Source organism: Panthera onca, chromosome C1 (assembly GCF_046562875.1).
Source record: "Panthera onca isolate mPanOnc1 chromosome C1, mPanOnc1 haplotype 2, whole genome shotgun sequence".
Classification (NCBI taxonomy): Eukaryota; Metazoa; Chordata; class Mammalia; order Carnivora; family Felidae; genus Panthera; species Panthera onca.
The window spans coordinates 181,518,134-181,748,915 of record NC_138346.1 but is presented as its reverse complement, the minus strand read 5'-3'; the positions used below and the strand labels follow the sequence as shown (position 1 = coordinate 181,748,915).

The 230,782-nt window shown below is 41.8% G+C and overlaps 1 protein-coding gene, 1 long non-coding RNA gene and 1 pseudogene across 9 annotated transcripts; 2 read left to right on the top strand and 1 right to left on the bottom strand.

Moving 5' to 3' along the window:
• Window positions 1–6,742: 6,742 nt before the first annotated feature.
• On the top strand, window positions 6,743–152,817 carry ELAVL4 (ELAV like RNA binding protein 4). Of its 7 annotated transcripts, none has more exons than XM_060621430.2 (7): window positions 6,743–6,884; window positions 101,329–101,569; window positions 127,885–127,988; window positions 143,474–143,627; window positions 145,304–145,529; window positions 147,154–147,192; window positions 150,403–152,817. In XM_060621430.2, the coding sequence occupies exons 1-7, from the start codon at window positions 6,867–6,869 to the stop codon at window positions 150,770–150,772; spliced, it is 1,152 nt and encodes a 383-aa protein (XP_060477413.1). In that variant the 5' UTR covers window positions 6,743–6,866; the 3' UTR covers window positions 150,773–152,817. The 7 variants fall into 7 exon arrangements, with proteins under 7 accessions (XP_060477413.1, XP_060477415.1, XP_078308048.1 ...); XM_060621432.2 differs by lacking the exon at window positions 6,743–6,884 and adding an exon at window positions 41,917–42,012; XM_078451922.1 differs by lacking the exon at window positions 6,743–6,884 and adding an exon at window positions 60,317–60,453.
• On the top strand, window positions 118,974–119,372 carry LOC132671005 (small ribosomal subunit protein eS12 pseudogene; annotated as a pseudogene).
• A 218-nt stretch (window positions 152,818–153,035) lies between the features above and the next one.
• Window positions 153,036–229,980, bottom strand: LOC132671008 (uncharacterized). Of its 2 annotated transcripts, XR_009606945.3 has the most exons (5): window positions 229,869–229,980; window positions 221,894–221,987; window positions 174,133–174,198; window positions 155,781–155,935; window positions 153,036–153,187 (listed from the first exon to the last, which is right to left on the bottom strand). It is a non-coding gene; the product is annotated as an uncharacterized LOC132671008 (long non-coding RNA). The 2 variants fall into 2 exon arrangements; XR_009606946.3 differs by lacking the exons at window positions 174,133–174,198; window positions 221,894–221,987; window positions 229,869–229,980 and adding an exon at window positions 159,621–159,782.
• Between the last annotated feature and the right edge of the window lie 802 nt (window positions 229,981–230,782).

Below are 230,782 nucleotides of genomic sequence, written 5' to 3'. Positions count from 1 at the left end.
AAATAAATAAATAAATAAATAAAATAATAAAAGTACCTATTCCAATGGGGCACCTGGGAGGCTCAGTCAGTTAAGCCGCCGACTTGATTTCAGCTGGGGTCATGATCTCACCGTTGTGAGATGGAGCCCTGAGTGGGGTTCCGCACTAAGCGTGGAGCCTGCCTGAGATTCTGTCCCTCCCTCTTCCTCTGCTCCTCCTTCGTTTGCCCATGCACTCACGTTTGTGCTCTCTCTCTCTCTCTCACTCAAAAAAATAAAATAAATTTAAAAATTAAAAATTAAAAAAAAAGTATTCTTTGCTCCATTCTAAAAGGATTCAAGGCATAGGCATTAGACTAGCAATGTCAATAAATGAAATAATATTTAGAGATTCCAGTTAATCACGTCAGCACACAGTATCCAGTAAATGGTAGCCATTGCCATTGGTGACAGCAATGTGCGGAAAGCCAAGAGAACTGGGATTTGCTTCTCACCAGTTGTGTGAACTTAGGCACATCACTGAACTTCTCTGGACCTGCCTTTCCTGGTCTATGAAATGAGGAGGATGATATCAATGATCTCTAAGGTCCTTTACAACAATAAAACCTATATGAAGACTGAGTACTCTTTTTATCATTTCCTGCATGTCATGAAGGGCCAAGCCATTTTCTACTACTAAGCAATTAATTATCTAATTTATTAAGTGCAAACTGCAACAGTTAAGGAGCAACTAAGAATAGTTAATTAAAACTGTTACGTCAAAGGTTCTAATAAAATGTTTCTAAACATATGCTCATGGGCTTATTTGAAAATAAAGCTTATTCATTGTTCCTAGTGAAATCTCATGTGATCAAACATTAGAGAATGCACAAATTCTGTTATATCCATAATAATAACATTACAATGTAGCCTTAGTCTGACAATGGAATATACAAATTATTTCACAGCTATGTAGAGCAGGTCTTTTTATTTTTTAATTTTTTTTTTTTTTAGCGTTTATTTAATTTTTGAGACAGAGAGAGACAAAGCATGAATGGGGGAGGGTCAGAGAGAGGGAGACACAGAATCTGAAACAGGCTCCAGGCTTTGAGCTGTTAGCACAGAGCCCGACACCGGGCTCGAACTCACGGACCACGAGATCATGACCTGGGCCAAAGTCAGCTGCTTAACCGACTGAGCCACCCAGGCGCCCCAAGCAGGTCTTTTTTTAAAAGGCACCTCACCTCTATCAAGCTTCAGTGTTTAGTCTTTCACCTTCTAAATCCTACCTGTTCTTCAAAACTCAGTTCTAGAATAATTTATTTTCCACGAATCTTCCCAGGTCCCTCTCCCATCTAACCCACTCTCCCCCAGACTGTTTTGGATGCCCCTATGGCACTCTCAAGATCCCTGACCCTTCTGTTTTAGCACTTGTTAACAGTGTTACATTGTATTATCACTGCCCGTCATTTCCTTGTCTACTGTCCCCTCGGGCTGTGATCTTCTGGAGGACAGAAGACAACTCCACTGTCAGTGGTTAGCAGGAGGCCTAGATCTACTGCGTGCCCTAGAAGATGTTGATGATGAAAATAATAGATGCATTTTTTATCTTATGTCAAATTTCCAAATCCCTCAAATATTATCCATACCTTCACACATGCCTATTCTTCTTCTATGGATGGGCATAGCTGGAGCCTTTTTGAATGTGTCTCCTGCAGAGGAGAAAGGGGAAAAAGAAGCAACTTGTATTAATGGCTACTGCACACACTTTTTCCATTAACATTAAAAATAATCTTCATAAAACCTATGAGGTAAGTTTATCTCTACTTATTATCTCCATTATACAGAAACTGAGGCTCAAAGAGATAATAGAATTTGCCAAAGATCACAGAGCTCCTGAAGGACAGAGGTGGGATTAGCCTGACTCCATCTAATTTCACACTGCCTCTCCAGGGAGAAGAGTGGGGTGGTGCTGGGGTTGGGTAGATGGGGGTGGGGCTTCATGTTCTGAAACCTCTCCTGTGTCTTAAAAGCAATCTATCCCACAAGTTAGCTCTTACTACCCTGAATTTTAGCCCTTTACCTGAAGGGTAAGCAGCAAATGCTCTCCCACCATAACTAATACCTGTGTTCCTCCCCAGTCATTATTTGAGCCCCGGAGGTTGTACAGATGCTATTGTTAAGTTGTTCTCATTAAGAGAGAAATAGGGCGGGACAGGGGAGGAGTGTGGCAAATCAAATCCTCAGGTCCAACCAACCAGATAAACAAAGAAACACAGGTGCCCTTATAATTAAGGTTCACAATGAGCTTGTGATGCCTTTGTGTGAAGATTCAAGACTTTTAAAGAAAAATAACATTGTCCTTAATACAGGAATTGCCTTTCAAAGGAAGAAAGTAAGTTTCCATGCTCTTACTAATTGCTTGTTACATGAAGTTGACTATCCTAGAGTCACAATATGATGTGTAATTGTAAAATTATAACAGATTCTATTTATGGTTTGTATTGGGAAGGAATGTAAATTAACACTATACTTTGGGGAATTTAAAGTAATTCCAAAACATTTGTTTTAAATAGTTAATACTAGGTTTATAATATGTTGCACTTAATGAAGTGAGTGTGTGTGTGTGTGTGTGTGTGTGTGTGTGTGTATCAGCCTGAAAGATATTTTCGGTTGATGAAAAATTGTTTTATTTTCCTGTACCATAATCCTTAATGCTATGATGATTTGTTTTTTATGAGATTTTTCATAAGTAGTATTACCTTAACATATCTGAGTATAAAATTGAAGATGTATTATTTTTTATTTATGTGTAGAATTTTTCAGTTGCTTTCAAAAGACCTCATAAATCCAGAGAATAGATCAAATCTTTGAATATAATAAACAAAATGCATGACAAAGTGAAGTTCTAAATATGCCAGATTCTTTTCTTTGAAGAATTCATGGCTGAACTGATTTTGGAAAAGTTAGACTGAAAGAATTGGTAGTTTTTTGTGTATATCGTGTCTGGGTTTGAATTCTGTTTTAGTAAATACAAGCACATGTAATGCTACATGGATTTCTTTTAAATGGGGACAGCTTCCTCCTATGAATCCTGACAGGTTGTGCATTAACCTTTTAAGTTAAATAACAGTATCTTCAGATATCAACATAGGCAATGTACTAAAATCTTTGTATCAATGTATAAAAACAACTTATAATTTATAAAATGTATAATCATTTAAAGAACTCTAAGTATACCAGGCACTGTTCTTACTGCTCTGTTAACTCTTTAATACTGAAAACAACCCCCATGAAGTCAGTCTAATATTATGCCCATTTTACAGCCAAGAAAACTGAGGAACAAAGAGGTTAAGTAACTTACCCAAGATCACTGAGCTAGTAAGTGGTAGAGCTAGAATCCAAACCAAGGCAGGCTTTAGAGCCAGCCCATGCTCTTACCCACCCCACTGAACAGACAAATTAGACTCACTAGAGAGGTGATCTGAGTAATAAAATGATTATAAAGAACAGACTTTGCTATAAGGGTTGTGCCTAAATTATTGAAAATGACAGTATATATACATACGCATACATATATGTATATGTATACACACACACACACACACACACACACACACACACACAGACACACACACACACACACACACACACACACACACCTGGCAGTGTGTTAGCCTAAGTGCTTTAAGTATATCCTTGCATTTAATCCTCATAACCACACTGTGATGTATTTATCTAATTATGTAAACTAGGGCAAGTTATTTGACTTCCCTTAATTTAAGCCCCAATTTCCTCACCAGCTGATGTGGGGATGAGATTATATACAGAGTGCTTAGCATACTGCCTAGCACAAAGTAAATTCTCTTTGAAAGTTAGCTATTATTATCATCACTGGTTTTAGGCTTAGAAAAACCAAGTAACTTGTTCAAGATGACATACCTTGAAGAGGGCAGAGCTATAACTTGGAAGCTAGGTCTAATTAATGACCTAACTACAGTGGCTAAAGAACATAGTCTTAGCCTTAAGTCTTAGCACAGTTTACTGTGCTAAACTGCACTGAATTCTTATCTGCTCATCTTTGCCACAATGCCTTGCTCATTGTAGGTACTTTGATAATAATCAGGGATATGGATTCATTAAAACAAAATTTGTTTTAATTCCAAAATAATAAAAATTTACTACAGAAACTTAAAAAAAAAATAGAGGTAAGCAAAAGGAGAACTAAAAATCACTCAAGATCCCACCTTCCAAAATAATCAGTTACTCTTTCACAAACAGAATCATTCTAAGCATACAATTTTGTGATCTGCTTTTTCTCTCCCTTTGAAATATATTGTGAACATCTTTCCACATTGATAAATATTTACCTACTGTATCATTCTTAATGTCTGCAGACTATTACATTGTATGATCAGTCCCATTTGTTGACCCTTAAAGAGGATTTCCAATCTTTCCACATTCCAAAGAATGCTACAGTAAACAATCATAGAGCTACATATTTGAACACATTAATGATTACTTCCTTAAAATAAATTTATAGAAATGGATATATCAGATCAAAGGATACTAGTTAGCAGAATTTTGAGTTGGTATATCCCATCTTCTCAGGTACAAAACTCTTTTGTATTACATAGTCAAATGAGATTGTAGGAAAACAGCTCTTACAACAAACAGGGATTATTCAGTTTTTAAAATTTTTTTTTTCAACGTTTATTTTTATTTTTTTTTTATTTTTGGGACAGAGAGAGACAGAGCATGAACGGGGGAGGGACAGAGAGAGAGGGAGACACAGAATCGGAAACAGGCTCCAGGCTCCGAGCCATCAGCCCAGAGCCCGACGCGGGGCTCGAACTCACAGACCGTGAGATCGTGACCTGGCTGAAGTCGGACGCTTAACCGACTGCGCCACCCAGGTGCCCCAGGATTATTCAGTTTTAAGGAGGCACTAAGAATGAAATCATTTAAAACTTGGATTAAATGATATAATCCATGGAAAGTAAATATGATAAGTGATCAATCACTAATTGCTATTATATTGAAAAAACATCAAATTTGTTTCATTTGTTATTCCAAATCCTTTGTTAAAAAATGTTTATTTTTGAGAGAGAGAGAGTGCACACGCACGAGAACAAGCTCAAGTAGGGGAGGGGCGAAGAGAGAGGGAGACAGAGGATCTGAAGTGGGTTCTGCACTGACAGCAGTGAGCCCGATGCAGGGCTTGAACTCACAAACTGTGAGATCATGACTTGAACCCAAGTTGGATGCTTAACCGACTGACCCACCCAGGTGTCCCCCAAGTCCTTTTATTACCTAGGCCTCCTCTTTAGTTTATTTGAAGGTCTCAATGAATCAAGCCCTAAAACAAGAAAAAATTTGGGAATCCTGAGCATTACGAAGTAATTACTAAGTAACTTAGCAGTTTACTTAGTAATTCATATTCATACCTGTATTTCTTGTATTTTGAATCAAGGTAGATTTTCTGTAGGCAATAATGGATGTTCTCTACAACCCTATGGTCTTTGAGTTTCTGAATTCAGAACATGGAAGTTTTATAAAGATCAGGAGAGCCAAAGAAGCCACTTGCCCTATTTTTTTTTCACCTACCCATTTTTATTTTTATGTATTTATTTTTTTTAATGTTTATTTATTTATTTTGAGAGAGAGAGAGACTATGCAAGGGATGGGCAGGGAGAGGGAGAGAGAAAATCCCAAGCAGGCTCTGCACTGTTAGTGCAGAGCCCTATGTGGGTGGGGTTCAATCTTGCAATGGGTGAGATCATGACCTAAGCCAAAATCAAGACTCACTCACTTAACCGAATGAGCCCACCCCAGGGGTCCCTGACCTACCTTTTTCTTTTATGTTTAGTTTATTACTTATGTTCGAGAGAGAGACAGAGTGTGAGTGGGGGAGGAGCAGAGGGTGAGGGAGACACAGAATCTGAAGCAGGCGCCAGGCTCTGAGTTGTCAGCACAGAGCCTGAAGAGGGGTTTGAATTCATGAACCATGAGATCATGACCTGAGCCCAAGTTGGAAGCTCAACCGACTAAGCCATCCAGGTGCCCCCACCCACATTTTTAATTATCATCACATTACCCAGCATGGAACTAACTTTGTATATTATTCAAACCTCTGGCGTGGTTTAGCAGGCCAGGCAGTAAAACTGAAGGGCTCTCCCAAATCAGGCCAACAAACAGTTTAACCTTAAATTATCATTAACACATTTATTTTAAATTATAGAGCACAAAAGTGTTGGCCATTTTGCTTGGGGTTTAGTGATGTCATTCATTGTCTCCATTTCTCACTTCTCTTTGGACATAACTTGGACAGGAGTCAACTAGCTAAACATGGCTTGAGGGACCAACTTAAAGCGCCCACACTGCCTACCGGAGACAGGCCATTTTCCTAGTGTGTCTTCCCACAAAGGGTAAGATTTATCTTAAGGATTCCAAAGTGGGCAAGTTTGTAAACGCTCAAGGCTCAGCACAGCGTTTTGCCAATAACATTGGTCCAAATGGTGTTGGTAGACATGAACGGCAAAGCAGCTACCACGCTTAAAATTTAAGAACAGGCAGCAGTATTGGAGGAAAGGGAGAAGTTTTATTCATTCACCTTTTCCAGCATAGATTCCAGGCCAAGCGCCAGGACCACAAAGGGAGCCTGCCTCACAGGGGCCAGTCCTCCGTCTCTCGCGCGGGGCGCCCCCTGGAGGCGACGGTGGGGGTGGCGGCAGCGACGGCGGCGGGGGTGGCGAAGCGGCCGCGCCGCGCTGGGCGGGCGAGCGAGCTAGCGAGCGCTGTGCGACTCAGCGGACGTACCCCCGCGCGCCGCGCGCCGCGCCCCGCGCCCCGCTCGCCGTGTCGCGCCCAGCAGCTGCCGCCTCCTGCCGGACCGCACCGCCAGGAAGATGCGCCTCAAGAATCAGGTAGCCGCGCCTCTGATCGGCCCCGCGCCCCCGACGCCCCGCCCACCCGCTGTCATGGGAGCCGGCGGCCACGCGGCCACGTGGCCGGGACTCGGCTGCCCCCGGCGCCCAGTCCGGCCACCCCGATTCCCACCGAGGGAGTGGGAGCCCTTGCAGTTGGGAATCGCGCCGCGCGCCTTTGGTCGGAGGACTCCTGGAGACCCCTCCCTCGCCCATCTGGCAGCTCTGTTCCCGCTGGGCTCCGGGTCACTCCCCCGCTGGCCTCCCGAGACTCCCCTGGCCTCTGGGGAGACAACCGAAAGTTGGGTGGGCGCGCGCCTTCTCTCCCGCAACTGCGGACAGTGCCCTCGCGGAGAAGCCGCCGCCCTGCGCCACTCCCCTCTGCGCCTTTCGAGAGCTGTCCTCGGAGTGGTTTTGCTGAACTAGCTGGTGGCGCCAAAAAGTCCGGGCGGCTTCGAGCGAGCAAGGCCCCAGGGTGCTGGGCGAGCGGGCGTGGATCCTCCGGGGGCCTGTCTCTCTGTGTGACTCCCGTTAATTGTTGAGAAGCTGCACTCTCCAATGGTTTCCCCCCATTACTGGCAGCTGTGGACCTGGGTTTGGGATATTTCTGGATGAGATTGAGAGGGCGCTTCTGTTGCACTAAGCACTGCTCTCGTTTAGCGGAGGAAAAAGAAGGCTCAGGTGTTGGCTAGGGGCTATCAGTGTTTTCTGATTGTTGTTTTCTCTTTGGGCTGGGGGTTGTCAAACGTTGGGGATTCAGTAAACACACGTCCTGAAGTCTTTAATTTACGGGAGACGAATTCGTTTCTAAAAGGAAGAGAACCTCCCCTCCCCCAACATATCTTAAGGGATTTAGGTAGACTACAGGGAAACCAAGGGTAAGGGCTTCTAGGAAACACCTCCAGGTTTGGGGAAAAGTGAGTCTTATTTATTGATTCCCAAGGTGTTAGCTGGTATCGTTCAACGGTGGTAATTCTCATAAAATCTTCCTCTTGGCGATTCAAATACTGCCTCCATAACGCAGTTTGGCAAGAGCCTTGTGGGATCCTGAAAGCCTATCTGTGCCCCTTACCTAACTGCTTTATTTTATTTTATTTTTTAAAATGTTTGTTTAGTTTTTGAGAGAGAGAGAGAGAGAGAGAGAAGCCCAAGCAGGCTTAGCTCTGTCAGTGCAGAGCCTGGGGGGGGGGGGGGGCTCTGTCCCCTGAACCTCAAGATCATGACTTCAGCCAAAATCAAGAGTCTCATCAAGATGCTCATTGGACTGAGCCACCCAGGCACCCCTAGCTGCTTTATTTTAGTAGTACCCCTTAAAGAGGCTGCCTCCCTTTCTGTCTTGCATTTGTGTCTAGTTTTTTATATTTTATAACACTTGCAAATTGACACTGAATAAGTTTTAACCTCAGTCATTTCAGAATAAGTTTGATGTTTTAAAGTTTTGAATGGAACTTCATTCATGAGGGAAGTAGTCTGTGTGAAGTGTTTTGTAAATGTGAGTGGGTAGAATTTTAAACTGAATAAAATTAGTGTAATGAAGAATCAAAAGGTTCAATCCAGATGTTTGCCTCCACAAATCCATAAAAAAAATGACAGTGCAGTGCTGCACACTGCCTTTCCTTGTGTTCCTTGGGTAAAGTGGGCTGTGGCACTGTGGTTGACTAAGAACAAGTGGATGGTTGGGTTCCTTCCATTCGTTTTCTAAACCACTAACCATTCTTTGGGACTGATGGAGTTGTGACCCACCCACCTATATAGAGGATTTTCCCCATCTCCCAACTACTTTAGAAATATGTGAGGGATTTACAAGCAGGTTTTCAGTTAAAGAATTTGCAAGTAATCCTCTTTAGTTATCATTAGTATTAGACCCTGAAGCCTTTGCTTGCTTGTTAAGATGAGGTACTTGGATGTGGTGAGGCTGTGATGTAGAGCTGGTGGCCTCACTAATTCCACTATGTAGTGTGTGTTTTGAATTAACAGAGAACACCTTAGCATTTGTGTAGAGGCAATATAGTTTAACATAAGGGATTCTAATTCAGATGTTCTTGGTTCAGGTCTCATCTCACCACTCAGTAGTTATCTGACCTTGCATAATTAATTTATTGGTCCTACCATCCCTCCCTTTTTATTCCCAGTAGATCAAAGGGGATAATACCAACCTTCAACAGGGAATTAAATAGAATACTATATAAGTACTGTGCCTGGCATTAGGCACTCAGCAAATACTCCTATTGTTCACTATCATTAAGCAATAGCTATTACCATCACTATTACTATATCTACTTAAAAATACCTACCTACCTATGGTTGGATAGAGAGGTTGACTGCAAAGGGCAGGAGGGAACTGTCTGGGGTGATTAAAATATCCTATATCTTGATTGGGGTGTTGATTAGAAGGGTGTATCCATTTGTCAAAACTCATCAAAACTGAACCCTTAAGATCTGTGCATTTGGTTGTATGTGCATTACATCTCAATAAAGTTAATTAAGAAAATTAATCTCCCAATATGTTAAGTATATATCTTTATGGAGGTGGTAGCTGACATACCAACCTAATTCTGCTTAATCTAGTGATTCATTTCCAGAGGCCTCTCTGCATATGAGCATATGTTCTTCATAAGTTTATGTTGGGTCATAGAAGGCACTCTCATTTTTCAGGTTGTTGCCAGGACTGATGGTCTATGAAGAAGAATGTGTGGCTTGTGCTGAGATGCTACTTAATTTGAAACTTACATATAGCATTAGTTTTTACTAAATAGCTTTTTAAAATCAGATTAAAATGTTTTATTTGATCCAGTAGTGCTTGTTTACATAATATATCCATCAAGTAGGCACAGTTCCTGAAAGGCCAGAGTCATTTTCTATCCCTTTTCTTGCTTTCAGTAAATTCTTTGTATTGTTCATACTTAAGTGAGATACCTAACATGTTTTTAGCACAGCACCAGGCATGTAGTAAATGCTAATATATGCTAGATGTTATTATTAAAACTGATAGATTCATATTCATCTTTTTTGGAGGTCAGAAATCAACATTATGTATATTTTAATGTCAATTCACTATAAAGATGTGAAAAACAGGTGTTTTCCTGAAGCCTCTCTCCTTGGCTAGAAGATGGTTGTCTTTTTATCTTAACATGGTCTTTTCTCTGTGTGTGTATGTGCCCTAATCACATTTTCTTATAAAAACACTACTCATATTTGAATTAGGGCTCACTCGTATGACTTCATTTTACCTTAACCACTACCTCTTTAAAGGCTTTATCTCCAAATAATCATATTCTGAGGTGATAGGTGTTTAGGACTTTAACATATTAATTCTGGGAGGTTATAGGTCAGCCCACAACACATGGTATCTAGTAAAAAGCTGTGTTGGTTCTTTCAAAATAGCTCAACAATAGAATATGAAACAAGTCAGATTTTGATTCTTGTTTTAGAACAGTTCAATTTTGATCTAAATGGTGTAGTTCCCTACTGCAGTGAGAAACCCAAACATACCATCACATACACACACACCTTTTACATGTAAGTCCAATTACAACTGAGGCAGAGTTAGGGTCATTGTCTAAGCTGAGTATTCCATGCATGGGTCCACTAAAAATCATGTCCTTCATTGATTGGGAAAGATAGCTATACAGCAGCTTCCTAATCTTTCTGCCTTTTTAGCACTTTGGATAACGGAGGTAGAAGGTTTGGCTCTCTGGAAAGAAACCACTTACTCCTCTGATACCTTTATACTTAGTGCTGTCTTTTGAGCTCTTGTTTGACTTTCCAGGTATCTGTCCAACAAAATAATTATACTAATACCTTTATACATATTTTGTACATATTCAAACCATGAATTTATGGACCCAAGTTTACTGCACAAACAACCTTTGTTCCTTAAATCAAAGCCTAGAGATAGTTTACTCAGAGGTACCTAAATTGCCCACTTCATGGTTTATTCCCCTTACCAGTTTGAGGTTCATCTTGGCTCTTCATGTTCACGCATCAGGACATGATATTTTATCTAAAGAAAAAAAAACTAAACTTATGTTGTGCAAAAATGGCTTTCAAATGCATTCTGTGTGTTACTATCAGTTTGTGCTAATTTGCACAGCCTCTGAACAAACTGGCAAAGTGGTTAGTGTTGATGTTGCAGCTGCTGCAGTGTTCCCAGTTGCTTTAAGAATTTTTACATTTTATTTGTATAATGATAGAGTTTACAGTTATCCACAGCATGTTAATTACAAACACTTATTATCTTTTATAGTACCAGCTTTATTCTTTATCTTACATTTCTTTTAATAGAAATGTTGCAGGTTTTATATTTAATTATAATGGGGATTAATCATCACTTATATCAGTTTTTACCTACAAGCAAAAACTTGGAACAAATCATAGTTGAGGTGAGGCTATTAGGTTTAAAATGCAATGCCAACAAAACTTTCTTTTTTTGACTTTAAAATTTTCCATTAAGAAAAAAATTGCTAATATCACTGAGCCTCATTTCACATGACTGATCGGATAATTAACTGACTCATCCATTCGGTGAATATTTGTTGAGTGTCCAGTATGGGCAAGGCTCAGTTGTAGGTGCTTGGGATAATGCAGTGAACAAAATTCAAATATCCCTGTCAATAAGGGTGCAAGGGGAGATAGACATTAAAAGTAGCCATAATAAGCAAGTACATTATATAGCATGTTAGAAGGTTATAAGTGCTCTGGGCTTGGAGGAAGTACAGTAGGATAAAGGAGATGAGGAGCTTGGGTGGGGGATTGCAATCTTGAATAGAGCAGGCCTTATTGAGAAGGTGATATCTGAACAAACTTGATGGCAGTAAAGAAGTTAGCCATATGTCTCCCTGGAGAATAAGCAGAGGGAACAGCTAGAGGAGAGGCCCTAAGGCAGGAGTGTACCTAGAAGGCTTCAAGGAACAGCAAGAAAGTCACTCTAGGCTAGAGAGGAGTGAACAAGAAGGAAAAAAAGATTATAAATTGGATTATAATGTTTGTATGCTGAATAAATTTTGTCATGGTTCATCATACACTGCTAAGTAGATAGATGTTTAACCTATATACTACGCACATTGTAGGGGCTCTGCAAATGCTTCCTGAATGTTTCTTTAACAAATGTATTGGTGCTTTTAAGAACTGGTTCTGAACCACAATAAAAAATGGAATCACTTCTAGAATTGTTGCTGATTCTGGCGCCAGCGAAAGTTAGAATTGGAGCTGGGAAAGGGGAAGGGCAGGAAACTAACATGGAGATGCTGATGTGCAGATGACTGAGTCTTGCCTTACTGTTGTCACACTGACCTCACTAGGGAATCAATTTTTCACTTTGACTTAAACATTTGGTACTGAAAAATTCCTTTTCAATTTGGTTTGTGTCCTCATGACTTAAATTTTTAAGCAGAAAGTAAAAATTCCAGTGTAGGGGATACTTTTTTTTTTTTTTTTACTTTTTTTTTTTTTCAACGTTTTTTTATTTATTTTTGGGACAGAGAGAGACAGAGCATGAACGGGGGAGGGGCAGAGAGAGAAGGAGACACAGAATCGGAAAGAGGCTCCAGGCTCCGAGCTGTCAGCCCAGAGCCTGACGTGGGGCTCGAACTCACGGACCGCGAGATCGTGACCTGGCTGAAGTCGGACGCTTAACCGACTGCACCACCCAGGCGCCCCAGGGGATACTTTTGATTGGAAAGCTTGAGATGTGTCAACCTCAGGATTCCCACACCATAGCATTTTCTTGTTTACTTCTTATTGGATGGATCCCATAATTATCATATTTGTTTACTTTATTTACAGTTTATGAAGAATTTTTTTACATATTTGTCCCTCACAACAAATCTATGTGAAGGTGGAGAGCCATTATTACATTTTTGGACTGAGTGTCTTCCATTTGCTCTCTAGATCTATTCTCTACCCTTTTCCCCATCCTTTCTCTGGCTTTGGAGGCTGCCTTTCATAGATTGCATCAGTGAGGTCCATTGTCCTTTTGCTTTGGGAAGGATTCAGCCAGTGGTGTACTAGCAGGATATCTGAGGGCAGAAAGAAATTCAGTTCCAGTGCTAGGCTGTTGGTTAATAGTGGTGTGTGAAGGCCACAACCCCTACCATCCTACAACTGTAGCTTTCTCTCTGGATTTTCTAAGGTCTAAGGGATGGCAAAGGGTCTCCACTTCTGCCAGCTTGGGGTGCTTCATCTCCCTTGATGAATTCTCTTCATTAAACCCTGCCTAATTTTACGCTTTGAGTGTGCCCTCCATTTCCTGTCTGGGACCCTGACTGAGGCACAGCTTTAAAGATGACAACCTAGAGAAGTTGGGTGACTTGCCAATGAGAGAAATCTGGTAAATGATGGAATAGGGACTTGAATCCTATTTTTGTGACTCAGAGGCACAATTAATTTTAAATATACCACAGAGGAATATATTCCAGCTGGTGGATACTATTGAAAAGCCTTTCTACTTTGGTCTCCGATTAAAAGTATATTATATGGGATATTATTTATTGGTATTTCCTTAAATGTGGAAAGGCTTTTGTGTAAAGAATAGGGCTCTTTAGAAAGAAATATTATTCACTTTCTTGCCCCCAGACAAAATCCTTAACATATCATATCTTCATAAGAAAAGCATGGAGACAACATCAGGAAGCAATTAGACTGTTTGCTTTTGGTTATTCGGGGTGATGAAAAATAAGGACAATGTGAATAATCTGTGATTTTCCTTTTTCATCTCTCTACTGGTCTACCATGAAGTCCTCTTTACACATTGTCTTACCTTCCTGTCTCTTCCCCTCCAACTGTTCCCCAGCACCATACATTGTCTCTAAGTTGTAGATCTCAACTTAGAGATCATTTCCCTGTCCCCCACTCTCCACAGGATAAAGCCCAAGCTGTTGGTTTGTCATTCTCCATCTATCCTTACCTTTATATTTAACCTCATGCCCCTTCATTTTCTCCAATTCAAATCCTCCACTTGCTACAATATTAAATTATTTGCAGTTGACCAAACATGCTTCATATTTGCTTTTGCTTATTTGCATTTGTTGTTCTCTCTGCCTACAAAATCAACTACCCTTGCCCTGAGCCCCAGTATCTGTCAGGAGAACCACTTACCCATCAGAGTTCTGTTGGAAATCATCACATGAAACGTTGTGGCCCCTGCAGGCAGAATTGCCACACTTGAGGAAAGAAGCCAAACTTCTTGAGGACAGAAATGGATTAAAAAAATTTTTTTAATGTTTATTTTTCAAAGAGAGAGAGAGAGAGAAAGCACAAACTGGGGAGGGGCAGAGAGAGAGGGAGACACAGAGCTCGACACGGGCTTGAACCCACAAACTGTGAGATCATGACCTGAACTGAAGTCAGATGCTTAACTGACTGAGCCACCCAGGCACCCCAAGGACAGAAATGGATTTTATTCATCACTCTATCTCCTGAGTTCTGGGGCCCTCTACTTAGTGGACCCTCTACTGAGTTCTGGGACCCTCTACTTAGTGGACAATCAACAAATATTTATTGAGCAAATGACTTAGTATAAGGCCCTTCAACCAAAACCTTTATAAGAAAAGTTTTGAAGTTGTTTTTACTGATTTGAATTAAAATGTCAGAAAGATGAGGTGAGGGTGGTAGCAAGGAAAAGATAAAAAGCAAAAATTCGGGGTTGTCATCAACTAGAGTTTCTAATTAGGGAGTCCATGCCATGGAGTCATGTTTTTGCTGCTAGAAGCCTGAGTAGGACTCTGTACAACTCTGGCCTCTTACTCAATGTATAGACACCTGTGGTTGACCTGTATTAGCTTGCTCTGCTGCTATTATAGAAGGGATTTTTCTTTTATTTTTTCCCCCTGAAGATGAGTTGGCCATCTTTTCCCTACATCTCTGATATTAAAGATCTTTTAGTTCTCACAGCATGAATTTCTCAACAAAGGGTCATCTGGGAAGCAGCAGTTTTGAGGATCTTACTCAGGTCATTGGAGCTAGTGTTCCTGAAAGTGCCTGGTGCATAACTGTAATAATAGAAGTCAGATCCCAAGTTTGTATTACAAGTGAGTGTTTTGTACTACAAACTCTCCCTGTCCACTCATACTATCACTTGTTGAGGGGAAAATGATACTAACTGTAATACTATACTGTAATTTGAAGTCAAATTACTATGTTGTTTGGAGACATAGGGCAGAAGAAAAAATTTTAGTATACATGGGACACTCTTACTGTGTGTTGAAATAGTATTTCTCTCTCCTCTGAAGATGTGATCTATTCTTCTCAGGTGTATATTATGCAAGGTTATAATATTTTTATACTAAAATAATTTCAAAATACAAGTGGTATCAAACATTTTTACCAAATTAAAGTAAGTTTGAATTATTTTTTCTGATTTTTGAAATGGGAGAATCACACTCTACAAGGGAGAAGTGACCGAAGTAAACAAAAATTCAGTGATCTGTCCTCTAGTTACAAAATGTTGTCATATGGCATCACAATGGACCTGCTTTTCTGCTTTTCTAGATAAGTTCTAGATCAGTTTTTTGCTTATCTGCTTTTCTAGATAAGTTCTGTTCAGTGGGACATTCTCTGATTCATAAGACAGAAGAGACGTAATAAAGTTGCCAAACGAAATTGGGATAACCTGTACTGTAAAGACTGTCATAATGGTCTTTTTTTTTTCCTATGGAAAATTGGACATATGTGGGATGGAGTGATATTCAGCATGGATGAGGACAGGATAGGACCTATAAGAAGAAAAAGCAAACCACAAAAAATTAAGGTGAGAAATGTTTGTGAGTAGCAGTGTTATTATTACCTTATGTTTGTAGAAAATTCTGTCACTTTTCTCTTACATTTTCTGCATAAAAAGAGTAGTATAACGGCTCTGGGGTGGCTCAGTTACTTGAGCATCTGACTCTTGATTTCAGCTCAGGTTATGATCTCTTGGTTCATGAGATGGAGCCCCTCATTGGGTTCTACACTGACAGAGTGGAGCCTGCGTGGGATTCCCTCTCTCCTTCTCCCTCTGCCCCTCCCCTGTGTGTGCACGTGCACACACACACACACACACACACACACACTCTCTCTCTCTCTCTCTCTCTCTCTCTCTCTCTCTCAAATAAACTTTAAAAAAGAGTGGTACAAAAGGAGCATTAAAACTGAAGAACAAAAGTAAAAATGGAACTCTGAACCAATGGTAAGACTTCTGAGATAATTTCTTTATTATAAGTGTTCTTGTTCTTGTGTTCATTATCCTAGTTTATGGCATCATCATTTACCCAGTGAACCTGAGCAGAAAAATGCTAAGGAGTTACTGTAGATGCATCCTTCTACTTTACTATCTACATTTAGTTACAGTCTCTGAGGCCAGATAGTCAATTTGATTTTTTTAATTAGTTGAGTGCTTAGTATGTACCTTATTCAGAGAGAATGATATAGATAAAAATTATTGCACTTGTGGAACTTACATTTTCTTAGGCATCATATATTTCTGATTTAAAGATAATATTTCTGAAATGGAAACCCATTTTTACAATCAATGTTTGAAAAGAAAACAACTAAACTAAAACTTAGTGAGTTGTGGTGTGGTTATCATGACCTGTACATGGACGAACTTAGTGAAGCTCACAGTAGGTATCTGTTCAATCATCACCTCAGTTGCATTATTTGCATTTGGGAGTCCCATATGCAATTGAATTATAACTTAAATTTGTATCCCTGATTGTCATGTAAGTTAAAAAATAGCCAAAAAGCACATAAAAAATGTTTAACATTATTAGTCATTAGTGAAATACAGATCAAAACCATGATGAGATACCACTTCACATCCACTAGCATGGCCATAATAAAAATAAAAATTAATAATAATAATAATGTGTTGGTGAAGAGGGGGAGAAATTAGAACCCTCATATATTACCAGTGGGATTATAAAGTGATGCAACAACTGTGGAAAAGTTTGTCGGTTCATCAAAATGTTAAATATAGAATTACCATATGACCTCCACAGTTCCACTCCTACATGGGTACCCATAAGAATTGAAAACAGTTATTCAGGTACATGTACACACATGTTTATAGTGCACTCTTCATGATAGCCATCAGGTGGAAACAGTCAAATGTCCATCAACGGATGACTGGATAAACATTATGGTATATACATATAATGAAATATTCTTCAGCTATGAGAAGGAATGAAGTTCTGGTACAGGCTACCACATGGATGAACCTCCAAAATACACTGAAAGAAGTGAAAGAAGCCAGATAAAAAAGGTGACACATGATTGTGCTTATATGAAATATCCAGAATAGAAAAGTCCAAAGAATTTGAAGGGAGATTGGTGGTTGCCAGGGACTAGTTATGGGAGTGGGAATGGAGAGAAACTGCTAAATGAACAAAGGGGTTTTACTCTGGAGTGATTGAAATGTTTTAGAACTAGATAGAACTAGAGAGAACAACATTGTGAATGTACTAAATGCCACTGATTGTTCTCTTTAAAATGGTTAATTTCATAATATGTAAATTTTGCCTTGATAAATTATTTTTAAAAATATTATACTATGATGCAAAATTCAAATAAAGGTTATTCTGTGCCCTCAAGTTTGTCTATCATATACTACCAGTGCAGTTAAAAACAGAATAAATGGTCAAATCTCTTTATATAGATCTTAGAATTCAGAGTTCAGAGAGATTGGTATGACTTTTTCATGTGTCATCAAGGATGGTTATACAGGCACTTGACATCTAAAGTCAAAAGCTTGACTTCCAGTAGAAGCTTTATTACACGTAATCAGGTATAACTGGGGTATCCATGTTCCTTTTGCCCTCATCAGCTCAGAGTACATCAGTATGCCCCACTCAGGACTCATGAGTGGTATTGCCCTTTGCAGCTAAGTCATGAGTAAGCACTGATGGCAGAGTTGCAGTTTGCCTGGGCCAGGTGGATCCAGAGCAATGACCAAGGACTTTGTGAAGCAGTCTCCTGCTATTACCATGTTGAGAAGAACCTCGGCAGGCAGTAGCTGAGGATATGCTAGACTGGGTCCTCTTCTAACTGTGACACTACTACCAGCATGACCCCATTTGTAGCAGCAGTATTCCCACTGTCATCTGCCAAGTCTCAGACAGCCCTCAGGACCCAGTGGCACTGTGAGCTCATGTTTCCATGCCCTCACAGGCCCAGAACTCTGGTCATGCCACACCTACTCTGTCTTTTGGAGTCTGGCTGGACAAAGCTGTCTGCTTACTTCTTAAGGGACAGATACCCTGAGTGCCTTGTAATACTCAAGCATGATTTATATTCCTCATTCAAGGTAGTCTTTCTTTTTTTCTCTTGTTGGAGAAAAATTTAAATAAACACGTTTCAAATCCAGCAGAGCATCTCCATACATTAAAAAGTATCAAAACTTTGAATAACCAAATACAGAAGAAACCCCAATATTCCTTGATGCCTTCTGAGATTGTAATATCACTCCTAACATATCAAAGAGGCCAAGTTCACCAGCATGGATTGTGAAAAACAGAGTGCCTGTGATGCCCTGCTTAGCTGTCAATGACCACAAATGATTGACAAGATCTTTGCATAATAGCTTCTGTTTATTCATAAAATTATATACAAATTAAGTTTTCAAAGTTTGAATCCTAGCCAGGCTTTAATAGTTGCTATTTTCTTTGATATTGTTTTTAATCTTAATATCATTAAGTAGATTATGTACTCTCCAGGTAAACTACAGAGACCATGGGCCCTCTTTCTCCCTTTTATTTTACTCAGGCCAATTTACACATTTATGTTTCCTGCCTAGCCCCTACGGTGTTCTGAGTTTATAATTCCCAAAAAAGACTGAAATACTTTAATAGTACATACTAAGTTTCTGGGCACTGTTTTAAGTGTTTTATCTGTACTGACTAATGGAAGATCACAACCCTATTAGGTACTGTGGCCACCATGGAGGTCTGCTATTCAGACCTCCCTTCAAGAGACAACTCACTTTATCTGCAAGGAGCACAAATAACAGCCTCCAATTGCAGTGCCTTAAGGGCATGCTTTTTCTGGACAGTCCCAGCCAATGACTGAGAATGGTGGAAATACCAGAGCCTGACCATTTCTGCCCAATGTGGGACTCCTCTTATTGAAAATCTTTGTCCCAGAGCTCCCCTTTGGGTTGGCCAAGCCTTTGTCTGATCTTTACTGTGGTGTGAGGCTCTCTCTCTCCAATTCTACTTCCTCTCCCTGTATTCTCACAATAAATTGATAAATCTCTTGCATCCCTGACCCTATCTCAGTGTCTCCTTCTTGGAGGACACAACTAATACAGGTAGGTACTATTATTATCCTTAGTTTACAGATAAGGAAGACAAGGCATAGAGAGGTGGCTCAAGGTCTCATAGCTAAATTGGTTTCAGTGCCTTTAATCATGTTCTTAAACCATTAGGGTATGTTACCTCTCCATTCTAAAGTTCTTATCCAATTGGGGCGCCTGAGTGGCTTAGTCGGTTGAGCAACTGACTTTGACTCATGTCATGATCTCACGGTTCGTAGGTTCGAGCCCTGCGTTGGGCTATGTGCTGACAGCTCAGAGCTTGGAGCCTGCTTCGTATTTTGTGTCTCCCTCTCTCTCTGTTCTTCCCCTGCTCATTCTCTGTCTCTGTCTCTCAAAAATAAATAAACATTAAAAAATTTTTTAAGTTCTTATCCAATTAAGTATCCTTTGTATGGCAGAAACTCTGCTGGGTTCTAGAAATAAAGAAATGAATTATATAGCCCCTTATTTCTCTCAAGAAACCCATAATATAGTGGAGAAAACAAGGAAAATAAGCAGATGGTTTCAATCTTTGCTCTCAGTGCAATGATGAGATGAATGCAGGGGGCCTGAGAGTCTAAAGGGAAGGAATCTAATTTGTGTCATTTCTCACTTCCTCTACCCCTGGTATGGACATCCCCTTCCTCTTCTTATCCCCCTGCCCCATGCCATCTGGGATGCCTGTCATGTTCTCTGACCCCCCTAAAACTGAGTTGGGCATGATTGTTCTGTATTCTTTCAGGAACCATCTGTCTTACCATACCACAACCACCTTAGTTGATGTTTACTGCTTGTCTCCTGCTTGTCCATGTGCCCAGTGCCTAGTGGCGTGCCTAGCTACAAAAGTGTTTGTTGAATCAATGAATGAGGAGAATCATTTGTTTGCTCGCCTGTTAACTCCCAAACCTAGAACCTTTCAAGCTGTGAATAGAAAAGAGATGTTAGAAGAGAATGCACAGGACGGGAATGGTAAGGAGGCAAATGAATTATACCTTTCTCTTGAGAGAATCTCACTTTTTTTCTCACTGTCATCAGCAGGCCTGAATTCAGGGATGTTTTTGTCTTCTTTAAAACTTGGGTTCACACATGGACAAATGCTTTCTATCTTGTTTATGATACAGATATGGTAAGCTGATATTTTTATCCATCCATCCGTCCATCCATCCATCCATCCATCCATGCATTTGTTTATTAAGACTGTAAACACATATCTATGGAGTGTCCCTTGTGTGTTAGGCATAGTGCTAGGTACTGGTAATAGTGGTGAATGAGAAGCACAGTCTCTCACCTCAAGGAGTTTTCATTCTAGCAGGGCAATTGGGTTCTAAACAAATACAACCGGAATGTCCCCTAGACTCCTCCAGTTCATAGATCTTAGATGAGGTCATTTTAAATCTTTGGGGTGCCTGGGTGGCTCAGTCGGTTAAGCGGCCGACTTTGGCTCAGGTCATGATCTCGCGGTCCGTGAGTTCGAGCCCCGCGTCGGGCTCTGTGCTGACAGCTCAGAGCCTGGAGCCTGTTTCAGATTCTGTGTCTCCCTCTCTCTGACCCTCCCCCGTTCATGCTCTGTCTCTCTGTCTCAAAAATAAATAAACATTAAAAAAAAAATTAAATCTTTGTCACTGAGTCCAGTATGTCTGTATTCTTCCATGTACCAGATGGCATGCTATCAGTTCTGTCCCTCTCTTATGTCTATGGGCATACTCAAAGGCTATTTTTTTCCTACAAATGAAATAATGCCTATCATTGATATGTGCTTTATAGTTGAATAAACCTTTCACAAATTGAATATTTTTATCATTATTACAAATATAATCATATAATATGTCCTCCTACTTACGTTTCTACTTTTCTTCTTTGATGCCTCCTTTTACCATATATCCTGGCCATTGTATGCTGTTCTGTTTGTTGCTATAAAGCTGCCTTTCCACTGTGCTACCACCACTATTGGAAACACCTACATGTGACCTGCTTGTTTTTCAGCTTCCTCTGTGGCCCCTGTCTCTAGATTTCTGTTCCTTTATCAGCATCTGGAATGATCTAGTACTAAGACTTGCTGCATTCATCTCATCAGCTGACCACTGCTCTCCCCACAAGGCCTCTTGGAGCATCTGCTCTTTCTCCTGCCAGTTTGAGTTTGTTGCCATTTTTCATACTCCAGATCTCAGATGCTCCCCTCTCTCCAGTCACTGGTCAAGCATTTTCCTTTCTTTCTTTCTTTCTTTCTTTCTTTCTTTCTTTCTTTCTTTCTTTCTATTTTTTAATTTGCATCCAAGTTAGTTATCATATAGTGCAGTGATGATTTCAGGAGTAGATTCCAGTGATTCATCCCCTATGTATAACACCCAGTGCTCATCCCAGCAAGTGTCTTCCTTAATGCCCCTTACCCATTTAGCCCATCCTCCCACCCACAACCCCTCTAGCAGCCCTCAGTTTGTTCTCTATATTTAAGAGTCTCATAACGTTTTGTCCCCCTCCCAGTTTTTATTTTTGCTTCCCTTCCCTTATCTGTTTTGATTTTAAATTCTACATATGAGTGAAGTCATAATGACATTTGTCTTTCTCTGACTAACTAATTTTGCTTAGCATAATACCCTCTAGTTCCATCCACGTTGTTGCAAATGGCAAGATTTCATTCTTTTTGATTGCTGAGTAATACTCCATTGTATATGTATACCACATCTTCTTTATCCGTTCATCTGTCAATGGACATTTGGGCTCTTTCCATACTTTGGCTATTGTCAATAGCACAAGCATTTTCCTCTTTTTTAACATTTATTTATTTTTGAGACAGAGACAGAGCATGAACGGGGGAGGGTCAGAGAGAGAGAGGGAGACACAGAATCTGAAATAGGCTCCAGGCTCTGAGGTGTCAGCACAGAGCCCGATGCGGGGCTTGAACTCACGAACCGCAAGATCATGACCTGAGCCAAAGTCAGATGCTTAACCGACTGAGCCACCCAGGTGCCCCAAGCATTTTCCTCTTTTTATGTCTACCTGCTTTTGTAGGGATCCCATGATATTGTGACATGGGCTCCTAGTGACAAGAGTTATTTCATTATCACACATCTTCTCTTGCACTGTTAAATGTGGCTTTCAGTTAGAACCTCCCACTGTACCTGGAACCACTGATCCCATCGAGGTTTTAGGCCTACTGTACCAGCCTGTTTCCTCCTTTATGGTGGTTTTTTCCCCCACAGGATTTCTGTTTTTCTTCTGTTCAACCTGGAAGGTTTAAACCAAGGATGCATAGGGTGCATAAAGGAGATGAGAGATCCAGTGGAAGGAACGGCTCTATGCAAAGCCCCAGAGACCAGGAACAGCATGGGTGTGTGATAGAGCTAGGTATGCTGAGAAAATGCAAGCATCACAATGTAGCCAGTGCATTGTAGCATGGAAGGGCTTAGATGGCAAGAGGTAATCCTGGGAAGCTTAATTGTGTCAGAACAAGAAGGGCCTCTCCTGGATTCTGAGAACAGAAAAAAATAATCTGGAAATGAAACAGGTTGAGTTTTCTCAAATGCAGGTGTTTTATTGGTAGCTAATTTTTCCCTGACTCTCAAAAGCTGAAACACAAGCTGCTGACATTTTGTATGCATTATGCATGCCTTGCATTTCTTCTTGGTCCTTCTCTCCATCTTTTTTACTACCTAATGGGACTGGTCTAGACAATGTCTAGACTTATTGTCTGTTTTCTGAATCTGTTGATTGTCATGAGCTGGTAGTTGCTTCAAGCTTCCAGAATCCAGTTATTAACCCTTCCAAGTTTTGGATATGCTAGGACTCTCAGATGAGTATTTTTTTTTAAGATTCTATTTTATCTTTAAGTAATCTCTACACCCAATATGGAGCTTGAACTTACAACCCTAAGATAAAGAATCGCATGCTCTACTGACTAAGCCAGCCAGGCACCTCTCAGATGAGTCTTTTTTGCCCCCCTGCAAGGAATTACTCTTGTCCAAACCAACCAGATTTGAATAGTCACCATGTGGATATCTTGAAGAAGCAATCACCATGACAACCCTACGACAAAATCATATTCCTACAGCAATGGAAGACTGTGCTCCCACAGGAAACTCCCATCCTGTGCATCCGTCATGGTCCCTCCCATGTGAAGCCTTGCCAGTCCATGTTTCTCTCGCTTTCCTTTGAACTCTGGAATCTGACTGCTTATTCCATTCATTTGACAGTTACTAATACTTCTTAAATTTCAGTCTTTTTGTGTATTTCAGTCTTGAATCCCCAACTGATTGTGAGTTCCTTGAAGGCAGAGAACATGGAGTTAAATGCTTTGAATCCTCCTCAGGAGCCATTTTTATGGCTGGTGCAGATAGGAAGTATTTGGTATATATTTGCTAAATGAAACAATTGGGCCACAGGGGAATGAACTGCAGGAAAGATTGAATTGCTTGGAGAACCCAGAGGTGGTTCAGAAGAGCAGCCAGGCAGCATGAGCCTGCGCTCTGGAGTTATCAGACTTGGAGTTACAGCCCTATGAGGCTGCTCACAGGCTGTGTGACTTAGGGAGGTGGATTAGTTTATCTGAGCTCCTCCCCCCTTCGTTTTTTTTCCTCTTCTTTTTAAAACAAAGTTGATGATAGAAACTTCACAGGTTTGTTTAAGGATTAAATGAGATAATATATCAGCAAATTAAATCACTGCTGTTAAGGTTATTCTTCATAGAAATAGCTCTTTGTGTTGGAAAAATCAGAAGGACAGGGAAAGGTTAGGACAGATTATTTGTTGTAGAAAAGACTGGAAGAAAGTTACTTATTTATCTTGGATTAAGTAGAAGATCCTTTTTTTTGGGCTTGAGTGCTGCTCTAGAGTTGTACTGTCTGATTTGAATTTTGGCCTCATTTTCTGCTAGCTATACAACATTGGGGAAGTCAACTTAAACTCTCTGGACCACAATTTTGTCATCTGTAAAATGGGGATAGTAATATTTACTGCATAAAGTTACTGTGAGAAAGAAATGAAACAACCCCTGTAAGATGCTTATTAGCATAGTGCTAGGCACATAGTAAGGCTCCTGATAGGTTGTTTTATTTATTGTTACTTGTATCAGTTGCCTATTACTATATAATTAACCACTCTAAAATTTAGTGGTTTAAAACAGTGAGTGTTTATAATTGCATATAGGTATACAGATCAGCTGGACAGTTCTTTTGATGTCAGTTGTGCTCATTCATACATTTGCAGTCAGGTCTAGGGCAGGAAGGTAGCTCTGTGATCTTGGCTGGGCTCTCTCACATGTGTAGGGTCAGTGGGCTACAGGCTGTTCCAGGATGGTCTTCCCAGGGCTCACTGGGATGTTTTCCATAGTCTTTCTTTCTCTGGAAGGACAGTCAGGGCTTGTTCACATGACAGGTAGGCATGAATCCAAGAAAGAATGAAAGTAAGCAAGAACTGACACACTGGGATTTCTACTGCATCCTGTTGGCCAAAGCACATCACAAGATCAGCCCAGATACAGGCATGGGGAAAAAAGATTACATCTCTTGATAGTAAGATCTACAAAGTCACATTGCAAAGGGCATGGATACAAGGAGAGGTGAAGATGTGGCTAGTTTCACAGTATGTCTTTATGTAGAGACATTGATACTCCAGCCTAAATCTTCTTGAATTTTGTTCTTCTTAGTGCTTGTTAACCAGTGTTTCATAGTTGTCACATGACTGCCTCAAACTCATCTTGTCCAGATGTGTAACCAGATGTGTTATCATTTTAAAATCTAATTAGGCTGATACTTCCCAGAGTGAAAATACTATGAAAATACAAATACATACAGTAATATTTTGGCCTTTCTGTGACTTTTATGTATGACTTTTAACTCCTTAAAGTTTTAGAGACACTGCAAATGGCTTTCTGTAATTAACATTCTTAGGAAAAATATCTCCTGGATAAAGGCATTTCCTATTTGGCCTTAATCTTGGGTTGGAAGGTAGGGTCCTGGATGTACACTGGGTAGTTTTTATTTAGGGTTTTAGTGGTGCTACTAAATATAGCATGTCCCATTTTTCCTTTTCCCTCAAACTGTCTCATTGATGTAACATAAAACCAAATAGAACAGTGTCGAACAGCTTGAAAGAGTGAATATCATGTGTTGAAAAGGAATATCACAGTATCACCTGATAAAAATAGCTATACCCACAGCAAGCAGAGATTGGTGCACTCTAGAAGAGTGCATGCTTTTTAAAGGTTTGATTCACTTTTTACCCCCAAGAAATTGATAGGTGTTTGCAAAAGCTGTACCAGGTAAGGGTTTGCTGGATGGGGAAAAAATAACCTTTAAACTTGGTGATCAAGTATAGTTCTTAAAAATAAGCAGAAGAAATGTGGTTAAAAGGTCCTTAACTTTTCCACGTTACCACTCAAATTATGTTCATATTTCTGAGGATTGAGGCAGAGGTTTGACAAAGTCAAGATTAAGAAGTCTGAAGAGAAGGGGATCATATTATTTATTTATTCTACAGGTCTTAAGCAAGAGACCACATTATTTATTCAATAGCATTAATCAAGGAAACACTTTATCATGGGTATTAGAGGATACAGAGGTGAAACAGACAAACCCTCAAGGAATTTACTACCATGTAGGGAAGACATATTTATGCATATGAGTACACATATAATATTACCATGCCAAAAGGGACAGATATTGTCAGAAAGGTATCAAGTGATATAGAATTTGTATGTTCTGTGAGTACCAACTGCATCCAGGCACTGTGGTAGGTGCTGGGGACACAGCTTACATTCTAGCAGGACAGGCATATAAATAACAAGCTAATAAACTATTAAATAAAATAATACAGGTTAGGGGGGAGAGACCTAGGGGTGTTGTTTTAGGTGGTCAGGATTATGGAGAGATGAGGGTGGGAAATGGAGGTCTTCCCCCCACCCCCTTTTTTTTAAAGTAGGCTCCATGCCCAGTGCAGAGTCCAATGTGGGGCTTGAGCTTATGACCTAGTGATCAAGACCTGAGCTGAGCTCAAGAGTTGGATGCCTAACTGGCTGAGCCACCCAGGTGACCCTGAAGGTGTTTCTGAGATAAAAAAGTAGACATGACTAGACATAGAATAAGAAATGTATTTGGGGAAGAGCATTCTAGTTGGACTGGTTTTGGGGTGGTTGAGATGGGGTAATCAGGTTCAGGGGAGTTGGTGAACCTCCATCTTTTATTTTGAAAAGGCTTTTAAGGGGGAGCAGTTAAGACTAACCTGGAACCAATGGCTGGAGGTTTTAGGGGTTAAAGTCTATGCTGTCTAGTAGTAGGTAGTAGAAGGAGTTCTGGCACTATGTTAGAACAGCATGGTTAACTGCCTGTGAACTCTGCAGGGGCACAAGGATGGTGTCTTTTTCATCAAAATATACCTGTTGCCTATCCCAGAATCTAATACATAGTAGGTGATCAAGAGTTGAGTTTTGAATTCCGTTTCTGAACATCACACACGTGGTTGTATGAAACCCATGGATCTTCTTGCAAGTATTCAGTTGAGATGGCTATGGATTTACATGGAAGTCTACAGATAAGTTTTCCCAAAAAGGATGGCCTATTCTGTTTTGGCTCCCCTGGATGAAATGAATTAAAAGTAATCCCTTTTTCATTTCACAGACATTTTCCCTTCTAGGATCAGAGATTGGTTTTGCTGTCCATAGAGCTGTACCTGATTTAAACAGTGTATAATAATTTAATTTCTATTTATTTTGCTTATTCACAAACATTTATGTATTTCAGAAGGAATAATTTACCCAGGATTTCACAGACAATAATCACCGAGGCCTTGTGGCTCTAAGTCCATGCTCTTTCTACTACATCCTACAGTCTCATATGAAACAGATTTCATTTCATGCAAGTTCTGTTTATGTACCTCTGTGTCATATTTCAATTTCTTTAACAGCAGCATCATTTTACCAGCTAAGAAGACTGCCTGCTCTGGATGGCAACCTAATCACTGTGCTAAGGAAGATACCTCACTCTCTGTCCCCTGTTTAATGAAACCCTCTTGGATCTCTCTGGCCCCCATTATTCTCTCTTGTCTCTGGTTTCTGTAACATTTATACCCTGCCCTCACACCTTCTCATGCTTAGCTTGTTTTCCTACTGTTTCTTCTGGTTGAACCTTATCTCCCTAGATGGGTTGTCTGTTCTAACCCCAGAGCTCAATGTTTATTTATTTTTGGGAGAGAGAGAGCACAAACGAGCAGGGGAGGGGCAGAGAGAGAGGAGGACAGAGGATCCCAATAGGCTCCGCGCTGACAGCAGAGAGCCTGATGTGGGGCTCAAACTCACGAACTGTGGAGTTCATGACCTGAGCCGAAGTCGGACGCTTAACTGACTGAGCCACCCAGCATCCTCCAAAGAGCTATTTTTTAAAAGCAGAAACTCCATTTATGTTTTGTGTGACACTAGACATGGATGCTTATGAACTACTTATTTGATTCAGAACCATCCATTAGTGAAAGGAAAGTTGTAGTGAATTTCTCCAGGGCATAAGTCATATTGTCCACTTCATTTATATTCCTAGCCATAAGTATTGAGCCCAGAGTAGGTGCTCAATAAATATGTTTTAGATATGTCAGCTTGGTTCCCCTGTACCCTTGTTCCTGGCATCTCTGTTTAGTAGTATTCTTCTTAGTGATGTTCTTCACCATCCTTCAGGAAGGGTCTGGGGTTTATTTATCTGTGCAATAATGGTAATAAGAATAACAGCTTGGTTTTTAGTTATTCCTATGTGCTGGGCATTACACTAAGTACTTTACATGAATTACATTATTAAACCATTACAACCACCCCCTCAACCCAGGTAGTCTTCAGAGCCCAACCTCCTAACCTTGGTACTATATTTCCTTTGTAGCCCCTCTCTACACTCAGTAACTCACAGGGGATCAGTCATCAGGAATTTCTGGAGAAGGCCGATTGAAGGCATTGCCTAACCAGTTTAAACATTTCTAAGTCCTTTTTATTTTAGTGTCAGGGCTGTTATTAATATTTTCTATGAAATTCTGTAGTTTCTTTTTCCTCTTAGCTGAATTTGGTATAAGTACAGAATTATTACAGGGAATAGCTAGCCTAAGCTGGAATTGGTGTATCTGCCGCCCCTGGCTTTGCCAAGCAACAAGATTCCTTGTTTTCTGAAGCTATCTTGGCATTGTTAATGTGGTTGGACATAGAAGTATATCTGTGATATAAATAATGGTCACTAGGATGGAGAGGATAGCAGTTTGGGAATGGTATTTCTAGTTCTGGGGAGTGCAAAAGAACTGCATTGGTCAGAGAGGATTGAACACTGCATTTATTTTCCTGAGTCTTCATTGAGATTTCTACTCATTTAGCACTATTGAAGACTGGTTCCTGGTGGAGGGTGGTGTGGGAGGATTGTGGACTCTTCTATGGGCTCTTCTTCCCTATCATTTTCATTTTCCTCTTAACTAACCCGTGTTTTCATTTGATAGCAAGAATATAGAATATGAAACTTCCACAGCTGAATGGTGAGATTTCATAGGGGCAGAGAGAGTTGTATAATCATTTTAGAACTCAGTGTTTTCCTCTGTAAATACCATGTACTCCAAAGAATTGTTGGTAGAATAAATGAGATCCAAATTCCTAACCTTGGCCTGCAACATCCAGTATTGTATGATTTCAGCCTGCCTCTCACAACCTTCTCAGATCACCACTCCAGCCTCACTGACCCTCTTGTCTTGTTCCAGGATGCCCAACTGGCTCCTGCCTTAGTGCCTTCCTGCTCTACCCACACCTCTAGACCCTCAAGCAGCTGGCTGGTTACCTCCTTCGCTTGACCCAGGCCTCTGCTCAAATTACCTCTCCTCAGAGAGCCTTCCTATTCGTAGTCCAGAAGAACTTTCCTTCCTTCCCTGTTTTGTCTATCTCCCTTATCCAGCATTATTTCCCCTATACTGCTCACTGCTATCTTAACCTATTTTATTTTTTATTACTTGTTTGTTCTCCCTTCACTTGAATGGAAGCTCCATGAGGGCAGGGTATTTGTCTGTCTTGTTTCCTTATCTCCTCAGCCCCTCCAGTGGTGCCTGGCACATGGTAAGTATTCAAAAAGTATTTCCTGTCAGGGATAAATATGCCTGATACTATCCATTCCTTGTGGCATGGATAGACTTCTTAATTTCAACTTTGTAGAAACTTTTTTACTGGGTAATGCATTTTCTATTTTTGCTAACGTAACCAATAAAAGTTTATTGAACAATTTGATTAAAGAGAGTCAGGGTCAAGTTGAGGTCCACTATGGATACAGCTTCCTAAGGATTAGGTGACTAGGAATTGTTAGGTTCAGGGTTATCACTGGCAGATGATTTTTAGAGAGGCAGCTGAGGTAGGTTGGAAAGAACTGGATCCGGGTATATGAAGAGAACACCAAAGAGTTTTGTCTGAACATGATGGGGCTGGAACCAAACTGGACAGGCAAAGATTTCTAAAGGCCTTATACTTACTGATGGTGTGACTTTGTTCAAGTCCTTTGACCTTCTCTGCAGTTCAGATTCCTTGTCTGTAAAATGAGTCTCATAACTGGAGAAGGAAGATGAGGGAGGGACTGCTTACCCCAAAAGGGTTGTTGTAAAACTGTTGAGGGAATGTATGTGGTAATCGTTTATATCAAGTGGCACTCACACAAATTGACATAAATGCATGTAAAGTGCTTGGCACCCAGTAAGTACTCAACAAATGGCACCTATTATTTGTATTAAAATTATTAAAACACTTGGAAATTATTTGAAACACTTGTAATGATTTGGATGTCTTAATGATTAGCTTTTTTTGAATTTCAACAAACTTTAAACAAACTGTTGGATTGTCTCCTACTCCCGGTTTGCATTTAGTGAGCATGAGAGGGCCCTTGAGCATAGCAAGAATGTGGACTTTGGAATCAGAAATGAGTGCAAATCCTGAAATGAATGAATAAATGAATAGGCAAATGGACTAGTGTCCAAGCCTAATCTTACTTAGCCCAGGCAAATTTCAGTTTCCTTTCCCCCTCAAATTGCTGTCCATCGTGTGAAGGGAGCACTGTGGGCAAAGTACCAGAATAAAGAGAAATAAACTGTAGCCTAGATAATTCACAGATGCCTTTTGTACCACTGCATGAATGTGAACCACCCTATATTTCTTCCCTCACAGACACTGGGGCATGCTTGTCCACACAGCCCTACTGGTTCTTCCTACTGTTTTATGAGACAGATGCCAAGACTCACTGAGTATCAGCCACTCACTGTCACCATCACTGGTGGATGACAAGAGTCCTGGAAAAAAAGTCATCTTTTCCTTTAACTTACCAAGGCAGGGTACATAGATCCTCCTCTTCCTGGTAATAGGATTCCAACTTAACTTTGAAGGTCCCTCAAATCTGTGGTCTTTGCAACTTCCGGGAATAACATGAGTAATAATCTTGACACAAAGATTGATTACTTACTAATGTCAGACATTGTACTCAATCCTTTATCTGATTCCTTCCACAACTTAGAAGGTATGGGTACTATTGTCTCATTTTTTTCAGGTGGGGAAACTGAAATTTCAAGATAGGAAATAACGTTTCCAAAGTCCCCCAGCTACAAAGAGTAGGAGTTGGGAGTTCAATCAAAGTTATCTGACTCTGGTGCCTGTGTTGGGTTGTCATTCACTAAAGTGGTCTGTCATCTCTGCCAGACTATGAAGTCTTTGGGAGGAGAGATAGATCTTACTCACCTTAATCCCCATTTATCCCCAATGCCCAGCTCAGTCAATGGTTATTAAGATGAAAATTTAAAATTCCCTCTGTGTGGATGGTGCCCTAGTCTACATACAGCTCAAGCTTCAAGATAGAAAGTGGCTACATCTGTGCATCCTGATGTAGAAATGTTGGCGTTTGGAGCCGAGGGCGAAGAAAGAATTCTTGAGACATCTTTGGTGCAAGAAGGTGGTTTTATTAAAGCACAGGGAAGGACCTGAGGGCAGAAAGAACATCACTCTGCCTGTTTTAAGGACATGTCAGTGGGCTGTAAGTTGTAAGGAAATTTACTTTTTTCTTTTGCCTTTGTTTCCCATATCACATTCTACTCAGCTCTTTGCTCAGGCAATCTCCTCAAACCTCATAGCACCTGGGGAAAGGGTGGGGTTATTACTCCATCTTTACACGGGAAGAAGTATTCTCCCAATACTTTTTTGTAGGCACTGAAGTTGGGATATAAACTCAGCGTCCTTAATTTCATATTTAGTCATTCCCCTTCCTCTGTATCTTTAAACTTTTAAGAGACTTAGAAATTTTCTGGGTGGGGGCAAGGACATTTGACACAGTCTCTTATATTGTTTTTAAAAAAAGCCTACCTTAATTGTGTGGTAAAAGCTATTTTAATCTCTAATACAGGCACAAATGCTCTATTGATTTTTTTTAAAGCAAAGTCACAAAAACCCATGTCCCTCTTTTTGTGAAAAATCATTATTACTAGGTGTTGTGGTCTGCAAGATGCTAAATAAGGATTCTAGCTAAAATGCTTTTGCAAAACTATTTCAATGCAAAATCAATAATATACCTGAAAAATTTATGAAAAGATGAATTAAGGATAAAACAATTCCTTACCTTTTAGTGAATACATACACATGTATGAAACATTAACATGCAATGTTAACTTTTGGTTGTCTTCTGGGGTTTGAGATCTAGTGGCTTTGTAGATGAGGAACATACCAAGAGTCTTGCCTGAAATACAATGGTAGCCATAACTATACTGGGCAGGCCACAAGTACCAAAGGCCTTAAGCACTTAGAAAAGTAGAAATCTAACATGGGGCCAGATTCTGGACTTCCATGTAAGACTCCTGGGCCTCCCATTGGCTTCTGGACATTTTCAGTGGACCATGCGAACAAGACTATGAGTTGGTTTTTGGCTAGTCATGGCTTTAAGGCATGCTATACAGTGTAGAGCCAGGAGGACTAGGAATAGAGAGGGATGGAGTGGACTTAAAAATTATTTAGGGGTACAATGCCTGGCTCATAACAGTTGTTTGATGTTCCCTAAATGAATGAAAGTACCATCAGCAGGACCCAGAGAGTTCCAGTGATGAAGGATAAGGAAATAAGCTATAAACTGTGCAAAGGAATTCAACCTCTAGCTTCATCTGTAAGAGGGGAAAGGTGAGAATACTTCCTATATTGGTTACTTAGTCAAGAGTTTTCCAGAGGATGTATGTACATATAGAGAGATTTATTGGAAGGAGTTGACTCATGTGGTTATGAAGGCTCACAAGTCCCGAGAGCTGCAGTCAGCAAGCCAGAGACCCAGGAGAGTCAACAGTATCATTCCATTCTGGGTCCAGAGGCCTGAGAGCCAGGAGAACTGATGGTGCAGTTCCAGTCTGAATGCTTGCAAACTCAAGACCCAGACAGAGCTGATGTTTCCATTAGAGTTGGGTGGCAGCAAAGAACTGATGCCCCAGCTCAGTGCAGTCAAGCAGGAGAAGTTGCCTTTTACTCACAGGAGGGCCAATTTTTTGTTCTATTCTGGCCTTCAACTGATTAAATGAACCCACCCTCAGTGGGGAGAGCAATCTGCTTTACTCAGTACATTCATTCAAATGCTAATCTCATCCACAACACCTTCACAAACCCCCAGAATAATATTTGACCAAATAGCTGGGCACCCTGTGGCCCAGTCAAGTTGGCATATAAATTAACCATCCCAATTCCCATGCTTGTTGTAGAAATGTTATGAGAGTTAAAAAAAAATACTGTACAAACATGAGAGTGTCACCATTTATTCAAGGGAAAAGGTATTTATTTATTCCTTAATGATAATACCATGCATTTACCTGGTGCTTCCCACATGCCAGTTAGTGCCCTGTTTTACTTGCCTTATCTCATCTAATTCTCACAATGACCTTCTCTCTCTCCTTTTACCCTCAGAGGGGTCCATGTCTATAATTGTTACTGCATACAAACTGTCTGTGACATGGTTTGGAGGACCTCAGGCTCTGGAGCCAGCTTGCCATGGTTTCAATGCCAGCTGTTTCACTGGCTGCACAACCTTAGGGGCAAGTTATTAACTTCTCTACGCCTCAATTTCCTCTTCTATGAAATGAGATAATTGTAAAGTGCTTAGAACAGAGCTTGGCATCTAATATGTAAATATATGCTATGTACGTATATATGTACAGGTAGCATGTATGTGTGTATGTATGTGTGTTGCAGTGGTGGGGGTGACAGTGATCACACACAGACAAACGTACTTGCCTTCATTGGCCAGTCAGGTAACATCAGTGCGTAGGAAGCAGCGGAGAATAAGTTAGTAAGGAGTGGTAGGGTGAGTGGAGAACTAGAAAGTGTCCTCTTCACTTAAAGGCATTAAAATTGGGGAATTTACAAATCATGCAAGGAGTTGACCCCCCACACCCCAATATGCCATATGCCAAGCTGCTGTAATGTGTGTTTTACAAAGAGTTCCCTTAGTGATCCTGCTAGCAGGATGGTCCATTTTATAGATGTCAAAAGCAAAGTTCACTCCCCAGGTAGTAAGTACCAGAGGAAATAGGGACTGAACAAAGGGCGCTCCCTATGCAGATCCCACACCTTGATCACTGTCTCTATGCCATTCTCATGCCTAACACAGGAGCCTCTGTTGGTGGCCTTGGGGGTTATGGCTATGTTTGTTTGTGTTACTCCTTTGTGAGCTTAGAAGGGTTGGGGCCTTATTCATTTTTCTATTTCCTGCCTCCCTACCACACTGGTGTCCATTGAGTAACATCTGATGGGTCTATGTTCTGGTCATTGGTCATCTCTAATCAGGTGGTGAACTTGGGCAATTAGTTTACTGTCTAAGATGTCCAGTTTCTCCATCTTCAAAATTGGGATAATAACTCCCACAGGTTGTATTCCTTGGGAAGCAGACTTTAGAGATGTGGGCTAGCCTGCAGGAGATTTATTAGGGGGTACTTTGGGGATCATCACCATGGAAGGAAAGAGAAAGGGAGGGAAAGGGAGTAGAGGAGAGCAGAGGGAAGTTGGGGGGAAGGGAAGAAGCAGGATCAGACAGAGGGACCAGTGGGGCTGGGCTACAGTCTCAGTGAAGGCCTCAACCAACCCCATGAAGGGATGGAAAGCTGAGATAGCCCTTCCAAGTGTACTTAGTCAGAGCAAGGGTTCCAGGTCTTCATACCCTATGTCAACCAGTCACTAGATGTGGGGTGCCCCAAGAAAGGGGCATGACTTTGGGAGAGACAGCTCTCTCCGGTCAGCTGAGCACTATCTAAGGGACTAAGTTCTTCAGTCGTGAAGGAGGATCTGGGCAGCTCACCCCAGCCTCTACTGGAGAAATCTGATACATGTAAAAGCATGCTGTGAAATGCTAGACAAATATAGCATTTTTGTTGTTAACACTAATAGTAATATATTCAGGGATCAGGAAAAAAATTTAAACCGACTTGAGTCTATTTTTTTGAATAGGTTCTCAGTAAGAACCATGAAGTTGGTATATACCCTTGTTTTTATTCCTCTCACTTCCCCAAAGACACCCTTTCTCCTCTCTCTTTTGTTATTAATCTCATCTTAAAAGTGCTTATGCCATCCTATTTTAAAACCTCTAGAATTGGTTTGATTTGATTTCCTTTCCACTAAAATGACTGTTCTGAACTCTGACCTTAATCCGGGATGGTTAGAGCAGCTGGAAGCACTTTCTTGACTATCTATCTATCTTCACACTTTATATTCCATATAGGCTCAGAAAAATTCTAAGTCCTAGTGCAGTTTTTAAACATTGCTAACATTAACTATTCCTGTTATCAGTGAGGTTAATTAAACATAATTGAAGGCCAGCCCTAGCATTCCCAACTCTGTACTGACCCTGGAGTCAGTTCTGTCACAGTTCTGTCAGTTTGTAGGGCTCAGACATGAGAACAACACAGCAAAAGCCATCAACATGAAAGATGAATGTTCCAGAGATCAAGAATATTGAGCAACTCTGAGTCAATTCCAGGGACCAGCTGCTTATAGAAAGAACTATGTATGTGAGTTCAAAGGTGTAATACATTGTTCATTTCACATACACGCGCGCACACACACTCACACGCACACAAACACAGCACTGATGTATTCAGGCAGTTACACTGTGAATTCCATCATATGATTTCTGTCAAACATACGTGTGTATATATTTCTAACTCACACATTTCATCATGTCACTTTTCTGCTGAAATGCAACATCTTCACCATAAAATCTAAAGTCTTAGCAAAGCTCTTTTAGTCCCTGAATATGTCAGAATCTTGTATGCTGCTGTGTCTTTGTGCATGCCCTTCCCTTCTCCCCAGAAAGCCTTCTCATTGCCTATGCATCCTTCAGGTCTCAGTTCAAATGTCGCCCCTACCAGGCAGCCTTCCCTGGCTTCCCCACAATGTCACATTGACACTTGGTGCTCTGTACTGGTTTTCCTCTCACTGAGCCACTGGATGGGAGGGAAATAAATTCATGAACCTGTTGAAGAGGTGATAGGGTCACGGTGGAGAGAGAATGGGAGAAGAAATATGCAAAAACCCTTTTACTTAAAACTTAAGTCCTGTAGAGGGGCACCTGGATGGCTCAGCCAGTTGAGCGTCTGACTCTTGCATAATCTCATGGTTCTTGAGTGCAAGCCCCAGGTTGGGCTCAGTGCAATGCAGAGCCTGCTTGGAATTCTCTGTCTCCCCCCTCTCTGCCTTTCCCTGCCCCTTCTCCAACCCCCTGCTCGCACTTTTGCATGCTATCTCTCTCTCTCTCAAAATAAATAAAACATTAAAAAAACTTATGTCCTGTAGAGTCAATATTCAGTTATATCTCTAAAAGTGTAACTTAATGTATCTGATCCTTGATTTTGGTTTTGGTTTTAAGAAGAACCAAGAACCACCTTCTGACCCAAAGATTAGGAGAGCTTCTAAGGAGAGGCTTTCTGACAGAAGTAAAACTTTCCCCTGACTGCCCTCTTGTGGAGGTGCTGAAAGAGCCCAGAGATGATGGATAAAAACATAAACCTTGTTCCCTAGGTTGAGAGAGTAGTATATTCTGCATTGTCCATTGTTCTGTTTAATCAAGCTGCCACTTGTAGATAATTACAGATTTTTAAAGAATTAGAGTATAGCAAGTCATACCCCAAAATGAATTCAGTTTGCCTCTAATGAATCAGATGGTCCATCAAGAACATTAGAATATCCAAAAAGAAGGCTATGAACAGCACATAGAGAAAGGCCACGTGTGGTTAAGAGAGGTCTCTGGCAGATGAAGTGCTAGATGCACATGACTTTTCACTTGCATGCCTTCAGAGACTGAAGAAATCACAATTAAGAACACTTTCAGTTCTGTTTCCCTTAGATTAATGGCTCTTGTCATGCCCAAGAATCACCTGATGAGCTCTGTTAAAATACTGATTTTTGAGCCTCTCATCCAGATTCTGGTTCAGTGGGTCTGGGCTGGAGCCTAGGAATATACATTTTAATAAGCACCCTAGGGTTATTTTAATGAATATGACCCACACACATCTTGCAGTGGGGATGGGTTTTATAGAGTCATTTACACACTTTTCCATTACCAGGCAACTTTCTCTAGCAGTCATGATTTTAGATATTCTGAGCCATTGTCCCTTGATAGCACTCTTTTTAGACCTCATGCCCTGATTTTCAGCTTGCAAGACATGGTCTTCATTTCTGTACATGGGATTGCTAGTTAGAATTAGCATTTGATCTCTATGGAACAAAATTTCTCCTTTTCCTCCTCCCTCTCTTTCTTTGTACCCACCCACCTGCCTGTCTGCCTGCCTACCTACATACCTTTGTACCTACCTACTCATATTTATGAAATAGCCTACATTTTATGCTTTGTGCTTGGTAAACCAACATGAACCACAGAAGGAGCCAACCTTTTGAGACAGGGGTTACCCTAGGATTCTGGCATTCTTGATGCAGAAAGGTGAGATGTGCTGGCCAGGAAGTAACCTCCCCTGAGAATAATACCAACTATCATTTCCTGAGTGCCTACAAGGTACCAGGTATTCTGTAAGTCTTTTTAGGTACATCGTTACTAATCCAGAAAAGTAGCTCACAGGTGAGGAAGCCAGAAACTTAAAGAGATTATATAACTACTCAAGTCTTCCAGAGTCTTGGAGGTTGAACTATAACTTGAATCCAGGTGTGTCTGACCCCAAAGCTCCCTGCTCCCTTTCTCTGGATGAACATATATTTCTGGCTACCCACAGGTGGGCACAAGAGCTCATCAGACTTTTCTAGAGCCACCAGTTTTGTTCTCATTAAACATAGAATTTTAGGTGAAAAGTCCATTTTCAAGAAAGTTAGCAAATCAAAAATTTTTAGATCAGCTGGATTGAAGCAAAAAGAATGTTTTCTGTGATTTTTTTTAAAGGTTTCTGAAGGTTGTTTTAGGACCAAACTGGGCATCCGTCCATGTATCTTAATTTTGTATTTTGTAGAGAACCTGCAGCATTGTTGATACTCCTAAAAGGTCAATAACAACTTGTTTGATATTTCGAGTTAATTGTGAGTCTCTGCATGTTTGCATAGCTGAACCTTTATGCTAAAGGTCCCTTATAAATGTTGCATTGCCCTCAATGTTGGGGGCTGCCTTAAATGCCTTGTATGCCAGTGAAAATGCATTTGTTGCAGTGGAAAGACATTTGATTTAACACAGTGTAGTTCATACACAGTGATAGTTTAGCTATCAGAACCTTTTAAAAAATAAAGTTTGTATTTTTCTGATTATGAAACATGCTTGAATGTTAAAAATTAGGAAAGTCTAAAACAGTGTAAAGAAGATAAATCACCCATAATCTTCTTATCCAAGAGCAGTGGCAGTAATAATAAAAAATGCTCTTTAAGTAAGGTATGCTTACTATGTGTCAGCTCACTGTTGTGAGGAGACCTAATTCTAATTTTATAGATTTGGTAACTAAGGCTTAGAAAGGTTAAATATCTATGATCCTAAGTGGTAAGTTAGTGAAGCCTGGATATAACATGAATTTTTCTAGTTCCAAAGCCAGTACGCTTTTTGTGCCTCTCCCACATAACCACTGTTAACATTCTAGTATGTTTCTTCCAAGTCTTTTTTTATGCATATTTTTTCATGGCTGAGATCATACTGTGAACATAATTTGCGACCCTCCCGTTTTCACTTAACATAATGGCATAAGCATTTTCCGTATAGGATCTGGCTCTGCCTTTGCATCTGACTCCATCTCATACCACCTTCCACCTTGCATGTCACACTGCAGACACACTGGCCTTCTGTTGGTTCCAGGAACCAGCCAAGAATGCTCTTGCCTTGGGACCTTTGCACTGGCCTGGCTCAACTTCTCTTGTCTTGGTTCTCAAATGATTAGTTTTTTTCTCATCACTCAGGCCCCAGCTTCAATGTGGAGGCTTTCCCTTAATGTCTGTCTCAAGTAGATCCTGTTCTCATTCTTAGCCCCGTGTGGATTTCTTTCGTAGCACTTATTGCATCTTACCATTAGTTTATTTTATTTGCCTTTTTACTGTATCCTCATGTCTCCTTTTTACGTCTAGCCTAGCGTGGGCTTACACATGATTCTATACTGGACATTTTCATATATAATATGCTGTCTTTATTATTTTGGTAGTTTCATGGTTGTTCACCTATGAGGTCAAACTATAGGAACATTTTTAAGGCTCTTGCTTCACATTACTGCAAAAATTTCATCCCAGCAGCCCAAAATGTATATAACTACAAGCTCTGTGTGAGGGTGCTTCTTTCACTCTACCTTTGCCAGTGTGATCAGTTTTAAAAGTCTTAGCTAAGTATATATCTGTGAAACCATCACCTCCATAAAGTGGTTTAAAAATAAATAAATGAAGAAAAATAGACCACACACACACACACACACACACACACACACACAGCCTTAGCTATTTTAATAGGTGGCTCAAATGATGCCTGCACATTGTAGGTGCCCAGGACATTTTTGTTGAAGGAATAGAGGAATAGAGGAATTTCACTTGATAAGGGGATGATATAAGGTTGCATTGAGCCAGAGTTCCAAGAACACTCAAATCCTTTTCTGGACTCCTTTTCCTGTGAGATCACACAGAAATGTAAGTGAAGAAAACAAGCAAGAGATGCACAGATGAGCTCTGTCTTCAGTCCTTGTAATCTGGGCCGGACCTTGTGAAAAATTCCTTTTGCTGGGCCTAGACGTGGCCAGAGGCTAAAAATGGGGTTGCCCCTTGTCCCTTTTCCCCATCTGCATTGGATTGGTGAGGAAAGTCTTGTTCAGAGCAAAGGAAGACTATTTGCCCTATCGTTGCTGGTATAGACCTGTCCACATGCCATTTCAATATCATTTCCTTGACAGATGAGATACCATTTTTATTCAAATATACCAATTCAACAAAGCCTTTAAAAATTGATAATATTTCATGCATGGCATGATTAAAACTATACCCTCTGAGATCGTGATCCAATAAAAAGCTCTTGAACCTGACTGGATTTACTCCTGCAAGCATCTTCCTTAGGTGGTCAGTGAAGGGGGAGATAGATACTGAGATCTCCCCTTATCAGTGTTGTTTTAATGTAAACATTTTTTTTACAACTAGTTGTGAAGTTAAATATTTTCCATATTTATTAACCAGTTTTAAGTCCTCTTTTAAGTAACTGTGTGTTTTGTCTGAGTCTATACTGATAACTTTTGTGATTTATGTGAGTGCTTTAAAAAGCAGTAGTCCTTTTTTATACCTGTGGTAAATATTTTTTCAGCTCATCTTCTTTATAGTTTTTATTGTTTTAGACTTATGGACGTTTTAAATTTACATGTAATCAAGCCTATCAGTATTTTTCCTTGTTAATTACTTTTAAGCTTAGAAAAGTCTAGGATTTGGATAAAGGGTTATTTTTTCTTATTTTACAGTTTGATAAACATATCTTGTTTGAAGGTGCTTTTTAATTGTATAAAGGAACACCAAAGCTGTTTGGGTTGTAAATAACTGGTTCTGTAGTACCTTCCCGAAAACTGGCGTGAACTTTTTTCCAATTTGGCTTTGAAAAAATAGATTTCAGAATTAGGTGTAACTATATAAGCTTTAAAGATGTTTCTTTGTTTGCTTCCTTGGAATCATTCAGCTTTTTTTTTTTTTTCATGCTCTCCCTTCTATCTCCTAGAATAGTACGCAGAGGAACTCTTTAGCATACTAATATAATAAGGATGCTTTTTATGGCTTAAGAGATCTTGGGAATCCTTGGGAAATTGTTCAGTGACTCTCTGCAATGGAATTAATGTTTTCAAGCCAGAAGCCTGCATTCTATATAAGATATATTTTCAGAGCTCTTCTTGCAATGAGCTTTCCCAACCCCTCCCTCCTGCTGGCTGTCCTGGGAGTGGTGCATCTCCCCCCATAATTGGATTGTGGCCAGTGTTCCTTTGTTGTGTGCTGCTCAGGGAGGGGAGGTTGTGTATTATATTCCCAAAGGGATGGGGGCTGCTTAAGTGTGAGTGCATTGTCTCTGGGTCTCTGCAGATCCAAGGCCAGTGCTTCATTCTCGGTCCCTCAAGTCACTTCTTGGCCTTGGCTGTTCTTCAGTTAAAGGGAGGCATTCCCAAATGCTACTGATTGTTCTAATCTTTTTTTCCAAAGGGAGAATGTTAGTATCAAGGAGGAGGGTGGGTATAAAGGGGCAATCAATTATCTTTTGGGCTTAAAAGTAAACAAAAGGAGAAAACTAAATGGATTAATGATATTTATTTTACCATCCACTATTTTCCTTATGTAGACCCCTTTGGAGCAGGAGATTTTTTTCCTAATCACTATACTGATTTGGATCCTCAAAACAACCACCCAGAAATGGCACTCTGAAACACAGTTTATTTTAAATTAATAATGTTTTCTTATTTATTTAAAAAAAAATTAATGTTTATTTTTGAGAGACCAAGAGAGACAGAGCATGAGTGGGGGAGGGGCAGAAAAAGAAGGAGACACAGAATCCAAAACAGGCTCCAGGCTCTGAGCTGTCAGCACAGAGCCCGACACGGGTCTCAAACTCATGAACTGTGAGATCATGACCTGAGCTGAAGTCGACGCTTAACTGAGCCACCCAGGTGCCCTAATGTGTTTTATTATTTAAACCAGCTTGGTATAATAAGGAAACAGAAGCACAGAGAAGGCTGGGGACTTAGCCACGGTGGCACAGCTAGTTAGTTACAGGATAAAGATGTTTGATGTTCATGCCTTCCACTCCAGTACTTTCCATTGTTTCTCTTCTTACAATCTCCAGAGAAACATATATTACAACTTTGATTATGAATAGCAAACAACATACATCTTCTGGATTGTATTTTTTTTTAATCTTAGCTATAATCCATCAAGGGAATATCTAGCTGGCTCAGTTGGTAGAACATGCCACTCTCGATCTCGGGGTTGTGAGTTCAAGCCTCGTGTTGGTCATAGAGACTACTTAATTAAAAAAAAATTTTTAAATAACCCATTGAGGATAAATATATTTTTATTTTTGTGAATTTCACCTTAGTGATACGACTTAAACTATAACCACCTGAAATAGACACTGAACTTTGCATGTGAAAGTTGCTATGGTCAGAATTATGTCCCTCTAAGATCTATATGTTAAAGCTCTATCCCTCCAATGTGACACTATTTGGACATAGAACTTTTAGGAAGCAATTAAGGCTAAATGAGCTCATAAGAAAAAAAAATGAGCTCATAAGAGTGGGGTCCTAATCCAATAGGATTGATGGCCTTATAAGAGAGAGATCTTTCTCTCTGCCATGTGAGCACACAGTCAACACGAGGCAGTCACATCTGCAAGCCAGGAAGAGCATCCTCTTCAGAACCTATGGCACCCTGATCTTGGACTTACAGCCTCCAGAACTGTGAGAAAAAAATTTTCTGTTGTTTAGACCATGCAGTCCATGGTATTTTGTTGTGGCAATACAAGCTGACTAATAGAACAGTTTTATCGCCTTATTAAATTCTGGTTTCTAGACCCAATAGACCCAGGATACCCTGGATACCTTTTGTGTGTTTGGGTTGTAAGCACTTCAGAACACTTGCTTTACTTGTAAGAAATAGCTTTTTGTTGACTGGAAATATCCTCGCTCACAAATTGAACTGGTGGATGGAAGTTGGCCTGTCTTCTGCTGAACCAGGAATAAAGTATGCATTAGCATTGTGATGTCACTGCAGCCAGAGGTCTTTGCTGGGCTGGGAAGTCAGTTCTTGGCTCCTGAAATCACTTAATTAAAGGCAAACGCACATAATACCTAAACAGCACTACTGCACTGGTTTTGTTTTCCCTGCCATGCTGAGTTATTCGTTAACATTTGCGTAAAGCATCTGAATCATAGAATCTTTTTAGGAGGTCATCCAGCTCATCCTTTTCTCTGTAGACCAACTCTTCCACAAGCATCTGTAGCAAAATTCTGAGCCTCTCATCGTCCCCACTGCAGAGTTGGTGCCCTTGCCTTGATTCGGCTGATGTAAAAATTGAAAACAAATATTTAACAATGCAACCTTGGTCAAAGTATGACATCTGAAAATGCATGGCCTTATGCATCATAAAGTTCTTAAAATAAAAGAAAACCACCTGCTGGTCTTTAGGTCTTAGCTGGGTAGTAATGCTACTTACACAATGTTAGCCACTGAATGTCCTCCACCTGTTGGGATGGTCAGGCTCCTTAGATCACTCAGGGCACTAGAAACCAGGAAACAATAAAGGGCACCCACCCACATAGCCAGCCAGTACCTCTTACATCTTCCCACAGACCTGTTCTCCAAATGTTAGAGGGTAGAATAATCAGTTAAACCTTGGTGAGCATCAGCGATACTTCAGATCCATTCAAATGATTGTGTTTGGCTCCGACTCAGGGTTGGCAGTTACTCTGTAGAATAGGCTGGGTGCAGGGAGAGCCGCATTTCACAGCTGATGATGCTGATCCAGAGCAAGACTTGAGGGCTCCACAGCAAAGGAATTGAGCGGCACCGCTACTACGAACCACGCTGAAAAGTAACCAGCCCCACAAGGATTATCTGGCACACTGCCAGGCACTGGAATAAAGAGGAGTATCAGATATGGTCCCTTCCTGGCCTTGCAAAACTCTTAAATGTAGTGGGAAAGAAAGATCCATAAACTGGTCATGACAGTGGGAAAAGTACTGCAGTGTTGGAAAGGAAGCAGAGGAGGTTATGAGGCAGGGCAGAGGACACCTAATGCAGATTCTTAAAAGGTGGTCAACCTAAGTTAAAAAGGTAAGGTATCGTTACTTTGGAAGGTTTTCCTTTTGATTTTAAGATGATCTTCATAGCTTCCAATGCGATTTAAAAAAATTATGACTTTTGATATACATTGGCTTTCCAGTATTTTAAGAACTTTGGTAGACATAGGGCCATACATTTTTTAAATTTTTTTCATGTTTACTTATTTATTTAGAGGGAAAGAGACAGAGCACAAGTAGGGGAGGGGCAGACAGGGAGGGAGAGAGAGAATCCCAAGCAGGCTTTGTCAGCACAGACCCCAACATGGAGCTCAAACCCACAAACTGTGAGATCATGACCTGAGCTGAAATCAAGAGTTGGTTGCTTGACTGACTGAGCCACCCATACATTTTTAGATCTTAGACTTTGTCCAGGGTTGGGCTGTTAAATATTTGTTTCCAATTTTGATGTCAGCTTCATCTGTCAGCACAAGGGCACCAGCTCTGCAGTAGGGAAGATGAGAGGCTGAGAATTTCAAACTTTTTGGAACTTTGATTCAATTTCAACATTCCCTCGGGTGTTCGGGTGTTGGCTTTTTTTTTCTTTTTTTTTTGGGGGGGGAGCATGAGTGGGGAAGGGTAGAGGGAAGAGAGAGAATCTTAAGCAGGTTCCATGACCAGCGTGGAGGCCGACACGGGGCTCAGTCTCACAACTGTGAGATCATGACCTGAGCCGAAATCAAGAGTCAGATGTTTAACCAACAGAGCCACCCAGGCTCCCCGATGGGTGTCAGCTTTTAAAAAACACCTTTATTTTTCACCCTTCCTGTAGTCAGAATGGGCTGTAGGGGCACATTTTCTCAGCAGATGCCACCAGGTATGGGAAGGATGAGGCCAGGTGCAGGAGAACATAGCAGTTTGCTAAGGCCACCTGCAGAAGAACAGCCAGATGGGGAAACCCAGTGTCCAAAGGACTCAATTGTTTAAGAGTCATGAAAACACCTGGCATTTGGAGTCCTAACATGGCAAGCATAATAACAGGGATTCTGAGGTTGGTGTTTGAGGATCAGAGAGGCAGGTGGAGGTTGTGAGGTCTGTTCACAGAAGCCAGTTGGTAGGTTCAGGTGCTGAAATCAGTGGGAAATGGCTGAGCCCAAGCATACTTGAGTTATATACATCAACTTGTGTGAGTATCTGTTTCTGCCTGTTTAAAATGGTGGTGATTCCATTTCGTAGGGTTATTGTAAGAGATAAATGAAATTTACATGCATAAGGAGACTGGTTCTTGAGAGAATGTGGCCTTCCCCACCTCTCCTTCCTTCCCATATCCTCTTCCCCTGCCTTCCTGCACTACTCCTTTTCACTTTTCAGGAGCTAATAGTACATAGCTAATAGTACATATGTTCTATACAAAGTATAGATCATACTAATATCACTAAGGCTTCTAAGAGAGATGATGATACAGTAACTACTAAGACACTTACTTAGTCTGGTGTTGCCACTTAAAAAAACCGGATGAAAGGTCTCTATGTCAGACTATGAATTATTGTAGCAAACAGCCTTCAAATCTCAGTGGCTTAATGCAGTTAAGGAACTTCTCACTCATATCTCATATCACAGTTCAGATGGGTCTGCAGGAGGCCGTGCTCTACATGGTCATTCATGGCCCTGGGCCCCCTCCATCTAGTGGCTCTGCTCTCCTTTCAGCCTCAGAGTTCAGCATTGTACCCTCTGCATCTACTCTAGTAAAGGGAGGAAACAGAAGAAGCAGCACCATACAGAAGTTGTTGGGGGACCAGGCCTGGGAGGATGCACATCACTTCCACCCACATTCCAATGGTCAGATCTCAGTTACTCAGCCACACTGTAGTCTAGCTGGGTGAAAAGGAAGAAAAGGAAACAGGATGGATACATGGTGGTCCCTGCCCTATAGTCAGAGCTAACCCCAAGTTGGGCAAATGATTAGAACAGTAGTGAGCTCCCTTTCACTGAAGCTATGTAAGCAGAGTTTGATGAACCCTTTTTTGGAGTGTCCTGCGGGGTGGGGTGGGACATGTTCAAGCTAGAAGAATACAGAGGACATTTCTCTGTCTGTTCTGAGATCCTGTAATTCAGTAAAGCAGCAGAGAATTAAAGCCGAATTACCCAGCCGAATTTCCGGTGCCTTAAACTGAGTTCTTGGATTAGAAATAGAACATTGAATTTCATTTCATAAATTGTTCTTCCAGCTTGACGTATTGGAGATTTTTAGCACGCACACTCACACCTGGCTACCCGCCACCTTCTGCCATTGCAGATACGCTTACAGGAAACCGTAAGTGGATCTGCTTTTGATGCTGGCAGCATCTTACTAAAATGCTTTTGCTGGCATCATGGAACAGGAGCAGAATTCAGCTGGGACCAATAATGAGGCTATTTAGAAAGTTCTTTCCTCCACCCCCTGACAAGGCAGATGTGGTGGGGATTTTTCCACTCCCATTCTGTTGATGGTGGCCGAAATTAGTTCAAGGCCATCAAAAATGTTTAGACCTGGAGAGTTGAAGCCCCAGACCCACAAAAAGGACAAATTCTTATTCTCCTGTCTAGCAAGAGAATAAGAAACTCATCCCAGAGACTCCTAGCACAGAGGTTTGTCACCTATTTGTTCTGTTAGCAGACCTAGAAAAAGCACAGCCATGTGTCAGATTAGAAGGAAGGACGTATTGGCTTAAATTAAAAATATCTCCAGATAATATGATGTGGCTGATGCTCCCCCCCCACCGCCCACCAAAATTGAAGCAACATTTTATTGTAAGCATTTTCACTTCTTTCATCTCATTTAAAACTCCCAGTCATTTTTGCGTGAGGTAGGGATTTCATGCTTTATCCCAATTTAACAGATAAAACTAATTGAGGTCCAGAGAGATTAAGTGACTTCATTTAAGATTAAGGGACTTCAGGATTGGTACCCAAATCTCTACACTTACAAATTCCTTCACTAGACCACATGAGGTTATATAAGCTGATGCTCTTTTGCGGGGAGGGGGGCAACACACAAACTCATAACTGAGTCCATCTGTATGTTGATCCATTCATCCATCTGTCCATCCACAAACTCCATGCCAGGCATTGTGATTGAGATACAAAGATGAATGAAGGTCTTTGCTTTCAACAGATTCATAACTTAGTAAGGGAGATGGACCTATAGATAAATAAATGATGGATACAATTAAGTGTATAGACAGAGTACAATGGGTATATATGTGGGGAAGGAGCAGGGTTAGACACACAGTGAAAGCATGGTCAGTTTTTCCTAGGGAGCTCAGGGATGGTATCACAAAGGGGGCCACATTTGAGCTGAATCTTAATGACCATCATATATACGAGGGGTATAGAGGCATCCCAGGTAGGGCACAAGCTTGTGCAAAAGCATAGAAGCTTAAGAGAATGTGTGTGATCCATGTAAGGATATCCTGGCATATTTGGGGATGGTTTTGGAAAGTGGTGAACCCCAAGGGGGCAGCCTGGCAACATTGCTGGGCTAAAGTGAAGGTTGATGTTCTCTAATACTTGTGTTCACCCTAGTTTCTGGGGCCCTTGTTGACATCTCAATTCTCAGAACTTAGAGAATGTTTTGAGTCTGATCCACACAATCGAGTCCTTGATTATGTACCGTCTTGTTCTTGATTATGTACCGTCTTGTCTTGTTCTGTCCCTGTTGTCATCAATAAACCTGGCCTCCCAAGTCTGATTATAAATGCTCAAAGATCCTGAACCATATCACATTCTTGCCACATTGCCATCCCAGTGCTAAGAACAGTATTTTGTGGATGCCAAGAGATTGCTTGGTGTTTTTAAAATGTTCAGCAATCAAGCAGTGAGCTCAAGGGAATGTTAGTAGCTATGGCATCGTGAGAAGGAAAGCATGTGGACTTCAGTTCAGTTGGGTAACCCAGCACTGTGTTAGTCTTGGGGCATATAGACAAAGACGGGTTGTTTCTCAAAGAGCTCACAGTCTTTTTTTCTTTGATTTTTTTTTTAACATTTATGCATTTTTGAGTGAGAGAGAGAGAGCACAAGCGGGAGAGGAGAAGAGAGAGAGGGAGAACCAGGATTTGAAGCAGGCTCCAGGCTCTGAGCTGTCAGCATAGAGCCCAACGTGGGACTCAAACCCACCAACTGCAAGATCATGACCTGAGTTGGACGAAGTCGGTTACAAAATTGGACACTTAGTAACCGACTGAGCTACCTAGACGCCCCAAGAGCTCACAGTCTTGAATGGAAGGCAGCCATTGCAATTCCATGAGGAATGGAGTAATCTGGAGAACAAGTTCTATGAGAAGTCAAAAAAGAAACTACTAATTCTTTCTGAGGAAATTTGGGAAGCTTTATTGTCTGCCCTCAGTTCAGTGTAAACTCTCAAGGCAGGGGGTTTGTGTGCCTTCTTTAATGTTAATTCTTTAGTGTCTGGCACATAGTAGGTGCTTAGTAAATACTTGCTGAATGAATTGGTGGGAATTAATACTTTAACTTTATTTTGCAGGATGAGTAGGGGTTCACTAAGCAGAAGAAGAAGGGAGGTATTGTGTTCCAGACAGAGAATAGCTCATACAAAGATACATACATAAGTGTGCACCTTTATTTACCTAAGTTATTTCCCTAAATATAATTCCAGAAGGGATTCTTGAAGAGTATGGATATCAATGGGATTTCTTGTCCTTGGACAGTGCTGGTTTATGCTTGTTGTCTTGTTGTAATTATTAATAGAGCCTCCTTGCACTCTCAAAAGTGTCTGAATTTAACCAAAAGAAGGAGAGGTCCTTTGTCTCAAGCATCAGTCAAGAAAAGTAGTTGATGTAGAAGGGCCCACTACTAGATTTCAGAGGCACTAATTCAATTCTTATTCAGCAGATATTTATTGAATGTGATTCTCTTCTGGGTACTCTAGGGACCCCTAAGGATGAACAAGGCATGGTTTTGCCTTTATTTTAAATTGATGATTGTACATATTCTTTCCTGCTAATAGATTATTGTGAAAATAGCACAGTAAACACTCTGAATGTTTGTTTAATGGTTATAATGAGTCAATGTATATTATTTAACCTCTCTCTGTCCTCATTAGTTGTCTTTATCTGTCAATGTAGGGTTAACAATCACAGTACCTACTTTATAGGATTATTGTGATATTAAGTGAGTTAATACATGTAAAGAGCTAATACTAATTCCTGATATAGTAAGTGCTCAGTAGATAGTAGTTGTTATGTAAAGCCACTTTGCAAATGGAGGAAAGCTACCTATAGCTCTCTGCAGCTTAAAAAGGAGAAAAGCAACTATTTGGAAGCTTTGTTTAGGGAAAGTTTCATTTGTTAATCTATTCATCCATTATTTATTATGAATCATATATGTTCCCCACCCTTTAAGGAGTTCAAGCTTAGTAGGAGAAACAGGCATGCAAGAGAAGACTTTGAATTTATATACATTTGTGTTATGAAACAATGTCCTATCAACATGTACAGTTAGAGGTCTGCTGACACACCTTCACTGGAAATCTCAGCAGAAGAGGGATGGACTTTGATTAATATTAATCAAGGAAGCAATGTGGTTAAAATGGAATTTTAGAAAGGTCAGTGTGTCTGGCTAATGGGGTTCAGTCAAAATTGGAGGTAAGGATATGTTGATAAAAATCTAGGAGAGAGATACAGAGATTTGAATCAAGCAAATAGCAGTGGGTATAAGAAAAGTTAAAGAGATAGATCTATACAACTAAGTGGTTCTCAGGACTCTTGAGAAGCTTACAGATAACTTTTCTTGACTAGAGAGAGATATCTTGAAGGACAAGAGCAAGACACCAGGTCTATTTTCTAAGCCCGCTCTGGGTACTTGTGAAACCTGTGTTGTTAACCTTGTGTGTCCTCACTGTCACCATTGTTACACCATTGTTGAACTTTGTGTAATTGAAGAATGATTGGGAAACACGATAATTGGGGAGATTTAAGGTAGGTAGAAAGTAGGAGAGGAGTAAGCACTTTTATCCTGTGTGCTTGAGAAACCCCAGAAACTGAGGCATTATGCTTGTAATCTTGGATAGCAGTTACCAAATGCTTTGAATTAGATGTACTAGAGGAGGAGGCTTGGGCCTAAGGGTGGTCTCATTGGTGCTAGAACCCAGGTCTTTTGACTCCCAATTAACTTTTTTCCTACTGCACTATAGACTGGACAAGACTAGATTTAGACTAGACTATATTGGTTTAGTGGGACCCACTCTTTTCCCAACCAGGAGAGCAGTACTGTTTTATTTGTTTATATATTAGGAATTCTAATAAGCTTTTACTTAGATAAAAAGCACTTACTGGGAAAAAAACCTTGAAAGTAAATCCTCTGGAGTTACAAACCAGCTAAATAGCCTGCTACTCCTATAGTGCAGAAGTGTTGACTCTTGACTCTCCTTTTAAACTAATTATACATATATATTATATATATAAATTATATATATATACACATACATATATACATATATATGTATATATACATATATATACAAATGTATATACATACACATATCCATAATGATGTAATTTCATACATGCATACATATACATACACACACTAAATATTAACTGTTATTATTCATATAGGCAGTAACATTAAAGAATATTTAGAATACATTATTAATTCTCTCAAGCACTTGCACATCCTAGAGTTCTTCCAGAGTCCTGATTGTGTAGAGCATGGTAATGTGGGCAAATGATGAATTCACACTCCAGGCTGCAGCAGTATCCTCCTCTTTTCCATGCCTTCCACATCATCCAAGACTTATTGGAGTTCTCTGCAACTGGTACTTCTCCAGCTATGGAAGCACAGATTCAGTGTGCAAACTCTCATATTATAGCCATTAAATGAGGTTGCAGACAGAGCATTGCCATCTCTAGTAGTAAGACAGTGGTCTTTGTTGAAAGCTCATGGCTTCAGCTCGATGGATTTGTCCTGAAGAATAACTTCCGCTTTAGAGTTTCGGATTTTAGTCATTTGAGGATTTCCAGAGGGATAAAGACCTTACTTTGGTAGAGATTTCTCACATAAAAAAAAAACGGTTCTCTGGAGGGGTGGATTCCAAAAGTTAAGGTTTTTTTGGAGTCCTCTTTGGTACTCATCTATTTTTTTTTTAATTTTTTAAATTTTATTTAAATCCAGGTTAGTTAACATATAGTGTTATAATGATTTCAGGAGTAGAATTTGGTGGTTCATCACTTACATATAACACCCAGTGCTCATCCCAACAAGTGCCCTCCTTAATGCCCATCACCCACTCAGCCCTACCCCCCACCCAGCACCCCTTCAGCAACTCTGTTTGTTCTCTGTATTTAAGAGTCTCTTTAATGGTTTGCCTCCCTCTCTGTTTTTATCTTACTTTTCCTTCCCTTCCCCTATGTTCATCTGTTTTGTTTCTTAAATTCCACATAGGAGTGAAATCATATGATATTTATCATTCTCTGACTGACTTATTTCTAAGACAAGCCATTTCTTTTTTAATGTTTATTTTTGAGAGAGAGAATGCAAGCAGGGGAGGGGCAGAGAGAGAGGGGGACAGAGGATCTGAAGCAGGCTCTGCTGATAGCAGAAAGTCCTGTGCAAGGCTCAAACTCACGAACTCGAGAGATCATGACCTGAGCCAAAGTCCAACCCTTAACCAACTGAGCCACCCAGGCGCCCCTAAGAGAAACTCTATTTTAACCTGCCATGTGATTATGTTCATTTTACTTTAGCAGATATTTACTGAGCACAAACTACAAGGCAGCCAATGCGCTCAAATGGAGGGAAACAAAGACACATAAGAACAGCCCTTGCCCTGGAGTATCTTTTTGTTTCTTTTTTTAGTTTATTTATTTTGAGAGAGTGTGCATGTACCTGTGTGTGAGCAGGAGAGGGGCAGAGAGAAAGGAAGAGAGAATCCCAAACAGGCTCCACATTAACAGCACAGAGCCCTATGCAGGGCTCAATTCCAGGAACTGTGAGGTCATGACCTGAGCTGAAATCAAGAGTCAGAACCTTAGCTAACTGAGCCACCCAGGTGCCCCACCCTGGAGTATCTTGAAAGCAGCTCAGGGAAACAGACCCGTAAACAACTGTGATGGTGGAGGCAGGAAGAATAAGCTGCTATAAAAGCTCAAATAATGAATCAGCTCATTTTGCTTTGTGAGGTTGAAGCCTTGAAGGATGAATGTGATTTTCCAGGGAGAGAATGCATTTCACATGGAAGAAATAGGAACAAAGGCATGAGGTAGAAGGGCCAAGCAACATGGGAGAATAGACTGGCATGTCTAGAGCTGTATATATGGGAGGGAATGTCCCAAAGGACTCAGGAAACTTAAATGAAGACCAGATTGCAAAGAGCCTTGAATTCCATACTGAATAATTGGACTTGATATAAGCAGTGAGGATCATGGAAGGTGTTTTAGGCAGGAGAAGAAAATCATAGCTTGAGCGAAATAGAAGTGACAGTATTTGATTCTGTTTAATCTTTAAAAACAATTTCATGTGTTTCTACCTAATACTAAAAATATTTAGCATCTTTGAGTATGTAACAGCATTTCCTATACCCTATAATAATACATGCTTTATGTGTATTTTTTCACTTAAGCCTCACACCTTAGGCATTATTATTGTCCCATTTTGAACATGATGACACTAAAACTCAAAGAGAATCTTTAAACTTGATCAAGGTCCTGGTCAAAGCTTGCAAGTTTAATGATTTTAACCAACTGTCTCTAGTTCTGTATTTTATTAAAATAACTTTGGTCACCAGACTGGATATCGGAGGAACATAATACCAACCTGGCTCTTCATTTGAGACAGATTTTAAAATCCTCAAAAGCTTCACTTCCCTTTAGCCAGCATTCTTACACTTTAATGTCAGTTGAAAATCTGAGTTAACCTTACCAAAAATTTTGTTTGCTAATTAAAAACTATTTATCTATAGACTCTGACATATTAGAGCTGGCAGGGACTTCAGAAATCGCCTAGTTTCAGTTCTTATTTAATCGAGAAGATTCTGGTCCAAAGAGGAGAGTGATTTGCCCAAGGTCATAGAATTATTAGTGGTAGAGATGGAACTGGCCTTGAGGTCTTCTGGCTCCTTCTTGTATATTCCCTAGTGATTTAAAATGGATCTTACTTTCAGGAACACACGTCAAGCACCTACTGTGTATAAAGGTCATTGCTCTAGGCATGTCCTTCAGTAACACCCTGACACGTGGAAACATATAAAACTTCATGTCAGGTGAATGGTACGGTTTTGTTATCTACTGATACCAAGTAAAAATACGTCTTTTCTCTGTCCACATCATGGAATTGGCACACATAGATCAATAGTGAAGATGTTCATTGTTCTAAGCCCTTGTGCATTTTGTGCCCGAGGGACCCATGTGCTAATAGACAATAAACAAATTTCAAGCAGAAGTTTATATATTATTTGAATTATGAAAACTTTTAAATTTTTTTTTAATGTTTATTTTTGAGACAGAGAGAGACAGAGCATGAACAGGGGAGGGTCAGAGAGAGAGGGAGACACAGAATCCGAAACAGGCTCCGGGCTCTAAGCTGTCAGCACAGAGCCCGATGCGGGGCTCGAACCCACAGACCGCGAGATCATGACCTGGGCTGAAGTCGGATGCTCAACCGCCACCCAGGCGCCCCTGAATTATGAAAACTTTAAGATGACAAAAGAGCTTCAAAATTTTTGAACAAGATAAAAGTTTTAATGATAGGCATAACATATATGACATGAACATTTTATATCCCTAAGGGTTCTTGATGGTTAGCAAAACCTTTTGCAAGCCTTCTCATTTCACTGACAATGTAAAAACAATTAAATGTGATGATTATTCGATATCCCATCATCCAGTTTATAGACAATGAAGTAAACAAAGTAAGTATTGAATAATAAAATCAGTAAGTAGCTGTTTGGGGTAAAGTTGAAATTTTCTTTTTATATTTTTCTTTAAACTGTCCATAGAATCTTAGGTTACATATAATAAATATAGTTTGTAAAACCCTGATGTAGGTTTTAAAAACTGTGATTTAAGTTGTTCACTCTTCTCAGTAGGGAGCAAACTGAATAGTGAGGTCAATATCAGTAACCCTTTTTAAAGAACTTAAGTATAATTTCTGTAATAACCTAGGATTAATGGTGACTTGATAAAATAAAAGTTATGTATTTGTGAATAATTTCAGAGTAAGACCAGGGCTTTTCCAGAGACTGAAATTTCACAGGAGCCCAGCATCATTATGGTTACCACATAATATCATAAAGAAAAGTTAGCATGAAATAGATATTTGTAGCCTACAAGGCTTTGGGGGCTGTAATGTTAAAACATCTGTTCAAAAACCTTACATTAAAAAAAATACTCATCGGGGCGCCTGGGTGGCGCAGTCGGTTAAGCGTCCGACTTCAGCCAGGTCACGATCTCGCGGTCCGCGAGTTCGAGCCCCGCGTCGGGCTCTGGGCTGACGGCTCGGAGCCTGGAGCCTGCTTCCGATTCTGTGTCTCCCTCTCTCTCTGCCCCTCCCCCGTTCATGCTCTGTCTCTCTCTGTCCCAAAAATAAATTTAAAAAAGTTGAAAAAAAAAAAAATACTCATCTTCATTAAAGATGTGATCCTTTTCAAGGAGGTATTTTGAACTTGAAGCTGCTGTTGCTAAGGGGTTGCTAAGGGAAATGAGCTACTCAGCACTAACGTGCAACTTTACTCTTCTGCTTAAAAGTAGTTAAATCATTCCCCCAGCTTCAGAGTCAGAGAAGAGAACTAAAAAGGGTCAAGTGGAGAGTTGCCTCTTTCTGACAGGTATATAGCATGCCTCTCTTGTTTTTCATGGTTTTTCTTCATCTCCCACAGAGATTGGAAGCAACTTTCTTGGGCATAAAAAGGGTGAAAAGGTAAACAAGACTGCTGTGCAGGGCAGGGCTTATAATGAATGTAGACTGTTCCTAAGGCAGAAGGAAGTACCTGACCACTGAGAGAAATGCAGCTGCTGATGAGCAACCTCAGGAAAGGGCTTTTTATAATAACCCTGCATTAAGGGTGACTTGAAAGAGAAAGTTGTTTATTAATGAATAAAGTACCAAACAATTGTGTCCTAAGCATTTGGTTTTAAAGTTTTTCTAAAATATTTGGAACCAATTATTTCTGTTCTTTTACCGAGTGCCCACTATGTTCTAGGTACTGACGTTCTTCGTGCTGGGATGATAAGGCAAACAACATGCAATTTCTACCCTGCAAGCTCACAGTAGAGTGTGAAAATAAAAAAGAACTATAATTCATTGAATACAATCTGTAATAAAATTGTTTGAAAATTGTTGACATTTAGAATTATGCTCAGAGTTGAATTTTTGATAAAATTTGGAAAATATTTGGAGAGATTAATGTCTTGGGGCTTTAGTAGACAAGTCCATCTGAGGATCAGGCACTCTTTCCTCCACTACCAGAGATGGAGGAAGGAATAGCACACACACAAAATTATAGCAGGCAAAAACATGACCTTGGTAATTCTCATAGGACCAGGATTCTGTCATCACCTGGTGGCAGAATACTGAAATTGCCAGCAATAGGTTAGGTTTTTTGTTCTTGGGTTTGGTTTGGTTTTTTACTGTTATTGTTATACTGTCAGCAGATATCAGTGACATTACTTTGAATGTTAGTTTCTGAATATATAATAACATAGAGAATAAGACTTAAATTTCTCTAGATCTGCACTCTTCTATATAAGGTAGTATTTATAGTGAAGAGTGTGGATTGAGATTGGATATGTATAAATATGCCTCTTACTAGCTGTGTGATCTTGAGCAAATCATTTAAATTCCCTAATGTTTTGTTTCCCTATTGGAAATCTCAGAGTTATGAGATTAAATGAGATTTATAGGCAAAGTGTCTAGTGCAATGTTGGACACAGAGTAGATGTGCCGTAACTATTAATTCCTATTCTTTTTATGAAAGTACTTACTGAATAAAAGGCCTGCTCTCCCACAGTCATATCATAATATTCCTCTTTTTATAACTTTAAAAATATGGAAGAGATTGGAATAGATTTAGAGGAAACCTCAAAGGGGGTCTAGCTACAATGAGCTGGCTGCCAATATCCCCTTCCTTCCATACTCCCCCACCTTTGTTATTATATAAAATATCTGGAATTTTCCTAGACAAATCCTATCATTCTTTAAGCCTAGTATTAGTTCCAGCTTCTCCCCTGAAGGCTTTCCTCATCAGTGCAGAAGGCATCCTCACCATCAACTATTCTTCAGTATTTTATTTTGATACTATTCCTTTTATATTCCTTACACTATCAAGATTCATGTGTAAATATGAATGTTTCTTTCCCAGCCAAACTGTAAGCTTCTTGAAGGTGGGAATTATGACTTGTATTTCTTCTTCTTCACACTCAGAATTTAGCACTGAACTTTACCTATTGGACTAAGTTCTAATCTGCAGCAGACATTTTGGTTAGAACTGGAACAGACCATTCAGCCTTTCTTAGTTATTGTTGTCTTATTATTCTCTAAATGTTTTTGAGAGTCTTTGAATTGTATCTTCCTCAGCAAGATTGAATTATCTTATAGCGAGGTACTAATTGATACAGTTTTCCCTATTTTCCATATTAATAACAGGTACCATATAGAGTGCTGCCTCTACAAAGCCTATCTGTTTTAGTCTTGGCAACAAACCTTAAGGGAAGTATTACTGTGCCCATTTTACAGGTGAGGAAACTGAGATTTAGGGAGCCTAGCATATCTTTTTCCCTAAGATGGTGTTTAGTGCCTCCTAGTTGAATCACATGAAATAGGCCTTGGAATAGTTTTTGAGATGATGTTGAATGGAATCGTTGATCTTTATTCCTTCCTCATAATTGAGTGTTGCCTGGAGCCTGGCTCTGTCCTGTAAGGGGCTCAGGACATCAGAGTTCATCCAACCGATGTTTGCTGAGTAGCTACTGTATGTAAGGTATTTTGCCAAATTTGGAAGAAGTAAAGAATTAGGTCTGAATCAGGTACTCATCATACCTGCTAAAATTTTTTGCTTTCCAGCTTTAGCTATGTCCTGTAAGGGGCTCAGGACATCAGAGTTCATCCAGCCGATGTTTGCTGAGCAGCTACTGTATGTAAGGAATTTTGCCAGATTTGGAAGAAGTAGAGAATTAGGTCTGAATCAGGTACTCATCCTACCTGCTAAAATTTTTTGCTTTCCAGCTTTAATCCTTTGTCTCACTCACTTCAGATTTATAGCCTGGTCATAATGACAGGCTAAATGAGATACATTTTGAGGACATGTTTAGTTAGAAGCACTTCACAAAGAAATCTCTTGGTCACTTTTAGATGAGAAAAAATTACATCTTTTTCTTTCTCTTCTAGTCTGTATCCATCTTCCTCATTCATTCAACAGATATTTATTAAGCATATTCTTCTATGAAGTGATGGAGAGGAAGTCTTACTTTTAGATAAGGAAAACACCTTTCTAGAAGAATGCTTAGATATAACCGTTGTGATTCCTATGATGTTGTGTGAAATTGTGCATATCAAGTGCCTAGTGTAGTGTTCAGTATACAATAGACTGCTGGTAAAAAACAGTTTTTATTTGTACTTTATAAGTCCTATTATTTTATTTCTTCTTCTCCTCCCTCTCCTCCTCTCATCTTCGCTTCCTTCTCCTTCTCCTCCTCCTTCTACAATACTTTTTTACGATACTATACATTTTTTCTTTATTTGTAGTTGCAGAATTATGAGTCCAGAATTTTTTTTGAAAAAACTCTTGTGTTGAATTATTTTCTAAACTGTATTAATCTGGTTAAACACTGAATCCTTTGATGGTATGGCTATTCCATATTTATCTGTTCAGTGGCCTTTGATTTGTAAAGATTTATATTTACATGAGGGTATTTTGTTTGTTTCTTTTTTTATTATTTTTAGTGAAGCTCATCTGAGCTGAAATGGAAAGGCCCCAAATCCTTTAATGCAGGGATCTTCAGAAATCTCTGTGTGTTTGCACATTGACCCTGTTGAGTTTTCTTAGGCTGTGATGAAGAATATAACAGTGAAAAGTCCAGAGAGGGACTCCACCTAAATTAGATTTTTTTTTGATAAATGTGTATTTACCTTTTTCAGAATTTTGTAAGTAAGGCAGTTTTCCTGTCCTTTAAATTTTCTTTCCCAGAAAGACATCCTAGTGCTTTAAGGGAATGGTCAAAGGCACTTTTGAAAAAGCGTACCTTAATTCTGAAAAGAAATCTTATGCTTTCAGCTGCTATTCTAGCATAAGGCATAGGAATGGAAAGAAAATGGGAAGATCAAGTGTGAATCAACCCAGAGGTTGGTTTACCTGCACAGGTGAACTCTAGGCAATTTAAGTGGACTAGACATCCATTTGTCACATTTTCCTACACAGGAGCATTCTTGTAGCTCTTTCCTGCAATCCATAGTAGACAAAACTACTTAGGAAAGAGAAAAGCATCATACGGTCAGGTCATATATCTCTAAGAGAACATCGACAGTGAATTCCAAGACTCCATGTCAGTCTGGTGCATTTTTCTTGCCTCTATGGTATGTTTCCATTTTCCTATAAAATTTGATTTAATGTTTTTAACAGGAAAAAGAAAGACAAAACCAGTGCCACAATTCATCAAAGGAAAATTAGGCTTTAAATTTTATCCAAAGCCCTTAAATAGAGTATACCATTGTCTGGGCATACTGATTGTATTTTCTCTAAAGGAAGAAATGCCAACAGTTTTGTGTCTATTTTTCAAGGGAAGAGGGAGAAGATAACAAGAAATAGCAAGCACTACAGGAAAATGTCAGGTCATAGTCACTGATGATGCTATTTAAATGGTGTGCCATAATCATATTAGGACAGAGCACGTGGAATTCCTGATTTCTGCATGACAGTGAAGAAGGGCCAGCAATTATCTGTGTGTGTGTGTGTGTGTGTGTGTGTGTGTGTGTGTGTGTCTGTTTGTTCTACCTTCCCACCCTATTTTGCTAATTCAATTGAGGTGCAAGAAGAGATAATCCAGATACCCAGAACAGGAGGAAAAAAGTCTGCAGCTGTGCTGGGAGGGACTGGTGTGAAGAGAGAGGCTCAGTCAGACTTGGAGTTTTGTGCTATTGCACGTGAATACTCTGGAACTGCCCTAATCGACTGAAAATGAGCCGGCTACGGTCATATGGAACAGGTCTGTTTAGCCACATCGCTGGGTAGCATGGCAGATGGTAGACCGTCAATGGGTGGTATTGATTGGCTGGATTTGCCTTAGGGTAACAAGACTATGGTCCTTAAAACCCCGCTTCATCTTATTTTCCTTTGTGTAACTACGTACAGTTGTGGTTTACTCTTCTCACTCCCCAAGCCCCCAATATCTCCCTTTTTCTTTTTTCAAATCAAAAGCCTTTCTTGGTAATCAAAATAGAGAGGTTACCTTGAGATAAACACTCTTTAAATTATCACCAAGGCAAGAAAACTCGGGAATATTTTATTTACTAGGCTGATTACATTTTAATGTTTGAAGAAAGTGACATTTTTTAATTAGTGTTTAAGACATATGGTGAGTGTACAAATTAGCTTATTTCATACAACCAGAATTTGATGAGAGCAACTCCTTCTCATTCCCCAGTTAAAAATTGTCACTTGAAACTTAATATATGCGAGGAGGTTAAATGGTATTAAGCGAGGCAGCCTAGACTTAAACATGAAGGAGACAGTCACTATTGTATGTGGCTAAATATTGCCTGGATGGGCTGGAAAAATACTAGTATCGACATTTGTGTTTGCAAGAGGATGTGTAAGTTCTAGGGCATTAATTTTGTCCAGCCAAGAAAACAAAATTCCAGGTATCTGTGTGTGTTGGTTTCTCTTTTAGATACGAGAGAACGTAAAATAGTGCATGCATGCTCTTTAATAATATCCTCCTTTAAATCAGGCCATATAACAATATAAGGGATGAGATTTATTTATGTCCAGGTGATTCTTTATCTTTGAACATCCACCTTCCATCACTTGGGGCTTTCAGCTTGGGACATTCTATTTATTCCTGGCAGAGGAGCAAATTAATTGGAATAGAATTGTACAAAGGAGACACCACGTTAGCTATACATCCAAAATAACACAGGACAGAAATGTTCCACGTTGAGGTGGATCTTAGGAAAAAAGAATAGGACTGAGGAGAGATATGATTCATTTGCTCTTGTGGTCATTTATAGCTATTGGTATGATTGTATTTTTAAAAGAGATGCTTAAGATTTTGTTTCTGTTTTTTTTCCCAGTGTCTTTATGTTTAAGCTTTTGGTTATTTCCTATCATAAAAGACCCTATCAAATAACCTCATGCTTTACTCAGAAGAAAAGTTGTACCCTTAAACTCTTTCCTCCATCTTGTATGTGATTCATCCATATGCTCACTTTTGATGGGTTTTTATCACGTGAGTCAATATTTTTCTCTTTTTGCTAAAGGAAAATATTTCCAGGGAGTTTTTGGTCCCTCCCCCACGGCCCTGCTCTGTGTTGATTGCATTTTCCTTGTTCATCCTTTGCTGAATGAAACAAAGCGTGTTTGTGTTTCATTCTTCACAGTTCTTATTAGAATTGGTGATGGTGTTTTGTTTCCTCCCTATAAGTCAGGAGAAGGAATTTTATTTGTTTATTTTGACAAGATACAGAGAGATACAAGACACGATGCCTATCATGTCACACTGTACACCTAAAAGGCGGGGGCGGGGGTGGGGGGGAACACCACGATCCTTTAAGATGGTTCATTTGAATCTGTGCACTCTACCCACCTGGTGGTTATATAGTGAACTGTTACTTTAAAGAGTAGTTTAAACACCAGCCATGTTTGGGGCAGGCTGCTCTTGCAAAGAGAGCAGTACATATAACAGGAGTCTACTGTGTGTGAGATAAGGGGAAAATTCAGCTCACTGACTAGAGGTTTTAATGTGCGAACTCTAGGGAAATAATATATTGACTGTTCCGTGGCGCGCAAGAAAATTGAAGAACCCTTTGCAGACGGAGTGCTTTGCAAAGGATTCTATCTGTTTCTCTTAAAACAAAATCTGTGGCAAGATGTTTGAAATCAGCAGGACGCTTAATGCTGCTTTGTTAAATAATGAGGTAATATTTTGTCACTTTTTTTCTGGGCAGCATCTGTTTCCCTTCCCCCCCTTCATTTTTCCCCCCTATGTTTATGAAGGATTCTTTTTTCTTTTTCTTTTTTTCCTCTCTTTTCTTTTTCTCTTTTTTTTTTTTCTTCTCATGGAAGTCAAGGAATACAATTCACGCTTCCCTTTCTGTTCCTTCCTTTTGGTGCTTTTGGAGAATTTGGTTTGTCTTTTTTATTTGCAGTTTCAGCCGGCTGCTGTTTCCTAGCCCATTGTGCCACGTAAGGCTTCTCCACTGCGCGGAGTAGGTAGTTATTAACGCTGAATTGGCTTCTGGTACAGTCCATCTGGACTCTGTGTGGGAAAGCTGGCTGCCGGCGACTGATGCTGACATATCTGCAACCTTTGGGATGTGTGCATGGTGGCAAGGGGCTGACTGATATGAGATTACTTCTTTTAAGGGAAATTGTTATTAATGAGTCAAGAAACTGCTCTTTTATGGTAAGAGGGATACAGCGGCACTGGCAGCCCCACAGCTCTGGGATATCATTTTTAGGTTGCCTTAGCTGCCTGAGTGAGACAAGTTTCTTTCTGTGGTGGTGGAGGATTGTGGCAGAAAAAAAAATCGTGCATGACTGGGAGACTCGCCTGCCTGATTCTTGAGATAATATATTGAGAATCTGTTGCTTTACAAGTGTCACACCACTGATGGAGCGGTCAGCCCCTCACTCTGAAAGATGAATGGTACTATTGGAAATGCAATAATAAGGTTGACTTTTCCCAACAATAGGATTCTGCCTTTGTCTTTAGAGAAAAGGCCTCTGAGGACATTTGTGCATTTGTTTGAGGATTCCGTTGAAAGACTTTAGAGTGGAGGTTTTTTGGAGAAGTAATCAATATACAAAGTGCATGGATTTTTTTTAGCCTAGCACAACCAGCTAATTATTTATACTGTAATATACAGTTCCTGTTTCGGAAAAGTGGCCAGAACATCTTTTGATATACCTACTGTTGATTGATACCTAAGTGTGCTGAGATTAGTAAGGAAGGGAGAGAATGCTTTTAAGACATTGTGACTCTTATAACCTCCAGAGAGATACAAAGTAAAGATTTTGGTCTGGAGCGGAGCTGTTTTCATTTGTGTTTTTCAGCATTGTGTTCATGGTTTTCTTTTCACAATATTTTGATATTGATAGGATTGCATTCAGAGTTTCTGTTGTTGATTTGGGGCACCTGTACCTTCCCTGTGTCTGTATGTTGAGCTCTTTAGAACACTTAACCTATGAATTCGTCCCTAGAACACAGTTCAACAGATACTATAGTACTGTTGTGACTTGTAGGACTCTGTATATTTGCTGGAGAAATTATTTTAAAAGTTTCCTTAGACCAGTATTGTTTCACCATAACTATTGTTACCATTTTAACATTTCTACTTTTCTCTTTCATGTATTTTTATTTCGAACAGCTGAATGTATCATAGAGTGTACCCAGCACATACCGTTTTGTGGTGTATCTGTATTTTTAAAAGTGTGAATATGTACATTTGTGTGTGTGTGTGTGTGTGTGTGTGTGTGTGTGTGTTCATGAAATAGTAGCTGGGAAAAAAACAGTTTTAATTTTTTTTAATATAAAGGTCATTTTCTTTTCTAACAATTTTTCATGGGCCCGTCTTTTCTTGGACTTCGAAGCCCAGAGTGTAGCGTGATTTTCGGCCTCTATTTCTATTCTGCCCAGTCCCGTCTTGCTGTCAACTACAGCCAAAGATTTAAAATAATGTTGAATTATTTCCTTAGTAATACTTGTTACCTCTGTGTATTCATTGAGGAACAAATTGACTAAATTGTGAATTAAATAAATAGCAGTAATTTAGCCTTTTGGATAGAAGTAAAGCAGAAACTCTTCAGGTAAGCCACTTTAAAACCCAAACCAGAACAGATTACTATCCTATTGGAAGACTGGTGTCGCAGAGGTTATGACATGTGTAACATGGGCAGACAAACTGTATACATCACCACACACTTGCTAAATAGCTCTTGGCAAGTCTTTCAAGGGGCCAAAGATAAAATACATCTTTTGAAGGAGAGAAGCAAAATCACGTGTTCAGTTAAGCAAGATGAGCCCTCTGCACCGGTTATGAAATGATGCTATTGTCAAAAGCATGCTTTACCATTCTCTATAGCAGTAGTGAAAGCAGAGAAAATGTGTTTTAGTGGATTTTTAAAAATTCAGATCATGCCTCTATCCAAGTTGAGAAATATATTCATTTAAATAAATCATTCATCATTCTCTGTTTTGAAAAGCTCAGACAGAAGGCAGAAAGGTAGAGGCTGACAACTTTCCCCCTCCCCCACCCCAGCTTTTTTTCTTTTTTTTATTAGGAAGTAGTTTTCTGAAGCAAACTTGTATGAACCCAGTTCACAGAACAAGCACAGTCTCAAACTTGCCTTCTCTTGAAACCCTGGCCATGTTAGCTGCACAAGGAGCATTACTTACTGAAAATCAGCAATATTAGGAAATAATAAAGTTAAAACGTGGATGTATTAGCACATTAAAGTGCTTTTGTTGTATCTTTAAGCCTAGAGGCAGATCATTAAATATGCATTTCGCTAGAAAGCAACTGTCCAGAAAGATAAGGTGGTTGAAAATATTCCATACTGGAAAAGCCCTCTGTCAAAGGGGTTTGATGGTGCAGCCCTCAGGACAGGGGAAAGGGAGGACACTCCCACTATTAAGGTTTGCAAGCGGCGGGTGACCTGCAGTTGTTACAGTACTTTTGAGCTGGGAGGAGAGAAAAGGTAAAAATACAAGTATGGCTGTTGTTGCTTCTGCCTGGCCTTAATTACCAGACACAAGAAGCAGTTCAGAAATCTGGTCTCTGTTGTTGTAGAGGTCACCAAATCATTAACATCGTCAATCTGGCAGTAGCTAATTTAAATAGCACCTGATGTTGCAACGCCTCCCTTCCTTTCCCCAGCCAATCAGATCCTGGCTTCGGCTGACAGATGGTCCCATAAATGGATGTAAAAAGGGGAAGCTTCGAGCCAATTTCAGCAAGGCTCTGTTCAGTTGTTCTTATCTACATCCTAGAATCGGGGGTTTCAGCTCACTGCTCCTTTTCTTTCTTTTTTTTTTTTCTTTCTCTTCCCCCATCCCCTCCCCCCAAATAATTGATTTACTTTACAATCATCCACACTGTGTTTTGTGGATCTTTAAATATATATAACAATAGTAGTCATTTAAAAAATACATTCTGAAACCTTTGCAAATTTTAAGAGAAGAGTCGAAGCTCTGCGAGACCCAATATTTGCCAATAAGAATGGTTATGGTAGGTATGACTAGATTTATAATCTGTTGTTTGTGTTGCTGGAGGGAAGAAAAACATCTACACCTTGACCAGTCTTATGCTTGCACAAGAGTTTAGTTCTCTGCTGCTGTTTGGTTCCTACATTTACTATCTCTTTTGTGTAGAGAGTGCCGGTAGGTCCTTTTATTGAAAAGCAGTGGGGAAATAGATTGTCATTTTTAACAGGTCATTGTCAATTTTCCCTTCAACATAAAGGAGGGGGGTGATGTAGAGGGGAGGTGGGCCGAAATAATTGCTGATTTTTTGAAAGAGATTATATTACATGAGACCATGTTGGCAAAAAAAAAAAAAAGGGTTTTGTTCTGTGTTTTTTTGTGAGGGAGAGGGGGTTTGTCTATGTGCCTGGGTTTTGTGGGGCTGGAGGGGATGTAGCGGGGTTAGGAATCTCCATTTCCGTGCTGGAAATTTAAAGCTCGAGAGGCAGTTCCTGGATACTGAACGTTGAGATGGGCAGTTGTGTTTCGGGGGACTGCGCAGTCAAAACGGCAAAGAGAGTGATTTATTTGGGCTTCAGTAAATGCTGCATCTTGTATTTCAAAGAGTTTCCTGTCATGACCTCATAAAAAAGAGGAGGCGGCTTGTATGTGTAGCGGTGCCTGGCGTGTTGAGTTGTTGCTTCCTTCTCTGGGCAGCAGCTCTGTAAGAAGGAATGTCAGCTTTTACATAACGTTCCTTTCCGCTTTTGACACACTGTGTGAGGGTCCATCTTCTTCTGATCACAGATGGAGTGGAATGGCTTGAAGATGGTAAGTGAAAATTCAGAGGAAGGCAGCTTGGAGATTCCAGCCTTGTGTGTGTGTGTGCGTGTGTGTGTGTGTGTGTAAGGATGATGGACTGTGCATCGTAAATCACTGTGCAGATCGTGTCTGTGTCTGTGTGTGTGTTTATTAGTATTTCTCTTTTCTGAAACCCAGCATCCATCTCCAAGTGTAATGGCACTGCATGCACACAAGGCACACACACTGCCTCTTCCATCGAACACACATTTAGCCAAGCGAGGCTGGTGTCTTTTTTGACAATCACAATGTCACCGTAGCTGTTGGCTGGTGTGTCCACCGCCTCTGTGAGCTTTCAACAGAATTACATGACTGTTAAAGTTAAAGGCACATTTCTTTTTCAGTCTCCTGCTAGGAGTGATGGGGAAGGCTGGGTATGAGGGGTGGAGGAGGTGAGGTTCAGTACCAGCAGATGCAATTGTGAAGCAGGACTTTTGGATGTGGAAAGGGAAGTGGAAAACCATTCTGCCAAAGTAGTAAATCTATTTTTAGCATCATCTTTTTCGGGAAAAAAAGAAGCAGGGAAACTCCTTGAGTGCCGCTCCTGTCGCCTGATGTTGACCCTGAAGATATGGCACAAAATGGCACAATCAAATGCCACGAGTGCCCACTTTGACTTTGAATTTCACCAGCAATAGCTTTCACAGGGTTTCAAAGCCGGGTATGTGGGGAGGCTGTAAATTCATATCTATCTCACTTATTTTTTGCTAGCAAAGCCTGGGGACGACTTTTCGCTTTGCATAGATGTTATAACAAAGCTGTGGTCTTTTTCCCATTCTTAGAGGATTGCCTTTGTCTGGCTGCTTGTTTTGATGGGTGTAAAACAAATAAGATTAGACCGAGCAGCCCAACTGAAAGCGATAGCTGGGAGGAAAACCCAATGAAAGGTTGCCGGGGAAACGAACAGAGGAAAAGCCGAGTAGGGAGCAGGTGGCTATCATGAGAACACACTGCAAACAGTGTAAAAAAGGGGGGGAGGACAGGACCTCGATTATCTTTGCTGTTCTTTGTGGCCGGCCCAACTTTAATTATTCTTTATAAATAGGTGTTAATTACATTTCTAACTCTGGTTTACAGTGATTTTTAGAAATCTATTTTTAAGCATCTGTTCTGTCTCTCCTGTTTTTTTTTTTTTTGTTTTTTTTTTTTTGGTTTAAAAAATAGGGAGAGAGAAGAAGAAGAGGGGGGAAGGGAGGGAAGGGAATCTTGCTTTTTTTTTTTCCTCTCTCTCTCTTTACCCCTTTCCCCTGCTGTGAAATTGTACGTGCGAAAAATCGCAAGGAATCCTGAGAGGCCATTTGAAAAAAATGTAAATTATATTGAATGAAGTTGACGGAAGCATAATAGTGAACTCCCACAGCTGATAGGTTCTGCAAATGATTTCTTAGAAATTTCCAGCAAATATCCATTGGAGAAATATAGGTAGTATAGATCTACCCTAAAGCAATGATTTTGTGCTAGCTGATATTGGTGTTTTTACTAAATCAGATGTTGATACTACAATTCCAGGGAGTTCATTGTATCTTTCATTTTATATCCCGAGTAGAAATTACTTTTAAAAATAATCAATGAAAAGCTGCATTCTAGCCTCTTGCTTCGTTTACCTCTCCATACCTCCAACCACAAGGTCCATCAGGTGTACCCTTGCAACCACTGCAGTGCATTTGGTCCTGGGTCTAGTCTTGGCATAAACTGAGCGAAAAGCTGATTTTTTTTTTTTAGAGTCTCTGAACGTCTAGGACCCGTGCGTGCCCTGGGTGACAGGCATCTCTCCCTTTTCCTCTGAGTGTGCTTTACTAGTGGTCTCTTTTTCTCATGATGGTGGGTACCAGAAGGACTGAAAGGTATAGTGCTTAGGCAAACAGGAGGTTGCATAAAAACCATGATCTGTTCTGGTTTCTTCCAAATTAGATACACGATCAGGTAGCTAATATTAAGCCCAAAAATGAGAGATTAAAAAATACTGAAATATGTTAAAAGGTTCGGAAATGTAATTGGCTTTACTGAAAGTGCTCTTAATTTTTACTCTCTCCATTGCAAATCTCTGCACTCACCCCCACCCCCACCCCCCACCCATTCTTTTTACCTTGCAAGACGCTTCTTTTTGTTTTGTCGTCTTATTGGGGGATTTTTTTTTTATTTGTTTTGACTCTTGAAGTAAAAATAAATAAACTTATTTTTGTCATATGTCATATACTTGAACCTTTGCTCTCTGTCTTGAGCATATCTCTCTTAAAAATTAGAATAGGTTTTTTTTATTATCTCTAACATATTTTTTTCTGAGGAATTTCTAGCATATTTTCCTTAGGGCAAAACCATTTCCATAGAACTAGCACTTTGTCTTGGGTTGTAAAAAAGACACGTGGTTCCACTGCTGACCTTTCTTGCTTCTTTGTCTTAAAAACATTAATGCCTACTACCTGCATGAGGAGGTGTGCCTTTATGGAAGCACTAGGCTAAGAGTGCATTTATTGAGAAATGAAAATCTGATCGGATATATTTCTGCAAAAAATACCTGACTACATCCCAGGCTTAATGGTCAGAATTTCTGTATACCTCATTGTAACATATTGGCTAAATCGTTTAATATTCAAATTTTTAAAAGGATAGAATGAACATAGATAGGGAAGTAGCTGAGAAACTGCTTTGAGAATCATTGACTTATAAGATAATTTTAATATCTCAGAAAAAAAGCCTAACAGACAACTTGAGCACTCATTTTTGTAATCTCAGTTCCGCTCATTTCTAACTGCCATTCATTCAGTCGTCCTCCTGGCCAGATATAGATGAGCTTGCTTCTGTTTGATAGTTTTCCAAAGCCTTCAAACTTTTTTCTCTCCCAATAGCTCTTCCTTGGTCCTTTGAACACTCAAGGATTTTGTTGTGAGGGGAAGCCCAGATTGTTATGAGCTAATAACGATCGAATATTTTTTAAAGAAAGAGAAAGAAAATGAGCTACGTGTTTGCATTTTAGTTCTTAACTCAGTCTTGAAAAAGGGTCTGAGACGTGATAGACTTCAGGTATTATAAACTTAGCATTTCTGTTGGGGATAATCTATTTGACATTTCAAATCTAGAAATCATTGCCTGAATAGTGCTTTGTGTGTGTATTCAGGGTCTCTAGAAGAATTTGTGGGTAAATCAAGGTGTTTTTCTCAAGAATTACCATGAACAATGAAAGGGTTTCCCTCAGGGCAAGTCCTTTCTTTGGTTTGATTTCTTCCCTTTGCACTTATTTTCTTATTGTGGGTGGAATCTTTTCCTATATGTAGACCAAATACTATTTCTTCCATGAGGATATACGCTGCTTCAATTAGCCCTTGGCATCTTAATGCCTTATTTTAATTTAAAAAAGAAAAAAGAAAACTGAAACAAATTGTGTGTACCACAAATAAGGAATGGCAGTCTTGATAGAGGTCATTGTATGTGAACAGAAGTACTTTGGCCTTGACAAATTTCTTCATCAGTTCCAATGATCTGTGGCCACCAGGCACTTAATTTATATGTCTGGACACTTAATATGTACATTTGTTGGTGAGCTGGCCAGCGGATGCTAGACACATGAGTGTGCGCTGGCAAATGCTGCAATGCAGTATTTTTTCCCAATGTCATTGGGAATTTGGGGGGTATGAAGGGACATAAACATTCTCAAGCTTTTATCTTACCATCTTCCAGTAGATGGACCATGTTGCACAGAATTGGCCAATTCTCCTTTTGAAAGTGAAGTCAACCTTTTATTGCCCACTGTTCGTTCTTCCATGCGTTTGATAGATATGTGGAAATTATGTGTATGTGACAGAGGGAGACTCTGTGTGTGTATGTGTGTGTGTGTGTGTATCTGTGTAAGCATGTGTGTGTGTTTCTGGAATCCTGCACCTGTCTTAGGTTTTCCTTATTTGGTATTACCAAATGTGTATACATACTTGCAAGTATATGTGCATCTAAAAATGGAAAGAAAACCAAACTGGGCTGGCTTCCCATAGGAAGTGGCTTCTCCTCCTCACAGACTCCAAGAGTTTTCTTATTAGAAGAAATATAAAACTCAATCAAAAAAGATATATCCGGACCCTGCAGACTCCCATTCGTAACCAAATACCTTTCTTTAGTTGCCACTTGAGAAACTATAAATGTGCAAATCCCTAACAGTGTTTGTGAGCTAGAAGCTGCTCTTTCAATCAAGGGGTTGGGTTCAAATTAAAATGTATATGTTTGTGGAAGGAGAGTTGTTTTTTCTTTAGGAACATTTGAACCTAATCTTTAACCATTGGTAAAAACAAGTAGGAGGTAGGGTGGCTGTGTTAGCAGTTTGTGCATTGTTTTGTGAGTTTGTGTGTGTATGTGTGTGCTTTAGAAACATCCTTTTATTTTTAAAATCTCAGTGTATTTTAAGGATAGAGGGCCATTATAGGTCAGTGGCTTTTTAAAGGTAAAAAGAAAGGTGATCTGGGGGTGGGTGGGAATTGTCACAAGCAGTAATTGTCATAAATTACTCATCTAGAAATGGAAAGGAAAAAAAAGGCCGGAGGACAAGAGTGGAGAGAGGTACCAACATGTGGATCCGCACTTGCCGATATAAGAGATAATGAGTGATAAATTTGAACTGGTGCAGTGCAGGATGCCCGATAATTTCTCAGAACCTTGACTTTGCAGGTTCATTACTTCCTTGCTTGCTTGTTCACACCTTTAATTATATCCAGTTTGGGATGCTAGCTAGGGGCACCAAAGATGAGCCATTTTGTTTGTTGTTTACTTCATTAAGTATTCAGGCAGTGTGCTCACAATAGCTATGGAGCATCAGTGTTAGGAATCAAGCACTTTGGAAATGGAATTGTTACAAGAGAATAAAAAATAAGAAAGCAATCAGCCAGCTAGCTTGCTTTGGCTGTTCACTCCGCTTAATGGTAATATTTATGCTGTTCCTTGTACATTCATTAAGAAATAAATTATGCAGTGTTAGAGTCCTAATTTGCTGGTGGCTCCCCTAAACCCTGTCACTCTCTCTACCTCTTTTCTGTCTCTCCCCACGCTCCACCGCCAAGCTTTTGCCTTTTACTTGACCATTTTAGGACTGACCATTTTGCTTTGGGGAAGATCGTTATTCAGTTCCTCATTGTATTTAATACCAGAGATATTTTCCCCTCAATATGGATCTTTCTGTATAAGGATCATGAAATGCTGAACACCATAAAGGAATCTTTAAATAATTTTTGTTGAGGAAGCAGTGAAAATGTTGAAGAAATAAGGTCAATGTAATTGTTGTGCTTGGGTTTTGTTTTTTGTTTTGTTTTGTTTTTGGAAAGCCTTATTTTTAACCAAAAAAAGTAAAGTGCAAAACTAGCATATGTGATTTTTTTAAAATGGAAAAAGATTACAAGTCATAGGTATCTCTTAAATAACTTACCTTGGACTCTGGTTTGAAAAATAACATTTAAACTCGAGTTTAATTTTTAAATTGTTCATGTTAAAGCTATAAAATGCTATTCATAAACATTTTTTCTATAAGAAGTTTAGTTCTATTTTCAGGATACGAGGAAGCAGAGAAACCATCCTAGCCAAGATGGCGAATTCTGAAAAACACACTACAGGGTGGAGGTTTCCCCCTCTCTGCACTTTGTGGCATTGAATCCACTCCTGCTTGTTGTATGAATCAGTTACCTGCTGTCATCTACTGTCTTGTAGCAACTAGCCCTTGAAGTTGTTTTCCCAACTGTGTTCATAGTAGAGGTTAGCTATCATTTGTTGTTGGATGAAGATGTGTTTGTTGAGGACTTGCTATGTGTATTTCTTTGGAAGGTGGAATTCAGCTTCACCGTTTTCTTTTTCTTCTGACACTGATCAAAAAACTTCTAAGAGGCTAAGTCCCTGTGATTGGGGCTAACGTTGTGGTGAGGGATTTTAAAGTTGGATGTTACATAATGAGGTTTGTGTCAAGTTATGAGAAGAGATCTGTTTGAACATTCAAGTACACAAATGTTTTTCTTTTTGTATTTGTAAGAGCCTAGGCGTGACTCCAAAAGATAGATATAAAAAGGGGGGGCGCCTGGGTGGCTCAGTTGCTTGAGTGGCCGACTTCCGCTCAGGTCATGATCTCACGGTCCGTGAGTTCGAGCCCCGTGTCAGGCTCTGTGCTGGCAGCTCGGAGCCTGGAGTCTGCTTTGGATTCTTTGTCTCCCCCTCTCTCTGCTCCTCCCCTGCTTGTGCTGTGTCTCTCTCTGTCTCTCAAAAATAAATAAATGTTAAAAAAATTTTAAAAAGAAATAAAAGGTCTTCTGGACATTTTTGTCTATAAGGTTCCATATATGCAGATGTTTGCTTTCAGGAAAAGTAAAGTTTAGGCATTTGGGAGGAACTCGTCTCTCTGTCAGCTACTGTGGAGCTTGGCTAGAGCCTGTTAATTTTACAGAAATACGAATGCCTTTCTTCCAACAGAGATGACTCTTTGAGTACCTTTCCCCATGTCACCCTCCAGGGAGGACCTGAGAAGATAGTGGCCCTCTTGGCATGTACCTGTGCAAACTGTAAGTCTGCACATAGAGCAGAAATCATAGAGTAACTTTGTGACACACACTAAATACTGCATGGTGTGTGTGTGTGTGTGTGTGTGTGTGTGTGTGTGTGTGTGTGGCGGGGTATGTATAGATAGACAGCCATGACCCCCAGTGTGCTCTGGATGTGCCAATAATGGCTTCTGAAGTAGCCTATGTTTTCCTAAGCTGCCAGTCTAAACCTTCAGAGTTTTCCTTTCTAATTTGTACATGAAAAATAATAGGCTGAATTGAACTTTTTTTTCAAGTGCCCCCTTTGAAGATGCAGCAGTAGTAAATACAGCTTTAATGATAAACTTTAGCTCTAAGTGCTATTTAAAAGTCTGTCATGGAAAGCCTGAGAACTTGCAATCTTTACTAATGAAACTTTTATTAGGAGAGTGCTCACTTAAAATGGAGTAAACGACTAAGTCCCTGTAATGTGTGATTTTGACCAGATTTGACTCATCCTTTCTTATGTTACTTTTTGTAATGCAGCCAACCACACATCTAAAATTCTGGATATTGTACTTGTCTTCAATATTAATTATCTCTGTTGATGCACTGGGTACAGACAGTACAATTCCCACAAGTCCAGATTCTTACTGTAACACCAAAACAAAAGTGATATTTATGAATAATATTGGGAAAGTTGTCCTCATAGTAACCATTCCCCAAAGGAAGCTTTACATAAATGTGCATTTATTATTCAGGATATTAAAAGGGAATCCTTAGCTTTTACATTTTAATTTGGGCTAAAATATGTAAATTGGTTTTATTTTGGAGTTGTTCTGTTTTAGGTGGCTTTGGGGGAGGATAACTTTCTAGCTTGATTATATTTTAATCGCCTCTGTAGTAGAAAAGGTTCCAATCCTGAAATCAACCTGGTTATTGTGATTAAGACCCAGAGGGCCAGTGTGCAGATGAGGCTAAATACATATCGATTTGTACACATGTAGAAAAATTAGATTTGTTTCTACTAGATACCACTGTCTCCATGTCTTTATTGGCAGGGCCAGCTCAGAAGCCACGGAGCCACAAGTCTGCCTGTGGATTTACAGGACTTTCATGGTGTGCCTGTACAAGCAACCATCTGGAAATATTGCCCTTTGTCTTAAGAAACCGGGAAGGGCAAAGGACTTTAAAGTCAGGTGGATTTGGATTAGAATCCTGACTTTCCCTATTAGTAAAAGGGTGATCTTGGATGAAGTCCTTCAGCCTCTGAGCTTCAGTTTCCTCATCTTTAAGATGCAGATGATAATGCCTGACTCACAGGGTTTTTGTGAGGATCAAATGAGAAACGGTATGTGAAGGCATCAGTCATACACCTGAATATTAAAGGTGCTTAGAGGATGTTAGGTCTCCTTCAGTCTGCCCGTGCCAGATGTCCTGGGGAGAAGTGACATTGAATGATGCCCTCATAGTCTCCATCCTCTCCCCAGAACTCAAGGAAGGGGGCAGGGGTGGTGGCACAGTAATTTTTAAACACAGATAGTCCCTCAGTTCTTCCCTGGAATTGTGTGGCTTTATTAAATTTCTCCTAGGGTTTTGTAAGGTACATTCATGATCTCCTTTGGAATTAGAATTAACTTGGGATTTAGTTGTTAAAAGAGAAAAAAGGTGAACATAAAATTAATTTTAGTTGGTGCTGTTCTTTTTATTATTATTATTTAATGAGTCTGTTAGGAAATTCAGAAGTCAACTGATAAAAACCAAAAAAAAAAAAAAAGTGAAGCTCATTAATGCAATATCATCTCTGCTGTCTAAAATATGTTATTATAACCTGTGACTTATTTGAATTTGGCCCAAACCAACTTATTTTGGAGCTATGTTTTCCCTCTTCACCACATCACCTTTTTCTTTCTGTCCTTTTTGTTTCCCCAAAAGACTGAATTTTGAAGTTCTGATTTTCAAGGAGTGGTGAAGAGGTTGAGGCAAAAAGTGGCTTAATGAGATTTTTCTAACTCGCCATCAGTTTTCTTTCTCCTGCTTGGTGAGGCAGGATGATGGATGGCTTTGGCAGTGCAAACAGTTCTAGAAGCGATTGCATTGACTGAAGAGGTGTGGGAGATGTGAGCAGAATGCTGGCCCTCAATTTATTACCTTCCCATTTGTAGGAAAGAAAGAGAAAAGAGGAAGGCCTTGATGTAACTGTTGGTCACACACACTTGGGAAAGGTAGTGGTGTCAGCACTTGTGTTAAGCTGAGCCTAACTTTGTGCCTTTTTCCCAAGGCTCTGAAAGGGGGAATAAACAGGCACATTTAATAAAATTGACAACTTGCTTTAAATTGGGACCTGTTGCTGTCACAAGTGAGGACAAAGAAATAATACAAGTAGTACCTGAAGGTGCTTGAGACTTAAACTGAAAACATAACCTTTAGAACACTATTTTAATGTCATGGATTTTGGATTCCACTTTATATGGTCATGGGAAGGATGTAAAAGGGAGTAATTTTCTTTCCTTCAATTTAATCCTTAAAATCAGGGGAAGGATTATAAATTGATCTGATCCCCCAAGCGCTATTTTCCAGGACTTATGCTTTTATAAAAAAAGACCCTTTACTGTGAAACAGACAATAGAATTTTTCTCTTTCCATGTGTATCTATTTCAAGGCTTCACCAAGTTCTTCTAAGGATTTTGTAAGCAGCCTCATATATGGTATGCAAGCTCTCTGGAAGAATTTAGTGGATTTTTACATTGTGTGTGTTCGGGCAGAAATACGCCAGTGGAAGAAAGGGGCTTGAATATGGAGAAGGGTAGAAGATGTTTCTGTATAGTTTAGCCTAGAAAAATCTCACACCTATTAATGAAGGACCAAAAAGAGATGATCGGGTGAATGATTTGAGCAGGTGACTAGACAGGGGAGGGGCAGATGGATATTCTTAGGATCTCTTGGCTAGCTAAATGTTTGTATTATTTAAAAATTGACCCCTATTTAAGCCAGTACTTGAGTCTCAATTCCTTCTTGCTTTACACCACTGGCTTAAGGTTATCTGCAAGAAGAAAAGACTTTTAGCTTAGAGGAGCTTTAATAAAAACTCTTAAACAGGTCTCTAGTTGGTGTATTTTGGAGACAGGGCTTGCAGTTGCTATAATCATAACAGCACTCTTCCCGAACTACCGTTGTGTCAATTTTCTAAGAACAGAGGAGCAAGTTTGTATTTCTAGAACTTGAGCTATTCCCAGCACAGTTCTGCTGTAATGGATCTGTGACTAGGGAGATCATTTCTCATATTCACTTAACATTGTATAATTTTTGCTCTATGGTGTCAGGTTGATCTCCTTAATGTAGTTGGGGCATGTGTTATTAACCCCTTTTTATAGAAAATAAAGCTTAGCTGCCTGCCTTAGGATACATGCTTAAGAATATCAGAAGTCTTAGCTCCAAAGTATTTAGGAATACATCCAGCTTAGCCAAAGTTTACTTCTCTAGGGGAAATCAAAAACAAAAACAAAACAAGTGAAGCAATTCCTTTTCTAGATCAAGTTTTTCAGTGTGGAATTAGCAAATACAATGGCATGTCTGTGCATATAAATCACATTCTAGGTGCCTTCTGGAATGTCATAGTATTTAAAACGTATTCTAATCTAGTGGGTAAGGACAGTGACAGGCAGAATGTGAAGAATGTCTCAGCAGAGAAGGTAAAATATACAGAAGAGGAGACATTCATTGTTGTTGGAGGAAGGAGGCAGGCTTCACGGAGGAAATGTCATTTGGGTGGAACCAGGAAAGATGGATAGGCAGAGAAATTAGGGAAAGGGAGAATTCTGTGTGTAAAGAAGAATGTAAGTAAAGGCACGGAGATGGGCACTTGCTTATGGAATAAGTAGTCTGGTGTAAATGCAGCATAGGATGTGTAAAGTTAAAGAACTAGTTAAAAGCTATCATTTAGGAAGGTTAAGGTGTTTTGACTTGGTTTTAACTTTATTTGAATCAGTAGCTCTGGAATGTGTTAGTTCAAAGGATTATTAGTTTCCTGATTGTTTTGCAGGGAAGACTTGCCTTTATTGGGTCATGATTTCTCAGAAGTTGAAGTCACCCTAAAGATGCTTCTTAATTAGATATTGGTCGTTCAGAGAGAATTGACATTAAAGCACTCTTCTGGTCAGAGTGTGATGTGATGATGATGATGATGATGATGATGCTCACTGGTGAAGTCACGTTGAGGCTTGCTTTTAGGCTTACAGTGCCAAAAAGCACTAGGAGGAAAAATACCAACTTTATTTCAGATTGTAAAGAAATGTGCCGTTAGAGGAGCACGCTGCATTCTCTCACCAGCAGGTACCAGTGCTCATGTCATGGGAAAATGTGTGGCCAGAGATAGGATAGTGGTAGTTTGGGAAAAAAACTTATTTCCCCCAGAATAGAATATACCCACTTCAGACTTCCAAGTGCATGTACCAAGGCATGCTTGTCTTCCCTGGTAGTCTGTGAGCCCTAGAGGGCAGAGATCATGTCAAATGCTCTCTTATTTCGATGTTGGGCACACAGTAACTACTCAATTTAAATGTTTACTGAATTGAGTTATCCTTTTTTAAAGAGCCTGAACTACAGAGTTGGAAGACTTGTGAGTCTTGGGTCTGCCATTTAGTCTACCTTAGTCCAAGTCACCTCATCTTGCTGAGAGCTTCAGTTTCTTAATATGTAAAATAGAATCCATATCTTGATGGGAGGATCAGTTAAACCATATCCTTGATACACCCTCACAGACAGAATAGCAGTATTAGTAAATTACTAGGTTTAGTTTTGCCTCCAGTTATTTTACTGGGTCTTTTGACCAGAATTTTTTTAAGTAAAATAATAAATGAAATAGAAAGGAAAACATCAGTAGCTAGTACTTAGGAAGGGTAAGTATTATTTCATCAATCTTTTGTTTCAGTTGCCTATGTTTTGAGTTGTGATGTGAAGTTGATGTGTGTTCAGTATGTTTCTTACTTTTTTTGCTTTGTTGGATTCCGGTCGGTAAATTTTGAAAAACACTGTTCTGTTTGGTTTTTTTTTTTACTTTTTTTAATGTTTATTTATTTTTAAGAGAGACAGAGACAGAGACAGAGCGTGAGTAGGGGAGGGGCAGAGAGAGAGGGAGACACAGAATTCAAAGCAGGCTCCAGGCTCTGAGCTGTCATTACAGAGCCTGACGCAGAGCTCTAATTCATGGACCGCCAGATCGTGACCTGAGCCAAAGTCAGATGCTTAACTGACTGAACCACCCAGGCCCTTGAAAAACACTGTTCTAGATGATCATGAGCTCCGCATTCTCCAAACAAACAAAATCCATCGTTTTTTTTTTTTTTCAGAGCTATGCAATGCAAGATCTCTAGTATCTTCCAAATTATTAAAGGAAGGATGGCATCTGATTATTTTACATTTAATGTGAAACTGTATCTTTAGTCTTCGAAAATTCATGCTATCTGCATGGTATATGCTACGGCTCTCTATTAGTCAAAGTATTTATTAACTAGCAAATCTTATTCCTTGGTCATGCCACCTAGCTGAACCTTCAAAGTAATAATACTAATGATAGTAGTAAGTAGTGGAGGTGATCTAAAGGTGAGACTAGAAATAATGAGATTAGCTTTCATTTCTTGAGCTCTTACTATGAGTCAGGCACTGTGCCTTACACACCATCCCTTTTAATCCTTAGAACAACCTTAAAAGGTAAATGTTAATTTTCCTATTTTATGGATGAACTAACGGAGATTTTGAAAGGTAAATTAAGGTTACACAGGCAGTAATTGATTGGGCCAGATTTGATTTGAACTCAGGTGTGTCTGATTCTAGAGTGAAATTTAAACGTTTTATTCAGTTCCATGAAAATGTATTAAGATGCCTACTCTGTGGTAGCACTGTACTTCTTTACAAATATTGGTGGGTCAGTTGGTCCCCGCTCTTTTTTTATGTTTATTTATTTTTGAGAAAGAGAGAGAGAGAGAGAGAGAGAGAGAGAAACAGAGAGCAAGCGGGGGAGGGGCAGAGAGAGAGGAAGACACAGAATCTGAAGCAGGCTCCAGGCGCCAAACTCCTAGCTGTCAGCACAGAGTCCTACGCAGGGCTCAAACCCACAAACCACCAGATCGTGACCTGAGCCAAAGTCGGATGCGTAACTGACTGAGCCAGCCAGGAGCCCGAGTTGTTCTCTGCTCTTCAGGCTTTACTGTGCGTGAAAGTGGGTGAGATGTGATTTAATCACAGGAGGGCAGCCACAGAAACTTCCATACCAAATATTTAATTTTGGAAGTACTGAGAAAGGTGCCTGCCACATAGTAATTATTCCAGATTTATTGAATTGAATTGAAATTGGATTAATAGCTGGTGATTGGGAAGGGAGTGGGAGAGTATTGGAGAACCTTTGTACTCAAGAATGTCCTTGCCTGGAAAGTGGCAGATCCATCTGCCCTAAAACCAACCTATGCCCTTTGAAACTCCTAAAACTTGCAACAGGGAAAAGCCAACCGGAGTTCAAGAATTCAAATTGTGGGGGCAGCTGGGTGGCTCAGGCAGTTAAGCATCCGACTATTGATTTTAGCTCAGGTCACGATCTCATGGTTGTGGGATTGAGCCCCGTGTCAAGCTCTATGTGGACAATGCTGAGCCTGCTTGGGATTCCCTCTCTCTCTCTCTCTCTCTCTCTCTCTCTCTCTCTCTCTCCCTCTGTCCCTTTCTCTCTCTCAAAAAGTAAATAAACGTTTTTAGAAAAAATTCAAATTATGAACTTCAAGTTTCATTCAGGCAGAGAGAACCTTCTCTATCTTAGTATGAAAAGAGAAACCATTGGCAGAAACATTTAGAGAATGAAAATAGAAGGCGGGCTTCCTTAGAATGAAAAACAATAATTATTATTGTCGTTATTGTTATTCTTTCTATACTAACCTTATACCTTGAGCAAGTCACATTACCTCTGTGAGCCTCAGTTTCCACATTTGTAAAATAATCTATACTTCTTGGGGTTGTGAGGATTAAATAGATCCATTTAATAAAACTTTGCTAAGTACTTACCGTTTAGTGGTCTCTGAGGATTTAGCATAGAGACATAGCCCCTGAGTATCTGGCAAAAGTGCAATGAGAGTGGGATTCAGCCCCACCACCTGCAAAGCCCACTGCTGAAAGAATGCACCCTTGCATTCTGCTTTGGGGTGTGTATATTATTGTCATATGTGCCTCTTTTGCATCATTGGAGGTTCACGTTCATTGAGGGTAAGGTTGTCATGATATTCATCTTTTTATCTTCTACTACCCATGGGCCCCTGCTTACCCATTGGTGCAAGGTTACCTTACACAGTTGTCACTCAATGAATCTAACCCAGTTCAGCAAATACTTACCAAGTTGCTCAAGGTGCTGTGCTGGGAAAGGAGAGTAACATTTGCTGAACAGAGTTGAGTTTAAAGTGACTTTAACATATAAAAGGGGAACAGTATCATGAGGTGGTGATAAATTCCCCTACTGCTAAAAATGCCCATGGTCTATTCAGGAAGAAAATACGGCAGTGAACCTAAAAAAAATAGTGTTTTCTTTCTTTTTCTTAGTGCTGTTTTGTTTGTATTTTTAAAAATTTTTTAACATTTTTATTTATTTTTGAGAGACAGACAGAAACAGAACATGACCAGGGGAGGGGCAGAGAGAGAGGGAGACACAGAATCCTAAGCAGGTTCCAGCCTCCGTACTGTCAGCACAAAGCCGATGCGGGGTTCAAACCCAACAACTGTGAGATCATGATCTGAGCCGAAGTCGCATGCTCAACCGACTGAGCTGCCCAGGTGCCCCTGTTTTGTTTGTATTTTGTGGGGAACCAGTGTATTTGCTACAGGCACACAGTTGAGATGTGATCTCAAAGATGGCTACATTAGAGATTTGTGGCTCAGGATCAAGCCCAGCTGCCTTCACAACACCCAGGAGACCCTCTGTGGCCTGTCCCCACCCTCCTTTCCAGACTCCCATCCTGCAGCTCTCAGCCTTCCATTCATTCTCCACTGTGGAACTTCACCATGCTCTTCTGTACCTATGCTCAAACAGATCCCTTGGTGTCAAACATCCTTCTACTTTTCTTCACCTGGCTTCAAGAGACAAATAGGTGACTTCTCACCTAGGAAAGGTGACTCATGCTGGGACTCATGAGCACTGCCAGCATCCTTCTGTCATTGGTCTTCCCCAGTGCATTATCAGTTGTTGACTTTCCTGTTTCACTGCCACCTCAACAATCAGGACTGAGTTTATCTCTGTGCCTGTTTCCTAGTAAGTGCTCGGTAATGAATTGTTAACTGAATGATAGAGTTGGATGTTGGTTATATGTTCATAAAGGGGTTGCCATCAGGTGCGCCGTTATCCTCTAGCCTGTGAGAGGGAAGTTGGACCCAAAGCCCTCTGCCATGAAGACTGATTTTGACACTGCTGTTGCTCACCAACCGTAGTTGTGTAACTTTGGGTTGAAGATCTTGAGGATGTCTTATTTACGTGAAACTCCCTGACTACCATGACTCACCTTGTACTTCCTCATTAATTCTTCTTTCTTTCAGACTTCTTTATGTCCCTTGGTCTCTTACCACATGGTTAACAATGATACATCACAATAATAGTGACCTTTTATAGTGTATGTGTCAGGCTTTACAAACAGAACAAACTTAGGTTATGTCATTGAACCTTATAACTCTAGGAAGCAGGTATTTTTTTCTTTTAAAAAATTTTTTATTATTTCATTTTAGAGAGAGAGAGAGAGCATGCATGCTGGAGAGAGGGGCAGAGAGAGAGAGAGAGAGAGAGAGAGAGAAATCTCAAACAGGGCTCATCCCACAAGCCTGGGATCATGACCTGAGCTGAAATCAAGAGTCCGTCACTTAACTGACCAAGCCATCCAGGTGCTCCTGAAGCAGGTATTTTTATTCCCATTTTTAAGAAAGAGTACCACATAGTTTATATAACTTCTACAAGGTTACATGTCTAAGAAGTATCAGACTGGGAGTTACAAGCCTAGTCTGTTTGATTCCAGAGCCCATGTTCTATCTCCTATTTTATATTATTCACTTCTTAAAAGGAAGTGACTGATGATAGACATTTAGCCTAGTGGTTATTAATAAAGACTTTCAATGAAGATTGCCAGAGTTCATATCCTGGCTTTACCAATTATGACTTTGAGCAAATCACTAATCCCGCGCCCCCCCCCCCCAATGCTTTAGTTTCTTCATCTGTAAACTAGGGTTATTTTGAGGATTTGATGGACCAATGTACTTTAAGAACTTAAAACAATAAAAATAAAGAATGTAAAACAGTGCTTAGCATATAGAGTGTTAATGATAAGCATCATTATTATTGTCATGTGAAATTAATTTGGGTCCTATTCTTCAAATATTTGTTGGATGCCTGCTATATGCCAGACACTGTTCAAGGTACTAGAGATACGGCAGTAACTAAGACAAGTCCTTGCCCTCATGGGGCTTTCATTTTAGAGGGGGAAGACAGGCAACAGAATAAGTAAGTAAGTAGAATTAGTAGATAGATTGTGTGATGTTTTATAATTCCATGTGATGAAATGCTATTTAAAACATAAAATGAGGGGCGCCTGGGTGACTCAGTCTTGAGCATCTGACTCTTGAATTCGGCTCAGGTCATGATTCCAGGGCCATGGGATTGAACCCCACATCAGGCTCTGTCGTAAGCATAGAGTCTGCTTAAAATTTTCTCTCTCTCTCTCTTACTCTCTTTCTCACTCTCTGCCCCTCTCCTCTGCTGTGCACGCATGTTCTCTCTAATATAAGAAGTTAAAAAATACAGTCAGATAATGGGTTGGAGAGTGGCACTAATAAGTATTTGTTTGTGAACATGTAATGAGGCCACAACAGTTCAGCCAGTGTCTTGCTTCTGCTTGGTAAGCTGGAGCAGTCATTGTCCTGTTCTGACTAGCTGCTGACTCTTGGGGTGACAGGCATACCCTACCTGCATTCATTTTGGGGTGGTCATCCCTGGAGTAGCAGGAAATTAAAAGATTGGTTTGAGGTGTCTGGGCCTCAGGAAAACCCAACATAGAGAACTCATAAAAAGACCAGAGGTCTTCAGTCTGTGAGGGAGAAGCTCCACTCTATTTCCCTATAGTTGAGACTATGAAATGGGATAAAAATCCCAAGAAGGTGAGAAAGGTTAGGCCAATCATTCAAAAAGTTCAATAGTCATTGTCATTATCATAAGATTCTTCATTTCCATAAAAGTAATCTAGTGGTTAAGAGGATAGGCTTTGGAGTCAGAGAAATTGAGGATTTTTTTTCCTTTCCCACTTAACTGTGGGGTGGGGGGGGGGTGGTAAGGCCACTAATTTGTTCTAGCCTCAGTTTCATTGTCTATAAAATACAGTTAATAATACCTACTTCAAAGACTGGTTTATTTTTTTATTTTTAAAGTTTAATTACTTATTTTGAGAGAGAGAGAGAGAGAGAGAGTGCATGCAAGTGGACAAGGGGCAGAGAGAGAGGAAGAGAGAAAATCCCAGGCAGACTCTGCCCTGTTAGTGCAGAACCTGACTTGGAGCTCGATCTCACAATCTGTGAGATTATGACCTGAGCCGAAATCAAGATTCAGACACTCAACCAACTGAGCCACCCAGGCACCCCTCAAAGACTTGTTCAAAGGATTATTAGCATATGTAAAGAGCCTGGTTCAGGTCCTGGCACACAGTAGGCATTTAATAAAGGAACATTTTAAAAAATAGTTCAATCCACCTAGGGTGCTATGGTGTGTATTTTAGATATTAGTCATTTTTTGCAGGGCTCATAGGGAGAGATTTAGACTAAAATATGCAAGGTACTTCCCATTGCATAACCTTCAAAGAGGAGAACAGATAACCTCAAAACTGAGGATATATCATCCAAGAAAGGCTCGTGGATGCCAGCAGAAGATAAAAAGAGCTTGGTTAAAGAGCTCTGGAGCGTGAGATCCTGAGTTCAGTTCTTGAGTCTGCTGTCAAGTTTTTAAGTTGAAATGCTTACTTTTGAATATGTATTTTCGTAGGTCAAAAGTATTCAGGCCAATACTGCTGCATTAATTGGAATTGTAAATAAACCTACATGATGAAAGCAACCAGAAAGCATTAGTTTTAAAATATAGATATGTATATTTTATGTATTTTTATCTCCTCTCTCCATTGTGTATACTATTGCATAAAATTAGATTAAAATCTTAAGATTAAAAAAGGAGAGATACCGTTTATTCTGTTGCCAGAGCTCTTTTGTTTTCATTTGCAATGTGTAGATTTAAATTACTTTAAAAAAAAAAGCAAAATTCTGCATCAAACACTCTTAAGAGTAGAGGAATAACTGAACATTTGGCAGTGCACCTTTTGTGCAGAGCTCCGGGTGAAGCCCTAAATATTTTCCTCTTCTTGTGTTTAGTGGCATGTTACGATTGTGAGTCTCCCAAAATTTATTTGCCCCCCCCTTAGCCACTGGTTCACATTTGTTTTGATCTTCATGCCTGTACTCATCTAAAATAAACAGCGCAGGAAGAGTGAAGAAAAGGCTTAAGGAAAGGATTTAAAAATATAGAACCACAAGTTTCTCTTATGGCTTTCTCAGCACACTGCAGAGCCTGGTGGGTTGGGAAAAAAGGAAGTCTCGTGTAATGTTCCCGTGTTCTCTCCCTCTAAACCCTCCTGGCACCCTGCACCTGCCGCTGATCACTGATTCATTCAGCAGGCTTTGGTCAGATTCTTCCTGTGTACTCCATGCCTGGAGCAAGAAGTCAACTAAAATTCAGGCCCTGTTCTCCAGGAGCTCCCAGTCAGTGGGGAGACAGGCAGGTAGACTGTGACCGGATGTGGAGTGTGAATGCCACAGCAAAGCAAAGAGAGGAGGTGCCAAGGCCATCTGAGTCAGGCAGTCAGACTTCAACTGAACTTTGCAACATGGCCCAGTTATTTAGATGGTGGTGGGAGAAGCATTTTAGTGGGAGGAGAGGAAGCACACATGTAAAGACATGGAAAAGACATACATACCACAGAAGGCAGGCTATGGTACCTGCTTTGTTGCATTTTGGAATTTTGTCTATTCACAGATCTGTCCATTAACCACTGCCATCCCCCACCCCTTACAAGACTAAATTCCTCAATGGCAGGGATCAAATGCCATGGAACTCAGTCATCTAATCATAAAATACATTTAATCTTTGCCACATTCCTATAAACACTGTCAACACTGAGAAAACTTAAGACACAGAATTGTTAAGTAACATGCCCAAAATCACACAGCTGAACTTAGGCATTCAGGCTCTGGTGCCTGTGTTCCTAACCATTAGATAGATAGATATTGGATAAGTGTTTAAATTGATTTGAATTGAATGGAAGTAGAAGTAATTATATGATAGTTTATTCAATCATTTTTTTTTAAATAACACGCAAGTCATTAGCTTTGATAGATGTTACAGCAAAGTATTGAGTCTCCATTGGCTTTGGCTTCTGCCTGTGTGACTTGTAGCAACTCCTAGGTGCAAGTGTTCTGTGGGACTCTTAACCTGTAGCCCTTAGCCAGATTTAGACCCAAAGTGAAAATAAAATATGAGTTTAGGCCTGAAACAGAGGCAGTCTGAGTTGGAATGAATGAATGGTAAAGGAAAAGAGGCTATGAAGATGGCCTTCCCCAGAAAATGGCCTTAAAAATACAGTCTTTGGGGACAGTTTGAAAGAAGTTGAGGAAGACAAGCGTGATAAGTGCAATATAGCTTTAAAAGATAAAAGTGCTCTTATTTTTTTTAATGTTTTTATTTATTTTTTCGAGTTAGCACAAGAGAGGGAGGGGCAGAGAGAGGGGGACAGAGGATCTGAAGTGGGCTGTGGGCTGACAGCAGCGAGCCCGATGTGGGGCTTGAACTCACGAACCATGAGATCATGACCTGAGCCAAAGTCAGATGCTCAACCCACTAAGCCACTCAGGTGCCCCAAAAGTGCTGTTATTTTTAAATTGATTTTGAAGAGCTGAGAAAGATACAAGAGAAGTTTATGATGAGAGAGGAATGGTGGGGAACAGAGCAAGGAAAGCAGATTTAGCTATGGAGAGCAGGTGAGCACCTGGAGAGCCGCCTGTTTATTCATTTATTCTGCCAACAAAACCTGGAGCTCTGCGCTGGTCCCTGGGGTTACAAATGAATCAAACACAGCCCCTGTCCTCAAGGAGCTCACAGTCCAGCGATAAAGACAGGAAAATGGAGAGTCTCGAGGCTGTGTGGTAAATGTCCATGAGGGAAGCATGTGCCAAGGATAGAGGTGGGAGCTGGGGAAAGATGGGGTGTTGGGGAAGGTCTGTTAGGCCTGGTGGTGGGAGAGGACAGCTTTCCAACAGGAGTGCCTGCGCAGAGTGTGGCACGGGAGAGACCACAGCATGTTCTAGTTTGTCCTTGCAGGCTGGAGAAAATGTTGCTGGGAGGGTGATTTCCAGCATTTATGGAGGTTGTGGTGGGTAAAGGAGGAAGATGAGAGTCAGTGACAGGAAGACCCGGGGTCAGATCCCAGCTCTGTACCTTGGGAACCAGGGCTAGTCACTCTGCTTTCTGTTTGCTGCTTAGCCCCTGGTTTGCTCACCTGTAAAATACAAATGATAGGGGAGGGGGGCAAAGCCCACTCATCTCTCAGGGTCTTCATGAAGATGAAATGGGGTGCTGGGTGTGAATGTGCTTATAAAATCCCCTGAGTCTAACATGTGATTTAAAGAATTCTTTCCAGTGACTTTGTAAAGCTTCATTCCATTTCTGCAGGAAGATAACACTTTCTGTGTTATCTCTGCACTTCCCACCACACCTTTCCAACAGTGTCCTGTAAAATTCTCCTGAAGTGCATGTGGTCAACATAGCTGCTCCTTGGGGTCCACAGGAAGGAAGGAGCAGTCCAAGTGGAGGGTACACCAAGGACAGACAACCTCTATGCTTCCACCCTGAGCAGGTCCATGTGGAAAGTCAGAAATGCCCTCTGCTGTCCTTCCACAGAGAGCACTGTGGCAATTTCCTGAAATTTCCCATGAAAACAAGAGGGTTTTCCTCTTGGGAAATCAGAAACCTGAGTGACTGCACTTATTACATTTGAAGTATCTAACTTTAAGCCACTCACAGTAGAGGGTGTTTTAAAAAGGCAAAGTGTACCAGAAATTATGTTTGTAAGTGTTAAAAATGGTGATTTCATTACTCACTTTTTAAAGTTCACTTAATCCCTTTCCCTTTGCTCTGTATGTTCCTGACTGGTATTATTGCGAGAATTTATTAGTTAATGTTTGTGAAACATTTTGAAGATGAAGGAAATAGCTATTGACATAGGTGATGAGTACTAACATTTTTAAGTATTTTTTTCCATTTCAGAAATTAAATTCCAAGGATAAATGTTACCAGCTCTAGTCAACTTTGCTGCCTCATTTTAATGGGGATATGTTTTTAGAATGTTATAATTTTGACAAGGGGAATGAACATGTATTGTGTCCTTACTGTGTGCCAAGTTCTGAGCCAGATGCCTTAAATTTGTTATTTTTCATCTTCACAACCACCCTGCAAGGCAGATAGAATTATGTGTATTTTTCAGATGAGTAAATTTAAATTGCAATTCAGAGTCTTAAGTGTCTAAACCACGGTCAAGGCTGGAGCCAGTTTTCAAATATAAACTCCAAACTTCATGCTCTTGCCTGTATACCATGTGGAATTTTGAACTAAGATTTTCCTCTAGCATCCATTTATTTGACAGTTTTAATGACTAATGGTAGATATGTAGCCCAGTAGGGTTTTAATTGGATTCGATCATTTACTTTCTCCCAAGACCATTGGGGTTGCATTTTATGGTGATAGGAGCTCTTTCCTCTGACTTGGAGGTTTCAGAAGGGGCAGAGTTTGGTTTCACACTTGAGTTCAAGTTGTGGTTCTGGCTGAGTGAGAGCAGATACTGCCTCAGGCCTCACTTCTCCTTCATCCTGTGTAGAGTGACTTCACTTCTTCAAGCCTTGGTTTCCCCAACTGTAAGTAGGGGGAACGATAGTTACCTACTTTGCACAGTTGTGGGAGAATTAAGTGAAGTAACCTACCTGACTATATCTATCACTGTTTATTGTGTGCTGTTGGTAGTATTAGAAGTTCATGGTAATTGCTTGCCTAAACATTTTCCTGTGTAACCCAAAGCACTTTTTAATCAGTGTTATCACAGGATCTCCATTTATTGGGCCTTTGCTATATTCCAGGCAGGGACTTTGCTGGGCACTTTGTATATACTTCTCCATTACCACATTTATGACATTATAGAGTAATTACTTATTTACTGATTTATTTATTTCCTTGCAGGCAGGAAACCCCTTTCTCTCCTGTATCTCAGGCATTTATCATAATGGCTTCTGGCCCATTGAAGGAACTCATTGATGTTAGGGAAGTTAGCTTGACTTTTGTTCCTTTGTACTGCCTTTCCTCTTCTTTTAAGAACTAACTTCAGTTGTGGGGAAGAGCTGTTCAAATGAAGTGCAATATTGTCATTATTAAATTGTGACTTGCTGGGGCGCCTGGGTGGCTCAGTTGGTTAAGCGTCCCAACTTCTGCTAAGGTCATCTCACTGTTCGTGAGTTCCAGCCGCACATCGGGCTCTGTGCTGACAACTCAGAACCTGGAGCCTGCTTCGGATTCTGTGTCCCTCTCTCTCTGCCCTCCTCGACTTGCACTCTGTCTCTCTCTCTCTTTCTCAAAAATAAGTAAACATTAAAAAACTTTTTTAAAACTTTTGACTTGCTTTAAAGTATGCCTATAATTAAAAAAAATTTAGTTTGCCCTAAAATTTGTTAATTTGACAACAGCTGACTCTGAATATTGTTAGCCTTTCATTGTTTTGTTTTTTTTAAGATAAATTTCTGGGATAAAAAGAATATATCAAGAATTGGAGCAGTTTGCCAAGCAAATTTACTTTGTGATTTCAAAGGACATGGTTACCTGACTCAAAGATGTAAACTCTTCAATACCTTAGTGTGTATACATGTATCCAAATTATTCTTAGGGACTTATTAAATTAGTTCTACAAGGGTCTTATCTGAGAATTATATATAATGCAGTTTAAATTTTAGTATAAAGGTAACAATTTTGAAACTTTATCCTGTGTTTTAAAAAGTCTTACCATTTCTGAATTTTTAAAATGCCAGTTTGACTTTTGTCCAATTATATGAATTAGTGAGATTTCAGAAGCATATTTTGAAAGACAAAAGATGATTTGTGAAGACAAAAATATTAACTTGTTCTTTATTCTAATCCAAAATTTTCTGTTGTTACACGGCAACATCATAAAAATATGTAAAAATACATCTATTTTTCTTTTTTAAAAAAATAGAACAATGAGGAAATTGAGGTGAAGGAAAATTAAGAGAATAAAAAAAAAAAAAAAGATAAATTCAGAGGTTAAGTTTGTGTTGAAAAAGAATCAAGGGGCCCCTGAGTGGCTCAGTCAGTTAAGCAGCCGACTTCAGCTCAGGTCATGATCTCATGGTTCATGAGTTCAAGCCCCGCATCAGGGTCTCTGCTGTCAGCACAGAGCCTGCTTTAGATCCTCTGTCTCTCTCTCTTTCTGCCCCTTGCTCTCTCTCTCAAAAATAAAACAAACATTAAAAACAAGAATCAAAAGTTTGCAGGGAGATTCTGTGCTCTTTCCTTAAACACAGAGGGCTACAAATTTGCCCCTCATTTTTCTAGCAGTATTACAAAGAGGAGACACAATGAATTACAAGATGCAGAGTCCATAAAACTAAAGGAAGCCAATCATACAGAGGACAAAGAGTGTTAGTGGTTCATTGTCATAATAAAGTATTTGTCTTAAAGTAGACAAACATTCTGATACGTGGTATTTGTGATTTTTTTTTCCTCTCCACTTTGCTTTTTGTTTGTGAGATTTTTAATACATATGTATTAGGAAGATCTCTGTATGCAGGAAAGAGAGAGAGAGAAGCTTAAAAAGCATGGCATGGAATGCTGCTTGACAGTGTCATACATTCACAAGATGTCCTTGAAGATGGAGCACAGAACAGAGATCAGGGAAATTTTGGCAGCTGCGGTTGGGAAAATAAATGGCTGTTGTGTGATTGGGCAGATCCTAAAAGCAGGCTCCTGCTCAGACCATGTAATTAAGAAAAGTGGGAGCTTTTTGTCCAAGTGCAGAATGTTCATAATATCAGAGTTTGTCAGCAGGAGCTTTTAGAACGGATCAGTACTTTTCACTCCCCGATCCAGGGAATGGTTTTCTTATAAATCATCTTCTCTCCTTGCTGTCCTCCTGAAGGTTGCTGCCAGGCGATAAGGCAGACTTAGATTGTAACCTTGCTAATACACAGTGATTTAGGTGAAGGAGAGACTGAATCACAGGCCGTTTCAAGAAATGCGATTTTTATTCATTTGGGCTCCTATGTGTCCTCTAATGTAGGAGCAGAGTGTGGCCAAGGAGAGATCCCGCAGGACAGCTCTGGGAAGGAGATGGAATAATTTTTAATACTGTGACTCCAAACTGGTTTGAAGGATTTGACATTTTCTTTCATTTTTAAAAATAACTTCCTTTCAGATTATAAAAGTGCTGTATTTTCATTGTAAGACAAAAACTTGGAAAATAAAGATAGAGACGAGTGTAACAGTCACCTATAATCCCACCCTTTATTGTTAGTATTTTTACTTTTCCCTCCTACATTGTACATGTTTATGTAATCAAGATAATTTTTATTTCACTTTTTTCTACATTTATCATACATGGTTTCTTCTGTTATAAAACCCATTATAAACATAATTTTAACAGCTGCAGAATACTGTGTCATAAAACTATACAGTAACTTACTTAGTCATCCCCTCTTGTTGGGCCCTTAGGTTGTTTCTATTTTTTCACTCTTCTAAGATACACTTTTCATAATATACTTTATCATGCATACTTTTGATCTTTAGAATTTTACAATGCTTTTCTGAGCTTCAGAATGGGTCCTTGGGTCCAAGAATATGAACATAAGGTTCAGAAAGATTGTGCCAGTTTACATTTCCACCAATGTGAATGATACTATTTCACTGCACCTTAAAGCTTGACAGTTGCAGACCTTGAATTTCTATGTTCTATGTGAACAAGCTGTCCACAAATAATTCAGAGATACACTTCTCCCAGCCTAGGTCTGCATTCTTAGGAACGCTGTTAGGCCAGAGTCCCATTTTACTCACACCCATCTGCCTTCCCAGGGGGTGTCCAGGATGAATGGTAGTCCCAAATAACTCTCTGAGGTAGTGTGAGGAAAAAAGTTCCCCTATCAGGTCAAAAAGTCTTTTTTTCTAATGAATCCTTCTTATTAAAAAAAAGAAGAAAAAAAGGAGAGGGAAGGAAGGGAAGAAAGAAAGAAATTCAGAAGAGGAAGAAATTAAAAATAAAATTTCAAATGTGATAAAGTAATTTTCAAATTTAAAACTGCTCTATCAGAATGACGTTCAAGATTTTTTCAGTAATGAACATGTAGATATAACATGAGGCTGTGTGAATTGTCCACAGGTCTAATTTACCATGGCCACTTACACATACACTGAGGTGCTGAGAACTGTCTATTTCACTTAGTATCTTTAGCTTCAGTATGCCCCCAAATAATCTTTTCTCCTTTGAATTGCACAATTGGAAGAACCATTGGCATTATACAATTCTTAACAAAAGGTTGCCCTGTATAGAATTTTCTAGATACTGACTCCCTCTACTTCCCTTCACTATCCTCCCCATTCCCACCCAGGTTTGTTAAGAAAACAAATACAAATTTTCACAATAAAAAAAAAACATTTTATTGGTATTTCTGAAGAATTTAATCTGAGTGTGCATTAACACAAATGCGGAGGAGTGACCCCATGCTGCAGATCATGATACAGATGCAGAATAACACATTGCTTCGTTCAGCTGAATCCCCGTGAGTTTGCTTATACTCTGAGCCACCAGCCAGGCACTTTATAAGTATACAATATTTATGCCACTGGCTATTGATTATGCATTTAATCAGAAGATAAGCTTAACTTGGGGTGCCTGGGTGGTCCAGTCAGTTAAGAGTCTGACTCTTGGTGGGCTCAGGTCATGATCTCATGGTTGGTTTATGAGTTCAAGCCCCAAATAGGGCTCCAGTGGACAGTGTGGAGCCTGCTTGGGATTCTGCCTCTCTTCCTCCCTGCCCCTCCCCCACTCGCGCAGGCACATGAGCGCATGCACAGTCAGGCTCTCTTTGTTTCTCTCAAAATAAATAAATAAACTTAAAAAAAAGAAGCTCAACTTGATAATTATGGAAGCAATTTTACAAATTATCCATTAATGTTCTTTGTATGAAGATGACGTGTCTACCATCACAACTGGTTCTTGCCCCAACAGGTACCCATAGCTAATTATGAGGCATTTTGGTTATTTTGTCCACATTAAATATTCAGAGTTTAGAAGCTTAAGGGGTAGAATGGGAAAGGAATTGTTTTCCAATTAATTTTTTTAAGTTTTTTTTGAAGTTTTTTTTTTAGTGTTTGTTTATTTTTAAGAGAGGGAGAGAGAGGAAATGAGAAGGGGGGAGGGGCAGAGAGAGAAGGAGACACAGAATCTGAAGCAGGCTCCAGGCTCTGAGCTGTCAGCACAGAGCCTGACCCGGGGCTTGAGCTCACAAACTGTGAGATCATAACCTGAGCTGACATCAGACGCTTAACCGACTGAGCCACCCAGGTGCCCCTCCTGTTGATTTTTTTATTAGATCTAATATTTTTGCAGAAAGCCTGAGAGCTTGGCCATGAAATTGTATTTATATTGAAATGAAAACATTTGCGCTTTTCAAATATGTCTTTAACAAAGAAGGCTTATTGAAAGTTTGAGATGATCTTTATTTTGGAAAAGAGCACTGAATTGGGGGTTCAAGGGGTGGTGACAGAAAGGTTTCCTCGTCTTTATAATGAACTGGATGGCCGGGTCATCCCTCGGCTCTGGAAGGTTTGCTGTAAAAGTCTGCTAAAACCAAGTACCCAGGGGTTTTACTAGGACTGCCCCAGGACAGGCATACCAGGAAATCATTTTAGGCCCAAACTAAAGCCCTAAAGAAACACTGTAAGATATAAAGGAGGCCAGTATTTATTTAGGAGGAGAAATGTGTGTGCTGTATCTGGGGAGGAAGATTAAAAACTTGGATTTCTGTGAATTTGAGAATAATGCCTAAGAGAAATTAAATTTTGATTATGCTTTTCATATCCACACTGGCCCTGCTATTTTAAGTATTAATGCCTCTTGTTCTCTCCAGCGACTGCTGAGTTTTTAAAAACCCTGACTACCCCCACTGAGAATACTTCTGGCACGCCTAGTATTCCTCTCCAGTGAAGAAGATGCTGTTTCAACGTTTTTTTGTTTTTTTTTGTTTTTTTTTATTTTTGGGACAGAGAGAGACAGAGCATGAACGGGGGAGGGGCAGAGAGAGAGGGAGACACAGAATCGGAAACAGGCTCCAGGCTCCGAGCCATCAGCCCAGAGCCTGACGCGGGGCTCGAACTCACGGACCGCGAGATCGTGACCTGGCTGAAGTCGGACGCTTAACCGACTGCGCCACCCAGGCGCCCCAAGAAGATGCTGTTTCAAAGGAGTAATGCCTTAAGCTTACCTCCTTGTTACAAATAGTCATTTGTTTAGGACGTAAGCATTTAGACTGGAAACAGGACTGTCAGTACAGTATCAGAACTTGTCTGTGTATATCTCATGTATGTGCTTTTTGGGAAGGAGGGAGAGTCATTAGAGAAACTCTGGAGGCAATTGCTTAAAGAAAGGGGTATATACAACTGGTTTTAGTTAATTATTTGTTTATCTGCCCTCCCTTTCCATCCTCCTAACTTGAACACTCTAAAGGCAGGGACCAAATTAGTTTTGTTTTCTGTATTCCTAGAACAATGCCTTGGTCTATAATAGCATTCAATAAACTTGTGTTGACTTGAACACACTTGTTTTAAGGATATGCTGAGAATTTATTACCACATAACTTCCTAGAGTAAATAGGTCTTTCAGGTTATTTGTGCATCTACCCAAAGGTACTATTAAACTGTCAGCATGTTTTCCCCAGTTGGAATTAAATATTTTTTCTAGAGTTTTCTAGTTACCTTCCAGCAGAATTAGGGAAACTTGGTACAAATGTTTTTGAGGGACATGGGTGCAGTCTTCAGCCAGATTCTTCTGCTCCAGGGGTCTTTTGTGAGTCATCACTTGTAATTTGGTGGGGGGCGTGGGGGTGTGGGGTGAGTATATTCCCAAGTTCCCTTTTCTTAGAGTGATCAGATCATCAATCTCAGCCCCTGCTCTTGGAACCCATTAATAACATGTGTCTCCCTCCCAGTTGAATCATAACCAGGAAAGCATTGCATTTAGAAAAAAATATTAATCTGAAGGGACTTGAGTGAATTAAAACCTCTTGAAGAGAAGGAGGGGAGAGTGTGGATTTTATGAGCTGATGGATAAAACTTTTAAAAAATATGAAATTGGGGGTTGTAAGGACATTTTTAGTATCTTTAAAGGAGCAAGAAGAGAAGTGAGGAATTATTCCTAAAAATAATATCTGTCTTCAGGAACACAGAGCCTGCTGTGTAATTTTCTAACTTTGGGGATTTGTTTTTCAGGCTTTTGAAAGGCGGGTGAGATGCAGTAGTCTGGGCTGCACCACCAGAGTCTAACATACTGCGTGTCAGGATTTTATAAGGGTTAAGTGGGAAATGCCTACAAAGAGAATTAGGACTTTTATTTTTGTTCTCATGAATAATTTAAATCTATTTCTTTAATGGTTCGATTCAGTGACTGCCCTTGGTAAACATTATTCTTCATGCTCTCGGGAGCGCTTGTTCTATTACATAAGGGTTAGCCTTTATACATAAATTTTCAAAAGTCCTTCCAACATGGTAAAAGAAAACACCTTTCAATACTCATTAAAATATTGAATAAAATACGTGTGTGCGTGTGTCTCAGATGTACACACCTGAGACATGTTTGCAATCAGTACACTCCATCTTTCTAGTTTCTGGGAATGCTGACATTTAGAGGGCATTAAAAGTAAAGGGGAGAGTATTTGGAAAAGAAGCACCGTATTCCTGTGACCTTCTTAGTTTCTTTTCTCTTGGTCTTTTTGCCCAGATTGAGCCTTGAGGCCACCCCTCCTCCGGAAAACCAGAAGTTGAGAACTGCCGTGATAGGAGTACAATGGCCCTGCACTGGGCTCTTGGATGACGAATGTCAGTCTTGCGTTTTACCATAGCACAGGTTCCTGTAACATAAAGTCGTAACCCTTCATGTGTCTCATGAAGTAAATCCTGAGAGTGTAAAGTGGGTTAAGATATGTAAATGCAAGACCAAGCAGTTTATTGTGGGACTGCATTTTTATGGAAAATATTGGAGTAAGGCCACAGTATGGCAGACAGGATTGGTGAGGGGGCTGCGGTAGGGCCTCCAAGGTGGCTCTCTGGTGCCCGGGACAATAACTGTCCTTAGTTGTGAAGAGGAGGACCAGCCCTATAACTCTAGTCTTTCCCCAGATTTGAGCAGATGAAAGCCTTGTGAAGAGTGAAGGACAGAAGGAACTATGAGGAGTCCATGAGCTGATGGAAGAAATATTAAAGGAGACTTTAAGTACATTTTTAGAATTTTACAATAGTTTGGTTTAATATATTTAAAGGACCTTCTGGCCATAAGACATGCTTGCTCTCTCCTCTGACATGTAGACCCTTTGGCAATAAATATTTGTTTGGTTAATGAATTCATGAATTCTGAGAACAAGAAATTACATGAAAAGAAAGATTTGGGAAGGAAGGGAAGTTTTTGCACTTTGATTGTATTGCTATTCTTAGAATCAGCTGGAGGATTTCAATCTGGAGACAAAGGATTGCCTTTAGTGTACGTAAAATGGTGTGTGTGTGTGTGTGTGTGTGTGTGTGTGTGTGTGTGTGTACATTTTTCTGGGGAGAATGGAAAAAGGCATTCAACAGGTTCTCAAGGGGGCTCATGTCAGCCAAAGATTCAGCCCTCCTGCTTGAACAAATGCCTCTTACAATCTGTATATGAAATAATATCTAAATGTATGCCTGGCATATAGTGGGTACTCAGTAAGTGTTCTGCCCTCTTTTGTTATATTTAAGAATGGGATGACATTAATACCTTTTTGGCTTGTACTTTACAGGGTTGTTTGAGGGATCTAGTGAACTACTGAACGTGCAAGGACTTTCATTCATTCAGTAGTCCTTTATCCAGAACTTAGAATCATCAGGCGCTGTTCTACATGCAGGAGATGCTATAATAAACAAAACAGATGTGGTCTCTGAGCTATGGAGCTCAGGTCACCATTCTTTGTAAACTGTAAAGTGCTATACTCAATAAAGTATGGAGGTAGACATGTCTCCACACCTCTGTTCAAGGGCATTTTTATGATATGGCCACCTTACTCCCTCTTCCCAGAAAAAGAGAAATAAACCCTCATCTAAATGTCCATGTCTGCATTGTCACAAGAGTACACAAGTGAGGTAGTCTGTAGACCTGGGCTTAAGTCCCATTTCCTGCTCTAACTAGCAGTATCACCCAGGGCAAGTTATTTCCCCTTTCTGGTCCTAGGTTTCCTCATTGTTAACATTATGGGGTTGGGCTTTGTGGTCCTTCGTGTTCTCTGGTGTCTGTCATGCATCTCCATCAGGAACTCAATGAAGGCTATCTCTTTGTCTTTGTTGTCTCTGTAACCTCAGGGCCCAGCACAGTGCCTGGCACTCCGGGGCTCCATCTCTGTTCATCTAGCATTCTAAGATCTAGCCATAATGGAAATAAACCCCATTTTTTATGTGCATCTGACCTGACAAGTCCAGGAAACAGTGAAGCAGATACCTTTGGGGGGACAAAATAAAAGATGGGATTGAGCAGGTAATTAAGGCTATGGGGCCTAAGGACCCGGGATTGTGGCGATGGAGACACTACGATGGGCTGTTTTTTTCAGGAGCACCTTAAGAATGAGGCTGAGCCTGGCCTCTGCTTCTTACCTCCCTCCACAGAGATAAATGTCCCTGAGTGCTGATCCAGCAGCTGCATGTCTGAGGCCTTCCCTCTTGCTTTTGTTGTATATTTTTCTGAAAAAAAAAATGGTGGGAGGGATGAGGTTAATGCGTTGAGTGTGAATAATTAGTCATTCAAATCATTGACATTTACAATGACAGGATTTGAGTGCCTGTGTTATTGTGCACTGCTCTAATAGTTTATCCCTGAAATTTTCTGCCTGTATAATGTTTCTTAAAATATATCACAGGAACATAAAAGATTTAATGCAGTGCTTTGTACAACCATTAGAGTTGAAGTCAACTGAACCTCCTCAATGCTCTATCCTGGATGCTCACTGTAATTCTGTTCTTAATTGCCATTCGTAAGAGGGAAGGAGGGCAAAAACGGTTTGGAACCTGGTCAGCTGCAAAGTTGGCCATGAGACCCACACAGACTGTTTCATGAAAATACATAGTCACACTTGAGTAACTGATATATTTATTTGCAATGAAAATTGTGCTGTTAGAATATCAAAGGCTTTAGCCTGGGGAAGGAAGTCTTCTGATCTTGTGAAGCCAGCCTCTGCACTTAGTGGAGGATATACTTCCTGCTAACATACGTTTACCTCTGGTCTGTTCCCCAAGTTGAGATTACAGGTGTCCTCTCGTTAAAGACGTCATATAACCTTAAAATATTACAGTTTAATATTCTTGGGTTCCGTATCTTTAGACCTTGGCAATTTCTCTTATTTTCCAAGTAATGTTTTAAAATCCTCTTGGTTCACTTGTGTGTTGGATTTGATTCTGACATTTTACATTTGTGATTCCTTTTTTTAAGCCTGTCTTGTATCCTGGGATGCATCATTAAGATGAGTGAGGGGCTTACTATGTGATGTGTGTTAAACATTTGCAAGTGTTTCTCAGCTTTAGCATTGTACTTTTTTATTGAGCAAACTCTATGTGATTGTGTGTATTTTCATCAGTTCTTTCTGAATACACAAAAGGATAATTGTAGTGTGTGTGCAGAGCAAAGAGAGCTCCATCTCCATAAGCCAAGAATGACTTGACCTAATTTATAGGTTTGGTCGGTTGAAGTAGCTCAGTACCAAATATTGCATCTCATCGATCCTTTTCAAAAGTTTGAGCCCAGTTAAGGTTGTCTGATCTACAGATGGGGCTACAGTCCAGGAGTCAGCATAATTTAGGAAATGCACATAAGATGTAGGGGAAGATGGTTGGGGAACTGAAATGACTTTACTGCAGACTTGATGCTTCCTAGGCTTCTCTGGAGCAAGGAAACCTGTGAGATGTTTACATGGACAAGTGCTGGCTTTCACCACACATGTCTGTGAGGCGAGCATCCAGTGAACAAAAGATGAACCTGGCTGTCAGGTGACCTTTAACAGTCTTGATCCCATAGAATCTCAGCATGCTTAGGTATGATTTACATTCTTCTTCATACTCCATCATTCATGCCGAAAAGGCTGCCTCGATGCAGGATATTTTCTAGGCGTTTGTGGGAGAGACATAAGAAGAGTAACCTGACAGGGGCACCTGGGTGGCTCAGTCAGTTAAGCGTCTGATGTCGGCTCAGTTCATGATCTCACAGTTCTTGAATTCGAACCCCGTGTCGGGGCTCTGTGCTGACAGCTCGGAGCCTGGAGCCTGCTTCAGATTCTGTCTCCCTCTCTTTCTGCCCCTCCCCCAATCGCACTCTGTCTCTCTCTGTCTCAAAAATAAATACACATTAAAAAAAATAAAAAGAAATAAAAAGAAGGGTAACTTGACAAATATGGAGAGCAGGAAAGGTGTTCTATAGATTGTGGGACTAGCACTTTTGCCATTAAGTCAAAATGTAGCAGCTGGGTAGCTCTGTGGTTCTGCCAGCCCAGCCTTCTGAACCAGACAAATTCTGCTTTTAAGTTCCTTATCAAGTTGGCAGTGCTCCTTGTGTCTGTTGCCTGGACACTTAGTGAGGCAGTGAGACGACACAGCAAATGGAGACACGGCTCAGGCCCAGGAGGCCCAACAGTTTGGCAGAGCAGAAACCTGCCTCCCAGCCAGGAGTTGTGATGATGCTCTACGACATCATCTCCATTAGCATGTACATCCCTTGGGCGCATCTCCCTCATTGTTTCCTGGACAGAGCAGCTGACTAGGCTGTGTTGGTACAGTTTCTATCAGTGCTGAGAAGAGTTTGATTTAAGATTCTTCAGATGGGGCGCCTGGGTGGCTTGGTGGATTAAGTATTCCAACTCTTGATTGCGACTCAGGTCATGATCTCGTGGTTTGTGAGTTCAAGCCCTGCATCAGGCTCTCTGCTGCTTGGAGCCTGCTTTGGGTCCTCTATGCCCCCCTCTGTCTGCCCGTCCTCCATTCTTTCTCTTTCTCTCTCAAATAAATAAATATTTAAAATAATAAGATTCTTCTCAGAAACTCTTTGTTTTCTCCTTGCTGTCTCAACCAGCCTTCCAGAATCCCACAGTTGACCTGAATCCAAGAAAAAAGTTCTGATGATGTGATAAGGGGAGCCACTTAAGTTACTTATAATGATAAAGAATCTTAGAAGCTCCTCACCTTCCTCCATCTGCCTTATTTCTCTGACTCCTCTTGAGACTTTTTTTTTTCTTTTGGTTTCATTTCCCATTTATGATCATTCAGAAGAGGAAAGAATTAAAGTAACACCTATATAGGGCATGATGCAGAATATTAGTCATTATGCCTCCAGGCATTCTTTCTGAAGATAAATCTACACGAGAGGCTTTATTCCAATTTACAAAGAGGAAACTGAGGCTCAGAGTATTGATGTAACCTGCCTGAGAGCACATAGCTAACAGGTGGTGGAACTACAATTTAAATCAGCTGTTGCCTTGACTAAAAATATATTCCTTTTTTACTTTATCACTCTGCTTCAATGAGAAAATAAGCAAAAATAAAACCAAACCAAGAAAGTCTCAATGAGTATTGATAAGGGTGAGCAGCAACTGGAACTTTCATACTCTGCTGGTGGGAGTGTAAATTGGTGCAGCCATTTAAAAAAGATACTGACAGTGGCTACTACAGCAGAACATAAGTATACTCTATGACCCAAAAATAGACTCCCAGGAATATTCCTAACAGAAATGTGTGTGTGTGTAAACCACAAGACAAGTACATAATGCTCATAACAGCGTTATCAAAATAGTTAAAAACTAGAAACAACCCAAATGTTTACCAACAGTAGAAGAGATAAATAAAATATGATTTAAAAAAAAATTTTTTAATGTTTATTTATTTTTGAGACAGACAGAGTGTGAGTGGGGGAGGGGCAGAGAGAGAAGGAGACACAGTATCCAAAGCAGGCTCCAGGCTCTGAGCTGTCAGCACAGAGCCCCATACGGAGCTCAAAACTACAAACCATAAGGTCATGACCTGAGACAAAACCTGACACTTAACCAGCTAAGCCACCAAGGCACCCCAAAATGTGATCTAAAAAAATTTTTTAATGTTTATTTTTGAGGGGGGGAGGGGCAGAGAGAGACAGACACAGAATCTGAAGTAGGTTCCAGGCTCTGAGCTGTCATCACAGAGCCTGACGTGGGGCTCAAACTCACAAACTGTGAGACCATGACCTGAGCCAAAGTCAGATGCTTAACTGACTGAGCCACCCAGGTGCCCCTAATTTTTTAAATGTTTATTTATTTTAGAGAGAGAGAGAGGCAGAGAGAGAGGGAGACAGTGGATCCCAAGCAGGCTCTGCATTGACAGAGCCTATGTAGGGCTCGAACCCACAAACCGTGAGATCATGACCTGAACCAGAGTGGGATGTTTAACTGACTGAGCCACCCAGTTGCCCCCAATATTTTTATACAGTGGAATTCTCTACAGCAGTGGAGAAGAAGAACCTACCACTATATCTAACGACATGGATGACACCTAGACATAATGTGTGAAAAGACATGAAAGGGTACATATTGTGTGATTCCATGTATTTAAAGTTCAAAAACAGATAAAACAAATCTCTGGATTAGAAGTCAGTTACCTTAGGGAGGTGTGAATGATGGAGGTGGGGACACAAGAAAGACTTCTGGAATGCTAGTCATGTTCTATATCATGATCTGAAAGGTGACTACTCAGGTATGAATTGTGTTCTCTTTGTAAACATTCTTTGAGTTGTACCCTTAAGGTTTGCACACTTTACTACATGTGTATGATATAAAAGTGCTTATCCCCCAGAAATTCTCTCAATAGCCAAATGGTGATGATAATGGAAGCTGCTAGTTATCAGATATCTGCTAAGCCTTGCTTTCCTTGTCTACAAGATGTGGAGAATATGAGAATATGCGTCATTGCCTTCTTGTGAGAAGTGAGACAAGTGATGTCAGACAATTGGTAGAGTGACTTTAATAAATATCAATGATGGGAGCATCTGGCTAGCTCAGTCAGTAGAGCATGCAACTCTTGATTTCGGGGTTGTAAGTTCGAGCCCAATATTGGGTATGAAGATTACTTAAAAATATAATCTTTTTAAAAAATAAAAACAAATAAATATCAATGAATGTGAATTACATTCCCACTACTATTCAGGTGGTTTCTGTACATCATGTCACCACCTCGCAAGGCAGGTGTTCCCATTTTCAAATGAGGAAAACTAGGGGTGCCTGGGTGGCTCAGTCACTTGGGCATCTGACTTCAGCTCAGGTCATGATCTCACGGTTTGTGGGTTTGAGCCCCGCATCGGATTCTGTGTCTCCTTCTCTCTCTGCCCCTCCCCCACTTGTGCTCTGTCTCTCTCTGTCTCTCAAAAAGAAATAAATGTAAAAAAAAATTTTTTAATTAAAACAAAAACAACAACAACAAAAAAAAACAAATGAGGAAAACTAAGGCTCCTAGAATTGAAGTCCCTTACTCAAAGTCACACAGCTAGTGAATGGCAGAGCAGGATTCCATTTCCAGAGAATTGATCAATTTCGGAGGCAATGGAAGTCTTATCATGAAGGACTAGTAAGGGATGGTGATAGGATAGAATGGAAAAGGGGGACTGCTGGGCTGCATTCGGGGCCAGGAAAACTGTAGGCCCAGGCTCTGCCCCAGTTTGCAATGACACAGTTCACTGGATGTCTCTGGAATTCATCTCAAACATGAGAGTTTTGAACTAGATTTTACTAGATTTTATTTCCTTAAGTGACTTCTGGCTCTGCAGTTTTATGATTCTCCATGTTTGTCATGCCATACAGGGCCTCTTTACAACCAGGCTCCATGAGCTTAAATTCATTTTTCCCGTAGAACTTTATTCCTGCTTCATCTTCTCAGTACTTTTCCTCAATCACATCCTATAAAGCAGGGCTAATTGTTCCCCTACTACATGCTCATTGTCCTACTGTGAGCCATTTGCCTGTGTGTGTCCTCCATAGACTGTAATCTCCTTGAGGCTAGAGACTAAGATTTATTTGTCTTTTTTCCCATACATGCTGCCTGGAACAGTTCACACATTTGTGGAAATTTTTGTTTAATTAAGTATTTAAATCCACAGAAAGTCCTTTTTGAATAAAGTGTGAGAGGATAGCCTCAGGCTGTGCTGGACCTAAGGTGGATACCCAGAGAGACCTTTTCCTTTATGTTCTTTATTTTATTAGAGGTCCAGGAGAAACAGTAATGGAGTGGCTAGGGAGAAGAATCATCAGATGACTTAGCAGCTCCTTGGTGTGTGTTGATGAAATCTGAAGTTTGATCAGTGCTTAAACATCAGTGACAATCCAAACCCTTCCGATATGGAACGGCCCCCACTTAATTTAATGTCATTTTACTTTATAAGATAGTTAATAAACAGGTACTGTATTTGATCTTGTGAGCATAGACCTCTATATTTAGTTTTTCAGCTTTAATGGAACTATAATTTTAATCATGATTATTACTTTACATTTTAATTATAATTTGGTGTGGCTTAAGTATACATTTCTGAGAGTGATTGTGTAATGAAAACAGGAATTAGCTTTTCATTAACAAAATAATGGGAGCGTTCCCATTGCATTCTAGTCTGTGTTCAAAATCTATGGGCTGGCCTAAAAATAGCAAAGGGAGTTTAACATTTTGGTTAAAAACATGCTTCTAAATTGGATGTGTTCACAACCCAGTCTCTTTTGCTCCATCTTGCTTTATCTTGTTCCCTTTCTTTTCAAAGTACAAAATAAAATAAAATAAAATCTTGAAAGAGACTTTGTGTCTTTGAGATTTCAGGAGGTTTATTTTTATTATTTTTATTTTTATTTAGATAATTAGCACCATGGAGCCACAGGTGTCAAATGGCCCGACATCCAATACAAGCAATGGACCCTCCAGCAACAATAGAAACTGTCCTTCTCCCATGCAGACAGGGGCAGCCACAGATGACAGCAAAACCAACCTCATAGTCAACTATTTACCCCAGAACATGACCCAGGAGGAATTCAGGAGTCTCTTTGGGAGCATTGGTGAAATAGAATCCTGCAAACTCGTGAGAGACAAAATTACAGGTATGGTCTTCTTCAATATTCTAAGCTTAGGATCAGCAGCTATCTGTTCCGTTGAATGTGCAGACCTTAGCAGGAATGCACACACACACACACACACACACACACACACACACACACACACACGGTGATGGTTAATGCATCTGAGTGTCTGCATCGTATATCCTGCCTTCAGGAATGGCGTGGGAACACAGTCGTAAGCTCCTGCAAGTGTGCACACTACATAAAACCATTCTGCAGATTGGTAGGACTTGGAAGCAGATGAGATTTTGGAGCTTCCTCAAGCTTTACTTTCTGTGAAATAACCCTTTGGTTTGATCCCCTTTTATTCTCAATCAGCCACCCTTTCCCTTTGTTCTATAGTTCTCAGTTCTGCCCTCCACCCTCCCTGTACTCCATGCTAGTTTGTATCTATTCCTTTCCTCTCAAGCATTTGGCTTGTGTGTGTCCAGTGTCTGAGACAGTGTTTTAATGGGGCGGGGGAGCCATTGTGGACGGAGATCACAACTGCCCATTGTCTCTGGGAGAAGTAGGCTGTAAGGATAGCAGATTATTCTGGAATAAAACTACTCTGCAGTAGGAGGGAGAAGCTTAATGAAGATCTGTATTTGAGGTGTTTTGTTTTGTTTTGTTTTGTTTTGTTTTGTTTTGTTTTGAGGATACTCTTTGAGAAGTCAGAGACTTTTTACTTAATAGTAACACAATACCCTTACAATTTCAATACTTGAACATTTTAGCTTCCGATGTTTTTCTAATCAACAGCCATTTGCTGAAGACCTAATGTTTGCCAGACACTGATACTGTAATTCTTTGGAGTGAAGTGTCCCCGTAATCTTTTTGGAAGTGAGAATATTTTCTTAGAAATCTACTGGGCTACGTCATGACAGAGTGCAGCTGCTCATCTCTGATGCTCCATTCCTAAAATCATTCCGCCCACCTGAGCATTTGTCATTTTTGAGTGTTGACTTTTGTTTCCTTTTCTCTGGACAGTTTAATTGACAAGCAACTGGCCTATTAAGAAAAAGGAAAGTCTGTCATTAAAATAGGAAGATACATCATCTTGGTTTTAAGTCTGAGAATCCAGTGTATACGTGTGCACATAGCTGTATGTGTTCTCCAATTCTTCTAATTCATTTGTAAATTTGTCTTCTATATAAATTAAGTACCTTGCAAGATCATAAAACTAAAATAACTGTTGAAAATAAAAGTCACATAACCCTCCAAAATTAATTTCCTCATCTATAAAATTGGAAAATAATATTTATCTCAAAGGGCTTATTTTGAGAATTAAGTGAGAGACTGGATAGTGTAACGCCTATTGCATAGTGGTCTCTTAGTAAATGGGAGATGTTGTTATTACAGAGGCATGTAGTATGTTACAAGGAAAGTGGCTGAACAGAGAAATTTTATCAAGGTCTCCAAATAGGACCAGAGCTTTGATGATGTTATCTGAGAGCACCATATCATCCATCCTTTAACAGAATTGCCTGTCCTCTCAGACAGCCAATGTTTAGATTCCTGAATAATCTTTATATAATAGGATGATAATTCACACAAAATTAAAACCAGTTAAGCATATGATTCTTCCTCCCACTCCTGTATAGAAAATGTATTTTTGGTGTAGCCTTACCTTCTAAATAGGGACTCTGCCAGCTATATTAGTGAATATTATTAATCACCTTTTCAAAAGATTTCCCTTAGAACTGTAGTGAGATTTTTTAAAAGTACTGATTCATGGTGTTGTTCCTTGTTTTCTAAAGACACATGTTTAAACAAGCAGATTCCTTTACTGAAAGAATGCTAATTTGGTAGTTCACCGAGTAGATTTGAATAGGAGTGACAGCTTCGAAGACAGCCTTTAATTTGGTATACAAAACCAAAATTGTCAACTTTGGTTTGTTTAGCACCCTCTCCAGCACAAGCAGAGACAGTAGCATCTGAGCTTAAAGAAGAAGCTTATGGGTTGAAAGCAGAAATATAATTCAGGCATAAATTTATAATTATGCACTTTTTAAATTTCAGGCAAAAAAAATTTTTTTTTATTTGCAGGGAACTTCTGGGAATGAGGCAAGGAAATATATAAGAGAACTGAGATATTTGCCCTCATTTGGTAGCAGTGTTTAATAAAAGTAGAACTTGTGGTTGTAAAGAGTGCTTATTAAATTCTTCATTTACACTACCTAATTAATTCTAGCATTTTAAATTAACAGTGAAACTGGTCCCTGCTGTACCATTCCATAGATGCAGCATATTTCCTCCATCCACCAGTTGTTCAGGTTTAATTGACTACGCTAAAAGTCAGAGAAGGAGGGAGAGAGGGCTGTGGGGAGTTGGGGAAGGAGTGAGAATCGCTCTAATGGAAGACCCTCTGAGGCCTACATTTGGTGGGAGGTGATAACACAGGCTGGGAGAGGCGAGGTGGAACATCAGGCAAGTTGAAAGGCTGCTGCCGGTGGTTCAGAAGTCAGGGTAAATGACATCATAAGTATTTTTGTTGCCCTGATTTTTAACATCCCAGTCCCCCCTTTTCCTCCAACACCTCCTACAGATCTCAATACATCTCGATCCTGTGAAGTTTACAAGGAGTTTAAATATCTAGTGGGAGGATTGGGGGGTGGGAAGTGGTGAAGAGATAAGAATTCAAGATTAAGATTTTCCAGCCCAAACCACTCCCTAAGCGAATGGATTCCCTTAGAAGGTTCCCGCTTACCAAATTAAGAGAAAGAGAGGGGCGCCTGGGTGGCTCAGTCGGTTAAGCGGCCGACTTCGGCTCAGGTCATGATCTCACGGTCCATGAGTTCGAGCCCCGTGTCGGGCTCTGTGCTGACAGCTCGGAGCCTGGAGCCTGTTTAGGATTCTGTGTCTCCCTCTCTGTGACCCTCCCCTGTTCATGCTCTGTCTCTTTCTGTCTCAAAAATAAATAAAACGTTAAAAAAAATTAAAAAAAAAAAAAAAGAGAAAGAGAGACACTCAGAGGAAGAGAAAGAAAGTGAGACTTGTTGTTGAAAGCATTGTAGGTAGGCTGGGTTGGCTCCTGGCTGTGGGTTGTGAATGAATTCTCCATTTGAAAACACATAGAGGAAATTTGGGCATGGGCTTAAGTGTTTGGTGCTGAGGACATAATTGCTATCATTTATCAGATACTTTATGCTAGGTACTTGCTAAGCACTAGACATACCGTATTTGATTTAACCCTGAGAATAACATCCATTTTCTTAGATGAGGACACTGAAACCTTGTGAGGTCAAGTAATTTCCCCCTGCAAAACAATTATTGCCAGGTGGTGGAGCTGGGGTTCACCCCCAGATTCCAAAAGCATGATTTTATGGGGAAGTATGTGCAGGATGCCCCTGCCTGTGTTAAGCGAAGATCCCTGCCTAACCCTGGCCCCATAACCCAATGAAACATTTTGATCCTCTGAGCAGTAGTTGCTGGCCACCCTCTGGAGATTCTACCTAATGCACCATGGCTTTAAACTAGACTCCTGTGTATAACAGGAGGCAAAGATAACAATATTTATCATCCTCTGGGGATACAACTCAGCCTTCAGAGTAGAACCAAATTTACTGAAAGTGCCAGGTTTAAGATTCTGTTATAGTGCTTTTGGACATCTCTGTTACTTATCTTCTCAGTGATATTAGATTTTCTTTTTCCAATTTTAAAAGGACGCTTATCAGGATAATCTAGGTACCAGAGAGAGAAAACATGTCTCCCAACTTGCTTTTGTGTGCAGCTGTGGACACGTGATGGCACAGGAAGCCATGTTCTTCATTTTTCTCTTTCATCCATCTGCAGACTCTGCTGCTGGAGAGAAAGGGACATGGTGTGTGGCCCACAAGCTTTTGTGCAACCTCAAAACTCAGGCAAAAAAACATCAAACTCCTGGTAGAAATTATATTATTCCCATGAACTGCAAAGAATTGAATTAGTTTCTCATTTTTAATTTTGTTGCCCTTTTGTTTTTTCAAGCTTTGAGACTGCATTAGAGATGCTCAGTATTTTAGGGGAGGAAACATGGCTTAGGCAGGATGCAGTTAGATGGCTCAGGGTATGTCTTAAAGCCAGCAGAACTGGGATGCTAAATTACATTTTAATAGTTGTCTACCTCGTTATCACTGCTCTCCAAAAGGAAGACAGAAAGGAGAAAAAAAGTAACAAAGAAAAATCCCCAGAAATGAATCCATGTAAAACAAACAGTTTTGATCTACTTGTCTAGCTCGTGTGATTTTTTGCATTCTAGCGATCAAAAAGAATTTTTACTTGATATTACTCTTCATGTGCCCATGCAGTGTAGTTTGTTTTTTTGTTTTTTTTTAAATCCCAGTTCAGGCAGGTAAGAGCTCTGAAGGGAGGGTTTTGAGGACGGAGTGGTCCAAACTGAACATTATCTGTTATAAAGCTGAATATATAGAGTGTCCAGGGCATGGAACAGACTGTAAGGACTATAGATGGTTGAGAAAGGGTGAGGTTTGTGTTAGCTGGAGCTGCTGGGAGAGGTTTGAAAGATGAGGTTAGGATTTAGGTAGAGGGAAGAAAAGCAAAGGTATAGAGCTAAAATTCCAATCTAAGAACAAAAGCCTTTTTTATTCCTTTGTGTTTTGGACACAGGAAGTAGAGCTAGAGTATGCCTCTTAGGACACAGTAATCTATTATGAAGCAGCATCACCAGATGAAGTTAAGCATACCAAAAAACGAAGCTGGTTAGAGTTGCACCCTGACAAAGACAGCATTTCCTAAACCTCACCTCTAGCCCATTTTTTTTTTCATTTTTTTTCTTTATAACACTTGGCTTTGGCGTAATTAATGTTATTCAGTGGAAAAGGCAGAACAAGGCAAAAAAGACCCTTTACTGCTGTGGACATCAGGGTGAATGCTTTGCCACCACCTTTGTATCTGGAATCACATCTCCAGTTAAAGGAACCAACTCAGTTTTGATTTCGTGCCACTGGGTAACTTCTATTCTTTCTCAGATTTGTGAAAATGCTATTAATCCTGTGTGTCCCTCTCAGTAGGTGACATGTGGGTACAGCAGCGGGGGTGGGGGGATTGTTAGGGCCCTCTAAGGTCAGGAGGCATTGCATGGAGTATGGTCTCTTGGGTTAAAAAGAGGAAGGACAGTGAGGGCTGTGGACTGCTTTATGTTACCTCATATACTTTCAAGAAACTGTACTTCTAGGGCACTATGGAAATTTGAGTGAGTTTTACTTCTGAGATAACTTTATAAACAATAAAAGGCCCTGAAAAATCCTAAAATATGAAAGTGCTTTTAATTCATTCCTAAAATGTGAATTCAGCCCTAAGGTGAGTTTATTGGCATACTTTCTTACAACACCCAGCCAAATAAATATAATAGCAGAAGTTTTTGTATGTTTCTGTGTGCCTTCTGTGTGTTTTGGGCATGGTATTCAGTGCTTTAAATAGAGTAGCTCATTTAAATAGTAAATTGGGATTTCTTGGAGACTCACAATAATAGCCAGTGTTTATTGTGCACTATGTGCTAAGCATTGTGCTGAGATGAATTGATGGAATTTCATGTAATCCTCAAGATAGTTATTATACAGATGAAGAAACTTGGACTTAGGAACAACTGAGTAATTAGCCCAAGGTGTCTTGGCTTCCAAGTGGAGGAGCTGGGACTTGAACCCAGGACTGTCTAATTGTGAGTTGTCCAATTTATAGTTTATCTTTGGCAGTTTCTCTAAAAATACTCAACTGACTTCTCCCCTTAACAAATGAACTCAGCTTATATTACCCAGGGAATGAAAACTTTCAGTTCAGGGAAAACACAATTAGAGTTCAAAATCTTTTGTTTTGGAAAAGAGCATACTACACATTAAAAAAATAACAATAAGGACCAGTGGTTTTTTAATTAAGCAGGTCACCAGTTACCTGAACAAGGAAGAACAGAGTGGTTTTTTAACTTCAGGTTTTGTCTCTTCACAAAATACTCTTCACTGTGTTTTCTTTTTCTTGATTTTGCAAGCACTGTATTAAAATGGATGCTGCCTTAAATGTAAGCATAGTTAAAACCCAGTCTCAATTATGTATAATCCAAGAAAATCCCAAGATATTGATTAGCTAAATGAACTTTTCTACATGCACATCAGAGGGCTAGTGATGAGAAAGGTACAGGAAATAGTAGCATTTATCAGCACATTTTGCTGCTGACTTTGAAAATGTGTTTGGTACAGTGCAATGTGTTTCTTGAATTCAAAGGAAAATCAGGCAGATTTGCATCTGTCATTTTATTTCTCATCCCCCTGCAGTCATCTTACTTGTATTCCACAAAGAAGAACGAAAGAATTTTGACTTGTGGACTTGGGGAGGGAAAGTGATTATTGTTGGGGGTGAATGGAAAATATTCAGTTATGGAGAAGATTTGGCAGCCTAGTAGGGTTACAAAATGGAAGAATAGGGGTCTCCCTTATTAAGGGGAACTGGAAGATGTCAGAATGTTAAGTGCAAACAGTAAACCATGTAATTATTGTGCCTCTTACACACCCACGGGGCAGAGAGCTCCCATACTTTCTAATTAGGATAGGTTGGCAACTGAATGGATCAGTGAGGATTAGAACTTATACAGGTACATTCTGCTCCTTTGGATATAATTCTTTTCCCAGGGTGGCAGGAGTCAGGATTATAGAGCAGGTATGGTTTCCTTTTGCCCCCTGGCTATCTTCCCCTTCATCTTCCCTTCCATATTAGATGGTTCTGCCCCGCTTCCAAACTCAGATAACCGTAGGAAAGTATTCTCATGTCCCAAGAGAAATGTCTCAAAGGATTTTTACCTGGGATGTGAATCAGGCCTGGGTATTTTAAGGATTTTCTATTTCTGTGCTTTAGCTGACTGTTTGGTTTGTAGGACCAATTCCCTGTTCACCCAGCCTCCCCTCCTTCCCCCAGTACATACACACACACCCCCACACACACTCCTTCCCTCACTCCCTCCCCCTTCTCTGTAGAATGACCTGGTTGATTGAGACTAGGAACTAAGCAGGAAGGTAATGTCAAACTGAAATTTCCACACATTATCTAAAAATGTAATTCATCAGCTTCAGGGTAGGAGGAAAGTGCTTTCTGAAATGTGTTAATGGGAAATTCATTTTTTTTCTTGTCTTCTGGGAGGTGTGGCAGGGTGATTTCTCTTTTCAGTCTGCCTCCCCCACCCCACAACAACCCCATTCCACATCTCCCTTATTGCTCTTAACTGATGAACTCTGTATCTGTCTTCATTCCTTGTAAGAACTAAAGATCTTTAAGTTGCCTTTTTATTTTTTCTACAGTCCCCAAATTGAGCTTTGATGGGAGAAGATATTTCTAGTTTGGAGAGAAGATAAAATTCAGATAGAGACCATATATTTGGATAAGGCTTTTACATTTGTAAAACATTTTCATTCAGCCAACAGTATTTATTTAGTGTCTGCTCTCTCAGACCAAATAAATGTTATTCCCTTTCCTTCTCTTCTCTTAAATTCTGTATCAGGGTCTGTGAAGAAGCCAGAGAGGATAAGACATAGTTTGTGCCCACACGTTGCTGCCAGCAGGGCAGTGATGGGGGAAGCCAGGACAAAGTATGGGGTCCTACGGCAGCCTGCAGGTCTGGAAGGGGCTGGAACGCATGTCTGTCCGCCTTTACTGTTTTGCGTGTGATGGTAGTGGGGGTGGGGGTGGGGGGTGTTTGTTTCGTTTTTCACCAAGGTCCAAACTGACCCTTCCTGACCCTGGCTAGTAGTTTCATTAGCACAGAAGGACGCATCACAGAAGGATGGAGTTTTGATGGAATGCCTGCTATGTTTCAGCTACGTATTATATATATTATCTCATTGAAGCTTTATGTCAGTTATGTATGATCAGTGGTATTATCCCCATTTTATAGATAAGGAAGCCAAGACTTAGAACAGTTAGCTGGAGAGTGGGGTTAGATCTGTCTGACTGCAAAGTCTGTGATCTGTTACCTTGTCACTCTGGCTGTGCTAAATGAATATGAACACATCAGCTATGGGTGTTCAAAAGAGAGAAAGACGACAGTAGGCTGGGGTTCTCAGAACAAGTGTCAAATGAGCCTTGATCTTGGTAGAGAGCAGGTTGTGGGAGACCAGTCCATGAAGAGGGAAGCAGTTGAGCAAGGCTTCAGAGACATCTTCAAGGGATAGTGAATGGAACAGTCAGGACTATTCCATGAGAAAGTGTTATTAGTGGCCCCTTTGTGTTGATGAAATAACTGAAGCTCAGAAAGGTTAAGTAATTTATCCAAGGTCATAGCTAATAAGTGGTAGGGCTAAGATTTGAACCCAAGTTTGTCAGACTCCAAAGTCTGTGTTTTTTTCTACTTTCCTAATAAATAACCCAACCTAACACAGAAGGAGGTGGACAATTTGCAGACTCCCCATGGCGTCTGTGATTTGAGGATCATTGTTTATCTTGCTGAGGTCAGGCACAAGTTCTCTCCGTGACTCTCCTTGCACCTACTTCAGTTTCTTGCTGACTTACAAATTTGGTTTTCTGCTTGGCCCTTGTTTTGCAGTTGGATGTCTGGTGATATGTGAGGTCCCATTACCATTAAGTGGATACAGATAGTTCGGGTAATTACTCTAATTCCTATGGCTGATAATGGAATTTCTCACCACAAACATCTTGACTCAGATTTAATCATTTTATTGGCGGTATGAGCATAAAACGTATACTTAATAATCCCCCAAATTTCCCTTTGTGTCTGTTTTCAAAGGCTTTGACATTCAGTACTTCCTCTGACCCTATCAAAATAGCCAACATATTGAGGCCAGAGCCTCCCAAAGAAGACTTGAGTCAAGAGCACTTGGCTTCTTGTTTTCCTTGCTCTTTCTTCTTTTTTTTCTTTTCTTTGCTTGCTTCCTGTCCTGCCTCCTCTTTTTGCCTTTTTATGTACTCACGTGCCATTTGATTAAAAGAGGATTTGAATTGGCTTTGTAAGATAATATGAAAGAGAGCTAGAATTAAAATAGCTATGGATTTTTTAAAAAGCAAGGTAGAGCAAAATGGGCATAGGATGAATGGTAAAAGGAGAACCAGAAGGAAAATTAAATTACATGTGGCTAGGTGACTTGTCTGAGAAGTAACCAACCACTTAGCCTAAGTTTTCTTTACATGAAGGAAAAATGGATGGTGACAACCTTGATCCCATTCTCAAGTGGTAAGCAGGATCCCAGCCCCTCCCCCCACCTTCCCCCCGACACTCACATTAGCCCACAGACCTCTGTGGAGACACTTGCCAGCTATAATACAGGATGGGATATGAAGCCTGAACTCACATACATAGAGTTTTTCTTTCTTCATCTTTCTTGCTTGAGCCCATGTTGGATTGATTGACATGTTTTTTTCTGGCCAAGGAAGTCTGTGACAGAGAGAGGCTGCCTGACTGGAGTCCCTGTTTTCACTGTTTTTGTAAACAATGTGCCAAAGGAAGTGTTCTGAAGTGAGCTTCCTTGCCTGCTGCCATGAACTGAGGTATTAACTGGTCTCCAGATCTCTTCAGTCTTCCCCTCTCCCCTCAAACCCTGAGGCTGGGCACACAGGCACTTCAGTACTCTGCTACCATCTTCCTGGTAAGGGTCCCTGCAGTGAGTTCTGGCAGGTTCTGCATTGCCCAGGACTCTGAGCTGGACAGCAAGCAGGAAAATCAAATGTTACTCTCACCTTCTGGCCCTGACCCTGGAAACTGGAACTAGTTCTCAGCCACCTTTTCTCTTCCCCAGTGCCCCTTGCCAGTAAGTGGAGCTTTTTCAATGAGACAGACCACTGTCTAAGTACAAAAGAAATACAGCACTACCCCAGAGTGTTCTACCCTCCCCAACATACACACACATACCGAATACTTCCTTCTCAGAAATACCAGACACAGTGCAGTGAACTCTAACCAGAAGTGAGACAGATATCAATAATATCTTGCATTACTCCCCAGCCCCTCTCACACACACACATAATAGGTATGTGCCTGGCCTTGCATAAGTCACTTTTTCCTTGTGGACCTCCCATTTTCTCGGCATACAATACGAAGATAGATCCTTACCCTACCTTCTTTGCATGGGACTTGGAATTCAAACAGCTGACACATGTGGAGGCACTTGTAAACTAAAGCAGCCTATAAATGGGAGGGGCCCCTTCTGTCTCTTGACTGCTTCCCTCTTCTCACCAAGTGTCCTACCCCTGGGCCAATAGATGGATGAAGACAGAGGAAAGGAAAAGTAGGTATCTATTTGTTCTTGGTTCAGTCCTCAGTTATATAATTCCAAATAGGAAATAGGAAATGCCGTATGAGAAGGCAGGAGAGTGGAATGGGACCTTACATTTATTAAGAACTGCTGGATGCCAGTTGCTTTATATTTGTTATCTCATTTAATCCTGACCACAACCCCAAGAGGTAATAGCAGCCCCATTCTTTAGATGAGGAAACCAAAGCTCACGTTGTTTGAAGTGACTGACCGAGCTGTCTGTGTACCCATGTCTGTCTGACCACATGCTGTTGCCAGTTGGAACAAGAGACTTTCACAGAGAAGGTCCCTCGCATTCTTGCTGTTTCATCCTGAGTCTTGCATGTGGCTGTGTAGGATGTATTCCAGTAAACCTCAGAAATAGCTACAGTAATAATGAATAGCAGTTTTAGTGGTTCTGGAAGATTGTAAATGAAAGCCTTCAGTTCAGTATTTGAAAATGCCAGGATGATTTCTGAGATTGTTTTTAAAACCAGGCCACCTCTATGAGTGGCAACATGATAAAATGGAAGGTTCCACCAAGTTCTCATTATAGCTATGGGACTTTCAGTGGATCAAACTGTTCTGTGCCTCAGATTGTTGTACATAAAATGGGGAAAACGACACTGGTTCTTTCCACCTTACTGTGTGTTGATGGGAGATGGGCTACTAATGTGTTGGTAAGTCGTTAAAGTGCTATACCAATTCAGGATATTACTGTGGTCACCTAGAAGATAGAACATTGTGACGAGGGGATTTGTAAGGATAAAGCAAATACTAAACCCCTTGTGATAAGCTAGTTTTACTTTCTAGTCTGTCTTCCAGATGTTTTGTTCAGTTATCTATGTACATCTCAACAAAAGCTGATTAACTGCCTCAGACATCAGTGTCTAACTGTTATTAATGCTCAAGCTGATCAAATTACAATGCCACAGATCCTACTTGTGCTGTTAATATTAGATTTCGGATTCCGGTCTATAATGAATGATTTTTCCTCCATGCATTGGAAAAATTGGTTAGCAAGGTTCATAAGAAAGTTTAATTAGCAGGCTGTTTGTGAAAATAGTGGTCGTGAGTCATCATTTATAATGTTGAATTGTTCTTCTGTTCCTTGAAGAGCCACGTAGGATCCTTGTGTTTGGGAAGCTGGTGTCTGCATGCTGCCCACTTGAACTGCCCGTGTAACAAACTAATGACAAAAACAGCACATTTTAAATCCGAGAGAGGAAGAAGAGGTGTAGGGTATTTGTATATTTGTGTATGTGTGTCTGTGTCTTCCCGGGGAATATCATAGACCTACTATAATCTGGAACTGTGCTAGGCAGGATAGCTTTGTGATTAAGACGTAGACTGCTTGTGTTAGCATCCCAGCCTCATTAGTTACTAGCTGTGTAACAGGCAAGTTTTTCCCCTCTCTGTGCCTCGGTTTTCTCATTTGTAACATAGGGATATTGATAGGATTATTGTGAGCATCAACATATAAAACATGCAGAACAGCATCTGGTAAATAGTATATAATTCTTACAGCAGTTCTGTGAGGTGTAGGTATTATTAGCCCTATTTTACAGGTAAGGAAACTGGCTCAGAAAAGTTAACTAACTTGTTCAAGGTCACACAACTTCTAAGTGTCAGAACAAAATTGAACCCATGTTTGTTTGACTCTATTTTTTAAAAATTTACTTTAGAGAGAGAGCGCGCGAGCGGGGGAGAGGGGTAGAGGGGGAGAGAGAGAGAGAGAGAGAGAGAGAGAGAGAGAGAGAGAGAGTCCCAAGCAGGGGCCACATCCAGCGTGGAGCCCGACATGGGGCTCAATCCCACAACCCAAGGATCATGACCTGAGCGGAAATCAGGAGTCAGACCTCAACCGACTGAGCCGCCCAGGCATCCTGTTTGACTCTGTTTTTATCTGCAATACTAAAGTGGCTCCCAGGGTATTGTGCCTAGTTAGTTAAGTATAGATAATGTGCAAGTGTATGGCTGTATCTGTGCACCTCTACATGTGTACTTCTGCTTTGGTGTCCATACAGCCACACACAATTATGTTTTGTTTCTCCCCTAGGTCTTTGGTTCTCTGAGTGAAACTCCTTGAGCTATTGTATGCTGATACATAGTGAGCTAGACCCAGATTTGTACAAGATGAAAATATGTCTTCAGACATCTGACCCCCTCCCCACTATGCATCTCTGTCCTGTGTCTAGATTATCCCAGAGCAAGTCTGTGTGGTGTCCTCTGAGAAACAGAATCATAGACTGTTACAGTAAAAAGAGACCTTAGAACTGTTCTCTGGCTTCATTTCCTTTTTCCTGTGGGCCCCTCTGGTATCTCAGGAACTATACCTCAGAGCTGGGGCCCACACCCCCAGGCTAGGGTAATTATATCCTGAGGCAGTATTCTGTCCTGTTTCAAAGAGTAGTGCTCATTTGGGAATCTCATCTAAAAGTCTTTCCCAAAGGTGTTTAATAGGTTATATGTTTTTTTAAAAGAGGTTCTGTGACCAAATGAGTTTGGGAAACTGAAGTGAACCAAATTAAAAAGGGTTGTTTTTTTTTAATCACTGCTTCTTTGAGTCTGTGCTAATGCGTGTTACAAATCTTAAAAGGAATGTATAATACATAACATTGCCCTAGGAACTTTTTTTCCTCCAGCATTTTATGGACTGTCATTCTAAGCCAGGAGGAGCTAGGGATAAGTTTGTAGTAGAAGGGAAGGAGGCAGTTTGGGATAGTACCTACCTGATGACCTCCTGTTTTCTGTTAAGAAAGAGGTGGGGTTCTCTACTACACATGAGTGGGCAAGCAGAGGCCTTGGTGTCCTAGGAAAGTCTTAATGGCTCTCAGGAGAAACGGAATATGGTGCCAGATGGATCCATCCCTTCTGCACCAACACAGCCCCATCAAACATTAGGCATTTTTGTTAAAAATTACTGAGTACTAAGCATGTTCTGGGCATGATTTAAATCATGAGTTCCTTTGGTTTTCTGATTGTCAGGGTAACATTTCATTTTCCATTGCCCAAAAGAGGTGAGCCATAGAAGGTATTTATGTTTTGCAATTCTCACACACATTCCTGGGCATTTCTTCATTTTCACCTCTCCCAGGTACTTGACTCAGTGTAATGATGCTGGTCACACTTGCACAGAATAGCCATTCCCTAAGAAGCCCTTAGCTTTAAAAAAAAAAAAAAAATCAAAGAAGATGGCTTCCCTCCTTGCTTCTTACACTACAGACCCATTTCTGCATGAGTCCTTTTGTTCTTGGGTTTTTGTTTCTTGATGTTGTCTTATTTCTTATCTGCAAGCTGACTGGTGATGAAAAGGGAAAATGTGCTTTGATTCTTGTTTCTTTTTTTTTTTCATGGATCTGGGAAATATCTATTTTAGCATTTGTCAGATCCTAACATGATCATGAGATTCCTGTCTGGTACTTCACTATCAGTGAACTCCTTGATGATAGGGATGGGGTACTCATCTCTGCATTTCACACCGCTGTTAGTGGTGAATCCAAGGCCAGAGATCCCCAAGCCCTGATTTCAGAAATGACACACTGACAAAGATTCTCCGACAAAGTCCTTCTCTAGCTCTGCACAGACAAGTTATTTTTCTCACCTCCTTCATCAAGAGCCATGAATTTTCTTTTACTTTGGATAAAGACAGTTTTAATAGATTTATACTCAGTTAATATTTATAAAGCATCTACCTTGTGCCAGGCCCTCTCACATAAGTTATCTCATTTAATCTAAATCCCAACATGATATCGGAAGCCTCCACACACGCCTTCTCCACAGTGTCTGATGGGAGTTTTGGAAGCCGTTGTCTTAGTGTTACACACAGCACTTCCTTTCACCCACAGACATTTCACCCACAGAATCTCATTTTGCCCAAAGGCTAATTACAGTGTATACAATTACTACTAACCTGATGACTTTTTCTACCCCTTCCTCCTTTGTTGTTGTTAGAACATCGTTTAACATCAGCTGCGTTTCTGGAATCACCTGTTGGTTTTGCATCCGTTCTGGGTGGAAAGTCTTGTCTGTCTGACATCCAGACCTTTTGTTGTATGTGAGAGTAAGCCAACCAAGAATTAAGAATTCTGGTTCATTTCTCTGACTAGCTGGGAGTTTGCCAAAATCCTCCTCTTTTTGTTTCAACCCTTGTTAAAAATATGTTTAAATGTTTGACTCTTCTTTCCTGTCTGTAAGAATATTCTGAACATAATTTAATTGAGTGTTGTTTCGATTAAGAATCTTTCATTGCCCCAGGGTCATCAGTCTGAACACTTGTTTTTGTGTGATAAATGCTGAAGGGTGAGGTGGTTGTCGCTGAGGTTTCTATTATCCATTGTACATTACCTATTTTTTCTCTTTCAGCTTTTTTTTTAAACTAGCTTTTTATCTCATGAATCGCCTTTCTTCCCTGAACAGACAGAAGAAAAATAGGGTTCAGATTAGTTTCATTTTGTCATTTGTTGAGGTATATTATTGAAATACATATTTGAAGATCTGTCGTTGGAGCAACTTATTTTATAGGACAAACTAAAAGAGGTTTAAAAAAAAAACCTCCTTTGGGAATTTGTTGGTTGGCTTTCTTTGTGGAATATTGTAGTTTTGTAACCAGTCCTTCCTGCTCTGGGGACTGCTGGAAATCATTTTGTATACTCTGCATTTCCATGAACCTTACCCCAGTAACACAGGCTTTGTTTCACATTTACTTGAACAGTTTGGGTGATACTGCCTCTGAAATCAGGAAACTCTGTTAAAAGCCTATTTGGACTTTGGAGCCAGATGGACTTGGGTCTTGGGATCTGAGGTCTCTGGACATCAGTCTTCTTGATTGTAAATGGCAGTGATAATGCCTACCTTGTAGGATTGTTTCAGGGAGCAGATGAGATGAGAGAAATAACGTACTCAGCTAGAACTTAAATGTTCTCACCAAAAATATGAGTAAGTAAATAAATAAATGTGTTTTATCATTGCACATCATATCAAATCGTATCATATCATCATGATGTACACTTTAAATATCTTACAGTCATATTTGTTGACTATATCTCAGTAAAGCTAGAAAAAAAATAAAGCACTCAGTACAATAACTGGCACATGGTAAGCACTCAAAAAATAACTATTTTTGTTCCTATTTATTCATTGAGTTCATTCACTTATTGAGTTCATTCACTCATTCATTCATTCAACATAGATTTATTGGAAGCCTACTATGTGCCAGACATTGGTCATACCAAGATTAATAAGATCCATGTCCCTGCCCTTAAGGGATTTAGGGTCCATTAAGAAATACATTTAGTTCAGCAAGCTCATACTGAATGCCCACTGTGGGACAAGTGTTTTGCTCATTGCCATCTTGATGCTACATGATGAGTTCTCAGCTTCTAAGGAAACTACGTCTACTTAGGAAGCCAGAATGTAGCCTCTGGAAATAACCTAGTACTGGTTCAATGTAATTTTAAATACTTCAAGAATTTGAAATAAGGGAGACCAGGTCCTGTCTTTTTCAATAGTGTTTGTTGTTGGCAGAAAGCAGACACACTCAGAATTTCAGATGCCTAAATGATTCTTGAATCTGTGCCAGAGGTATGGGGAGATGTCACATATACATCTGAGCCCAGATTCAACTTGGAAACAGTATTGACATTTCAGGTTGATACCAACAATCAGCGGCCTCCTGGAAGTAGTGGCTGTGAACAGAATGGCAGGTCTGTCTCCTCAAGGGATAGATGCTCATGCTTCCTCCTCCTGCTGGAATGCCCTTTTCCGTCTATTGTGTGGCTGTCTCCTATCAATCTTTTTGAATTAATCTCAGAAATCCCTCTCTCCTACTGTCATAACACTGAACCATACTCTACTATCATTATTATTCATAAGTCTGACTTTCTAGTAGACCATGAACTCCTTGCTTCTTCCTCAGTCCTCAGTTTCAGAATCTGGAGAACAGACTTGAAGATGATTGATACTAAAGTCCTTTCCAAGACTGTCATTCTGTGATATACTAGATCCAGTTTGGCAGGCACAACCAAGTTAGAAAGTGGGAATGGGATACTTGGGTGGTATATATTGAAATTAAATGAGAAGAATGAGGACTTAGAGATAGTACTAGAAAACTCAGGCTCTGTCAAAGTCTCAGACACACTGTGCCATGTCCAGCAGGTGTTTAGCATACAAATGAGCACATATTCAAGAAACCAGGGCACAGCAAAAAAAAAAAAAAATGCACAGGCTCTGGAATCAGAGGAGTCTGGCTACTATTCTGCAGCCAAATAACCTTGGATATGTTACATCTACTTCCTGGGCCTCAGATTCCCCTATTGTAAGACGGGGATAGAAATGCCTGCCTCAAAGTGGTGAATCACTGGACTCTACTCCTGAAACCAGTACTACACTATACGTTAACTAACTTGAATTTAAGGGGCACCTGGGCGGCTCAGTTGGTTAAGCCTCTAACTTTAGCTCAGGTCATGATCTCACAGTTGGTGAGTTTAAGCCCCACGTTGGGCTCGCTGCTGTCAGCACAGAGACTGCTTCAGATCCTCTGTTCCCCCCTTCTCTCTGCCCCTCCCCTACTCTCAGATCCTCTGTCCCCTTCTCTCTCTGCCCCTCCCCCACTAGCTTCCTGTCAGAGTCTCTCTCTCTCTCTCTCTCTCTCTCTCAAAGATAAATAAACATTAAAAAAAACTAACTTGGGGCACTTGGGTGGCTCAGTCGGTTTAGGGACCAACTCTTGGTTTCGGCTCAGGTCATGATCTCATGGGTTCATGGATTTGAGCCTCATATAGGGCTCTGCATTAACAGCGCAGGGCCTACTTAGGATTCTCTCTCTCCCTCTCTCTGCACCCACCCCCTACCAATCACACTCGCTCTCAAACTTAACAAAAATTTTTTTAAGCTAACTTGAATTTAAATAAAAAAAAATAGTACTTACATAAAAAAATGTCTGCTTTAGAAGTTGTGAAGATTTAAATAATGATATATGTAACGTGTTTTGCTTGTAGGTGCTTAGTAATTAGTCTCTATCCTTTTTATTTCCTCAGTTAGAAATCAGGATAAACTGAAACACGTTGGGAGTGTTGGGTCTAAAATAAATACGATTTAGCTCTTTCCCTGCTGCCCCCCAGGAGTGCAGAGGGGGAGGCTAGGGTACACTCAAGATTTGGCTCCACCCATAACCCACCACCATGGCCAGGGAAGGCATTGTAGCTGGAGGTATAATGGACATTAATACTGCTTTACAAGAAGTGTTGAAAGACTCATTCCACGATGACCTAGCACATGGAATTCACAAAGCTGCCAAAGCCTTAGACAAGCAAGCACCAAGCCCATCTTTGTGTGCTTGCGTCCAACTGGATGAACCTATGTATGTCAAGCTGGCAGAGGCCCTTTGTGCTGAACACCAAATCAACCAAATTAAGGTTAATGACAACAAGAAACTAGGGGAATGGGTAGGCCTCTGTAAAACCGACAGAGAAGGAAAATCCCATGAAGTGGTTGGTTGCAGTTGTGTGGTGGTACAGGACTGTGGCAAAGAGCCTCAGGCCACGGATGTCACCAAGGAATACTGGAAATGCAAGAAATGAACAATAAAAAACTTAGCCCTTGTTCCTCAAATTAATAAATAAAATATAATTTAGAACCTTTCATCTTAGCGTTACAAGGGATCAGTCCGTCTTGCTGACTGCTGCCCCCTTCCCTGATAACAAACATTGGTCTCTGCATACTTCTAGTCATGGCACCCTTACCACCTCACAAGGCAGCCACACTCTCATCAATCATTATTAGAAAGTTCTTCCTTTTATCAAGGCAGAAATCTGCTCCCTAACTTTCTTCTCCCAGATCTTTATTCTCTCCCTTATGACAAGCCTACCCCTGCTTTCCCATGACAGCCTTTCAAATATTAGAATTGGCTCTGAGCACCTCTAGAGTCTTTTCTCCTTCAGACTGAAGACTACAGGTCTTTCAGATGTGTCTCATGGTACTGATTCTTCTGGACATGGGTAAGGCCCTGGTAAAAAAGTTTGCAGCTCTTCCTGGTCCCTTTCTGTTTGGTATATGGGAAATTGAGTGGGTTAAGAGGATGTAAGTATGTATGTGAATAGATCATATTCATCTGTTCACCCAACAGGTATTTACTGACTATCCAACAATGTTATGGATCCTTTGGTAAGTCCTGGGGATACAGAGATGAATAAAATAGCATCTTGGCCCCAAGTTGCTCCTCACCTAGTGAGGAACAGGGATACATTAAGAGATGGTTTTGAAAGGATATGTCAGTGAGATCGTTCCCCTGATCTGCAGGGCTGAGGGGAGTGGGCTGGCATGGTTTTCATATATGTCTTATTCCGCAGCATTATAGAGTCAGTTTGAAGAAACCAGGGGTGCCCCTTTCCTCTGTTCAGTCACTTAGCAAGTGCAGTGGGGGGCTGCCCTCACGTTCACTTGTGTCATTGCTCTGACATTCCAGGCATGCTCCTGCCTCAGGAGCATGTTATGGTTTGTGGGATTAAGCCCCACATCAGGCTCTGTGCTGACAGTACAGAGCCTGCTTGGGATTCTTTGTCTCCCTCTCTCTGCCCCTCTTGCTTACTCCCTCTCTTTCTCTGTCTTTCTCTCTCAAAATAAATAAATAAACCTTTTAAAAAAAAAAAGATTTCTTCTGTTTGGGATGCCCTGCCCTCAGAGAGAAGGGACTGGCTGCCTCCTTTCCCTCAGGTCTCTGCTCTCACGTCACCTTAGCAGCGAGACCTCACTTGACCATTCTATTAAAATATTGCAACCCCATCCCCTATACTTTTCCCTCCTCTGCTTTATTTCCTCCCCAGTACTCACCATCATCTGACAACTTTTATATTTTATTTATGTTTCTTGTCTTGCTCCATCACCCTCAATCAGAATATAGATTCAGTGATGGCAGAAACCAAGTATTTTTGTTCTCTTCTAGTCTCAGTAAATGGAACTATGTCTCGCACATGACAAGTGTTCAGTAAATACCTGTGGGGTAAATTCATGCAGTGCTTGGATTCAGCCCTCAGGTTGGAAGGTCATCCCTTGGTAGGAAAATCCTATCAAAATTTTACTGTTTCTTCAAAGCTGAGCTCATGTGCCTCTACCTCCAGGAAGCCTTCTGTACTCTGCTCAGAATCAGTCTTCATCTCCTCTGTTATGTGTATACTTTTGTTATTGTTCTTGTTCTTGTATATGGTTTTAAAATAAATATCTCTGGTATATTTATTATTTTTGCTGAGCTATAATTAATTCTTATATCTATTTTTCCCTTCTGCATATTAAGTCTCCTGAAGTCAGGAACAATATCTTGGTCATTTTGGGGCCCACTCATGGTATCTGGCATGTTGTAGATGCCTGTTATACATGGAGTCTGTGTGCCTATAGCATATTATGTGCTCCAATATAAAAGAAAAGCATCAAAAACATTCTCTCCCTTTAAGAAGGTTGGGACCTCAATGAGAAGATAACAGTCTCATAGACAATAGTAGAAAGCAATATTTAATGGGGCATGAGAGAAGAAAGACAAGGAACCAGCATCCACTGAGCATCCGTTATATGCCAGGCACTTTGCATGCATTATCACTTTTAATCTCCCTAATAATTCCATGAAAAAGTAATCTTAAGTTCATTTTACAGGTACAATTACTGCAGCAGAAAGGAACAAAGTGGGAATGCAGAATTGGGGGATGAAAAGAAATAATGTATACAAAGAAATTCTGAGGACTTTCCCATCTGTGCTTCCCTTCCCTGCTACTAAGGATTAGATGTATAGTTTTCTCAGAAACCAATGTGTAGGGACATTACTTGAACTTGGTTAGCTAAGGCCACACAGCAATAAGCTGAAGCTGCATTTCTTAATCATTACATTTCTGTATCAAGTCTCCAGATGATGCCAACAATACTGGTACAGGGACCACACTTAGAGTACAAAAACTTTAAACCATACTTAGTTTGAAGCAACTGTGTGAACTACCAAAAGAAAAGAAATTCTCTGACTAGTTGGTTCTACTAACCCTGAGCCTGCAGAAGAAAAGTGAAGACCCAGAATGCCCAACACCATGTAAAACCCACAGAGGTGGGGTGGGTGGGAACAGAGCCATGGATGCTCCAGAATCTCAAAGCATCCCCAGCCAGTGTGAAGAAGGGGAAGAGACCCCAGCGCAGAGTGTGTGCATGTCCTTGAGTGCTTACTTGATGCTGGACACTCTGCTGTGCCTTTTCACAGAAGCCAGGCCCTGTGGAGAGAAAAGCTTGAGCCCAAAAGTCACACAGATCTGGGCTTATTCAGATCCTAACCGTGGACCCTACTTACTGGTTACCTTTGGGCAGGTTACTTAACATGTCTTAGTCTATTGTTCTTATCAGCCCAATGGGCCTGATGGTACCCATTTCACACAGGATTAAATTGGGTAACAGTAGGCCACTTAGCACAGTGCCTGGCACAAGGCAGACCCTGAATAAATGGTAGCTGCTGTTAGTCTATGTGTTAACATAGTTAACCCTCACAGTGATTCTCTGATTGTGAGGATAAGGGATTATCCCTGTTTTCCCAGATAAAGGAATATGCTGCTGAAGCTTAAATGGCTTAACCAAAGTTATACAGCAAATAAGTTTTGAAACACACACACACACACACACACACACTGTGTGTGTGTGTGTGTGTGTGTGTGTGTGTGTGTGTGTAATAACAGCTTCAGGTCTCTCTGACCCTCCTTAGGGTGTGTTCAGGTAGATTTTGAGCCATCTGACATCTCAGGACTGGCAGGGAGGGAATCTTGGGATTCATAGTTGGCTGCAGTTAACGCAGCATGCGGATTACTGCCATGCAGGTGATCTTAAGGTGACTGGGGATTTTATCATGTGCTTGGAGAACAGAATTTCATCCTGAGCTCGGGGTTCTAACATTCACAAGAATCCTTACTCAACTCAGAAGTTTTTATCAACAGCAGCTACCCATCTGGCTGCCCCCTCAGGGACTTTGCAGATGAGGGGAGTAGCAGTTAGGTTTCTGGAGAATGACGATTTTTGAAGAAAGAAAGAGCAAAGTGTGCAGGTTGGCAGTGCAAAATGCTGAGGCCCTTTCCAGCCAGCCTTGCAAAGGGATGGCTTCTCTGTTGCTGCCGTCAGCCATGAGGATGTCACATTTGGGGTCCTGCTGTCATAACCCCCAGGACCCCAAAGGCAAGGGAAAACAACTTCTATCCAGAATGACCAAGAAAATGGTACTATAATCAGCTATAAGGGTGATTCCTAGAGTCTGAATGCAATAAAAATGCTTAGCACAACTATTGAAGATAATTTTGTTTTTCTTAGATGATTCAAAAAAGCCTCAGAGGTATTTCAGGGCTTTGGAATAGTTGTCAGGGACATTTTAGTTCAAATGGAGTTAACTGTGAGTATGGCAAAGGGTACTGGATTTGGAGTCAAAAGATCTAAACCAGGGGTCAGCAAACTATGGCCAAAAGGCCAAATTGAGCCCACTGCCTGTTTTCCTAAATGTGTTTTATTGGAACACATATTGTCTATGGCTGCTTTCATGCCATAATGGCAAGGTTGTCATGACAGAGACCAGAGGACCCACCAATCCTAAGCTACTTACTATCTCACCCTGTATAACAAAAGTTTGCCAATCCCTGATCTAGACTAAGATCCAGCACTATTTTCTCTGATCTTCAGTTTCCACATCTATAAAATGATGATTATCTCTCCCATGGGGTTGTTGTGAGAGTCAAATGTGACAGAATGGGTGGCAAAGCTCTTTGGAAATGCAGAAGACAGGCAGCACCTGATCTGTGCTGGAGGAGAGCTTACCTAGACATCCTTTGTGCTTTCTTTTCCAATCTTTGGTGTCCACTTGTCATGTTCCCCCTTTCTCACAAATGGAAAAAGAATTCCCTAGGTATCCCACCTTCCCCCCAAACATAAAGCATTCTTCTAGAAATGGAGGATTGGTACAAACATATGTATCCACTCTTTCATCCCTCAAATATTTGTTGGGCACCTACTGTGTTCAAGGAAGCAAACTTTTATAAGCTAGTTCTTGTAGGGAGAAATGTTTGGTTTCCAAGGGGAGAAGTTGGTATACAAATTATTACAACAGAATAGAGATGTTGCCATATCAGAGTAGGAGGACCCATCATGTGTTTGTGTGTGTGCATGTACATATGTGCAGTTTATAAAAACAGAAATATTCAGGTTCAGATTTAAGAAAAGCCTGTGAACCTCTTTAATCTAAAATACACTGAAGTGCCTTAAAGTGTAGCCATTATGTATAACTGTTTCCCTTTGGAAACTACATTCTAATTTTAAGTTTCCATCCCAAACTACCAAGAAAGCATTTCCTGCCCATGCATGGTCACTGGGGATCCCTCATCTATGCCTGCTGGACAGGACTATTAAGGAGTGGTAACACATGTCCGGGTGGTTGATCACCTGAGCATCAAGGAGTCAGGTGCTCACTGCAGTTTACAAATTTTGGAGGCAGTCTTCATTTTATAATATCATCTGTTCTTTATTGATTTTTTTATTGATGATTCAATAAACATAACTTCAATGATTTAATTGTTTTATTTGACCAACTTGCTATCAAAATAAACTCCTAAAGTGAGAACAAAAGTAAAGTTAAAAAACTTAATGTTCTAAAAATACTGTTGCTATACCTATCTGGTGAAATCTTATTATTGCTGATAAAGAAAAATGTAGTTATTTGGGAAAAAATAATAAGAGGACCTTATCTATTTCTGGGAGGCAGATACACACACACTTGGCTCTAGGCTCCAGACTGGGTCCCCTGGGCCTTCCCAGCATGATGGCTCTCTTAGTCCCCATGGAAATAGTGTTGGTATTTTTTGTGAATGTGTTTCATCTACATTTTTCCATGTGCATTTAAATATAGGACTGCAAACCCAAAACTCATCAAACAATGTATGTCCATCATACATACAAGTTAAAACATAGAATTCTTCCTCATTTTACTCTCCCCCCTACTAATCATTTTTTAAAGAAATGAGGCTTGGGTTTTTATATTTTCTACCTTGGGATTTAATCCTGTCTAGAGTGTTTTAAAAGAGACTGCTTAGTCTGCTTAGGGGGTGCCTGAGTGGCTCAGTCAGTTAAGACTCCAACTCTTGATTTCGGCTCAGGTCATGATCTCAGGGCTTGGATCTCAGGGTTCGTGAGATCAAGCCCCATTTCAGGCTCTGTGCTGTCAGCGGAGAACCTGCTTGAGATTCTGTCTCTTCTCTCCCTCTGCCCCTCCCCCCATTTGTGCTCACTTGTGCCCTCTCTCTCTCTCTCAAAATAAATAAATAAGCAAGCATTTTTAAAAAGAGACTGCTTAGTTCCATCGAGTATTTTTTATTAGACTTAGCTGGACTCCTACGTTGGCAAGAAGCACGTGAGGAAGCCATTTGTGAACAAGGTAGCACAGGTAGTTTCATTGTGATGCCAGTTTATCTCATGTCTTTCATTTCCCAGGCAATGTTCTTCACCTCCATTCCCCTCTGCTTGAATGCAGTGTTCTGTTTCAGAGTTTGTACCTCGTTATTTCAGATCAAGGAGAATCTCTAGTCTTTCCCCCTCTTCCTTTCTGAAACGATGTTCATCTGGTTTTTAGTTTTTCCCAAAAGCACCTTCATTCCTGATGTTAAGTGCAGTTTCTCTCTAAACCTAGAGCAGGTGATGACAGCACAGTTGTGCTAATTGCAGTCACCCTGAGGTGATGGTGGGTTTGGGACTGATACAGGCAGGTGGGGAGGTATGACACAGCTTGCTGGACAGGAGTCCTTTCCTTCACTTGACCTTCAGAACCTTCCTAGGACCTGAAGCAAGGGTCTAAACCAAAGATAAAATATAGAATGTAAAAACATAGCTGCTGTATTTATTTTAGATTACCATAACTATATGATAATTAGAAAGAAAGATCTAGTGTATCAGGGAATGTGCATCACTGGTAGGCATGATAAATTTCTCCACATACATTCCATCAGCATGACGAATCATGAACTATTTGGGTTTAGGTTCAGTGTTTGCAGCTAAGTGGTGAGTGTTTTGTCTGTATTTTTTCATATTTCATTTTAATTTTATAAAAATTCAATTTAGCTGGATAGATTGACTGTCTGACTTGTTTCCTAGAACTAGCTAAGGTTTATCATTGAGATTATTGCTTTAAAAATGCCCTTCAAAGCATCTCAACATGGTGCACAACTGTTTAAATAAATAATTGTAAGAATAGTTTAGTGCTGCAATTTTTAAGGCTTCTCTTATTTACAAGGAAAATAGAACTGATAAATTTGAATGATGAAAATGGATTTAATTAGGTGAATTTAGTTGGGCTTGATGAGGTGGAGCCAAATTTAGGATAATGATATTTTTAAACTAATGCCTCTTGTATTTTAGGATTTGCAAAAGTTTCTCAGAACATGTGGCAGGGTCGTGTAATTCACACACACCTCTCTCTCACACACACTTTTACTCTTCTGCACACACACATACACACACATGTAGAAGGGCCCCAGCAGCTAGAGTGTGTTTAGCATTCGCTCTTCCTCCTTCAGTTACTAATTCTGCCTATAAAGGGTATATCTGGCCAAGTTTGCTCCTGTCTTTCCTGTTATTCCAAAACACAGAGGAGTTTTCTAATGGAAAGTATTGTCATTTTGGGTTTTCCATTTTGGGGACAAAAGTGGGCACTGAGCCATTACTCATGATCCTCTTTGCTTGCGTCCTATAAAGGATAACAAAGTCACCCGTTTTCTGATCCAGAACCCAACTTGTTTTCCCAGGTTCCCTCCTACAACCAACACAAACACAGACATTTACCAGCAAAACAGAAGCTGTTGGAAAGATTTTTTGGCTGCTGAAATGGGCTCCTGTCACCAGGACATGGCAGGCTTTTTGCTGTATTGTCTCCCAGCCCTGGCCCGGGTACTCCAGAAAGAGCTTTATGTAATCAGTCTTCCCTGACATGTGACGTCCTGTCATTTTCCTCCCTTTCGGCTCCACTGCCGCCCACAAATCAATAACATTGCTTGGGAAGTTCAAGCTGGTTTTTCAGCCACCCTAAGCTCTGTATTTCTTAAAGGGTATGTCAAAAAATGTAAAGTTTCCTAATGATATTTCTGGCTGATGACACATGGCAGAGCTGATGGACTATTTATAATCAGTGGCACGATCGCAAGCACATTATTTTTATTTCACTTGGGGGGAGCCCTGTCACTTGCTACCTCTCTTTGCAGACAAGTTGATGCCATCTCCACCTAAAGGAGCTAAATCCTCTTTGCAGAATGTGTTTGCACTCTCCCCTTTGTGTTAGGAGCTCCCCAGTTCTTTCTAATAGAACCTCCTCTTTTTTTTAAATTGTTCTTGGGCTGGGAGGGGAGGATGATGAGGGCAACCAATGATTTGTAGCAACTGCTTTAAATTCTGGTCATGCCTTCACTATAAATGTCTCAGTCTTTGCTGCTCAGATCCTGCTACATTCCTCTGAGTGTGGGCGTGGCTGGCATGACTGAGGCAGCAGACACAGCTACCGCATTCAGCGCTCGCCCCAGTTTTACAGGACTGAGCATAGCATAGCTGTCTTTCGTTGAGCAGCTACTATATTCTAGGCAATGTACCTGGTAGGCATTTTATACACAGTGTCTCATTAACCCTTTCAAACTTGTCTCTGGCAAGTGCTGTTATCTCCAGAGAAGACATATGGGGGAAAAAAATTGGGACATCCAGTGACTTCTCTCCACAGTCACACTGCCCATAGGAAAAGCCCCATGACTCCAGTTCAGATCTAACAAAGCACACCTGCTCTCGTTCAACTACCTTTTCACCTCTGTCCAATTAAGTGGACACTTGTGTACGTATGTGGATGTGCAGGGGCACTTACCCATTCCCAACGTGGGCAGCTGCTGGGAGTTCATAGGCTGACCAAAGTGAGAGATGGAAGAATTGGAAACTTCACCTGGGGTAAACCCTGGTGTAAAATAAACCATATACTAGAGGAGGGTTTTGACTCACTGCAATGGGAAGTATTACTGCTATAAAGATACTGAGCTCTCTTTCTCTCTTTCTCTTTTTAAAATGTTTCCACAGGACAGAGTTTAGGGTATGGATTCGTTAACTATATTGATCCAAAGGATGCAGAGAAAGCCATCAATACTTTAAATGGACTCAGACTCCAGACCAAAACCATAAAGGTAAGAAGTGATATGCTGTCCTGATTGGGAGGCACTGGTTAAATTTTGTTCCTTTGATCTCATAAATCCAGGGTATCAGGGAGCTGGAAGTGGTGTTCTTTATTTATGCAAAGGACATTTATCATCCACAGTGCTAAGTGGAGGACACAGATCATTACAAAGAATGAGATGTAGGCTGAGTAGAGGGAAGGGACTGGAGGGCAGATGGGGTGTCAGGGCCCACCAAGAAGGCCTGTGAGCCCAAGCCTGCAAAGATGGCCAGAACTAAGCCATGGGAAGAAGCTGAGCCAGAGAAGCTGTTCCACACAGAGGGAACAGCACATGGGAAGCTGTGAAAATGAACGTAAACATTATGAGTGGGGAACAGCATATAGGATAGCATGGTCTGATTTGGGATGGGAGGTGGGCAGGAGCCTCATGTGGCAGGCTGAAACAGTTTGGCTTTACCTAAAGGGGACAAGGACCTCCCTAACTGTGACTAGAAAAGAAAAAAAAATCTGTTATAAATAAACACTAATATAATAGGGATGGGGACTATCAAATTGTTAGGAACACAGTAAAGGAATGACAGAAAAAGTAACATTCGAGCAACTGGAAAATAATTAGAGCTGTAGATAATATCTCAGGTGGGGTTGTTTTAAGTCGAAAAAGAGAAACAGTTACCCAGAGCCTGTTTCTCCAGAGGTTTCTATGACTATGCCGTCACTCTCTCGGTTCAGATTTCCCCTTGTGGAGATCCTTCAGGAGGTGGTGCTGTTTGCTTTGAGGGCCCCCTCTGATAGCTAGTGGTGGTCTCCTGGATGGAGCCTTCTCCTCCTCCTCAGTCTCCCTTCCCCTTTTTCCCCCACCTCCAGGCAGCATCCTGCTTGGGGGCAGCTGCCAGCCCATTAATGAGTCCCATCCTTCATAGCCTATTAAACCACAGGGAGGTGTCTCCTGGGCGCTCTTATCCTCACGACAGCAGGTCTGACGCAAAGTAGGACAAAAGAGAACCTCTCCCAGAATGGAAATCTATAGATGGCACCAGCTCTCAGCGTATGAAAACACAAAAGCAGAACTTTTTAGTTCAACAGAGCCACTTTTCCAACATCAGGACTGACAGAGAGAGACTGTTGGTGTAAGATAATTTCAGCTAGGAGGTAATCAAAGCAAAACCAAAACAAAAATCTTCTTTTTTTGGAATATTATTATCCGATTGTCTTCCTTCCTTCCTTCCTTCTTCCTTCCTTTATTTTAAGCAGCTTTACTTTTGCAATTGAGTTTAGCTTATTTCCAAAAGTGCTTGCTTTCATGATCTCATACAATCTGTAGTACACAAAGACCCCCAAATCAGCCTAATTCAGGCTGCCTCAGTCTCATCTTACAATCAATCCCTTTGAGCTATCTAATGGAGAAATAATTAAGAGTTGTTTAATTATGGGGTAGTCCTCTGAGAGGCAGGAGGATTAATTTCTTTCAAAGGAAAAACATACCTATTTTTACGCTTTACGTGAAGATGGGATGCTCAAGTCCCTGATTGTTTGATGAGGCCACACCAGGTTGAGAGCTGTATTTGTGGGTTTGATTGATTTTTCTGTGCTATCCAGTTCAGCATTAGAATGTCAGACATTTACTCTTCCCTTGATGGACACGCTGACCTTGAACTGAGAAAGGTACTTTTTTTTTTTCCTCTACAGTTTTCTTGAAACCCCAACCTTCCCAAGAGTTTAGGATCAAATCATCAGCCATCCATTTTACCTTTTTTTTTTTTTTAATATTCCATGAAGCTGTTGAGTTTCCTGAAAGACTGATTGGACCTGGCTTTTCTGCGCTCAGAATGCACCCCCTGATCCATCAAGCCATCAGAAGTAGTGCTTTGTCTAAATAGATCTTACAGACAAGGAACGTCGATTATTTTCTTTCTGCAGGAAGGCTGTCTGCCTTCTCTTCTCTACATCCATTGCCCCACCCCCTCACCCACCCTGTGCTCACCCTGCATCAAAACGCTGCCAACACATTTGCACCCAGCAGTAACATGGGCTTCCGAGGCATTGTAGGATTCAAAATGCATGATGCCATGGCTGAATCAATAATTTCCATCCTCTACTACGAATGAAAATTTAATGTGCAAACCTGGGGATTTCAGCCCTTTCATTAAAGCAGTTTATTTGCCTTACTAAAAATTAAGTTTGAGTGATAGGTTCTTTTATTAACTTTTCTTCCCTTTCCTAAAGGGACACAATGTTTAAGGTAAAAATCATATTAAAGGGGAGGAAAAAAGCAAACCCTTTTCATGTGCTGTTAATAGTCTCATCATTTATTAATTTTTTAAAATTGCTTTTCTGCCTTTCAGGCCACTGTTTACTTCTGCTTCAGTCTGCTTTGATAAGTGACATGAGATTTATCTCTTTGCTCTGACTCCCAAGAAGGAATAGATAACTTTCATATCTGGAAAAAACAAATATCTTCCTGGAAGCATGCTTTACAGAGATCTGCCCAGAACTATCTAGTACATGTTTGCAAGATATGGTCAAGTTTGTCCCTCCTTCTCACATTTCTGGAGCATTTTTGAAGTGCTTTGTGCAAAACACAATACTTTTTAAAAAATTTTTGTTTAAGTTTATTTATTTTGAGAGAGAGAGAGAGAGAGAGAGCAGGGGAGAGGCAGAAAGAGAAGGAGAGAAAGAACCCCAAGCGGGCTCTGCTGTGTCAGCACAGAGCCTGATGCAGGGCTTGAACTCACAAACTGTGAGATCGTGACCTGCGCCAAAACCAAGAGTCAGATGCTTAACTGACTGAGCCACCCAGGTGCCCCAAAACACCCTATTTCAAATGTAATGTACAACATAGCTGCAGGAAAACCAAGAGTTAATTGTTGTTGTTATATTTTAATTCCTAGGTTTTAATGATTAACTGCTAGATTCAGGGATAGTTCTAGAAAGCCCTAAGGGAAGGGTGTAGACTATAGTGAGGTGGAAAGCAATAAAAATGGCAGGTACTAGTCAGCTACTACAGATTGTTTAAACCCAGATTGTTGCCAGGTCTTCCAATTATTCAATAAAAACTGAAATCTAGATATTTTTAATGCCAAATCTGTCAATTTCTAAAGGTTGGAAACCAACTTAAAATTTTTAAAGCATAGGTAGTCAGGTCAAACAAAACTTAATAGTTGACCTGTGGGCAAGCAGTGTGTGGCCTCTGAAGTCAAATTTAAGTACAAAAACACTGTTTTGCTTATTGGACGTGAATGATTCATTCACCTCCTAGTGGAAGGTGCCCCCAAATGATGGTTCCCTGTTAACAACTATTCATTGTCGCTTTAGTAAGGTGGATGTAATGTGACTATGTGCCAATATCAAAGGCATATAGAGGGCAAGGCCAGGCCTCTGTCCTCAAAGAGAATACAGTCTTGGCATAGACACAGCATCAAAGCAGAGAAAGAACGTGATTCATTAATTAAGCCCCTATGAGTAGTGTGGATGACTGCAGATAACGTGCCTATCTGGATCAAACAAATATATTTTTTGGAAACATGCGTTACAGTGATCTCCTAGGAACATCTAGTACATGTTTGCAGACGTGACTACAGAGGAATTATTCTTTGAATTATAACTTGTTTAGTGGGAGAAAGTGGCCAGGCTCAGAGATGAAATGACCTGTCCAATGGCACACCAGTGACCAGCAGCTGAGCTGAGCTAGCATCTGAAGGGCCTGTGAAGGACTCTGCCACAAGAGGAGATGCTTAATATATGAGCATATGCTTGAAATAATAATAATTATTTATTATAATTATACTACTAATAATAGTAATGCTACCTTATATTGAATATTTACTGTGTACCAACAGTAAATATTTACATGCTTGAGAGGATTGAATTCTTGAAACATCCCTAGGGCTAGATGCTTTACACACATGAACTCTACTTCTTAAGATAGCCCTGTAAGAAGGTGCTATTCTCTCCGTTGTACAGTTGAGGAAACTGAGGCCCAAAGAGGGTAGGAGACTTACCCAGGATCACATGGTTGGTATGTGAGATTTGGAGTAAAGAAAGGTGTTTTAAAAATAACTCTAGCAGTAGGCTGTAAGTGTTGGAAGGTCACACTGTGTGTTTGCTCAGCAGCACGTGCATTCTATGAGATTGTTTGGGTCTGTATTTGGCTCTGCACACACAGATAATACTCCCTGGCATGGGAAGGAGATATAAAAAGCAAACAAATTGTGTGGTTCTTCCAGGTTCTTCATTAAGCAGACTTGTGGTTTGGGACTTCTGCCATCAACCTGAGTACAGACCTAAGTTCAGGTCTTTTCTTCTTGAACCCCTGCTTTCCAGGCTCTGTGCTAGGTCCTGGGATTTAGGTGACCCAGAGATGGCAGTGCCCTAGACTTTCTCCCATCTACATGTGTTAGAGAGGCACAGAGCATGGACCGTGGGCTTACATGTCTAGCCTGACAGACCAGCCTGGCACTCCACTTGGGAAAGTGGGTCTTATCTTAGGATTTCAACTCTGAACACAGTGGAGATGATTTGCCCCATTTAGAGTTTTGAGAGTGCTCTTTGTTGAGCTTTTCCTCACTTGTCTCCAACAGAGATCACATTAGACTTTGGGATGTATTGGGTTGAAATGACTGTGGGTTCTGGAAAATGATTCCCGGTACTCCTTGACCCCACAGTGGATGCCTGTCCCAGTCCTGGGCCCTCTCCTCTCTCCATGGGTTCTAAAACAGCAGCTTCTGAATTCACACTGTAATTTCAGCTGCTTACTAGGAAGCACTTCATTGAATCCAGCTGTAGTGGTCCAGCTCTTTGTCGCATTAATTAGTAACAAAGAAAATTAGATGTCTGTAGTACCTTCAAAAGAGATATCTTTACAAAAAGTTTGGATTGATATTCAAGTTACACTGAGAACCTTCAGTAAAAAGTGATCCAGAGTGTAATTTGAGGGTTTGGAATCATGCCCAGTAAATCTTTCAGAATAGTGGGACACCAGTTTGGATTTTTAACCTGAGTTCGAGGAGCAGAGGAGTAAAGAAGTGTTCACTACTCTGCCTCCAGAAGCTCCTGTCTCATGGGGGGCACAAACATACAGAGAATCTTCTCTAATGCAGTGGGATGGGGCACGGATGGGGCGCTTATGGGGCTGCAGGGCTGCCCGTTGGTTTGGGGTGGAGGAGTGGGGACCCGGAAGCTGTGCAAGGTTTGAGCAGGAAAGGGACTTGGTCAAAGCAAAGTTCCAAGAAGGCTCATCTGGCGAGGGTGTGTCACCTGGGGTGTTGGACGGATGAAACCAGTGGCTTGCAAGCTGTAGTGGTAGGTTTTTGTCAGCCTAGACACTGGTTTTCATTAGCTCTTTAGGAGCTGTTTTTACTCATTTTAAAAGCAAGGCATGCTTATTTATAAATAATTTGGAAAACACATTATCATATAATGTGGCAGTATCAGCCATTCCCAACTCAATACTGTTAACGTTTTTATATATTTCCTTCCTTTTCTCATTGCATTACAGGTTTACAAATGATTTTGTGTCTTGTCTTTTTCAAATAATTACATTAAGCTATTACTCATATTAAAAAAATACGACTTTAAAGAAAACATTCCCAGAGCACAGCTCTTGTGCAAACTGGAGGTGTGAGTGCTTTCAGGACTGGAGCAGGAAGGAGGGGACAAAAGGCTGCTTCTGCCACTCGGAGTGAACCCAGGAGGGTTGGCACTCAGTCAGGAGAGGGGCTGTGAGAGTTAAGAAGGAAGCTTTATCACAAGGCAGCAGCCCAGCTCCAGAGGGAGCAGGACTGAGAAGGAGAAGGTGCATTGAGTAAGGGCTTTTCAGAAGGAAGAAACTTCCCATCACTGGGAAGGAAAACAAACTGAGCTCCTGTCTTCAGGCCTCTCTGTACCATGATGCTGCTTAGCCATTTCTCTGTTCTCGCTTTATTCTTCTAATAGCACTAACGGTGCCTCCAGGGGATCTTTCCACACTTGAGTTTTGTAGGTTCCAGTATGCCCCTCCCACTTCTTCCTCTTGCCAGGGGTCATTGGGGCGCAAGGCCTCCCTCCCTCGCCCTGCAATCCACCTGCCTTGCTAGAGGCCTCCGTTCCGCTGAAGCATCTTTTCTTTGCACTCGGCATAAGCAATTATTTCTCCTATCACTGGTCTTAATGCTTCCCAGAGAGTTGGCAGATCATTTTTTGCTGACGGGTATCACCCCACCCAGAAATGATAGACTGCCTCCCTCAGTCTTATTAATAATAAAAAAGGCATTTTTCTCTCCTCCCCCATTACAGCTATAGTCAGAGCAGTGTGGGAGCACTTCCCCCACCAAGGTCAGCAGGGGAGGCTGGATCACTGAATCCCCAAGGACCCAAGAGAGGGCACATAGCTACAGCAGTGGAAACTGGAGACTCGTTTACCCCAGTTGTACCAGGCTGCTCTTTCTCTCCGGTGAGAGCTTCCGTTTGCCTGCTCTGCTTCCCGGTGCCCTGCTAACTTCTTCTGAGTGAATGATTTCAGATACAGGTGTAGGAGTTTGAGAGAGAGAACTAGAGCTTCCCTGCTCTCTCTGCCCAGTGAGGCTGTTACAATTCCAGTATCTCTTGAGGGTTGTCCACAGTGTCCTGGGTCTGGATTACAAAAGAAAATCAGACAGGTACAGGTTAAGATGACACCTTATATTGCTACCTTATATTGGTTTCAGAAGTGTGTGGAATGGGACTTGGGGGCTTTAGTTGTCTACAAGTGTGAAAGAAGCCAACAGTAGGATGTGAGCTGCTTTAAAAAAAGCCAGTGCACCTTGGCTGTGTTAGGAGAATTGTAGATTCCAGGTCACAGGAGGTAATGCTGCTTTCTTGTGCACTCTGGTCAACCTGTCCTTGGTGTCTGTGTCCCATTCTCAGCCCCACATTTTAAAGAGACCTGACATTCTAAGGGTTGTCCAGAGGCAAATGAGGAAGATGGCAAAGATGATGCCATACTCAGATTCACCCACAGTGGTTGGTTTTTGTTCTCTAAGGGAAAAGAAGTCTGCAGTGATTCTGAAACTCAATCCTATATTTCAAGAATCTAGGAAGAGACCCTGTGCAGCTATCAGGGTAGAACATTTGTCTTGGATAGTAGTGACTCTCTGTTAGAGACATTCAAATGGAGTCATCAGGGATGATGTAGAAGAGATTCCTATACCAAACTAGAGTCTGATGTAAAGGTCCCTTTGAGCTCTGAGATTCTGAATTTTTGTGGTTCCTGGACTTCAACTCTTCTATCAGTATAGTAGCCACACATGGCTATTTAAATTTGAGTTTAAATTAATTAAAATTAAGTCAAATGAAAAGTTCAGTTCCTCAGTCATACCAGGTACATTTGAAGTGCTCTGTAGTCACATGTAGTTAGTGGCCACCATATCAAGCAACACATTTTCATGATCCTAGGTTTGATTAGACAGCGCTGGCCTAGAACATCAGTGGCCGTGGGGAATAAGGAATCTCTTCTCTATGGCTATCATGAAGCCCCAGAGAAAATCAGCTCGTCTGTCAAAGATCATAGAGCCAATCCCTCTTCCCTTCCCCTTTGTTGTCCATTCAAAAGAGCTCTGAGTTAAGATGAAGAGTCGGTCAAGTCCCAGCTCTGTCAAAAACTCCCAGAATGACCTTGGGCAACTTAACTTTATTTCTCTGGATGCATTTCCTCATCTGCAGAATGGTTCCTTCCAGCTGCAACAGTCTAATAAAATATTATAGTGTGATCTTGTCAGCTTGATAACTTTCCAGAGAAAGCAGCAGTTTGTGCCAAGCACACAGCTTTTATTTCACTGTCCACGTTAGCCTGGTATAGTGGAAAGATCCCAGAACTTGGAGTCATATCCAGCTTTGTCTTAGTTTGGCTATGTGACCTTGGACAAGTACTTGATCTCACTGAACCAGAGTTAGTCATCTAGAAAATGGAACGAATAATATCTCATGGGTAATCATGGCTTATAGTGGGGTACTCAAGTAATGCTTCCCAGAATGATGACAAAAGTGAATAGGGTTATCCCTAAGGTGAAAATTACATGACAGGAGAAGACTTTTTCCCATCTGCATGTTTCAGAGTTGTACATGCTTCAAAGATGCATAAAAAAATAAAGAAAGAGTCTGAGCCTTACTAAGCCTCAGGCAGCACATATAGAGGCTTTGTATGGTAGGAAGTATTATGGAGCTCCCAGGTGGCTACAGTAATCTTATCAATCTTTCATATAGCAAGAATCAGGATTTGCAGTTTAGTGAGAAGACTGAGTGTCTTCAGCTCTGAGTCTGAGACCAGCTCTTCCACTAACCAGGCCATGAAACCTTTAGCATATCTCTACCTTCTGGAGGCCACTAGATGGACAGAAATATCGTTGTACTAAGTAAGCTTCTTTGGAATTTAATGGACTTTGTTAAAGTTGTAGGCATATGAATATATCACCACACCATAGAAATATTTATCCTGCCTACTGTATGCCAGACACTCTCTTGATATTCTTGGATACTCTTAAACTCCACAATGGGAGACACAGTGATAGCTGCTGCTGTTGAAATGTATATCATCTATAGAGTTTAAGGAGATAGCAGTCATTTGTGCCTGGGCCTCAGAGAAGAGATAGCATTCAGATCAGGTCTGTAGGGATGAGCAGGAGTTCATTTTGACATCATGATGAACAGATAGCAAGAACAAAGATAAGGAAGTGGAAACTTTAAGCGCATATTCTGAAAACTGACCTTTTTTAAATTTGAACTGAGGCATTGAGTACATGGAGAGTTAGCAGGAATTGAGAAGTTGGTCCAGATCTCAGAGGGCATTGAATGCTCAAATGAGGGATTTGAACATCCATCACAAGGTGTTGGAGAACCATTGAAGGCTTTGGGCAGGGAGAAGTGGCACAATCAGAGCTCATTAGAAACATTACCATCAGGTCTTGCCCCTGATAAAAGAATATCATGTATCAGGTGACAGGTGGGGGAAGTATGAGGAGTGGGGCCACATAAGCAGACACCTGTTCTGCCTGTGGGCAGGGCTGCAGCCACAGATACAGGGAAAGCCGATCCTCACAATCAAAGCTGTTGTTTCTAGGAGCCAGCTGGCTTCTTTCTTCTCTCCCTGCTCCTGGAGGTGGGAATCAGAGGTACCTGCAAGGGTTTGCTCCTAGAAGGCCCTGGCAGCACCAGAGACTGTTCTCAGCTGCCATTCTCCTGGTCTCTTTGGGATGAATATCCCCCAGGGATCTATGTGCTCTGGGGAGTTTATGCTCACTCAGAGAGTAGGGTGTTACAACAGATTGGGGAAAATCTGCAGCTTGATCTTTTGAAATGACTGGTCTCTGTGTGTGTCTCCTCTGCTAGACTAATAGTCCTACATGTCAAGGATGGCTGTTTTCATCTCTGTACCAACCAGTGTTTCACATAAGGCCATAGCAATTATATCAGAGCTGTTTATTGAGCGGTTCCTATGTGCCAGGCATAGTGCCTAGAAATCTTATATGTATTAGCTTGTTTAATGCTCCAAGAACTCTGTTAGAAAGCTTCTAAGCTATGTTATTCAAGTGATATAACTCAGAAAGTTAAGTGACTTGCCCCAAGCTTACACAACTAGGAAGTGGTCAGGATTTAAATTCATATCTTTCTAGCCCCAAAGCCCCTTGCTCTTAACCATTTTCTCTTTTCCATTCCAGAATAGATGCTCAGTGTCAGTTAAAGTAACATAAACAAGAACTTCCTTGGAACAAAGGCCTGTCTCAAAATAAAGTTTCCTGATGCTCTAACTTGCACCTATCAGTGAGAGAAACCCACAGGATAAGAGGCAATGAGAACAGGAAGGATGTTCCTAGTGTGTGGAGCTAGAATAGAAATAGGAGGAGGATGGAAACTATAGAAGAGACAGGTTTGAACACAGTTGAAGGATGAACTTACCAATAGTCAGTGATGGCCAGTGATGGGGCAGAGCACCTCATGAAATAGTGAGCTTCCTATGTAATGTATAAGGTGGGTGGCCAGCTGTCTGAGATCTCAGCCAGAACTTTTCAGGCCACGTCCAGCACGAAGTTTCTGTGAAGCAGATTTCAAGGATAGTGCTTGCTGCTGGTATCACCAATGGCACCTGTCACCTTTATTTCCACTTACCATGAACCACAGTTGTAGAGATTAGCAGTTTTGTGAATAGAATGCCTAGCTCATGGAGATATCCAGTCAATGATAGAGATCCTTATTATGATTTAAAGGGACCTAACAAGTGATGCTCTTGTTTTCCATATCCTGTAAAACCACTGTAAATCAGGTGAGAGATAATACAAAAGAGAAAAGCATATTGAATCCTAAGGTCACCTTTAATACAGATTATGTCCCGGATGGATTTCCTGAACACAGTGGACTTCCTAACACATAACCCCACACTTTGACAGACTGACATACCATGTTACAGGGGCTTTGGACCCCACAGGCCTCCTGCTCTCATCAAACAGATCCTGGAACAGAAAGTGTGCTTCCAGCTGGTATCTGGCTGCCAGAAGGGAAGAAGTACACAGTGGCTGAGGCTCCTGGTGCCTATTGCCAGTATTGAAGCTTGTTCAGAATGGTCACTGTACTTCCCCTGGAGAAGAGAGGTGAGGGGGTACCAAGAAGCCTAGACTGCTACCCCAGGGGGCTCCCTCCACATGGAAGCTAACACTGGAAGTGGGAGATGAGTAACCCCTTGCCAGGAACAGCCCTCTGAACTGCACTCTTCATTTATCTGCTCCCTTCCTCACTGGACCTCGGAGTGCTTGAAGCACCAGGCACCCAGCACAGCTCGGCAGACAGGAAGTGTTCAGAAATGAGAGGAACAAATGAACTCACATCTTCTAATGCCAGTATTTATTAAAGGAGCACCTTTCGAAAGCAGAGAAGGATGCCTTTTCTTACCTTACCAGACTCCCAGCACCCTAAACCAAGCCTTTATCACGTTTTCCAAGTCCTCTCCCTTTTCTGTACCATAGCAGGTTAGACAAGGGGCAAGGTATTGCCAGAGGATTCAGGAAACGTTTTACCCAAGGCCATGCTGTTCCCCCATCCCTGCCCAGGCCAACCCCCATGGCTGTGAACAGGTGAAGGAACCTGCGAGGAGAGTGCTGTGTGGGAGGGGCAGCCCCCAGCGGGGGTCCTGCTGCCCCATCTGTGATGAATGATAATGCTGCTGCACCACCTTGATGAGAATCACTGACAGCAGACTTGTGAAGTCACATTGGAAATTGGGAAGTACTTTACTTTGTGGATATGGAAAGTACAGTGGAATCTGTAGAAATGTGCTAGAGGAAATTCATGGCAGTGAAGTGGTAAAAGATCACCCAGACCCCACCAGGCTGACAGGAGGAAAGTGGTGCCTCTATAGGTGTTCACTGGTGGTATCCCAGATATTTGCTTGTGTGGTAAAATTGAAAGGTGTGTCCCAGTGGGTGCTAGAGTCCCACACTGCCCACAAAAGCCTGTAGTACTCACCTGTAGTAAATATAATAACATTTACTAAATATCTACTAAATTCTAGGAATGTGCTACCCCTGTTAAATCTATTATCTTACTTCTTTATAATAACCCATCAAAGGAAAATTGTCCCCCTTTATACCAGTAGAGAAACTGAGATTTATCAAGATCAAATTACTTGCCCAAGGTCACATAGCTAGTGAGTTTGGGAGCCAGCTCACAGTCAGGGCTGTAAACTCCACACTGTACTGTTACTCTTGCAGTGGGTCAGGGTTACTGTAAGCCTGCAGGGATGGGGAGTTTGGAGGCACTGCAAATCTTTTATCAAGGTCATTTGTAAAGTCACCTGCCTCTGGGCCATCCTAACCCAGAGCTAGAGGAGTGGCCTCTGTATTCCCAGCTCTTTCTGAGCTCCAGAGCAAGATCAGTGCCAGCCTAGAAATGCCAGTCTTGTCTTCAAAGGTTCTGGATGAATGGAGTGAGCAGGATCCTGAGGGACTGAGGCATGGGATTCTCTAGGGCACTGCCTTTAACATTGGAAGCCCTGGGCTCTAGGCCACTAGTTTAGTGGGGTTAACACACCAGCAATGGCTGGCTGTCTGCAGGGGCTAGAAATAGATAATTTTTGAGAAATGTTTCAGCCTAACAAAGGACCTGACCCCTATAGTCACTCAGTTAGGATTTCATAAATGTATGAGGACACTTGAAAAGTACAAATACCAGGAATCAGCATTTGGATATTAAATGTAGGGAGATCCTTTTTCTGTCATTTTTGCCCATACCTACTTCTACAGATTTCCCGGACGGAAGACTAAGATAACAAGAGACTTAAGTTTTTCAAATGGAGGAGAAAAAGTAAGCAAGAGTTGGGTTTGGTGAATTATCAAGGTGCTGCTGTTCACCTTTGGCACTTGTTAACTGCTCTGTGGCAGAAATTCTGCCTGGGTAAGATTCTGCCTCCATCAGAATCATCCTTTGAGGAAATGGTTTTGGTTCTGTCATTTACTTTCCAATGTCCACCCCTTTTCCCTAGCAGGTATGTCCTAAGCCTGCTCCCCTCTCTACCCCAGCTCTGGCTGCCCAGACCATTGGGTATCAAGGTCATTATTATCCATTGTGCATTTATTGAGTGTCAAACAGGCATTGCACTAAGCCATTGACCTTCATCGTCTTATTTGTCCTCACACCAGAGGAGGGCTATCATTAGGCCGCCATGCCCTGACCCCACCACACACCCATCTCAGCTCTGTCTTCTTTCTGGCCCTTATAACCCTTAACTAAACCCTCCGCTTCACTGTGTTCTAGTCCCAGCTATACAACCCTAGAATAGCATACATCTTACAGCATTGTGATAATTGGTCCATATTGTGTACCATTCTTCCATTCAACTCATGTTTATTGGGTACCTTCTGTATGTTGTATATTGTCCCCATTGGACTTGGAAATCCTTTAGGGCAAGAGACCACTCCGTGTTCTTTCTTGTTGTGCATCCCCAGCACACAGCACTGTGTCTGGTTCATAGTAGGTCCTCGGGAAGTGTTTGCTAAGAGAAAGCCTCTACGTGGCGTCTACTTCTGGAACAGTCTTCTTTCAGTCCTTCCAACCTCAGACACTGGGAAATGGGAAACCTTCCCCTTAGCTCTTAGCTTAGTAGGGAAACACAGCTATGCTTCTGGACGCTTAACTCTTGGTGATCCCCCTAAGTAGAGGAATCCAAGCTGCAGTTAACTCCAGAGTCATTAATTCCTACATCATTCATTTTGTTCTGTGGATGTATTCATTTATTCTTTCACTAGATGCTTAGCATTCTGCAGGTATAAGGCTCTGTACTGGGAGCTAGAACCACTAAGGTGAATAAGATACACCACCCCTACACACACACACACACACACACACAACCATGACCTCAAGGAGATCAGCAGTCTAGACAGAGGGATGGTAAATCAAGGTCAGAATGGGTTAAGTATCATGGGTATGGTTCACTGAAGAACACTGCTAGGGGGCTTTTTAGGAGGAGGTAAGATCAGGGAAAGCTGTCTAGAGAAGATGGCATTGGATCTGGGCCTTAAAGAAAAATAGGATCAGGGCCTGAAAAAGTAGGTGGGAAATTTTTCCTTGTAAGACATAGAAGTAGGAGGGTATGTTTTGGGGGAGCACAAATGTCATACAGGTTATTAATTTGTCAATAATTGGCAGGGATTAGACAGGGGTAACTCTCATTACCATGAACATATCACTACTTGTTTTTCTTTCCTTGTCCCTACCACTCCCTCCTCATGTCTAAAACATACTTCTGCTAGATTATAATCTGAAGGACTTTGTTCTGTAAAGAATGGGGGTAGGAGAGCCTTGTGTGGAGTGATGCTCTGTCCAGTCACATGAGATTCTTGGTCCTTCAGCTCCCACTCCCCAGGGACTCCATGTAAAGGTCCCTTTGCCTGTCAGCCCTGTGCTGGAAAAGAGCCTACAGAGGCCACCCCCTGAGTTTCTAGAAGAGGTAGATACTGCAGACAGTCTGCCTTGCTCCATCAGCAGGAGGAGACCAACGAGGCAGATTAGTCACTCACATCATTTTATCTGTTGAGTCAACATCTATTTTTAGGTGTGGAACCCATAAAGGGACTCGGCATCTCTGTCATGGAAAGGGAGAGAGTGCCAAGGGCGAGGGGGTCTGCTCATCCTTCATTCCTCTTTGCTAGGTACACTGCCAGACCCTTTCTCAGAAGCAAGGTCTCCTCCACTGCTGGAGCTTTAGTTCTTGATGCCAAGGGTCCAATTTAACATGTACAATTTCTTTTGTACGCATGCTTTTGTGTGTGTACCACACACACACACACACACATGCATGCACATGCACACTCACCCCCAGAGTCTTAGCAGATCTTGTAAATTGGATATATGGATTAAATAAGACTCCCAACTGAAAAATGCTAAGGCATATAGGTCCCTTCCTGTCCAACATTGTCAGATGTGCTCTGAAATGACTGTTTTCATCATCTATTCTGAGCCATAACCGCCCCAGAAATAGCTTTAGCAGGAAAGTGCTTTTGTTAGACTAGCTGTAAATTATATTTCAAATGTCTGATGTTGTTTTCTTAAAAAATAAATAAATAAGTAAATGAAAGTCTAAAATTAATGACTGCTGGGGTTTGCTTTGCTTATGTGTACTGCTACAGATTTGGCTTCTTGCAGATGGAATTTCAGATCTGTTTACACTTCTGTGTTAGCTTTTTGGGGGAAAAAAAGCAGTTGAGAGATCTGGGAGGACAAATTTACAAAGTCGAACTTATTATAACCATCCGTGAGGCTCGCTTCCTTCTTCCACTGCCCTCTCCCTCCCTCCTTTCCCCTCTGCTCTCCTTTCCTTGATTGTAGTTTTGTCTGCTCTTCCTCCACGTTAGAAGGTACCCGGTTCTTGCAGATGTTATGACAAGGTCATGTATCCAGTTTCACAAGCAGATGTTCATGAAGCCCCATTTCATTGCACTTTGTCATTCAGCGAGAGCAGACCTTGTGGGAGCAGATTGGAGCAACACAGAGGATGGGACATAAAAAATCTTGCAGAGAACCTGATCGCTTTAATGTGTTGAAGACGAAGGGCTTGGGGGTGGGGAGGGTGGCAAGGAGAGAAATCTGCAGAGCAGAATTTCATGGAGGGTTTTTTTTTTTTGGTTTATTCAAAGATTATTATGTGTTAGATACAGTAAATCATCTATACACCCACATCCAGGAGGTAAATCTTCAGAGCTCCATGCGTGGGTCGTTCTGCATTTAACAGCTGCCATACAGTAGCTATTTTGTTCTGCACTTAGAGACCCTTATCTGTGCATTTGTTTTAAGTTATCGTCACCTCTCCTTTTGTTCCTCTGTTGCCGTTCTCAGGATTCGTATTACGATTACAAGAGTAGCTAAGAATCTGAACTACTGAGATATTTAAAGGACACCATGAGTTCGAATGATAGACAAGGGGCTGTCATCTCAGTTGTTGACTCAGTCTCTACTCAGAGGGTGTTGGCTGTAATGGATTTAGCTCCTCTTGCCTTTTCCTAGGTCTCATATGCCCGTCCGAGCTCTGCCTCAATCAGGGATGCTAACCTCTACGTTAGCGGCCTTCCCAAAACCATGACCCAGAAGGAACTGGAGCAGCTTTTCTCGCAATATGGCCGTATCATCACCTCTCGAATCCTGGTTGATCAAGTCACAGGTTAAGTGTTTCTTTGTCATTTCTTTCCTTGTGTCTCAATGCCACAACCAGTGCCCTGTGACCCATAGGAGCAGAGAGATAATGGTTACTTAGGGTAAAGGGTATGGATCATGTGCAGACAGATTTTTGACATAAGAGAAAGATTTCTTATCAATCAAATGCCCACATTTAAAATGGGCCATCTTAGGAGGTAGATCTCCCATCATGGGAACTGTTCCAGCAGCAGCTAAACTACTTGGCAGGGCTATAAAGAGGATTCGGGCATCAGGTTGTGAGTGGGACTGAATGACCTTCAAAGTCTCTTTCAACCCTTAACCAAGTAACATTACTTTTGTATGTGAAAAGAACCTGTGTTAGAGCTCCGGCTCCAATGATATCATTATAGAGCTAGAGGGAACCGCATGCTGCCTCATTTCACACGTGAAAAAAGAGAGGTCTTAAGTGGGGGATCTGACTTCTGCCCAGCTAGTTAGTGGCAGTGCAGGGACATGAACCCAGGACCTGGTACTGTGGTACTTTGTCCATAATAAAGAAAGGCATCCACCACCTCTCAGTAAGAAATGTAAGGTACCCTGGGTTGCATTTTTATTGACAAAATGTTTTTACCTACTCTCCATTTGATCCCATTTTAAAACACCCCCTGAGAGCAGTTCAGCGTGTGTTGCTCATTCGACTCCTGCAATAGACCCTTACTGAAGCCAGCTCTGCCCCAGACACTACAGAGGGACACTGGGGGCCGGAGATGAAGGAGGCACAGTTCTGTCCTTGCAGGACTCCATTATGATGAGCACTTGCTGGGGGCTGTCCAGTGTACTACGGGGGCTCAGGAGAAGGTGTGCTGTGCCTGGGCGGGGGGAGGTTGCTGTGAAGGCTACATCAAGGAGGTGACATTTGAGCAGGGTTTTGGAGGATGGATTGAGGTTATCTGGCACAAAGAGGGACAGAAAATTCTAGGTGGACATGATGTGTCCTGTAGAATAGGTGGATAGGACATGTCATAAGGCATGGAGTCAAGGAAGAACACAGCCTGTTCAAGGAATATGTGGTGGTTCAGTATGGCTGGCATGAGACTCAACAGGGGATTTGGGACCACATCATCAGGAGCACTAAATGCCATGCTAAGAAAGTCTAACTTCATCTGTATGCAACATAGAGCCATGGGAGGATTTTTTGTGGGTTTTGTTTGTTATTCCGTATGTGGAGTGGGAGGCAGTGAGGAACAGGTACCACGCACAAAGTAAAGAATTGAAAAGTTACAAAAAATGTGTAAAAGATGCTTTGAAGGGGTGTAATGTGGTCAGAGTTTGCTTGTCAAATAGATTACATGGTTGCTAGGTGCAGAGGGCACATTGCAGGACTAGAAACTGGACAGTGGGTGATGGGTTAGAGCAACTAGAAGGAGACGAGAACTGAGCAATCTGGTGTAGAGGCTGGAATGGACAGATGTGAGAGGTGCCTGTGTTCTGTGGGTGGGAAGCACCTGCCCAGAGCCATGATGGCAGAAATGCAGGCAGATGCATTTTGATGGGTGAGAGAGATTCTGGGATACTCAGCCCTGGCCCCACAAGTGGGGCCACTCCCCACTGGAGGTCCATGGGGCCCAGCCCATCTCTTCTCAGAGATATTTACCAGTGTGATTTGTTCACTCTTTATGAAGGCTCTTTCTCTTTCCCTAGGAGTGTCCAGAGGGGTGGGATTCATTCGGTTTGATAAGAGAATCGAGGCAGAAGAAGCCATCAAAGGGCTGAATGGCCAGAAGCCCAGCGGTGCTACAGAACCGATTACTGTGAAGTTTGCCAACAACCCCAGCCAGAAGTCCAGCCAGGCCCTGCTCTCCCAGCTCTACCAGTCTCCCAATCGGCGCTACCCTGGCCCGCTTCACCACCAGGCCCAGAGATTCAGGTAGGCACACCCATGGGGGAAAGAACGCTGCTCCACATGTACAGAGCTGGGTGGGGGCCAGGGAAACCCACATCCCAGAAAGATGGGACAAGCATAAGAACCTCTGTCCCCAGGAATCACTGTGTGAAGCTCCCTACTGAACCTCAGTTTCCACTACTGTTAAATGGGATGGTCCGACCAGATGCTCTTCCAAGCCCCCTTTCAACTTACGACTGTGGCTGTGGTTAAACTTCAGATTCTTGGATTAAAACAAAATGTCTACATTTCATCAAACAAGAAGGTGTTCTGTTTCAACAAGTTAAATCACAAATAAGTGACCACATTCAGTAGCTTAGACTTAAGGCAGAGGGAGTGGCTTTTAACAAAGTCAAAGAAAAGTGTAGGCCAGGAGACAGATGATGGGTTGTTTGGCCTGTCTTCCTCTTTCTTCTACAGGTAACTCCGTTGGGTTGGGGAAGGGACAGGTACTCTCTTTTGTGTTAACTGCACTCTGACTGTTAAGTCAGTAGATTCTGGGACAAGAAGGAAGATTTTGTCTAAGGCTTATTAGTGTTTCCTTGAGGTACCAAACCCTCCCAGTGCAATGGGGGCACTTCCCTTCTCCTGGGACATTTCTGAAAGGCAGGTTTCACTCCATGAAGGCAGTCTTACCTTGACTGCCTTTATTGTGCAAGAGTTAAGAATATTCTTGACCTACTCGTAATAATTCTAAATAATGATTTTATTCCACCCATGCCCCAACTTCCTTTTAATGAAAGGGTTTTTCTCCTTTTCACACATCACATGGGAAGGTAGTAGGCCCTTCCATCTGGCCATGATGAGGAGAAAATCAGCCTTAGCAGTGTCCTCCCATGCCCTGGGAATTTGAAATGGTTAATGATTTCATGAGGAGTCCAAGTCATCTAATTTTTATTTTGTGTGAGAGCACATGCAGTATTTATGTAAAAAGCCTTTCCAGCAGGCTTCTAATGGTGGAAACTATGGTTACTACTGCCCCATGGTGTGAATAGCTTGTCCCCAAGTAAAATACTGACCATGACGGAGATTATAACATAATGGCAGTTTGCTGGGAGGAGCTTTCAGGTTGCAAACAGTCAGCTCATTGTAAAAAATCTTAACCCCAAGCTCCTCCTTCCCCCTCAAAAAAATGTGTGTGGTAAGAAGATTTAGTTAATGTAGCTAGATTAAGAGAAAAGATCTATTCTGATAATGCCTTGTGCATGCATGTGTATTCCTTTTATTCACAAGTTTAATTGCAGTAAAAGGTGAATTGTAATAAAAGGTGAACAACTTAAGAAGCTGCCCCCTTTTAACGGTCTCACACACAATATAAAATGAAATCCACACAAATGTTCTGAGAGGAGGGGTGAGTGGGATTAATTCAGACCTTGAAAGAAAGGGAGCTTCATTAGACACTTGCTTTAAACTCCAGCATTGACCTGAACGTGGATTACTCATAGTTGGAGGCAGAAAAGGGGGAAATGACCAGTGGATAGACTTCTAAGCATTGGGGAAAGTTGTCGAGCTTTTCTTCTTTGAAAATGGAGCATTCTTATTAATAGTTCCATTGAGCGATCTTGCCATCTGTGAGGCATTAACCCAGAGACCCTCCTTCTCTTTGCAGGCTGGACAATTTGCTTAATATGGCCTATGGCGTAAAGAGGTAATTAAAACTCCACAGATTGCCAGATGTCCGTGTTGGCACAGACTGGGGCTAGAAATTTTTTTTTTAATTCACTAACTTTACTTTTTTTTTTTAAATTCTTCCTTTTTCCTCCACCAGCATGTCAAATTCTTAATTTTAATTTCAGACTTCAGTTGGTTTTGTTTCTTTTAGGGCACACAAAGCGTGTTTGTGTGTTTCACTTTTTCTTTTATTTGCAGGTGGGCTTCTCCTATGGTTCAGGTGCCACAGCTACCAAGCCCTTGATAATCTGGTTCTCTAGACGGCTCCCCCAAGGGAGAAGGCTCCTAGTCTTTGCCAGCTGACTTTGCAAACTTGCAGAGCAACTGTTTTGCATTAGCAATGCCAAGATTCAGTTAAGAGGGCAGATTCCAGCAAATCAAAATTAGAACACTTTGCTAATCACGGTTGACAATCTTATGATTGTCAGTGGAAAAATTAGATTTTGGACTACCAGCCCTGGCCAAAGCATGAATAAACTTGTGGAGGACCTGCTGACTCCCACCCCCAGCTCAGTGTGCATTTCAGGGTACAGCCTGAGAATGAAGTGTATCTGTGTGCACCTCAACCAGGAGTTTCTTTTGTTACAGGTTTTAACAGTTATTATAAATCCTCCCTTGGTTTTATACATGTATATATGTTTTACACTTGCAGTTTCTTTCATTTAAAGCCTTTCTGTGGGGTTGGGGGTTCAAATAGAATCGAGGTTTGTGGGGGCTCTCTGAATGCAGTCACAAGAGTGATCCAGACCTAGTCTGAAAGCTGAATCTCAGGAAGTTGAGTGCGTTATGTCACTGTGTCCATGAGATTCCCATATGTGCTTTTGATAAGCTCCACTGAGCTGCTAGGGACATAGCATCTTCATCATCCTGCTCAGTAGAGCTGCACACTTTAATTCCCCTTCCCACAGTCAGGGAAAGCAATGTGGTCTTTAGTAGTCCCAGTCACATCCCCCATATGAGGCAGCTCTTTCACCACTTGGCCATGCGTGGTAAGTACCCTGACTCTGGAAACTGCACACAGTAAAGGGAATAACTTGACTGCAGACTTCACTTCGAGAGCGCCAGCCTCTTGAATCTCAGTCCTGGCACCAGTGAGGATAACTGAATTACTTCCACGTGTCTAGCACACTGCTTGCCTGTTCCCACTCTCACTTTTGCATTTTTCCCACTCTGCCCTTCGCTCCCCTCTGACTTGAGTGAGGCGGCACCAGTTACAGAAAGAGGAATGCTCATGCACGGACGAGGCCAGGGAAGGCACACAGTTGCAGCGTGCATGCCGCCACCCCCTCTGCTTCCCCACTCAGAGCACACGTCACTAGTGGATAAGAGCACTCTCCTTTCCTATTAAGCCCAGGCTTGGATCCAGGCTCCTCCCTACCAAAGTGCTCCAGGTAGCCATTCCCAACTAGAATTGAGACTCTCCTTGAAACCTCTTTGCTGGCTCCTGACTTTGGCCTTAAAACAATTACTTATAGCTGTTCTCTACCTTTAAACTGAGAGGAGTCAATTCACTCAGTTGGAGGAGAGAAGGTTGAGAAGACAGTCTTCAGAAATAATGCAAATAATAGACATGCATTTGCCCTTCTAAGAATTCTTACCGTGATGATTTTTGGTTTTGTCTTGTTACTTGTTTTTTTTTTAATGTGTATTTATTTATTTTGAGAGAGAGAGCAGGGGAGGGGACGAGAGAGAGGGAGACAGAGAATCCCAAGCAGGCTGCACACTGCCAGCACAGCACCTATGTAGGGCTCAAACTCACAAACCATGAGATCATGACCTGAACCAAATCAAGAGTCAGAGTCTTAACTGACTGAGCCACCCAGGTGCCCCTTGTTACTTGTTTTTTAGCAAGAGGGAAGATTGACTTAGTGAATAATGCCAAAATTAATACCTATTGAGTTATGTTTAGCATATCTACAGCAGCCACTTGATTACCTAAATTCTAGTTACGTGCAGAACTATTCTTCCATAGGACTTTCCAATCTCCAAGAACATTTGCTTATTTTTAAAACATCCTAAGTAACACTTTACCCCATTCTTGTCCCCAGTTTTTGCTTCCTTTCCTCCTCCTATCCTCCTTTTCAGAAAACAAAAACAAAACCAAAAAAACCCAACCACATGAAAACGAAGACACTAGTCAGTGGATATGGACAAAATCCCTGTATATGTTTGGTATAAAACAAAAAGTTAGCAAATATTTTTCTGCTGTAGGCACTGGTAACATAATCTGATGCATCCATTATGAATCACACGGGATATATTTTATCAGACGGTGAATAAAATCTGAAGGGTTGTTTTTCTTTTCATGATAGCATGAAAACTATCTTTTCATGATAGCCTATTTCAAAGGCTAATACAAAAGAAGTTATAATAGGCAAGTAACAGTTTCCTGCTTTTCTAATTCAAGTTATATAAATGCACAAACCACTTGAAATCTTACTCCTGTGATGCTTAGAAATTAATTCCAGATAATACAGCATCAAGGAGTGATCTGTTGTTAATATTATTGGTTGGGCTTTTTTTTTTTTTTGAACTCTTTTAAAGAAATGCTAAATGAAACATGAGCCACCCATGTGGTTAATAACAAGGCATGTCTGTTCATTGTCACATATCTCTGTCCTCAAAATATCAGGAGATCTTTGACAACCATAAGTCAGGGGACTGCAAAGATGGTAGACTTGAAAACTCCTCGGGCCATCCCCTAATCTGCCTTAAAAATTAAAAAAAAAATTTCCCAAGCTTTGATATCCACCAGTGTTATTCACTTATGCAGTCAATAAGTATTGATTATTTTCTATGTGCCACTATGTCTGTGATAGTCCCACATGTGCCTCAGTGAATAAATAAGTAGAGCAACAGAATGAATGAAATAGAGCCCCTCCCCCAAGAGCTGTCTATTGTGGGGAGGGAGGATAAGGGTCAGAGTGGGATACCCTATGACCATATACTGTGGTAGAAGTACGGTAGAGCCTTGCTCTAGGAGTTTCTTATGGTTATTAGGAATTGACCTAGCTTTTCTCTTGGCATTTATGTCCCTTAGCCAGTTTAGCCATTCCATTCAGAAGAAATGCCACAGACATTAGTTGTTGCATTTTGGTTTTTAAACCTTGAAGACTCTCCTGCAAACACTCACTCAGCCCTCTGCCCCATGTCTGTGTCTGTGCATCTGTGTGTTATCCGTGGTCAGACTGATGTCTGGACCAGTCCCCCCTTCTGCCTGTCCCCCCAGGTTCTCCCCAATCACCATTGACGGAATGACAAGCCTTGTGGGAATGAACATCCCTGGTCACACAGGAACAGGCTGGTGCATCTTTGTCTACAACCTGTCCCCTGATTCCGACGAGAGTGTCCTCTGGCAGCTCTTCGGCCCCTTTGGCGCAGTGAACAACGTTAAGGTCATCCGCGACTTCAACACCAATAAGTGCAAGGGATTTGGCTTTGTCACCATGACCAACTATGATGAGGCAGCCATGGCCATTGCCAGCCTCAACGGGTACCGCCTAGGAGACCGAGTGTTGCAAGTTTCCTTTAAAACCAACAAAGCCCACAAGTCCTGAATTTCCCATCCTTATTAAAATATATATATAAATATATACGAACAACACACACACACATACACACACACACACACACACACACACACACAAAAGAGAGAGAAACAAACTTTTCGAGGCTTATATTCAACCATGGACTTTATAAGCCAGTGTTGCCTAAGTATTAAAACATTGGATTATCCTGAGGTGTACCAGGAAAGGATTTTATAATGCTTAGAAAAAAAAAGAAAAAAAAACAAAAAAATACCTTTGATGCATTGAATGTTCTTTCATAGCTGTCGTTGTTGAATATAATATACATAGATAGCGATGTGCAGGGATTTTAACCCAGCCAGCTAACTTTACTACCTTCCTTGAAGGTGGGTCTTTTTAAGATGACCATTCGCTCATTTGAAGAAGAAAAACAAAAAACAAAAAAAAAAAAATAAAAATAAAACAATTTTTACAAAGTAATGGGATTCAAAGAAAGAAAAAAAAGATTTTTTTTTGTCAAAAAGTTGATCCAATCAGATTGGTAAAAACCCCCCACACAAATTAAAGAGGAATAATAAAAATTGCAAAAATGAAAAAAAAACTTTTGCAAATTTTTTTATTTTTCCTTTTTTCTTTTATATCATGTGAACTAAAAACAGTCTTCTGTTAGGGGATGGGGGCAAGGGGGATACCTGATGACATTAACAATTTAATAACATTAACATTGTTGCCAAAGAGGTGGTCTCTTTGCTGAAAATGGGTTTCAAGAAAAATCTATTTTTATAAAATATAAAGAATTTTTACAAGAGAATCTGGATTTGAGAAAAAAATATTTTGACTGGCTAATTTAGGGGAAATTGACAACTTTGTCGCGTTCATACTGCACTGGTAACTTTTTAGAGATCAAGATGTGTGTTTTAAACTGGATTCGTAGACTGTTTTTTGAAGGATGGGCTATAAACAGATGATCTTCATATCTTTTCATAGCATGTAATAATAATAAAAAAACAATTATTAATTACTAGGGGAAAGGAGTGTTCGTTCTACCCAGGGTACCACAGTTCCCCACAGTCAAAACCCAAAAGCAAGGAGATGAGTTGAAAGACAGTTTTTCTTTAAGTCATCAGTATGGGATGTCAGCAGAACAAAAATTAAAAAGATTAATTTTCCTTTTGATCTAAAACTTCCTTAGTTTGAGCAGTAGGTGCTACTAAATTATTTACATATCTTAGTATCATAGTTAAATGTAATGTGTTTAGGAGAGGAAAACAAAAGATACATTTGCTTTAAATTCATTAAGGAATTTTCAAATTCACTTTGTAGCCCATGCTGGTAGAATTGGGCTGTGTTGGTACATTTGAAACACTGTTTATGTTGCTTGAAACACTTATTTATTTAATCGCCGATGTGATGATGCCTATGGCCGAGATCAAATATAGCTAGATTGGCTAGACTACTTATTTGTTTACTTAAACTATGGGAAGAAGCATATTATTGTGTCATTCTGTTGTGTGTGTATGTGTATATACAATATAAATATATATATATAAAGTTATTTTTTCTTTGGGTTAATTTATTATAAGTTGTAACACTTGGCTAGTTTTGTTTGTATATGTCTTAAAATGTTTTCTTATGATATTTAAGTGACAGTTAAAGAGGTATCAAGGTAACTTGTGTAGAACTATTGTTTGATATATTGTCATGTTTGTTGTGAATATTTTTTCTTACTGCACAGTAGAAAAATAAAAACAACTGGGTCTTTATTTTAATGTAATTCAGATTGGGGAAAAAAAAAACAGAGCTAAGGGAACAAAATGACTGAGGGAGCATTCTCCCACGTCCAGTGCACTGATCATTTTAGTATGTTTGTGCTTTGTACGGTTATATATTTAAAACAAAAACAAAACAAAAAAATACAAGGGTTCATGCTCTTCCCTGGGTAATAGAAACAGTTACTCGCTATGCATAATCTAGTTGATAGTTAAATTTGCTATTGCTTTTCTTGTCTTGTTATATAAAATCTTTTCAATACAAGTTTAGTCTTAATGGTAATAAAACGTTATGGTTATTTATAACTTGTGCTTATTTTGTGCGTTTTTTCCCATGCTGAACCCACTAAGTGCATGTAGACAGAACTGTTGTTTTCACACTGAAGAGGCAAACTGTAGTAGTAGTCGTAGTGGTAGACAGATAACGAAAACCAAGGCTGCATCATAGACTCCTCCTTTAAATTTTTTTTCTGTTTTTTTTTCCTCTTTTCGGTTTTGAAAAAAAAAAAAAAAAAACCACCAGATTTCAGTTCAGAGAACACTCGTTCAACATTCAGGGAAAACTTTTTACATCACCTGCTATGAATGAACGCAGTTTGCTGGCAAAGTTTTGATGCATTTGCTAAGCATTAGTGGGAAAGGCGTGCCAAAATCTCTTCTCTATAATGTGTTCACTCTTGGGGGAAAAAAAAAGGAAAAAAAATCTTAGGACCAGGCAGTTGTATACTTTAGTTATAATGAATGACTTCATGTTAATCTTGCTAGTTTAGATGATTTCTGAGGGAAAGTATTGTAAATGTTTTTTTTTTCATAATCTTGTTGTGTTTGAATTATTTGTACTTTATCTGTCCAGACAATAAATGAAAGTGTGTAGAATGGATTTGAGCTTCCCAGATTTTTAAATGTGTTCATTCAAACTTTTTTTGTAGCATCTTCAAATTTCCCCAGTAATTTTATCATTAAACACAAAAAAACAACAAAAAAAGGTAGAGTAAAATTGTGTTTTGCAACTTAGCCCAGTCTCTCAAAGTCAATTCGGTATTCAAAAGTCATTGCCCTAGTTCCATACGAGTAAAAGTGTGGGCTCCTGCCGGCAGTATCCACATCATCTGGGAGCTTGTTAAAATGCAGAATCTCGGGCTGAATGCAAATCTATATTTAACCAGATCCCCAGGTGAATCACTGGTACTTTAAAGTGAGGAACACTGCACTGATTGATAACAAGCTGGTACATTTGGCATTATGTTTGGCATTGTGATACATTTAGTGTCGGTTATTCATTTATAAGCATATTTGTGACTTGTTCAGAAGAAAGGAAGTCACTGCTTGCAGAGCATCTCCTGTCAGGCTGTGTGCTGTCCTCTACATTCTCTCACTTTGTCCTCCAGCAATCTGGGAGAGGTGGATAGCACTGTCCTCATTTCACTGATGGTAAGACTGAGGCTCAATGATATTAAGTAACTTTAAACAGCTGGCAAGTCTCCAGCTGGGGCTTGACTCCAAGTCTGAGTCGACTGCACAGCCCCTCAGCTTTGAGACTGCAGAGCTGGAGCAGTCTTTAGGAAACAGACCATTTACATTGGAAGTGGTAGCAAAACAAGAAAGGTTACCTTGTTATGTTAGCATTCATTTTTGCTTAGAAGTAGCAAATATTTGACTTTCTTACTTCCAGTAGAAACCTAAACAAGGACTTAACTTATACAGTGTATAAAAAACATGGATTTTAAGCTCAACCTCAAGGAGGGTACTAAATGTCTAAGGTATCATGAAGTCATATTAAAATGTTCCCTTAAATTTACAGATGAGCTTTTTAGTGATTTCCCGATACGACCACTCATTGACGATCTACTGTCTTTCGTTTTCATTTTCTCACTAATTGAAAATTCATAATACCTCATAAAACATCACCATCCATAAACTGACACTAGCAGAAGAAATGCCTCTAAGTGAGCCAGATGAAGAAATAGTCAGATTCTCTTCCATTTCTCATTACCCTTCCCCTTTTTTATTATTATATTAAATTACCACAGTAGTTGGGATAATTAAATTCAGGGCAAAGAATGGGATTTAATTAACCAAGCTAAATATTAAAACGAAGTCAGCCTGAACTTTACATAGATGAACTTGAGGGTTCTTATTTCAGTTTTATTTAAAGACAAGTCCCTAAGTTTCTTTTCTGAAGAAAAATGCACAAATAGCTGCCCCCAGGGAAAACGGCTTCACAAACGTGTGTATAGGGTCTAAAAATGTTACTGCTAAACCTAAGATAGTTACTACCAATCATCACCATCTCTGATCCTTAAAAGTGTCATTTTAGTGTACTTTAAATGAATGGATACATTATTTTGGAATATTGGAAGTTGGTGGAATCTTACCAGTTCATGTAGTTCACTCCCCAGCCTGCAACAGACCTATCTTGACAGTTTCACAAAGATCTGTACGTGTTTAAATAGGTCTTTAAAATATCCATGGAAGGCCATTCTATATACACTCTCTTGGTAGCACTTCCCAACATCAGCATAACATGTCTGCCTAACAACTAATAAAAAATTCATTTTGCTGTGAGTGTAAGCCTGTACCTTAAATCTCCAGACAAACGTTACATAGTTTCTTGTAGGTGTTTGTGGGAAAGTTTTAGCAAATCACAAGAAAGCAGAGGTTATTACATTTTTTTTTAGGTCCTAGGTACGTTATGTTTTACTTGGATGAAAAATTGCATGTCAGGGAAGGCTGAAGGCATTTACTTAGTGTTATTTTTCTCAGACTGATAGGAAGAGTCCAAAAAACATGTGCTTGTGTCTGTAACCATCCTACATCATCACCACCAGCATCAAAACTACTTACATCTGACCAAAAGGATCAAAGAGTGACCAAATGTTAGTTACAGTCAGAACAGTTTATCAACTTGGGTCCTGTTTAAATTTCTTTCATCAAGATCAGTCATTATTTGTTCACTTATAAATGAAACATTTAAATCCCAAAGAACAACACTTAAAAGTACATTTGAAACTCACAAAGTCTCATAGGGCTCCTGTGCAGTCAGTATTTGTGTCTGACTACCTTAACCTTGTCAAAATTTGGCACTTAATCACCTTTCACCATAGGCAATTCAGGAAACTCAGTTCCAATTGTTTTGCCCTTACTTTCTGTAAGCACTATGCATTTGTTCTTCAACAGACATATACATGCAAATACACAGAGGCAAGCATTTGTACAACTGAATAGGAAATGGGGTGTTTTACTTTCACTTGCAAATTCAAAAATCATACCTGACAAGGCAGCATTAATGGAAAGAGTGTGTCTTCTAAATGGAAGAGTCATTAAAATCTTAATTTGAGGTCATCCTGCCATTCCACAGCCTTAACACATGCTCATGGAGCACAGCTTTATAATATCCCTACACCCTTCACTGCCTTTGTTCTACCTGGAAAAGAGAATAATAAAAGGAAATTACATTTTATTTCCATGAGCTACAATCAAGTTTTAATATTGTCCAAAAATGACTCGTAGCATTCCTTTATCTTATTAGCTTTTTGGCATATTAAGTAATAAGATAATTTCTCATGGTACAGTATTTATGTAAGAATCATATTTCTCTCTGTGCAGATCACTTACAGAAGTGTCTGTTAACAGGAGAGAGTGATGCGTAATCGGCACTTAAGATTAAAATAGACCTGAGAACATAAAAGTGTTCCTTCAATTAAAGGAATAGCATTTCTTCAGTCTCTCTTTTTTTTTTTTTTTTTTTTTTGTTTCTGCAGCAGAATGAAAACTGGCTTAAAATCACCCAACCCCAGGTTAATTACAGGAAGGTTTCCCTATGCAAGTCCAGCTTAATCTACTAGTGGTTCAAATGCAAAGTAGACTCACATGCCACTCCAGGATACCATGTAATTATTTTAAACAGTTTCCACCAAAGTCCTTGAGGTTTAAGAGATTATTTCTAGAAAGAGCACAAGCGTTTATTATCTTTCCAATATGCCAGGCACTATACATTTAGCATTTGGTCCTTCTGCCAATTCAGGAGTATCATCCTGCTTTTACATAGAGCAAAAAGAGATTCGGAAGAGATTTGTTATCTCTGCCTGACCTCAAAGCCCCCAGTTATACCACCCTGGCTATGAGCCAATTCTGTCATAATCAGAGCCAAAACAATTACCAAATGGTCCTTACTTCAATTAAAGGTGGAGATGAGTCCTGTTATGTAAGGAACAAGGGAAATAACATTAATGCATTGTGCCTGGGGTAATCCCCAACTCTTTAATGGAAAAACAGATCCAATAACGTTGATTTACAAGCAAATTGACAAGGAAAAACTAAAAATGAGAGTTTTTAAATACTGATGAGCAACAGTGTTTAAAAATGAAAATTTCGTTGACAAGTCTATTTAAACCACCAAAAGTCAATGAGGTGGAAAGGGGTTGAGGATAGGACCGACCATAGGATAAAAAATGTTTACAAGCTAACTCAGCCACACTTGGAGCTGACCCTTCAAGTCTCCCTCAGAGAGAAAGTCATCATGTGAACAATATCACCATGATGAGAGCTCCTTTTGCTATCTGTATTGCCTCCAAATCCTCAGAACATTCGTAGGAGGCACTATAATCCTTATTTTACACCTGACAAAAGAGGCTCAGAGATGTTGTGCAGCTTGCCCAAGGTTTTACAGCATGTCGCAGAATTGGAATTTACACCCGTTGTCTGGCTCCAAGGCAAGGTCTTTCCACTAAACCACACTGAGGGCCTTTCAGTGTGATACCACACTTGTTGCACCCCCACCTACCTGTGATGTAAGGTAGGCTGGGGGTGGGAGAATCAACCGAAGCCTTGTCTACATTAGAACCTCTGCTCTGGACATCTGCCACAGGCCAGGCACTGAGGTAGGCCACACAGCAATAAACAAACATATTCAGCACTTTTTTTCTCCCACCTATTTTGTACATGGCACTGTGCAATGGGTTATGGCAGGAAACAAGAAAAGAAAGGAAATTTAGAGTTTTGTTATAAAGAAAAGACATATGAAACAATTATTTAGCCATGCCAGGTAGCTTCTGTGCTGGAAGGAGAATTACAAGAAATTCTGAAAATCTGTGGGGAGTGAAACAGTATTTTGGTACCCAGAGAGGAAAGAGAGTATGGCCTGGTAGAAGGAGGACAAGCACTATTGAAAGAAAGTTCTAAGTTTGGATCCCAGGGCAAGTTGTTTAATGTCTCTGAGAGTCCTGATCAGAGACGGACAGATTAGAAATAAAATATGTCAAGTTCCTGGCACTCGATGAAGAGTACAGTTGACTATTAAACAACACTGGACCTAGGGACATTGACCTCCACATAGTCAAGAATCCATATATAACTTTGACTCCCCCAAAACTTAAGTACTAATAGCCTACTGTTGACCAGAAGCTTTACCAATAACACACAGTTGATTAACACATATTTTGTGTTTTACATGTGTTATATATGCTATTCTTACAATAAAATAAGCTTGAGAAAAGAAAATATTATTCTTTTAATTTTTTAATGTTTATTTTTGAGAGAGAGAGAGACAGAATATGAGTGGAGGAGGGGCAGAAAGAGGAAGACACAGAATCTGAAGCAGGCTCCAGGCTCTGAGCTGTCAGCCCAGAGCCCAACACGAGGCTTAAACTCACAAACCATGAGATCATGACCTGGACCAAAGTCAGATGCTTAACTGACTGAGCTACCCAGGTGCCCTGAGAAAAGAAAATATTATTAACAAAAACATAAGGAAGAGAAAATACATCTACAGTGCCGTAAAAATAAATCCATACGTAAGTGGATTCTCACAGTTCAAACTTGTGTTGTTCAAGGGTCAACAGTGGTAGGGATTAAGCAGTAGCCAGAAAGATCCCCAGAGGCAAGGAGCTTGGGCCGGACCATTTGGCAGGGGAAGGGGGTTTGGTGGGTGCCTGTGGATGTAAAGAACAAGGAAAAAGCCTCAAGGAGGGAGGAAATAGTAGGATGCATATGAAAACAAGCACTTGGAAATTTCACTCAGCCTTGTAGAATTTGAGCTGCTTTTGAAACACAACAATACAACAGGGACCACAGACCCTGTCAGTCCCTCCTCTGGTGCCTGGCCACTACAGTGATTCTACCATTCCACCTCCTCCCTGGGACTCTTCAGTGATGCTCCCTTTACCAGCAGTCCAATTCTCTCTAAATAAACTGTTCAAATTCTAGAGAGAGGAACCTGAATGCCTTGGTTCATTGGCATTCACAGGCTGCTGGCACAATTAATTCCCTTTCTCATAGACCAACCTGGTCCTGAAGCCAGAGCTGAAGTCACATGCTACACAACATGGCCTGCTGGCAAAGAATGGCTTGGGGGAGTTGCCCTGAGCAGGGGCTTGGGGCAGGACAGGCAGCTTGGACAGCCTGTGCAGTACAGTGGGAAGCGGCTGGGCAAGATGGAGTGGAGACAGGCCTTCCAGGGATTGGTGAGGGGATGGCGATAGGTGCTAAGGAACATAGGTAGACAGCAGTGGGAGGATAGCAGAGGAATACTGATATCCCCAAGCCCTGCTTGTCTTTGCTGTAGGCACAAGAAAGACTCATATGTTCTGTCTCAAGATGACAAACAGATCCAATCAGACTATTTGTAAAGGGCAGCCCTCCCCCACTTGTCACACAGTCAGCCTGGTCTTTGCCTGCTTAGTTAGCTATGGAAAGCCCTTGGAAGTCAGTTCAATCTCCTCATTTGAATCCTTGGGAGAAAAAGGGGCTTTGGGTTGCCCAATCCTACCCTAGGTGACTAGCTCCTTATCCCATCCTACAAACATTAGGATTCCTCTCCTTAGAATGCCCTTTCTGAACCACTGCTCCACCCCCAACCAGGCCCCATTTCACTCAACACACACACACACACACACACACACACACACATCATCCACATGACTGATCCTACATGTTCAGCTCACAATTCAGTCCCTCCTGAGAACCTTTCATACCCCTCAGGCTGGGTTAGGGATTCCTGGACAATCCCATATCCCTCTCCTTTCCTGTCTCACAGCACACTTTGACACCCCACATTTGTACCACTGTATGCATGCCTCCTTGGGGATGGAGGAATCAAATGCAGTGCCTACCTTGGAAGAGCTCAAACGCAGGCAGAGCACTGAAGAACAAGAACAAAACCAGAGGTTGTTTGGGGAGCACAGAGAAAAAAAACAGTCAAGTGTAACTTTGGTAGGGAAGGGTGAGACTGAAGTGTAATAAGAAAGGCATCCTTAGACATGTGTAGGAATCAGCTTTACCTTGAAGGATGAATCAGACTTGGACAGGCAGGCATTGGGGCAAGGTCAGGAGCATCACAATGGGAACCATGGAAGTGACCCAGGACCAGGAGTCAGAATCCTCAGCCCCCTGACTTACTGTGTGATATCACTGTACCTCACTGGGCCTCAGTTTCCCAGAAGTTAAGGGAAGGTGTTAGGGACTAGATGGTCTCTGATGGTCTTGCTCCTGCTTTCTCCTAGATTTTCATTTTCCCTTATGTTTTTCATTGATTCAGCAAATATTTATTAATTACTTACTGTATGGTACTGAGGATACAATGAGGGGACAAAAGAGATGTTTGTATACAGTTGGGGACGAATGCTGTTAAAGTCAAGTACAGGCTGCTCTGAAAGTAACAAGGACACCTGCCCATCAGAGGACAAGGAATGCCCTGCTACTGTGGCATTTGAACTGAGGTCTGAAGGACGAGATGGGCATCCCTCATCCTAGGCAGAGGGGAAGAGCATGGACAAAGAGCCAGAGGTGGAGAGGAGGCTCAGTGGGAAGGAGCATAGTGACTCAGCAGTGGAGGTGGGGCTGGGGCTGGGCTGGGAGTGGTAGCAGGACCTGATAACCCCTGCAAGCCACAGAGAGGACTTTGACCTTTACCTTAAAAGTAGTGGGAAGGACCTACATTCCAGCCAAAGGATCATCTTCTCTCAGCCTCAATTAACTCATATATAAAATAGGGATGATAAAGCACCCACTTTATATGGTACTGGAAGAATCAAATGAATTAATATGTGCTAAGTGCTTAAAACACAACCTGGAAAATAGCAATAACAATAAAAATGTTTGCTATCACCATCATCATCATTAGCAACATCATCACCATCATCTCATCATTATTCATCTGGCTAATTCTCACACATTCCTCAAAATTCAGCATGGATGCATCTCTTCTGGAGCTCCTTCCCTGACTTCCCAGTCAGATTATGTACCACTCCCCTGGGCTCCCAAAGTCCCTGTGCTTCCATCTCTCAGCCTGCAGAGTAATTTGCTGTTTACATCTCTGCCTTCACCACTAAACCGTAAGCTCATCAAGGGGAAAGGACGGTGACCTACTTGTCAGCACAAGATTGGGCACAAAAAGAATGTCAGTGAAGGTGCTCAATTGTGGTAGGCTTTATAACGCCCCCCCAAGATGTTCACACCCTAACCCTTGAACCTTGAGAATATGTTACCTTATGTGATAAATGTGACTTTGCAAATGTGTGCAAAAGTTAAGGATCCTGAGATGGGGAGATTATCCTGAATTATCTAGGTGAGCCCAATATGATCATAAGGGCAGCAAGAAGACAGCAGGGAGATCAATCAGTAGTAGGAGATGTGATGACAGAAGGAAAAGATTGGGCCCATGAGCCAAGGAATGCAGGTGGTTCTTACAAGCTGAAAAAGGTAAGGACCTCCAGAACTGTAAGAGAATAAACTGACGTTTTAAGGTTACTCCGTTTGTGGTAATTTATTACAGCAGCAAAAGGAAATTAATGTGCCAGCCAAACATGAAGCAGGGATTAGAGAAAGAATAATTGTGGGAGAAGCGAATGCTCAGACCAAGCACTCTCTGACCCCATCACATCAGTGAGAGCTGGGGTGATGTTTATGGTGGCCCCTCTGCCCACTCTGTCAGAATACCCTCATCAAACTGGGCCCCCCAGAAGCAGATGCCACCGCCATTTTAACTTCATCCCTGGTCTTTCAACTTGGTAGACCGAGAAAGGGGGAAAAGAATCAGTGTGTCCAAAGAGATGAGTGCACTGTTTCTCCAGGCTCCAGAGGATAGAGGCTAGAGTATCAAGTGCAGTAATGGAAGGAACACTGGCTCAGGAGACCTGGGTTCAATTTCCAGCCCTACCACCAATTTCTTGTGTGATTTTGAACAAATATTACATTCCAGACAAGCTCTTTCTCTTCTGTTCCACATCCCAATCAATGGTGGGAAACCCGGGAATATTTTTAAACTCTACCCCTTTCCCTCAACCATCCAATCAATTACCAAATCCTGTGAATTTTACCTCCTGAAAATTTCCCAAATTCGTCCCCTCCTCCCCCTCTTCATGGCTGCTATCCTAGTTTAAGTCTCATCTGCTCATCAGAGACAACTGGACATCTTCTATGTACATGGATTCTGGCACTGACCTCACAGGAGACCTCCCTTCCTTAACATCTGTACCCCTCCTATCCCCTCAGTCAGAATGAGCTGCCTAAAATATCCACCTGACCAAATGCCTTCCCTGCCTAAATCCCCTGAGGAGAGTCCCGAACAGGTGACAGTCCAGATGTCTGAGCATGACTTCAAGGCCCTGCATTATCTAGGCTCTGACTGCTTAACTAGCCTCATCCTCTCCCCTTCCTGCCTCATGGTTTATATTAAACCATGCAAAACTACCTATATTAATTCTCTTCTTCCTTTCTAACAGAACCTAATTTTATTAAGGCAACAAAGCGCCTAGCTTTAAAACATTTTTCAGTTTTTCTTACAGTTAGAGGTGGCCACATCACACAGCTATGGCCAATGAGATGTAACAAGTCCCTGGTGAGGTTTCCAGGAAAGATCTAAAAGAGAGCAAACTCAGCTGACATTCTACTTTCCATTTGTCATTGTCCTCCCCACCTCTTCTTTCTTCCCCCCTGGAATGCTGATGTGATATCTGGAGCTGCAGGTGCCATGTTGCAACTATGAAGGCAACAGCCAATAACCATGAATGACAGAATTGAAACACATGAGGCACCATGGTCCTCAGTAGCATCTCTAAGCTGCTACAGCAGCCTGGATTGTCTTCCCTGTGCTTCTCATTACATGAGAAAAAAATACATTCCTTACTGCAGAGTTTCCCAGCCAGTGAACACATTCTTATTGATGTTCTCATTCTATTTCCTTGACATTCTGAGCAGCTGGGTGATGCTCTGGGCTGTCAGAGTCCCCAAGCCATTTATTTCTGACCCCAAACAGCCTGTCCCTCTACCCTTTTGGGCCAAAAAATGTTATTGTATGTATGACACTATGTGAAAAAGGTTAGACAACTTTGCCTCACTGATTTAAGTTTGATTATTACCCTGTCCCACTTGGCCATTACCTATGCCTCCCAGTCTGACCACATTGAAGAGACTCACATTGGTCTTCAGACCCACCCAGATGTCCAATGCCCCTACAAATGCCTGCTATCCCCACCTCCAGGAGTTCCATCCCCACCTGCCTCCATATCTCCATTGCCTTATTGCTGCCTGCATCAGTCTTCCATGCATCTAAGGACTCCCCATTCAGCAGCACTGACCTATTTCTGACCTCTGATGCTCCTTGGGGATTCAATTCCTGCCATCCCACTGACTGGAAGATCTCAGTGTCTTTGCTTACCTCCAGATCTACAGGGCTCATTTTTCTCTCTCTTGCTCATTCTCTCACTCTTGCTCATCATTAGGGATGTACCCTCCCTTTCTCTTATCCCACTTGGCTAGGGAAGGAACAGTCCTACCATTGAGTTGCTTAGACCCCTGGTGACTTAGTAAAATCATTTTTTGGATATGCAGGGGTGGAGGTAGGTCAGAGTGGGCTAAGAAGTGCCTTTCGTCTAGTCCCTTTCATCCTCGAGCCTGTTTGCTAGTCTGGACCTCTGTGCCAGATGCTTTCCTCACTTACAGTGATGTTTTCTCTTGGGACCCTGTTGTTCTTATTGTAATCTGGCTGCTAATGCCCCTATCCCCATGACCTCAGTGCCCATCAGTTACGCTTATATATGTCTGAGCCTTAAATACGAACCATCCAAGTTCTCATTCATGAAGTCTATGTCAACCCGGGGATGTAGCTAGACACTGGAAGGGCATGGAATATATGTAGAGTCCTGAGCCTCCTGCTACAGAATAAATGATTAAATTCTCTAGGCCTCAGTGTCCCTATCTGTAAATGCAGAACCAGGTCTATGTGAATTCAGCTACACCATGCTGACACTAGAAGGAACCCCAGGGGAAGGCTCGAGGCCCAAGAATACATAAAAACAGTCTAGGAAGAAGGGGAGGGGGAGAAACGAGGGGGAGAGGAAGTTTTCATCAGGTGCTGAGCTTTCACTGCCAAAAAATTTCTCACAAACAAACCCACCCCAGCAAAGGAAGCTACTGTCGGCTGGCACACTGCAGAAAAGAAGGCGGGCACGAGGCCTCATTAATCCAGCAACTGTGGGATCAGTTGCAGATACCCCCAGCCCACCCACTTCTCACCATCTGCTGCTGCTGCCGCGGAGCCGGAGGCGTGCAGCTCTGGTGGGCGTCCAGCCGGCAGCCGGCAGAGGGCCTGGACCCTAAACTGTGGGGCAGCCTCAGCACGGGGACCCGCGCATTCCCTTGAGCCAGCTTGGGCCCCAAGGGTGTCTCCCACCCTCCGTCCCCACCCACCAAGCCACGCCACGACCCTCCATGAAGTTCTGCTTTGAAAGCAGCTGAGGGAGAAGCCTCAGTGCCCCAAACAAATACTAAGCAAATAAAAGACTAAATGACATTGATTGAGAACCCACTGTGTGCTGGGCACATACCTCATCTCCCACACTCCCCCCAAACCACACTAAGACTCCGAAACTAGTTCATCATAAGCCTTAATGATTTCAATACGCATATGGATGATGCCTCCAATATCCTGGCTTCTCAATTCCTCAGCCTTTGCTTCCCCTTCCACCTCATTACTCCCTTCCTGCTCAGACCTCAGATCTGAACACCCTAATGTTAGTTTCAAGTGTCTCTGTCAGTGCCTACGTCCTCTCCCACTTCCTCTGGGAAACTGACTCAATCCCACTGGGACTTTCAATTTGCCTTGTACTGTCCCTTTCCCCCTCTCCCACCCCCACTGTCCTCATTCCCTTCCTAGCCAGTGTAAATTCCAAGATCAAACATCTAACCCTGCCTTGCATGCATTCTCGATATCCTGGCCAGCCCTCATTCCACTGCACCTGCTAGCTCTCCAGCTACTCTTCTCCTGCACCTTCACAGCTGCACATGACAAGAGGAAAATACATGCTAATGCCCCTCAGTCTCCCTTTAAATTAGGGACCACTAGCCTCACAGGGGCCCCAAGACTACTTGCAGTAGCACTGTTTCTCTAATTCATTTTCTCTCCCTCCCTCTTGGATGGTGCTTTCCTGCTTTCTCCTCACTTTTCAAATTTCCAATTCCCCCTCCCCCATCTTCATTCTCAAGCAAAGACCCTGCTTCCTACCCTACTTTTCTGGCCATCTCTCAGTTTCTTCTTCATTTCTTTGACCTCTAAATGTTGAAGGCTAGTTTCTTGGGCCTTTTCTCTAACTACATTCACTCCCCAGGATCACTCATCCAGGGTCATGGCTTTTAGTATAATTAATGTTCAGATGATTCTCATGTGTATTTCCAGCCCAGATCTCTGCCCTGAACTCTGGAGCCAAATACACAATTGCCAAGTTGACATCTCCACCTGACTGTCTTAAGGACATCTTATACTTAACAAAAAAAGAATAGCTTTTTACCCTCCTGTCCACCCAACCTGCTCTCTTCATTTCAGTAAATGGCAGCACCATCCTACCAGTCGCTCAAGCCAAAACACTTGGGGTGACACTAACTCCATTTGCTTTTCTTCTATCCTTTAGAAAATTTCCCCTTCATGTAGAGATTGGTACCTATTTTGTTCACTATTATGACCTCAGCTCCTGAAAGAATGGCACTTAGTAGGTGCTTAATAAATATTTGCTAAATAAATGAATAATTAAATTAATAGCGATGATGTCTTGGGCACCAAGTTATTCATCCATATGCTCATTAATAAATAATTACAGATTGGATAAAGGCTGAGAAGGAAGGTGCTGTGGGAGAAAATAACAGAGGGGTTCTACTTAGGGTAGAGGTCTTCTCCCTCAGAAAACGACTTTGAAATGGAACCTGAAGGATGAGAAGGAGTCATTGTGGAAGAGCCAAGCAAAGAACATCAGTGCAAAGGCCTGGAGGTGGGGAGAGTTTGAGGGGATCTGGGAAAGAAACGAATGGACAAAAGGGGCAGAAGAACAGTGAGGGAAGAAACAGAGGTGCCAGCAGACTCTGGATTGCTAAGCAGGGCCAGATCATGCAGGCTTTTGCAGACCTTAGTTAGGAATGTGGATTTTACTCTTATGTGGATCCTGAGACACTTAACAGAAGACCATGGGGGAGGGGAAGGGAAAAAAAAAGTTAGAGAGGGAGGGAGCCAAACCATAAGAGACTCTTAAAAACTAAGAATAAACTGAGGGTTGATGGAGGGTGGGAAGGTGGGGAGGGTGGGTGATGGGCATTGAGGAGGGCACCTGTTGGGATGAGCACTGGGTGTTGTATGGAAACCAATTTGACAATAAATTTCATATTAAATAAATAAAGTCCTCAAAAAAAAAAAAAAAAAGAATGTGGATTTTATTCCAAGGTCACTGAGTTCATTTGTCTTGTCAACTTTCAAAATAAAAAATGTGGAGTAATGTTAAGACCTGAGGAGCTGGCTCCCTGTTCTGCTAGGCTTACACTATGTGACCTCTAGCAAGTATCTCTCCCTCTCTGAACTCCACATCTATAATCTAGGGATAACCACTTCTGATCTGTTTACCTTGTACCATTGTCTTTAGATTCACATGAGGTTAGCCAGGGACCTTCAGAGGTGTCACTGCCAGAGCTTAGGGGGCATTTTAACCAGATTGTTAAAGACTTGGACTAAGCAAAAGGGAAAGCTAGGAATGGTTTGCACTTAAAGAGGATAAATATGGTTAAAATCAGCACAGGCTGTTTTGCTATGGTATAAATTAAAAAGTATTTCCTAGCGTTGCCTGAGGCTTTCCAGCCAAGATTCCAGCCAAGTTCCTGGCATTCGAGAAGACCCGTTGAGAAGTGACCTGCTGACAGAAGAGTACCTGGAGATGGAAATTCTGTCCTGTCAAGGCCCTCAAGTGAGGGCTCACTTTGCGTATCCCCACTCCTGCCCTGGCCATTAACTCTCCCCCTCCTTCTCCCTCTGCTAAGGCTTGCCACACCCCATCTCTCTGCTCAGGGAGAGCTAAATATAAAATGAAAGCAACTGTAGCCACTGCTGTCTTGAGGTCAGGACACCCCCGAGAAGAATTACAAAAGGAGTAAGACATCTGAATCAGGCTGACCGGTCCCATGTGCCTTGGTGACTTAAGAGAGCCAGGCTGGCGTTCCAGGTCATCACCAGCTGGGCAGGGTGGTGGCTACAGGCAGCACCTCCTCCTCCACTTTCAGACAGTTGCCTAGGGCTGCTCAAGGGAAGCTGAAGCAGGTCAGGGAAAAGAATAGACTCCACATGCTAATATGGCCAGGCCTGGCCCAGGGATGGGGTCTGGGAGCTCAGAGCAGAGATAATAAAAATGGCTGCTTTTTTGTGAGTACAGACCAGGAGCCAGAGGCTTGAATACATTCTCTGTAATCCTCCTAACACCTCTTTGAAGCACACAGTATTTTCCCATTTTACAGGTAAGAAATCAGAGGTGCGGAGTTGTCAGATGCAATTTTCCAGCATCGTCAGCTTGGCCGCAGGGAAGGTGGGATTCTAGTCCAGTCTGTCTGACTCCAAAACTTATAAACTCTTTCCGCTAAGTCTCACTACCTCCTCCAGGGATATTTGCCTCATCTGACACAGCTAGAGGGAGGGGACCTCTAAGGCACATTTGCCCCTACAGGTAGAAATTTAAGAATAGTTACCTTATCAGACTGTTGAAAGGATTCAATGATTTAGCACTTGGGGGAGCACATAGTGAGTGTCTAGTGCATGTTGGTCCTGGTCACAGTTATGGAATTTGAGCCAGCTTCCATTTGTACCTTCATCATTCCTAATGATTTCTGATGTGCTGTGTGACTGCCCTTCTCCTGCTCTACTCCCTATACGCACACCAGATCTCTAAAGCAAGACACAGCCACTGTGGAAAGAGCATGGATTTGGGGTCAGACCAAAGTTCAAATTCCCACTGTACCACTTACTGATCTAACAACAGTTAGTTTCCTTTTCTAATAAAATGTAAATAAAAGTATCAACTTCAATGGGTTTCTGTGAGGGCTAAATGAAAAAATATACATAAATCACACCTGATAAATAAAGAAAACTCTTTGTGATGATCGTAAGGCCTGTGTCAAATCTTCCCTACTAGATGAAAAGGTCCTTGTGGCAAAGACTTGGCTTCTTATGAACACAGATTCCCTGGTCCCAGCATCTAGGACAATGTCTGGAACTTAGTAAATGCTTAAGAAATGTTTGTCAATGAATATAGAGTTTTGTCAATAATAATTTTTTTTAAGACCCTGAGATACAAGGCAGGTAGCACAGACATACCAAATCAGATTTGACCCTTCCTCTCTGAAGCTGACATCCAGTTGTCATCATCCTCATACACATTAAGAATTGGACACATTATTAAAATCTCTCAAAGTGACTTCCCTCTCAACTATCCTTCAGGCTGCAATGAGATGACAGAGATCTGACATCTTCATCACACAATTACTAAAACACCCTTTTTTGAGTTACCATTTTAAAATACTTGCCTAGGGACGCCTGGGTGGCTCAGTCGGTTAGGCATCCGACTTCAGCTCAGGTCATGATCTCGCAGTTTGTGAGTTTGAGTCCCCGTCGGGCTCTGTGCTGACAGCTTGGAGCCTGGAGCCTGCTTTGGATTCTGTGTCTCCCTGTCTCTCTGCCCCTCCCATGCTCATGCTCTATCTCTGTCTCTCAATAACAAATAAACATTAAAAAAAATTTATTTAAATAAATAAATAAAAATAAAATAAAATATTTGCCTAATTTAGCTGGAGTTTGGGTTTAATTACAGGAAGAATGTGGGCTTGGGTTAGGTTGAGTTGAATTTAGGGAAGGGGGAGCAGATAACTGGATTTCTTTCACGTGCTGAAGGACTTCTGCTGGTTACAGAACTCCCAAATAACTCTGGGCCAATCCAAATAAAGCAAGCAACACCAAAGAAACTTGGAAAGCTCTTTGGAAAGAAAGAGAAGGTCATGGAGCAGGAGACTGAGAAGGCCTCAATCCAGTTAAAAATATTTCTGTGTCTCTCTAGGGCCTTAGAACACAGGTCAAGATGCTTGGCCTGACTGGCATTCAAGACTTCTACGATCTGGCCACACCTCTGATCTCTGCAACCTTGTCCCATACGCACAGCTCTCAATGACCATGGACCCCATTGACTTCAAGGACCTCAGGGCTCTTTCAACTTCTTTCCCTTGACCAAGGCCCAGTTTTATATCTTTTTCCTATACAGTGGCCTAAACTGGGCTGGTCTAGTTTATCAACCAATAAATACACATCAGGGTCTTATTATGCACCTAAATTGGCTCTAGAAGCTGGGGAGAAAGCAGTTAACAGAACAAGTAAAATTCCCTGCCTTCAAGGATGGAACAGACAATAAATGACCACATAAATAAACAATAAGTCTTTTAAATGCTATGATAATTGCTTACCATATTAGTTCCTTTTCTCTTTTTGCTAGAACTGGTAAGGGAAGGGACAAAACAAAATCTGTGCTTGATTCAAGGTGTAGTTTTTGGGGGTGCCTGGGTGGCTCAGTCGGTTAAGTGTCCGGCTGGGTTTTGACTCAGGTCATGATCTCTAGGGTCATGGTATCAAGACCTGTGTCAGGCTCCACACCGACAGTGCAGAGCCTGCTTAAGATTCTCTCTCTCCCCCTCTCTCTGCCCCTCATCTCTCTCTCTCTCTCTCAAAAAAAAAAAAAAAATGTAGTTTTGGAAACACCTTTGATGTTCTTTTTTTTTTTTTTAATTTTTTAAAAAGTTATTTTAGTTTTGAGACACCGAGAAACAGAGCACGACGGGCAGAGGGGAGGGGCAGAGAGAGAGGGAGACACAGAATCCCAAGCAGGCTCCAGGCTCTGAGCTGTCAACACAGAGCCTGATGCAGGGCTTGAACCCACGAGCTATGAGATCATGACCTGAGCTGAAGTTGGACACTTAACTGACTGAGCCACCCAGGTACCCTAACACCTTTGATGTTCTAAATACTCATGGAAACATCCTGTACCTTCCCCTACCATTGCACTGAGACCCATTAACTGATGTTAACAGCACATTATATTGTCCTTTGGACTAGATGAGGAGCTGCTTGAGGGCAGGGATGGAATTCTGTTCTCACAAAGGCACTAGAGACTATCTGCTGAATGAATGAGAGGAAGATTGTGCCAACACTGAACTGTCTGTCCTCTGACCCCTAGTCATAAACCTTCAATTCATTTATACAGACATTCTGCCACTCTTGCAGTGAATTGCCCTAAGCTCTAAAGTGGTCTACTGAGGACCTTTGAGCTGGGATCCCTGATGACATTATAGCATCCAGAAAATAAGCATTTTCCAGCCCAACTCCATGGAAATAATGATTGAAAACATCATTATCTAGTGAGCACCTTCTATTGCCAGGTGCCATGCTAGTTCCTTGACATAGAACATCTATTTAATAACTAAAAAGTTCTCCTTGATAATCCTCCCAGTGCCAATAACTGTGAGAAATACATGGAAATTACTAGCTGCTATCAATATTACTGTGTCTAAAACTACCGTTTTCCCCTGCATTAGAACAATCTGAACATTGTTAGGCAAAGACATCTAAGCAATTTTAAAATTATTTGAGTCATGACAGAGAGACTCACAACTGAAATATTTACCTTTCAATTTCAGGTGAGGATGTTCCCAGAGATGGAAGATGTGACAAGTTCCCACATCATGTGAGTATCAGAGAAAAGTTCCCCTGACAAGTCACGTGCAGAGGTGGGAACCGCTGATTAAGGAGAGGATTAATTTTATCTTCCAAGTATTTCTGCCAGGGAAATACTCTTAAATTTGTAGAATGGTGAGGCTGGAAGGGTCCTTTGAGGTCTCCTGCTCTAACCCAGGGTCTTATGAATGGGGAAACAGAAGTGCATCCTAATTGTTCAGACTGCTTCCTTACATTTCCTGCTTCAATCCCTCCACTGCATGAGAATTTATTGAATGAACAAATGAATACAAATGAGGGAGTATTTGGATCTTGTTTCATCCATTCATTTACTCAACAAATACTGAGTATTTACCGTTTTCCAGACACTGTTCTAGGGACTGGGGATACAGCAGTAGACAAAGCAGAAAAAAAATCTCTGCCCTCATGGAGTTTACATTCTAGAGAAAGGAGGTGAACACTAAAACTATATGCATACATACATGTTAAATGGTCATAAAAGCTAGAGAGAAGAATACAGCAACAAAGAGATAAGGAGTGGGGGAGGAGAGTGAAAACTTAATTAGGATGGTCAGAGAAGGCCCCTCTTAGAAAGAGATAGAAGCAAGGAAGGGAGCCATGTGGATATCTAGTGGTTAAAATCCAGATGGAAGGAATAGCAAATGTAGAGGGCTGGAGTATCCAAAGAATCCTGAGGAGGCCAATGTGGCTGGAGTAGAGTGAGCAAAGTGTGAGATTTCCAACATGATTCCAGAGACCAGAGACATGATAGGAGACTGAGGAGGGGTGCACTATATTGTAAAGGTCCTGTGCCATCAATGGCTGGTTTCCTCTCATATCATTCTTCTCTGTACTTTTCCCTTGCCCTCTGGCTTCTGGTTACATTTGGCCAATGGGAGGCACTAGCAGATTAGAGAGGGAGGGAATAAAAGCTAAGTATATCTCTCACTCTCTCTATTTCAAGTGGTATATCTAGCAGGGGCTACTGCCCCCCCCCCCCCCCCCCCCCCCGCCATGGCTCCAGCTCCCACCAGACAAGCATACCAAGGTTCAGACTCTGGTGGAACAGCTCCAGTCCTTGGGCCCCTCCCTTTATTCCTGCATCCCTAGGGAAAGTAGCAGCCCCTTCATTTGCTAATCTCACAGTTGCCTCACCTCCTTGGTTGCTCTTTTAGCTCTTCTAATACCTCTGTAACTAACTCCCTGCATTAAGTGATCTCTACTAGATTACCTGGTGTGAGTTGTGTTTTGCCAGCTGGACCCTGACTAATCCAGGCTCCATACGACCTTGTTAAGACTTGAGCTTTTACTCTAAGTGAAATGGGAAGCCATTGGAGGGCTCAAGCAGAGGGAGATGAAGGACCTTGAAAGCCTGAATGAGGCATTTATTTTTCCATAAGCACTTCTTGAATTGAAAACACTTAACCAAAGTCACACAAAATATGTGATGAACAGACTTCTGGTGCCTGCTCTTCTGCTCTCCACTCAGTGCTCAATAAATCCAGCAATTTCAAAGACAAGAAAAATAATTTGCATATTCTTAAGCAGTTTTGCTCAGGACTCTAACTCTTTGAAGACCTTTGGGGTCAGGAGGGGAGATGACACTGTGCAGAGGAAGACTTTTATCTGTTTGATTTCCCAGGAGTGCCAGCAGAGATGGAGAAGAAAGGCTAACCCTTAGGAAGCCCTTGCAACATCCTAGGCACCCTGCCAGGCAATTTCATATCTAATGGCTCATTTAATCCTACAAGGACACTACTCAGTGGATATTATTATCTTTATTTTGCAAACAGAGCTTCTGAGTTTCAGAGTGGTTAGGTAACTAGTCTAAGGTCACACATCCTCCTTTTCCATTGACAAGTGGACAAAGGATCAGTACAACCCTCCAAGGTGGCCATCAAAGCAGTTGAATGAGGAGTCTTTGGACAAAGTCATTGGACAAGAGACCAGGTCTTCGAACTAAAATTCATTTTCCCTCTCTGAATCTCAATTTCCTCATCTATAAAGTAGCAATAGTATCAATGAAATCCATTTCAAAGGATGGCTTTGAGGGTTAAAAGAAGCTACTGCATGGTAAGAGCACATTTTAAAGCTCTATATCAAAAGTTCTTAACTTGAGGTTCATGCCTGAGCTTTGAGGTCCATGAACCCCTTAAAGATGATGCTAAAATTTGTATGTAAAGGCACAAATATGCTGGTCCTGCAAAAAATGTGACTTTCTTCATGCCTCTTTTATAGGTAAACATCTTGCTGTGTGGATGGTGATTCCATTTTATAAAGAAAAGCTTTTCTATACTACATGGCTTCCAAATGTAAACCAACTAACTGCTGTGTAGACTATGTGCTCCGGACTTTAGGGGAAATTCAAAGGATTTTCAAGAATAATTTCCATTACATGTGATTTTTGCCTCACAGACCATCTTTAGAATTTAACCTCTGCATAAGATGTGACTCCTCTGTGCTTTTGTGGCAGGAGGGTCTGTCACTCCCAGCAACAGATTCTCAAAGGAGGTGACCCAAAGTTGGTTGGAAGCACCATTCTAGACAAATTTTGCAAGTGTTACCATGTTTTTTTTTTAATTTTTTTTAAATGTTTATTTACTTCTGAGACAGAGAGAGACAGAGCATGAATGGGGGAGGGTCAGAGAGAGGGAGACACAGAATCTGAAGCAGACTCTAGGCTCTGAGCTGTCAGCACAGAGCCCGATGCGGGGCTTGAACTCACAAACCATGAGATCATGACCTGAGCCGAAGTCGGTCGCTCAACCGACTGAGCCACCCAGGAGCCCAAGTGTTACCATGTTAATAGTGAACATACTATGGTTATTGTCATTACATATACATTTATTGAGCATTTATTATGTGTCAGATATAGTTCAAGAAGTCCACGTCCACAAGGCTCATAGTGCTGTGGGGATAACAAACCAGCTGGCAGGTTTCTTGGAGGAGATGAGATATGAGCTGGATCCTAAAGGATGCTAGGAACCTTAACAGGTGAAGATGATAGAAGAGCTTGCCAAGTGGGAGGGACACCTTGAGCAAAGACATGGGGTGGAGAAGGTGGCAGGGTCAGCTTAGAGAACTCCTAGTTGTGACTGGAGTACAGGTCAAGATGTGGGATGTGCAGGGAGGAGGCAGAAGTACTTTTGGAGACAGAAGTAGGGCTTGGCTATGGAGACCTTCAGTTTCAGCCAGGCTACAAATTCTCTTATCTGTCCCAATATCCACAACTAACTCAGCCCTTTAACTCCCCCAGCACCCATTCCAGGGCTCAATACCTATGGATGCTATGGGAGAAGGAGACCCTTAACCTAGGTAAGAGCAAGACAGACCTGGAGTCTAGTCCTGATTCATCCACCATCCAGTTGTGTGACCTTAGACAAGACTCTTCCCTTCTTTGAACCTCAGCCTCTTCATCTATAAAATAGGATGTGTACTATCTCTCCTGCCAATAGTACCCAGTAGGGTATTTGGCACTTTGTGGGAGCTCACCTCATGTTAGTTGAACTGGGCTCTTGGAGGCCATCTAATGAGACAGTGAATAGTCAAGTGATTAGGAAGAAAGACCAAAGACAGCCTTAAAGTCCTGTGTTATTGTGGTCACTGACCTTGAGAAGCTCTCACTCCATCCAGAGGCAGCAGATTCAGCCCTCTCCCCTCACGCCAAGCTCCCTCTACAACAAAGGAGACAGGAGGGAAAGTCATCCGTTGCCTAGGCTGACCCTGACGTTGGAAATCTCCCAATGCATGCTAATGCCATCGACCCTCACCGAGCTGTGCTAGGTTTTCAAACAAGCTTATTTGACTCTGATTCACCTCTGGAGAAAAGAAAGGTTACATTATTGATATGAAAAAATACCAGGAACAAAGTCACCCAAACAACAACAATTCTCCCCAGCCTTCAACTTTCACAACTTCTACTTAAGTTTAGGTGACAGGCCCTTCTCAGAGAGGCCATCATGCCATCATCTCCTCACTTGATTACCTAACAGATACTCACTTTGAGCAGAACTTGAGCCAGACCCTGGGAGCACCAAGAGAACACAAAGCAGACCCTGTGTTAAAGAAGCTCTCGATCCAGGGGCAAGAAAGGAGCAAAACTATGGACCCAGAAAGCTGCAAACATTAAGATGGGATTGATCACAGGGCAGGATAGTCCAGAGTTCTGTGGGAGCCAGAGTAGGGAGCACTCACTAGCTTGGGATAGGCAAGGCCATAGAAATTTTGAAGACACCCAGCCCTATACAGGCTAGGGCCAGCTGCAACCCCAGCACTCCCTTTCACCACACCTGCTCGCACCAAATGCACCACCATGCCAATAACTCGCAGCTTTTCATCTGTACCAGGCCATTTCATGCATTCACACCAGTGATAAGGTACATAAAAATAAGACTTGGGAAGCAATAACAAGGCCCCTTCATGGAAGACAGTTCAGACAAGATCTCACAGGGAGATGCTAGAATGAGTAGGAATTCACTCGAGATGTCCAGAGACTCTGTGTGCCATGTGGGTAGAAAGGAAAGCATATGCAAGGGATGGTATGGAGTGACTATAGCATAAAGTGAGTGTGGGGGAATTTGTGAGTTGATGCTGGGGGCAGGGGCAAGTAGCCAAGGGCCTAGGATGCCAGTCTAAGGAGTTGATGGGGAGCCCTTCACGGGTTGTAAACAGGGCAGTGACTTGGTCAACCACCATGACTCTGGGGTGCTTGAAGTAAGTTCAGAGGAGGCTGGGCTTCTATAAATTGGTGGAAAGAAAGCTGAAATCTAACCCAAAAGCAAGAAAGTGCATCCCAGGTCCCAACAGAGCCTCAGCCAATGAGCAATCCCTCCCCCTCCTAGCGCACAAGGACCCAAGGACTTCCCAAGGTCACCCTAATGGCCTTTGATGTCTAGCATTTCTCTACCACCATCCTAAACCATCTTCTTTCGGCAGGTTCTGCACCAAGGACAGATTTGATGGTGAGCAAATGGCTCACTGGAGAAATAAAATGTTTGTGTTTCTTCAGCAGGGAAAGCTGTTGGGGTTTTTTGTTATCATTATTATTATTTTTCTCTGAGCCAAACAAGTGACAGAACATAATAATATCATTTATTCTAACTTGCTCTTGCAAATCAGAACTTTTTAATATTTTCCTTTCAAATGAAAATGCCATTTATCATTATCAAATGAAGTGCTAATGAAAACAACATGTCTAAGAAACACATTCACACAGCAGAGCATGATGGAGCACCTTGTCAGCGGTCCATAGTCTCGCCGTTAATTTGATTTCTGCCAAAAATCACTTAAGTGAGACTTGGGGTTTTTTTTCCCCTCAATGCTCCAGGCCCTTCTACTGAGGCCTGTTTATTCCCCTCTCCTGAGAAGGCTCTGAAATCTCAAGCCAGTTTTAATCTGCCTTTTAATGGAATTCCCGTTGATTGCATGAGGGATGTGTGTGCACGTCAGGGAGCACGGGGGGCTATGCTTGCCTGCCTGCGTGTTACTGCTCATTTCTTCTACCCAAAACATATGTGGCTGCGATGTGTCCTTGTTTAGGTATGTGTGTGTGTGTATGTACTTCAGTTTGGGTGTGCCTCTGTAGATGATTATGTGTTCGTGTCCTTAAGCCATGGGGACAGTAATTATGTCTATTTGTTCCCCACTGTAGGCCCAGCATCTGGCCTATTGCCTGACACGTGGTAAGCACTCAATAAATATTTGCTAAGTGAATGTTAAGTGAATATGTCTGTATGTCTTCATGAGGCATGTATTTTTGTCTGCATGGGTTCATATCTGTGTTTCTATTTACATGTATGGGTCCTTCAGGGCAGGAATTATCCCTGAATCTCTAGTGCTTTGTACAGTGCCTGGCACATGGGAGGCATTCAGTAAATGTTTGTGGAATGAATATGTCTATGGGCTTCCATACGTTTTTTAAAAATTGAGGTAAAATTGACATAACATAAAATTAACCATTTTAACTGTACAGTTCAGTGGCACTTAGTATATTCACAGTGTTGTGCAACTATCACATCCATCTAGTTCCAAAACATCTTCATCACCCCAAAGGGAAACCTTGTACCCATTAAACAGTCACTCCACACTCCCTCTCCCTCCAGTCCCTGGCAACCACTAATCTACTTTCTGTTTCTATGGATTTACCTCTTTTGGATATTTCATGCAAATGGGAATCATACAATGTGTGACCTTGTGTGTCTTGCTCCTTTCACTTAGGATAATATTTTTAAGGCTTTCAATATATGTTTTGACATTTGTGTGTATTTAAGTCTATAGGTGTGTATTTATGTGTGGGGTAGTTGGCACCAGTGCTGTGTCCTTAGGACATGGGAAAAGGCCTGACAGCTGAGCAATGAGGAAAACTTCTTTTGCTGTGCTTCTACCCCCCTTCCCTGCCTGCCACCTCTGAGCCTCTGCGTAGGCTGTTCCTCAGCCCAGATCACCTTTCCTCATCCCGACCTTTGCCCTTGCTGGGAGAGCTCTGAATGATTCGTTGGTGATTTTTCCAAGGGCTACCTATTCCAGCCTTTGCCTACCCCAGTCTGGGTTATGAAACCCTTCTCTGAACTCCCACTGCCCTGTGCTTTCTTTTGTCACTGCCTTGCTCCACTATGTGGTCAGTGTTTGTCAACTTATCTCTCTCCCTATGATCATGGGCTCCTAAGGGCAGGGGCTGTATTGTCTTCACCTTTGCAGTGCCAGTGCTTAGCATGATATTTAGCTTATAGTGAGTGTCCCAGAAGTATTGCTTCAAAGAATGAATGAATGTCTAATAAAACACATTCCATGTAGAGAGAACAAAGTGTGCAAAAGCCCTGAGGCATGAAAGAGTACATTCATTTTTAAAAACTATACCAATTTGGTATGAAGTGGAGCCTAATGTGTGTGAATGAGTAGGAAAGTGAGAGTTTAAATAGAAAGCAAGAAGTAGAAATGGGCCCATCACAAACCACCCCAAAGAAAATGGGAAGCCCCAGCAGGGTTACAAGGGTGTGTCATGGCCCAATTTATGGGCTGCAATGCTTCCTCTAGCTACTTGGCGCAGAATGATTGGAGACAACCAGGATGTGATAAGGGTGAACCATCTAGAAGACTACTGCAGAAGTCTAGGCAAGTGGTAAGTGGCTTAGTCTAGAGTGGTGGCAGTGGAATTGGAGTCAGAGACTTGAGCAGTGCTCAACAAAGCATGGGTTGTGAACTGGGGCTAATCCATGAACTATTGCCAGTCCACAATGAGAGAAGTACATCAAGAAAAGGTGAGAGCAAGGACTTAGAAACCTTTAGAGCAATTTGACATTGCTGAGACATTTTTATTGTATTTTACAAAAGTATTGGTCCAGAACATATTGGAAATGGAAAAATAAAAGGTCCTTCACAAGGTAGTTTAGAGGACATACTAATGAATGGGGTATGCTGGGGACAGGGAGAGATTGGAAGCAGGAGTGCTCCCGGCAAGACTGTCAATGACAGGGACCATGTCTGAAGTATCTCTGTGTCCTCAGGAACCCTTTAGGAGAAAAGGCTTAGAAATCCCAGGGTTCATCAGGAGCTGAGGGTCCTGAACGATGTCAAGACTCCCACAGGATTCCAGGAAGGGTATCTTAGTCCACTCAGGCTGCTATAACAAAGTACCATCCACTGCATGGCTTAAACAATTGAACAAAAGTTATTTCTCATAGTTCTGGAGGCTGTAAGCCCAAGATCCAGGCACCAGCAGATTTGGTGTCTGGCAAAGACCTGCTTCCTGGTGCATAGACAGCCATCTCTTTGCTGTGTCCTCACATGGAGGAAAGGGATGGAGACATCTCTGTGCTCTCTTTAAAAAGGGCACTAATCCGGGGTGCCTGGGTGGCTCAGTCGGTTAAGCGGCCGACTTCGGCTCAGGTCATGATCTCACCGTCCGTGAGTTCGAGCCCCGCGTCAGGCTCTGTGCTGACAGCTCAGAGCCTGGAGCCTGTTTCAGATTCTGTGTCTCCCTCTCCCTGACCCTCCCCCATTCATGCTTTGTCTCTCTCTGTCTCAAAAATAAATAAACGTTAAAAAAAAATTAAAAAAAAAAAAAAAGGGCACTAATCCCCATCATGAGGGCAGAACCCTCCCAAAGGCCCCACCACCAAATATCATCACATTGTCGTTAGTTTTTAACATATGAGGATATAAACATTCAATCTATAGTAAAAAGTGAGGACAAAAAGCTGGGTCCAAAAAGAAGGGATCTGGTCACGAGCCACAGGATTCAGGCTATGCTTTCTGTGCTTTCCTCCAGCTCTGCCTTGCTCTGCTGAATGTGAGCTTCTGTGAAAACTGAGAGTCTTCCCTGCCCTTCACACCCTATGCTTAATCAGCCACTGAGCACAGGAACCTCAAGAGCAGTATAATGTGGGATTGAGAGCTTGAACTCTGGAGCCAGACTGCCCAAGACTGAATCCTGACTCCACTACTTACTAGGTATATAATCTCTAATCCTTAAATATGATACATACCCTTTCAGTTATGTTTCTTTGGGTTATTGTGAAAACTAAATCAGTTACATGTCAAGCATTTAGACTGGTGCTTGGCACATGGCGACAGTTCTATGTGTTTGCTTATTATGATTACTGTTATTATGTTGGTTGTTTCTGTTTCCTAAGTATCTCCTGAACAAATCTGCCCCTCTCTCCATTCCTTGTACCACTGCCCAGTCTAGGCCACAGACACAGCAACAACCTCCTCCTCAGTGGCCTGTCTTGCTTTGGGTCATTCCTCACTGCACTCTGGCCACAGAATGCTATTTCTGAACCATGAATCTGGCCATGTCACTTCCTGCTTAAAACCCAGCAGTGGCTGTCCATTGTTCCCAGGATGAGGTTCATGCTCACAGACATAATTCACAAGGCCCTCCGTGATTCAACTCTTTCTGGCCTCTCATAGACTCAGCCTTTGCCACCAGGGCCTTCGCCCTCCATGTGTCAGCCACATGAGCCTCTCTCAGCTCCCCAGATGGCCTTTGCATTTTCTGCTCCCTCTGCCTGGGTCAGCACCCCCAACTCCTTCATCAAACCAGCTCCTCTGCCTCCTTCAAGGCTCAGCTCAATAGCCACTCTTTCTGAGATGCCATCCCTTATTCCCCAGGCAGAACTAGGAACCCATGTTCTCTGTTCCCATAAGCCCTGTGCTTCATTGACATAGCACTGACCACACAGTGTTGCCTTTACTGTTACATATCTACCTCCCCCAACCGTAAGCTTCCCTAGGTCAGACCCTGGGCATGACCCATCTGTGTAGATGCTCAATAAACCCATATGAGATGGGATTGAGTTGGAACCAGCCCAATATTGCATTTTAAGTGCCAGAAAGCAGAATAAAGTGGCTGGATCCAACTTCTCTAGGAGAGGCTCATGCGTGGGCAAAGGGAGCATGAGATGTTCTTTTCTCACACCGTCCTCTTCCTGCTGCCAACCCCCTCCTAGCCGCGTGAGTCTCGTGAGTTGACTCCAGATGGGATGGGCTTGGCAGTGGCTGCCTGGCTGTGTGCCCACCACTCGTGGGCGCCCAGGAAACACTTGCTCAAAGGAGCTGAGCATCACCAAGCAGTCCAGCCCTGCAATTCCTACGTGGGGCCTCGGAGAGAAGAGTAGGTGGGAAGCAGGAGGTGTAGTACCTGAATCTATAATATCTCTGGGCCTCAGTCTTCCCCTCTGTGAAATAGAGTCAAAAATCCCTATCTTAATGGTTGTCATGGGAATCAAGGAGATCAAAGATTCAGGCATATAGTGAGACTTTCTACTCCTGCTTGATTCCTGTTAAGTTTCTTGATATTACCAGGGAAATTGGGGTGAAGAGAGTGAGGAAAAGCACAGTTTTGGGTAGGGTACCACTTTTGTACAGCATAGACAGGAAGGTTCTCTGCAAATGTACAATATCTTCCAAGGATCTGGCTCATTTTTAAAAGCACTCATGGGGCGCCTGGGTGGCTCAGTCGGTTAAGCATCCGACTTCGGCTCAGGTCATGATCTCGCGGTCCGTGAGTTCAAGCCCCGCATCAGGCTCTGTGCTGACAGCTCAGAGCCTGGAGCCTGTTTCAAATTCTGTGTCTACCTCTCTCTCTGACCCTCCCCCATTCATGGTGTCTCTCCCTGTCTCAAAAATAAATAAACGTTAAAAAAAAATAAAAAATAAATAAAAGCACTCATGGATGGTGAACGTGGATACTGATTTGTAATGGTAAGGAAGTAGAGATAAGGAGTTCAAGAAACACAGGATTGTGTGTATATGAAAGAGAAGTAAACTGAAATACCCTACTGCCAACAACAACTAACATTTATAGAGAGTACTTAGTATGGACAGAGACTGTATTAAGTGCTGTATATGTGTAAATCTTATTTAAGCCTCACAATAACCCTATGAGGAAGGTATAATTACTATTATTCCCACTTTACAGATGAGGAAACTAAGTCAGGGGAAGTTAGGTAAATTGCCCAAGAACCCATTAACACAGAGCCAGGATATGAACCCAAAACCATCTGATTCCCAAACCCTTGCTCTTTCCATCCTGTCCTGGATATTGTCATTGGTCTTCAGCTCTATACCTGCTGTTCTAAACTCTTCTGGGCACCTGTAGAGCGGGAAACCTATAACTACACTTCTAAGATTCCTGTGCCCACTGGGATCCAGTCTGATTCTACAACTGGAAGGCACACGTGTGTGATAAGAAGGCCAGAAGAGGGGCGCCTGGGTGGCGCAGTCGGTTGGGCGTCCGACTTCAGCCAGGTCACGATCTCGCACTCCGTGATTTCGAGCCCCGCGTCAGGCTCTGGGCTGATGGCTCAGAGCCTGGAGCCTGTTTCCGATTCTGTGTCTCCCTCTCTCTCTGCCCCTCCCCCGTTCATGCTCTGTCTCTCTCTGTCCCAAAAATAAATAAATGTTGAAAAAAAAAATTAAAAAAAAAAAAAAAAAAAAAAAAAAAAAAAAAGAAGGCCAGAAGAAATTGATGTCATTTTTGGCTTCTGTTATCCACAAGAGTGTGAACTCTTGGGTTGTAGGAGCTGTGCCAATACCAGTTCCAGGAATGTCATGGGGGTGAAGCCTCCACTCCTCCCCCTTTTCCTTTTCTAGACCAAGAGCAGTGATGGCTTCCTTTTGGTACTGATTTCTGGGGAGCGCCCCCTTTATTTCCTCTTTTGTTTTCCAACCCCTCCAATAGCTTTATAACAAAGTCTCTTTCCTTGAAATACCTAGAGGGGTTTACTTCTCAACCAGACACTGGCTGACACAGTATTGCTTTCTACTCCTTCAATCAAAGGGAATAGCCAGTTATAGGATCCGTGTGTCTGCCAAACAGACTGAGGGCAAGGCTGAGGACTCTGTTGGATAGTGGAGGTCTATCAGGGAAACTGAGGCAAGCATCCACTGGGCCAACACCAACAAAGGAAGATGTGGGAGAGTGCTGCCAGCTGGTATCCAACATACCAGGCTTGGGCCTTGGGCCTAATTCCAGAATCCACCCACTCTTGAGGTTGAGCCCCAAAGTCATCCCACCAACATCAAGATTGCTCAGGACTTGGGTAATGCAAGAGAACCTTGGGGCTGGCAGGTGAACAGGCCAGGAGATGCAAGGGTAACAGGATATCTTCTGCCTGCTTCCACTACCCCTAGTAACCTATCTACTTTGTATTGTCTGTTCTCTTCATTTGGGAGCCTGACTGAGAATAAACTTTGGAAATTTGACAAACCTGGGTCCCCATTCTTTACCAGGTAGTTCTGTTAGTCACTTAGCCCCTCCACCCAACCCGTGATCTCCTTGTTTATAAAAGGGAGGGGGGCTGTCATGCCCACTGAACAAGTGTGAGGATTGAGTGAAATAATGTGTGTAAAGTACCTAGCCCAGCTCCTGGCCCATTGCAGATGCTTATGTGCATCCCTGCTCTTGTCCCCCTTCTGAATCATAAGCTCCCTTATTTAGTTATTTAACAGATCCTGTATGTGTGTCTCTCAAGCTCCATTATAAGGTCTGGGATAGTAAAGATCATGTCATAGCTTTCTTTGCCTTACTCAGAGCACCTAGTTCATTTAAAAATAATAATATGCTTTTAATAATAAATAAACCTTCACATTCATAAAAAATAAAAAGAAGAAGATGGGAAAATAGAAATGAGGCTTCTCCATTCGGCATGAATATGGGGCATTGAGACAGGCTGCAACTTTAGAATCTGCATAATTTATTTTAGTATAATTCATTCTCCCTACCTTTCTCCTTCCTTCCCTCCCTTCCCTTTTTTCCCTTAAAGATTTATTTTCCAACCCTGGAAATGAATATAAATAGGTATAGCCCTTACCCTAAGAAGTCCAAATTCTAAGGTGGGAAACATCATGTAAACAGGTGCATATATGGGGCATCAACACATCCGCACAGCAGAGAACAGTGCCATGATGAAGGGAAGCACATTGGTGTAGAGACCACAGTGGATGCTCCCTGGAAGAATACTGTTCTGTGCTAGTCATAATGGCAAAGTGGAAAGTATGACATGCAAGGGAAGGATGGGAAGACACAACAAAGGAGTCAGGCCAACTGCAGTTGAGAGCCCTCTCAGCTGTGTGGCCCAGGATAGCTCGTGCTTCCTGTATGAAACTCAGTTTCCTCTTCTGTAAGAGGAGTAATAATATTTGCTAGGCAAGGTTGTCATGGGTTTGATGGTGATACAGAAAGGATTTGGCATGAATTACGTGTCGGTGGATAGCAGGTCCCTTCCACCATTACTGCGACAATGGCTTTTCCTGAAGGAGAAAGGAGACTAAAGTTGGAAGTGTGTGGGGCCAAGATACCTCTTAAAGACACTTTGCTGGCTTCTGCATATGGAATGCTTCCCCACATTCCCCAGTGGGTCTCCTTCTGAGGAGGGCTTATTGTTAATTATAAAACATAAGACCCTGGGCTGGGGTGCCTGAGTGGCTCAGTCAGTTAAGCATCTGACTCTTGACTTTGGCTCAGGTCATGATCTCATGGTTTGTGAGTTCGAGCCCTGCATTAGGCTCTGTGCTGACAGTGTCGAGCCTGCTTGGGTTCTCTCTCTCTCTCTCTCTCTCTCTCTCTCTCTCTCTCTCTCTCCCTTTCTCTCTCTGCCCCTCCCCTGCCGCCTCTCTCTCTCTCTCTCTCTCTCTCTCTCAAAATAAATAAATAAACTTAAAAAAGTAAAACATAAAACACTGAATAATGAAGAATCCAATCCCTGCCCCCACTCCAACACACACATCCCTAAGGTTACAACCATCCAGAACATAGTCAGGCCAAGCGACTTACTGGATTTCAGCAAACCCCTCTCAGCTCATACCTCCACTGCTTTTTAAGATTTTGGACATCACAACACAAGAAGAAACCAACCCTGACTTTTTCTCTCCCTTTTCAAACTAAACAAGTTCCTGAACTTGTCAAACATAAATGCAAAATTATGAAAAACAATCATAAGTGAAAATTCCAGTTATTAAAATGTATGGGGACTAATTATTGATCTGATGATATTCTGAATAAAAAGAAAAAGACATGCTTGGATAAACGGAAATCTTTTAAAGTCATTAATATACATGTGTTTATTTTTCCTCGTCCACACTGGAAGCTGCAGCAGGGCTGTACTGTCTAACAAATTAGAGGGGGTGACAATGCCATGTTCAGCCTGATGTGTGATGTCTCTCCACTCAGACTTATTAGTTTCTGCCAAATTAAAACAAGGGATCCCTCCCCACCGCAGGCCACAGGAATGTGTAATGCAAATATGAATGCTATTAGGAAGACTTTAACCAGGGAACCTGCACAATGTTGTTTTTGTACCAACAGAACACTGCCAGCCTGAAACTGGGCCCTGTCAGCAGGGAAGCTCTGCCAGGAGGAGGGCACTTGGTTCTGTTCCTGGAAGGCTGCCCCCCCAACATGCCACTCCCTTGCTTTCCCCAGCACCTGTCCTTGCATCCTCCACATGGCACCACTGCCCTGCAACTCCCTTCCAAAATGATCGCTGCTCCTCTGATCCTTGGTTTTCCCATCTGCAAACTGGATCTCCTGGTGCCAGAGAGCAGAATGATGATGAAGAGCTGACAATCCAAAGTCAGGCAGATGCAATGTTCTAACTGTGATCCCGAGTTGTGTAACTTCTCTGAGCCTCTGTTTTGTCAGTTAAACAAGGAAACAACTCTCATATAAACCCCAGTGGACTGTCTGAGGATCAAATCAGATAATACATGAAAAGCACTTAGTCAGAGCTTGGCTACATAGTAGATCGTCAATAATTTGTCAGCTATTGTTATTACTGTCTTTCTCACAGTTAAATAAAATCACATAAAGTATGCAAAAACAATAGACACAATGTCTCCTCAAAATATTTTCTCAACTAAAAAGAAACTGGCTCTGAAGTCACTCCCAGCATTTTTGGCTGAGCCAGGTGCCCTCTGACGGTTCTCTCTTTCTCTCTGTCTCTGTCTGTCTCTCCCTCTTCAGACTCCTGCAGGAAACTTGGGTTCAGGCCCTTCACATCAGGGTGTGTTTGCAACAGGCTTAAGTATCTCTGTTCATGTATGCAGTTCTCACCATGAGAGGCCACATGGCAAATCCTGCCCGTCTCCAGGTGTGGATCTCTCTAGGAAGCCTTTGGAGAGGCCCCTACAGTATCCCCTCTGGTACCTTGAGTTCTGGCTGTTCCTGCAGGTGTCCATCTCCCCCACTGGAAAGTGAAGGCCTGAAGGGCAGCTCCTGAGTCTTTCCCAGCTCTGGGCTCCAGGGACGGCCAAGCACAAGGGCTAGTCTGGGAAAATGAACAGAGTAACTAACATCTATCAGGCATTTGCTCTGAGCCTGGCTCTGGGCTAACCAATTCACAAACACAATCTCACTGAACAGCACAGTACTTTATAAAGTAAGAAGAAGCATCACACAATTTTACATAGGCTCAAGGAAGTCAAGTCCCTTGCCCAAAGTCACACCTCCTGTGAGTAGTGCATCCCGATCACACTGTGCATCTGTCTCCTCCAGGGCTTTAACCACTCCAGAGCCACTCTGCTGAGAGGGGAGGCAGGAGGAAAGAGGAGGAATTGCTTCACCTCCCTCTCTCAGCTTTAACTGGGGTAGGGACATTGGTTGGGAAGCCAGTCATAGCATATGCAAATGAAAGGTGACAAGAGTCTCAACAGGGTGTGCTGAGAATGGAGAGATGCTTAGGGAAGGGCAGGTCAGGATCCCTTCACTTGCTGAGTGAGAGAGTGCTGAGGGAGATAGCGATGGGTAGATAGTGGTGCTGTGGTCAGAAATGTGGACTGTGAGCCATCACGTTCATCATCGGCATCGCCATAGGTGGATGTAATTTCATGCCAGGCATTGTACTAAGAGCTCCACATAAGTGATCCCACTCAGGCCTCACAGAAACCTTGTGAGAAGGTATTATTGTCCCCGTTTTATAGATGAGAATATGGAGGCTTTCAAGCAATAACTTATCGGGAAAATTTACATTGAAAATGACTCAAATCTCATAAAATAAACATTTTATGATCCATTTAAGCTATGAAGTATGTGCCCTGGCTACTCGGTCCTTCCCCCTGACATATAGAGGTTGGGGTGTCTTGTGTCCCCACTTTTGCCTCTAAGTCACAATCTCAGCATCCCGCGACTCTCAGTCTAAAGCATTCCCCCAGCACCTCTCCCAGCAAGTTTACCAACTAGAAGTTGAAGGCATCCAAAAATTCTCAAAGGGGGCAGGCAAATCAGCACCCCCCTCACTCGTGTACCCAAATTTCTGATGTCCTCCTGAGGTCCACAGTCCAGTGCTCCTGAATACCTGGCTTTTCTGCTGCACCGGCTGCAGGACTCACTCTGGCAGCCCGGGTGTCAGGCTCACCCGGTGCCCCAGCCCCTGGAGTGCTATCAGAATTGGGTAAATGCAGCTGTTCTTTTGAAGGAGTAAGTTGAGGGCACTTATCAAATCAACTTCCTAATGAATCTTTTCAGGTCTGGATGGAAGCTGTTCTGTTACTATGGAACTTGGCTTGATTTGGAAATTAATGTGGTAATTTTACAGCCACTCTGCCAGGCAAGAAGATTAAAAGAGAGTGAAAGAGAAAGAGTGAGGGGAGGGAGACCTGCAGGGGCAGAGCCTTAAGCACCAGCCTGGGGTGTGTCTAGAGAGCTGGACCACATGTACTGGTAGAGCGGGCATTTGGGACTCAGGTAGAGAAAGGCACTCCTCAAAGCAGACCTAAAAGTCAACACTCCACACCCTCTTCTCTTTAGGGATGGTAGAAAAATGATAGATTAGATAGATAAATGATGATGATGATGATGATGATGATGGGATATATATATATATATTATATATATATATATCAGAGAGAGAGAGAGAGAGAGAGAGATCATAGACAGACATTTACTGCTTCTAAGATTTTCTTAGTATTCCAGGATTTACTTCCCATTATTATTACTTTTGCCATGTCCACATGTCACCAATACCATTATTCATTTTCTATTTTTCTTTAGATTTATTCACTTTTATCTTAAATAAATTTTATACCACTATCATAAGTGGAAAACCAATATTACATACCAGGAAGGGAAAATAAATGTAAAATTAATTACATTGAAAACAAAAGTTTAAGTATTAAATTCTGGAGAGGTCTTTGCCTGCCCAAGGTTCTCAGTCTGAAGCCTCACCCCATTTGGGAAAAAGCAAGTTTTAGAAAGATGCTCAAGACATATTAGTACAAAGTCAAGGTGTACACACCTCTTGGAATCCACTTTTTCACTGTATGAACCAGTGCTATTTAATGTGATGACCTTTGCAGTTTATTTAACAAACATTTACATAGCATATCTTATGAGTCAGAGCCCATTCTAAAAGTTCTTTTAAAAATTAACTCCTGGGGGCCTGGGTGGCTCAGTCAGTTAAGCATCTGACTTCTGCTCAGGTCATGATTTCACAGTTTGTGGGTTTGAGCCCCATGTCAGGCTCTGTGCTGACAGCTCAGAGCCTGGAGCCCACTTTGAATTCTGTGTCTCCCTTTCTCTCTGTTCCTCCCCTGCTCACACTCTGTCTCTCTCTCTCCTTCAAAAATAATAAACATTCCAAAAAAAATTAAAAATTAACTCCTTCTCTATTTAATTTGTATAATAACCTTGTGTGGTACAGCACTATTCCCATTTTAGAGAGAGGAAACTGAGGCACAGAAGAGGTTCAGTAACTTGCTAATGGTCACCTCAAAACATCTTACTATCGGGGTGCCTGGGTGGCTCAGTCAGTTAAGCGGCCGACTTTGGCTCAGGTCATGATCTCGCGGTCCGTGAGTTCAAGCCCCGCGTCAGGCTCTGTGCTGACAGCTCAGAACCTGGAGCCTGTTTCAGATTCTGTATCTCCCTCTCTCTGACCCTCCCCTGTTCATGCTCTGTCTCTCCCTGTCTCAAAAATAAATAAACGTTAAAAAAAAAAACAACCTCTTACTATCATCTGAAGTCATGTGCACTTTGGTGAGTCAGAGCATTGCAGAGCTTCTCCAGCCACTGTCCTGGCCAGAGCTGCAGGAATGCGGCAAGAGATGCTGTTCAAACACAAGTTTTAGGTAGCTGCAGACCGATTCTTCACGGCTCAGCCCCGCCAGTGGTGACATCTGTAAGTGGCCCTCATCGGGCCTCCATGCCCTCCATCTGACTTTGAGTCTGGGTTCTATGGCTGGTGGGTGACAGAGAGTTGGATGTTGATCCAGAGAAGCTTCTCCAGAAGGAAAGAAGAGAGTGGGGTATTTTTTATTTTTATTTTTATTTTTTGTATTTAATAAAGAATTTTTTTTCCAGCGCCACTGGAGCTGCTGCTTTTCTTTTGAAAGAAATCTCTGAACAGAACAATGCTCTGAGAACCAGACCAGGGCTGCCGTTGGAGATCAGGTGGCTGGATCTGAGCGGGCAGCAGGTTCCCTTGGCACAGGGAGCAGCGGTGGGTACAGATGGGGCCTGTGTAGAGATGAGGGGCCGTCTGGTGAGGGCTTCTGTGACCAGCTGCTTCTGCAACTGCAGCCAGGTGCCCTCAAGGGGCCCACTGCAGTTGTTCCACCCTGGACAGCCCATACCTTGTTTGGCCTGGGGGTGTAAGATCGGCTGCAATCCTAACCACAGCCTGGAGTGGATGACAGGAGCCCTACATCATTCATATAATAATAAAAGGGTAGCAGAGGCAATATTTTGGAAATTGTTAATGCATTATACACTTTTGCTTCTCCAAGTACATGAGCCTTGCCCAGGCTGACTAATGTGAAGTTGAGAATCTTCCAGAAGGAATTCCAAGAGAAAGATGAGGTAATATGTAGATACTGACACTTAAAAAAAAAACACAGAATTTTATCCTGGCTGGAACTAAAAACTATATTTTCCCCCTTAGCAGTGGGGAGAGAGATGGGAGGATCAAAAGTGAGGTTAGATCATCAATTGAAAACATAACGCAATCTTACTGCAGATTTGAGTTAGACTATAAGTTAAATCTGAGACCCTACTATGACAATTAACATTGGCTGAGCATTTCCTTTGTGTCAGTTCATTCGTTTGCCAAGTGTTATACATGCACAGCCTCATGTAATCTTCTGAATAATCACGAGGTTGATGCTGTTATTAACCCTATTTTATGGAGGAGGAAAAGGAGGAAAGTTAAATAACTCGGCAAAGCTCAGATATCCAGGAGACAGAGTAGAGATTTGAAGCCTTGGTGCATTTCTCTAGACTGCAACATTTGTCCCTAAGGAGCTACCAGTCCCTTTAGCCACCACTACTCACCCTCCCCACCCCCAGGAGCAAGCAGAACACGCCATAAGAGAGTCTATCACCAAGACCAACATTCTTGGGCTCATCTCGGTCAAGGACTCACCATGGGACACTCCAGGTAAGAATCTCTGTCCAGCTCCTCACAGATACCAGAGCCTATAAAGATTGTAAAGGCAATTGAAAATGCATAGCCCCCACACAGGGGATTGTGGATTTAGAAGCATCTGCCTCCTCTGGTAACTCCTCAGATCTTTAACAGACCAGGTGCCTGCTCCCACATCCAGATTCCAGATCTGTAAGTAATACAGATCACACATCCTCATGAGGAGCCAATGCTTGGCTCATTTACTTGTCAGTTCAGTGAGCCCCTCAACTGTCAGAGGCTCCAAGCACATGAGAGCCACCCCTCTCCCCACGGTGCAGCTCAAAGGTCAAGCAGGACCTGGCTTTCCCTCTAACTCCTTAGATATTGGAGAAGGCCCACCTCACCTCTTCACTTTTACCCTGCCTTGTGCCCTCCAGAAACAGCCCCAGCATAGAGGGCTGAGGCCATTTTCTTCGGCAGGCCCTATGCCTGGCATACCTAGAGCTTTCCCTGCCCCTCAGCCTTGGGCCTGGAGGCCAGCCACACTCTGCTACTGCTTGCTGCATAGCCCTCAACAGAGAAGTTACTCTCTTTGCAGCTCCGTGTCTTCATCTGCTAAACAGAGAGCTAGATAAAGCCTCTGCGGTTTACTACCTACTCTTCCCTCTGTCTGAAAATCCTTCCTCTTCTTGATCTTACTCCTAGACTTGATCTAACTTTCTAGACTCAACTCATGTTATTAGATCCCTCTGGGGGTCTTCCCCCACCTTCCATCTTCTGACTCTTTTCCCAAGCTGGATTGCCTTCCTTCATAATAATAATTATTATTATAATAATAATTATTATTATATATTATATATTTATAATAATATAAATATAAGAATTATATGTTATATATTTATTATTATTATTATCATTATTTTATCAAGCACTTACCACATGCCAGGTACTGTGTTAAGCATGTCACATATATTTATTTAGTCCTTCACAACAATTCCATTAGGTGGATGCTATTATTGTCCTTATTTTACAGAGAAGAAAACTGAGAAATAGAGACAAAATGAATTATCCCAGGTCACTTGGCAAATAAGTGTCAGAGCTGGGATTTGAACCCCTGCCTGGTTCTCATGAGTGATGAAAAAGTGTGATGAGGCATGAGAAGACCTGCCTTGCCCAGCTTCCATTTTGATACATGATCCCGTTCAGGGAGGCCCATGCAAAGTTTTTAGCCAAATTACATCTTTTTTCCCAAGCAATTTTATTCCTCAGTGATGACCCCAAATCCATCCTTCTGGACTGAATTCCTGACATTGTAATTCTATCTGTTGCCATTGTTGCAATTACCCACAATTCACCCCAGAGCAAAAGTCCTATGTGTGGAGGCCCGAGGGCATGGTGGAGCTGTCAGAAAACTTGGGGTCAACATCTGACACTATGTATGACTTTGGACAAGTTCCTGCTACAATCTGAGCAAATTCCTCACCTGAAAAATAGAGATACAATACCTATATCAGAGATTTAGGGAGGGTCAGATAAAATAGTGGGCTTTAAAGCCCTGGACAAGCAAGAAGAACTCGTCAACAATTGCTCAGCAAGTACTTACCTGTGCCTGGCACTGTTACTGTCAAGCAGGACAAAAAAAGGGACCTGTCCTCTCAGAGTTTATATTTGGAGGTGACATTTTTGCCCTGGAGTTATTTTCCAGACCAGCTCTTCCTGAAGGAGTCTCCTGTTTATGAAACCACCACATTCCCTATCATGTCAGAACCTCCAGATCCTCACTGACAGGTACCCACCTACTCACTGCTGTCCCGTCTCCTCTCTCCTCTGCCCCACCTAGGTCAAGGGTGTCCCCTGTCATTTCACTCTTTCTTTGGCCCTGACTCCTCCTCTCTAATTTAAGGAGCTGAGGTCACATGGATTTCCAGTCCCATCCAGGTGGCCATCAATGATTGTACAGTCTGTTACTCCTTCATTGAGTGGAACTCTCCCCTGTATGGTGAAGTCAGAGGTGGGCAGGAAGATGAGCCCACAAGTCCAGTATGACCTTTGGAGTTTACCAGGCATGTCTTCACTGGGACTGAAACACCAAGTTTCACTCCCTGGCCACATCAAACACCTCCAAGTTCCCTTCACCTCCAGCTGAAATTACACCTTCCTTTGGCTGGGAGCTCCCCTCCATTCCTTGCTTTCCTGGCCAGTCCCTATATTACCTTTAAAACTCAGAGTAGAAGCCGCCTCCTCCCTAACGCTGTCTATTTTTGCAGTCAATGCACTAGGATATAATTTATTGATTTGAACATCTGTTCTCTCGCCACACTGAGAGCTCCTCAAGGGCAGGGACTTTATTTTATAATACTGTTTCTCTAGGCCTTAGGTCAGCATGAGGCTCATAGCAAGTGCTCAGTTGCTATTGGATAGATTGAATTGAGTATGATTTAAAGTCACCTGCTGAGGTTTCCAGTATCAGGAAATAACAGGGCTAGGACTGGAACCCAGACCTGAGTATGCAGAGTCCAGCACACCCCACCTCCCTGCAGTGACCAGAAGTGGCACAGAGGAGAGCTGCTGAGAGAAGAGGGGTGTCCAGATAGCTGTTTCACCATCCTTCCACCTGAGCAGGGGAAGGCCTGGGGCAGAGATGGTCTCCAGGAGCCTGACTGTCTGAGAAGGATCCACAGGATGTCCTGAGCCTCTATAGCTACCCATCTTTTTTCCCTCCCTTTTCCCCTCTCAGCCCCCACCTGCCCAGCCCCTGGTTTTCTGGGAGCTGAAGTCAAGCCACCTTTTTCCCCTTACACTCCCTTTCCCCAGACCTCTGTAAATATGTTGGGAACCTGGCTTTTTAAATGAGGTAGGAGGAGACAGAGAGAGCCACCCACCCCCCAATGCCTGTCGAGTGCCCAGTTCATATTCCTGCTGTGACTGTATCTAAATTTGCAAATCGTCACCCCGCGCCCCACCATCATGTGTCATCTTTTATGCATGGCCACCTCTGCCGTACTGCTCGGCCAGTTGCTACGCAACCGACAACGGCGCCGCAGGGGCCTGACATTAGTGAAAGCAAATTGACCAGAGGAGCCCTCATCCTGCATGCAAAGCAGCCAGAGCCTTCCCAAGCCACCCTTTTTCTATCTGGGGCCAGACCCTTGGACCACAGCCCCCCCAGCCTAAGCTGCAGACACTGGCACTCCTACTCCTCCAGAAAAAGCTGAACCCTGGCCAGTGACAAGAGCCACCTCCAAAGGGAAAGCAGGGGCCAATGAACCTCCAGTGGAATGGTCATTTGTTGCTGCAGGAAGGGAAAAGAGGATTCCTACTCATTGAGCACTTACTATTTGGTAGGCACTGTGAAAACAGTACAATACAAAAAGCTCTAACTTCCTAGATTCCAGCCCAGCTCCACCATTTCTCATCTGTGTGTTGTGCATATAAATCACTTATTAGGACTGAGACCCAACCACTGAAGGAGGCTATCTTCAGACATCTTAGAGGACAATAAAAGGCTAGATAACTGGCTGGAGCAGGAAGGCCAGTAGAACATCAGGTGTGAGTAGATGAGGGAAAGGAAGGAGAATAGCAGACTGCCTTGCACACCTAGTATGGAAGGCCTCTGAGCCTCCTGTTGGGAGGAACAGAGGAAATTAGAAGCTGGATGTTGTGGTCTCCCCTTCTGCTCAGTCTCTCATGGCTCCCACCCCCAGGAACTTGACCTCACAATTTGCCATTTAAATATATATATATAATTTTGCACTGGCAGGGGTGGGAGGGGTGCAGCAAGTTGTGCTGGAAAGAGTAAGGGTGTTAGAATTGATTAGAACTGACCTTAAATTCTCAAATCTCGGCTCTCACCTTTCCAAACTATGCAACTGCAGCAAGTTACTTCTGATGTTTAATTTTTTAATCTATAAAATGCACATGATGATACCTACCTCACAAGGTTAAATGGCTGACATATGTACAGCTCCTAACAGAAAATCAATAAATGCCACTCTTCTCCCCCAAACTCTTCTATGGCTCTGAATTGTCAGAGGAGTTGGCTTCCTTAGGACCACCTGGCCCCCACCCCCCTCCCTGGTTGTCACCTCCCTGCACCTCTGCACATTTGCTCAGAATGCTGATTCTTCCTAGCAAACCCTTCCTTTGGCTGTTTTCTTTTGGAAATCTGGTCTACCTCTCAAGACCCAGAAAAAAATACAATAAAATTCCAATTTTAAAGTCTCCAACAGGCAAGGCTGCCCCGTCAGACCATCCCCAAATCCATTGAAATTTCCTAGTGGAAGAAAGAGCAGGAAACCAAGGAGTGATCTTCCCTTCTTCAGTGCAGTATCTGAGAAGCTTTCTCAAACTTTATGACAAGATGTCTCAAAGCTCACTTATCTGTTGAGGAATGCTGTTCTGTGGCTCCTGAAAGCTCACTGCTACATCTCACCCCGAGAATGGGCATGGGAACACCTCAGAAGGCATAGCTCAGCGACTTACAGGGTGCCAAGAATGGTTCTAGATGTTGTAACAACATCTTGGTCTTGACCAGTGTTTAAAACTTCACAGTCATTAATTAAAATAATTCACAACTTCTTATTAACATACTAATATACTAACAACATCCTTCATTTTCATACAAATCAGTGAGGTAGATATTACCCCCACTTGCTGAAGAGGAAACAGAGTCTCAGAAAAGACGAGTGACAAGCACAAGATCACACAGTGGATTGACGATGGTAAAACTGGAGCAGGCATGCAATTCTACATGAAAATGGGCTATGAGGCTGTAATGTAGACTTTGTCTATATCATCAATCAACTTAATACTTCAGAGTGATTTTCCCATTAAAAAAAAAAACCTCACAAGTTACTGGGGAAAGCCATTTATCTGTTCCTTGTAAGGGCAGAGCCTTTACCACATTCAGAAAGAGGCAGCATGGAGGTTGCAGAGAGCACAAGCTCAGCTATGTGGCCCTGGGCAAATTAGTTCATTCCTTCAAGCCTGAATTTCCTCTCTCTGAAATGGAAGGTGAGGTTACCTATCCCTCTCCTGCTTCTATTCCAAAGGGTAAAATGATACAGACACCAAAGTGCTAAACTAAGAGGTCTTGGTAGGTGTTAGTATCCCCCTTAGGAGTGGCATTTCTCAGAACCAGGGGTATAAAACCTATGTCTGATGTATGCATTTCTCTAATTATTCAATGTTGAGAACTGTGTTGTCATTGTTGTTTAAAAGGAGACGTGTCAATTGTATTGCCTTTGTGTTGTATTGAAAAGCATTTCTTCATCATTTGGACTAATTTCCAAACAAATTAAAAACTGTTGTAGCAGTCAAGCTCCGACTGCTTCATCTATTAGATTCAGAAGATGGCAAATTTCTTAAAACACAGATATAAACAATTCTGGTAACACGATCTGATTTATAATTAATTTTCTGCCTGGGAAGGCAAAAGTTCTCCTTCTCACTTCCTTTGCCCTCAAGTTCCTGACTGTTCTCCCACTTCTGGCAGACTCTTGATTAAGGAAAAGCAGATTCTGTTACCTGGGACTGTGCTGCATATAAAAAAAGATATCTTTTCTCAAATGTCCTTTGATCACAGAGATGGCCAGGGTACAAGAAGTAGAGTTCCTTTATGATCTGACTATATTGGTTCCTGTTCCTCCCATGGTGCAGTCACAGTGCATCTTTATCAAGGCATGGTCACTCAGTGAACCCATTCTCATTAGCAGCCTTTAGAGGCCTCCCCTGTGCCAGCCTGTGGGATAGACATGCCCTAGGGGTGCTCAAGATCTAATAGAGTTACAAGGCTGAGATATAGGTGAAATAGGATGGACAAACATGTATGCAAGGAGGTTTTTTAAGTTTCTATTTATTTGAGAGAGAGAGAGAGAGACAGAGAGACAGAGAGAGAGAGAGAGAGAGAGAGAGAGAGAAAATCCCAAGCAGGCTCCACACTGAGAGCATGGAGTCTGATGTGGGGCTTAAACTCACAAACCACAAGATCATAACCTGAGCTGAAATCCAAAGTGAGATGTTTAACCAACTAAGCCACCCAGGTAGCCTGCAAGGAGTCATTTAAACAGCAAGAGGGTTGGCTGGGCTGAGCCCCTTGTGAAATGACAGGTATATTAGATGGAGCCAGGGTCTAGTTGAGGACCAAGATCAGGACTCAGTCTGGAGCCAGGTTTATGGTTCAATATACGGCCAAGATCCAAGCTCAGGCTGGGACCAACATCAGGGCTCAGGTTGTGACCAAGATCAAGGTTCAGACTATAACTAGGATTAGGGCTCAGTCTGTGGCCAAGATTAGGGCTCAATTGGGACCTGAGTTCCATGACTAGTCTCTGGCCAGGGCCAGGCTAAATTGTGGTCAGGATCATGGCTCAGTGTGTAACATGGCAATGGGATTCATAAGTGATTAGGCCCAGTTTCTGCTCATGGATTTCATAGTCTAGTTTGGGAGACAAGTAAACTGAAATTCCTCTACCAACTATTAAAAGTTGTAACAGAGGGTAACATGAAACAATAAGAACACAAGAAAGGACCAGATTGTCCCATCTGGGGCCCAGGGAACACCTTCTAGAGAAGGTGATGCTTGAACTGTGTCCAGGAGAACCTGAGCAGCTTCATTTCAACGTATTTTTTTAATATTGTTTTCAACATGTGGCCTCATTTGCTTTGCCATTCCCCAATTTCCCCCAGCATTCTGTGCTGTATGCAATGTTTGTTTTGAGGGATACTTTTACTCTTCCTTTGGCCATCAAGGTCCTGAAGAACACATAGTTTTCTTCAACTTCAGTACTTTCCATTATTTCCTGTTCACCATTCAGGTGCTCTATCTGACCCTGACACTAACTCCCAGACACCTTTGCTTCTCTGGTTTGGTTTGATGCACTGGATTACTGTGTAGGAATCCATTTACTCCCTTGTACTATGCATCTCCATCTTGTAGCACAAAGGTGTGAAACTCTTCCCTAGGTCTAGATCCAGTAGCCCCAGAGGAACAGAATGGTGAAGACAGGCAATGAAATCTAGGAAACCAGATGAGCTCGGTGGCCTCAGGCAAATCACCCAGTCACTCTGAGCTTCCTTGTCTGTTAAATGAGGCTGAAGTATGTTTTGCCTATATTGCAAGACATTTTGGATGCCCAGTAAAATAACAGCTCTAAAAGTATTCTGGAAATGATAAATATTACAATAAATCTCTCATGAATAAAGGAAACAGAAGTTCATTTCAGCTTCATGGGATTGGTTGATCCTCACTAGGGTCCTAAAAGGTAGGATCCGTGGTTTCTTGTATCTGTTCATCACCCAGGTATGTGGGGAGGGGATAATATGTGTTTCTGAGCTATTGCTTTGGGGTATGAGCACAATTTGTATGCCCATTTTATATTAATGTCTGTACCCTTGTATGTGTCTTAGATTGGCTTCTTCAGAGCAGATTCTGTGATGGGCATTTATGTACAAGTGATTAAGGAAATGCTTCCTGAAGAAACCAGTAATGGAGTAGGAAAAGCAGGAGGATAAGGAAAGGAGATAAACAAGGTAAAAGTCCTGCAGAGAGTAGATTTTAGCCTGATCCTGCAGGGGAACTCCTAAGTGTAAGTCGTCCCAACTCAAGAGTGGGGCTGGGCTTTCATTCTCTCCCTGCCAATAACCCAACAGTCATTGGTCAACTCCCAGACACATCTAGCTGTCTGTGATAGTAGGCTAGTTCTAGTCTAATAGCCTGAGGGCAGTCCCACTGAAGAAAAGCTACAGGTGCTATTAAAAGCACATGAAGTGAGGGGTGAGGATCGAAGGAGACTGGGGTAGAATACCATTATATACTAGAAGGTTTCCATTTGTGTTGGTTTCCCCAGGCCTGTGTATTGGTTTCCCAGCCTCTCTGGCTATCTCTTCTCATTTTCCTATAAGAGCTCCACTTTCTTTATTCCTTAAGTGATAACATTTCATTTGCTTAACCCATCCCTGGCTCTTGACTGCTTGCAGGATAAAGTCCAAGTCTCCAAATGACTAAGAAGCTCCTTCATGATCTGTCCTCTGCTGACCATCCCTAAGGCTTATTACTCACATGGCCTCGTTACTCTACCCCACCCAAGAACTTTCTGGGTATGGGGATCATAATGGGGTTCTGGGAAGCCCTTACTCTCCTTGTAGCCCAAAGGGAAGACAGTAATATGACAAGAAAATTAAGGAGTTTGTGGAACAGAAATAAATACATAACTCAGCCTGTGTTCAATGAAGACTTCCCAGGGGGATGAATGTGAAGGATATAGGTGGGAAAGTGGAGAAAAGTGAGCTTGATAGGAATTGCAGCATAAGTAGAAGGTGGGAAGATGTGCAGGAGATTTGGCAGAGAGTGATCACAAATTAAATATTTGTGGAATAAATAAATGATTAAATGATAATACAGGCATTACACAGCCTGGGCTTTAGAATTCAACAGCCTCTCCTCTGCTTACTCACTGAGAAATCTCCAACAAGTCATTTAACCACACTAAGCCTCAGTTTCTTCATTTAGAAAATGGGGCTCTGGCGCCTAGGTGGCTCAGTTGGTTAAGCACCTGACTCTTGATTTCGTCTCAGGTCATGATCTCATGGTTCCTGGGACCAACCCTGCATCAGCCTCTGTGCTGGCAGAGCTGAGCCTGCTTGGGATTCTCTCTCTGCCCCTCCCCCATTCATGTACATACACATGCACATGCACTCACACTCTCTCACACACAATAAATAAATAAACTTTAAAAGAAAAAGAAAATGGGGCTAATGAGAGTATCTGGGACAATGGTTTCTCTGCAAGCTGGAAAACCCTGTTCAAATATTAGTGTTCATTCATTCAAAGAATATTTTTTAGTTGCTACACTAGAAATCAACCTACACAAATAGGAATTAGATGGAGACTCTACTTGGCAGGTAAGGAGGAGACAAGTTTAGGGGAAGAGATGAGGAGACAAAGAAAGAAAAGTTTAGCTCATAATGAGACAAGGTGCTATAATTAAGATCTGGGGGCTCAGAGACAGCTTGACCAATTGTCATCTAATGAGGAAGTTTTCCCCCAAAAGGTAAATTTGTATAATTTTGCCCTGAAGGATAAGTGGGGTTTTGCCAGATGAAGAAGAGGTCATGGTAGAGGGAACATATATGAAGACATAAGCATGAAAGAGAAGTGTGTTTAGACCATCAGGGCTAGTCTGGATGGCATAGTGTATGTGGTATGGTGTTGAGACATGAAAGGGAAAGGGGACATCCTTAAAGGTCAAGTAATATAGGGAGAATTTGAATACTTCCCTGACAAGAGAGTTGTGGTGGCATTAAGATGAGAGGAATAAGTGAGCAAAGCCTATCTGGGTCCCAGGAAGAATAATTGTGGGAACCCATAACTTAAGAAATTGAGAAACTTCTGGATTTTTATAATCATTACCACCAACTCCCAACCACTCCACCACCACCACTACCAAGCTCCAGCAATCTCTCCCTTAGACAGGTATCCATTACAGAAATATCTGCTTAGTATGGTTCTTCTTGAAAATGTTGCTCCTGGGGCGCCTGTATGGCTCAGTCAGTTAAGCGTCCGACTTCAGCTCAGGTCATGATCTCACGGTTTGTGAGTTTGAGCCCCACATCGGGCTCTGTGCTGACAGCTCGGAACCTGGAGCCTGCTTCAGATTCCGTGTCTCCTTCTATCTCTGCCCCTCCCCAACTTGTGCTCTGTCTCTGTCTCTCAAAAATAAATAAATGTAAAAAAAAAATTAAAAAAAATGTTGCTCCTACATCATGAGAGTCATTACATACTATCTATCTCCTGATGAGATTTGTTTGGTTATTTTAATTGTGTTTCTATTGGCAGGGTATAGGATGAAACACCTTCTAATTAGTCTTCAATATCCCCCTGAAGAGGTCTTTACCGGTTATCTATTGCTACATAACAAACCATCCAAAACCTAGTGTCTTAACACAACCATTTATTTAGTTCATGATCCTGTAGGTTGGCAATTTAGGCTATCCTCAGGTGGGCGATTCTCCTGCTGGTCTTGACTGGGCTCATTCATTTTTCTGTGTATAGCTGTGGAAGAGCTAGGAAGGTCTGTTTCTGGGGGTTAGATGGCTGTCAGCTGAGGGTTAATGGGGTCAATTGAACCACATGTTTTTCATCATCTAGCAGGCTTGCCTGGGTTTGGTCACATTGGTGGTAGTCTCAGTGTTTTAAGAATACCAAGAGAGGAAGCTGCCAAGGCCTCCTGAAGCCTAGACTTATAACTTACCCAATATTACTTATTCTACTGACCAAAGCAAGATGCAAGCCAGCCTGAAATGCTCTCCACGTCTGGATGGGAGAATTTACAAAGTATTGTGGCTATTTTTGCAATCTTCCCTAAGGTTTATGAACTTACTTTTTTTCTATAATCCTGGAATATGCAAGAAGAAAAGAATGAGCATTCTAAGGTTTTTGGGTTTTTTTGTTAATTAAATTATTCCCTGTAACCATAATATATACTAAACACATGGTGAACTCCGTTATTTATTATTATGTATTATTATTATAGATCTCCCCCACATCCGAAAGTAGACCTGTCCTATGAAAACTTTTATAAGCCAAAATGATACAAGGTGAAGCAGCAATTACCATTAATTTATATGGAAAAATTTTATCATTCTCAGACCCCCCAAAAAATAACCTCTCTTTGGCCTGACACCTTAATATATCTTGCTCAAGGATGCAGAAAATAAATTGAGATACAGCACAGATGCTCACAAAGTTCAAAGCTATGGCAGCGAGTTGCTGAGTATAGTCCCCAGGAAGGAACTGACTGCATTGCCACTCTGACTGCTCCATGCATACTGCCTCTATAATGGCTCACTGCAAAACAAGTGCTGAAAACTATTTTCGCTTTTATTTATGAAAGCAAAAATCCTCTCCAGATATTTTTTGGTTACCCAAAACAGGTACTAATGTAAGTCTTTCATAAAAGCAAAGTGGCCTAATGCAAACTCTTGAAAAGTTGGGGGATACCTGCATTATTTGAGTACCTGCTATGCACCAGAGACTAGTCAAAAAAAACAGTGGAAAAGGTATACACAGCACTTGATCCCATGGAGTTCACAGTCCATTATGGAAAATACCTTAAGCAAGTAATTATAATAGTTACATAATATTATGTCTAAAAGTTTTATAGCTTTATTAATCGTTTTCTTTATGATTTTTGTTCTTGGAGTCTTGACTTTTAAAGCCTTCCATGATCCACAAATTAACATTCACCTGTCCAAATGGGTTTTTGAAAGAAGGAAGTTTTACCCCTGCCTGGAGGCCCTCTTAACTTGGGTCTCCAATGAGCAAACCTGGGCCCAGCCAAAAGGCTAAGACCAAAATGGGGAGAAACCCCTGTTCATCTCCAGACCCAGGCCTTGGCCCATCCTGGAAGAGGCTGGTGCTATCCTCCCTTAGCATTGTGTTACCTCCCCAGGTGGAAACCATTAGAGGGAGATTAGAGGCCCTACTTAAGTCAGCCTAGAGTTGATGTCCACTGAGCTCCCTATTACCAGATCGCCTGTTGGGCCCCTCTCAGAGGTGTTTTAATGCACACTCTGATAACTGGATCCCTCGGAAGCATTTTACTGGATTTCATTCAAGTGTATATATACACACCTACATACCTACACTAACTACAGATGATAGTTTCGTATCTCTTTTCCTTTTGTTTTTCATTTAACAATGTTTCAAGTTTTCATTTAAAAAATTTTTAGTTAAGATATAGCATAATATTGGTTTCAGGAGTAGAATTTAGTAATCCATCACTTACATATATCACCCAGTGCTTATCACAAGTGCCCTCCTTAATACTCATAACCCATTTAGCCCATCCCCCACCCACCCCCTCTCCAACAATGCTCAGTTTATTCTCTATAGTTAATAATTTCTTATGATTTGCCCCCCTCTCTCCTTTTTTCCCCCTTCCCCTATGTTCATCTGTTTTGTTTCTTAAATTCCACATATGAATGAAATCATATGGTATTTGTCTTTCCCTGACTTGTTTCACTTAGCATAATACATTCTAGCTCCATTCGTGTCATTGCAAATGGCAAGATTTCATCGTTTTTATGGCTGAATAATATTCCTTTGTATACAGAAAACACATCTTCTTTATCGATTTATCAGTCGAGGGACATGTGGGCTCTTTCCATAATTCGGCTATTGTTGATAGTGCTGCTATAAACATCAGGGTGCAGGTGCCCCATTGAATCAGTATTTTTGTATCCTTTGGGTAAACACCTAGTAGTGCAATTGTTGGATCATAGGATAGTCCTATTTTTAACTTTTTGAGGAAACTCCATACAGTTTTCCAGAGTGACTGCATCAGTTTGCATTCCCACCAATAGTGCAAGAGGGTTCCCCTTTCTCCTCATCCTTGTCAACATCTGTTGTTTCCTGTGTTGTTAATTTTAGCCATTCTGACAGGTGTGAGGTGGTAGCTCATCGTGGTTTTCATTTGTATTTCCCAGATGATGAGTGATGTTGAGGAATTTTTCATGTGTCTATTAGCCATCTGGATGTCTTCTTTAGCAAAATATCTACTCAGGTCTTCTGCCCATTTCTTCACTGGATTATTTGTTTTTTGGAGTTCAATAAGTTCTTCATAGATTTTGGATACTAACCCAAAATCTAACCCATAGATTTTGGATACATACCCTATTAGATATGTCATTTGCAAATATTTTCTCCCATTCTGTTGGTTGCCTTTTAGTTTTGTTGATTGTTTCCTTTGCTGTGCAGAAGCTTTTTATCTTGATGAAGCCCCAATAGTTCATGTTTGCTTTTGTTTCCCTTGTCTCCGGAAATGTGTCTAGTAAGAAGCTGCTACAGCTGATGTCAAAGAGGTTGCTGCCTGTTTTCTCCTGTAGGATTTTGATGGTTTTGTGTCTCACATTTAGGTCTTTCATCCATTTTGAATTTATTTTTGTGTATGGTATAAGAAAGTGGTCCAGTCTGATTCTTCTGAATGTTGCTGTCCAGTTTCCCCAACACCATTTGTTGAAGAGACTGTCTTTTTTCTGTTGCATATTCTTTCCTGTTTTTTGAAGATTAGTCAACCATATAGTTACTTTTCTATTTAATTTTTTTAATGTTTATTTTTGAGAGAGAGAGAGAGACAGAGTGTGAGTGGGGGAGGGGCAGAGAGAGAGGAAGACACAGAATCAGAAGCAGGCTCCAGGCTCCAAGCTGTCTGCACAGAGTCTGACACGGGGCTCGAACTCACAAACTGCGAGATCATGACCTGAGCCAAAGTCAGACGCTTAACCAACTGAGCCACCCAGGCACCCCGTTACTTTTCCATTTAATAATGTATTAAGAAAACTGTCTTACACTGTTAAAAAAACTCTACCCTGAGAGATATAGAATGAATAAATAAATATGTTCATGAAACTTCATAGCATTTCATGGAATGCTATAAGGAGGCCCACTTCATCCATCTATCTGTTCAATAAATATTGTCTCCTCTGTGCTAGGCCCTCTTCTAGATGACCATTTCTGTATCCTAGGGTATGTGTCCATCTGGCCACCTTACAATGGACTTTCTTTTCTTTACAGATGAAGGATTTGTTGATGTTTTTTCCATTATTTCCCACCTACAAAATCTTTCTAAACATTTTTTTCTCTTAATTACCACCCCCATAAATTTTAATACCAGTTATATTATGTATTTGATTTTATACTGTTTATTTCTGTGTTTTATACGTTTTTTAAAAAGTAAGCTTTTTTCCAACCCCCAAGAACCACTTTTCACCCTCTTGTGGGCGATATCACCCTCTTTGAGAAACCTTTTCATTTCACAGTTGAAGAAACTGATGCCAGAGAAGGGAAAGGATTGCCTCAAGGTCATTTAGTTCAGACCCCTGGAGTCCAAAGCAGATCTCAGGGCTGCTGGTCCTTCACTCTACACTGCCTCAAACATATCCATGGAGGCCACTGTTACCCCCTCCCTCACCATCACTCCTGCCTTTGCTTCCCCAACTCAGGGCTCCCTCCAAACTCAGGCCCTCAACTTTCTAAGAGTGAGATTATCTATACCTAAGTATCCAGGTGCCTCCTAGACTCAGCCATGGACCAGTCCATTAGGAAACCCAAAGGCCCAGTTGGGGCTTCCCTCACAGAGGCCAGCATTAAGGGACAAGCACTGCTCAGCTCAGGTCTTCGCTATGGGCCAGCAGATCACACCGCAGCTTCCTGGGAGGTTCAGCTCCATCACCTTTTCCAAATGCAAGACAAGCATAAAACTACTGCAGCAATGAACAACAAAAAAAAATCAACTTGGAAATAATTAAACAGTGAGGCAGCCACCCATAATGATATTCTGCAGCACACTTTGGGGACAGTTTGCTGCAAAAGCGCCCGAGCACTCCGGTTGTTTAATTAACATTGAAACGGCAGTTCCACAAGAACTAAAAACCCTGTTAATTTATGTGTCTCTTAATGATGCTCATTTAAATACTGTCAACTTTCCCTCGGTTTAATATTCATGATTTTGAGTCATTAAAACACCATAATCAGCTGGGGAGGGGGGATGTCTCTCTCATATACCCAGAAACACAAACTGTCTGAAGACAATTTCCAAATTCCTACCTTTTTACCCCTCCCCCCAAATGTTCAGCCTCTTAGAGAAGCTACAAACCAGTTGGAGCATTTTCAGAGCTGCAGGCAGTACAGGGGGCTGAGTGTAGTTTATCATTTACTGCCCATTTCCCTTCAGAACCAACAGGCCCTCTCACATTTTCAGCAGTCACATAGCTGGGGAGCTCAGCTGGCAAATACAGGCTCTTGATATGCACCAAGAGGCCAGTCTCCAAACCCCAGAGTGCTGAACTATTTCAAACAAGACTAGGAGACACGAGTTACCCTGAAATGTATTTCTAGAAGAAAGGGACATTTGGGTCAGAATACGATGCTGATGAGGTGAGAAGGCATACATAGGGTTTAGAAGGGGCTGTGGACACCCTTGTAGGAAACACACAGAGTCAATGCAAGGCCCCACTTGGGAGCTACACACACATAATGGAAGCTATGGGTTAGCCATTACAAAAACCCAGGCTCAACATGCACAAATACTCACTGAGACACATGCAAATTCTATGAAAGCATGTGGAAATCAATAAGGAAAATTCAAATCAATCCAATTCAGGATTACCAAACTCTGATAATAGCCCACATGCTATACCTAATTTTCTAAACTGATTGAGTAAGGAAGACAGAGATAGAAAAATGAATGCGTAGTGACCAAGAGTCATTCACCATGATAAGAAGAGCCAATGTAGATGTGGATGGGAGGGTTTTAGGAGCCCAGAGAAAGGGGCACATGGGTAGAAAGTGGGTCTGGCACCAGAACACTAGGCTGACACTCAGGAGGTACTTCCTAAATGCTAGTTCCCATCTTTTCACAAGATTTCTCTCTGTAAGACCCCTTCACAACACTGGATTCTACTTTCAATAAACTAAAAACAAGGTATGGGAGTAAGTCAAATCTACCAGCATTTCTTTTTTTTATATATCCTCAAGACAGATAAGTGGTAAGTGTCATGGGAGCTGACTGGAGCAGGAGACAAAACACTGACTTCAATGCTACCCAGAACAGGGTTCCTTTTAGGAACCTGGGTAAAGTCAGTTAATAAATAAATATAAATCTAGTTCCTCATCTGCAAAGCAAAGACAATAGTCCCCAATATCATTTTTTTAAGTATCTGTTAATAGGTGTGTCTTCCCACTAGAATGTGAGCTATCTGAAGGCAGGAACAATGTCTGATTTCTCTCTGTATTTTTAGAGTATGGCACATAGTAAGGACTAGATAGCTGTTGAACTGAACTGAACTATTAACTCCACAGGGATGTTGTAATGAATAAATGAAATAAATATGTAAAGAGAAATCAGTCATGCTCAATAAATTACTTGAGACCAACCATAGGATCAAGGAAGACTTCAAGAGTTTGAATTTAAAATGGACCTCAAAGGGTGGTGTAAAGTGGACCAAAAAGAAAAGTGTCTTCAGTTGAAAGAGCAGAGTGCATAAAGAGCCAGGCCACAAAAGCCCAGCCCTGCCTGTCTCCTTCTCCCCTAGTTCCACCCACAGACCTCCCTGCACATATCATGCTCTTTCACAACCCCCTTTCCATCCTCATAATAATCTGTTCTCCTTCAATCAGCCAGCTAACTCCTACCTAGGCTTCAAGAACTGGTTCTGCAGTCTCCTTTTCCAGAAAGCCTCCCCTGATTGCCAACTTCCTTCTGGTGCCCTCTCTGGAGTCCTGCAACCCCTCTAATCCAGCTGCATTACACCATATGGTCATCACTATTTATATGCCTGTCTTCTCACTTGGAGGGAAAGGACTGCTTCTGAGTGGTCACTACATACCCAGTGCCCAGCCCCAAGGCTGACACAGAAAAGTTTTTGCCTAGTGGATGGGATGGCAAGCAGCCTGAGTAGGAATGGTGATTAGAGAATAAGGCCCTCAAATCCACTGTGCACAGACAAGTGTCAACAGTGGCCACCAGGGCCAAGCCACCAAGCCCTGGGCCAAGCCAGCTTTTTCCTCTCCCTCCCCCCACCCACCATCCAATAATCATCCATAAAGGAGCCCTTTTGTCTAATAGGAAGGATTATGTTCCTTCCCTCTACCCTCTCTGCCACCTCTATCCCCATCCCACTGCCCTGCCTCAGGCCCCACCAACTCTCCCTGCCTCAGGCTGCTGCTCCCAGCAATCCTTGTAGTCTATTCTCTATGCATAGCCAGAGAAAGTGAGCTAACAACCAGACTTCTGCAAAAGGAAATCTGACTGTTCTGCCTGACCCAAAGACCCTGTGGGATATGAGCACTGCCAGCCCCTGCTCTTCCCCTCATCATTTCTCAAATCTGCTGGCTCCACCCATTCTCTCCCTCCCCTCCAGGCCTTTCACCCACTGCTTTCTCTGCCCAGAAAATGCCTTCTCCTCCTCACCTCCTCTTTTCCCAGATAACATCTCTCACCTGTCAATTCTCAGCTTCCATGTCACCTCCTCTAGGAAGCCTTTTCTGGTCCCCCTCAGGCTGGGCCAGGCCTTCTCCTGTCTTCCCCTGGATGTCTCTCCTAGGACTCTCAGTGTGTGTCAGTTGAAAGGGAAGGTACTCAGGTGGTCACATTATGGGAATGGAAAGAGTCCTCTGTGGATCCTGCTCTTTTTCAGTTTATTTCACTCCCAGGGCCACCTCTGAGTAGACCCCCACCCCAGTACTGAGTGGGCTTTGCCAGGGGGAGGGGAGCTGCCCGAGCAACAACGCCTTCCTCCTGACCTTCTGCCTCTGCAGGTTCCCGTGACTCACTGATGGAAAACATCCACCCCTTCTGGGCCTCTTCCTTATTTCATCACTTTAATAAATTAAGAACAGATTGAAAAGCAGGAAACATTGTCTCCTGGGCCCCAGCACCCACATTCCAACTCAATTACAGGATTTGTTTTTCGGGTCTGGCCAGAGGCAGCTGGGATGCGGCAGAAAGAGGGAGAGAGAGTTTGAACCAAGAGGCCAGAGATGGCAATTCAGATCCCATCTCAGTTGCTGACCAAGGGTCTCAGGCCCATCCATTCACCCCTCTGAGGTTCCTCATTCATGTCTGGAAAATGGGAGATAACAATGACACATCCCTCACAGGGTGGGGGCAGCATGTCAAATGAGATTGGGAGCGTAAAAATGCTTTGTAAACAGTCAAGTCCTAGACCATGTGAGAAATAGATTACTGTCAATTCTCTTGGTTAAAGCTAATGTGGCATCAGACCCCCTCCTGCCTAATAACTTGGCTCTAGGACTTTGAACTGAAACTCCTGAATTCCTTGAGCAAGGGTCCCCTTCATTCTCCCACTCCTTGAAATCAGCACCAGGAAGAGGGACTCAGTGGATCTTTAGTCATATATTCAACTGTTGTTCTTGCTGTTTTCAGTTGACATCCAGAGTGCTGTGTTGGAAAATAAAATGGGAGTGGGGGGGGGGGGGGCGTCCTCAGTGGAAACTAGCAGACATAGCTTTTCTCCTGACTGCACTACTTGATTTCTTGCCAATTGTGTCAGTTTTGTGGTTTGCAGTTTCGGTTTCTCCATGTATAAAATGAGGGCGAGGGGGAATGAGTTAATAATCCTTGTCTTGATAACCTCACAGGGTGGCGATTAAGATCAAATTAGACCTTTTACAAGCTGTAAAGCTCTATACAAATGTAAACTGCTGTTAAAAGGATATTAATAATTCAATTATTATAATAGTGACTAAGTAGTGATGAAGAAGGAGAATATTCCAGCTAGATGATAATATCTCTTTCAGCAAAGAGAATTGCATGGCTTTTCTTGATCACCTCTCCTGAGTTTCTTACAGGAAACTCTCTTGAGTTTCTATGATAGTGAAGTTCTTCCTTCTCTAATCCAATTATCTCATGCTTTAGGTTAAGCCATTCTCATTTTCTGCTCTCACTTGGAAAGGAGAATAAGGTCACCACATCCTTTCCAAAAACTTCTACCCAGTTTAAGACCATTCATAAGACACACTTCTTCCTTCTAACATGTCATCTGAAAAGAGCACATTGGAGGAAAGTGGTAAATTCTGTTTTGGAAAGGTGGGTCAGAGGTGCATGTAGATCTTTCAACTGAGATGCACAATAGGCTAGCTGGAAATAAAGTCTGGAGGTTCAACAGAGTGCTCTGTGCTGAAAATAGTGGTTTAGGAGACCTCAGAATAAAAGTGGCAGCTGTATAGCTTCAATCTTATTAAACTACTCTCCATTTCCTGGGCCAGCCATCCACTCTCATGCCTCTCTACCTTTGCTCTTGCTGTTTTTTCTGTCTAAAATGACATATTCCCTTTATCTGCCTGTGAGATACTATGCCTCACCTCCAGAGAAGCCCTAACATTGCTAGAGATTTCACTTACCCTTCAACAAAGTGTTGCAATCTAGCTTTTTATGTTGCAGGCACTGCACAAGATGCTTTGCTAACTCCATCCTATTTAGTTCTCACAGCATCGCTATAAGTTCATTATCTTCACTTTACATATGAAAAACTAACCTGTCCAAACCTGTGCAGATGGCTTCTGGTATAACTATGATTCAAACCCAGATCTTTGGATAACAGTTCTAGAGATATTGCCACCAGATTCTGCCAACAACTACGATAGCAAGAGATGTAAGGCAGGGGTGCACTAGCTTCCAATTCTGAGACTGACACTCAGATTCAGACAGCAGCCTGGCCTGAATTTAACAGTTACTCTGTTTGGGGGTTGAATTGGCCAGGCAAAATCAGCTGGTCATATGCCAGGGCTCTCTTATGCTTCAAGAGGTCTTTCCAGAAGTTGGCCTCCCTTGTAGCTCTCCATGGTACTGACATGACTTAACATCTGCCAGCCCTAAAAGCCTGACACATTCTCCCCATAGGCACTATTTCCCCAAGTGTGTCCCCCATCTCCAACTTCGAATTTTGTTTTTCCCTATGCCAGATACTCCTCTCTCACATACCTAGTGAGTTTCTCATCATTCTTCAATACTTGGCTCCCATTGGCTTTCCAAGGTGAAGATGCCACATTAGCTTTTTAGAAAGAGTTCTTGGATACCTTCTATGTATCAGGCACTGTGGTGATGACTTTCAGAGGCAATACCTCTTATTACATACTAACATATTCTATGGCTTACTTACACATTATACTTATTGTCTGTCTTCCACCACAAGGCCCACAAGGGCAAGGATTATTGTCTGTCCGCTGATTTATTCTTAGTAACTAGAAAAGTGCCTGGCACATAGTAGTTGGGCAATCAATAACTGCTGAATGATTAAATAATTACTAAGGTATAGACAAACAACAAAAAATATTTAAAAAGCATTATGATTGCATTTCATATATAAGGGCTTGGGCAAAATGTCTTCTCCTTGGTGTTTCTTGTCCCCTTCCAAGTCCAAACTCACAGTGGGCACTGAGAGAACTGAAATGTCAGAGCCAACCTGGATAGAGATCAGAGCTTTTTACAAGGGATTGGTAGAATGAGGAGCCATTGTTCACCTACACAAGTAAATCTCAGAAGAATATATAGTCTTCAGTTGAGGCCATTGAGATGCTCAACTTCTATTTATTTTTTAAATGTGTATTTATTTTTGAGAAAGAGAGAGACAGAGTGCAAGCAGGGGGGTAGAGGTAGGGCAAAGAGAGAGGGAGACACAGAATCGGAGGCAGGTTCCAGGCTCCAAGCTATCAGCACAGAGTCCAATGCAGGGCCCACACCATGAACCACAAGACCACGACCTGAGCAGAAGTTGGTCATGAGCCACCCAGATGCCCCAAGACTCTCAGCTTTTAAAAAGGAGAACTGAGACCAAGAGAAAGTTGTTAGTCACAAAATCTTTAAAGGAGTTTACTATGGTGGAAATAGGATGTATTGAATGAGCTCTACTCTTATTTATGTGACTCAGTGCATCCTGGCCTCAGAGTTTAACCTGAAATCACAGTTAGAGCTCAGTATCTGCACAGAGACATCTCAGTCTGATAACAGGGTTCAGGTTTGTGTATGGGATCAGAGTTTAGTGAGTGGGTCCAAATCAATTAAGCCATTAAATCAAATAATATACACAAAATACTTGTACCAAAACTCGATCCCATTTGGTGAAATCCTTAATAAATCAGTCCCTCTTCCCCCAAATTAAATGGAATTCTACACAATTTTAAATGTTCCCTTATTAACCTTCTTCTTTCCTGGGCTCCTTTCTCTTCTTTAAGGAGCCCTTCTGGAGGTGCCTACATTAGGAAGGATCTGGAACATTATGATAGTAATTTTGGATTTTGTTTTAAAGATTATGAGAGTTAAAAGAGCCAGGGATAGATTCCAGGAATCCTGACCTCTTCATCACTGTCCTCCACTCTGTCTACCAACCCTGAAAATTCCATACCCCAAGGCCTGGAGCTAGACACACATTTTCTTAAAAATGTCCCTATTTACTGCCTCCCTGGGAACTTCCACTTGTAGGCAAGGTGGAGTAATAGGGATAGGGTTTATCTTATTACCTGAAACAACAACAACAACAACAACAACAACAACAACAACAACATCCAGACAAAGATATGAAACAATGGTTTTCAAGACAGTTAATGACAAGCAACAAAAGACAAAGACCCCCTGAGAATAAGACACAAGCAAGGCAGACCTTACAACTTCCCCAGCTTACTGCACTGAGAGAGATTCTAGGCTTCAGAACAGGGAGGGAGAACCCAAGGAGAATCTGATGGACTCCCTGATTTGGGAAGTCAGAGCTGACAGTCCAAGGATAGCAAGACAGTGAGAGTTCATAAGACAGAGCACTCGAGAGAGAGAGCACTGCACAGAGAGAAATACAGAGATCTATAGAGGTTTCACCTCAAGTATTGAGTGCATATGTGTGAGGAAACTACACGAGGCACAGGAAATATCCATTAGTTCCCACCATTCACACAGCATCAGAAATAATACCTGTTCTCCCCAAGAAACTTGAAGAAAAAAACGATTATAATTCACAGAGCATGGGTAGAACATTCAGAAGGGTCTTACCTCAATAATGGGTATTAATTAGCTCTAGACTAGAAGATGCTCTGGTCCTGCCTTAAAAACCTTCAAATCAAAACCCAAAAGGATCAACTGTTTACAAGTATCTTAACTGCATCCCAGAACAAAGTTCAAGAATATTTTACAAAACGCAAAAAATATCCAGCCCCCAACAAGGTAAAATTCAGTGTCTAGAACCCAAAGATCACCAGGCATGCAAAGAAGCAAGAGAATATGACCCACACTGAGGAGAAATATCAATCAGAACTGACACAGATATTAGAATTAGGAAACAAAGACATAAAACAGACACACAATTATATTCCTTATGTTTAAAAAGTTTAAATAAAGTCATGGAAGATACAAACAAAAGGCTCAAATTTTAAACTTCTAAAGGTGAAAACTGTGAGGTCTGAGATAAAAAATACATTGGATTGAAGGCAGATTAAACCCTACAGAAAAATCTGTTAGTGAACTTGAAGAACTAGAAATAGAAGCTATTTAAGGTGAAACACAGAAAAAAATAACAGGCAATTTTAAAATGAGAAGATCATCAATAACCTGTGGGACAACTTCGTTCAACCTAATATATGTACAATTAAAGCCCATAAAGGAGGGGAGAAGACAGAAAAATTATTTGAAGAAATAATGCCTGAAACTTTTTCCAAATTTGATGAAGACTGTAAACTCACAGATCTACGAAGCCCAATGAACCCCAAACACAAGAAAAATGAAGAAAACTATATCAAGACACACCATAATCAAATTTTTCAAAACTAGTAATAAAAGAAAATATTAAAAGCAATCATAGGCAAAGGAAACATCATATACAGAGGAACAAAGATGAAGTGAAAACAGATTTCTCATCAGAAACAATGCAAACCAAAAGACACTGAAGTATCATCTTTAAAGTATAGAAAGCAAGCTGTCAACCTATAAGAATACGTAGTGAAAATATCTTTCAAAGGAGAAAGTAAAAGAAAATTTTTTTCAGACACACAGAATCTGAAAGAATTCATCACCAACAAAACAGCACTATAAGAAATGTTGTAGGAAATACTTTAGTCGGAAAGAAAATGAAACCAGATAGAAATAGAAATCTCCAAAATGGAATGAAAAATATGAGAAATGGCCACTACATGGGTAAATGTACAAGATTTCTAAATTATTGTTTAAATCCCTTTAAAAAAATAATTGACTTTAGGGGGTATAGAGTTTTAGCTTTATAAGATGAAATGAGTTATGGAGAAGGATGGTGATGGTTGCACAGCATTATGAATGTGTTTATTGCCACTGAACTATACACTTATAATTGTTAAGATGGCTAATTTTAGGTTATGTGTATTTAACTACAATAAGAACTAAATTTTACTACAATAAGAATTAAAAAATCATTGTTTAAACAAAAATAATAACAATGTATTGTGGGATTTATAAGTAAAATGTATGACAAAGTCAGCCTAAATGTCAGGAGAGAAGAAATGGAACTATATACTATTTTAAGAGTCCCAGACTCTATCTAAAGTGCTACAATCTCACTTGAAGGTAATGCAATGTTGAAGATATATACTATAAACCCTAAAGCAGCCACTACAATACATACCAAAGAGTTAATAAGCCAACAAAAGAGATGAAATGGAGCCATGAAAAAATGCTGTCCATCCAAAAGATGATAGGTGTAAACCTACCCCACTCTGCATCAATAATTACATGAAATGTAAATGGCTCCCTGCCTCCCTGGGCCTGTTGAAATGACCATATGAAGAGCACTCATCTCTCATAGCTGGATTCAATCCTCAAAGCCATCTCTGAAATAGATCACAGTTATTGTCTCCTACCACAGATTAGGAAGCTGAGACCTCCTCTGGGAAAGTAACTTGCTCAGGTCAACAGCAAGTTAGCAAATGAATCACCACCCTCCTTCTTCCCAAATCAAAGCTGCTTCAACCCAACCCTAAAACAGACTCCTCCCTTCAGAAACTCATTTATTCCTATCTACCCCCACCTCTTCTCTCTCTCTCTCCCTCAAAAGAAGAAATACAATTTGACATGAATTAATGATGAGCCTGCCTGGCCAATTACCAGGGCTAAGTGCCCTCCTGCTGGGAGCGGCTCCCACAAAGCACTAAGTGATGTGGGCCAAGCTGAGCCCCCCCTCCTCCAGCCAGTCCCAGCGCCCTCCTGGGTCCAGGCTTAGAGGAAGCAGCTTTCCAATTAGCTCTTGCCAGACAGACTGGCTTCTCTACACAGCAAATTGGGTTACAGAGCTCTCCTCCAGCTGGCCTCGTTGTCTGGTCCCACTCGCCCCAGCAGAGAGGAAGCTAATCAACTGTGAGGCCAAGCCTGCAGGTTTCGGGCATCCATGAAGGGAGGTCCATGCAGACCTCAGCCCTGTCCCACTAAGGTGGCATTCCATAGCCGAGTAGATTTCCCCTATAATGGACAGATAATGGCCTCAGAGCCCTGGAATCCAGGCTTCTGAGCTAAACAGAGCAAACAGTGCTCAAGGGAAAGAACCCCGGTGTCCTATACTTTCACCCATCTCATAGCCACTTCCAGGAATAATGTAGGAGGTTGCTGGGCTTTTTTCTTTCTTACTTTTCTAGCACGTCAACGATAGCCCAGATGTCACTTGAATTTGAAGGGAAACGTGAGGAAAGGGGAACCTGGGACCTCATGGCGATGTCTTAGACTCCGTGTTCCCTCTTTCTGGACCAGCCAGGGAGCTCTGAGGAGGACCTGTCCTGCTGCTCAGCTGCTCCCTCTAGTGGGCATTGCCACATCACAGTGCTGAGCACCACTTCCCTCCACCGACCCCCCCCCCCCCCCAGCGAAAATACAGGCTCAGCACTTAACAGTTTAAGCAGTAATTTCAGAGACACTGTCACACAAGTCCTCACAATCACTCTGTAAAGTAGCTGAGCAAGGGTTGTGGTTCCCATTTTAGAGATCAGGAAGCACGTTTGGACAGATAGGAGAAAGCTCAGAGTCAGTGTGAAGCAGGGCTGGTCCTAAAGCCCAGGTCTCTCTCCAAACCAGGGCTGTACTGGGAATGCTCTCAGCCGCCTTTCACTGACAGTGTGTTTTACTTACCCTGCAGGCCTGAGGGTTGGGTGTGCCCTCTTATAGACTGTAACCCTCACCCTTACACAATATGCACATTGCAGTTAGACTGAGCAACAGGGAAGGGTCCTAGCACCACATACCCCCTAACCATCATACCAGCTAGCCAGCCAACACATACTTGTGAGCATCTAGCATGATCCAGGTGCTAGGGACTCCAAAGTGAATTAGACCAACTCCCTGTCCTCAGGGACCCCACAGGCCTATTGAGAAAATAAACAGGTAATGGCAATGTTGTATGAACAGTGCAACAATGGGGGTGACACAGAGCCTGGGAGGTATACAGGACAAGCTCTTGGCCCAGAGGAGAGGTGACACCTGACCTAACCAGAAGAGTCAGTAGGAATCCACTGGCAAAGATGGAGGGCTGAGCAGGTAGAGAATATTCCAGGCAGAAGAAATCATTTTTAAAAAGAGAAGTCACAGGATGTCTTCAGAAAACTTTTCAGTCTGGCTGTAGCCTAGAGCATGAGGGTACAGAGAGGCATGGCATGGGACTGAGATGCAGCAGGGTCAGACCATGAGACTCCCTGCATGTCCAGCTGCACAGGTCAAGGCTTTGTCAGAGTCAGCTCCCTATGAAGTGGTGGCTGCAATCCCATAGCTAGGTAGGTTTATGGCCAAATGTTCTTATACCCATCAGGGAGCTGAGCAGAGACAGGGCCTCTGGGGAGTGAGCAGCTGGTGATGCTGAAAAGCGTCTGCCAGGAGAATTCAGCTGCGAACACTTCCCATTCCCAAGAGGTCAAGAGGCCCTGTTGTTCCTCCCTAGTGGAGGCCCTGAGATCACACTGTCATCCATAATTCAGTCAACAAACACTCACTGGGCCTCCTGTCTGTGCCAGGCTCTGAGCTAAGCTCCAGAGGCACAGAAATAAAAAGACATGGTTCTTGCCCTTGAGAGAGATGTACAGTCCTGGGGGAAAGGGAGCCAGAGGGGAACAGACTGGGAATTTATCACAGTGTAGTGGGATGGAAGATGGGTACAGGGGAGGAACAGCAAATCTTATATGGGAGCCAAAGGTGTGAGGGGATTTGAGCTAGGCTTTAGAGTACAGGTAGGCATTTGCCATGCAGGAAAAGGAATTGTAGGAACCAGGAATGGTACATAAAGCATAAAGTCATGAAGGGACATTGAGGAACAGGGAGAAGCAGACAGTGGCTGTGTGATGAGCTGCCTGGTCAGACCATGGGAAACTAGACTTGCCAAGCCAAAAAGCTGGGATGCTCGCCTAGTCAGGTTTCAGTTTTATAAAGGTGACTCTGGCAGAGACCAAGTGGCTGAAGCAGAGGGCTAGAGTGGAAGGATTGGATCCAAAAGGCAGTACCGAGGCAGAATTGATAGGGCCAGGGGCCAGACGGACTGACTGTCTATAGGAGGAAACATTCATTTGTATTTTGCTCTTTTAATTGCCAAGCTCTGCTAAGCAAACCTCTTCTGCAGCGCACATGTGAATATTCGATAAGCTAGGGTAAGTGAAAATCCCTAGTACGCACACCCCCACCCCCACCCCCAGTAAACATGAAGTCAACACTCAGTGAGGATCTACTGTAGCTGACTCCCTCTACATGATTCAAGGAGTGAGTAGATGAATGAGTAATAAGCAAACAAATGGATGAAGGAATTGGTGACCTGTGGACCCCCAGCAGGCAGCATCAGAGCCACACAAGTCTCTATGCCAAAAGTCCTGGGGAGATGCTATACAGGAAACTAGCTTGGTAGTATGTGTTGCTTAGGGAGGCTGGGGGTGGGGGTGGGGGGGTGTGGTGGTGGTGGAAGCACGGGGAGTAAATTTCAGAGTTTGCCTTGGGGCTTGGGGTCCGGTTGACCCTCTCTAGCCTTCATTCTTTTGGCTTGTATCAGGCAATGGAGGGTTGACAGGTCTACACCTGACCTAAGGAGACTCCATCTCTGGAATACAGGTTTGGATGTGGCTGTCCCACCCTCACTGTGGCAAACCTCAATAAGTCAGAAGATAACCTGTGAGAAATGGAAGAAACCTCAGGGGAGTAATTGACATCACTTAGTCCTATGATGCATAGGCACTGTGCAAGGTACATTATACCTACTATCTCATTAAATATAGTAGTCCTGAAAAGAAGGGAGTCTTATTGACATTTTACTGATTAGGAAACTGAGGCATGGAAAGGCCTAACCTTTCTTAGGCCATCAAATAATATCCTGGACCAAGTCCACCAACTTATCCATAATTAAAGCATTAGGGCATCTGGGTGGCTCAGTCTGTTAAGAGTCCAACTTTGGCTCAGGTCATCTCACAGTTCATGGGTTTGAGCCCCGCATCGGGCCCTCTGCTTATGGCACAGAGCCCGCTTTGGATCCTCTGTCCCCCTCCCCCACTCGTGTGCATGCTCTCTCCCTCAAAAATAAACATTTAAAAAAACAATATAAGATTAAATAGCATTATAGAAAGTTGGAAAAACAGAGAAAAAGTGCTTACAATTTTATCATCCTAACATAGCAGCTGTTCTTTCACATAGCTCCGATATACTTGGTACATACTTGAGGTTTCATTATTCGTGAAATTTTGTCTTACTTTTTTCCTTATTTAACACTGTAACATAAGTATTTTTCCAGACTACTATGTCACCTTCAGAACCACTATTTTTGATGGCTTCAGACTGTCAAATCAGGTGTAAACACCAGATTTTATTTAACCATTTCCCATAGTTGGGTACTTAAATTGCTTCCAATCATTTGATATTATAATCAATCTTTTCTTTTATTAGAATTGCCTTTTTGTAGCAGTATTATTTCCTTAGGGCAGATTCCCAGAAACAGAAATACCCAGTCAGAGGGTTTGAACATTTTTAAGGCTTTTGATACCTGCTGCAGATAACTTTCTCATGGGATCTTTCTACTTCATTCCCCATATCTGGATGCCTTCTTTAACTCTCTTTCAAGCCCCCTTTCCCTAACACAGCACCTCCCTCACCCTCAGTCCCTCCTTATCCATGAGGTGGAACTAATGACCCTCCCCTACTAACCTCATGAGCTGTAGATAAAATGATTTGGAGACCCTCGTAAAGAATAGCAGGTTATACAGCATAGTGATTATATAGCACAACTTTTGGCACCAGACTACACAGCTCTGAAGCCCGTATCTGCCACTCCGAAGCTGTGTGACCTTGGGCAAGTTAATTAACCTCTCTGTACTTCAGTGTCCTCATCTGCAAAGCAAGAGTGATGAAAATAATAGCAACCCCTTTGGGTTGTAGATGAAGCTTTAAGGAGTTATTTTGTGCAGAAAGCACAGTGAAAGCCATGGTTGTAATAAGGTGATGTATGATGTGGGAGGCAGCCATAGCAGAAAAGGCTTCAGCATTCCTTGCTATAGGGGCTGCCCAGAGGGCAGGGGCCAGTAGCCAGGTGTCTGACAAAAGTACTTTCTGTGGTAACAACTCATCTAGCTCCATGGCAGTGACCATTACTCCCTCCCTGAAGCCTGCATAGTGCAAGTCTGGGTCTCTCTTACTCCCCCCTCCACTCCACCCTCTGGCTGCTGTGGCCTGATCTTATCCCTTTTTCATCAGGCTGCCTAACTGACCGGAAAATGCAAACGCATCCCTAAATGCGTGCAACTGCCCCCTCCCTCAGCCCTCTCCCCCTTCCGGGAAACCAGCCCCAGCGCCAGCCTGACTAGCAGCACTTAATTCTTTATTGAAAACCATTAACTGGAGTTCAGTTCTCTGAGCCCCAGTTTCAAATTACCCACAGGAAACGCCAGGCCGAGAGAGTGGCTTTCAAGGGCAGAGCCATCTCCTCTAAAAGACTGGCACCAAGACCCTGACTGTGGGGACTCTTTTGAGAGACAATGACAACAACCACAACAGCAACAACAGCCATCAGTTTAATTCCTAGAAGCACAAGAACTGATGAAGCACCCTGCTCTTCTTCCTCTTCCTCTCCCTCTTCAGTAATAGCCCAGCGCAGTAGGCCTGGAAAGAAATATTATTGCCCCATGATGGATGAGAAAGCTGACAGCCATGGGATCGCAGGCAAGCAGGGTTGAACTGAGAACTTCAGATCTCCCCAACTGAGCCCTATCACCCTCCAGTCAACACCTCATGGGCTACCCACAGTAGGGAGACAGGTGAAGAAGATGGGACTGAGCCCTTGATGAGCTAAAGTCCTGATTGGGAGGGGAGACATGAAAAATGCCTAAACTAGAGCCTCAGAGGCCCTAGTGCTACCTCTGGGCCTGCCACTAACTACCTGGCACATTGTGTGGTTAGTTATTATTCTGGGAATATGGACAGGAGTGAGGAAACTGAAGATTTGAAAATGTGTCCTCAGTCTTCTTTATCAAGATTTCTAACCAACCAGAAACTTCATTCATTCATTCATTCATTCATTCATTCATTCATTCTGAATTTTTACTGTCATCTATGTGCCTAGGCACTGAGCAAAGTAATTTGCAAATAGTACTCCTTGACTCCTCCAGTCTTTGGAGGTAGGTAATATCACCATCCTCACTGCCCAATGAGGAAAGTGAGGCTCGTGGAGGAAAATGAGACTCATTCATGATTGTACATCAGTGGTAAGATCTGAACCCAAGTCAACCTGACTCCCTGATTCTTGCTGCTTTTTGTTACTATTACAGTTACAGTTCTACAAAAAGTACACCATGTCCCCACAAGAGCACAGAGAGAATAAAGACCTGTGTGGGTCTCCAGGAAGGTTTTCCAGAAGTGGTAGCATCTGAGTTGAAGGATCAGTAAGACTTGGCCAAATGGGAAAGGCAGGGAAGAAGGTTCTGCAAAGGCACAAGAGCACAGGCCAGGGCTAGTAACCATCCAAGGATATGGCACATTAAGACAAGTCAGGAATTGCTAAGCCATTGGAACTGAGCACAGAGGGTACAAAGGAACAATGCCCTCTGGGAATGCACAGTCCACGAGAGAGACAGAAATGTATAAAATGACTTGGTATTTGAGGCAAACTGGGTAATTTTTATCTAAGAACAAAGAGCTATCTGCTTCTGTGTCTCACCTCCTGCTCACAGTAGCCCAAGAAGCCAATGAACAAGAGGGCCTGGGGCTGGGGGGCAGGTAAGAAGTTTTGACTTCAGAGACCAGGAGCTTGCTTCCAGAGGTTGTGCAACTTACCACCTCTCTGAACCTCAGAAGGGGAACTTCTCTACAAAGCAGTCACCAATACCTGCTTCCCAGCACTGCACGTTACTATACCTGATCCTAGTTAGAAAATAATAAAAAGATTGGATTTTATTCTAACTTACCTAATTATACAAATGTAGATGCTGAGGCTCAGAGGCATTAATAACTTGCCTATGGACACACCAGAAAATGCTTGATCTGAAATTTGATCTCATATCTGGTAGATTCCTCTGCCTACTGTCACTTCCACCCACAGATCCTAGTTTAGCCCTCTGGTGCCCAGTGTAATAAGCCTGCTCCTCTGCCCACAATGCCCCTTTGGATGGATGAAGACAACAGCTGTGTCCCAAAATCTCTACTTCCAAGCCAAAAACTCCCAGATTTTCACAATATGATTTCAGCCCTCAACAGGGTTTAGCTGTCCTTGAGAAAGAAACAGGGAAGAATAAACAATAGAAGGAGCTCCTTAGTGCCCTGACCAGATGTGAAATATCCCCTGCCTCAGGACCAGCAGCCAGAATCACACAAACTCCTCATGGAAAACAATAGTAACAGCCTGTTTGCTTTCCCCAGTCCATAAACTGTCACAGCCAAGCTGGACACCAGCTTTGAAACCCAAGGGACCTGTCTCCACCTAAACCTTGTCTCTTCTCTGCCCCAGATGGTCCTTATTTGAGCTGGATCCATTTTCTTGGCCACCTTGCTGAATGCGGTATACACTCATTCTAGAAAATGCTGACCTCTGCTCCAGGCCGCCTTGTCGGCAGTTTCCCAGACATGGCTCGACTGTTTATTTATTTATTTTTGTGTTAGCAAAGAGGAGAAAATCACATCGGCCTAAAATGAATACTAATGAAATGCCTTCGTTAGCTTCCTTTGTGATGAGAATGAAAAATCGGATTTCCGCAGAATTGCAAGCCATATATTTCTTTCCCCCAACCTTTTTTTTTTTTTTTTTTTTTTTGCCCTTTCCTCTGATAGGAAGATTACGGACAGCCAAGAAGGAGAGTAAAGTCATTTCATAAAAAATATCTGCATTTTTAAGGGCGCCTTTGTTGCAGAGGGACGTGGCAGTGCAATTTCTCCAAACCCACTTTTCCCAGCCTGTAAAGCAAATGTACCTATTTGTCCTCTGCTGCAACAATGCCAGCTGCATTCAATCAACTGAGAAGCTGCAAGCCATAAACCTTCTTCCCCAGCTAGGGGGGTGAGGTGGGGGGAGGGAGCAAGCAAGAGAGGAGGCATGCCATAAAAATTCATCAGAATAATGTAGGGATGAGACGCGCTCCGATCGCCGGCAAGCAATCAACCAATCACTCATTCTGTGGCATTTACAGCACGTCTCATTCCCCTGTTCCTTAAGGACAATTGATTTTTCCTGATTCCATTAGCATAACGGCGTGGAAAATGTCTGCAGTGCAATATTTCTGGAAAGTTCCAACAAGTAGGCTGGGCACTGGAGTGTGACCATCTCCATAAAGCTTCCTCAGGCTCTGCGGCAGACATCACCACAGCCGCAGCAAAGTGCCCAGAGAGAATGATACAGCCTCCAAAACTTGGGGGCCAAGGGCACCTGAGGGGTGTCAGAGCAGGTAATTGGCACCAATATGAAACCCCTCAATTTCTCATTCCTGGACACAGAAGCACTCTTTTCTGCAAGACGGGGTACTATGGGATGGTAAGGAACAAGCAAAATGCACCCAGCCCAGGAGGGGCTGAGTCACAGATCCTATGTCTACTTGCGGCCTTCCAAGTCTTCTGGGTTTAGGAACTGAGAAAACAATACTTAATATGATTATTCCTTTGTGTGTGAACAGGAGGCTGCAGTAGTGGGTGCCCAGAAGTTGTTATTCTCCTCCTCTGTCAGCTGGGTCCCCACCAAAACAGCATGTGCATGAAGAGGGAATGTGAGGAGTTTGGGGACATGCAGATCTGAATTCAAATTCTGGCTCTCCCTTTTATTTTGTGTGTGGCCATAGGCCACAGTTAATTGGCATCTCTGATCCTCTTCCATAAAGTTTCTTTTTATGGAAACTGGGGACCTCATTACTTCACAAGTTGTTGGGAGAATTAAATGAGAATATGTGAAAAGCACCTAGCATGGTGCTGATGCATAGTGACTGTTCAGCAAATCAAATTCTCCTTCCTCTCTATCCCCAAATTTCAATTCCCTCCTTTCCACCAGCAACACAGTTCTCTCACAGTGTCAGCTTCAGCTGGCAAGGTGGTAAATCTTTCAGTGCCAAAAGGAAACATGTAAAACCCAGGATATTTCCATCTACTGTTGCAAGTGAGATGAAAACCTGGCTGTGCCTTTTAGAATGAGCTTGGGGGGACTCCTTCCTCTTGCTCAGTCTCCTGAGTCAGCCCCTGCCTCTCTCTCACCCCCTTCTTTATTCTCACAATGCACCAGAGGGACCTTTCTAAAACACACATGTGACGTTTTCAAGCCCCTGCTTAAAACTACCCAGTAACTCCTCACTGCCATCTGGTCTCTCCAAGATTCAGCTCAGGCTGGGCCTCCTCCAGGAACCCTTGTTTGATCCCACAACCTTTGTGCATATCTCACACTCTGTTGTGATTATCTGTGTCCACGTTTTCTCCATCCTAGATGGTAGGTTCCCTAAGGTCAGTTTTCCAGTTCTGAGTCTCTGGCACCTCTCACAGCACCTGATACTTAATAGATGTTTGGTTTATGTTTGTTGAGAAAACCAACTTACAAAGGCAGTGCTGATCTCTTTGGCTAAGACTCTAAGCTTATTTCAGAATTTGTAGGCTGCTTCGGTGCTGGCCATGGTCCTGAATCCTTCAGTACTGAGGAGAGAAGGAAGAAGTAATAAAGAAACCCTGAGTATGGTGAAAACAATACACATTCATTCAGATAACCTTTAAACAAACAGTGTTTGCAGAGCATAAGGAGGGCAGGGATTCTGGGGGAATTAAGTTCCAGTCCTGGGTGTGCTGTGAATACTCTGCTCAAGACACACAACCCTGCTGGGTCTCCATTTTTCTCATCTGTCAAATGTGAATTTGACCTTCCCATGTCACAAGATTGTTCTAAGGATTACAAAGATGATGTCTGTGAATCTATTTGTAACCTTTCTCTTGTTAAAAAATGTTTATTTATTTTTATTTTGAGATAAAGAGAGACAGAAAGAGTATGAGTGAGGGAGGAGCAGAGAGAGAGGGGAGAGAGAGAATCCCAAGCAGGCTCCATGCTGTCAGCACAGAGTCCAATGCAGGGCTTAATCTCACAAACCTGAGATGACGACCTGAGCTGAAATCAAGAGTCAGATGCTCAATGGACTGAGCAACTCAGGAGCCTCACTTTGTGACCTTTCTTAAAGTGCCTTCCATGAAAGACCTCTGAAGTTCCTTCCAGCTCATTCAGTGCTCACTGATTGAGAGTTACCTACATTGACCATCTCCACTTCTTTACCTCCAATTTAAATTTAGCCCACTCCTGTGTGGCTTTTGGACCTATGACTCTAACAAAACAGCCCTCAGTAATGACCTTATGCTGCTAAATCTATTGATATTTTTCAGTCCTTACTATACCTGCTCTCCTAGAACCATGCCTCTTGTTTTTGAGCACTTATCTTAGGCTGTAATTATACATTCATTTGTTGACCATTTTATTAAGGCTCACTCCCCAACTAGACTGTAAACTCCATGAGGATAGAAACTGCATCTATTTTTGCTTAACACTGCATCCCCGGGTCCTGACATGATGTTTACAGGGAGCAGCCTCCCCAGTGAAATAGGAGGAAGGCAGGCAATGCTCAGAGCAGACATGGCCATTCCAGCACTGACAGACACCAATAGATGACCTGAAACCTCTCTGTAAGTCCTGAGTCAACAACCTAATACCAGAGCTTCTCTGCCTGATGAGACCTGGAGCTCTGAGGAGGCCCCTCTTGAGAAATATTGAGGGTATTATGATGACTGGCATTGTGCCCAGCAGCATGAGTACAGAGGCATCAATACTTACTTACAGAGTTAAATACTGTGGGATAAGATCTGGGGGGATCATTGACCCCAGATACCTTGCTGTACAGAGAATGAAAATCAAGGTCAGAGAATAAATGTGATATGTCTAAGATCTCACAATGAGTCAATGTACTCCACAGTCCAGAAAGAGCAAGAGGCAGAAAGTGTGATCTCTCAGATCCCCTGGGCCCTCTGCTCTGGGCCACCACAACACCTAGGTTTTCCTCTACCATAACATATATCTCCATAGGCTTTCATTATCTGTTCACATATCTGCCTCCCCCTAGAGGATAAAGATGGTGTCTGGTTAATCTTTGTATTTTCAGGACCTAGTTCAATGCAAGATATATAGGAGTCACACTGGATGGTGAAAAGATTGGAAGAGTGGATGTTGAGGTATAAGAAGGGTGACTGGGAACCTGTACAGATCCCCACACAGCCTCAGAATCCCACCCAGCTGAAGATCCCAGGAACAAGGGATGGTCAGTCTCAGGCCTGGATGTCCCCCAAATCCAGACTTGGGCTCCATGGTGAAATCTCTGACATAGATCTGCAACTGAGTTCCTGCTGAATTTCCCACCTGGCCATCCAAGAAAGCCAGAGTCATCCCATAATCTCCTGAGAATGACAGAACTTCAGAGTTTACGATTCATCTTTACAGGTAACACAAAGTACAAAATAACTATCAGCATTTGAAATTGAAGTTATTTTATCCATTCCATAGGATACAGAAGCAGGGGCTTTGCAGTCAGAACCCCCAAGTATAAATTCCAACTTCTCCACTTACATCTGTACACCCAGGTCTATAATGTGGATTTATAAGTATATAGAAAATATGCACTTTGCCTTCAAGGAGCTTATAATCTAGTAATAGGAAAAAGACATGTCTACAAGAATTCTAATGCCAGGTAGGATGTGACTAAAATCTCTCAAAGAGATGATAGGGGAGGCTCACAGCCAGCTGAGAAGAAAGCTTTATGGAGAAAATAGCCTCTCATCCGAGTCTTGAAAGATACATGGGATTTTTTTTTTAATTTTTAAAGTTTATTTATTTTGAGAGAGAGAGAGCACAAACTGGAGAGGGGCAGAGAGAAGGAGAGACAGAGCCCCAAGCAGTCTCCACACCATTAGCACAAAGCCAGATGCAGTGCTCAAATTCACATACTATGAGATCATGACCTGAACTGAGATCAAGAGTCAGATGCTTAACCAACTGCACCATGCAGATGCCCCATTTTGCATGGGATTTTAAGGCAAAGAAAGAGCATTCCTAGTGAAGGAGGAAGGAGGAAAGAATGGAGCATGTTCCTGGAATGGGAAGTAAGCATGTTTGACTGAAGGGTTTAGGTAATCTATGGAATATAAGCAGAAGCTGGAGCTATAAAAGGAAGTTAAGCCAAAGTAGAGACTTGAATGACATTCAAGAAGTTTAAAAAATTTGTGCAAGGACACATAAAGTCAGTGGGGGAATCTATGATTGGACTTCAATTCTCTCCTCCTTAACCACTTTGCCTTCATCTTCAACATGAGTAATGGCACAGCAATTGGCATGGGCAGAGGACTGTCCCATTATAAAAGTACATGAAAAATAAATAATCAGAATTAGTGTGACTGGCTGTGGGGCAGAGGCTCAGAGTCTCTGACAAATAAAAGTGTGAATTACAGGATGAAAGCAAGGAAATATGTTCTTCCCCCACATCTCTACAAGTGGCATATTCTACTGCCCATCAAAACCATGCTTAGAATAGCTAACTCTTATGAATGAATATAAATCTTTGCCATGGGCACATAATGTTGATACATTTAGTGTCAATTAAACATCCAAATAGCAGGGCTTTTTTCTTCAAAAATATGTACCTCTGCTGAGACTTTTCATGGCAAAGGCAAAGGTAAATTTCAGGCCAGCTCACAAATTCTGAATTATCACAAATTGAAAATTTGTTAGTAGAAAGAAGGTAAGATTGAAGCCAGGTTGATTGTTGAGATATTCAGCAACTTTAGAATCTTCTATCCAAATGTTCTAGCATCTCCAAGGCTTTAACAAATTGATTTATTAGAATGGTACCATGGGCTCAGCCAGTCCCAGGTCCAAGGATCTGCTCAAACATTACCTGACTGTGTGACCCTGAGAACTTTGCTCCACCTATCCAATATTGTGGGCCTATCTAATATTGTGAGGACAAAATAAATCAGATAATAAAATACAAGAGTTTCACTGGGAGAAACTAAAGAATACCCAGAGTTCATATAGTTGGGACAGGAGCTCCAGCTCAGGAATTCAAAAGCAAAGTGGGGATGGGGGTGGGGCAGTGCTGGTCCCAGGCTCTCAGCTACTTTCTCTTCCCACCAGAATGGGGTGAGATTCAAGGTGTGGCTGAGGATGGGGATAGAGCCTGAGCATATCTAGCTTTGGAGGAGTCTGAGTTAGGGGAAGAAGTTGAAAGTGTGGCAGAGTCTGATGCTCATTCTCTATGAAGGCACACACCTAGTCAAGGAAGAGCAGTACCCAACTTTTCTGCATCCTTCAAAACCCTGTTTAGATTACATTGGCTCTGAGATGCTTTCCATGACCTGTTCCCTAGATTTGATTAATCCCTCCCTCTGCCTTTCTGTTGTGACATCTTCCCACCATATAAATCACTGTCAGTTTACATGCCCATCTCTTCTTCAAGAGTGAGAGTTTTCCCTGGAGGCACAGACTCACATCTGAGGCATCCTTGGGTCTCCAGGGCCTGCTCAAGAGTTCCACTCAAGTACAACTCAAGAACTGTTTGCTGAACTGAAAGAGAGTACACATCCAAAAGGAACTTCAGGGACTTGAGAAGAGCAGTGATTTATATGTAGAAGAGATGCTTCTTGGAGAAGGAACATGAGGAAAAGAAAGCCTTGTTCAGGGGTTCAGAGAGAGGAAGAGGACAGACCCTGTCCCTGCTCTTTGAGGGAGGCAGAGGTCATTTCTAGGACTGAGCTGAGCCTCTTGCCTGTACCAAAGAATGTTCAAAGAATGTTCAGATGCCCTCACAGTCTCTAGGCTGAGCCTTTCATAATGAGGTCCATCAGCAATTATAGTGTTTTTCTAATGAAATTCAACTATTTAAAACCAACCTTAAGCTGATGAACACCTTTGGAACCCTACAGGAAAAATGCAGATGAACACCCCACTTTTTGCAGACGGTCCTCAAATATTAAATTGAGACTACTGTCTGGGCAGAGTGTTCCTTATGGCCATCTGAGGGATCTTTCCTAAACCTGTCCATATCACAGCCAAAGTAAAAGTCAAACTAGCCCAGCAATACTCCTCTCCTCACACTTCACCAAACACAATTCATATCTCTGTGCCTTTGCAGATGCTGTTCCCTCTGCCAGGAATTCTCTCCTCATTTTCCCAACTCTACTTCACCTGCCTACTCAGCCCCAAACATAAGATCTGATACACATTAGAAACTACCTTTGGGTAGTTTGGGTTTCCTCAGAAACAGATTCTAAAACAAGGATTAAACTGCAGGTAGTGTATTTGGAAAGTGGTTTCAGGAAACTCTAGAAGGGATATTGGGAAGTGAGCTAAGGAAAGGAAGGCACCAATAGAGGGTGTATTTTTAAGCAAGTTACCTCTACGAGTTGGTGGAACGTAACTGCAGGAACCAGTGTAGAACTTCTGTCTCGGAATATCCCACCTGAGGGGTGAGAGAGCTGGGGTATGTATCCACCAGCTGCCATTACTTATTGGCTGAAAGCTGCTCTGTATGCTAACACCCTGGTACTTCTGGCCTGCCTATTATGCTCAGAAATGGTAAATTCTGGGGGCATATGTGTGGGTACTGACAGCATCTGCTTCAGACACCTATAAATTTTGCTGAATGAATGACACACAAACAACTCAATAATGATAATAATAATTAACTAATATTTGTAATAAATAATAATTACTAATATTTTTGCTATATGTCAGACAGAGTATAAGTACTTTATACATACTTTTTCAATCTCCCAACAACCCTGCAAGGTAAGTTATTAGTATGTCTATTTTACAGATAAGAAAATAGAGGCACAAAGAGCTAAGTAACTTGCCCAAGGTCATGCAGCTAATAAATGACAGAACCAGGAGTGGATCTTGACAGCCTGGCATGTAGGTGACCCATTCACTCTACCTACACACTCTGGAGATGCTCCACTTTGGAACCCTGGGGCTGCCATTTCATGGCAATGTAACCTTGGACAAGTTGCTAGTCTTCTAAGTCTTAATTTCCTGATCTGTGAAGTGGGGATCATGTCACATGATTCCTGCACACACAGCAGAAGCTAACATATCAGGGCTGGGCTAGACCTTGGTCTCCATTTGTATAAGGAACTATAAAGCCTCTCCCAGCTCTAATGCTCTGTAGTTTTAAAACTCAAACAACATCTGCCATCCTCCTGTGACAACCTCATTCAGGCACACAGTCCTTTAAGAACCTCATTTGTCTGTTCCATGAAAGTAGAAGTGAGCCCAGAGTAATAAGGTGGAGAGGAGCCCGTCTTTGTGCCTACCACTCCTCCCACTGAGCTAAGGATCTTGACATACTGGCTACAGGAAATTCCAACCCAGAGCCTGGGCTAGGGATCAGGTTCAAATCTCAGCCTTCACTGTGTGGCCTTTAGCAAGTCACTTCACTCATTCAAGTGTCAATTTCCTCATCTGGAATGTGGTGATCACAATTCCTACCCCAGAGGATTGTGATGAGTGTGATGGAAAGCCCCAGAACACAGTAGGTGCTCAAGGACAGGCAGCTACACATTCTTTGTTATGAAGAAGTATGCTATATATTTCCATTAGGGTAGAAAAAAAATCTCAATGTGCACTTTAATTCTAAGCCCCGGAGGCCTTTAGCAGGGCTGACAACTTCGTCTGGAGGATGGTAAATATTTGTCTATTTCAGAGGCAGCATTTATCTTCTAAGGCGCTCGTGCCAGTCCCTGTGCTGACAAGCAACTTGTTTATTTATTACCCTAATAACAAATAGATTGTCAGGCCTGGAGGCTCCACATGCGCATGGAGTTTGGGCCTGCTTCAAGCCCCAGCCGTCCAGGCCCTGGCCAGCTCTGCAGGGTCTGGGGAGCTGGGGCGGTGGGGGGGCACCAGAGACCTGGCTCCTTCCATGTCCTGCCTTTTGTTTTTCTATTTGTTCTATCCAAAAACTCCCTTATAGAGCCTACACTGTGAAGCCTTGCCCTGGGCTGGCTCTGGGCTGCAGGGAAGAACCACACACAGCCATTGTCCTCAAAGGGCTTGAAGTCTAGAGAGAGGGAGATGATGATTATAAAAATAATAATAGTGATACTAGTAGTAGCAGCAAATACTCTGTACCAGGTGCTATGCAAAGTACTTTACATATACTAACTCATCTGATCTAACCAACAATTGGATACTATTATTATCCCCATTTTACTGATGAGGAAACTGAGGTACAGAGAGGTTAAGGGACTTGCCCAAGATCACCTCTACAAAAATCATTGCAGTACAGAGCAGGGGTAGATACTGAAAATTTATATAATAACTATATAACAATAATACTTATACAATATTGGTGATAACTGCATGGCCTCCCAGCTATTCCTCCCAGGTGCCATGCACAGCCTACTTTAGGGCCGCTTGCTGTTTCCTCTTCCTAGAACAGTCTTCCCCCAGATATCCACCTCACTCACCTCCTTCAAATCTTTGTTCAAATATAACCTCAATGAGGCCCCCACATTTACAATTGCAGCTCTCCACTTCAACCCTCCCTAGCCACCCCCCATCCTTTGCTTAATTAGCCTCCAGAACACTTAACCACCACCTGTCCTGCTACATATTTTACTTTGGTTTACGTCCACCTCTCTCCACTAGAATGTACCTCCATGGTCAGAGGTTTTCTATCTCACTTCCTGCTGCATTCATAGCATAAAGAACAGAGCCTGGCAGATAGGAAGTGATCAGTCTGTTGAATGAATGACTTATACCTGACAGTTTGAAGATATCATCCATGTGGCCTGCCCCTGAACTGCTAGCCTCCCTCAGGGTCCACTCTCTGGTTCTCCTTCATGGTGTCATTGGCACCTTCTCTTTAGGGAATTTTACCCCCTCCCATGGCTTCACATTCTTCCCTCCTCTGAGGACTCTTGGATCTTTATTTCTAGACCAAAGCCCACTCTTGAGCTCACCTGTGTAGGTAACAATCCAGGGCACATTGGCACCTGAGCCCCACCTGAGTCACCGTCCAAAATAGATAGATCTCACTACTTTATAAAGTACCCAAATGTATCCCTTCTCCTGGCACCAGCCCCAAGTCATCCAAGCCAGGAGCCTGAGCCAGGGGCCAACTCCTCCTGCCTTTACCCCACAATCAGCAGTCTCAAGTCCTTAGAAGCATTTCTTGGCTGCCCCCTTCTCTTTCACCATGTTAATTTAAGCTATTATTGTATAAGAACTATGGCACAGCCTCCCTCCTGGCTGCCCCACCGCCAGTCCATTCCTAGGAAACCATGCTCTATGGTATGTCTAAAACACCAATACGTCCATGCAATTCCACTATTCCATATTCTTCAGTGACTCCCTATTGCCCAATGACTGAAGGCAAAGGTCATATCCTCTATTTACCTTCCCAGCCTCAACATTGACCCTGACTCTCCTCATTCCCCAAACACATCATACTATTTCACACTCCCATGTCTGTGCTTGGGAAGCTCTACCTGAAAGGTTTGCGCTCCTCTCCTCTGCATGAAAAACTCCTCACCCTTCACAATCCAACTTAGATGTCACCTCCTCCATGCAGGTTCCTGTGAGAGAAGAGGAGGGAGCATTGTGAGGACACGGATGCAAGAAAGGGTGAGGCCAGCTTGGGCAATAATGACTCTTGCAGGTTTGGGAATCCTCTGTTAGACCTGGGGTCCTGGAGCTCTTGTAGGTTGTGATGTTATGCTGACTTCAAGGGTAAGAGTGGGGGGGGATGCGATTGCCCATGGCTAAACCCTCACTGTGAGCTCCAACAGATACATGTAGCACCTGGGATCTCAAGGAGCTTGTGTCAAAACGTGCCTGAGACTGTGGGGACTACAAACCACATGATACATTCCAGAAGAAAAGACCACCTCGTGTTCTCACCACAGAGATGAGGACCCCAGCTGTGATATTTGGAGATGGTTTGAGGTAGAGTGGTATGGTGGCTAAAATACCTCTATGCTAGAACTAGGCTGCCTAGCTGCTCTGCCACATTCTCCCTCCACAACTTCGGACAAATTACAAAAATATTCTTTGCCTCAGTTTCCCCATCTATAAAACAGGAACATTTATTGCAGCTGCTTCATAGGATCACTGTGAGGATTAAATGGGTTATTATATATAAAGCACTTATACATGGTAAGCACAATTTAAGTTTTTTTAATGTTTATTTATTTTGAGAGAGAGAAGAAGAGAGGAACAGGGAGGGAGAGAGGAGAGAGAGAATGCTAAGCAGTCTCTGCACTGTCAACACAGAGCCCAATGCAGGGCTCCATGTCACAACCATGAGATCATGACCTGAGCTGAGATCAAGAGCCAGACACTTAACCAACTAAGCCACTCAGGCACCCCTAAGTTTTGATTATTGTTGTTTTCACACTGTGGT

Bases quoted from the DNA above. Each gene is read 5' to 3' on its own strand.
- ELAVL4 (XM_078451922.1), top strand. From the start codon at position 60,406: ATGTTTGAAATCAGCAGGACGCTTAATGCTGCTTTGTTAAATAATGAG. The intron at 127,989-143,473 runs GTAAGAAGTGAT...GCCTTTTCCTAG, and splicing joins TCCAGACCAAAACCATAAAG to GTCTCATATGCCCGTCCGAG. The intron at 145,530-147,153 runs GTAGGCACACCC...TTCTCTTTGCAG, and splicing joins CACCAGGCCCAGAGATTCAG to GCTGGACAATTTGCTTAATA.